We start from the raw sequence: 252,518 nt of genomic DNA on the forward strand, positions 1-252,518 counted from the left end.
GACACAGTTGGTAAAAGGTCCAGGTCAAGAAAGAGTAACTGACGAAGAGAGAAAACTGCATTGAACTAACTGAACTCTTGCCAGTGGAGACAAAGTAGCAACACAATTAAGAAAAAATAAAGGTATTTTTCCCCCAGCACTCCCTCATCAGTATCAGGAATGTATTTGGGTCCAGTCTAAATTGATCTAAGATATGCTGATGAGAATGAGCCCGTTGCACCAGGAACAGAAAGGCTGCCATGAAGTTACATGTATCAGATGTAAAGGTGATACCTGGATAGAGGAGATAACGGGAGCTATTTCATCCCTTGAAACCTCATGTCCACCTAAGTTACTGCACACAAAAGTTGTGGAGGGAGAGTTGTTTTTCCTCAGACTCCGGTCACCTCACTAGAATCAACACGTCTTTTGAAAATGTTGCCCCCAAACACTGAAAGCAAATTGGTCTGGCTGTTTCCAAGTGCACCAGTTCCCCAGAGCCAAACCCTTTTGTGCTACTCTAACCTTCACCACCAACATATGGCCATTCACCACCTTGACCACTTGTGTTTTGGACCACTCCCTTGCCCTCTTTCTGCAGACCGTGAGCTGTTGCCTAGGAACTGTGCCCTGTTTTCTGTTTGGAAAGCACCTTGCGTATTGTGGGTGCTACTGGAATGAAAAAGAAATACTACTACTACTAAAGTACAGAAAAGAAGATAGTGGCAGCACAGAGACTGTAATGCACCTGAAGGACTGAGCTGATCCCAAACTAGAACGTTTGGTCTCAACACTCCTGAACTCTGATGGTGTTCAAAATCTAAACCCAGAACTAAATCCACATTTTGCAAATGGCTCATCTCTTTCTAATGGACTAATCCCAAACCCAGCTGAAACCTAATGGCCCTGAATGTTGGGGTATTCAACTTCCAGATCTGGACATTGCAACTTGGGCCTGGACTCATGGATGGGCCCAAGAACAAACCCTATTCAGAGGTAACCTCCAAACCGTTGGTTTGGAGTGAGAGGGCAAGGAAGTGTTAAACCTTAAATTGGATTCAATATTTTAATCTTGGATTGGACTAAAAAGGAGGGTGCAATCTTGTTCAAGGCAGGAGAATGGATCTAATAGGTCATATAAACCTATCAAACCTCCTATATTCAGCTTTTTCTTTTTTGGAAAAAGTAACCCCAGTAACCAGGCAAAGGAGACTGTGCTGCTTTCAAAGGGAACATGCCACACACATAAAAAAAGCTAAGCCAGCCAAGTCAGTTTTATCTCCCTTTCTCACATCTATGATTGAGACCACAGCTAACAGGCATGCAAAACAGCAACAGAGTTACAACCCCAGCAGCAAAGACAGAATTCCATTGAGGACTGATTGTGACTCAGTCTCAATGAATCATATCAAGTTTCCTTAAAACTAGAGCCTTGATTTGTTATTATTACAGAGGAAAAAACACCCTCCTTTACTTTCCCGCTCTGTATAATCCTGTCAGGTTTTTCTTTTTTTTTCTTTTTTTTAAATTGAATTAATATTTTGGCCTCATGTTCATGCTGGACACATTTATAGTCTGGGAGGGAATTTGCATTAAAACAAGGCATGATGCAATACACCAAGAAGCATGACGAATTAGCATGCAGCACTCCCTGTTCTTAGGATTTGTGAAGGTTCCAAGGTACAAGAATCCTGTGTTCTTTCTCCTATCTGCAGTGGTCTTTTCACCCACGTTATAGCATGCACTTCAGTATAGCTAACGGTGCTGGGCTCCAATGAACAGTTTTGTAGCAAGGTAGTGCTCAACTTCCACTCTACTCCAATCAATCAGACATCAAGGAGTCAATACCCATGCGATAAGATAAGATAGGTAAGATCCCATGGGATGCAAGTGTAAGGGAAAAAAACAACTGAAGACAGTTGGCAGTTTTTCAAAGAGACATTATTAAGGGCACAAGAGCAAACTATCCCACTGCGTAGGAAAGATAGGAAGTAAGGCAAGAGACCACTCTGGCTTAACCAGGAGATCTTCAATGATCTAAAAATCAAAGAAGAGACTTACAAAAAGTGGAAACTCAGTCAAATTACAAAGGATGAATATAAACAAATAACACAAGTATGTAGGGATAAAATTTGAAAGGCCAAGGCACAAAGCGAGATCAAACTAGCTAGAGACTTAAAGGGAAACAAGAAAACCTTCTACAAATACATTAGAAGCAAGAGGAAGACTAAGGACAGGGTAGGCCCGTTACTCAATGGGGGGGAGGAGGGAACAATAACAGAAAATGTGGAAATGGCAGAAGTGCTTATTGACTTATTTGTTTCGGTTTTCGCCAAGAACGTTGATGGTGACTGGACATCTAACATAATGAATGCCAGTGAAAATGAGGTAGCATCAGAGGCTAAAACAGGGAACAAACACGTTAAAAATTACTTAGATAAATTAGACGTCTTCAAGTCACCAGGGCCTGATGAAATGCATCCTGGAATACTCAAGTTGCTGACTGAGGAGATATCTGAGCCATTAGCAATTATCTTTGAAAAGTCATGGGAGACGGGAGAGATTCCAGAAGACTGGAAAAGGCCGAATATAATGACAATCTATAAAAAGGGAAATAGGACAACCCAGGGAATTACAGAACAGTCATCTTAACTTCTGTACCTGAAAAGATAATGGAGCAAATAATTAAGCAATCAATTTGCAAACATCTAGAAGATAAATAAGGTGATAAGTAGCAGTCAGCATGACTGAACAAATCTTGTCAAACCAACCTGATAGCTTTCTTTGACAGGGTAACAAGACTTGTGGATAGTGGGGAAGTGGGAGATGTGGTATCTGTACTGTTTTCTTTTTACTTCAACATCATCTTAATAAAAGCTTTTGATACTGTCTCGCATGACATAAACAAACTAGCGAAAGGCAACCTAGATGGAGCTACTATAAGGTGAGTGCATAACTGGTTGGAAAACTGTTCCCAGAGAGTAGTTATCGGTGGTTCACAGTCATGCTGGAAGGGCATAATGAGAGGGGTCTCGCAGGGATCAGTTCTGGGTCCAGTTCTGTTCAGTATCTTCATCAATGATTTAGATAATGGGATAGAGAGTACACTTATAAAGTTTGTGGACAATACCAAGCTGGGATTGGAAGGGGTTGCAAGTGCTTTGGAGGGTAGGATTATAATTCAAAATGATCTGGACAAACGGGAGAAATGGTCTGAAGTAAATAGGATGAAAGTCGATAAGGACAAATGCAAAGTACTCCGCTTAGGAAGGAACAATCAGTTGCACACATACAAAATGGGAAATGACTGCCTAGGAAGGAGTGCTGTGGAAAGGGATCTGGGGGTCATAGTGGACCACAAGCTAAATATGAGTCGACAGTGTAACACTGTTGCAAAAAAAGTGAACATCATTCTGGGAAATATTAGCAGGACATGAGAAATAATTCTTCTGCTCTACTCTGTGCTGATTAGGTCTCAACTGGAGTATTGTGTCCAGTTCTGGGTGCCACATTTCAGGAAAGATGTGGACAAATTGGAGGAAGTCCAGAGAATAGCAACAAAAATGCTTAAAGATCTAGAAAACATGACCTATGAAGGAAGATTGAAAAAAACTGGGTTTGTTTAGTCTGGAGAAGAGAAGATGAAGAGTGGACATGATAACCGTTTTCAAGTACATAAAAGGTTGTTACAAGGAGAGGGAGAAAAATTGTTCTTCTTAACCTCTGAGGATAGCACAAGAAGCAATGGGCTTAAATTGCAGCAAGGGAGGTTTAGGCTGGACATTAGGAAAAACTTCCTAACTGTCAGGGTGGTTAAGCAGTGGAATAAATTGCCTAGGGAGGTTGTGGAATCTCCATCATTGGAGATTTTTAAGAGCAGGTTAAACGAACACCTGTCAGGGATGGCCTAGATAATATTTAGTCCTGCCATGAGTGCAGGGGACTGTGGACTAGATTACCTCTTGAGGTCCCTTCCAGTCCTATGATTCTATGATGCAGGAGAAGTCTGTCCTGTACATTTCTCCATTAATGACCTGCACTGACACACCGACCCTTCTGTTGCCTTTGGCTAACTGGGGAATATCTGCCTCTTCCAATTTGCTGTCACTCACACACTAAAGAATCACTAAACACTTTGCTGCCCCTAGGTGACCTGTTGGTTTTGTCTGGATGGGAGGACTGGCCTTGCATGTGGCTAATTCCTATTGTGCAGAATATTTACCCTCAAACATCTTTACCATAATACACACACACAGACAAAAAGGATCAGATGTGAACAATGGATGTAACAGAGATAAAAACAACGAGGGTCCAACTCACAGCCTGTCTGCAGAATGGGTGGATTCTGCCTTGGGAACTCAGAACAGACTTTCAATAGCACCATTAAAATCAAACTTAATTTGCGTGATGTGAAGAATTTCCCTTGTCACCCAGTTGAGCTCACAAACACCTTCACGCCGAGTACAGGAACAAATAAGAGATTTGTTAATGTAGGCTCTATTCTGTACTCTAATCTCTTAGGCCTGTTGAGGGTCAGCCTCTAAAAGATCAAGAGGACTTGGACCACCCTCTGAATTAGACTCAAAGTTTCTGGATCCAAATCAGGGGGTTCACGATTTCAGAATGTATTTCCCTTTATCTTTCTGTCCTTATGTCTTTTTTCCTATTCTCTTATTTTTGGAAATAAACCAATAAAATATAAATAAAAAAGTGTATTTCCCTAAAAACATCCAGGGACCAGTAGAGTTGATCAGAGCTTTGAGTGTTTTGCTGTGATGCAACAAAGCAGTGTTTGGTAGGGATTTTCTTTAATGTAGTTCCAACTCCCTAATTCATCAATCCCCAGTCATCAATTTAATGTTATGGATTAGGGTGAAAGAGGACAGGATCTCATGTACCATAGTGTTGGTTGCAGAATAAGAACATAGGCAGATAGATAGAAGTGATTTTGATTTATGCTACAGGTAGACAGTTACGAATACCAGAGTTATGAACTGACCAGTCAACCACACACCTGATTTGGAACTGGAAATATGCAATCAGGCAGCGGCAGGGAGAAGAAAAAAAAAAGATGCAAATACAGTACATTACATTGTGTTAAACATAAATTACTAAAACAAAAAAAAGGGAAAGCAGCATATTTCTTCTGCATAGTAAAGTTTCAAATCTGTATTAAGTCAATGTTCAGTTGTAAACTTTTGAAAGAACAACCATAAGGTTTTGTTCAGAGTTACGAGCAACTTCCATTCCCGAGGTGTTCGTAACTCTGTGGTTCTACTGTATATATGCTCCTGATCCAGCAAAGCATATGCTTAACTTCAAGCATATGAGTAAATCCATTGACTTCAACAGCACCACTCATGCTTACAGTTAAGTCAGTGTTTAAATATGTTGTTGGATTGGGACCTATATGCTCTGAGGTTTGTCATTTTATTTTGTCAGGCTTACACTTACGGACAGTAGTCCTGTGGTAGTGTTGCAGATATTGTCTTAGCAGCAGCCTTCCTGCTGTCATAATTGTTCTAACAGGCCTGTCAGACAGTATGCCGTGGAAGGTATCTACTCCATTGCAGGAGGAGATCACAGTGAGTGGGGTGTGCGTTGCGGTGTGTGGGGTGCAAGAACAGCAGTATCATGATCTATCAGTAGGAACTAAAACCACGAGATTGAGGCAAATAGATGTGGGATTAATATTAAAAACAAAAGCTATGATCACAAGCAGCACTGGAAGCTCATAGTACTGGGAAGATACAAAATGAAATCTCTGTTGAGAATTCATTAAAATTAACCTTCAACTTTGGGAGGGCTCCTCTCAGGCCTGTATAGACCAATGGATAGAGCCTGTGCTGTGGGGCCAAAGTTTGACAGAATCTGGTCTGTGGTTAGAGACAGCATTTCTTCCTGGATCCAACCCTGCAAATAATTTTCTTAACACATAATATATTATTATTCTTAATCTTGCATTTCATTACTAAAGTGACTAACATCTAATAAATGTACGTAATGAACAAAAATAAATTGTATCGTAGCCTTGTGTGTCAGATTTTTTGCAACTAGGTTGTTAGAGCTGGTGGAAAAAGCTGACAAATTTTCACAGATCATTGTTGAAAGTTTTCCATCCAAATCTCAACCATTCTATGAATGGGTTGGAAAAGGGAAAGGATGAAAGATTGAAAAAATTGGGGGTTTTCTGTGAAAAATGTTTGTTGTATTTTGGAAAATTTGAAAAAGTTCAACCACCAGTATGTGCTGTAATGTGGTAACCTTCCTCATAAACACAGGCACCTTTATAGGCTGTCCATTTTCCCATACTGAGAACCCTAAATTTTCACTTTGGTGTAAAATGCCCTTTTATATCCCAACCTAAGTGGCATTCTGAGTATCCAAAAGTTTGACTGGAACACCCTATTACAGTGTGGTCCTCCTCTGAAGAATGCCTGTATTAAAATGGCACCTTTTTTTACCCTAATCCTGCAGTGGCATCCGCCTGAACTCAATTAAGCTCCTTGCAGGGTCTGAGGTCTGCTTAGGTTGATGTCATCATGGCAGGACTACGATCTTATTCAAGAGACCTGTTCTCATTGTGTATCAGAGTCCTATCTGCTGACATTCATAGTAAAAACCAGTTGATTCAAAGATAGAGTGTGCTTTGGATTCTGACCCATCTTGTGCATGATCAACAGTAGGGGTTACTAAATTCCAGGTAGTCACAGCTGGATAAGCCTGTTACTGGAAATGTGATTGCACAGGTATCACTTAGGGTGTAATCTGAAGACCACACAGTTACACAGAGATAGCTGTGGCCCTAATATGTCCTGAAGAGTTGGAGATACTGGTGATGATAAGCTAGGTGGAAGGACTGCAGCTTGACACTCAGAGCCCAGGCTGAGTCTGCAGGGCTGGCGGTTAGAGAAAACAAATTTTCTTTGGCAAACAGAGCTGATTTGGATTGAAAATCACTGAGACAGTCAACAGGAGCCTCACGGTCACATTTTCATAGCCAGGTCAGACAAGAACAGGACTTAGGGTTCTCCTGTTTGAAAGCTGCACTCCCTGTTATAGATGCGCTCACAGGGCAGAACTGGGATCCTGATCTGGGATTGTGAAGACACCCTCGTTTAGGGCGCTCACATGCGGGGTTTTGGCTCAACCCCGTATTTAAGTGAGCATTTTCAAAATTCAGAGCAGGATTTAGGTTCAAATTTCCAACACCCGGAAGATGCAGGAGCCTGTGAAGCTGGAGGCCCACTTCTCAGCAGGCCACAGAGCTAGTTCCATGTATGACATCCGCTGAAGATCTAGCCCCGGCTCAGGGTGATCTGGCTACTCCGTGTCCGTCTGTCTATCTTCCTCCCTACTACAGAAACGTCAGACTCGTCTTCCAAAGGAAGGAGGAGAGCTGGGAAGCAAGTGCTAAGCTGTCCGCAGGACGCCGCAGGCAGGCGGGGACTTCCCCAGCCAGTGACCCGGCAGTGTGACGGCGGAGAAGAGTTGACGCTCTCCGGACACGCAGCGAGAGGCTCCCGTCCCCAGAGCCCGGCTGGAGCAATGAGGGCACGGCCGGGTGCGCGATGCCCGCTCCGCACCGCCACTGCCCGTGCCGCCGCTGTCCCGCCTGCCCCGCTCCTCCCGGCTCCTCCCTCGCTCAGCCGGCGGGCGCGGCTGGCAGGCCGCCGGCCGGCGCTGATTGGCTGCCTCTGAAAGGCGGCGCCGGAGCATCCAGGACTTAGGAAGCCCGGGGAACCGGCGGCGCGGTCAGCCGGCGGGGGAGCTGCTGGTCCGTGCGCTCGTGGCTGGCCAGCAACTTGGCTGGGAGCGGGGCCAGCGAGCGGCGCCTGCCCGAGGGGAGCGGGCTGTGGGACAGGCCGGGGAGGCAGCCAGCCAGCCAGCCAGCCCGCGGGAGGATGCAGACGGCCGCGTAGGGAGCTGGGCCATGCCCCGGGGGGCCAGGCTGCGCACACGGCAATGGTAAGGCGCCGCTGCCCTGCCCGGGGTGCAGCCCCGATCCTGCCAGGGTCCCTTAGTGAGCGCCCGGCCCGCGGAGACCTGCCTCTCCGAGGGGCGCGAAGGGCCGTCGGGCTGTCGTCGGGCTTTCTCCGTCTGCCCCGCGCGCCGGAGGGGCAGGGATGCGGCGTGGGGCCGGAGTGGCTCCGGAGGCAGTGGCGGAGTCTGTCCGGGGCACGTGCTCCGAATTAGACTTGGGGTGGCGGGACTGTGGGTGTGCGGCGGACAGGAGGAGCTCTCCCACGGGGGCAGACTTTGAACTTGGCCACCTGCCGGGTCAGTTCCGCGTCCCTTTCACACTGAGGAACAAACACCCCATCCTCCGTGGGGAGGGCAGCTCCCTCCGGCCCGGGCAGGGGGCCGAGCCAGTGCGCTCCTGGGGCATTTCCACCTCCAAGAGTTGCGGCAAGACAACTCCGCTTTGTAGCTCTGATTCCGGCTCACGCGTGCATCCCCCGATTGATTCACGGCAGGAGGATACAATACAGAGAACTAATGCTCGAGGGACGAAGAAGCACAAGCCAGGAGCTGTTTTCAGCCGGCGTTTGAGAGCAGGGCTAGGCTCGCTGAAGCGGAGAACTAGGGGGAGGGCTGGTCCACCACCTGGCAGGAGCTGTAGAGGAGACGGCTCTGGCCCCAGTAGTGACCAGACTGCGTGGAGAAGTGGCCCGTTCGAGTTGGGCAGAGAGTAGGGAGGAGACTGGCTGGTGCAAGCCCCGGAAAAAGGGGGCCACGGTTCTCCTTGCCACTTGGTGCTACTCAGCAGTGGCACGGGCGTTGGAGAGAAGGTGTCTCTCTCTTGCGCTCCGGCTTCTAGTCTTATCTGAGTCCGAGGGTGAGAAGTTGGTGCATCGCCTTGCTCTTGGAGCCTGCGAAGCCCTAACCGCGGGTTGATTTCCTTGCAGCGTGAAGCAGGAGTGTAGCTGAGCCGTGAGGGAGGACGCTGTCCTTGATCAGAATGCCATAGGCAACGGAGTAAATGCCTTTACGGGGTCTCCGTTGTTCCTGGCCTTAAAATATTCCATCAGTAGATGCACTTTGTCCAAGAGACTGTGGCTAACAGTCAACCCACTGCAACATATTGCCCTCTCTGCCCAAAACACCCCAGAGGCAACAAGTGCTTTTAGTCTGAGGAGCTCAGGGGAACACTTTTCAGTCTGACTGTGTTTGATAGGGTGTATTCTGAACAACCATGATGTTACTAATCTCTGATTACCGGCTAGATACCACAGCATGTGTTACCGGGCCAAGTTTATTATTATGAGGTTACAATAGCAAACCACCACCAGACTTTGTATATGAGTGTAATTCTTAAATCTCTAAGCTTCATGGGCCAAATTGATCTGCCAGGTAAATCCAATGAAGTCAGTGGAGTTACACCAAGAAAGAATTGATCTAATTTTGTCTGATTTTATTGGTCAAAGTTTATAGAATTGCATATGTAAAAATACTGTCATAGTGATTGTACATGCATAGGGAAAGCTATCTAATTAGTGATTGTCTGGGCAAATGCCTACAACTACAGGTGCAAGGTTTGTGTCTATAATTTTGGGCACAAACTACAAATCCAGTCTATTGCTTATATGGTGCCAGAAGACTGACTTAAATGGCAAAGCAATAGAAGGTGGAAAGTACAAGTTTAAATGGCATGTACTACTTGATGGAAGGAGATCTCTCTAGCCATTTTGTACTGCCTTCGATCACCATAGTGTCCAGGTACCTCCCCCAGGTTAATGAATTGTTATAGCAACATCCCCTGGTACCCTTGACTTGATGTCACCGAATGTGTCTGCTAATATTTTCAGTCAGCTGGAATTGTTAGTAATGATCCAGGTGAAGGTGAGGCACCTGTGACTGTCTGTTATCTGCCAACTGGCAACAGCAGTAGAGAATGCAGATGGTGTATCAAGGAGTGTGCAGAGAAAGAGGGGTTTGCTGGGCTCTGCTGGAGTTGATAACCTTCATTTAATTAAGCTTATATTAGAATTGCTGTTGCTTGCTTGAGGGATCAATGTTTTCTGGTGAGTAATGGTGCTATTGGAATTAAAACAGCTTTCTACTTTGACAATCACATCCACAGAGAAGGGCTTTCCATGGTGTTTGGATGTGATAGGGCAAACCTGTGGTCACTGCAAACTCCTGTGACTGAAGGCAGGGCTTAGTACTCTCCTCCAAGTCAGACTCCACATCACCAAGGACCTGAACTAAAGTCATGTGTGGGTGTCTTTCCATTCACTCCAGTGGGCTTTGGATCATGTCCTAAGAGCATGGCCACTTCATGGATCTGAGCGTTGTGAAGAGAGAGTATCTATCTCCTTCCGTGGATGTTCTCTCTGTGAGAGAGACTGAATAACTGGAGCATGAGGAGCCCCTTCTGGAGAGCAGCTTGAGAGAGGTTGAGTTTGAACTGGCAGTTTTCTTTAACCACAGAGCCATCTTTTATGGCTCCAAAACAACTTTCCCCCATGGAAAGTTCATAAAGTCTGAGGAATTAAACATGCAGCTGCAGTTTTTGGCTGCATCAGTGCAGTCAGCAGAAGATAAGCTCTAGTTTATCAGGTCTGAGCACCGAAATGAAGGGGTGGCAGCTAACCTGGGTTGGCTCTGTGGAGCATGTGATGTCATGACTTCTTCATTTCTCTTATTTCATGGAAGGAAGTGGACAAAGCTTTACGTGAATATAATCTTGTGTTTAATGAGGGGACAAGGAAAGATTTAATTACTCAATCACTTTGGCAGCTGACTGCAATTGCCAGGGATAGAGGAGACTGTGAACTGGTTTTGATAAAGGTTACTAGGTTTTATTGTTTCTGAATGATGACTCTGTTCCCAAATCCACTCCAAGGAACTGGCTGCAGTCAGGTCTGAGATTCAGTCCCTAATGAAGGTTGTCTTGCAGTCTGCATAAGGCTGTGAAATACCAAGGAACTGAAGAGTTCACATTGTACAGCACCTAAAGCCCACAAATGGGCTTGGCTGCTGCATCTCTTCTCCACTTTAAAAGCTGAAAGGACCACTGATCGGATTTCCCTGTAGCATTCCCTCCAGGAGGGGGAACTCACGCTATCCTCCGCGGTTAGCACTATATCCTTTGTCTCACAGAAAAATGTGCATACACTATACATGTTGGTTGATTTTTAACTAAAGATTTGATAAACTTGTCAATTTCCTTTCAAATAGTTGATTACTAGGGACAGATCTAACTGTCTGTGATCCTCATGGTTTTGTAAACAATGATTTAAAAGTGAGAAGAGAGTAGTTCACGGACATCTCTTGCTCATTTATTCAAAATACCCTAGGATGTCTCCAAACAGTGCACTGTGCTAATGTATGCCAATTCTATTCCTGTATCCATTGCCCTGGTGTCTTCCCTCCCTTTGCCCCCGCCCCGCCCTCGACTACAAGGTGGTCTACATCCACCTGTCACCACTTGTACCTATTTAGGATCTCATGTGCTACCCTTATTCACGTTGTCCTGCTCTCCATGAGTTGTCCCTTGGAAATCTACAGGACTGCTTGGAGAGTCGGGTACTAACCAACATGAGTAAAGGTGACAGAAGCAAAACCCTTGATTGTAAGCTCTTTGGGGCAGGGACTGTCCTTTATATCTGTACATAACCAGTGACCCCTTTTTACTGGGCTAACCCAATACATTTAAAACAAAGTTTAAACTTCTTCCCATGACTCATCATAAGTCTATGGAACTCAGTGTCACAAAGTGTTATTGAGCAAAGACCTTGGTAGGATTCAAGGAGCCAGATCCACAGCTGGTGTAAATCTGCAGAATGTCAATTGATTTCAATGGAATTGTGCCAATTTAAACCAGCAGAACATCTGGCCCAAAGAGTTTAGTAATGATTTATATGAATAATACCTCCATCAATTGTAATCCTAGCTAGTTTAATCTACCACACCTATAAACCCTCATGTGTCAGGGCATAACTCAACCACTACCCTCCTTGGGGTTAGGAAGAAGCTCTGTAGACTGCTCCATAATTATCCACTTCAGATTTTCTTGCACCTCCCTCTGAAGCATCTGGTACAAACCACTGTCAGATAAGATAGCCGATTAAAGGGATCATGGTATGAGCCACTGTGACCATACCTGTGTTCCTTTGTTCAGCTTGTTAGGTAATGTCCCAAACTTAAAAACAAATCTGCCTCAGAGATCCCCAGATTCCAGGTAACATGGCTCTAGGGAAATGGGCTGTCTATTGAAATTAAACAAAGATAGATGCCTATCTAGAAACCTTGTTTTGCATTTTGTCACTATGCCTGGAAAAAAAACAACCTTGCTTAGAAAGGCAGTGGGACAAGAATACAAGAATTAGTCTAACAGAGGGAGTATTTCCATTTCTCCTAATAGTTGCTCTATCTTTAGATAGTCAGTTATATTTTAACTCACCCCCTTTCTTTGCCTCAGCTCTGCTCTCATCGATCTGATGCCCTCTCCTTTATGGCTTATGTAGAAAAATAACGTACATAGTGGTAAAAGCGTCAGAGTCCTGTGGCACCTTTTAGACAGATGTATTGGAGCATAAGCTTATGCACCAATACATCTGTTAGTCTATAAGATGCCACAGGACTCTGCTGCTTTTACAGATCCAGACTAACATGGCTACCCCTCTGATACTTGACATACATGGTGGTAATTTTTGAGTTGGATTCTTGTGAAAAGTGGATTCTAAAAGGTAGGAAGGTGTCCAGTTAATTGGATTGTGACCTATTGACTGCCACTATTCCATATAATCTTTTACCTAAGTTGCCGCTGGTGTAAATTAGTGTCCCTCCATTAGGGTTAGGCTTAGACCCATATGCTCAGTGGAAGTCAATGGGACTTGTGGCAATATCCTGTCTGATACATTTTCATGCTAAAAATAAATATTGCAATGGTCTCTATTTTTTTTCCTTGTTAGTCTCTGTTCCCTAGGGTGCCCTTTAGTCTCATGACACCTTCCACTACAAATGCCTTGGTTCTCCATATTGCACCAATGTGTGCATCATGAGGTGCAGTTTGGTGTGCATTACCTCCCAAGAGGTGGAGAAGGGACAGTCAGTAGCTTGGATAACATGAAACTGACTCCCATATTTTTGAAGCAGCTGACTTGAAATTACACAATGTGACCAGATTAATTAGACTTATTGTTTTAACAAATTTCATTTGGGGTGGGGGTGAATCCAAATGAATAACAGTGGTTGCAGACACATGAGTTACACTGGGAGACAAATCCAGCAGTATACAGTGGAAAGCAAATTAATTTGAGGAAAAGACAAATTGAACTTCGCCAGCTTTATGTAATTAGGGAAACAATTACAGAAAATAGCAGGAGGTGCAATCAGCAAGTAGCAGTGATGGAGGCTGGGTGCAGGGTGACAGCTGTTCTCTAGGGATGTAAGTCACCCAATGCATAGGGGCACCATGAAGCAGATGCAGCCCCACTCTTGTCCTATTTTGAAGGCTTCTTAGGGGAGCAAAATGGCAATAGACCTCGTGCTGGGCCCCCTGCTCAGGAGTGACTTCCCTCTTGTATCCCTGTTGCAGTCTGACTTAAAAATGTTTATTTTTAATTACTTTTACAAACCTTTCCAGTTTAAAATGTTTGTTTTGTGCAGCATGGGCTGGTTTCAAAGCCCATTCATTGGCAACAACGGGAGTCTTTTTCTATTGACTTCCACATGCTGTGGATCAGGTCCTGTATTTCACATGGCTTACATACATGTTCTGTGCTCAGCATTCTGCTGGCACATCCACACATACTTTCTCACTCCACCTCACTATTCTGTACTCCTCATCATATGGCCTGACTTTCAGGCGTGCTCCACACCCACCACTCCAACTCAAGTTAATCAGAGCTGCGTGGGCTCAGTAGCTCTGAAAATCACACCTGAACTGTCAGGCTTGTACACCCATCCTCTCCCGTTCCCACATCCACTCTGACTCCCCATCCTCTTCCTTGCACACCTCTGACTTGGTGGCCCACGTTGATCTTCGGTAGCGTGAGAGCTGTCCAGCCAAAAAAAACAGTGCAAAGCTGCAGTCACAGCCAGCAAGACTAGAGTGCAGACCCACTAGTGCTCAAGGTTTATGCTGCAGCAACATGGTTCACAGCAGCAAGTGCTGGAACTGTTATCTCACAAAGAATTCATCCAAGCTTAGAAAAAGCAAAACAAAGAGACAGCATGGGGCAACAAAAAGGCATTTGCTCATTCCAGCTGCTCCAACTCAGTTTACTCAGTCATATCACTGTGGAAAGGCTCATTATTTTCTTAATTCCCCCCCCTCAGTTTGAGATGGTAAAGAGAAGTCCTGCCCTCATTACAGTTCCCATGGAGACAGATCTGATGCTGTACTTCAAAGAGGGGCTGGGCAGGCAGCTGGCATTTTTGTCTCCGCTAGCAGAACTCACTGTCTGGGAGGATCCTACTGCCTGGCTCTGCACCATCAGTTATCTCGGCAGTCTGTTGCTTCATCCGCTAACTAGGCTCCCTTAAAGCCAACTAGCAAACAGTAGGAGCTTTGCTGATAAGGAGGAAAAGATCCTGTACCTGTGCTATGCCCAAAGTTGATGTGAGAAAATTCCCACCTCTGTAAAGTGCTGCACATTAATTTGAATGTAGTCTGGTGCCTGGAGCACAGAACACAGATGTTGCACATTGGAGGAGTCCAAGGATATGTCTACACTACCCAAAAAAAGTGTGTACTTAATTCAAGTTAGCGAATTCTGCTTAAAATAGCTGTGAAGACACAGCAACTCCACTTTTTAAATTCAGATAAGCAACTTGAGTTCAACCACAGTCCTCTCTATAGGCTTTAACAGAAAAGGGGTAGACAGGGAATCAGAACTCCTGGCTCTGACACTGACTTCCTCTGTTGTCTTTGGTAAATCCTGTCTTCTTATTCTATCGGTATAATACGGACTTACCTCCCTCACAGGGTTATTGTGAGAATGATTACATCACCTTACCTCTGAATTTAGCCTGTAAATTCTAGAATACTTATCCAACTATAACACTCATGTCCATAAAATGTGAACTGGACAAATTTTGACATTGTCCCTTTAAATGTCAAATCAGCCACTCTAGTAGTGTAGGCATCAACAAAGGTCCTGCTGTTTTTTCCCTCCAGTAAATTAAAGCACCTTGCAGAGATGAGAGAGGATTTCCTGATAGCCTGCTCTGGGATATTCTTCCTCATCTGAATAGTCCTCCCTCATGCCACGAATGCGTAGAGTTTGGTGGGACTCATTGGCTGAGCAAGCATGTACAGGATTAGGCCCCAGGTCTGTAATTAATGCAGCAGCAGGAGGGGATCCAGTTTGATTTAATACAAGTCTAAACTTTTAGAAAGTTTGCAGAGTAAATTACTGAAATCTGCTGAAACACAGGCCCACTTTGTTGCTGCACTGGTTACAATTGTCATAGTTTCCATCATAAAATTTTCCTGAGGGGTGGGGCCGGGGGAAGGGGATGGTTTGAAAAGCAGCACAGCTGATTTCACTGAGATCAGGTGAAGTGGCAGACTGTTTCTTTTCATGTGTTCATTTTGCAAAATGTTGTCACTTTAAACCCTCTTTTTTGAGGGGCAGAGGAGGATGGGTTTCAATAACTCAGAGCTGGACTCCAGGCTTAGCAAAGGCCCGGGAAGCCAAAATGAGATGTCTGTTGTGAGTCACATTAAGTTGCAAAATGTACATCCTGCTGAAATCCTTTTTATTCTGTCTTGATGCATGAAATGTTTTTCTTTAACAGGGGGTTCTTAGCCTCTTCCATACTGTGATACCATCTTGTAAGAGAATGGTTTAGCCAACCTCTCCTATATGTTTTGAGCCCCACTTCCCAGCGTACTCAGGAAGAAAGGGGGGAATGATCACAATGCCCTTGGAACCTGATTGTGAGAACACCTAGTTTATAGAACAGGGAAGGTTTTGGTGAAACTCTAACATACTCTTCGGTTCCCAGATAAACCGTCCCATTGGTAATGGATACCTTTTGTGCTATATGCAAAGATGATGGGCCAGATGCTCAGCTGGTGTAAATTAGCATAGTGCTATGCTGATTTATGCCAGTTGGGAATATGTCTGTCTTTTTCAGAAAAGGAATGAAAATTGATCCAAAGAGGGTTTCATCCTTTTTTGGTGGGTAACTATTGCTCAGAAAATAGATTCCATAGATTCATAGGGTGAAATCCTGGCCCCACTTAAGTCAATGGGAGTTTTACCATTGACTTCAGAGCCAGAATTTCATCCAGAGATCATAAAGTCACAGGGGACTATAGTGATCATCTAGTCTGACTTCCTGCTTAAGACACAGGCTATAGAAGCTGAAAAATCTGTAAGAAAGACACACACAAGAAAAATTTAAACTGGCTGAGGATTTGGATCTAAAATGGCACCAGTGATTCATTGTAAATCAAGGGAGAGGGGGAATAAAAAAAGAAACCAGTATTTGAAGAAGGAAATTTTTTCCTTTTAATAATTAAAAAAAAAAAAAAACCTGTTTAAAAGTGTACTTCACTGAGAGAATTTCCAGACAGCACATGTAAAAGTGTCTGGAAAGAGAATAAAAAGCAGCAACTTCAGGCAGTGGTTAGACCTCCCGCTCTCCTTTCATCCCCGGCACTACGCTTCACTTTAGACTTTTCCTTGGAGCTTTGCTTTGTGGTCAGGACTAGCATTTTTATTAGGTTTTGTGCAATGTTAAACTAAGCATTTATAAGACTGAGAGCCCAGCTATATTGCATGAGGACAGAATCTGGTACCCTTCCCCATGTCAAGTGATGGCGTACTCCTCTAGCAGTCCCACTGAAATCAGCAGGATGACGCCGTAAGGTGCTACTAGCTGGAGTAAAAGTATCCAAAGCAGGCTCACGGGGATAAGCAAAGCAATAGATGGGACATTTTAGCCATCCAGTGTCCCATTTGCTGGTGTGATGTGCCGGACATCCACCAGCACAGATGGAATACCTTGATATTCTGTTACAACCAAGGGCAAATGCTCAGCTTAGGAAATGTTTGCAGCATGTGGGGCATCCCACAAATGCCTCCCCATGGATAGGAGTGGCAGCTCCTAGGGGACTTTGCATGCCTTGCTGGAGCCTGAAGGATGCTTTTGCTCCTCTCTGCTCCAAAGGCACCACTCCTATGTGGGCACCAACCTGGCAAATTTGGCTGACAGCCAGGTACTCGCAGACAGAGTGGCTTTGAGGAGAGCCATTAAGGAAGGAATGACTTGAAAATGCTGCTAGTTAATCCCCACCCAAAGCCATAGCCATCCAACACAAGAAACCACAAACCAGGGAGTCAGGGAGCAAATGGAGATAGATCCTATTAGAGAGATTCTGAGGACTGAATTGGTCATAAGAGGCTGAACTGCTCTTAACACTTTAGGAAAAAAAAAAGAGGAGTACTTGTGGCACCTTAGAGACTAACCAATTTATTTGAGCATAAGCTTTCGTGAGCTACAGCTCACTTCATCGGATGCATTCGGCATCCGATGAAGTGAGCTGTAGCTCACGAAAGCTTATGCTCAAATAAATTGGTTAGTCTCTAAGGTGCCACAAGTACTCCTCTTTTTTTTTTTTTTTTTTTGCAGATACAGACTAACATGGCCGCTACTCTGAAACCTAACACTTTAGAATGATCCCTTCAGGGCAGGGGTGGTGATAGGGCAGTGGGTGGGAGGGGAGCTTCCTCTACTACTGCCTTTGTTGTACTTACTCTGTGGGTAGTGGACTTTGGCCTCAGTGGTTGTGATTCTAGAGCCTTTTAAAAGCACAACTCCGCTGAAAAGGACAGCAGGGAAAGATGTTGGTTTCAGCTATTCTTAGGGAAGAGGCAGAGGCTGCAAAATGGAAGGAAGAGAGGCAGATAAGATCCAGAGCCTTAACTGGTGCTATGTAGATGGATTAGACAGAGAGCATTTCTCTTCTGTGGGATGCTTGGGAACAGCTGTTCTTTAACAGTATTGTGAAGAAGTGCTGACAGCCCTCTCCCAGCCTTACATAGGGGAACTCTTCCTAGAAAGCAGGACAAGATTTTTACACAGGAAATATATTCCTGGACAGCTCTCTTCCTTTGCAGAGGCTCTGACATCTGGTGGGCAATTGGACATTTTCCGTATTGCACCTGTCGCCTGACAGAAATCAGATGTTTAACTGTTTGTCAACTGTTAATCCAGTGGGATGGAAAAAGAAGATGTTAATAGGGCAGCTTCCTTTTCTGGAGAGTGGCAACGACCATAATCTCCTCCCTCCCTGGGATGTTTACAAAGCCTAATGAATTAATCTTTACAAGGGCTCTATTGGTGCAGAGTGATACGTGCGTGCTGAGAGTTATGATACTCCCTGTGCTCTAGCTAGGAGGATGGAAGCCATGTGTCTGATTGGGTGTGGGGGATGTAAATTGCATTTCTTTGGGCCAAAGAAGTCCTGATCTTCCCCTCCCTCCCCCCAGGAGAGCATTTCTCCAAGAGAGGTCCGGTGGTGTTACCAGGTACAGGAGCTGTTAGTTTTGGGGGCAGGGTGAAAACTGAGAGAGGATGCACGCATTGGTGCCCTCCATCTAGCCAGAATTGCCTACTTCCCTGGTAGGGTGGATTGCATCTGCTCTCCTCTGCTGCAGCCTCCTTCCCGGGTGAACTACCAGCCATCGGGGGCCCTGGGTCAGGGTGTACATGGCAAAAACTGGTTTGCACCTCAGTTGAATCTGTCCCTCTGTCACTTTCTTCATGAGAAACCTTTCCCAGCATCAGTATCGATGTGGACCAAAAGAGAATTCGGCACTAATCAGTAGTAAATCAGCCCTTAAACCCCAGGAAATACATGGCTTTGCAGTGCAGCTGCTTCTACTGCTCAGGGAGGGACCCTCTGGCCAGGTGAGCTACCCACCATGAAAGTCCAGAGGTAAAGAGAATGTCTGGAAGAACAAGCCCTGTGAAGTTGGTTGCAATATTTAACTGGTCATGCATAGGGTGACCAGATGTTCTGGTTTTTAAAGGGACAGTCCTGTATTTAAGCCCTCCTGCAGGTGGCCTGACTTTCTTAAACAGGCATATTGGCTGATATTTTCTGTCCCCCCACGTCCCCAACAGTGTTGGTGGGCCCTACTGGTGGGGGATCCAATGATGGGGGGTGAGTGTGCAAGGCTGGTGGTGGGGCCCTTGACCTGCTTCCCCTCTCGCTGTCCTCTCCCTGCTTTGCCCCTTCACCCTCAAGCCCCACTGCTCCTCCGTTATTCCCCCATCACCAGGGCGCATCCCGTCCCACTCCCAGCACTGTGCAGAGAACCAGCCCCTGGTCAGCACGCTCAGCTCATGAACAACTTGGCCGGCAGGCTCCTTCCTTCCTTCCCCCACTGCCTCTGGCTGGGCCAGCACGCCTGGAAAGCCCAAGACTCTCCAGCCTGCAGTGCTGGCCAGGAGGAGCCGAGCCTGCATGTGCCAAAGCCACGCACAGTACTGGGACAGGGAAGCCTCTCTGCCCCTCAGCTAAACTCTGGAGGGGGAGGGGAGGGGAAGCAGTTTCCAGACTGTTCATGCCCCAAACCTGTAGGCTCCATAGCAGCCCCCGGGGCAGGCGCTTAGCACTCTTTTTGCACCCCTGCCTCCTGGGTCTTGCCCCCAGGGAGTGCAGGGCAGCTCCGTCCCCTAGGCACCCTCCCCTGCTGACCCACCTTTCTGGCTGGGTTTGCTGGAGCCCTGCAGTCAGGTTCCCTGGGCCCTGGTGCACAATGCATTGTTGGGGCTTAACCCCTTCCTGCCCATGCTGTAGCAGGGCGGAGAGGGGGACAGGAAGTTGCTGGGTTATATTGGTGGCCAGAAGTAGCTTGGAAGTGTTAGCTGGCTTTTGACACTGTGCAGGCAGGAAGGGACAAGCTGCTTCCAGCTTCACAAGCAGTTGGGGGAGGAGGGAGATGAACTCTGCACAGACACAGGCCAAGTCCCGGCTCCGCCCCTCCCCCACTCCTGCCCTGCAGCAGGAAGCAGCTCCCATCCCTTCCTTCCCGCACAGTGCTGAAAGGCTACTGCTGGCCACATTCTGGTATGAACTCTGGCAGAAATCTGAGGATGGGATCTTGCATCCCCCCCTCCCCACCATGTGTTGCCTCAGGAAGATGCAGTGCCAGGTACCAGGAGAGGCAGGTTTGTCCTGGGGACCCAGTCAGTCATGGAGGGTGGAGAGCACCAGGCAGGGAGGGTCAGGTGTCGGTCAGTCACCCCTCCCTCTGTGACAGAGGTGTATGGGAGTGTGTGTCACCCCTCCCCGGGTGTATGTAGAGGCTATAGGTGTGTGCCACCCTTCCCCATGTGAACCCTAAAGCAAGAACAAAAAATAAAGTCTCCAGGAGACACCACTGTGTCTCAGAAAACACATACAATCTGCACCGAACACAAACTCGCTGCTGGCCTGTTAAGTCATCTAAGTCATTAGAGATGTAAAGGTGCACTACATGGACAACAAAGGCATAGTTGTCACACAGATAAACGCAGCATAGATTAGTTATGTTTATCTTGGGTACTTATGGCCCCCCATTACCACAGCATCTTATAGTCTGACATATTTATCCTCCCACCGTCTCTGTGAGAGGGCAGTACTATTACCAACATCTTAAAAGCTGAGGGAATGTGACTTGCCCAAAGTCACATAGGACAACTATGGCAGAGCAGGGACTTGAAGCTGAGTCCTAAGCTAATGTCCTAAACCATTAACAATCCTCTTCTTAGGTTACAGTCACAAACTCCTTTGGTCCTCCCCTTGACTTTACATTGGCAGCTGATAGCAGTTCCCTCAAATGCCATGCAACTAGTAGTCTGTGTGTCCTGCTCTCATCCCACTTACACTCTTAAAGGAGAAGTAACCCATTCCACCATGACTGCCTTGAACACCAGTTCTAACAGCCTATCAGAGCATTTGGGGTGGCAGGTGACGGTTTCTCCTCCAATCGAGTTTTCACCCTAACTCAGTCTTGTTTGTTTCAATTGTGAATTCTCCTCTTATTTCCCCATCATTCCCATATATTTAAAAATAAGAAATCCCAAATCCAGCAGTGCTTGGGAGAAGCTCAGGTTAGCCATGAACATCCTCATGTCTCCTAATGGCCAGACCTTGAGGGGGAGGTAAAAGGTGGGGGAGTCATACTTCTGGGAAGTCAGAGATGTTCTTTTCTAGGGGCCAAATGCCAAAGTCCATACTGAGATTTCACTTGGTTCTTACTGAGACAAAACTTTTGATTGAAATTAACAGACTTTTGAGCAAAGCAAAACCTGAATGAAGAATCCAGAATTTGTCTACCTCAGCTTGTGACGCATGACTAGGAACACTGAAGCGGCTGGGGTTCTAGCAGAATGGAGCAGGGGTTGATCTGAATCCAGGCATCCATCCAAGTGAAAGACTGCAAAATTGGCCTCTAGCATCCGGCTGATTTGACCCAAGGGACAATGCATAAATATCTTTTTGGCTACATCTAAACGATGAGCTATTGGTGCGATTCCCCGCACACATGCACGTACTCGCGCTAGGTCTTATCAGGCTAGCATGAGTGTGTGTATAAATCGCCGTGAAGCCATGGTAGCACAGGCAGTGATGGTGGCAGCACGGCTGAGCTGTGCCAGGAACTGGTAGGTACATTCTCCACATGGCTAAGCCATGCTGCTGTGGCTACGCAGCTATTTATCCTCGCATTAGCGCCCTGAGAGTGTGTATGAGTATGTGGATGAGAGTTGGGAATTACATGCCTCGCTCGTAGTGTAGATATAGCCTAATTGACATAACTGATTTGGAGAGAAGGGGCTGTCACAAGATGAGGATGGTGATGGGTAGTGGACATTCATTGCTGAAGAGGTGATGTCTACATTTTCATGGAGAAGGAGAGATGAGGGATACACAGGGTTGGTTTTAAATTGTCTTTCTCAGGCTTTCCAGGAGATGTCAGCAGCTCTAGTACTGAAGGGTGTTTCCTTGCTTGTGATGCAGTAGGAGACATGAAGAATATGTAAACAGGTTAGAAAGCCTGGTCCATCCTCTATGTGAATATGGAACTGGGATTCAGTGACTATGCCCCTGTACCATTGAAGCCAATGTGAGATTTTCCATTGAGTTGAAATGGGAGCGGAATGGTCCATTATGTTAACTGGATTATTGGTGGTGGGTCTGGCAGAATCTGTTTACAACATTCCTTCTCCGTGAGACAGAGACGGAAAGACAAGTCCCTCCCAGAGCACCATGATAGGAGACTAAGGCCAGGTCTACGCTACAGACCTATATCAGTAAAACTATGTTGCTCCAGGGTGTGAAAAATCCACCCGTCTGAGCAACATAGTTCTACTGACCTAGTCCCCATGTAGACAGAACTATGTCAGCAGGACAGCGTCTCCTGCTGACATAGCTGCCACCTTTCAGGGAGGTGGATTATCTATGCTGACGGGAGAAGCTCTCCCATCTATGTAAGAGCATCTTCACTACCGCTCTGGCTACACTAGCACCTTTGTTGGTATAAATTACATTGCTCTGGTGTGTGGGGGAAAAACACCCCTCTGAACCATCTGAGTTACACTGACAGAAGTGCTGGTGTGGACAGCGCTGTGTTGGTGGGAGACACTCTCCCGCTGACATAGCGATCGCTGCTCGCTGGGGGTGGTTTAATTATGTTGACAGGAGAGCTCTCACATCAGCATCGAGCGGCTACACAAGCAATTTTTACAGAAGTGCAGCTGAATTGGTATAGCTGTTCTGTTGTAAGCTCGCTAGTGTAGACATGGCCTACACCGATGCAGCTGCTGCATGAAGCCAAGCCCTTTCTGAAGTCACAAATGGTTGTACAGCTCTTTGAGATCCTTAGACAGAAGGTGCTATATACACTCTGTTCAAGAGGTGTTAATGGACCACTTTATCTTGAATGGTCCTTTACAATATGTGCTAACTACTTATGCTAAAAGAAAAGGAGTACTTGTGGCATCTTAGAGGCTAACCAATTTATTTGAGCATAAGCTTTCGTGAGCTACAGCTCACTTCACGAAAGCTTATGCTCAAATAAATTGGTTAGTCTCTAAGGTACCACAAGTACTCCTTTTCTTTTTGCGAATACAGACTAACACAGCTGCTACTCTGAAACCTACTTATGCTAAACAATCTGTTCCACCTTGCATTTTGCTGTGATGATGGGAGTACCAGGAAAAGCTCTGTGGCTGGAAAGCTTGTTTCTCATTGGACTAACTTCTGTTGGTGAGATAGACATTACCTCACCCACCTTGTCTCTCAAAACTACTATGAAAGATCACGTAGAAACATTAGCTAATACAGAATGTAACAACACCACTTGTGTAATGATACTACACAAAGAGAGAGAACGCTGTGCTTCAGGGAATGCACTGGTTACTAATCTTTTTCAGAGCACAATTCAGGGTTTTAATTTAAGCTGTTTGTTTTGATCCTGCCTCTCTTGGCAATAAGGTGTACTATTTTAACAGCTGAAAGCAGCAGATAAGCTACCTTTGCATTCCTGCTTGCACTTTGGCCATAGCTGAGGATCGGCCTCATGTAAAGATGTGCACTTTGGTTAGAATTGTTTTCAAGGGATGGTGAGTGCACAGTGTTCTGCATGTGATTTCACAGTTTATTACCTTGGCCATGATGGGCTACTGCAAGCTGAGGATGATGGCTCTACAGGTGTAGCATTGTTGCTTAAGGAGAAACTTTGCTTAGCTGGCAGAGAAATTGTTAACTATTGCAGACAGTGCCCAGAGCTTTTCACATGAAACAACAGAACTCTAGTATCATATTGTATCAGAGATTTAAAAAAACTTCCAAAACTTGTTACATTTTGGATTGGGCTCTAATGTAGTACATGAACTGGAACCATAAACTCACTGAACATTAAATCCCACCAAATGATGGTAAATCCATCCTCCTCATTCTATCCACTCATTGTACTCCACACCTGAACATAACCATTATATGAACAACATACCCTCATATCTCAATGTCTGTACTTTGACTCGTTAATCTTTTACCCCCAATCGGGGAGATTGCAGATTATGTATTCCTTATGTCACCTGTTCCTAAACCGAATTTCAAATTTCCCTTGATAATCTGTACCTTATTCCCTGATAACCAGAAACTTCTATGCTTAAACTCTGTACTGTTTTTTTACTTCAACATTATCTTAATAAAATTATTAAATCTGTTAAAAATGCAGGGACAAAGGTGAGATTGCTTGGGTGCCAGCCACAGATATTTTTTTTTCTCTCTGTTTCAGGCTGCGTATATTAAGATTTGGTGCCAGAATTGTTTATGTAACCTTAACTTGTGAATTCCACAGCATTTATTTATTTTATTTATTTATACAGATGTGTTCAGTGATTTTTTTTTTTGTTTCAAATTATGTTTAATAACCTCAACTGCAATTAAAAAAAATTCTTTTGGAATTATGACATTGGAGTGCCCACAGGCTTGCATTTGCACTGTAATGTCATCATAAGGGGATATTATCTATAAACTTTGATTAAGATTACAGCGATATGCTGTATGAGCTGTAAAGGCTGGATGGTAAATGTATACTTCATGAAAAACACTGCTCAGCAATTATTCTTCAAAACATTAAAACCGAAATACAAGAAATCAAAAGGAATTGGGTCCAGATTAAGGGTCTAGCTTCCTGCAAATTACATTTTGCTAAAAAAAGATATTTGTATATAAGCTGAATCCATGAAAACGGGGAAGTTTAAAAACTGACTAAATGATACAAGTCTAAGTGGATTTTCACATAGAATTAGCATTCAGGCTACAGTTTTGATAGAGTCATAGATATTAAGGTCAGAAGGGACCATTATGATCATCTAGTCTGACCTCCTGCACAATGCAGGCCACCAAATCTCACCCACCCACTCCTGCAATAAACCTCTCACCTATGTCTGAGCTATTGAAGTCCTCAAATCACGGTTTAAAGACTTCAAGGTGCAGAGAATCCTCCAGCAAGTGACCCGTTCCCCATGCTACAGAGGAAGGCGAAAAACCCCCAGGGCCTCTTCCAATCTGCCCTGGAGGAAAATTCCCTCCCGACCCCAAATATGGTGATCAGCTGAACCCTGAGCATGTGGGCAAGACTGACCAGCCAGATACCCAGGAAAGAATTCTCTGTAGTAATTCAGATCCCACCACATCTAACATCCCATCACAGGCCACTGGGCCTATTTACCATGAATAGTTAAAGATCAATTAATTGCCAAAATCATGTTATCCCATCATACCATCTCCAACATAAACTTATTGAGTTTAATCTTGAAGCCCAGGTAGGTCTTTTGCCCCCACTGCTTCCCTTGGAAGGCTATTCCAGAACTTCACTCCTCTGATAAACACAATATGTTGATGAAGTGTCAACATGGCTTTTGTAAAGGGAAATCATGCCTCACCAATCTACTAACATTTTTTGAGGGTGTTAACAAGCATGTGCACAAGGGTGATCCAGTTGATATAGAGCAGTGGTTCTCAAACTTGATCCCAGGCTTCAGTCTGTTGAAATCCAAAACAGCTGAGATATTTATTAACATACCACTCACTGATCACTTGGAGAGAGAGAGAGACTTTTGCTTGACTTCTCCCACATTTAAGAAGAAAGTTCTGTCGCCTCTTCCCTCCATTTTCTCAATAGTTTTTAAGTGAGAGTTTGTTTTCTAAAATTTTCTCTCCTGGGGCCTGATACTGACAGCACTGCTCAGCATAAGGGTGCTCACTCTACAGCTGGTCTCATTGAGTGGGGAGCAGTTGTGCAGTGCCATTCAGTGTGAGTATGGGTGGCAAATAATTGTTAGAAGGCCTAACACCTGTGTGTCTATGGGACACCCTCCCAAAGGCTCTTTTGGACAGTCCTTTCATTCGTCTTTCACCAAGCTCTGAAACAGAAATAAAGGAGCTCCAATTTCTGGTTGCTTTCTCCAGCATCTGCCATTGGACCAAATCCTGAGGTCCTTACTCAGGCAACCCCACCAATTAACTGAATGGACCAGTGGTGTGGTTTTCAGAGATGTTGAGTCCTTCCAGTTCCCATTTAAGATTGCAGCTGCTTAGTATCTCTCTGGATTTTACCCTAGTCCTGTGGGACTTGTGACTTCAGGGCTTCAAAGATTTGGCACCTAGAGTTTACTTTTATCAGTAAAGGAAGTCACTCCACTCTTGCTTTCACACTATCAAGGTCACAGGAATTATTGGTGCAATAAAGTCACCTTTTAATGAGGGGGAAGAACTGGAGCTGGGTATGACAAGGAAAGTTTTAGCACAGATCCCATCAGCAACTGTGTTAACATTTCAACACAGCCCTGACTGTGAGACAGAACAATTATGCAAGATGATAAATGAAACAACTTAGGAACACCTGTGCCAGCATACACTGCTTGGGAAATTCCAACTCCAGAACAGACACTGTATTTTGATACCATGGGGATTGGGACTTTATAAATACCTAGAAAGATAGGCAGATAAGACTGAACTTCGGTGCTGCATGATGATTTTGATTAGAGTTATTATCCTGCTGGAGGTAAACAAAGTAAAATTATATGCTATAAATAAGTGTCCCTGACCTGTGGCTGGGTCAGTTCACCATCTGTACACAGAACTGTAATCTCTGTAGGGATCTGACACTACCTGGCATCTCTGCTGAGATCTGTTTGTAATGCTGTATTGAGTAAGGCTCTCTGAAAATTTCCCATCACAACTGTGTTTAACAGAAAATTGGATTTTCAACTAAAATTCTTTTGTGAAAAGTGTCTAATCTTTGTTTGTTTGTTTTTGTTTGGGGGGGAGGGAGGGGAAACAACAGAAAACTGAAATATTTCAGTTTGGACATACTGCCACAGTGCCTTGTGGGAACAGTAATTCAGTTGCCCTATGTCCTTCCATGGCTCAGGTTCTCCAGCAAAACTACATCTCCCTTGATACACCATGGACAGGGCTCCCATTGTGGACTGCCTCCCTTCTCCAAGATGGCAGAACGTGGTGCATCCTGGGAGATGGAATCTGAGTTGGGAGCTTGGCCTATAGATGAGAATAGGACCATGAAGCACCCAAACTACAAGTCCCATGAGGGATTGCAGCAGCATTTCTGAATCAAAATATTTTGGTTTTCAGCTGAATTTGTTTTTTTGACTGAAAGTTTATGGTATTTGAATTTTTGCCAAGAACTCTACATTTTTCCATGGAAAGTTTAGTAGAAACTGGTTTTGTTTTGTTTTCATCAACATTTTCAGCTGACAAATTGACCATTTTCTGACCAGCTCTCCCATTTACATGTAAGCCAATGAGAACAGTGAATGAAGGGCAACTTTCAATGGTTAAGAAAGAGACAGCAGGAATAAAGAGAGACCCAAACGACTTCTCATAGCATGTTTTCCTTTTTCCTTGTTTGATTCAAAAATGCATTTCACTGTGGTTCCTGGAGATTCACTGATTGCTTAGAGCATAGAAGATTAGGGTTGGAAGAGACCTCAGGAGGTCATCTAGTCCAACCCCCTGCTCAAAGCAGGACCAACACCAACTAAATCATCCCAGCCAGGGCTTTGTCAAGCCAGGCCTTAAAAACCTCTAAGGATGGAGATCCCACCACTTCTCTAGGTAACCCATTCCAGTGTTTCACCACCCTCCTAGTGAAATAGTGTTTCCTAATATCCAACCTAGACCTCCCCCAGATGCTGTGGACCAGATCTTCAGCTGGTATAAATATCTATTGCTCCATAAAATCTCTATGGCGCTACACTGATTTACATCACCTGAGAATCAGGCCATGTGCCTAATGCTTACTTGTGTATAGTTATAGTTTAGCCTGTGTACCCAGGCAGCCTATAGGAAGTTGGAAACAAAGTTTTGGGTTTTTTTCCTAATACTTCCTGCCCCGTTGATTCAATGGGCCACATCAATCATTTCAGCCTCAGCTAGTACACTAGAAAGTGTTCCTCCATTACTGTGTATTGGCAGGATTTTGTCTCTTAGTTCTGTAACAGGAAGTGATGAGAAAAGGAGTACTTGTGGCACCTTAGAGAATAACCAATTTATTTGAGCATAAGCTTTCGTGAGCTATAGCTCACTTCAGCGGATGCATACTGTGGAAAGTGTAGAAGATCTTTTTATACACACAAAGCATGAAAAAAATGGGTGTTTACCAATACAAAAGGTTTTCTCTCCCCCACCCCACTCTCCTGCTGGTAACAGCTTATCTAAAGTGATCACTCTCCTTACAATGTGTATGATAATCAAGTTGGGCCATTTCCAGCACAAATTCAGGGTTTAACAAGAAAGTCTGAGGGGGTGGGGGGAGGATAGGTTACCTTGCATAATGACTTAGCCACTCCCAGTCTCTATTCAAGCCTAAGTTAATTGTATCCAATTTGCAAATGAATTCCAATTCAACAGTCTCTCGCTGGAGTCTGGTTTTGAAGTTTTTTTGTTGTAATATCGCAACTATCATGTCTGTAATCGCGTGACCAGAGAGATTGAAGTGTTCTCCGACTGGTTTATGAATGTTATAATTCTTGACATCTGATTTGTGTCCATTTATTCTTTTATGTAGAGACTGTCCAGTTTGACCAATGTACGTGGCAGAGGGGCATTGCTGGCACATGATGACATATATCACATTGGTGGATGTGCAGGTGAATGAGCCTCTGATAGTGTGGCTGATGTTATTAGGCCCTGTGATGGTGTCCCCTGAATAGATATGTGGGCACAGTTGGCAACGGACTTTGTTGCAAGGATAGGTTTCAGCTTTCTTAGGTCCTCCCACTCCCTACAAATCAGTCCTGATGAAAACTTTGTGAATACAGACTAACACGGCTGTTACTCTGAAAGGAAGTGATGAATATCTCGGGAGATATTCAGACTTGGCTGGAATAGCAACTGCCTGGAGATTTTGCCACAAAGCCTGTCTTAGGGCCTTTTCAGTCAATTTCTAGATCCAAGAGGTCTGGATCCGTTCAGATGAAGTGATAGACAAACCTCAAAGGGCTGAGAGGTCTGGTGAGAATGGATGCTTATCTGCTTGTGTTCTCACAGAACAATTTCTAGGATCAGGAATGCCTTCTGAATGAGGGGGGAGTGCTGAAAATGGCTTGATTACTTCTAAATATGGAAAGCTGTCTCCTTCCCCTCCAAGATTTCTCATCCCCTCAAATAGTCCCAGTGAATCAGTTTGGAATTACTCCATGACATGGGCATGACAAAGACTAACAAGAAGTGTCCATTTTGAAGATTCAGTTTTTGGTTGTACTATCGCTGTGCTGCTCAGTTTACATGGTGTGTGGGGATCTACTAAAGGCTTCAAGCTTTTCATGAATGCTTGGCTATTTGCAGCCATCTCTGCAAGTTTTGTCCTGTATTGATTCTGCTGTTCCACATGACAGACAGCTCTCTCTTCTCTCCCCTTTTCAATGCCAGCCATATTCTGCTGATATTGTGCTTTGCATGTCCACACCTATAGCCATTTAAAATGCCATAGATAGTACACAGCTCTGGGTACTACAAAGTACATTATGAAATCTTCACAGAGGCTTGATTGAGGGAATGCTTGATCTAGGTCAGCACAGAGAATCCTTAACCCACGGTTAAGTGCTCCAGTGGTCCTGCTGCCCCAGCTTGGGTGCCAGTAGGGGAGAAGTTAATATCTGAAATGAAGCTAGAGCCCTTTCTTCTTTCACTAGCTCCTCCCAGATATGTTGTTTTTTTCTTCTTCAGGAGGGTAGGTAGAGAGGTTCTGATTTGCTGATGTTTCCTGAAACAGGTGCATGTGGACTCTGGTAATTACATGACATGAGAAAGGGCAAAAGGGGCTGGATACAAGTGTGGGCTGCTGCACATGGAACTGCAGGGTTGTCTGAAATGCATCAGGAAAAAATAATTGCCAATTGCACTTTGCCACAGGCCTTCTCAGGATTACCTTAATAGAAAGCAGCTTTCTTAGGTCCTCCCACTCCCTGCAAATCAGTCCTGATGAAAACTTCTTGGTCAAAAAATCATTGCTGGCTACATTTACAATAATCGGTGCATGATTCAGAGAAACCACCTTCTTCCATTTAGAAGAAACAGTCTCCTCACCTTACTACAGTTATCAGGTGCATTCTGGAAAATACTGTTCGGATGCTGTTGGTAGTTGGTAAGCACAGGAAGGCTGTAGTGGTCTGGGGAGGGCGGGTGTTGCCTAGTGGTTAGATAAGCAGGCATGGGTTCCAGTCTCTGTTCTGTTATTGATGTGCTGTGTCACTTCCCTGCTCTGACTCCCCCTGCCCCCATCTGAAAACTAGGGATAATGAACGTTAACCGATGGAGGATGAGGTGGGTGTTGAGGCCTAGTTAATATTTCAGAGCCTTTTGCCATCCTTGGATAAATTAAATAATTCTGCTTTTGTTCCAATAGTCCATATCCCTGTTCTAGTCAATCTGGCAGTCTGGAGATAATACTGAATTAGCTGGCAAGTGTGTGGAGGGAAAGAGGTGGATGGAGGAGGAACAAACGCTCCTCCCACTTTCTTCTCTTCTCTGCTGCCTCCCCACCCACTTTCTCCTGGGGCTGGCAGCAAACCCAACACCTCAAATTGACTGGATCACTCTCATTTATTCACTCCCTTGCTTTTTCTCTCTGCTACGCCAACTGACAGATAAGGCGTGAAGTCTTCTGGGGCATTTGGCTCTGTAACCCTTTCCCTTCTTCTGCATCTTAGTTTCTCCATCCCATCAGTTCCTTCCCTTGACCAAGGCAGTGTTCCTCCCCTTCAGCAAACGGCTGGTCCCCGCCATAACTGTTTGGGTCCCGGGACATTTTTTACAGCTTTTGTTTAATAAAATAGTAATAATAAACAAATCAGAGCATAGCCTGAGGAGCCAAAACTAGGAAACCCAAGAGAGACTCAAAGCCTCAGGCTTGGCACGCCAGAACATTTTTAGGTGATTAAGACAAAAAAGGCATGTTAAAAAAACACCACCACAAAAAGAACCCCAATGACTTCTGAAAAGAAAAATGACAAACACTGTGTACAGTGATTACCATTCTTCACTTAAGTTCAAGCCCTAGGCAAATATAGTATCATGTACAGGATGCTCTGTAGTATTGTTAGTACTGAATCAAACAGGGAACGCTGCTGAGAGACATTCCAGGGCACAGACACACACAGGCCCAGACTGCTGCTTGCAGATCTGACCTTCCTCTTCTTTGCATGGATTGTAAAACAGAGGTCCTGACATCCATGATCACTAGCGATCACAGGGCACTTATTGTAAATGTCAGGATGTTAACCCCACATTCCTTCAGATACTGTGTTCTGCCTCCTTGTTTTGCTGCCGCGCAATACTCGTCTTAGCTTCCTGTTTTAAACTGGTATGCAGTCTGGTGGTGCTGTGCACTTGTGAACAGTGACGAGGCTTCGCTACATTGGCAGCTGCCCTTCCAGTGTAATTGCGGCGATTGCTGTGTACTGTGTGGATTGCATAGCAGTTTGTTCAGCTTCATGCTTGCGGGTTGCAATCTAGGAAGGCTGCCATGTAAACATAAGATGCTGTCATTATTGGTCAGGATCTTTGCAGGCAGGGCTGGTTGAGAATCCATCAGAGGGAAAGAGGAGGAGCAAGTTTCATCTCCCCTACTCTGGGGCTGTGAGGGCCAGTTTGGCTCCTAATGCAAGCTAAGGCTCTCTGGGGCAGCTGCGCACAGCGCCCTCCACTCACATACCTCCTATGTGCCTCAGGGTATCTGGGAATGGAGGTCTGCCCTGGCCATAGCTCCTCCTGCCCCTAACATGTCCGCTGCCTTTAGTGGCTTACCTATGGCCTACCTCTGCTTCACTTCCAGCTAGGGTTGCCAACCCTCCTGGATTGTACAGGAGTCTCCAGGAATTGATCTTTAATTAGAGATAATGTCACGTGATGAAACCTCCAGGAATTCATCCAACCAAAGCTGTTAACCCTACTTCCAGCCCATCCCAAAATGCCCCTGTGGAGGCTTCCCCTGTTCTCCCCATGGTGGTGGTGGTAGGGGGCATACTCTGTACCGGCAGGAAATCAGGGAGTTTGGGGCCTTGCTGCATAAAGTGCCTGTATGGCAGTGATGAATTCTCCCAGGATCTCTATAGGATGCAGAAAAGGGTGGCAGTTTGAGGCTGTTTCTTGGCCACACGAGGCGTGTAATGGTCCCCCTGTATGGCATGGCCCACTCTTGCGCTGAGGGAGATCCAGACCACTGTCCAGGGCCCAGCCTGAGTATCCTATGGTCCTGGCCCTCATCTGCCCCTCCATACTTCCCTCAACTTTCCCGTGAACAGCTGAATTGCACTAGGTTTTGCTGCGGGAGGCCTTAAATGCCATGATCAAGCAGGATTTTCCCCTATGAATATAAAGACTTCAGTTCTCTGCTTGCTTATTAAACCACTGAGTCTTGTTACTCTTTGAGCAAATTGGCTCTAATTGCGCTGATGCTTTCTTCCTATCAGTAATTAATAGATATGCCACATAACAAGCCTGGGCTTAATTGTGTACCATAAACATTTGCAGAAAGACATTACAAGAGCCCATATTTTGGCCATAGTATTTCGTACTCCAGAGAACAGGATTTACAGTACATGTGATTCTTAGCCTAGTCATGTGATGGGTCCAGGTGAAGCAATTCAGTCTCTTACCCGCTCTCCTGCATATTTCACTTTGGAGCCCAGATCCCCTGGCTTGTTGGGATATGAAGATGAATCAACAAAAATATTTCTTTTGAGATTTCCCCTTTAGCTCAGGCTGTAACTACATGATGGGAAGGTGAATTCTTGGGTGAGCAAGCTCTCCTAGAGGAAGAAGGAAGATCTTTATAAGATGTTTATAGGATGTAATAGGGACAACCTATCCTAAATTCTAAATTACTGAGGGACAATCTACACTCATTGCTGTATTTGCTTTTCACGAGCTACTCTTAGTATAACCTTTTATGAGTGATGTACCCAAATATTTGGATGCTAATACTTTAACTATCTCACTGAATTTATAAACCCTAATTTGGGATATTGCAGATTATGTACTATATGTATTTCATGACTTTTAAACCAAACTTTGTACTTTTAGATAATTTAAGCATTATACCCAGATGTACAGACACTTTCCTTAACCTAGGTATTAGATAATTTTAACATTTGCTTTAATAACAATCTTTAAATCTCTCCATTGCTAGAATTTTATAAAATGTCCTGTCTAGCTGCTCTGCACATTCCTCCCACCCCTTTCTTTCACAGGCTTCCTGGTTTTTATAGCATCAAATTCCTCGCCTAAAAAGCATTTTAAATGCCTCTTTGCTTACATCTCTGCTTTCATTTTTCTCTTTCTCTCCCCCTCTGTCTTTCCCATTCGTGATTTTTTTTTGGCCGTCCCAATGCTTGGAACACCTTTTCCACTTCCTTTCTTCTCCTTCCATCTGGATCTTCTCACCAGTAACATGATTGCTGCTCTGAGTCTTGGTGTTGCCTGGATTGGACTTTGAGCTCTCTGGGGCAGGGAGTGCACCTTATTCTAGGTTTTGCTAAGCTGTATGTAAATTTTTTGTATCAGATAAATGAACAGCCATAATCTTATGTGAAAACAACAAGGAGTCTGGTGGCACCTTAAAGACTAACAGATTTATTTGGGCATAAGCTTTTGTGAGTAAAAAACCCACTTCTTCAGTTTCATGGAGTGAAAATTACAGATACAGGCATAAATATATTGGCACATGAATTTATGGCACGTGTAGATACAGACTAACATAGCTACCGCTCTGAATCTTATGTGCCATCCATAAAGTGAACAATGTGACTGAAAATCCCTGTTTGGGACTCAATCCTGCTAACATAAATTTACTCACTTGAGGAATCCCCTTAAACTCACACGAGTAAAGTTATTTCCAGATCTGTTAACAGGATCAGAGCCTTTGTTTGTTTGGTGGTGTGAACTAGCTCTGTAACCCAACTCTGTTATATTGTGTGTAGCCAACGATGGAAAAGGATTGCCCAAAAAGATACACTTTTGCTACCCGGGCAATCCTGACTGTTGTGCACCTGCACGGACTCACCACTACCCACATCTGAGCAGGTGACAATTTATTTGCAGGTAGCCAGAGTTCACTTAAACATGAGCTTAGATATGTCTGGTTGTGCATGGGGCTAGGGTTATCTAACCACATCACTGCATTTTCTACCCTGCATCCAAACTCCATTGATAGAGACAGAATTGTGATTTAATGGAAGGTGCTTGGTCTGTTCTAGGTAAAGCCTCTGTTTTCTGAGGATCAAATTACTCAGAGATGGGCTTGACTCTGAAAGAAATCTGACAATATTTTCATCTTATGCATGTGAAAGAAATGAAGGAGGAAAGTGCAGCTATTTCTGCATTTATAGTGAGGCACATTGCTGGCCAAAGGTTAGTATTCTAATAGAACAAAGGAGGGAATTTTAAAAATGTCTACATGATGTAGGAACACTTTCAATGGAACTTGTGCTCCTAAGTCATTTAGGTGCTTTTGAAATTCCCACCCCAAGTATTTGAGAGGCAGCAATCTGTATCTGATGTCTATGTGGAGTTACAACAGCATATGGAAAGGATACAACTTTAGGTCATAATGTTTTAATGTTAGTGGCATTGCTATCACGGGCCTTATCTACATGAAAGAATTGCCCCAGTTTCAACCATTAGTGTCCTGTCTACTACATTGCAGCTTTGTCTGTCTACAGTAGGAAGCAATGTGTTGCATTTTGCTCTGGTGCAACTTGATTTGGGTACACCAAAAGCTCACTCACTACAGCACCTGGTGGGCACAAGGCCTCGGTCTGTTTCTCAAGCCTTTTCCCACTGCCAATTCTATTCTCTCTTTGCCTGCAGAGGCAATTGTTCGATTGAAGGGAATGGGAGAGCCCACGACATATGATTTAAGTAGCACCGATGCTTCCGTAAATAGGAAAGCACACACGCATTCATGGGAAAGGATGAATGCAGAACCTTTCTCTCTAACTGGCTTGAAAACCTTTTTAGCTTGTGTACATGGAAACTTGGAGTGGAAATAACTCAGCTGTAGAACTAGTTGAAGGTTTTCATTCACACATTTATTGTTATGAAGAATGCCTATTTGGTCAAAATTCAATAATCTGAAAAAAAATCTTGTCAAAATCCCAAAAGTGTTTATGGGGGGAGGGTGGATATTTTTGACCAGCTCTACTAAATTGGATGTAGGTAATTAGGTTTAGTGCAAGTCTGTGTCATAGACTCCTAGAAATGTAGGGCTCCAGAGGTAATCTAGTCCATTCCTCCACACTGAGGCAGGATCTTAAGTGTACCTAGGCCATTCCTGACAGGTATCTGTCTAACCTGTTCTTAAAAACCTCCAGTGCTGGGGATTCCATAAACTTCCTGGGCTGGGCACTCTTATTTGTGATTAAAAGCATATTTCAATATAACTAAAATAGTAGTGCCCACATACAGACTTGCACCAAAAGAACAAGAGTGTGAATGATAACTGATTTAGGTGCTTCGGTTCCAGCTTTGGTGTAGACAAGCCCTTTATAGTCTATGCAAGTGAGCTCTTTAAAAAGATCTGCCATACAACTGCAGGTGCAAATATTCCCTGCTACACCTATCTAATTATCTGCATGCCCTGTTGCTCCCTAGGGCATACTCAAAATTAATTCAGTGACCATTTAGGTTTGAAGGATAGAACTGCCCTGCCCTGAGAGTTAGAAGCAATGAGCCCATTCTTCGTGCATGACACTGGGTTAAAATCCCATTCATGCTGCTCCCGCTGATGCGCTGCTTCTGCAAACTCCTCCTTTCCCTTTGCCCCCGGGCTGTCACGCCCAGCAGCACGATTCAGCATGGTTGGCTAGCAGTGCCCAGGTGAGCGGGAGCCACTCATTACCATAAGTGGCAATCAATGTCATAGTTTTGCATTGAAGTGCCCGACTCACGTTAAAAAGAGAGGTCAAACGCACTCAGTCCAGCCACATGAAAAGACTTTATAGTTTTCCTTTTTCTTCCTAATGACAGGAATTTTTTATTCTTGCTGATTTTTCTAAATGTTTTTTTTAAAAAAACTTCTTTTCTGATATGAATAATTAGTGCCATATTTGATAGCTACCCATTTTCTGCTAGTCACCAATCACACACCTTTCCCTTTATTGTAAAAGACACGCACATACATATAGCAGTTAACGTGAAACTCAGCTGCTGTTCTGACAAACATTTTTCAGCAATCTTCCCTAATTCTTTAATGTAAAACAAACAAAACAGAAAAAGAAGAAAGGAAAGTGAAATCAGTTATTCTCCCTAGACTAGATCTCTTCACCGAGCACATACCTCTGGTTTTCCTGCCCTTTCCCATGCTGTATCTTAATGGCTGATTAGCTATTATGAAAAGTAGGCAGAAAGGCAACTGATTGCTTCAGATAAAAGCCTGAATTGACAATGTTTCAGGTGTAACCAGGATATCATCTAGCTCAACAAAAGCAAAGCAATTCACAATCTGCTCAAGGAGACAATGTGGTTCTTCCGCATAATAGACAAGTGACTTGAACTAAATGTGCTGAAAATTCTGTTTCCATCCAAACCTCACCCTATAAGGCATGATGTAATTCACTGTCAGGCTAGTGGAAAATTGAACACCTGATCTGTTGCTTTCAATGAGGTAGGAGCAAAGAAGCTGATAGAGAGATATGGAGCTTACATCAGGCCAGTTTCTGATACCCTTTTCCCCCACTCAGTAGTACCTTATTCCTTGAGCAGTTCCATTGAAATCACAGGGGAAGATACTATTCAGTCTAGCCAAAGATTTAAAAACCTGCTGCCCCCGAAGTGCCCCCAGCCCTGGAAGAGATCTGCTTGTTGGTTCCATCCGGTGAAAACTCCACAGTTTGTGGGTCTTTGCAGCCATTATATTAAGCTGGAGGAGAGTAATAGAATGGTGCTTTCAGAAAGAACAGCTATCTTGGTGGGGATTTTGAGTGGTGAACACAGCATTAATTATCTGCAACTGTTGCTCACCGTCTGCAGTCAGCATGGCAACCCCACTTCATTTAATTTGTTGCCAAATTATTTCCCCTTAAAATTCAAACACCACTACTTATCCCCAGGAAGAGCAGCATATTAATAGCTGGCACTTTGATTCCGGCTCTGTTAGCCTTCACTAGGGCATAGTATGTTCTCTCGCACATCCAGTTAAACAACAAATATACTTCCAAGAAACTTGTGACTTCTGGTTGATCTCTCTCAGGAGTACAAATACTTGAGTAACACGGTCTAGCATTTCAGCCCAGACTTCCTTTTGCCTGCTGCGGACTCAGTTTCTTGGCTATGTGTCAGCCTTAAACTACTGGCCTACAGCCCTGGTGTGATCCCAGCTCCGCTCCAGCTTGAGCTAATTGTTTAAGGGGGAGCAGATGCACCCATTCTGGCAGAACTTCAGACTGATGAGAGAGTGCTTGTGGTTAGTGGAGTCCCCAAGTATCTCTCCTGAAGGAAGTTCATATTAAATTAGAATCCACTCATGTCTGGCATTGGGGTTCTAAGAGATCTGACCAGCACAGAAATACAAAGCTGCTAAAGTAGGATACATTGCATAGGGTGCACTTTACTAATTCTACAGTCCATAGTTAGTCTTTTTTTTTTTTTCTGACACTTGATGTTTATTTTGAATTTGGCTCTAGACTTGCAGCTATGACTGGAGGAAGGATCATCACTTAATCATGTAGAAAAGCTGCTCTTCTGGATAAAGCACATAACTGGGAAACAGGCAGCCTGGGTCCTGTTCCCACTGGGTTCTCCCACATACTTCCAGTGTGAAGTCTCTGTGACTCAGATTCCCTATCTGTAAGAAGAGGATAATGATTCTGACCGACTTCACAGGGCAGCCATGTGGCTGAGTCCCTTAATGTTTGTAATGTGCTTTGAAGATGTACAGTGAGATCTAAGTGCGAAGTATTAGTGTGATCACTTATTATTTAGAGCCGGTTTAAAGCCAAGAACTTTGCAAAAAAAATAAATTTTGCCATAAAACATTGACTCTTTTTTGTTGAAAACAATCTGGAACATTTTGACTGCATCTTCTTTTATTATTTATTAACTGGACCCCATCAAGGTTACTTAGGCCAAGGTTAATTAGGCCAAATACACCTGTAAGGATGGACAGACAGCATATATAAAGTAATTAAATAAACCTTAGCTGCAAGTGATACAATGCCCTTAACACACCTGTAAAACAGGTTATAAAAGCCTACAAGATGCATCAGTGGAGATATCAGATAAGACCTCAGAGTCATCAGGTGGACAGGAAGGAGATTCAGGAAATCATGTCATTGAGAGATGTCTGCATTTGAATTGACTTGCAAAATATGGCTCATCCTCCTGACAGCTGTGCAGGCTACATGCTGCTCAATTTTTTTTTTAAATGACAGTTTCACGTCGTTCTGGAGTTACAGCATCATCCCAAATAGAGGGGCACTGCATGATTATTTAAAGGCTGCTTCATTGTAAAATGAACTGGAAGGATATACAGAACTTTGCATTATTCAACAGAGGGTATCAGCTAGTCATACAGACTCTATTTTCAGGGGCTGAAGGGTTAGATTCTATGTATGAAAATACCATTTGCAATCATTTAAGTGCTCCAAGTGAAGTGTCCCGAGCAAGCTGAGATGACTTGCTGAGATTTGCCAATATTGTCATGAATAAAGGCAATGAGTTTAGTTTACCATTACTCCAAAGATTCACAAGTATGTTCAGGAACGCTGGAAGCTTTACATATTTAAGCACAGATAATTATGCATCTGAAAATTCAGTGTAAAGGGCAATATTTATTTTTCATTATTTGTTGGTCTCCTGTTAAATATGTTTGACAGCTCAAATTTTCCCTATCTACATCTCCGAGGGTTTGTACTGCTGCTCGTCACCAAAACACCTACATACCAAAGTGAGATATCTAGTGGACGTCACAGAATCTGTCCCAGTGGGCTAGCTTGCCTTTATTATATTCACTGCTTTCAATTATATTCAGCAGTAATGCAAGAAACCTACAGGCCTGTATCCTGTAAGACACTAGCTTCAGCAAGTTAGCATAAGGCTTGAGGCCTCTGAATTTTGAACAGATAAACTTTGCACAGATACACTGCCCAACAGAAACCCAAAATACTGGGGAGCTGAAAATAGTGTTTAAGGGGAGTTCCTGACCATAGGAACAGGACCCAGCCAGAAGCGGTTCCTGGCAACAAACTGATGTACATAATATGCTACATTCACAAGGTGGCCATGGTAATGAACTGATGTATATGCTAAGATCAGTAATAAACTAACCTATAGGAGAAGGATACTTCAAAATTAGAAAGGTAAGGATATACAAATAAGGAAAAAGGGAAATACCCCTGCTGAATATGCATCACACATAGTGTCATCAGTATATCATATTATAGAAGTGGCATCACAGCCTAGAGGTGGTAGGAGAGAGAGAGATGTAGTCCTTTGGAAGGTGCCAGAATGATGGCCACTGGTGATGAGGAGGAAGATGATGGCTACCACTTCAGGTTGTTTTGCAATGGATGGTGGGAGTATATGGATGTGCAGATGTACATTCTGTAGTATCTCTATCTACCTTACTGAGTTGGGGTGTTTTTGACTGTGCTAAATATATTAATAAACTATTTTTAATTGTAGAAGAGTTCCTATAGTGTCAGTGTTGCAACTGTGCACATTGGGGTTCCCAACTATATATAATTTGAATAACACTGGGCCTGATCTTGGGACGAGAACCTGTCACTCCTCAAAGAAATAATGGGGGATTCTTAAGTAATCCATATAATTAATTTGTAATCTAAACATCGGGCTATACTGCTGAACCTGTTTTCAGGTCGCTCAATCACAAACATACCCAGGCTCTTTCCTTTCTATCCCGTGTATATTAATCACTAGTTTCAGTTCATACCAGAGCATACCCCATGTGCCACACAACTTCTCTCCCAGCTCCCCCTCTGAGCTCCTTTGTTCCTCCCAGATATATATCTACCCAGTTACTGACCCAATTGTCTCATGAGCCCATCAATTGACACCAAATGTCAGGAATCTTCATTAGGAACTTGCTGACTGACTCCAATCAAGACTTTAGCCTCCTCTGTCCTGCAGCAAGTTCAGTGACCAGGGTGCTACAGTAGCTAACACTTCCTCACAGAGTCTTTTGTTCTTCACCCTTCCTTTGTCATATATATGTATATATATAAAAGTAAACACCACATTTGTAGAAACCTGGTTTGTCTCCTGAGGAATCCACGACCAGTAGAAAGGACTAAATTTGCAACAAATGATTCAACTAGTTCTTATCTCCTCCCTCACTGATAAAAGCACATTGCACTAAGTGTCTGTGTTAGCCAGAATAGAGCATCATCCTCAAATTATTTTCAAAGGAAGACATGAAGGTATTGGAAGCACAGGACCTGTTCGCTCTCTCTCTCACGCTGGCACAAATCAGAAGTAACTCCAACGAAGTCAGTGGACTTGCACGGGTATCAAATTGGTGTGAGAAGAGAATCCCTCCCAATGGAAAAAAAATCCGTCACCCATCTCTTTGGAACAGGTTCTCAAAGGCAGGGTAGGATACCATTGAGGAAATGCTGTGCTGCAGCTGGGGAGGATATTTTAGGGGAAGGGTATTTTAAACACATCGTGTGTGTGTGTGCATGTGCTCATGTGCCTATAAACATATGTCCCAGTTGGGGATCGGGAATGTTTTCCCAGTATAAACAGCTTTAACAATGGGAGTAGAGACTATGTGAAACTATTCCAGGACTGCATAAATCAGAATCTAGCAGAAGAAAATGACAAATCTCATCCTGAGAACTTTTCCCATGCATAATGAATGGGATGGGGGCAGGGAGGCCAAAATGACAAATGATTAGTTTCAAGTGACAGTGGGGGCTGTTTGGCTTTGGGTTTTGGAAACCATTTTACTGAGGTAGCACTTATCTGCCTTTCTCCTAAAGTGACTGTGATGGTGTCCTGGACACATGCAACTTATGTTTCTCATACATTGGTCTTATGTCATGCCCCTCACTGCTGAGCTTACAGTGAAGCATGTATGCCAGAAGGATAGCACCATGAAAGACATGGAATTTTGAACATTAGGAGTAGACATGGGAGTTAGAGCAGCTCCAGAAGCTTCCGCTGGTAGGTCTTCATGTCCCTTTGCTTTTGGCAAGCTCCCCCAGACGATTATCTGTTACTTGAATGGTTTTCAAACATTTTAGGCTGCGTACCCATTTCCAAATAATGTCTACTGTGTACCCCATCTGAGATAGGCAGAGGCGACGCATGCCCCCTCTCCAGATTTCAGCCTTCCCTTTAGCAACAGCTCTAGACATTTTCAACTGTGGGATGTACCCCCCGCAGGAGGGAGCGGCGGAACTTTTGGGGGAGGGGAGAGTGGCGATGTCAGGCAGCTCAGAGAGGGCACCTCCGCCCCCTGACTCACTTCAGCAGGCCTGGGTTGCGGGGGGGGGGGGGTGTCACAACCAAAAATTGTAACTCAATTGAGCTGAGCCACTTGCCCTCCTGAATGTTCCTCCACACCCCCAATGGGGGCACACACCATGGTTTGAAAACTTCTGTACTAAATAAAATACGTTGTCTACCATTACAGCATTTTTCTCATATACCCACTGACGAGAGCTCAGAGTACCCCAGTTTGAAAACTGCTGTCTTACTTGAATCTGACACGGTTAATTTGAAAGATCAAGACTGGAATTTCCCATCATCTATTGCGGCCCAATCCAACTCCTTTGAAATTTGGTGGAATTTCGATCCAATCCAATTCCTTTGGACCTAGTCCGTACTCCTTGAAACTATAAAGTGGACAAGTGAGAACTCAACCCTTCTACAGCACAGTCCAGACTTGCATTCCGTTCCCTGAGCTTGGACTCCTCTTGCTTTGAAATTATTAAGCCTGAGAAGCATTTTGAGTCATGTGTCGCAAACAACCAACCCAGGGATCTGTCTTTGCTTCAGAATTCCATTCTCCAGTATCACCTCAGCCACTAGCTCTTTCCCTGCTTTAGGCTTATGGCACGCATCTCTCATACTGCAGACAGGGATCAGCAAACTTTTTAGTAATCAAATGTCAACCTGGTGCATATTCACTCGTAAAAACTTTATTAACATGGCAGTAAGAATGCAGGTACTTAGTGCATTCGGCTCTGCATGCCCTTCCAGACCAATTCTCCAGAATTGAGAGCTTAATTCCCAAAACTCAAATGATGAAAAACCAGGAAATGTGCAGGTAAGGTGCACTCTGTCCCTTTTAATAAACAGTTCCTCAGGAAGGTCACTGTGTCTTAACCCTTTGTCCAGAGTGATCTCTGCCACCACCACCGAGTCCTCCCCAGATCAATAGTGCTGCATGGATCACTGTGAGGATCCACTGTGCTGTGTCAATAAGAGTACTGATTTGGAATTGTGGGGAGAAAATGGCAGGTTTTGTTACTGAGGGATAAAATAGAGTTGTTATTCTCAATTTCTCAGGTACTATTACAGTCCCTGTGGGGGCCGGGGCCATGCCCATGTTGGGTGGCAAGTGTCACCTTAATGCTGCATGTTTTGGATATTAAATCCTCACAGCGTGGAAGGGCATGGGAACTGCTGAGTACCTGCAACATGAACTTCATGCTAACAAAAGCTTTTGCATGTGAATATCAAACATCAGTTGTCATGGGGTATGTGGCGGGGAGGGGATGTGGACCTGTTGACTGGGATCTCAGGTGAGACCACCAACTCATCTGACATAAGCCACTGAACAACCTTCACATGGGATGACTTTCTCATCTCTACTAACTGGAGCCACATTTGAACTGATGATTTAGGTCCCTGAGCCATCCAGTCCCTGTCATCTGTACAGTGCATGTTCTAAGATGCCTTAGGGGTGCATGGATCAACATTCACATTGCACTCCCTGTCAGAACCCAGCCCAGACCTGGGAAGCTAATGATCCAACAAGCAGACCAAATTCGGTGGGGAATCCTGGTCACGTGCCCTCTGAGGCTAATGCTAATGAGCATATGCTTAGAAGAAGTTTCCTTAGCTCTTCAGCTAACATATTTACTTGTCTCTCTCTCTTTTGAATTCCTATGAAATTTCCCAGAGGGTGGGGCAGGAGTCAGTGAGCAGGATTCTCTTCTCATTCTGATTTCACAGCAGTATAACTCCATTGACTTCAGTGCAATTGCTGCTGATTTGCTTAATTTTAGTCAGGTAGGTAATCACCCACAATGAATCTAGGTTAAGAGCCCTCCATGTAATTATGTGGCAAAACCCTACAAAATGTAACTGTTGCTATTGTCCAGAAGATAGTAATTAAACTGTACTTAACAGCAGAGGCTTAAAGGCATAGATGGCTTGTGAAGGTCAGCTCATAAATATTACTGTCCATAATGATTCCAAAGTACGTTTGTTTACCTCACTTTGGGGAGTAACATTTAAACAATAAGATCCCGTAAAAGCTGCAGAGGTATTTATTGTATTTGTAACCATTTGTACAGAGGGGTTTGAATCTGAAAAGTGCTTGTCTAGTGCACTGAGGTAAGTTTTGACCAGGAAGTGCCTGCTCTGTGTAGAAGCTTTGTGGCAACCAGGCAGCACACTGAGAATAAACTCAAATAGAGCAAGGCTTAAGTACTCTGACAGTTGATTCTGGCATGTTGTGCACTCAGTGCACAAACACTAGCCGGCAATTTAACAGGTGTGTAATAATACACTTTGGGGTTCCCAGGGAAGACAAGCTGCTGACCTGACACTGTGCAAGTCAGGTTAAAACCCTCATTACGCAGCATTCCAAGCTGTTCCTCCCATCAAGCTGGGAAACGGAATTTACTTTCTAGCTGCAAATATTTGCCAGATGGTTTCAGTGTATGTGAAGTCCTTGGTCCTCTCGTGTGGTTCCAGTGCCAGATTTCTATGGACTATCTAGATTATGCTAATATAGTTGGGCTTTTAGTTTCATTAGAGAAGAAAGCTAAAGAACTCCCTGTGCTGCACACAGCAGCCTGTCTGGACCTTCTGGCCTGATACCAATTCACTTACTTGTTTTGTGCTTTGCAAGTGAAGCGCCTTCTCTCCCCATTTCTAGCTATGAGTCCAGAAGTCCTGAAAATAATGTGGGTACAGAGTACAGGTAATGGATGACTCTACCACCAAACCCTCCACCAACGTATCCCAGCACTGACCAAGAGACAGCCAACTGAGAGAGTGAGTCAAGCTCCCTTAATCTTTCTTCTATGAATATGTAGTCCATTTGTGATCTTGGGGGAGAAATATCTGTTCAGTGGCATCTGAACTGGGACAAACTGACTTCATTAAGGCCACTAAACAGCCTTCAGATGGAAATGACTGCTTGGCCACCTTGTGCCTTTGGCCCCAGGGCTGGAGGGATTGGGAATAGGAGGGGCAGAATTAAATTTTCCTGTGGGCACCTTAACTGAGAATTTCCCAACTAATGGAGAAAGGACGGTTGACTTGACTCTTAACCTTAATTTGTATCAGTGACATATCTGACGGTGCTAGAGCTGTTCTCTAATAGCATGAACACTGTATGTTGACCTGGTTATTGGTTATATATGTTTACTGTGTAAACATGTTGATTTAGTTTAATAGGAAGGATTTTTCAGGAAGAAAAGCTGGAAGGGAAAGAATATCTTTTTTTTTTAAATGGGATTACAAGTTTGGTTGATAAGGGTAATAGTGTTGATGTAATATACTTAGACTTCTGTAAGCCATTTTTTGGCTTGGAACGGTACGACTTTGTGAATAAAAAAATAGAATGATATAAAATTAACACGGCACACATTAAATAGCTGACTGATAAGTTATCAAATGTAATTGTAAATGGGGAATCATCATTGAACGGGTGTGTTTCAAGTGAGGTCCATCAGGGATTGGTTCTTGGCTCTGTGCTATTTAGCATTTTTATCAATGACTGGGAAGTACAAACAAAATTCTCACTGATAAAGTTTGCAGATGACACAAAAGTTTGGGGAGTGGAAAATAATTAAGAGGACTGGTCACTGAAAGAGAGCTCTGGATTGCTTGGTAAACTGGACAAAAGCAAACAATATGTGTTTGAATATAGCTAAATGTAAGTGTATATGTCAAGGAACAATGAATGGAGGCCATATTAACTTATAGTATGGAGAACCGTATCCTGAGAAGCAGTGACTGGAAAAGATTTTGGGGTCAGGGTGGATAATCAGCTGAACGTGAGCTCCCAGTATGATATTGTGCCAAAAGGGCTAACATGATCCTTGGCTGCTTACAACAGGGGAACCTCAGGTAGCTGGAGAAAGGTTATTTTACCCTCTGTATATGGCACCAGTGCGACCACTACTGGAATAGTGGCAACTCCCATCTTTTCTTGTGCTGTATCTTTATGACTGCCTCCTGTAATTTTCACTCCATACATCTGAAGAAGTGGGTCATAGCCCATGAAAGCTTATGACCAAATAAATTTATTAGTCTTTAAGGTGCCACAAGGCTCCTCGTTGTTTTTACTGGAATACTGTGTCCACTTCTGGTGTCCACAATTCAAGAAGGATGTTGATAAATTGGAGCGCTTGCAGAGAAGAGCCATAATTAAAAAATTCTAATTACAAAATTAGAAAACCTGCCTAACAGTGATAGAGGCAAGGAGCTCAGTCTATTTAGCTCAACAAAGAGAAGGTTAAGGGGTTCCTTGATTACAGTTTGATTAGATAATGGGCTGTTCCGTCTTGCAGAGACAGGTATAATCTGATCCAATGGTTGGAAGCTGAAGCTAAAATTCAGACTGGAAATCAGGCATACATTTTTAACAATAAGAGTAATTAACCACTGGAACAATTTACCAAGGGTGATGGTCGACCACTGAAAATTTTTAAGTCAAGATTGGATGCTTTATTAAAGACACACTCTAGGAATTATTTGGGGGATGTTCCATGTCCTGTGTTACGCAGGAGGACAAACCAGATGGTCCCTTCTGGCCGTGGAATCTCTGAATGTCTCAAGACAAGTCACCCCTCAGTAAACACTTAAGAGTTAAGAGACAATGTCTGAACTATGAGCTTTGAAAATTCTCTACTTCCTGACTCCAGCCATCTTAGAGAACTGGTTTTGATGAGCAAGGCCAAAGCCCAGGAGCTCACAAGAACAAAGGAACTCTTGCTGGATTAAAAGGGACTCTCTCTCAAGAGATTGGGAGATATTTGGGGGAATCGGACTAAGATGTAGGCACTTGCTGAGGTTTGAAAAAGTTTGCCCTGTCTAGGTTGCCACCAGGGAATGGCAGGGCTTTAGGTAACATAGACACGAGTGTAGCCTGTGTGCTTTTTTTAAAATCCTCTTTCTCTAATGCTTTTTCTTACTGTTAAAATGAAAAATACTTTGATTTCAAGAAGGTTGTCTGGTCACTGCACAACACTGGTTGCAGACTCCCAAAGGGAAGAATCACTGTAAAGGGAATTCTCTTGGACCTGCAGGTAAGCACAATTGATCAACAGGATGCTGGAGCCCAGCGTGCCGCAGCCCAGCACTATCAGCAGGAGACTGGTGGAATTCCACCTGAGGATAGGTAAAGGGCTGACACCTGAGGGGGTGCCTTCAGAGAGACCACAAAGGGGAGGGACAGAGGTGCAGCTGGCCCTGTAACTGTGGCACTGAATTTGCTGTGTCTGACTCTAGTGTCCTCAAAAGAAATCAAGGCAAAGCAGCTGATTTCAAAGGCAGGTTCAGAACCAAAATACTTTGATTATAAATAGCTTTGCAATGCACTTCAGAGTGATTGGGGAAAAAGAAGACATAGTCCCTGCTCTGAAGAGCTTTCAACCTAAATTAGATAAACTTAGAAAATGAAGCTAGATAAAGAAACGAAGTAGAGCACAGAAATAATACTCAATGTGTATGTATTACTTTTCATGCATTTGCTTACATGTTAGAGGTTATTTTTACTGTAGCTCATCCTTCCATTTGAGCATCACAACTTCCTCTAGTTTATTTTAGCCAGACACATGGAAAGAGGTTTCCACTGTCTATACTACGGAAACCACAACAGGAAAAGGAGGATTAACAGGCTCCATCCTCAGCTACATCTGAGATCTGGCCCCATCTGAGGGCTGAGAAGAGGTGGCAGAGGTACAGTTATGCCACCTTCCCACACCCTTGCTATCCTGGGTCTGCTTTGGTCCCTGACATACATTAGAGCAGCCAGAGGGTTATGTCAGTTAGAGTCATTTGATTGGCCGAGGATCAGGTGGAACTTTTCGCATTTTGGTCCCACCTCCTGGTTTTCCCATCATGCAGCTTACATGCCCTCATGCTGCAGGAATTCTCAACTGCTTGCTTAAGGCAGTTTAAAGTCCTTTCTGTGCTGCTGTTGCGGGGCAAGATTAAGCCCAATAACTCCATAATTGTCTATTCATCCTTGTTTTCCTGTGACAATTATATCGGTACAGATTGGAGGGAACTGGATAACACATATTGTAGAGCACGGTGGGGTGTGTGAGAGAGCACTGCCAATGATCTGAGAATGGGAATCCCCAAATGCTTGCTGCTGCTTTCTTTCCTTTTTTTTCCCCTTCCTCCCAGACTTTTCTATTTGTGCACAGTTGCTGGGATCCAGTAGCTTACGAATGAGGTCAAGCACGCCTGTTGAAGTTATTACCCAAAGTAGGATTTTGTATTCCTTCAAAAAAAACTGTGCAGCAATTACAGAGAAGCAAAAGATGTTAATGGACTTTGTCTTAGAACCAGACCAATATGTGCAGATATCTTACCTACATTGACACACAGTTGCTCCCAGGGGGAATTTTGAGTCACTGTAAATGCTCAGAATTCATGGCCCATTCAGATTTTTTTTGCTTACTTGCAGAAAAATGACTTCTGATGGGGAAGGAAATGGAAGCTGCAAGAGTGGTCATGTGCCTATTCCCTGGCACTGCAGACTGTTGGTTTGGGCCCAGAGCAGCCAGCAGAGATGTGTGTGTGAGAGAGACACTCTGTCCCTCTCGCTCGCTATTGCAGCATGCTCGGCGTGGAGGGGCGGGGCTTTGGGATATTTCTCAGGTGTTAGGCGTGGGGAAGTCTTTGTTCCTTAAGCAGAGGAGAATGTAGCAGCTTGCCTCCTTAGTGAATTGTTACCATTGTTCTTAGTGAATTCCCCCAGGAGTATAAAACGTGTAAAAATTTTAAGGTTCCTTTACATTGCCAGAATGGTGTAAAGGGGCCTTATTGTAAAGGACAATATGGCCTTATAAATGCTTTTGGTGCTTTTAGCGATTAAAACTGGTCTAAATTTTTGGACTGAAAAAATTTCCTGTCAAAATGTGCTCCATGACCTATTTGACTGACCTTTTCGGAGATGATCAGTACCCAGTATAAATTATACGTTTGAGTCCCCAACCTTCACTTGCTCTTTAGCAGCCTATGATTTAACACTGAGAATATGGCTGCATATATTTGTTGACTAATAATTAGAGGTAAAGGGTCAGTACTAGCTACATTACTATTATACAGGGGGGGTTTGGTGATTTCCTCCAGTGCTCCCCACTCCCATTCTCCATCCATTGTATGGCAGTTTAAATAAATTACCAAAATAATTGAAACTAGCTGGATTGTATTGCATTATTTTGAAAAAAAAAAAAAACGCAGAATTTTAAAATATTGTGCACAGAATTTTTTTTTTTTTGGTGCGGAATTTTTAGGCACAGAATTCCCACAGGAGTAACATAATAGCTTTTCATAGTCTATCATTGTGCGGCTATAATTAGTGATTCTCTTCCTTGCAGATTAATGCCTTGATTCATAGCTTTTATCATCCGGTTCTGTGTACAAAACAAGCTAATGGTATTCTTTTTAAAACTGCTGTTTTATTTACTGATCTTTGGTCTAAATCCTTAAACTGATTAAATATCGATCCTGTTGCACTAAGTATCAAATTACCGTGCGAGCTGAAATAAATCACATGTTACTGAATTATGCAAATGGGCTCATGGACTCTCTGTAATGGGCTCTATTTACAGGTCTGCCACCTTTAGGGAAAAACAAATCTTATAATGTTGAAGTGTCTTTAGCTGGGGAGAAGGGGCCTGCACTGACCGCTCTGGAGGGTGAATGCATCTTCTTTGGCATTATTGTGTGGCCATGTGGCCTGCCACTTCTACCATTTCTCAGCTGCAACCTGAATGGACCACCCATCCTTAGGGTTATAAGGGAGTTCAGGCCTTCATCGTTCTTTCAGTCTGTGACCTTTCTGCTGAGATTGCCAATGAAGATGCTAGTTCTTCTGTAATGTGATGGCAGCTTTTGTGATGCAGATCTCTAGCCACTAGAACTGAACTGAGAAAAAAACAAAACAAAAACCTCCGAACACCACCATTCAGTTCATGCAGGCCGCTGCACAAACCAACCGAGTTGAGAAAGACTCAATCACTTCCAGCCTGGGTCAGATCTGAAGTAGCAACCTAGAAGTGAAAGGATTTGCACCTCTTAGTGAGTCACTGTTAACTGCAGGGCTAGCATCAAATCAGGCTGAAACTTCCCAACCCACAAAGCCTCAGCTGATAAAGCCCGCACTCTGTAAAGCTTATTGAGAGATTTGTAGCTGGGGTGGCAGTGGGATGTGTTCCCTTTCATCTTGCATTGCTGATGGAGAGGATGAGTAAGATTGTGTTCTGCTGGCAGACCAGGGACATGGAGAAGATGGAGTCTAGTACATTCCTTTGCTGAGTGGAAAATCATTATGGTTGTTTTTATTATAGTAACATTTGGAGTTTTTAACTCCATTGTGCTAGGTGCTCTACAAACACATAGTAAGAGACAGTCCCTGACCTTAAGAGCTTATGTTCCAGATAGACACAGGAGAGGAGAGGATACAAGCACAGAAAGGGGAAGTGACTTGCCCAGGTCATACAGTAACAAGTGGTAGAGCCTCCCATGTGTTCACTAGGCCACACTGCCTCTCTGTAGACCACAAGAGATGTTCTCAAGCTGACTTATTCTCCTCTTCGAGAAGTTCTCCTTTCTGAAGTTGGTCCAATAAAAGATATTACCTCACCCATTCTTGTCTCTCTAACATCCTTGGACCAACCTGGCTACAGCAACACAGCATACAACAGTGGAAGTTATTCTCCTCTTGACTTTCATAATGCTGTCATGTGAACGGAGCCTCTTTCTAATTTACTGCCCTATCCCCTGTGATAAGTATTTCAGGCGGTGCTAAGCACCCTCCTTTCTCATTGATTGCAATGTGAATTTAAGGCGTCCAGCATCTTGCAGGAAGAAGCCTAAAATCTTGGAGTCTTTAGGGAGAGCTTGTAAAAATATCCCTCAAGGTACTAGCCATGCAACTTTCAACAATGATGCAATTTTTATCACTTCTAGATTGAAGGATGTGCTTGTCCCAAACCTAAGGAACCAGGTGGAATTTACAGCCACCATTTCATCATCAGGCACCTAGATACAATGATGACTGCTGCATTAGAAATACTGATGTGAACACATCCCATAAAAATGGAGTTGCAAAGGTGACTTCAAGCAAACAAATTATGAATCAAGCTTCAAGGAAGTTGGAAAATTAACCCTAAAATCAACAAAAACAAAAAACAATTTCTGGAGAGAACCTGGATCTGCAGGACAGTCTGGTGAACATTTTGCACTGAAATCTGTTTGGACATTAAAACAGGCAGCGGATTGTGTCTGGTTACACTCGTTCATATGGGCAGTTCTCATAAAAGGCAAAATGCAGACATCAAGCCTTTTCTGTCCCAGTAGATGGCTTTTTGTTTCATTATCTCAAGTCCCTTTAACCATTAAGGTATTTATACCATGAATGTTTCTGCAAGTTCTCTTCCTTCCCCCGCATTTATTATCTTTTATACTGAATGATCTCAGGGTAATCCTAATGCTTCCTCCTGGATGGGATCCCATCCCAAGGTGGGGCTGTTTGCTTTCTAGGAGTACTGCATCTCACTCCAGAATTGAGAGAAGCGATGAGAGTCAGACAGAAATTACCCTCCACATTACCACCCTCCACAAACATCCCTCAAAACATCTGCAGTTTAATAGATAATTAATTTGCCTTCTTTCTCAGTCCCCACTGCTTAACAAGAATCTCCATTAGCTGTTAGTGGCATAGGGCCTTTGACACATCTAACCCTCAGGGAGGAGTGGTGCATAGATACATATAGATATAAACAATAGTCAGTTCATTCCATTAGTATTTATTTAGTATTTGCATGAGAGTAGAGCCCTGAGGCCACAATCCATTGTGCTAGGTGTTGTACAAACACAGAGACACAAATAAAAGGCAGGCCCTACCCACACTCTAAATAAGGACAAGATGTGGCAGATGGGTGTTGAATATAACTGGGGGAAGAAAAGGAGAGAGTAACAGGAATACAAGGTTTCATATATTACAATTTGGAGGCTTCACTGGATTTTGTTCCTTTTAAAATAATATTACTTGAATTACTTCTAGGCCACATGTCTAGCCAGGTTGCAGTGTGGTCCATTAAACGCTCCCCTAGTTTGGGAGTAGGGCATACATAGCAGGCCAGGGAGAGGGCTTCTGGTTTTTAGTTTGTGTTTATTTTTTGGCAGCTTTTGTGCCTTTCAGCTCCTTCAAAAATAGATTTTTATTGGTTTACTTCACTGCTGACTGCATAAATATCAGTAAAAACTGGTTGTTTCATTAGCAATGAAATAAAGTCTTTTTCTTCAAACACCCACATAAAAGCTTTTTAAAGCAGTCTCAAGTCGCATTGGTTTCCTAGGGGCCCAATTCTCTCCTACCCTGGACACTGTTTCTTCATTCACAACACCTGCAAAAGGAGTGCAAAATGACGCCACACCACATGGTAGCATTTTAAACCCACTTTGCACTTGTGTAAATAACTACACAAGATGCAAAGCAGTTGTGAATCAAGCCCTATTCCGGATGTGTAACTTGCACACACAAATGACTTACTATGCTGCTGCTTTGTTTGATCCAGAACTGAGCCATGAAGACAAGTATCAGGAAATGATACAGGCTGGAATGTACAGCAGGCATTCTGAACAAGGTGTGAATTCCACTTACAGTCCCTGTAAGGGAAACTTGCCATCTTTTGTTTTTCTTTTCCCTAGCAGAACGCTCCAGATCCTTTATAATTGTTATCCATGGAATATTTTTCTCTAGTAATTCCTTATCTGTAGACCATTTACTAGAACATTTTGGTAATTGAAATTCTAAGCTTCATTGGTAGGTTCGATATGAAGTGCAGGTCAAAGATTATTTGTTTTTTCCTGGTTGGATGAGTTTAACTCTGAGAATCAGATGCCCAGCTTACATAGTACACAATTCAAACTAGCTTTCTATGCATCTTGTCCAATATTCACTGAAACTTGCTGTTTCCATGAACTTTCCTGACAGTAAACTTGGTTGCTAGAAAATTCCCGGCAGGTGAGCCCTAAAGGAGCATGAACACAGTCAAAGAGCATTTGTTTAAAAATGTGAGTGCACATTTGTAGAATTTTTGGGCAGTATTCACTCAGCTCTTGTTTTCAACAGTTTTGTAAGAAGAAGAAATTATGCTCTAAGTGCAGCTATTTTAATGTATTTTAAGACAGAAATGGAGGTTGATAGCTTTTATTGCGAAACCAAATATCAGTACAGTCACTCTTCTTTCCAAATTGTTAGTGTAAGGTCTCTCCTAGCCAAATCATTCCTGATAAGCAGGCATTCAGCTACCTCAGGAGAGTCTTTTTTTTCTCTTGCCTGCCCTTGTCACGTAGGGCTTCTCTGAACAGGGATGTTCAGGAATGGTAAGATGAATTAACTGAAGGTGTGAAGTTAAAGTGCATTAACCCCTTAGTCAATCGCTCTTCTTCAGAAGTAAAGTGGCCAAATTAGTTTGCTTCAGGTTAATGCTCTTTGAAGGATTAATGTGCTTAATCTCTCTGTGCCTCAGTCTCCTACGTCTGCAAAATGGTGATAATAGCATTTTCCTACCACACAAGGGTGTTATGAAGATACACACATTCAAGATTATTACAGTAATGGGGGCCATATAAGTGCCTTAAATAGGTAGAATCGGGCAATTCTCTGTTAAGGATCACCTTTGGCCAATCCTTGGCATCAATCCACAGTGAAGCACCAGCTGAAGAAGACCTGGCCCTTTCTACTGAAACAAAATAACATGTAGTTGCAACCTCCAAATGACTATAATTATTTATCTGAATATGTTTATGCAACCCAGGGGTGAATGTGTGTTACAGGACCCTTGCTGTGCTCTGCCACAGAGGATGTGAGTAGTTACATCACACTGTAGAGAACTTTGGCTCTTTAGCTGTAGCAGCTCATGTGTGTTTAGCACTGGAGAAGCCAGGTTCATTCTCCCAGGTGCTGGCCAAGAAGGTGGTGGTCACATTCACTTATCTGTTGCTATTTATAGGTAACATAAAGTTCCCACACCCAGCGTGGCTTGGACTGAGCAATGTTTGCTGGACAGAAGGCCGGTGGTTTTAATGGGAGATTGTTTACAGCTTTGAGGCATGGTTGAGTGGGAAATTACAATCTGTAAACATTGCAGAGAGAAGAGTGAATACTATTTATTCAGCATAATAACAGAGCAACAGTGGGGCTAGTCAAACAGCAATTAACAACAGGTTGTGCTATAATTAGTGACTCAGTTTCAGTTGGCCACCTCTTACGCAGGCCATCAGTAAGTCATCAAATATTGAGGGCTAGTAGAGGAGCAAATAAATATATCAGACACAGTGAGGAGTGTTTGGGGACATGCGAGCTCCTTTTCTTTTCCTTATTTATTCTGGCAATTATCGTAACAGAAGGGTTTTGAAGTGGCACTTGGTTCTCTATTACTTGCATGAAATCTTGAACAGTCTCCAAGGTGCTTTCTAAAGAGAATAAAGCACCTTTGAAAAGAGCTTCAAGTCTCACTGATTACAAAGGAGTATTCTTCCCCCTCCTTCATTACAATGGGGAACATAATAAAGTTGTATTTCTCATGCATAGGTGTATATTTTACACCTGTGGGTTGTTGATTTTTTTTGTCCTTGTAGCTGCTATTGTGCGAATTATCTTTCCATAGTTCTGTTGGCTAAAAATCTTAGCTAGATGGGCTCTGAGATTTCAGTACTTTATCACTAAAGGAAAGATGCTTGATATCAACATCAGCTAAGTGTTCAAGGATTGTTGTTGTATTTTTCCTTTTAGAGAGTGAATTTCTATGTTTAAGAAAATGAAGGATTGATAGCTCTGGCTAGAGGCAGCTGAGTAACTACTGGGTAAATTCCATCCATCTCGCTCTGGCTAGACCACTCAATCCTGACATGTAACATCTCATGTCCTCCTAGCCTCAGATCCCCACAGAGCTCTACCAATGCTTCTGAATCCTCCCCTCCTGCCCTTCCTGTCCTGGACCTTCCACAGTTTAGCCAACATACCTCAATCTGACACGCTGTTTTAGCACATCATCAGACCTCACAGATCTTGACTCTGCCTCTGGCCAAGTTCAGCAGAAACCTGACGAGGCTGTAGAAATATTTTTGGGCAATGTCTCTGTTTGTCTGCTATGCAAACAATTCTCACAGTCACTCAGACGTTTCTCTGTGTGATTCGGTATGATTAAAAACTGGCCCTACAGTCCAGTTGGCCCAGCTTTGTGCGCCCAATAACTATGGTTTTGGCAGCCCCTCTGATGTCTGCCAATGAGAGTCACTCTACCTTGAATGGTCAATTAGAATACGTGCTATAAACAATCTGTTCCACCTTTCATTTAGCCATGATGCTTGGAGTACGTTTCCTAGACCTGAGGAAGAGCTCTGTATGGCTCGAAAGCTTGTCTCTCTCACCAGCAGATATTACCTCACCCACCATTTTTCTCTAAGGGGAGTCTCCATCAGTGTGATCTAGGTGCTGCTCTGTGCAGTCAGAATTGGCAAACCCAACGCACACTGAATTGATGTCAGTGCTTTCAAAGAACATGTCCATAGAATCCAAGTAATATCACCAGAGATGGGCATTTGAGGGGAGGGGAGCTGGAAGAGGGGCAGTTTGCACAGTCGTCCTTGCAAATCTACATGATACCCTCACCCTCTCCATGAGTGTGAGGGAATGGAATGGAGCCCCAGACCCTGCACTCTCACAATGTAGTTAAATCTACGTCCCTTGGATCCGGTTGATGGGTGTCAAGACAGAAAATCCTGCAGGAACCTCTGAACCCAGCCTCTCATATCCCCCCCCCCCCATAAAATCCCTCTTGCAGCCCAAAGCCCATTATGGAAACCGCTCATGGACATGGATCCTGAAAATTCCCTTCATTATCCAAACCCTCAGTTAACAAGACTAATTTGTTGCTACAAATTCCATTCAAATCCTCAAGGGTTTTGACTTTGTACCAGCATCCCTAGAGAGCAGTTCATCTTCACAGAGGTCTATGGACAATGAATAACCTTCACCACCTCCTCTGAGGTAGGCAGGTACAAGTATCCCTATTTTAGACCCCAATCTTCTCTCTGAAGAAGAGACACAAAGTGGCCTGCTCAAGACCGAACAGGGAGTTCTTGTCAGAACTTGGATTAGAAGTACAGGAGTCCTTGGCTTCCAGTCCTGTGATGTGTCATCATCATAATTACAATGAATAATCGCAATAATAATCTGCATGTAACACTGTGGGTCTATATGGTACTTCCCAAAGAGAATGAAGATATGATATCTCTCCTGAGGAGTATATATCTAGACTACACCTAGAAACACTCTGTCTTTCCCAAGCACATCTCTCACTACGTGTAGAGATAGAAATTTTTTTCACCTGCTGTTCCAGTTGTGATGTAACCACATCCCCAATCTGTTTGCATCTCATTGGGACTTTGGCTGCATTCTGTCTGGCTCAGACATTTTTATTACTATTAGACCTTTGATGTTTAGTCCTGTTGAATTTTCAGTTCATTATTTTCCCTGTGTCTCGCCCTGCAGATGTAAAATAAACAGACACATTAGCAACCCAATGCATCAACAACACACAAAGAGATGCTGTCACCTCACCTGCTGCACATGGTCTCTCGGGGGGCAACAGAGTGGGGAGTGTAATACAGAGTCTAAGCACTGAAAAAAATAACTGAAATGGATGCACTGACTAAGGTCATTTTCCAGGAGTTATTAGCATCCTGTGCTGAGCTAGCCTTGCAGCTAGATTTGAAAAACCCACCTTTGTGAAAGTGCACATGCCTGTCTATGAACTGTCTAAGAGCAGAGAAAAAAATGCCATTAATTGAAATGGAGACTAAACCATGCTGCATTTTTACCTGCCAGATAATTAATGCCTGGGGCCAAATATAACCGTTGCCTAGACTGCTATTTCAAATGGTTGTCCATCCAGGCAAAATATATACAGGTGCATCTCCCATTAATTTCGGCAAGGAGAGGCAGTGTGGCGCACTGGAGAGAGCCCTGGAATGGGAGTCACGAATCTTGAGTTTTCTTTCTGGCTCTGCCCTGGATATACTGTGTGATCTTGGGCATATGGCTTCCCTTCTCTGAGCCTCAGTTTCCCCAGGTGGAAAATGATACTGACTCATCCTTGTGAAGAGCTTGGAAATCAATAGATTAAAAGAACTAGGTGTTATGCAGCCTTATCCAGTTTCAACAGTATAGCACATTGTGCCAGACAGCAATAAAGCCAAGATGAAACAACATTAATAAGTTAATACTAACTCCACAAGACTTGAATCGTCCACCTAGTCTCAGTTCATTGAATGGATCTATTTGCATCACTAAGGGCCACTCAAGGGAGTGAGGGTTTGCAAGACATAGACTTTATTTGGAGATAGCTATCTGAATGCCATCTGTCTTCCGAACTCATAATTAGTGTATTTCTAAATCATGTCATATGGTAAAGGCTGATTCCAGCAGTTTACCCATCCCAGGAAAGAGCTGCAGGATTGGTCCTTCGTGGGTGAAAGGTACATTGGATTTTTAGAATTACTTCACTTTGAATAGTCTAAAAGAATTGGCTTGGCAGGGGGAAGGTGACTGTAATACGCTGTCTGCCTTCCCTGACCCTGAGTCCTTCAGAAATAAAAGGGTCTCTAAGCTATGTCAGTTACAGTGGTCCTGCGGGGACTACAATGCTGGTTGAGGATCAGGTAGAGCTCCATGAGCTCCAGTCTTCCTGCCACCGGCTATACCTCCGGCCTGTGGCTCTCCACTTCTATAGAGAGTGGGAGGAGGGGGCAGCACAGAGCTGGCCACTCCGGCTTTACACTCTCTGGCCAGTGCATCACACTTAGCAGCCATGGGATTTTAGTCCTTGTTCTTCAGGGTTTGAGTTTTATTGCTTCACTATAAGAGCTCAGCATATAAATTTGGCCCTATCCCCTGACCCAGGGTCCCCTTCAGGAGTCTATCTACTCCCTGCAGGTCTCGCTCCCGGTCCCCAGGCCCTTTGCCTGGGAATTAAGGCAAGCCTCTTCACTCCCTTTGGCTGGAGCTTTCCTCTGACAGACTGGTTTCTAGCGTGCTCTCTGCTGGTCTGCACTCCCAGACCCTCTGCCCAGTAGCTCAGGAAAGCCTCTCTGCTCTCTCCTCATCTCTTGCTCCCTGAACTCAGGCTACACTTTGTATCCCACCAGGCCTGGCTCTGAATCACAATCTTCTACCCTATGATCCTGCGACTTATTCCCCTCGCCTGGGAAGATGGGCTGAGCTTGGAACATGGTATAGCTGAGCCCCAGTCCCTTAAATGGCCCACTCATCCTGTGACACTACATCAGTGGCATCCTTGTTTGCCACTGTAGGGCAGTTTCCTGGCTGCCAGAGCAGTACAAAGTGGCCACATTAGAGGCTGGGTATTGAGCCCGTGATGCTCATCTTAACAGCTTCCTCTTAGGAAATATTGTGTAGTATGGTGGTTGTTCTCTGATCATGGGCAGATAACGTCTAGGCTTTTCCATAGCCATTTATCCTCCAAATTATTAGTATTTACAATGACTGAACAACAGTCCTTGCCATGAAAACATTTGGAAGGATCTCTATTCTTAGAGAGGATCAGAGAAGTATATGGTAAGAAAGTTTCATTAAAAATACCCCACACATTTTCTGCTTACACATTTTTTACCTTTTTCCACTGACATGAACTTCTTAACAGCTGCCACAGACCTCTGTGTATTTTTCTCTTTATTTGTTATAGCTCTGGAGAAAAACATGCTCTGTTTGGAGTTCGTGATCATTTTAGCTCCCTGATCAGCTAACCCTCCCCACCCTCTTTTAGTTTAAATAAAGTGAACTATAAACAGAATGGGTTTGTAAGATTATGCTCACCCAATTTTCTGTCTGAAGAATCCTTTTAATGGAGGGTGAAGAAACGGTAGCACAAGTGTGAGTCTGTTTGGTTAGTTGCATGTACCATGGTTCAGAGCTTTGGGGATTTATCTCAACTGAATGCTAAGATCCATTCAAAAACCAAAAACCCAGTGAGGATGCAGAATATTTAGCATTGAGGTCATGCAGTTTTACAGTTCAACAAGAGCGGTGTCAGAAGAATTCTTAGGGAAAGCAACTGTAAGATAACTTCTGCTGCAAAGTTGTCCTTTCAGTCATGCCCCAAAACACACAATTATCAGGTTGGTCATCCAAAATTAATAAATGCATTTTAGAAATACAAGGTGAGTGAGATAATATCTTTTATTGGACCAACTTCTGTTGGTGAAAGAGACAAGGTTTCACACTTACACAGAATAGAAGCAGCACGAAAGTTTATCTCTTTCACCAACAGATAATGGTTCAGTAAAAGATATTACTTCACCCACCTCGTCGCTCTAATATCCTGGCACCAACACGGCTGCAAGAAGAAATTAATTTTAAACAGTTCAAACTTTGAGCTTAAATTATTTGACAATGTTCTTTTTGAAAGCTATAGGGCCAGAGAACCTCAACAGGTGTAATTCAGTTTAGTTCCACTGAAGTCATTACTCAGAATGAGTTGTTGTAAGATATTTCCAAGGGCCTGGTCCTATGTAAGGTGACCAGATAGCAACTGTGAAAAAACGGGACAGGGCGTGGGGGGTAATAGGTGCCTATATAAGAAAAAGTCCCCAAAACCAGGACTGTCCCTTTAAAAACAGGACATCTGGTCACCCTACCGATGAGAAGCTAAGTATTGTCATTTCTCACTCAACTCAGTGAACTCTAGAACCTCAAAGAAGATGATTGACACCTCACAGAATCAAGCCAAAGGTCTTGAGCTTATTTCCTGCTTTTGGTCGCCAAGCTCTTAATCTAGCTTGTGACAAAGATAGAAATGTTCTGTGTTTGTACAATGGCTAGCACAATGGGGTCCTGCTCTATGATTAGGGATCCTAAATGCTATGGTAATGCAAATAACAAATAATAATGATAACAAAGGAGCCAGGATAACATTATTACAGCACTACAAAATTGCAATCATGCATGACATCTTGATGGAAAGGGGTATGCTTCCAATATTGTGAGTAAAGAAAATGGCCAGAAACTGGTGATGGTGCTAATAGGAGGGAAAGTGCAAACATGAGCTAAGTTATCATTGTCATTAAGATACAGCTATATCATGCTCTCTGCAGTGAAGTCTGTGCTCCTGTGGAAAGTGAAATCAGGACTCCTTCAAGATTGTGATCTGCTTTGACTCTTTGTTCCTCTTTCTGGCACTGATGAGGCAGAGCTATGAAGGGGGGCTTTTGACACAGTGTGTAAATCAATCTGTAACTGAAAAGGAAAGGAGACAGGTACTGCTTGCACAGCCTGAAGGGAGACTAGTAATAATAACAACAGTAATAATACATTTTAAAATGGCTGGACTGTGGGTGACTCTGGGCTCTTACACTCTTTCTATTTCAAATCAGCACTAGGGTAACATTTTCGTTAACTATTCTTTCAAGTGTGGCAATTGTTGGACTGATCACTCGTGACACTTAGAACAACATACTTTGTGACAGGGTTGGGCCAGATGGCTACAGGAGAGTTATCGAAGGCAGATATATTAGCCCCAGATTAAGCAGGTCCCTTTTCCCTGGGTAAGGTAACAGGGGCAGCTCCAGAAGAATCAAGAATTTGCTGGAACCAATTAAGGCAGGCAGGCTAATTAGGACACCTGGAGTCAATTAAGAAGCTGCTAGAATCAATTAAGACAGGCAGGCTAATCAGGGCAGCTGGTTTAAAAAGGACCTCACTTCAATCAGTGCGGGGTGCGCAAGGAGCTGAGAGTGAGAGGGTGTGCTGGTAGAGGACTGAGGATGCTTTCTGGCATCAGGAAGAAGGTCCTGTGGTGAGGATAAATAAGGTGTTGTGAGGCCATGGGGAAGTAGCCCAGGGAGTTGTTGCTGTCACACTGCTGTTACAAGAAACACTATAGACAGCTGTGAACCCAGGGTCCTGGGCTGGAACCCGGAGTAGAGGGTGGGCCTGGGTTCCCCCCATCCCCACAATTCCCTACTGGATACAGGAGGAGTTGTCCTGGACTGTGGGTCCCACCAGGTCCCTGGCTGTCCACCGACCCAGTAGGTGGATCAGCAGAGACTGCGGGGATGGTTCTCCTTCCATTTCCCGATGCTGGCCAGTGATGAGGATAGCTGAGTGAACGGCAGGTTTGAGCCACTAGCAAAAGTGGCCAAACTGAGGGCTGCTGTAAATCTCTGAGGCGAGCAAATCTGCCAATAAGCACAGGACCCACCAAGGCAGAGGAGGAACTTTGTCACAACTTGTGTTCCATGACAGGATGGATGCTTTCCCCAGTCTAAGTGAGAGATTCCCCGGCTTGCTCCCTCTGTTCTCTAGCCAGCGTTGACTAGTAAGAAGTGTTGCTTTATAGAAATAGACCAGATTCTACTCTTGATTATACTGGTGTAAATCTGGAGGCAATTTTATTACTCCACCTTCACATCTGTGCTGGGGGGAGCAGCATTTGGCCAAGTATGCCTTTGGCAATACTAACCTCTGGCACAAGGCTGTCTCTGAGTAAAGTTCATTTTAAATATATGTTTTACCAAATAATAATTTATTACAGGTAATTGATAATAGCAAGGTTTTCATAGATTCATAGATACTAAGGTCAGAAGGGACCATTATGATCATCTAGTCTGACCTCCTGCACAACACAGGCCACAGAATTTCACCCACCCACTCCTGCGAAAAACCTCTCACCTATGTCTGAGCTATTGAAGTCCTCAAATCATGGTTTAAAGACTTCAAGGATCCTCCAGCAAGTGACCTGTGCCCCATGCTACAGAGGAAGGCGAAAAAACTCCAGGGCCTCTTCCAATCTGCCCTAGAGGAAAATTCCTTCCCGACCCCAAATATGGTGATCAGCTAAACCCTGAGGTTCTCAGCTATACAAGATAACAACATACAGCTGCACTGAACTGCAGTAAGCCTTGGGTTATAGTACGTATACTTGCGGTACTGATGTAATAAAAGTGCTATCAGTCATTTATTTTACTCAGTCCATCTCATTTGCTCCATCTTTCCTTCAGTACCTGCCATTAGATTTTTAAGCTAGTGAGTGTTTCCATTTCTCTTAATTCGTTCATTCCACATTTCTGCAGTGGGTGTTTTCTTTTCCAGCTAAACAACGAAATACATTTAATTGACTGGTTTCAGAGTAACAGCCGTGTTAGTCTGTATTCGCAAAAAGAAAAGGAGTACTTGTGGCACCTTAGAGACTAACCAATTTATTTGAGCATGAGCTTTCGTGAGCTACAGCTCACTTCATCAGATGCATACCGTGGAAACTGCAGCAGACTTTATATATACACAGAGAATATGAAACAATACCTCCTCCCACCCCACTGTCCTGCTGGTAATAGCTTATCTAAAGTAATCTTCAGGTTAGGCCATTTCCAGCACAAATCCAGGTTTTCTCACCCTCCACCCCCACACACAAATTCACTCTCCTGCTGGTGATAGCCCATCCAAAGTGACAACTCTTTACACAATGTGCATGATAATGAAGTTAGGCCATTTCCTGCACAAATCCAGGTTCTCTCACTCCCTCACCCCCCTCCAAAAACCCACCCCCATACACACACAAACTCACTCTCCTGCTGGTAATAGCTCATCCAAACTGACCACTCTCCAAGTTTAAATCCAAGTTAAACCAGAACATCTGGGGGGGGGGGGTAGGAAAAAACAAGAGGAAATAGGCTACCTTGCATAATGACTTAGCCTCTCCCAGTCTCTATTTAAGCCTAAATTAATAGTATCCAATTTGCAAATGAATTCCAATTCAGCAGTTTCTCGCTGGAGTCTGGATTTGAAGTTTTTTTGTTTTAAGATAGCGACCTTCATGTCTGTGATTGCGTGACCAGAGAGATTGAAGTGTCCTCCGACTGGTTTATGAATGTTATAATTCTTGACATCTGATTTGTGTCCATTTATTCATTTAGCAATTTAGCAATGCCCCTCTGCCATGTACATTGGTCAAACTGGACAGTCTCTACGTAAAAGAATAAATGGACACAAATCAGATGTCAAGAATTATAACATTCATAAACCAGTCGGAGAACACTTCAATCTCTCTGGTCACGCAATCACAGACATGAAGGTCGCTATCTTAAAACAAAAAAACTTCAAATCCAGATTCCAGCGAGAAACTGCTGAATTGGAATTCATTTGCAAATTGGATACTATTAATTTAGGCTTAAATAGAGACTGGGAGTGGCTAAGTCATTATGCAAGGTAGCCTATTTCCTCTTGTTTTTTCCTACCCTCCTCCCCAGATGTTCTGGTTTAACTTGGATTTAAACTTGGAGAGTGGTCAGTTTGGATGAGCTATTACCAGCAGGAGAGTGAGTTTGTGTGTGTATGGGGGTGGGTTTTTGGAGGGGGGTGAGGGAGTGAGAGAACCTGGATTTGTGCAGGAAATGGCCTAACTTCATTATCATGCACATTGTGTAAAGAGTTGTCACTTTGGATGGGCTATCACCAGCAGGAGAGTGAATTTGTGTGGGGGGGTGGAGGGTGAGAAAACCTGGATTTGTGCTGGAAATGGCCTAACCTGAAGATTACTTTAGATAAGCTATTACCAGCAGGACAGTGGGGTGGGAGGAGGTATTGTTTCATATTCTCTGTGTATATATAAAGTCTGCTGCAGTTTCCACAGTATGCATCTGATGAAGTGAGCTGTAGCTCACGAAAGCTCATGCTCAAATAAATTGGTTAGTCTCTAAGGTGCCACAAGTACTCCTTTTCTTTTTATTTAATTGACTGCAGTTACTACCTGTCTTTTGTTTGATTTGTTGAATATGTTTTTCTGCATGGATGTTCTTGCAATTCACCTTGCAATGCCATCCAGTTACTCTGGTTATACAAAGGAGGGGAAATTTACAATGAACTACAGATAAAGTTTATGACAAATGTCAGTGAACCAAAATGCCATACAGTAGCTCTGAAGTTTCCTTATGACTTTCCAGCAAAGGCCGACTCATTGGAAAGCTGCACTGTAATGTCCCTTTTATTCCTTGTTGTTGATAAGGGAACAATAATAGTCTGCATGAGTGCAAACAAAAGAATTTAGTAGAATGCCTCTCTATGTCTCTGTTATCATCACACATACTTTCATTGCACTCAACATTCTCTTCTTTCCTCCCTTCACTAGTTAAGCCTTTTACATCCTGGTCTTTCTAAAATATTCACAAGCTCAGTCTGGCAGTTGGATCTTGATATGATCACTGGAAAGATATCCAGCATCTACCTTTTCTGCATCCACATATATGCTAGAGCAGTTTGACTACTGTTTAATAATAATTTTCAAACAGTAATAGTGGTGGATTTTGGAATATATTAAGTAATAATAACAATTAACCACATTACATGTATAGATTTGCTTCCCATCCAGAGCTCTTTAACAAATTTAGGATGATACACACACAGGTATCCTGTCATGTGTCAGTGGAATGCAGACACCTTTGGGGTGAAACACAGCAGCTCTTTAGCAGTGCATAGCAACATTATAATAAACCAGAATTCAGCACAGAAAATGAAGAAGAATCCCATGTCTAGCTGCAAATGCAGGGAGTGTTTGAGGTTTTTATCCTATCATCCCTAATGAAAACTTGAAAATAAACCTCTCTCAAATTCATGATTTTAAAGGATAAAATCATGAAATTGCGGGAAATATTTCTTCTATCATTAGCACTGACATAAATATAAAGGGAAGGAAAAAGAAAAGGAGTACTTGTGGCACCTTAGAGACTAACCAATTTATTTGAGCATAAGCTTTCATGAGCTACAGCTCACTTCATCGGACCTGTAGCTCACGAAAGCTTATGCTCAAATAAACTGGTTAGTCTCTAAGGTGCCACAAGTACTCCTTTTCTTTTTGTGAATACAGACTAACACGGCTGTTACTCTGAAACCTGCCATAAAGGGAAGGGTAACAACCTTTTATGTATGCAGTAACATCAAATCCCCCCTGGCCAGAGGTACAGAATCACTTACTTGTAAGGGGTTAATCAGTTCCATTAACATAGTTGGCACCTGACCAGAAGGACCAATGTGCTCTTTTGTTCTGATCCCTCCTGGGACAAAGAGAGAGACCAAGCAGATAACCAGCTCCTACTGAAATGATACATCTAAAATTACAGAAATTGTAAGTAATAGCAAGGAAATGCATTAGATTATCTTTTGTTTTAGCTTGTGAATTTTCCTTATGCTAAGAGGGAAGTTTATTCCTGTTTTGTAACTTTGAAGTTGAGCCTAGTGGGGAATCCTCTGTGTTTTAAATCTTGTTATTACCCTGTAAAATTACCTTCCATCCTGATTTTACAGAGGTGCTTATTTTACTTTTTTTTTTTTATAATAAAGTTCTTCTTTTAAGAACCTGATTGGTTTTTAGTGTCCTAAAAACCCAAGGGTCTGGTCTGTGCTCACCTTGTTAACCTATTGGTTGGTATATTATTCTCAAGCCTCCCCAGGAAAGGGGGTGAAGGGGCTTGGGGGGATATCTGGGGGCAGGATAGGACTCCAAGTGGCCTCTCCCTGAATGTTTGTTTAAATCACTTATTGGTGGCAGCAATACTGCCAAGGACAAGGAAAGGAATTTGTGGCTTGGGGAAGTTTTTAACCTAAGCTGGTGGACTATAAGCTTAGGGGGTCTTTCATGCAGGTCCCCACATCTGTACCCCAGAGTTCAGAGTGGGGAGGGAACTGTGACAAGCGCATATTAGATCTATATATCTGTGCACACAAACAAAAAGCAAAGATTTCTGCAACCAAGTATGAGAATTTGAATATGCCTGTGGAAAGACTTCAGTTGATGATGCGCTGAGATTTGGCAGTTGACAGCACAGCAGTGCAGTATTAATTCCAACTTTACATCGGCCTGTAAGATGCTTCTTATGCGTCTAGTGTACAGTCTCAGAATTCTTGCCCCATATTCTCTGTGCTGGGGGAATGGGCCCGAGAAAACAGGAAGCTAAGTTGCATCCATTCACTTGTTGCTATGGGATGACTATTTTTTTGTGTGATCACAAGTAGAACTTAGGTGTTTTGTTTTTTAAAGTGAAAAATAATTTAGTGGGGACGTTTCAAAAGAAAGGTCTTAAGGGAGTAGGACAGGTGAGCCTTAGCCCACAGCTTCAGTCTCCTGTAATGGGAAGATGGGGAGAGGGTTGTGAGGTTATTCACATGCCTCAGTCATCTCCACCTTCTGTATCTCTGTTAGAGCTAGAGAAGGACTTGAACTCAAATCACACCCCCAAACCCTATGGGCTTGTCTACACTACAGGTTATGTTGGTATAATTTATGCTGCTCAGGTATGTGAGAAAACCACCACACCCCTCCAAGCGACATAAGTTACGCCAACCTAAGCGCCGGTGTAAACAGTGCTACGTCAGTGGGAGAGCTCTCTCCCGTTGGCATAGAGCATCATCACCAGATGCAGCTGCGCCGCTGTAGAGCTTCTAGTGTAGACTAGCCCTGAGTGTGGTGAGGATGGGAACATAGGACTGCTGGTTCAGTCCCACCTTTAGTTTTGCAGCTGGCCTCTACATTGATAAGGGAGCTGAACCAAAACCCCAGATCCAAACATTATTAATGTTTGTTATTTGTGGTTCAGTGACTCCAGAGGCTTCAGCGAAAGACTGGGGCTCCATTGTGCTAGGTGCTGTACAAACACATAGTAAGCAACAATCCCAGCCCCAAAGAGCTTACAATTGAAATAGACAAGCCAAACAAAAGGTGTGGAGGAGGGTTATTATCTTTCTTTCCACTGATTCCCAGAGAGATTAAGTGCCTTAACCACAAGACCACCCTTCATCTCTAGCTCCCCTTGAATTAAACTTTTAGACGGAGGTAAAATCTAGATCTGTCTGAATGTTGCAGCTGCAGCCCATCTCTAGTTCAAATGAAAATGAGTTTTGAGACTCCCCACTGAGCGGGAAAGCCTGCTCTCTTTAACGTGTCTGAAATGATCAAGGTGCATAGCCCAACAAGCAAGAAACTCAGGTGTAAGTTTTCAGTAACGTGATTCAACACTTCTGTTGTCAGCATCTCAGGAGTGACAGAATGTTGAATTAGAAGGGCTTGAGTGGGATGGAAGGAAATTGGATCCAGAATGTAGCAGTGTCTCACTTAATCAGTAGCTCTCAAGAGAAATATCTGGCAGGATTTGCTCAGCTATTACTGTTGTGTGTGGTGGGTAGGACATTTTGTTCTCTGCCAGGCATACCCATGCTACTAAGGGGCAGTTATTGGTAGGAGCAACCAGGCTTGCTGCAGCAAACCAAATAACTTTGGTGGAGAGGTAAGAGGCACTCCTGACAAAACATGATTGGTTTGGGCAGGACTCTCTCTCTGTTTTACAGTCTTTGAGAAGACAGTTTGTATTTCTTAAGGGCTCTGAATAAAGCTTTCCTGTGGTTTCTTGTAAATTGGCTGTTTGTTAGGGAAGATATATTTATTTTTCCAAATATTTCCCGTCTTGAACTTCCCTCTGCATCCTTCCCCCAATGGGGCTGATGCAAATTGCATTGGAGAGGGGGTGAAGTGGGGTGGGGGCTGCCATGGTACTGGATGGGTGAGACAGATGATTAACTCAGCAGTGGGTCTTGCTTTGGCCAGCTGAGTGGGTTCTGATGACCTCAACACTGTCTCCAAGGTACTCTTGCCCACACTTGACACTTGTTTCACACCCCCCCCCCCCCCAATCAGTGTCAGTCTCCTTTGCAGCCTGTGAGGATTAGGGACAAAGCATTTACTTTGTGCTCTTAGGTGGCAGCAGTAGTTAATGTAGATTAAAACAGGAGGAGGAGCTCTCACCTCACAAGCCAAGCAGGGAGAGCTCTCACTGTTCTTAGTGGCTAGATCCAGAGAGGAGGTAGAACTTTAACCCCTAGGTGGTAGATGCTCAGGAGTAACATTTTCCTGAGCGTTGGCTCAGGGCAGTAGGAAAGATGACTCCTTAGCTGTTGTCGTTAAGTGGATCACTCAGATGAGTGGGTCTTTACTGTTTCATTACAGTTTCTGACAGTCTGGAAGTCCCCCATCTAAAATAAAACAAGACTCATTTAGACAGGAGTACCCAACAGATGGAAGAGATGCAACCCAGCCCTGACTCAATGCAAACCAGCAGCAAGATGTCTGAAAGAGGAGGGCGTGCAAATGTGGTGGAACTGGAGTCAGGATCTGGAAAAGATACATTCTTCCTGGATCAGGTTAAGCATGGCTTGTTCACTGGCAGCTCGAGGTAGATAGAATTTTGGCTACATGAGAGAAGGCAGAAGGTGATCTTGGCTTCTATAACCATTTCTCTTGGCAGGGGGAGCAGATTCCGTAATGCAGAAACACTGCTCATGATCCATTATAAATTAAACATTTGGAAGAAGAAGCTACTTTGGCAGGGCTACAGGAACGCACAGGGCTCTATCATGCCAACAAGGGAATCTCTGTAAGGGACAACAGAAGAGATACTTTCTGTATATAGCAGAATACATAATGGAGTGTGGGGTATATGATCGGCACAAGTTGGAAAGGACACATTATCCATGAGCGACGGAGAAGGTCATGCTAAATGAGCATCAATTAAACCCTTTAATACCACACCACATTGTATTCTACGTGTGTTGTATGTTTTACAGTAAAACTGTTCGGAAGAATTTTTAAAAATATTATTGATGCTCTTTTCATATCCTCTAAGGGTCTCTAGATGCAGTGAGCCAACTGCATTGGACTAAGAGTGAGAGAAAAATGATAACTAGTCCTATTTTAGAAACCTCTAAAGAATGACCAGAAATAGCTATTGAAGTCACTGTTTTAAGGCCCTGTACATCAGGACCTTTCAGGGCTAGCTGGAAGTGCTGTATCCATTAGAATGTCATTAATCTGTCCTTTTTGGGGGTCTAAGACTGATGATGTTCCTAGCCCTGAAAAGTTGAGAGATATCGGACCTGAAACCTGTCACTGGTTCAGGTCTGAATGTTGTCTGTTTCCACATTTATGGGGGAAAGGTAACATTTCTGTGAAAGTTGGATTTAAAATGGGGGAGAGGGAGACAAACTGTTTCAAGGTGTTCAGAAGTTAGGAATATTGGAATGTGTCTTGGGCGGGAATAGATTAGAGGGCAGAACGTGGGTAAGATTGTAAAAGGTGTATGACAAATTAATTTCCCACACAATTCCACAATTTATCATACGGATAAGAACATAAGAATGACCATATTGGGTCAGACCAGTGGTCCAGCTAGCCCAGTATCCTGTCTTCTGACAGTGGCTGATGCCAGGTGCTTCAGAAAGAATGAACAAAACAGGACAATTACTGAGTGATCCAGCTCCTGTCATCCAGCCCCAGCATCTGGCAGTCATAGAATCATAGAATATTAGGGTTGGAAGGGACCTCAGGAGGTCATCTAGTCCAACCCCCTTGCTCAAAGCAGGACCAATCCCCAATTTTTGCTCCATATCCCTAAATGGCCTCCTCAAGGATTGAACTTACAACCCTGGGTTTAGCAGGCCAAAGCTCAAACCACTGAGCTATCCCTCCCTCCAGAAGTTTAGGAACATCCAGAGCATGGGGTTGCATCCCTCACCATTGTGGCTAATAGCCATTGATGAACCTGTCGTCCATGAAAGTAGCTCATTCTTTTTTGAACCCAGTTATACTTTTTGACTTCACAACATCCCTTGGCCATGAGTCCCACAGGATGACTGTGTGTAGTGTGAAGAAGTACTTCCTTTCCTTTGTTTTAAACCTGCTGCCTATTAATTTAATTGGGTGACCCCTGGTTCTTGTGTTATGTGAAGGGGTAAATAACACTTCCTTATTCACTTTCTCCACATCATTCATGATTTTATAGACCTCTATTATTTCTCTGCTTAGTCATTTCTTTTCCAAGCTGAACAGTCCAGTCTTCATATGGAAGCTGTTCCATAATCCTAACTATTTTTGTTGCCTTTTGCTGTACCTTTTCCAATTGTAATATATCTTTTTTGAGATGCGGTGGCCAGAACTGCATACAGTATTAAAGGTGTGGGTGTACCATGAATGAATATGTCTCTAATGCATGTTTACATGCATACACTGATCTATTAGAGTTGGTCAAAAATTTTCCATTAAAACTTTTGTTGATGGAAAATGGCTTTTTGACAAAACAAAACAAAAACTTTCCCTTTCACCAAAAAATTTGGGTTGCCATTGAGGAACTTAAATCCTGCCAGCTGAAATTCTAAATTTTTCTGCTTTAAGTGAAAAGTTTTTGGTTTTCAGTTTTTCTAAGAAAACCCCCAAAAAGTGGAAGACAATTTTTGATGGGGGAAAAAAAAGTGTTTTCATCAAAGTTTTTGATGGGGAAAAATAAATTATTTCCTGACTGGATGAATTATCCAATTATAGATATAGAATATGTCTGAAAAATGTGCTGTTTACTCAGGAAAAAGTCTGATTTTCAGCTCAGTGAAATGCTGTATTCTTTTATTTATGTGAATCTTATTTATCAGGATAGCAGCACTACAGTTAAGGCTCATTTTGCATTTTCAGGATAACTTCTGGGTTTTGATGACTTACTTATTAAGATATTTATGGTCCTAGCTCCACCTTGGTAGATTAGTTGCCATGCTAGGTGTGACTTTTTCTTATTATAAATTGTAAGTTTTAAATATTTGAAGCTTTCTTTGAAAAAAGTATGATTGGACCTTAATGTCAGATATCTTATTTTTCCTCCCCACAAACTACAGACCGAAAATCATCTTCATGTAGGAGGTATACTTTTGCAGGCAGTTAACAATTTTGGATGGACTTTGCATATTTAAAGGTTTACCAATGCCTGAAGTTAAAATTCAAACGAGAACTAAAAAGGGCAGAAGTAACTGTTGTTTGAGCAGGGACTGTCTTTTTTGTTCTGTGTTTGTACAGCACCTTCCAAAATGAGGGGCCTATGACTGAAGATCCTAGGTACTATGGTCATACAAATAAAAAAATAAGTAAATATACTTTAAAAATATTGTGAACAATTTAAACGTGGCTCAAACTATTTGGGACTGAAGAATCATTTACTCTGGTGAGAATTTTCTTCATTGTGATCTGGTTATGTTGAGAGATCACAGATCTATGATGACTCTCATTGTACTGAAACTGTGAGCTTTGCATGTTTCAAAATGATTCCCAATTAATTTCTTAGTTGCTGCTCTAGCAAAGCGACATGGGGGGGGCAGGAGTATCACAAGTAGGTAACTATTTATCCCTTACACCCACCCACACTTACATTTTGATTTAGAATTGTAACCAGTGTGGATTACAGTGAAGGAATTCTGTAACTTCCTGCTATGAAAGCAATTTTTAGTAGCTACTTTAGCTACTAAAGCCACTTTTTGTCTGTGTAGCAAAAGACCAGATTCCTCCCTCCTTGTCTGTGACAGAGGGCAAGTTCTAAAGAATAAAGGTAAATCCTTTCAGATTTTTTCTCTTTGGAGATTTCAGTAAAAATAAGACAGTAATGACTTTTAAAATACTTGTGGCACCTTAGAGACTAACCAATTTATTTGAGCATGAGCTTTCGTGAGCTACAGCTCACTTCATCGGATGCATATTGTGGAAACGGCAGAAGACATTATATACACAGAGACCATGAAACAATACCTCCTCCCACCCCACTCTCCTGCTGGTAATAGCTTATCTAAAGTGATCATCAAGTTGGGCCATTTCCAGCACAAATCCAGGTTTTCTCACCCTCCGCCCCCCCCCGCCCCCCCAAACTCACTCTCCTGCTGGTAATAGCCCATCCAAAGTGACCACTCTCTTTAAAATGACAGGTTTCAGAGTAACAGCCGTGTTAGTCTGTATTCGCAAAAAGAAAAGGAGTACTTGTGGCACCTTAGAGACTAACCAATTTATTTTAGCATGAGCTTTCGTGAGCATGCTAAAATAAATTGGTTAGTCTCTAAGGTGCCACAAGTACTCCTTTTCTCTTTAAAATGTGTATGATAATCAAGGTGGGCCATTTCCAGCACAAATCCAGGTTTTCTCACCCCCCACCCCCCTCCAAAAACCACACACACAAACTCACTCTCCTGCTGGTAATAGCTTATCCAAAGCGACCACTCTCCCTACAATAAAGAAAAGGAGTACTTGTGGCACCTTAGAGACTAACCAATTTATTTGAGCATGAGCTTTCGTGAGCTACAGCTCAAGCTCATGCTCAAATAAATTGGTTAGTCTCTAAGGTGCCACAAGTACTCCTTTTCTTTTTGCGAATACAGACTAACACGGCTGTTAGTCTGAAATCTCCCTACAATGTGCATGATAATCAAGGTGGGCCATTTCCAGCACAAATCCAGGTTTTCTCCCCCCCAAACTCATTCTCCTGCTGGCAATAGCTCGTCCAAACTGACCACTCTCCTTACAATGTGCATGATAATCAAGGTGGGCCATTTCCAGCATAAATCCAAGTTTAACCAGAACGTCGGGGGGGGGGGGGGGTAGAAAAAAACAAGGGGAAATAGGAAATAGAAAGTAGCCTATTTCCCCTTGTTTTTTTCTACCGCCTCCCCCCCCCCCCCGACGTTCTGGTTAAACTTGGATTTATGCTGGAAATGGCCCACCTTGATTATCATGCACATTGTAGGGAGAGTGGTCAGTTTGGATGAGCTATTGCCAGCAGGAGAGTGAGTTTGTGTGTGTGTGGGGGGGGGTGAGAAAACCTGGATTTGTGCTGGAAATGGCCCACCTTGATTATCATACACATTTTAAAGAGAGTGGTCACTTTGGATGGGCTATTACCAGCAGGAGAGTGAGTTTGGGGGGGCGGGGCGGAGGGTGAGAAAACCTGGATTTGTGCTGGAAATGGCCCAACTTGATGATCACTTTAGATAAGCTATTACCAGCAGGAGAGTGGGGTGGGAGGAGGTATTGTTTCATGGTCTCTGTGTATATATTGTCTTCTTCCGTTTCCACAATATGCATCCGATGAAATGAGCTGTAGCTCACGAAAGCTCATGCTCAAATAAATTGGTTAGTCTCTAAGGTGCCACAAGTACTCCTTTTCTTTTTGCGAATACAGACTAACACGGCTGTTACTCCGAAACCTTTTAAAATACTGATACCACCCCCTTCTGTTTACCTTCCACTGGCACCCAAAGGCAGTATGTGTAATGATTCTAAAGCAGTGGGAAGATAGATGTTCTTGGATGGTACTTGAACATCAATTCTGCAGAATACACTGGGTTAGAGAACAGGGCTGGGACCCAGGAATTTTGGGTTCTACTCTAGGCTCCACCGCTGACTCCCTGTGTGAACTAGGATGACAAGTCACTGTAACCTCTTTGTGCCTCAGTTTGCTCCTCTGTAAAATGGGAAGAAGACCCCACACTTTCAGGGGCAATTTTAAGGCAGAATTAATGTTCAAACAGTGCTTTGTTGTTTCCATATGGTGGGTGAAGGCTAAGGGTTAATATAAACAATGAGGAGTCCTCATTGGCACCTTAGACTAACAAATTTATTTGGACATAAGCTTTCATGGGCTAGAACCCACTTCATCTGATGCTTGGAGTGAAAATACAGGAACAGGTATAAATACATGAAAGGATTACAGACAGTTGGCAAAAAGCTGTGAGAAGGGTTGGTATGTTATTACTACCATTTACTGACAGCTCTATTTTTTATTTAGATTATTTCATAATTGACAGTTATGCAAATCTGAATTAACTTGCCAAGGGTAAAAGTGCGCCTGAGCTGATTTGAAACCAAGTTCGTTTCAGATCCATTCACATGCACTTTTCCCCTTAACCAATTAATTCAGTTTGTATTACAAACTAAATGGGTTATTGGAATATAGTGGAGTTATTCAAAGCTCTTTGAAGATGTAAAGTTGTTTTATCTTTTTGGCAGAAGGAGGCATTAGGCATATTTAACATCCTCTGAGGCCAACTAGAGGAGGCTCCTCTCCCTTCTTTGACTGCAGGAACCATTCCAGCTGCTTCCACCTGCAGATCACGACAGCCAGTCCACACATCTTAAAGAGTGGAAGGGAAGGAGGATATTATTTTGGGCTGAAATTGTGGGTGAAATTTTAGGGGGGCAGAAGTGAATCTAGGACACCAGAGCTCCTATGCCTACAAAAAGAAAAGGAGTACTTGTGGCACCTTAGAGACTAACCAATTTATTTGAGCATGAGCTTTCGTGAGCTACAGCTCACTTCATCAGATGCATACCGTGGAAACTGCAGCAGACTTTATATATACACAGAGAATATATATACACGAAAGCTCATGCTCAAATAAATTGGTTAGTCTCTAAGGTGCCACAAGTACTCCTTTTCTTTTTGCGAATACAGACTAACACGGCTGTTACTCTGAAACCTGTCATTATGCCTACAAAATGTGCCATGGGGTCTTTAATGAGTAGAAATGACCAGGACCTTGATCTTAAGTGTCATTTGAAGGACCAGTTGGGGAGTTGGATTATCACTAAAGGCCAAATCTGAAATTTCCTTACTCAGAATTTATTCAGGCAACACCCTTGACTTCAGTGGAAGTTTTTGCTTAGTAGCAACTTCAAGATTTGGCCCATAAAGATTAAACTGCTCAGTGTACTTTAGTCAGTACTGAGCCAGAGGTGTGTTCTAACATGCACCAACAGTAAATTTCCAAAAAGAAAAGGAGGACTTGTGGCACCTTAGAGACTAACCAATTTATTTGAGCATGAGCTTTCATGAGCTACAGTAGTTCACGAAAGCTCATGCTCAAATAAATTGGTTAGTCTCTAAGGTGCCACAAGTACTCCTTTTCTTTTTGCGAAAACAGACTAACACGGCTGTTACTCTGAAACCAGTAAATTTCCAGCGTCATTTCCAGGGTGTCTGTCTAAGAACTCCCATTCTCTTTCCATTGATCCCAAGAAACTGTGTATCATTATTGTTTGCGTTAGTAGTAGCACTATAGCAGTGACACTCTGTTAAGCTTTCTGTAAACTTATAACGAGAGAGACCCTAATTCTAGGTCTAATTTCAGTTGTTGGGTTTAGTGTGTGGGTGCTGGGTGACCTGTGATAAAAAGGAGGTCAGACTAGATGATCTATGGTCCCTTCTGGCCTTAAACTCTATAACTCCAATTGAGGCCTGGAAGAGTTTAGAATGTATTTTGAAGACATGATCCTAGAAATTAGTCCCATTTTTTTTGCACTGGGTCACCTGTAGCAAACACGCAAATTGTTTATCATAAAAGCATATTCATTTCTGTTAACTCAAGATGGAGTTTTGATACTATTAGAAATTACATTGATATTCATACCAATTAAAGTTATTGGGGCATGCTACATTTTGTTTACCATGTGTTGAAAATCATTCATTTCTTTATAATTACAGCAGTACCATGTATTCATGTGGCTGTACTCTGCAATGCTATAGGAAAACTATTTCAAGCTAACATTAAGTCAATGTGTGAACTTCATGTAAAAAGTGAAACTAATTTACCCAGCCTTCTTGCTTGCTTTTTCCAGCCAGGTTTGCAACCCTCTTCAACTGACTGTTTTTGTATTATTATTCTTTTAAAATAAAAATATTACTCATTTATGACAATGTTGTTGTAGCTATGTTGGTCACAGACTATTAGAGAGACAAGGTAGGTGAGGTAATTTCTTTTATGGAACCGACTTCTGTTGGTGAAGAGACAAACTTTGAACTACAAGAGCTCTATGTCACTCAGAAGCTTGTCTCCTTCACCAACAGAAGTCAGGCCACTAAAAGATATTACCTCACTCACCTTGTCTCTCATTTATGACAGGGATTTTCAAAGAACCTTAAGAAAATTAGTTACTTCTTTAAACATCCCAGCTAGATGTGGGTGGGAACATTTTCAAAAATATATTTTCATTGAAATAAGCTGTTTCTCCAAAGCTTGAAATGTTTCACAGAGAGGTATAGGTTTTAACAAAGTTTTCATCCAGAGGGTTTCTGAGGTCAAGAACTCTCAGGTAACTTCTCATATGAGAGATAGGGAGGGAGAACTGAAAATCTGATCTTTTTGAGGGGCTTTTGACACAAGTTGAAAATGTTTGGGAGGTTTTGCTTTCATTCTGATGTGGAACAAAAATAAATTTTGAAACCTCAAAAGTTGACACAACACGGAATTGTCATCCTCTGGCCAACTCAACCCCAGCCTATAGATTGATACACTGATCCTTCCAGTTATTTTGCATGGGTGCAAGGGGTTGTTCTTGTAGAGCCACTCACAGGATTGGGGCCATAGTTATGGATTTATCATGTTGCTTTTATTTATAGAAATAAAGCATTGAAAAATATACCAGACTGGGAAATTTGTTAAGTTAAGGGGACATCTGTAAGTGGTAAAGACATCTTTGTGACTTAGTTTTTATAAAAGGACTATTCAACAGAGGTCTAATGCAGAATTCAGCTTTGAGATTCGGATCTATGCAATATTCCTTTGAGGCCAGTGGAAGTTTACTTGCAGAGGAAAATAAAATGGGACAACTTGGTCACTGGAGCTGTCATGTGTGGCCTTATCTACCCCAGGTAATCAAACCATTGCTAACTGAACTGGTGGGACAGCACCAGTGTAAACAGTGTGCAGCATGTGCACACAAGGCATGCTGTTCTGGATTCAGGTCTGCTGCAGAATTTCCCCCATAGTTACACTGGCATTGTACTCCGCTAATGCAGTTAAACAGTCTTCTGGGTACCTAGCTCTGTAGTTTCAGACATTGCTCCCTGAAGCAGTGGCTTGTGGGATATTTTGAAAGGCTTTCAGGGTTCATGTTGAACTTGAACTTCCCAAGTGTACAGAGGGCTCGTGTGTGTAATATCTGGTTAAATCCTGCCATGCCCTATCTCCCAGAGGGCTGCCAGGAGACTGAATCTTGATTACTCAGTTCTATATGATACATACATGTTATAAGCTTTCACGCTGTGAATTCCCATATTTGTATTTTGTGCTGGGGGGTTGTATTCTCTTGAATGAGATTTTTGTTTTATTTTCATGATGATTGGAAATCTTCAACAAACAGGTGACTTAATTGAAAATGCAGCACTAAGGCAGAGACAGACAGTTCACCCAGGTCAGGTCTGGAGTCTGAAAGTCACATGGGAAAATATACACAGGTTGTGTCTATGCTTCCAACCAAACTGTAGCTGTATCAGCCATGCAATGTAGGTGGGGTGATCTGTTTGCAGAGAATAGAGGTGGGCAGCATGTCAATAGGTGGGAGGTCGGTAGCAAATGCAGGAGCTGCAGCTGCTGTGTTCTGCACGTTTTACCTGCAAACCACCAGCTGACTCCACACCTCCTCTCTCTTTGTGTTCAGGGAGTGGGATTCTGGCTGCCCACTGCTCAGGAGTGTAGATGAAGGGAAAAGCCCTGGCTACACTCACACAATAATGGCCAGAACCTGACATTTCTCATCTTTCCTGCATTGCATCATCTGTCTTACTGAATACTGAGAAATTAGAAAGGAAAATCATTTCCTTGCCCTTCATTTTCATCACGCTTTATAACAAAACACAGCAATGATCTGCAAACAAAATGGAACAGACAATGCTGGCAACATCAAAGATCAGCAGTCACAGGTCAGAAACTACAGACAGAAGAGAAGCAGTCTCCTCTCACAAGACGATGCAACAATAGGCCACAGTGATAACTTACGAAGTGCGAGCTCCCCTCAGTTATAGGAGAGGCTTTTAGGCAAGATCATGGCATGGCAGGTGGATCCACTGGGGTATTCTTGCCGTGATGAAAGGTACTCAGTATTCCATGACCAGTGACTGAGTGTTCTCAGCTGGATGTCCTTGCACCTTAGGGAGCAGCTCCTACTGACGATGTTCCACAGGCGAGTTTGATAGTCCTAGGGCAGGCTGGGAGGCCTTTTTTCTTCATTGCAGCCTTTGATTGCTCCACTGAGTTTTATTTACTCTCCTCAAGGCAGGGGTCTGCTTTGGGCAGCAGCACGACATTGACTGATTGCGACTGCATCACTTACTGCATTAATGTTTGTGTTTGTTTTTAATAACCTCTTTCCTGCCTAGCTACATATGATTATTGGTGTGATCTAAATCTGCAAATAAATAGAATAAATAAAGGCACTGGATGGCAGGAGGTTATGGGGAAGGAGCTCAGCAAATAGACAGATACAAATAACCCCTCTCTCCTGCCTCAGCTTAACTCAGAGACATTTAAAAAAAAAAAAAAAAAAGGGAACCAACATGAAGTATAAAGAGAGCAGCCAAGTAAGTGCTTAAGGATCTGGACCAGCTCCCATTGAAGCTAATGGGAGTCTTAGCATTCATTTCATTAGTATGGGGATGGCCCATAAGCCTCTCTCCCATTCCCATCCCCTTGTCTAGAATCTCTCTCATTGCCATGCTCTGTCTTACCTAACCTTGGGCCAGACAGTGCAAGATTAGTTCAGTGAATAAGTGTTTGTAGGATCTGACCCTTAGATTGTACCTTGAGGAAAGGACTCATGGCCAAATTCTGATCTCTGATATACTAGTAAATCCAGAGTAACTCAATTGCCTTCAGTGACATCGCTCCAGGTCAGTTACTGTGTAAATGACTTTAATTGAGTTACTCTTGATTTATATGACAACTTGGGTCATCAGCAGGGACTGAACCTGGGCTATCTTCATCTGAAATGACAAGCCTCTACTGTTTGAGTTAAAGAACTAAATGCATTAGGTAAGAATGGTAGCAGGCCCATAAACTTTCTATGTGGACCAGCTACTAGAGTGGGACAAAGACTCAGTGCATGTTACATTTACACCAGTGTAAATGAGATCAAAATTTGATCCCAGTGTCTTTGGGTGAAAGCTGACCTCACTGAAGTGAATGGGAGTTTTGCCTTTTCAGTGGAGCCAGGATTTTGCCCTTTGTCTTTAAAGTGCTATACGCACTTATGATTATATATGAGTAGATAATAAAGACAAAACTATAAAAGGATTAGCTAAACCTGTTTTTGACTCACTCTCAAACATAAGTTTGTTTATCTCAGTGTTATCATAAATAACTACATTTCCTCCATGTGGGCAATGTGAGTAATTCCTCTCTTGTAAAAAAGTTTTAAAGCCATGTTGATTTTATTTTTGTGTGTTATTTATTCATTTTGTTTTCAAGCAAACTCCGACTAGAGGGGCACAGGGGCAATGGTGCCAATATAAGGGCATTTCCACAATGGGGGGAAGCAAACAATGGTCAGACCATTTAACTTATAATTATCTTTTCTCATTGTCTCCACTCCAGGACCAGGTTTCTTCTATGGGCGCTGAACTCCCATAGGCTACCTATGCCTATTGCCTGTGATGGAAGAACTTGATGCTAATGTGAGGTAGGAGAAACTGTGCGGCATACTGTACATTGCAGATCTTCTGTCTACAGAGCTGCAGGAGGTCAATAATAACATAGTGTATTTGCAAAGCTGCAGGATGTAGTATTTTTCTGTCTGCCTGTATTGTTATTATTACTGCAGCAATAGTTGGTTTTGGGTTTCCTTGAGTATGCATGGTTAGGTAGCCTTGCGCTGTTGTTTTTATAAATGTGTAGCCACCACAGCCAAACCCACAGCAGTGTAATTACAACATGTATCACACGCCACAAGTCAGATCCTCACCTGAGGGAGCTGTTTAAGTTGAGGGTAGGGATGGGGAGAGAGGAGGGCAGGTGTCAGTTTACACCAGCTGAGGATCTGCTCCTAGGTTTTTATTCAAAAATTATTTTTTGGTTTTTATTCTAAAAATTAAGAACCTGGTTATCCTCTTCCTGACACTGAGGTAAACCAGGAATAACACCACTAAAGTCAGTTCAGAGACACTGGCGTAAACCTGATGTCCCTAAGCGGAAAATTAGCGCTGTGATTGCTTTGTGCCAATTCAGTGCGAGTGTAAAATGCCGGAATGACAGCCCTGGAAACTGAAGTTCCCTATTTTTATTGAGGTATCCCTAGGGGAGAGACAGGGCTGCTTTCTCTCTCTCTGCCAAGGTAGCCCACCCTGAATTAAAGTTCCTCCTGTCGTCCTGAGATTGGAGTTCAACCTCAGTGGCTCATGTAGCACTTTGCCTCTTTGATGGGACTGCCACAAGGTTGCCAGTCAGTCTGATGGCAGTGCTGTTTTGTGTGGATTGAGACCCCACCAAACTCATTTCACATAAGGCCACCAAACAACTATCAGAGAGTAGGAATTTGGGATCGCTGCTGATAGACCTTGAATCTGCACTGCTGACTCTGAGGGGAAGGCAGAATTCCACTAGCAATTGAGAGAGGCATCCAGAATTAAATGCTCCAGTCTTCTTAAAATCTGTTTTCTATATCTTCTCCATCGCTTGCATTTCAGTTTATTTTTCAATGCAGCATTTCTCTGAAAAAGTTCTCTGCATTACAGTGCTTAGACACCTTCTTGAGAGGTGCCTGGGAAGGTCCACAGAACAGATCAGTTATCAATTAAAATCAAATAGATCAAATACATTTGCACTCATTTTCCAAGGATTCTTTCCCTAATGAGTTGCCTAACAGAGAGCATAAGTGTTTCAAAAGTCTTTGTCGTGATGATGAGTGGTGAGTTGCAGAATCAGACTGAGGTTAGTGCGGGATAGCTATGTAATGTGGGGGGTTGGGAGCCTAATTCCACTTTGGGGACCTGAGTATCCTCTCACTTGCAATGGTGCAAATGATGAGTAACTTCATGGAGGTGATTGGAGCTACATGAGGGAAAACCAGTGTTCATGACAGGAGAATCATGCCCCTGGTGTAACACTTGACATCTGTATGGTTGGATTATGGAGAAGGGGAAAAAGCATGAAGTTGAATGTATCCGAAGACTCTCTGCCTGTCCTCTCTTTCCACTGGGATTGACATGAGACAGGGCTGCTTTCTCTTTGAGGCTGTTCAGGTGGGCCCCTAGAAGAATGCTTTGCCTAGCTCTCTTACCACTGGGGAGGCCCTCATCTCAGTTCCTGGTTGGTGGGCTGGTCACCTCAGCAAATACATCCCTTTCTCCCTGGCTGGGTGGGAGGAGGGAGGGGAGGTAACTAGCTCTCTCAGGCAATTTCTGTGAACAGCAGTTTTCATTTTGGGGGCTGCCACCCAACCCAAGATAATATCTCTGCTTCTCACTCACTTTCTAATATAGCAAATGAAGTTTTTGGGTTCTAATGGCCATACAGCATGCTGCCCTTGGTTTGTGCACTACTCACACTCATGTCAGACGGGAGAGTTCCTTGCAAGACATGTGCCTTACACCCCGGAGTTAGTCAGTTTGGGCCTGATCAAAGCCCATTCAGGTCAATGGAAAGACTGTCACTGACTTGGGGTTTGACTCAGACTCTTCATCACTTCAGGAAAAGCACAAACTCCTTCTCCCCCCCCCCCCTGCAACTCTATAAATTTTTTTGGAAATCAGTGTTTTAATGAATATTGAACAGGTCACATTTATAACCTGGCAATTGATTCTGAGAGGTAATGTGTTTTGCTTAATGAAATTGGTTTTGGCTTTGCTTTGCCAGTAACAGAGCACAGTGCTTATGCTGCTGTTCTTTTTCTGTGAGGGGAATTCTAGTGCTGATACCTAGAGTGCTATCGGGTTACTTCCATTTTCTCTCCCCTTCCTTTGAATATTTCAGAAATCTCCTCCTCATTATTGATTAATAAAAGAAAAAGTATTAAAACTTCCTAAGAAACTTTTCACCCCCTAGGCTGGTTGTTGGCTTTTTGCATTTCACTAGGAATGGCCACATTTGATCAGGCTAATGGTCCATTTAGACCAGTGGCTCTCAACCTTTCCAGACTACTGTTCCCCTTTCAGGAGTCTGATTTATTTCACCTCACTTAAAAACTACTTGCTTACATAATCAGACATAAAAATACAAAAGTGTCACAGCACACTATTACTGAAAAATTGCTTACTTTCTCATTTTTACCATATAATTATAAAATACATTGATTGGCTTTCCCCCACTGCAGAGAAACGTTTATGCTAAGACAGACTGTTTCCTTTGAATTGAAAACAAAAAATACTCCCCTCCCCCCACCATTTTAATTCCTATCAGAGTTAGATGTTGTGAGAACCTTCACTCCCTATGTTGCCATTTAAAATGTTTTTAAATAAAATTTGTAGTCCAAATAAGTGAAAAGTGTCCCTTTAAACGTGACTGGAAAGGATCCTCTTTCAGAAATGCTCCCCCAAAGTACATTATCTCCTGGAAACTATTTTGTGCTGTAGCTAATTTTGTCTCATCCAGGTAGAACAGTGAAAGGCTCTCTGATGGGAGATGGCTCTCTCTCTCACTCAGTAATTATTTAATCCTGCTTGTCATTCAGATGTTAAAAGATAGCATAATGCAACTTTCTGTCTTTGTATGGACATTTGAAACCTGTCCTAAATACATATTGGTTCAGTGTTTTGCATTTGGTTTGATATGTCAAACACTGGGGTCAAATCTCACTCTCATTTATAACTTAAAAATGAATTATTTTTCCTTTGTTCTTATTGGATTTGTTCATGAACCATATAACACAGGCCTTCATTTTACACTATGCTGGAAAGTTTTATACACAGCACATCCCTACAGGCATGTACTTTTGTTTTAACCCCACAAATCTCCAGCCATGGGATTTTTGTTTTTGAGAGGTTCGCTTGTCAGCTACCAGTAGGTAGCTGATATTTCCATGCTTTCCTGATTTCAAGGTTAGCTATTTCACCTAGAAGTAACATATAGAACATTTTTATAGAAGAAAAGAGTTTCCAAATTTTGTTCTTAAAAATTGCTCAAGGCCACATAGTAAACCAGTGAGATTAAAACAATCCTGACTTCCAATCCCCCATTGCCACTCACAGATAATCCAGTGGAAAGTCCAGACATGTAGGGGGAGCAGATTCTAGAGAGGCACTCTGATACCATGTGGATGACAGTGGGATGGATGGATGGAAGGATATCAGGCGGGCATATTGGAACGGAACTTCCTGAAAGCAGAATTTTGATCTCATTCAGCAGGCCCTTCCTTAAGCATGTATTTAAGTTTAAGCATCTGAGTAGTCTCATTGACTTCATTCAATGGGACTACTTACATGTTTGAAGTTAAGCACTTACCTTGCTGATGGGGACCTTAGTGGTGCTACTTTTGCTGAAATTTATGGAAGACATTCCAGCAGCAAAGCCTTTGGCAAGATACCCTGTGTGATACTGAACCTCATTAGAGAAAGAACAGAGTCTGTCTCTCCCTATCTGCATGAAGCCAGGTAGTCAGAATCAGCTGTGTGACTGTTGTACAGAATGTTTTACTTGAATGAAAAGGTCATTATAGATTATGAAGGCTTTCGTGCAGAGCTGTGCAGAGTCTCCTTTGTGACTGGTATTTATCACTGTCGATGTGATTGGCAGACCTCCTTCTCTCTAATTCTAGGGTGGAAAACTAAAGGACCTGGCAACTATTTTAGATGTATATTTCACAGGATTTTTCAACTTACTGTGTCCTGCTTGTTGTTGTTGGACACATTCATTATACGCAGCCAGTTAACGAGATACCACCAAGAAGTTTGGGATCAAAGTTTGACTTAACTGTTACAATGTGGAGAAGAATGTCCTCTGGATTTTAATAAACTTTTTAAAAAGAAGCCGCAATCTATGGACTCATCCATATATCTGCATGCAAATCAGATAGGTGGCTCATAAAATGGCCAGGTAGATTAATAATAACTCAGTTTGCATGTATAGATAAAGGGGATTCCATGCTCCAAGAACTGCACCTACAGAATTTGGTGGTGCATCTTACCAGGCCCTCTGAAAGTGCAACTCTTCCTGCATGATTAGCATTGCAAGAAGGGGGATCCCTTAGTTCAGTGGTTCCCAAACTAGGGGCGCAGTTCAGGGAAAGCCCCTGGCGGGCTAGGCCGGTTTGTTTACCTGCTGTGTCCGCAGGTTTGGCTGATCGCAGCTCCCAGTGGCTGCTGTTCACCGCTCCAGGCCAATGGGGGCTGTGGGAAACAGTGGCCAGCATGTCCCTTGGCCTGCACTGCCTCTCGCAGCTCCCATTAGCTGAGAACGGCAAACTGTGGCCATTGGGAGCTGCGATCAGCTGAACCTGCGGACATGGCAGGTAAACAAACCGGCCCGGCTCGCCAGAGGCTTTCCCTGAACAAGTGGCGCCCCTAGTTTGAGAACCACTGCTCTAGTTTTTTGAGCATCTGCAAGTCTGGGCAGCAAATGTTATGCTTTGCCTAGACAGCGCTGAAGAATGGGGTTACCAAAAGAGTCTTTGAAAGTCTTCCCAGTCCTTCAGAGGTTTCCATTATCTCACTCTGTAGTGTTCCTGATAGCCAGGATAAAGTAAAACTGCCCATCACGGATCCACTCGCTGTTTGACTCATAAGAAGCAAACGCAATCCCCCCCTATTATCTGGATGCAGGAGTGGTGAAATCTTTTGGGCAGTTTGACATTGGCTGATGGTCAATCAGACTCACCTCCTTCCCCCTCTGTCAGCACTGATGCTTGTCATTCATTCATTCAGCCCCCAAATGGCCACTTGTTTCCTAGCAACCTTAGCATTATTGCTGTGCATCCTCTGCAAGTCTTGTGCTTTTATGTATCAATTTATTTAAAATCAAATAGAATAAGGGGAGGAGGGAGGAAGAGAAAATAGCTGCAATTTGGTTGCCTCTGTCTTGTGGAAGAGGATTCCTCAAAACGAAGGGAAATTTTTTGCCATAAAGACTGAGAGAGGTTTCAGGAAGTGATCTATGATGGGGGCATTTAAATGTTCTGAATAGAACTAGGAGAATTTTTTTTCAGGGAATACAGTTTCACCAAAAAATGCGTTTTTGGGGCCCCCGAAATATTTATGAATTCAGGTTGAATTTGATATATAATTTCAGCTGAAAAAATACCTGATCTTTTCCCCCCAAAAAATGTCGAAACGTTTCATTTTGACCATTTCAAAATGTTTTGTTTCGACTTTTTCATTATGAAATGGCATTTCATTTTCATATTTTCATATTTCATATTTCAATTAAAAACACAAACACACACACACAATGTTTAGGTCAATTCGAAACAATGTTTTTGATTTTAGTTTGAATCAAACCAGATTTGTTTTCAGATTTTTTTTTGGTTCCACTCCTGAACTGAAAAATCCATTATTCACTCAGCTCTAGTTTTGAGTGACTCAATCAGACTTTTAACACAGTCTATTGATTGCTTCAGAGTAAATTACTGGACATATCACTTCAATCAAACACTCCCGGTTACCACTTTGCTGCCATATTGGACTCCAGGCCCATGCATTTCTGGACCTTGCCTTAGCTGTTAGCTTTTGCCATTCTGCTGAAGTGACCCTTAGTGAGGTCTTTCGTATAATGCCTTTTGTATAACCATCAGGATTCAGTGTCAGCTTTAAATGTCGTCCGCTTTGAGGGGTTGCCAATACATACATCCCAGGGAAGAGACATTTGAGAGTGTCACTCTAAGCTCCCACTTGTAGTTTTTCTGCTGGACTTTGGGGCATTGTCTCTCACAACTGCATGTGCTCTAATCCATTTTGCCTGGTGGATGGGAGTTCAGCTCCTTCATTTTGTGGACCACTTTTTAAGGGAAAGTTTCCCCAGTGGACTGACTTGCTCTCCTGCCCTTTCAACCCTCTACTGCCTGGTTCTCATCTGCTTTAATCTGTAGACTACCTTAAAATGCTTTGCAGATCACACAGCTCAACGGCTGCTGGCTTAAGCCTTTTAAAAGTTCCTTCACCCAGCCAAAAGCAGCACCAGCTCCGATGTGGGTTAGAGGTGTACAAGCAATTGGGAGGCTGCAGACACCAGCTAGCCTAGTCTAGGGCTTTGTCTGGTAAACTGGTCCACTTGTCCCCAAAAAGCTTTGAACCACTGATCACACACTATCTCTAGCTGGCGGATTTCCATTAAATAAGCATCCAGTAGAACACACTCCCTAATCTACATACAACCACATTTCAAGTATTCAGGGTAGAATGTCTTTTTTATAACCGTGTCGAGGGAGAAGCACTGGGTATCTCTACTGGCATTGTGGCCCTTGGGTACGGCACCCGACTGGCAGGGCCGGCTCCAGGCACCAGCTTTCCAAGCAGGTGCTTGGGGTGGCACTGAGAATGGGGTGGCAGTCCGTGTCCCACGGCGGCAATTCGGTGCCAGCTCTACTGTTCTTCCCGCTGTGGAGGCTTTTGGGCGGCAGCTCCGCCACTGCGGTGGCAGCAATTCGGCGGCGACTGCTTGGGGCAGCGAAATTGGTAGAGCCGCCCCTGCCGACTGGGAATGAGGAGACCTGAGTTCTTTTCCCAGCTCTGATACTAATTCATTATGTGATCTTGGGCAAATCATGGAACCCAACTGGGCCCGAGTTTCCGCATCTGTAGCAAACCTGTAAGAACTAGAAACCCTCTGTCATAAATATAAAGGGAAGGGTAAACCCCTTTGAAATCCCTCCTGGCCAGGGGAAAGCTCTTCTCCCCTGTAAAGGGTTAAGAAGCTAAAGGTAACCTCGCTGGCACCTGACCAAAATGACCAATGAGGAGACAAGATACTTTCAAAAGCTGGGAGGAGGGAGAGAAACAAAGGGTCTGTGGCTGTCTGTATGCTGGTTTTTGCCGGGGATAGACCAGGAATGGAGTCTTAGAACTTTTAATAAGTAATCTAGCTAGGTATGTGTTAGATTATGATTTCTTTAAATGGCTGAGAAAAGAATTGTGCTGAATAGAATAACTATTTCTGTCTGTGTATCTTTTTTGTAACTTAAGGTTTTGCCTAGAGGGGTTCTCTATGTTTTTGAATCTAATTACCCTGTAAGATATCTACCATCCTGATTTTACAGGGGGGATTTCTTTATTTCTATTTACTTCTATTTTTATTAAAAGTCTTCTTGTAAGAAAACTGAATGCTTTTTCATTGTTCTCAGATCCAAGGGTTTGGGTCTGTGGTCACCTATGCAAATTGGTGAGGCTTTTTATCCAACATTTCCCAGGAAAGGGGGGGTGCAAGTGTTGGGAAGATTGTTCATTGTTCTTAAGATCCAAGGGTCTGGGTCTGTAGTCACCTAGGCAAATTGGTGAGGCTTTTTACCAAACCTTGTCCAGGAAGTGGGGTGCAAGGTTTTGGGAAGTATTTTGGGGGGAAGGACGCGTCCAAACAGCTCTTCCCCAGTAACCAGTATTAGTTTGGTGGTGGTAGCGGCCAGTCCAAGGACAACGGGGGGAATATTTTGTATCTTGGGGAAGTTTTTGACCTAAGCTGGTAAAGATAAGCTTAGGAGGTTTTTCATGCAGGTCCCCACATCTGTACCCTAGAGTTCAGAGTGGGGGAGGAACCTTGACACCCTCAAACTGCAGGGCCCATTTTTGTGTGTGGTTTAACTTGTTTTATTTATTTAATTTCATAATCATAAACTTAACTCTGCCATCCAGCTAGACTTGGGAAGGTAGAGAAAAGTGAAATGCAGCAGTAAGTCAGGAACACAAGGATTACAGGGGGCTAAATCGCAGCAAGGTATGTTAGCCCCAGCTACAGAAGGAATGCTTGGTTAAGACAGAAAGGAATTTTGCCAACTACTCACAGCTTCCTGCCTTCCCTTATAGATAGGTTAGCAGGAAGTAACTTCCCCTATAGACAGGTTATAATGGGGGTGTTTCTTGTGCTGAAACAGCTAGTGCTGGGCCATTGTCAGAGATGAGATATTACTGGACAATATGGACCACTGGTCTGATCTGGTAGAGCAGCTCTTCTATTCCTGCACACTGAAATCTTCAGATGAAGTACAAAGTGTTATAATTAGTCGGTTTCAGTTCAGGGTGTGATCACAGTTATATTGTTTACTGAACACAGTTGTGTAAAAGGTCTGTTGTTTTTCTCAGGTGATGAGGACTTAGAGCTATTTAGGAATTATCTTTTGCCTTACATTGCTACAGAGTTCAGTGCCTTTACATAAACACTCCAATGGCAACTTGTGTAGGAGGTAGACTCCCTTTACTAAATAAACAAAAGAGAAAGCCGTCTGGGTTTGTCATGCTGATAATTGCTTTTTATTTTGAAATCAAGTACCTGAAATGACTGAATTTTAGGATAATATTAATTGCCCCCAAACTTTCGGTATTATCAGCTGAAGTTCTGACAGGCAATTGCTAAAGGTGTTCTGCAGATCAGGGCATATTGAGAAATGCAGGGCCTGCTAGGAGTACAGCAAGCGGTTCATTAATCTCATCCCGACTTTGAGAAATGAGAATCAAGGGGAAGGAACAGGGAACCAAATTGACTGAATTAGTTCTGTTTATTTGGAAGCACGGGTGGTATTCTGTTATTTAATCCAGACGGCATCCCTCTAGATGGTTCATTTAAAAAAAAAAAATCAATATTGGCTGGCCTAGCCATTTGGCATAGTGTGTTCTTGCAGGTCAGCTACTTCAGAGCACTTAGGAATCCAGGAAGGAGAAGACCTTCTCTGCAGCCCCACATTCCCTGAGAGTCAGGTTTCTGATCAGAATGAGTCCCAATTCCTGAACCTCACTGTATCGGCCAAAGCAGCCACTTTTCACATGTAACAGTGGGAAGAAATTTGCTTCAGCAATGCCATGGATAGGATTATTGAGGTATTGTAAGGAAGGCAGGGAAGAGGTGGCAAGTGGCCATGGAAGAAGTGGCATGGGCAGAGCTGTCTACTGTTAGGCTGTCATTGCGATAACTTTACAGTGAGATGGAGAAGATGCAGGAAGAGGGATGGACTCAGGCCCGTCTCTCAGTCTAATCCTTTGGGAAAGAGGGACCCAGAGTCACAATAAGAGGCACAAGGGGACAGATTCTGCCACCCTTACTTGCATGGAACAGCACTTGCACAGCATTGTCGGGGAGGCAGGCATGAGACAAGCCTGTTTTCTCTCCTAAAACACCTCAGGCTTAGTTCAAAGGGTCAAAGGATCACAACACATTCCAGCAGTCACTTCAGACTTTGTGTTTGCCTTCAGGAGGGAACACAGAGACAGCTGGCTAGATAGAAACACTGTACAAAGGAGACTCAGAAGGGAAAGGAGACACCTGGTGGCAGGTAAGGCAGAAAATGGACTTGGGTTTAAGGAGGGATGATTGGAGGAGCTACATGCTTTTGTGGGTTAATGGAAGAGAACAAGCCCTATCTGAACATGCTGCGGTATGTTTGCTTTCCAGGAATCACGGTTTACTGTTTGCAGTGTGTCCATAGAACACAGAGGGCCTTTTGTAGAGCCCTTACTAGCTTCTTCAGTTGAAGTCATTAAAATATAATTTCTCTCAACCTTTTGGCTCAGATTCCTTTTTAGGTGCATTAGCCAAGATCAGGGCAAATGCCAGGCTAAAATGACTGAAGAAGATCTCTGTGTGGCTCACCAACAGAAGTTGGTCCAATAGATATTCCTTCACTTATCATGTCTCTCATTTTGTGAACTATGACCAGCAGGGCGCTCTTCCTCCCTCTCTCCAGGCTCCTTTCCCAGTGAAGATCAATTGTAGCCATTCTGTAACCTCTGCTGCATCCTCTCTTGCAGGTGGGGCACTAGATCCAGTGCTTGCATGGAGATGGACTTGATTTAGTAGGCCTTTTACTACCTCTACCTTCTCTGACCCTGTCCTCCTAGCAGGAGGGTTGTCGAGGCCAAAGGCATGATTAGGTGAAATTGGGATATTTGCATTCCTCAGTGTTGTTCCAGTGACATTAACCTCTTGTTCAAATTGTTAAACTGATAAGGGTATTAACAGAATCTCTTGAGGAAAGTGGCAGTGGGAAGAACAGGAAATGCCAGTGGAAAGAGGAGGAAATGGAAACTAACAGTCCAATCCTGCAGGTCCTTACTGAGGCAAAGCTCCCTCTGTCAGTTCACACCAGCTGAGGATCTGGCCCCACATAAAGCACCCTGCTGACACTACCAAGAGAACAGCATATGTGTTTATGTTGTGTAGACACATGGGGCCTGTCAAGGTTCCTTCCCCACTCTGAACTCTAGGGTACAGATGTGGGGACCCGCGTGAAAACCCCCTAAGCTTATTTTTACCAGTTTAGGTTAAAACTTCCCCAAGGTACAAACTATTTTCCTTTTTCCCTTGGACTTTCTTGCTGCCACCACCAAACGCCTAACAGATATATAACCAGGAAAGAGTCCGCTTGGAAACGTCTTTCCCCCCAAAATCCTCCCCAAACCCTACACCCCCTTTCCTGGGGAAAGCTTGATAAAAATCCTCACCAATTTGCATAGGTGAACACAGACCCAAACCCTTGGATCTTGAGAACAATGAAAAAGCAATCAGGTTCTTAAAAGAAGAATTTTAATGGAAGAAAAAGTAAAAGAATCACCTCTGTAAAATCAGGATGGTAAATACCTTACAGGGTAATCAAATTCAAAACATAGAGAATCCCTCTAGGCAAAACCTTAAGTTACAAAAAGACACAAAAACAGGAATATCCATTCCATTCAGCACAGCTATTTTATCAGCCATTTAAACAAAACAGAATCTAACGCATATCTAGCTAGATTACTTACTAAGTTCTAAGACTCCATTCCTGTTCTGTTCCTGGCAAAAGCATCACACACACAGAGAGAGCCGTTGTTTCTCCCCCCCTCCAGCTTTGAAAATATCTTGTCTCCTCATTGGTCATTTTGGTCAGGTGCCAGCGAGGTATCCTAGCTTCTTGACCCTTTACAGGTGAAAGGGTTTTTCCTCTGGCCAGGAGGGATTTTAAAGGTGTTTACCCTTCCCTTTATATTTATGACAGGGCCAAATTATTAGGTGTGGCTTGGCCATTTGTACTGCACCACTGGCAGAATCTGGCAATAGTGCCAGAGTAATTGGCCACCACAGGATCATCCCAGTGTTGGGCCCATGATCCAGGGAGCGCAAAGGTGAGCTGTGACAGTTTTATAGACACAAAAGGAGCAGCATGATTAATTTGCACTAATGCAGAGTTACAGAAACTGTGCGGAGACTGAAAAGTATATTAAACTTAGGAACAGAGTAGAGGTGATAGCCATTTCTAACCACACATGGTCCTCTGTCTTATGACAAAGCATTCACCACCACCACTGTACTGCTTGTGAGTGTCAGGTGTGGCTTCATATTTTTGTGCCTTTCTGTCTAAAATCCTTATTAACTGAATAAAGCAGCGTGTAATGCTGTCTATGCTGAATTCTCTGCAGTGCCTCGGTATGGCTTAGTACCAGTGGCACAATATATCAGCCGGAGCACTTTTCATATTGTTGAACTTTTCTCTCAGTTTCTAGGGAAACATTTTATAGCACTATATTTATCAGAACGTCTTTCCAAACACCTCCGCCAACACTTAATTAATGGAATTTTAAATCTTTGCTCCAACTACTGCAAGTTAATAGAGTGCTCACCGACAACAGCTGTGGAGCTAGGGAGACATTTATACATGCAATACATTTACAGGGTGAATATGCATAATAGGGGCATCTCTCCCTGATCCATCTATACATCCTCAGTATCCTGGGTTGGGAGATATAACAATGTTAAATTTTACAATCTGACTCTTTAACAAGGACATTTTTATCTGGGAAGATTCCTCATTGTAATCGAACACAAATACAGAGTAACTTAAACAGTAGAATTTTATGGCCATATTGGAGAGTGCAGTCTTTCTTGAACTTGAGTGCCTCTGCAAATAATCGCCGCTGTCTCTCGTTAAAGATTCGGTGGGGGGAGAGGAGATTTTTGGAGTTGATTGGAAAATATTGTGCATTAGGGTGCAGGATTGGAATAGCAAGAGGTGCTGTAGGTCAAGATTGAAGGGCATTGGTAAAATCGTGAAGGGGCCCCAGGAAAACAATAGAAAGAGGCACTGCAATTCAGGATTGAACTGCATAAACCGATCTGTGTGGGAGTTCGGGACCAGATCAGCAGTGTGTAGGTCAGGGTTAATAGGTCTAGTACAGGTCACAAATGAGTTGCATTGACAAAGCTGTATCTAGTAATCAGGTCTGGAATAGTTGGTAGTGTTACAAGACAAAACTGAAGTGCACTTGCTGTTAGTGGGAACCTCATGGCTCTCTGTCTGCCTCATATCTACCCACATTGAAGTTAAAATTCCCAGGGCTTTTGGAAAAGTGCAGGGGGACAAGCCCAGTGTTCTGGAAATGGTTCTCTCTGAGTAGAGCCAGTTGTAAGGTCCAAAGCTGCAGTGAGCTATTGCTGAGTGCAGAACACCTACTGCAGTGCCACATTAGCCTATGCAGTTCCTGAACTGGCTGTATCCATATTACTGGTTTGGAAAGAACATTTGCTATATCTTGAATATGAAGATCTGGTTGCATGTACTTGGCCTATCAGATATCTGTGGCAGATATGGATAATATATAGCACTGTAGGTGAACTGTCTCCTTGAAATAAAGTGCACACTCCATGCATATGGAATTGATACTCATTTGTCTTGCCAAATCGAGTGCTTCCACTATTTATTTTGCCCCTGATATACTGCGGCAATGAGTCATTGATTATATGACTTACTGGTCTGGCAAATATTCATGTCGTCTGCTGCTCTTACTACTGTGCAGAAGGAAGCCATTTACAACAGTAACTTATCGTCTTGCTGCATCTGTTAGCCCAGTAGTTAGCATAATGTGTCCTCTGAACAGCAGTCTCTGCCTCTCTAATGATAAGGCTTCATTAAAAATGCCATTCCTCTGAACATTTGCCCTGGTGTCTTTTCTGATGCAGAAAATCCTGGGGGAATGAAGTTTTCAGGGGGTGCTTGGCAGTTTGAGAGTTAATTCAGTGTAGGTCAAGGTAAAGAAAGAACATTGAGGTGTCTGGGGAAGTGTTACAGGACAGAAAATTGTCTGCATAGCCAGATTTGTGTGTGTTGAAATCTTGTAGCAGAACTTTCTTCATCTTTCTGTCATTCTGCATACTCCACCCCCCACTTCTAAAGGGGAAAAAGTGTTGTTGACCATGTAAACTCTCTGGGTCAGATTCACGAAGGAGCATGCCAAAGGTGTGCCCGTGAAAATGCCCATGCACCTCTTGCACCCAGCTTCGCCTGAGCTGTTTGTACAAATCAGGCAACTGCAAGCTAAACTGTGCAGTTTGCAAGCATATATGTGGGTTTTTGAGTGTCCAATTGTGGGTGCATTTTTGAAGGTGGACTTATAGGGCTGGATCCTAATCTATTATATTAGTGTAAATCCAGAATAACCGAGAGATTAATTTTGCTCAGAATGTGTATTTTGGAAAATGTGGCCTTTCTTCTGTGGAAAATGTGGCCTTTTCTTCCCATGACATGAGACTGGCTAAGCTCAAGTGCAGTGTTGTTTAATATCTGACCTCTTCTTTGGAGCACTATAACCTGTAATTGCAAGGGCATGGACTTGATACTACAACAGCTATTTTCCACCTGTAACTTCTGTGCCTTAAGCACCCCCTTGCTGGCTATTGTGATAAATATTGGAATCCAAACCTGAACTCCCCAAGGAACAATTGGTGGTGTGATGGGATTTCATTCTTATACACCTTCCCCTTTCCCCAATTCTGTTCTCTGTTACACCCACCAATGCAGTTCCTGTGTGTATGTGCGCGCGAGCGTGCACCAGGGGAGAGGGGGAAGGCTTGGGTAACCTGGAGACAGAATTTAGCCCCATATTTGCAAGATTCTCTTGTGCTTTTTATACCTGGGTATGGCAAGTCCAGAAACCTAGCCACTGCCCTTTCAGGAACATAGCTACAACAGGGCATTAGTCTGTGGCTCATGTTCATTGCTTACTCAGTCAGAGCCCTCATTTGCTTTGATGGGAATTTCCAGTGGTTAGGCAGAGAAAGGCCAGGAGGCTCCGGCCAGCTGAGATTAATATTCTTTCCAAAGCCTTTTGAAAACTTTGGGCTAAATTAGTTTGGACTCCTGAACAGTGGGTAGCCCACGAGGGAAGCAGCTGCAACCTCTCCAAAGTACTTGGGCTCACAGGGGCAATCACTACCCAAAGAGTAGGCTGTTCTGGCTGGGGAGGGACAGTCCATTGCCAGCTTTTGCCAGGTTTTAAAGCTGCCTTTGCATAGCCCCTTTGCAGAAAACACAGCCTGATGTCCTCTGCTGCTAGGACAGGAAGGGAGAAATCTGGCCCTGGAACTGCCATTATTTACAATATTGGCTTTTATGGGCAATAATAGGGCTAAGGTGGTCAGGCTCATCTGGCAGCTTCAATGAAATATCTGCTCTTTGTTTTCTGCACTTCAGCTACTGTTCTATGAGTTTTTTCTTTTGAGCCCAAGAGCTTTAGGTCTCATCCAAGCAGCCGCCTTGTGTTTTCATATTGTTTGCTCTTTTTCCTTCAAGCCACGCTCAAAACCCTCATTACGCTGTCTCCCTGCAGCAATGCAGGGATCTTTGTGTAAAACTACATCCAGTGACATGCTGAAAACAGCAGTTGATCTAATGGGAGCCTGAGTTTATTGGGAGTTGTTTCAAAAGCTGTAAACTGACATAGCTCCTCCACCCACCCAAATCCTCTTATTAAATTTAGTAACACAGTTTAACTGGCAAAAGCCAAAAGGAGGAAATGAAGGCTTATGATTCTTGGGAGTTAATCACAAAGTGACCACAACTGGCAGCCCCTCCTTATCTTTTTGGCCATGGGTGCCCAATTTTTGCCCACCTAAGAGGTACCTTAGCAACTTGCCAGGAGCCTGGGGGTAGCACGTAACTGATCTGAGCAGATTGCAGTTGTGGCCCATGGAGACTACAGGTGGCAGCTTGCAATGCTTCATCCTGACCCTAGAGCGGATCTGTTTGCCTCTGGGCCTGTCCCTTCCCCAAGGACGAGAATGAGTGTAAGTGGTTGAGCTTTCAGTACCATTTTGTATAATTAAGAGGCAGGTCTGGCATTCAAATAGGGCCAGATCCAATTCCATTAAAGTCACTGGAAAGAGTTCTATTCCCTTCAGGGGGCTTTATCTCAGGCCTGTAGTCTAGTATACATACCAATGTATCTTAAAATTAGTCACACTCAGGGTCTGCATGCTCAGAGTCTAGATGTGACCTTGCTTTGTATTTAATAAAGAGAGTTGCGCTTTAAATTTTATTTCCCTGGTCACATTCTGAGTTCCTGAAGTACAGAGGCTGCAGCATGCTCATGAGAAGATACTGTCTGCTACCTGACCATGTTAGGCAACACGATACATGAGTCCTTTAATCTCAAAGCTCCATGGGAACTATGTAGGCACACAAACTCATCTGAAATGCACATCCTCACTTCTTCCACAATCCTTCAGGCCCTCTTCTGCTCCTGCACTTCCTTCATTGTTTCCTCCAGTTGCAGATCTTTGGATAACTCCCTGCTTCTCATCCTCTATAGCCGACAGGCATCAACTTCTAGTAGGGTTCCGGAGTTGTCTTCCACTCTTGGTACAATGCTCACTGTCTTATTTTCCAGGGTGGAGGAGACTTTAGCATTTAAATTTGCTGACATTCCAATGAGGAACTCCTCTATTAAATACCGCGCCATTGTGGAGCTGCAGGTTGTATCTTCGGGGGTTTCCCTTTACACTTGGCTATGTTTTCTTCTTTTTCACTTCGCTTGGAGCAATTTTCTCAGTCTCTGGTCAGAAATCCTGAAGGGATGTTACCAAGCATGTTTTAGCACAATTTATGTGAAAAGGGTCAGCTCCAGGCTATTAAAAATCAAACTTAAAATGAATTCAGTGGGAGACCACAAAGCAGCTGCTTGCTTCCTTGTAGTCACTCATCATCTGACCCTGCAGCTCAAAAAGTTTTTTTTGTTTTTTTTTTTAAACTGAATATCATCCCTGGTTTACAGATCAGAAAATTAATCTGCAGAATGGTTAAATTACTTGTCCAAAATCATAAAGCAATCAGTGAGAGGCAGAGCTGCAAAAAGAACCCATTGCTACTGACTCCCAGTCTTGCGGTTTAACCTGTAGATTATACACACTCACTCACATGCTTTCTCTAGAACATACGTGTACTGTCTTCTCTGCTGGGCTTATCCTGTTCTGTTAGGATGCTTGTCTCCAGGATCCTTAGGCAAGTGATTATTCAGGGAAGATATCCATTTGCAAAATAATAGTATGAAGAATTCCCTTCAGAAAGCCTTGCACATCTTTACCAATGTAAATCACAACTTGATGTTCAAAATCACTGCAGGTTTCAGAGTAACAGCCATGTTAGTCTGTATTCGCAAAAAGAAAAGGAGTACTTGTGGCACCTTAGAGACTAACCAATTTATTTAAGCATGAGCTTTCGTGAGCTACAGCTCACTTCATCGGATGCATACCGGATGCAATCACTGCACAATCACATGCAAAGTAACCCTTCTTGCCACATTTTCACTCGTGATTGAACTGTCTGTTTTTGTTAGATAGTTGATTTCTCCTCCAGTTTACTTAAATTTGAGCATGGCTTGGGAAGTGTTCAGAAGAAACAAGTACTAAGCTGCAGGGATAGGAGCAAAGTTTAAACAAAACAACACGGCCCTAGTCCAGGATTTTGTGTCAGGTGGCCAAACAGGAACAGACATCTGAGCCTAAATGCAAAGGCAGGATTCACTTAGGCAATATGGTAACAAATATATGCTTTGTTCTCTGGCAGATCGCTGGCTGCTACCTCAGGCATTTGTGTTGCTGGGTTCTGTTCTGTATGGGCAAGCAGATGGGTTTTCACAAATGTAGCAGTATTAGATGGGGAGACTCCTCCCTTTCCCAAAAGGTTTGTATTGGAACAGGATCTGGGGAGCAGATAGGGTGCAATGAACGTATTTCATATCTGTGGTGCATTTGCTTGAAGGTCCGGAAATTTGCAAGTCCATTGGGAAGTGAATCTAGCAGCATTTGATTAATTGGCTGTATGCACTTCAGAGACTGAACACATGAACCCTGACCATGCAGATAGATCATGCTTTAAAACTCAATAGGATGTACAGTACCCTCTGAAGACCACAAAGACAAAATTACTTCCTGTCATCGTCTCATAATGAATGAGTTGTGAAATGATTTCTGTGTGGTTGAGGACCTGGTTTTATGAGGGATGTCTCAAATAAAAGACCTTCCGGAAATCAACAAGTTAGCTCCTCTGTGCCAAATCTTCCATTAGTGCTAGTGACAGTGAGGACCAGTTTGATTCACCTAAACTCTTGAAACTTGGAGTCTGTCCAGGAAACATTAGGAGTTGGACACCTGATAGCTATGTAAAAACAATGAGGAGTCCTTATGGCACCTTCAAGACTAACAAATTTATTTGGGCATAAGCTTTTGTGGGCTAAAACCCACTTCATCAGATGCATGGAGTGGAAAATACAGTCGGCAGGTATAAATACACAGCACATGAAAAGATGGGAGTTGCCTTGCATCTGATGAAGTGGGTTTTAGCCCACGAAAGCTGATGCCCAAATAACTTTGTTAGTCTCTAAGGTGCCACAAGTACTCCTCGTTGTTTTGCTGATACAGACTAACACGGCTGCCCCTCTGAAACCTGATAGCTGTGTGTGTCCCACTCTGTCCAGAATAGAAACTGGCAGTGAGAAAAATACACAGCACAGCTCTCTTAATAGCCAAGTTGACACTGTCATTCTCTGCCTGAACATTTGTTCCTTTAATACCCCTAATTGAAAATGTATCTTGGGAGAGTTGAGCACGACTCTTATGTTTTTTTTATTTGAAATTCTTAATAATCCACCTGAAAGATTTCACAAGGAGGTGAATAGAGGCTTCACTCTGATGTGAAAACAAGACCGCAGTGCTGTCATAGTAATTGGTCCAATAAAGGATATTACTGCACCCACCTTGCCTCCCTCAGACAAATTAAAAATAAGAACTGCTATTATTGGGTTCTTATCAATAATTACCTGAGGAGAGGGGGGCGGTTATTTTCAGACTGGCGCAGAAAACCATCAGAGAGGGAAAAGAGCTTCTTCAGCTCAATGACCTATCTTGATGTCAATTTCAGTGCGCTAGGGTGTATTTCTAAATACAAGTTGTGACACTGGTAAAGCAGGTGCCAGCTATTGCCCAATCTATAGGCGTCATAGAATCATAGAATATCAGGGTTGGAAGGGACCCCTGAAGGTCATCTAGTCCAACCCCCTGCTCGAAGCAGGACCAATTCCCAGTTAAATCATCCCAGCCAGGGCTTTGTCAAGCCTGACCTTAAAAACTTCCAAGGAAGGAGATTCCACCACCTCCCTAGGCAACGCATTCCAGTGTTTCACCACCCTCTTAGTGAAAAAGTTTTTCCTAATATCCAATCTAAACCTCCCCCACTGCAACTTGAGGCCATTACTCCTCGTTCTGTCATCTGCTACCATTGAGAACAGTCTAGAGCCATCCTCTTTGGAACCCCCTTTCAGGTAGTTGAAAGCAGCTATCAAATCCCCCCTCATTCTTCTCTTCTGCAGGCTAAACAATCCCAGCTCCCTCAGCCTCTCCTCATAAGTCATGTGTTCTAGACCCCTAATCATTTTTGTTGCCCTTCACTGGACTCTCTCCAATTTATCCACATCCTTCTTGTAGTGTGGGGCCCAAAACTGGACACAGTACTCCAGATGAGGCCTCACCAATGTCGAATAGAGGGGAATGATCACGTCCCTCGATCTGCTCGCTATGCCCCTACGTATACATCCCAAAATGCCATTGGCCTTCTTGGCAACAAGGGCACACTGCTGACTCATATCCAGCTTCTCGTCCACTGTCACCCCTAGGTTCTTTTCCGCAGAACTGCTGCCTAGCCATTCGGTCCCTAGTCTGTAGCGGTGCATTGGATTCTTCCGTCCTAAGTGCAGGACCCTGCACTTATCCTTATTGAACCTCATCAGATTTCTTTTGGCCCAATCCTCCAATTTGTCTAGGTCCTTCTGTATCCTATCCCTCCCCTCCAGCGTATCTACCACTCCTCCCAGTTTAGTATCGTCCGCAAATTTGCTGAGAGTGCAATCCACACCATCCTCCAGATCATTTATGAAGATATTGAACAAAACCGGCCCCAGGACCGACCCCTGGGGCACTCCACTTGACACCGGCTGCCAACTAGACATGGAGCCATTGATCACTACCCGTTGAGCCCGACAATCTAGCCAGCTTTCTACCCACCCTATAGTGCATTCATCCAGCCCATACTTCTTTAACTTGCTGACAAGAATACTGTGGGAGACCGTGTCAAAAGCTTTGCTAAAGTCAAGAAACAATACATCCACTGCTTTCCCTTCATCCACAGAACCAGTAATCTCATGATAAAAGGCGATTAGATTAGTCAGGCATGACCTTCCCTTGGTGAATCCATGCTGGCTGTTCCTGATCACTTTCCTCTCATGCAAGTACTTCAAGATTGATTCTTTGAGGACCTGCTCCATGATTTTTCCAGGGACTGAGGTGAGGCTGACTGTCTAAGCAGTCTGAGTAGGCTAAGCACTGACAGATTCATAGCTGGTAACCAGACGAGTTCATCTATCTGTTACCATTGTTCAAGATAGGGGTTAGACTTGTAAGGATGTGTGCAGTTTTTAGACTAAATGCTTGTAAATTGCTGTATGTGTTAATCTCACTTGCAATGTCTGTATTCCTGATACAAGGTAAAATGTTTGTTTTTATAATTGTAAAAATATCTGCTCTGAACTTGTGAACTCAGACAGGAAGAGTGGCTCTGCGCCCGCCCATCTAAGAACTTCAGTGAAATTGAATGGTCCCCGTGAAATGTTTCAGTTTTTACCATAGTGGTAAACTGTGACAAAACAGCTTCATAGGTATTTTTCTAGCCAGCTCTAATTTAAATACAGATTTTCCATGTTACAGCTCTTTGTTATAAGCCTGCTTTCTACAGTGTAAAGCTACTATCCTATAGCTTGTGCATTTGGAATTTTCAAGGAACCTGAAGTCTGTTGTAAAGAATGGAATTGAACTCAGGTCCTAAGTAAATGCCCAACCACTGGACCATCCTTCCTCTCAACTTCCATTGGCTTCCTTAAGCACCTTTAAAAATCCAAGCCAGAAGTTACTGAAGTGTCTTATAATGATACTAGCTTTATTATAAACCATGCAAAATTATTTCCTTCCCCCAACAAAAATAACTGCAATGGAAATTAAAAGACTAAAAACTACAACATCATCTAAGCGCTGGTCTACACATGGAAGTTTGCGCTGGTTTAACTACTTTAGTTAAACGAGTGCAACTTTGTTTGTAGACTTCCTAACACAAGAGTAGCAATTCAATAGTTAAAACTAGTACTCTGTGCTTGAGATGCCTCACTGGGTCTAAGTATTGCACCTGGCTACAACAGGATACATTAAACAGTACGTTGAGACTTCTGTGTATGTACAACATGTACAGTTTGTTTATCAGTTTTCTTGTATCTGAATCTTGATTATCTGAAACACTCTCATCATCCCTTATCATCATTATTTAAGCTCAGTAACAATGTGGACACAAGAACAAATGGATATAAACTGGTCATTGGGAAGTTTAGACTTGAAATTAGACGAAGGTTTCTAACCATCAGAGTAGTGAATTTTTGGAATAGCCTTCCAAGGGAAGCAGTGGGGGCAAAAGACCTATCTGGCTTTAAGATTAAACTCGATAAATTTATGGAGGAGATGGTATAATGGGATAACATGATTTTGGTAATTAATTGATCTTTAAATATTCATGGTAAATAGGCCCAGTGGCCTGTGATGGGATGTTAGATGGGGTGGGATCTGAGTTACTACAGAAAATTCTTTCCTGGGTATCTGGCTGGTCAGTCTTGCCCTTATGCTCAGGGTTTAGCTGATTGCCATATTTGGGGTCGGGAAGGAATTTTCCTCTAGGGCAGATTGGAAGAGGCCCTGGAGTTTTTTTGCCTTTCTCTGTAGCATGGGGCACGGGTCACTTGCTGGAGGATTCTCTGCTCCTTGAAGTCTTTAAACTACGATTTGAGGACTTCAATAGCTCAGACATAGGTGAGAGGTTTTTTGCAGGAGTGGGTGGGTGAGATTCTATGGCCTGCGTTGTGCAGGAGGTTGGACTAGATGATCATAATGGTCCCTTCTGACCTTAGTATCTATGAATCCAAAATGAGCTTATACCACTGATGTGTATCAAATACATTCAGTTCCCTTCATGTCCCTCTATTTCTGAGATAAATAAGAGACAAGGGTATTTGTGTGTATATCTATATACCAGAGAGAGAGAATGATGATGTCAGTTACCTTGGTGCAAATGGAGTTATTCTGGATTTAAACCACGCTAATTGAGAACAGAATCTGAAACACAGAGTCAGTTATCATAATTCTTAGTCTGAAGCATTGAATAGACTTTGCCTTTTGTATCTGAGATTAATGACAATTAATGGGAACACTGCTAGGAAAATAATCTGGTTGATTAAATCTGAGCTACTTAGCATAGCTGTGTGGTATTCATCTTTTTAATATAGAGCTCTCCGTGTTTAAGGCGTACATAGGGGATGGGATGGGCTGGAGCCACTTACCCTGAATATACAGAATAATCACATTATTCTGATTGTAGGTGTACTTTGGTGTGGTTCTCTCTCTGCTTTGTCCTCTATCTGCTTTATTAAAATGAAATGTATCATTTGGCAGATGTCATGGGCTTGTTTCTGAAGAAGGAATCCTGAGCTAGGTCTGGGACAAGACATTTCTGAATAAAGAGGCGTCAGATCTTTGGTTTCACTCAGTACCTACAAAACAGAAAGGGATACTGCAACAGAGCACTGCAGCCATCCCCCTTGCGCTTTATGGTGTGTACAAATAAGGAACACAATGACATGCACTCAGATGTGAGGGCATGTGGGCCAAAATTGTCAAGCTTCAGCAGGTATAAACCGATGAAGGTCCATTGACTACAAGGGACTTATGCCCATTTACAGCAGCGGAGGATGGGACCCAGGAGCTCTCTATTTCTATTGGACCTTGAACCAGCACCCTGAATCTGAGAGGTGCGGGGTGGGAGGGGGGGAATGAACCCAGATCCAAATTTTGTTGTTCAAACCCATGTCAGATGCTAACGTTTCCCTCTGTAGGTTAATTAGCTAGGGGTCAAATTGCTGTGGGAGCATATGGAGGGCCCCACAGGGCACCAGCCGTTCCTGTACCCACCTGATGTCTAAATGGAGAGAGTGTTATTAGCACATACTTGATTGACTACGCATCCCACATAAAGCATTTTTAAAAGCATTTAACTAGTCTGTCTCCTTTTCTTGGTACTTAATTCTAAGCGGTGTCAAGCAGCTATTTAAAAACTTTGATCCTATAAGACATCTTAGCTTTTGGTCCAGCTAGCTGAGCTGGTACGTACAGCCGGCGCATAGCATCAATGATTTTAAACAGCCTAGGCCTGGACATAAATTACTCTCCCAAATAATATGTAAGTTCTTGAGTTTCCTCAGGTCCACCAGGCATGCATACTGCAGTGTTACTGTATTCTGCTGCAGCTCATCATCCGCAGTATTTATTATTAGTCATTTGGCTGTTTACTTAGCTCTCTCTTCTGGTCCTAGCTAGAGACACCCAATCTCCTTATGGTCAGAGGTGGATCAGGATGAGTATATCAATATTATTAAGAGTTACAGTCACTTCCTCCACCTGACACTGTGAGAGGAGGACATACTCTCTTGCCCCGAACTCCCCAGCTTGGGTTTCTCAGGCATTAAAGACCTCAACAACATGAGCATCCCTGGCTGGATTCTGGTTTTGAACTTTGTTTTCGAAGGGCACATCTGCACTGCAACTGGGCATGTGCTTCCTAGCTCGGGCAGGCAGACGCACGCTAGCATTGCTCAAGCTAGTGCACTAAAAATAGCAGTGCACTGTGTGTAGGGCAGCTGGGGCTCGCTGTCCAGTACGTACCCAGGGGGTCCTTGCAGCTTTGTTCTCAGGGGTCTAGTCCAAGCTGCTGCCCACACTACCCACAACTACACTGCTATGTTTAAGGTGCTACTTCAAGCAGAGCTAGTCTGTGTCTGTCAGCCCAAGCTGGGAAGCACACTCCCAGCTGTAGTGTAGAGATGCCTTGAATGACGTTATTGCTGGTGAAAGGTGATAGGGTGAGACTCCAGAAAAGGTAAAGCTTGTGGAGTGGCAATGCAAGGTTCGCCTGTGTGGCCCCATCAGGGTGTCTCATCCCCATTACAGAGAGACCATCTTTAATTTTGAGTGGCTGGGTTCAGCCTCCTGGGCCTCCTTGTTTGAAACTAGTGTGTAGGTCTGACCTGAAAACAATCATTTGGGTTCACAAAGTGTGTTGAGGTTTTCAAAATCGGTTTTCATTATACATTGGAACTCAACCTTTCCTGAAGTAAGACTCTCCACAGCCCAGTGGTTAAAGCACTGTGATGTGGGGAACCCATGTTCAAGTCCCTGCTCTACCTAAGTCAGAGCAGAGTTTTTCATCCCTGATCACTCCAAATGAGGCAGCTCAAGGACTTCATCCTGGGTCTCCTATACCTCAGGCCAGTACCCTAATCCCTGGAATGCCGAGACTCAGAATTTCTCTTTTCCTGGACCTACAAAATTGATGTTTCTGCAAAATGTTTTGTTTTAGACAAAACATCGGTTTCCACCAGAAAAAAGTTAACCAGCAACATTTCAACTGGCTGTAACAGTGCTGGTTTTGTGGTGCAGATACTGATCCAACAGGAACTGGCCTGAGACCTATTTGGCACAGCCTATGGAATAGATGTTGGATGGGGATGACTTCCTGGCACTGCTGAATGGGGATGGATTTTCAGTAGAAAGGTGCTTGTTTCTGCTTTATCTGATGTTATTTGCTACAGAATAATGTTCTCCACATCCCACTCCACAGCAAACACCATCTAGTGGAAGCCAAGCAGCCAGCATTCCTCTCCTGAGCTTTCATCAGAAAAAAGCAACATTGTTTTTTCAAATTATTAGAGGAGAAACAAACCCCAAACAAATAAACCAAGAGCATGATTTTATTATTTTGCTTCATGTAAAGTCATTTATTTGTGCCTTGTCAATAATTTAATTAATCCAAATCTGTTTCTAAAACAGAAGTGAAATGTGTAATTCATTTTAAACCATTAGATATGGTCCTGCCATCTGCACAAGCAGGAAGAGGATAGCTCAGACTGTATAACTCATGAAAATATGTACTGGATTCAATGGGACACCACGTAGCAGAAAAGATATCATGCTAATTGAATGCTGACCTCTAATATTTGTGGAGGGTAGTATACACTGTAAGAGCCTGACAGGTATAGGTCAGGTAATTACTTTTCTATTGTAATGTTTTTGCACTGAGACAAAGATCATTATTTTACTCATGAAGGAACATGTACCAATTTAAAAAGCATTTCCATTCAGCTTCTGATTTTGTTCCTGGAAATAATTGTGGGTGCAAATAACTGGATGCTCATTTTATTAATTAAAATATTTAAGTGAAATGCAACTGCAGATCCTGAGGGCAAAAGCAAGGTTCTTTTAAAAAAAATCTGGTTCCATACATTCTCCCAAAGCTTTAAGGTCTTTGTGAAATCCGTTATTTCCACTAGGTCAACATAGTCCAAGACATCACCCTAATCTTTTAATCATCTTCAGTGAGTCAATGAGGGTCATGATATGTCCTGTTTATAAGATATTTATTAATGTCCCTGACCATCTCCAGCAGATGCATAATCATTTCTTCCTCTATATTCTGATTTTTTCTCTCCTGTTTTAAAATGACTCCCTGTTGCCTTCCAATCCCCCACTTTGCTGCGCTCTGTTATCCCGGAAATGTAAATCCTATTGTGCCTTCATTCTCATTCTCTCTCTCTCCTTTTGTATTTGCAGAAATCACATGAATTTCATCTTTCATTTTCTCCAAGCTTTAAACTGGATAATAAGCGTAGCTGTAATTATTTCACAATAATCCACTCTGGTGTCTAAAGGCCTGATCCGGGCCATGGCCTAATGCAGGCAGACCCCAATATCAGTAGAGGTTCACCGTGGGACTCCTTGGAAGCTCTGCTAGCTCTTCTCCTGTAAGGTGTCCCACTGACTCCAACACCGAAGAGCAGTGTGTGCATGTACACTAGTGATTCCCAGTGCAGTGTTAGTGCCTGAATGACTTTAACCAATTCACTTCCAAACCATTAGAACAGCCGGGAGCCCATGGCATAACATGTCTAATAAAAGCTGATGGAGAAATACTACTGCTAATACAGCATGACTAATCCATATGTTCTAATTGCTAAGTAAAATGTGTAAAAGCATGTAATGTCATTTAGAAAACATTGGGTGTTTACAAGAAACTAGGAACTGAGCTTGACAAATAATTATAGAAGACAAAACCTCAGCCCACACTAATAACTAGATAGATGAGCTTCTTCAATGTACCTGAAAAACTGTTTTAGTATCTCCTTATATGTGGGGTTTTGTACATTCATTCAGCATCAGCGTTTCACTTTTTTCCTTAAATGACTTCTATATTCTTACTAGCCAATAATTATTTTGCCTGAACTTCTTTCCCTGATAACAGCAAACTCTTGAATCCCCACAGTATTAAACAAGCAAACATGCTCAGGAGGCAAAATGTTCAAATTTGAGAAAAACAATGTCATGCCAAACCACTGATTTTAATTTACATCCATATTCACTTCTTCCATCATTAAGAGCTTTGAATTACTGTAGTTGCATAATTAACAAATATTCCCATTTGACAATAGATTATTCAAAAGGCACATGCACAGTAATGCATCATGGTTGAGCACTCATGCTGTGTCTTCAGTGATACATACTTCTATTTAAGGTTTCAGAGTAGCAGCCATGTTCTGTATTCGCAAAAAGAAAAGGAGGGCTTGTGGCACCTTAGAGACTAACAAATTTATTTGAGCATAAGCTTTCATGGGCTACAGCCCGCTTCACTGGATGCATGTAGTGGAAAATACAGTGGGGAGATTTATATACACAGAGAACATGAAACAATGGGTGTTACCATACACACTGTAACGAGAGTGATCACTTAAGGTGAGCTATTATCAGCAGGAGGGGGCGGGGGACCTTTTGTAGTGATAATCAAGGTGGGCCATTTCCAGCAGTTGACAAGAATGTCTGAGGAATGGTGTGGGGTGGGGAATAAACATGGGAATAAACATGACACATTAAACAAAGTAAAACTATTTCCCCATGTTTATTCCCCCCACGCCCACTGCTCCTCAGACGTTCTTGTCAACTGCTGGAAATGGCCCACCTTGATTATCACTACAAAAGGTTCCCCCCCCCCCCCGCCCCGCTCCCCCTCCCTTCCTCCCCCCCTCCACGGCTCTCCTGCTGATAATAGCTCACCTGAAGTGATCACTCTCATTACAGTGTGCATGGTAACACCCATTGTTTCATGTTCTCTCTGTATATAAATCTCCCCACTGTATTTTCCACTACATGCATCCGATGAAGTGACCTGTAGCTCACGAAAGCTTTTGCTCAAATAAATTTGTTAGTCTCTAAGGTCCTCCTTTTCTTTTTACTTCTATTTAAGTTCACTCTGGGGCACAGTACCACACAACTTGTGGGAATAGACTGTAGAAATTTCATAAGTTCTCCCTGGTGGCTCAAAAATTGTTGTATATGTAGGGGGTGCATGTGGAAGATATGCAAATAAATGTGCATTTCTCTGCCCATTCTATATTGTGTTTCTACACCAATGGGGACATACGTCTCCTCCTACATCCTCAAAAATTAGAATGTAAAAGTCAGATCCTCAGCTGGTGTAAAGGTGCATAACTCCATCGACTTCAGTGGAACTATGCCAGTTAGAGCAGCTGGTAGTCTGGTCCTGAAGCAATATCCTGCTAGTCCTCACTTGGAGTCAGCCTCTAATTGTGCCCTTTGGACTCCTGGAGCTCTGCAGAGCTGCTTACCTCTTGATGCTGAAACGCTGTCAGTGAGATTGCTAGTGTTGCCAACCCCAAATGTTCAAAAATCATGAGTCAGTCTCACTAAAAATCATGAGATTGGCTTTAAAATCATCAGATTATATAAAAATAATAGATTTGGTGGGGTTTTTTATTTGCCTTCTGCTTTTGGAGCCTTTAGGGTGCACTAGGGTCACATTTTGAAGCTTTCTCCGCAGGCATGAGGACTAGAAACTTACTTTTTCTTCAAGAATGAAGGCTGAAATCATCACACATCCACTTGACTCCAGGAGCTCAGGCTTTAAGAAAAACAATAAATTGGTTAGTCTCTAAGGTGCCACAAGTACTCCTTTTCTTTTTGCGAATACAGACTAACACGGCTGTTACTCTGAAACCTGTCAATACTTATCATGAGACTCTCAACAGAAAAACATGAGAGTTGGCAACACTGGATTTCCTAGTAACTATGGCTCAGTCCAGGCCTCTTTTAGGATTTCCAGAAAATTTTCTGACCAAATAAATTCATACCTTTGTTTTCCTTTGTGGGGTATTCCTTTGGTGTCAGTTCAGCCATGATGACTTCTGCAGATGAGCCCAAAGCTGGAAGGGGTTAGATAACAGGCTGATTGCCATCTTTCCTCTCTGAATTGGTCTGTTCATACAATAGGAAGGCTAGAATCACAGCAGAAAACTGAGTGACCACCTACTGCCCTGAATGATCCATGCAACTCCTTACTAGCAAGAAACAATCAAGAGTATGTGGCACTCCTACTAACTGAGATTGTCAACACCTCATTTGCAGAGACAAATCTACCTACAGTGCACCTGTAGTCTGGCCAGTACTCAAAATGTCATCACTCAGCACAACTGGCTTCTCCCAGCTACTGCCCAGCATCCCCCCTCCTGTAAGCAAATCCATCACTCCCATTCCTGAGCAAGCTAAGTGGGAAGATTGCCAGGGCCCACCTCTCACTTCACCTAGATGCTACCAATATCCTTCATGAAGAGCAGCTGGCTGAAGCTGAGCCTGAGTGTGACCTAATAACCCCTCAATGCCAGCTAGCAAAGGGTTCACTGTTCTGTAACAGCAGGTCTGCCAAAGTCACTACCCCAACCACACTGCTGTCATAGTATTCACCCAAAAAGGTTCTTGCGGGGGGTCTAATGGAAGCTCACGTCACACTGATCCTCCTAATTGTTGTGTGATGTATGTACAAGTGATAGTTATGAAGTTATAGGTATGTATTGAAAATATGTTTAGAATCTGTGTCCCAGGAAGGGTTGGCAACTCATTCTGCCAGACAAAGGGATGTGGAATCACATGCCTTGGTTCATATGTAAATCAAGCATTGTAAAGCCAACACAAGGGAGGTTCCATTTACATGTGAAAGTCAACAAGAAAAACAGGTTGGGGGAGATGTGAAACAAACAGGAGTATGCAAAGACACCTTGGAGCCAGCACCTTTAGGACAGAAACCATAGGGAGTTGTCCTGACTTTGGGCGTAAGAAGAAGGCACCAGGACCCCTCTTTTGTCCTACACTTGAAGGGGTAGCTGGGTAGTACAGTTATACCCAACCAACCTTGGATCAAACGCTGCAAGAAAGAGCTTAGGTGAGAAATTGCTTAAGACAAAGTTAGCCTATTAAAGTCTTTGTCTAGAAGAAGCGTGTTATACTTTGTTTTGTTTGTAACCCATTGTTCTTATTGCCCTGGCTCACTATCTCATAAATCTTTACCTTTGTTAATAAGCTTACATTTGTTTTCAGTATGAATAGATCACAGTGCTGTGTTGTTATATAGGAGCAGATACTCAGTTGAAACAAACAAGCTGATGCGTGTTGCTTTTCTCTTGGGAGTAGCGTGCCTGGTAATTTTTGTGCATGTCCAGTGACAGGGGATGGACACTGTAGCAGGATACTTTCGGAATGGCTCACGGGCTGGGGTGCACCTACTGTTAACCTGCAAGACAAAGTGGGGGCTGGCAGGGCCCGGAGGAGAGTGCTTGAGTGGCTGTAGGGCTAGCAGTGTCAGGGAGCTGACCTCCAGCTGCCACATGGAAGACTCCCTCATGCTTGAAATGGGGGTGGGGTAATGAGGTGACCCGTGTAGTCCTGGGCACCCCGAGAAAGTGTCATACTTGGAAAGACTGATGCAATGCTAATGAGGAGAGGGATGCACTTTGAAGAACCTACCACCCTTATAGCATCACCCTGCCTTTAGAGAGTCCATAGCCTGTGTGTCCACCTGGACTGTTCACTGCTTCTAGATACCGCAGTATCCACGACTGCCTCCTAATGTTAGATTCAGACTTAGCCACAGAGATGCATGTTTTTCTTATATCCAGGTTTGATGGTTGTCCTTTTCTGTATCTCAGGGCGAAACCAAGGCCTGTTAGAAGCTATAATTGGTTCAGAACCCAGCAGCCTGGCTGCCCACTAATAATAGGGTGACCAGATGTCCCAATTTTATAGGGACAGTCCCGATTTTTGTATCTTTTTCTTATATAGGCTCCTATTACGCCCCACTCCCTGTCCCGATTTTTCATACTTGCTGTCTGGTCACCGTAACTAACACAGGCCACCAAGAGCCCATTGTTCTCAGGCTCTACTCTGCACAACTCCCTGGTGAACATCAAGCCTAATTAAAGGTCTCAAAACCCTCCATGGACTGGATCCGAACTGTGTGGAAGATCCTGCAAGTTCAAAGCCTCCCATGACAGTTGCATTCCACTGGGTCAACAAAACTGTCCCTTGCAAAGGTGAAACTCGTGTGAAACTCCCGGCATGCAGGCTCACAAAGATGGAGCTGACCCCAAAGGACAGTAAATGATCACAAACATTGGCACCTTCAGAACAAAATGCAAGGCCCACTCTTCCTTCAGCCTCCTCTTCCCACACCAGCAGCACAAACCAACCAGCTAATGCCCTGTCTCTGCTGACAGGAGGGGAAAGAAATACATATAGCATCATATGTACACTTCAGAATTCAGAGAAGTGTTCTGGTATCATGATGATGGGCAGGTATCATGATGATGGGCACCATATAGGAAAGAAGGAGGGACAGAGAAAGATAAAATAGTCAGACAACTCTAAAAAAGCAAACAAAAAACCTAGCACCATGAACAACTATGGCACTGTATAAATTAACCCATCATCATCTTCACGGTGACGGCGTGTACTGCCACACTCTCCCAGGAGGAAAAGGAACATCTTTTGTATAGAGACATTCAATGCAGCCTGACATTTTGTTTCACAGATGCAGCCACTGAGCTACCATTAGTCTATTATGAATACTCCGTTCAGGCAGGCACAATTACAGTTCCCTAATCAAGGTGCCTTTGATCATAGCAACCCCTTTGTTTCTGGATGCTTTTAGTCCCACTGTGTTCCCAGCAAGTGAGCCTGTGGCTGTAAGACCTGCCTTTGAAGTTGTCTTTTGTTTTCCCCCTAAATATAAATGGTGTCTTCCTCTGCTGAGGAACGTTATTAACAGGCTGGGTGTTCTGACATGCAGTTTTGCTCAACATAACTCGTGTTTTGGCAAGTGCATAACCTACCCCAGCTGTGCAATAGCCATCTGTGGAAGTATCGAACAACGGGGAGAGAGAGTTCTGTGCATCTCCAAAAGAGGAAAATTACCTTGTCCTTTCTAGTTTTGCATAATTCACATCAGACAAGGACTGATTCTCATTGGCTGTTTTCTGGTTCTTTTCTAAAGCACAGTGATGCACGGCAGATTAAGTTGTCATAATTATCAGCATCTTTTCTCCTAACACTGTCAGGAAAACTTTTATTTCTATGGGAAATAAACTCTTTCAAATCAGATGTAAATAGAGGGAAGTGGGAGAGGGAGAATGTCCAAGGATAGAAATCAGATGACTTCCTTAACACTCCTTTTCTTAGATCATCCACATGATCACTGACTCATATTGGATGGTGGCCTGGGATTGTGGAGTTAGAAAGAAGGAGCAAGGAGTTTAGATTACACTAATCAGCTTGGTTATCCATCAGCGGTCTTTCCTGCCGCCCCTTGGGTCTGTGCAGACCATGGACTGAAGAGTGAGAAGTGCAGTAAATGGTAACATTTGTCTAGCTTTGAATTGGTTGGTGAGTTTACAGAGGTGGAAAGCTGCCGGGAGCTAGTATTGGCCATGCTATGAGTGTTCTCAAAAGTGGGGCAGAGGGAGGGAAGCACAGGAGGTGTGAGGGAGCGTCCATGGACAGATTTCAGAGCAGCAGCCATGTTAGTCTGTATCTGCAAAAAGAAAAGGAGTACTTGTTGCACCTTAGAGACTAACAAATTTATTTGAGCATAAGCTTTGCCAGTGATTAAGAGTCACGTGAGGACAATTGTGGGGACTAGAAAAACAAAACCATTCATTTCTGCAGCTGTCCAAGAACCAATGACCCAAGGCAGCTGGAAGCAGAGCTCCTCAACAAATGCTATGAAACTGTAACTGTGCTACAGTGAAGGCTTGTCAACATTTTTGAATGGAGCAAGAGACACATGTTGGTGATTCTCTAAGCCTTAATTGCCCTCACTGAAGTTGCGCTGAGTTCAGTAGACATCTTCCTAATTAAGTGTAATTTCCTTCAGGTGCTAATAAATAAATAAACCCCATCCTTGTCTTGGGCATCCGTGAAAGGTTTGCACTTCCTAATTGGCAAAATTTTCCAGCTGAACCTCACCTGTAGTTAAATTTGACCCTTTGCACAGAATGGTGAAAACCTCAGTCTTTATTGCTCTAAAGACAGGTTTCAGAGTAACAGCCGTGTTAGTCTGTATTCGCAAAAAGAAAAGGAGTACTTGTGGCACCTTAGAGACTAACCAATTTATTTGAGCATGAGCTTGTAGCTCACGAAAGCTCATGCTCAAATAAATTGGTTAGTCTCTAAAGTGCCACAAGTACTCCTTTTCTTATTGCTCTAAAGGTTTCACTGGCACCAGCATCAAAAAATCTCTTCTTTGGGTGAAAGAGTGCAGTACTCCTGCTGTTGTGGCCACCATCTGTGCTGACAGGAAAGGAGAGGCATTTGACCTGTAGGGTTAACACCACACCTGGAATATCTGCACACCTGCCATCTCACAGTGCATTGGTATTACTCCCAAAATGTCACCTCCAGAGGGGCTTCGATGCTGCCAGCTGGCATAGAACTTTTTCCTGTGGAATCTGGGTAGGTATCTGGGAACAGCCTGTAGGTATCTGGGAACAGCCAGTTGCCTGCTGTGACGTGTTAAAATCTGAAGGTTTCAGAGTAGCAGCCGTGTTAGTTTGTATCCGCAAAAAGAAAAGAAGTACTTGTGGCACCTTAGAGACTAACAAATTTATTTGAGCATAAGCTTTCGTGAGCTACAGCTCACTTCATCGGATGCATGTAGTGGAAAATACAGTGGGGAGATTTTATATACACAGAAAACATGAAACAATGGGTGATGATTATCACTACAAAAGGTTTCTTCCCCTGCCAGCTCTCCTCCTGGTAATAGCTCACCTTACCTGATGACTCTTGTTATAGTCTGTATGGTAACACCCATTGTTTCATGTTCTCTGTGTATATAAAATCTCCCCACTGTATTTTCCACTACATGCATCCGATGAAGTGAGCTGTAGCTCACGAAAGCTTATGCTCCAATAAATTTGTTAGTCTCTAAGGTGCCACAAGTCCTCCTTTTTTTTAAAATCTGAAGGTTCCCAGTAGAAAGCATACAAAGCTGTGGTGTTAAAAGCTACATCATCACATGTTTTCTCGTGTGTGAAAGAGGGAAATCTTGGGAGGGGCTGGGGTGTACAAACATAGGGGTTGCTTTGAGCCCAGCTCAGTTATAATACTATCTTCTGCACTTGTTTTGTAACCTAGCTTAACTGGCTTCAGGACAGTATAACCAGTGATGGTGTGGTTAAAAAAAAAAAAAAAGAAGAAGTGAATAAACTAAACTCTATATTCCCCAAATGAGAAATGGGTAAACTCTGTTTACCAGGATTACCCTTGACTTCGTTACTAAGTATAATACCTCTGTGTATCAAGTATAAAGGGTTTGTGATGAAGACAGAGCATCCTTTCTCCTCTCTCCCTCATATACTTATAAATATTTTCACTCCAAAAACTTGCTAAAGTCAGTGTTAAGGAAACATGGGTGTTATTTCCTGATCAAAACACTAAAAAGCAAGGAATTCCTAAGTTAAGACAACACTCCAAGCACTAGCCTGTTATCATCATGACACTCCAGCACAGTAACACACTAATATCCTCTCTGCCATACTCATGTTCAATTCAGCAATACTGTCACTCAGTACACATCAAAGTACTGAAAACTTTTCAAAATAAAAGCTTAGATTGTGGAGCATCCACTCAATGACAACATAGATTCCATGATGAAGATATTTGGTAACCGTTAGAAAGGATATGGAAGTGGTGTAACCAGTAGGGTTGGGACATCAATAAAGTTTAAAGGGAGCCTATATCTTAGCTTTTGCCAACCTAGAAAGGAGTCAATTAGCAAATTTCATAAATCAGAAATGTATTTAGTAGCTATATCCTAGAAAAAGTTACCTATGAAAAAACGAAAATTCTGAGGGAGCATTTAAAAACGATTATTGCTCAAACTAATTGGCAGATTTTCAATTATCTGAAAATTCTCACAAAATTCATTCTGTATTTTAAGTCCTTCTTGTTCTGTACATTAGGCGAAGATACACTATTTTATTCCTACATTGTGAAGAGGATTTTCCTGCTTAAATCCCCGCTTCAAGGGCAAATCTTAATGCAATCTTAACTATAGAGACATTACAGAATCTCCATTATCTGAACACACACCCATCCACACATTTGTGTAATAAATAATACTTTTGTTTTTAAAAGTATGTAGTAATTTTGGATATCTTAGATTTTGGGTATCTCTTGTGGACACCAGGTAGACTAGGTTAAAAAATGAAAAAAATAATTTCACAAAAAAATTCAAAGTGTTGATCTAATTTTGAAGGGTTCAAAACAGAACAATTTGTATTTTTTTCCAAAACGGTTTTACTTTTCATATTTTTTCTCTTCTTTCTTTCCTTTTGCACAAAAAATTAAATACATAACATTAACCATGTCTAGGGTTGGGTATTTTAACCCTTTTCCAAATTTTTCCTTTTTCCTTTTGCTACTTAGCAAATTTTTGAAAACTTTTCTAACTTTAGAAAAATTACAAAGTAGCAACAGTAAAAAGTAAAAGAACAATGACATGGACACCACTAATTCTATTGTATTCAGTGGGAAAAAAGGAACAAAAGGAGTGCATAAAGGGAAAAAACCAGAAATACAAAATGTCACAATTCTAAAATTTTCAGTTTTGGTGAAAGAACGGAACATTTTGAAAAAAAGAAAAAGCTTTTCAATTAAAAAAAAAAGATTGAAAATAAAATTAATGAAAAAATTCATCCAGCTCTACTCAGATTGCTCTGATTTTCAGAAAGTGCTGAGCACCTACCTTTGATAACTGGACCTTTTTTATCTCAAGTTCAGCACCCAAAAAAATAGCTCTTTGTAATCAGTTTTTTTAGCCCTATGGTGAACAGGCAGAGTATTTGCAGATATTGTACATATTAACCTTTCCTTTGAAAACTCCAGAACACATACGTGTCCCATATATTTTCCATAAGTAAGAAAATTTTAACACAAAACAGGTTTTTTTTTCAAGAACATTTTCCCCAAATTCTGGTGCAGAGGCAGATTTCAGAGGAAACTGTGGTCAGAAAGAGTTGTTTAAACTCATGCATCTGCCTGAAATTATTTGCTGAAAGCTTGTGGCTCAAGACACCCTCGTTTTCCCTGCCCTCCTCTGATGCATTCTCTTTTTATGGTTTCCAGTTCGAGTGAGGGGTTCGGCGTGGCAGAGAAGGTCGCACTGCTCATCTTTATCTCGGCGGTTATACTCATGGCCATCCTGGGGAACTTGCTGGTGATGGTGGCAGTATGCAGAGACAGGCAGCTCAGGTGAGCCAGCATGCAAGCCCACTCAGTCCCCTCCTTTAGGCAGAATTTTACAAGGACACAGCCTTGTCATTTGCATGGGCGAGGGGGGCAAAAAACAAACCAAACCCAAACCCAGACAGCTAAGAACATAAAATGTTGTGATAAAGATGAATCCGATGAAGTGAGCTGTAGCTCACGAAAGCTTATGCTCAAATCAATTTGTTAGTCTCTAAGGTGCCACAAGTCCTCCTTTTCTTTTTGTGATAAAGAACAGTCTCTCCTTTCTTCTCCCCACCATTGAAGTCATGGCAAAGTCAGACTCTGATAGGGTGACCAGATGTCCCGATTTTATAGGGACAGTCCCAATTTTTGGGTCTTTTTCTTATATAGGCTCCTATTACCCCCCACCCCCTGTCCCGATTTTTCACACTTGCTGTCTGGTCACCCTAGACTCCGATATTGTTCCCAGTGTGTCTGGACTCAGATTTATACTGCAGAAGTGTGATCATTTTATTATCCAATCATTATATTTTTAGCACTCCAGGTATGAAAAACAGATAAATCACTTGCAGAAAGCCACACAGGGAACTCTAGAGAAGCATTACAGCACCTTCCCTTTCCTATTCCAGTTCCTTTTAAACAAAACATGTCAGAAAAATGCAGGGAGCAGGAGCCGTGTCTGTCACAATTAGCATGTTACCAGGATGCAGCAGGGCATACAGTGGGGTTTACAAAGGAGCCTAAAGAAGCGAGGCACCCAGCTCACAACAGACACTTGGGCACCCCCCTTAGATTTCTTTCAAACCTCAGCCAAGATGGAACATGGTTTCTCTAGTGATAGTTGATAGCCTTTGGATTCTGCAAATGTACCTCCATGCACATGACTAAAAGCACTTCAAATCCACATTTCTTCCATCCAAAGCCCCACCTGCCCCAGCTCTGCTAATAGAAAAGGAGTACTTGTGGCACCTTAGAGACTAACCAATTTATTTGAGCATAAGCTTTCGTGAGCTACAGCTCACTTCATCGGATGCTAATGCAGCTCTACCGTGACTTGCAGTTCTGCCTGCTACTCCAGCCCTGAGCTTCCACACAGCTCTGCCAATGAGTCGAATCATGCAGCCATTATCTTTTTCAACTGTCTTCGCTAAAAACTGAAAGAAAAATTCAAATGAATAATGATTAACGTGCAGGTAATAAAATTAGAGACCAAGTCTTATTAAACTCTATTAATTCTCAATGTAGAACAGGTTACCTAATAGTATACAACTTACAAAGAGGACAAACAAGTCATATGTGTGGACTTTGCTTCCGTTATAAAGACTGCAGGTTATCTAGTCTAGTGAGACTCACACAGTCACTGGACAGGGATACGATAAGCCGAGCGTTTCCCATGCTATAGTAGTAGCTTGGGGACCTGCTAATTAGCAGTTCGTCATCTGACTGTCAGCTTCTGAGAGCTCCCTCCTTATACTGGCAGGTTAGCTTTAATCAGGCTGTGTGCAGCACTGGAAGTGCTGAGGAAAGTCTGTCTGTTTCACAAAAGTCTCTTTCTCAGTCCTCCTCCATCTTCTCCTGGGGCATTTGCTCTCCTTCCACCTGTCCTGCACGCCTTAGAAAACATATTCAAGCATATTCATGTCACCAACTCATTTTCTGAAAGCCCAGACCTTCAACATTATCCCTACAGAAGCTCCAATTGGGTAATGCTCAATCATCTCCTGGAAGCCCAGGCCTTTTATGCTGTTACCATAGCGCCTTTGTCTCCTACTTTAGCTGCCATCTTCAGAGGGAACAGGGCTTCCCGAGAAACAACATGACATTTCTTCTTATATTGAAACTCTTTGCAGGTTGCTAGAGCCCACTTTCCTGAGGGAATAACAAGATGGGAAGGAGAAGAGGGTGTGTTTAAGAGTACAACTATATTACAGTCAGAGGTGAGACTGCAGCGCCGGCAGACCTATCCGAGCTAGGTTTGATCTAGCTAGCACAAATAATAGCAGTGAAGCAGCACGGGTGAACTGCTCAAGGATCCTGGGTGGGCTTGTACGGTGCTGCTGCAGCTTCACTGCTATGAGTACTTACACTAGCTAGATCAAAGCTAGGTTAGGTATATCTATATGTCCCGCAGTCAGACCTCTGACTGAAATGTAGACAGACCCTAAGACACCCTGGTAGCTGCAGAAGGCAGAAGATGAGCCTTGACTCTTTGTGACTGCTTAAGAAGTGGGTGGTTTGAGAGAGGCTTGATACTTTTATTAATGTTTATGGCAAGGCTAGTGGGATAAAGAGGGAAATCAAACATAGAGGCCACAGAGCACAAGGAAAACAATAGAAAATGCTGGTGCTTTCTTAACGTTTATTAAGAGCCACTGAAAATGCACTCAACTTGAGAATCTATTTGTATTTGCACAGTGCTGCATTCTGCACACATAGAATGGAAAGTGGTACATATAACATGCTAGTTTGGTCACACAAACTGGCATGTGAATGCCTAGTTGCATCTTTTGTGTGCACAGGTAGAAACACACCTGCAGTTATTCAGGGGACCTTGTGAACAGTTGGCCCCAAAACCAGGAAAGTGATTAGGGACAACCATTTAAAATAGTTTAGAGGTAGGTTAAAGGACCCTTTAGTGAACAGTTGGGTCTGTCCGCACATGGGATGTATCGCTTTGAGAAGTCCCACTGAGTTTTTTTAATATATGTCTTGCAGGAAAATCAAGACCAATTATTTCATTGTCTCACTTGCCTTTGCGGACCTGCTGGTGTCGGTGCTGGTGATGCCCTTTGGAGCTATTGAGCTGGTTCAGGATAACTGGATTTATGGAGAGATATTCTGCCTGGTCCGAACATCTCTAGATGTCCTGCTCACCACAGCATCAATCCTTCACCTGTGCTGTATCTCCCTAGACAGGTATGAGCAGAAAGACATGTACAGGGTACATGTTCTTGCCAGCTGTTTCTTTTGTCATGATGGTCTTAAGAAAAAGTAACATATCCAAGGGTTCTTTCTCAGTTCAGAGGCATGTATGAATATGTTGTATAAGTGTAGCACAGCTGTAAACATCTTACCGTAGCAGCTAATGGAGAGAGCACACTGAAGCTTCATCAGTGTAACAAGAGTTGAAGAAAGGTATTATTTATATTGATAGAGTGAGTGAGCTCATCACCGCTGGTGTAAATTGGTGTAGTTCTGTTGACTTCAGGAGCTGAGGCTCTGGCTCAGTATCTTGCAAGAACATGTCCATTGTTTCTTAAAAAAAAGATATTTAAAACATATATTACAGAAGAGACTCCCGGCAGTCACAAAGAGCTATTCCGTCTTGGTGCAGCATTTTGTACACTTTTAGTAGGAGTTTGTCTTCTTTTGAAATATCAGGTATTGGTCTGGAGGCTGGATTCCAGACTTGATTAGCAACTGGTTTGATTCATTATAATGAATCTTATGTCCCCAGGCATAGATACACCAAATTACGATCCGGCTTTATATTCACAATGCTATCTCCTTGACATATGTTTAAAGTGCATTTGGTTTCTACTTCTATTATTAGCAGCTGCATAACCAGATGAAAATTATATTAAAGTATGATATATTTTGGCATATTATTACGAGATTGTAGAAAAAAATAAACAGCAGCACTTAATGTTTATAATGCTTGCTATTCCAAGGCATTCTTGGTCACTTTTAAACGTCTCTTGTGGTGATGGCTAATAAGTACAGCTGGTATAACAACAAAAAAAAGCAATTATTTTTTGTAGGATATTTTGAAACATTTTTGCTTTTCCAAAATTTCCTGTGAAGAAATTAGTTTTTTCTACAAAACCAAAAAACAACTCCTCCCTGAAAGCCAAAACTTTTCACTGTAAATTTTTTCTACCAAAAATATGTTTTGATTTTTGACTTCCAGTTTTTCTAGAAAAACTAGATTTTTTTTGAACTCACAGAAAAATATTCTATAAAAAGTTTCATTGTGGTTTCATCAGAAAATGTTTTGAGATTTTTTTTTTTGACCAGATGTACTAATAAGTAAAGGTTAAGCTTTGCATTCTAGGTTCTGAGGAGAGAGGAACTTTTCTGATTTGAATGACAACTAATATTTAATGGCAAATAATTGTCAGGGCAACTATTATTTATGTAGTGTTTTGTCCAAAGATTCCAAAGCCACCTACACACTTTGCAAGATATTTAATATGCTGAATTCACGACTCAGATGTAGCTTTTCTTTGGGGTGGGACACAGCAGCTGTTTAACAGTACACTGCAACACTGTGCAACAGTTCAGAGTGGCAAGTGAAGCAATCATTCATCTGAATGAAATGGAAGAGGATATTTTGATCGCCAAGACATATTTCCTGCCTTGGAATGTCATCTGGAATTCAAGATAGCTGGCCTGTGAAAATGAAGCATTAAATCTGAGGGTGCCACCTGAGACATTCATTACCTCAGGGAGGGTCACAGACTTCCATTTTTAGCTGATTATCAATCAAGCAGATGTTATGCACTGAGCTGCGAAAATTGAAATGCCTGATAAACATTTGCCAAGTTAGCGAGTTAAATCCTCCAGCCTTTAATTAAACCCAGTGGGTCATAGAGACATGAGAACACCAAGGCCATTCGGCTGCCTCCCGAAAAAAGTTCTCAGACAATTATAGTGAAAAGATCTCTCCCCATTGTGGGTTTCTTGCCTCTCTTTGAAGAGCAAGACCGTACCCCTTGAATGTAGACCCCAGGCTCTTGTGTCTACTCCACACAAGCTGCTTTCCACTTTCTGCCTGAGCCTGTCGAACTTCCCATGAAATTCTCTGTCTTCTGAGGGCTGCCTCCTTCCGACAGGGAAGGTGCTGAGATTTTTCGAGCAACAAGCAGAGTTTTGTTTCTCATTAACTTTGTTAGAGCCGCTATATTTGAGTCACTGTTGGATCAGTTACTGTCAAGATGTGTGGCTTGATTCTAATGTTCTGGTGATGCAGATCTTGCAATGATCACAGTTTTATATGGAAAGAAGTTTTTGTAAACAAACCTGAAACTTACTATATGTAGCCTGCCCAATAAATCAAGGGCTGCTAAAAGTACACACCAGCTTAAAGGGAATCTGCAAGGTGATGAGGACTCACTTATTCCTAAGGACTTGGGCCTATGAAAAAAACAGAGCTAGTTTGGTTCAAGGAAGAACAGAGGAAAGCAGTTTATAAATCATGTGAGTTAAGTGAGGGTTAATAGAAGAGTTAACTGAGCAAAGGGGAGTCGAAAGGGGACAATTGGAAGGTAGCAGCGAGAATGGGCCCTCGTGTTCTCAAACCTTTCCATATTAGGGGCTGTTTGTGAAGACTGTGAGTCTCTGGTGGGCCCCTTCCCGCCTCATCCCAATCTTACAACTTCTCTGTGGCAACTGCATCCCTTACTCACATGATGGAAACTACTGCAAATAGTGTATCACAAGGTACTGGGGTTTGGAGCAGCACAGACAGAAATGGGAGCTCAGCAGTACCACCTTGTGGGCCACCCATCTGAAGCTCATCATTAAAGATGCGGGGGGAAGCCCAGACTTTTTCCAACAGAAGGCTGAAGCGCTAGCACTGAAACCATGTGAAAGTGATGGGTACCACTAATTTGGTAGTGGATGCAGAGGATGCTGTTGCAGTATAATAATGCAGTGCAGTTATTGCATATTGCAGAGTGTGTCTCTGCGTGTTAATATACAATGCTATTGTTATGTGTATTATGGTGATATCTAGAGGCCCTAGGATCAGGCCTCCATTGTGCCAGCTATGTACAAACAAGTATAAAAGGCAAGCCCTGCTATAGGGATCTCAGTATCTAGATTCGTGAGCACAAGCAACAGATGGAAGAAACAGACTAAAGAATGGGGTGGGAGGTAGGCAAGGAGAGAGTAATGGTAAAATGAGTTACTTTCTCATAGTAAATTCATAGTCTCAGCTCTCCACCAGCCAAGCCCTGCTGGATCTCTGGTGAATTCAGTATGATGGGGCCTATGAAGCAGGGACTGTACTTCATTTTTGTACAGTGTCTAGCTCATTCAAATACATATGCTTTGGGAATGTCCATTTGTGTATGCATTCTGGAATGAAGTACTTCAAATAACTATCATGAGCTTAATCCATGACCTCCCTTGGATAGTAACATTTTTCCAGTAAAAAAACCTATATGTACCTGTTAGCAAACCAGGTTAATTTTTGGGGAGAGCTAGTCTAGTAGGTGAAAGATTGAAAAATGGAAAAACATCTGAAGATTTAGGATGAGAGAGACAGAGACTCAGCATGGGCATAGCTCTGTTCTGGCAAAACTCTCTTTGACTTCAGTGGAAACAGAGCTAGGCCAGTGCTCACTTCTTTTGAAGACACCACCCTTAAACATTATGGAATGGTGCATCATGACTCCGAGAGAACTACCAGACTGAGGGCCTTATCTTGCAAGGTAAAGATATCCATCAACTTCCCATTGGCTTCAATGAGATTTAAGGGTGCTCAGCAGTCCACGTGGTAGGGTCCTCAGAGAGAGGACCATTCCATTTAAATGGTCAGCCGAATGAACAGATAGGCTTGTACTTCCCTGAGACAGTTAGTATCCTGGTTTTGCAAATTTCATATACTGTGGTTTTCAACCTATCACTTATATAGAATATTCTTCTTCTTTTAGAATTTAAAATAAATTTTAATAGAAAAAGGACATATATATTCCCTGGTTAAAGAGTCAAAGTCACCTAGACCAGGTGCAGAACTGATGGAGAGCAATGAACCATTTTGGAAACCTTGGGATTTGCAAATTCCAGGAGTTGGATGCCACCCTGAGTTGGTGGGCCACAGTCATATCATTGGAAAATCTTATAACCGTCTGCTTATGAACTCACTGGCAGTTATAAATGGTTATAAACAGCAGAGCCCCAGGAGAAATCCCATAATATGTAGTCACAAGGAAATATTAGACTAAACAGCGGTGTAATCGTTTGAGAAGAACCAGAAGGCACTTAGAAACCAAATGAGTTATGAGTGCGCTGAAATTCTATCCATGTTTGAGAGTTAGGGCATAGAGATGCAATGCTTCAAACAGAAGGTCATAGCTCTTCTTTCCTTTTGGTGTTGTCAGGCTGGTCACTGCCAGATGTTAGGCTGCTGTTTCTGGGCACTCACTCTGTCTCTCTTGCTCTCCCTACACGTGCTGCTCTGTGTATGGTGTGAGAAGTGCTTTGCTCTGACTCAGAGGGAGGGGAGGAGAAATAAGCTCTCTAGGCTGGCTGCTGAATACAGTCTGACACTGGTAATTATCACAGCAGTTATCTGCCGCTCCATGCCTTCATGCAGAGAGACTGACATTTCTATAGCACAAGTCTGCTGAGAATTGCAGGTAATTCTCTGGCACTGTAATTTTCTTGATTCTCTTTTCGAAATGACTTAAAATACCTGCTACAGAAGTGACCACTACAGGCAATAAAGACCATGACAGAGCACTAGCAAAAACAGCCTTATGCAATGCTGTTCCTCTCGAAAGGTACTTGGATTTGCCATAGGATAATGAGATTTTCTCTGTCTATGCATGACATATGTTTCTCTCCCTCCCCTTACATCTCATTATGGAATTTCACCTGCAAAGTTACCTGGTCTGACTCCCTGGGTAAAATCCTGACCTCATTGAAATCAGTGTGTTTTGCCATTGACATCAAAGGGGCCAAGGGTTCACTCAGTATTTTTAACATGACATGTTATGTGTCCTAGTGCAAATGGGTGCAATAAACCCTATGCTCACTTACAGTGACAGTCTCATCTAAGAGAGACTAGAGGACATTCTGGCTTGTGAGGAATGGAGAATCCATAATCAAATTAGCTGTCTTTAGCTGTTTCCATTCAATGAGATTCTACAGAGATGAGACTGTTATTTATTCTGTAAAAGTCCCAGTTCCAAGGATAACAGCTGTCAAGCTGACGAAGGACAAAGTCACCTATTTTAGTGAGCAGATCCTCTGTGAGAGGATGTGTCAGTATAACCTTTCCACCTGTAAGAACAGACAAAGGAAATCACATGGCAGTGAATACTGGAGTCCTTTTCATAGTTAGGTTCCCAACACTACTGAGATGCATCAGACTTCTCTGGCCAGGTACTTAAGTTTAGTGAAATGCAGATGAACTATTCTAAACTGCTACAAATAAAATCAGTATGGAAGTGAGTCATGGAAAGCAATTTGCCAGCCTTCCCTCCTCAGAGTAACCCTACATCTCTTTTTTTCCAGTCTTCGCCATCTCTTTGGAGAGGAGTGATGGAAGCTGAATTTTTTTATTAAACTTATTACAGCAATTTGAAAAATGTAGCATCTTTCTGATGCACCCTCTACATGCTGGAGTCATTTTAAAGCAGATTGGACAAAGCGCCTCAGAGTGTGTTGCAGGGAACAATCCTGCATGGCGGCTGGATAAACCAAAATGACCACATGAAAGTCTTTTTCACCTCTAATTTCTATGCTCATTTGTGTCATGAGACTTTCCTTCTTCATTAACTTCCATCATCTATACTGTATTTGTGTCTCACTGACTCACCAATGTGATCTGGCAGCTTTCAGGAAATCTGGAAATTCCCATATCTCCGACCCATCTGTGCTACAATAGGCAATGACGATCCAGTGCACAAAATGAAGACAATGCTGCTTGCAGATTAAAAAGCCTGAAACCATTCATGTACCCAGGGTAAAATGATTAAAGACCAAAAGCACATTAACTTCCTCATGGGCATGTCCATTCAAGATTTGGCTACGAATGTCAACCTCTTATTTGGCTTATCTTGTACACAGCTCATTGATTAAAATGAATCCTCAGGCTTCCATCTCCATGTCCCATATTAGGAGTTTGGCTAGAAGAGCAGAGGGAAAGCAAAGACTGCCTTAGGACCCCATCTACACGAGGAACATGTATAACTGTGTTTAGGGTGTAACATGGAAACAGGTACAGTAGCAGTGGTGTTACCAGCCTAGTGTCAGCTCTCCTCTCTCAGGAGATATTGTAAAAGCACTGCAGCAGAGCTGCAAAGAGTGTCAAACCCCTAGGGTGAAATCCTGGCAGCAGTGAAGTCAATGGCAAAATTCCCATTGACTTCCACGAAGGCAGGATATCACTCCTGATGTTCATGAGTGGTCCTTAAATATTTTATGACTTTTGGTAGAGATTAATTAACCTTCACTTTCAAGAAGTTGATTCCTGCTCCAAAGCTCCCTTACAAGAAAAACAATGTAAATTTGAACTAGGAATTGGTGAAAACACTGAGATTCATGGATCCATTTGACAAGTTGGGGGCTGCAACCTGTATTTCTCAACTCTTAAATTTGCCACTACCTTGTTGGGACTACCCCAAGGGAAGTGTTCCTCCCTTGAAATAAAATTGCCAGTTGTGAATGTTTTGATCTGGGAGCCCCTGGAGTAGGGCAAGGTGGAAATTTCAGTGTCACTTCACTTCTGTTCCAGAAGTAAAAGATAAAAAGCCCATTTCTCACACACATTTTTAATAGAAACCACTAAAAGAATTTTCTTAATTCCACCAGTTCCTTTAAATTCTTTGATATTTTGATTTCAGATTATTTTTAATCATTGCAGAATGATCACAAAATATTATTGTGGGACTGCTACAGACTAAAAGAAATATGTGCACCTTACCATGCATTCTAATAGTAATTAATGACTGGACAGACCCACCATTGTGTAATCCAAATGCACTGTGCGTGCAACACTTGTTGATTATAGAAGGGATGTAGGAGGCTCAGAAAAGCTTCTGATTTCTAATCACAATTCTAAAATTTTCACCTGGAACTAGGCCTTCAGGCTTGTAAGGCTTATTTCCCCTCCCTCGTACAAACATTAATTGAGACTTGAAAAGGTTTCCAAGTAGTTTGATCTTTGCAGGGTTCTGCAGGCATTTCAGCCGGCTCTTCAGTCTCACTCAAAATGTTCACTTGGATGCTAGAGCTGTTGGAGAAACTTAGATGGAACCATTTTACACTGGAATGTGCAATTCTGTCAAAATTGAAAATCTTCATGAATTCAGGTCAGTTTATCTGGAATTTGGTTCTGAACAAAAACCCAGGAAAAAAGTTCTGACAATGTCAGAATGTCCCACTTTTTCAGAATGACCCATTTTGATTTTTTTATTTTGAAATGACTTTCCATTTTGTATTATATTATACAAAATAAACACTGACAAACCTCTGATACCTTGTTAAATATTATAAATATAAGTATCATAAAACAAAATAAAAGTCAACATCAAAGTCAAATGTTTCAGTTTTGTCAAAATGAAACATTTTGAATCACCCAAAACAATTTTTTTCAGAATTTTCCTTCCCAGAGAATTTTGAAATTTTTGGTTCTCTCTCCAATTTGGAATGAAGCCAGATTTTGAAACCTCTAAATCCTTAGTGAAACAAAATTTGTCTTCCACACAGCTCTAGTTAGAACAACGTTCCTTTGCTTAATCTATTACCAGTGAGTTCTCGGAGTTGAGGTTTAAAGTTTCTTGGCAAAGATGTGGATGTTTAATTTATCATTTTCCCCCAAGAGAATATTGAATCATGAAATTGTGTTTAGAGATGCAAGTAGATGAGGTGATCATGACGGACGGCACTGAAAAGATAACAGCAGCTACGTAAGTGCCAGGATTTCTGTCCAGGGGAGTATGACTCAGCCTAGCATCTAGGCACGGTTTATCACTGGCATTTCGGCAGCCCTGACAGCTAGGTTCTGCATGAACACCGACTATGTCCCGGCACATCTCATTGGGCCTCTTTTCTTTTAAGATTCTCTTGACAGGAGCACTTTTCTCTTGTTATTTTTTCTAGCTATTGCTATTCCATTCATTCAGACTTCACTGGAGTCTATTTTTCTAGCCAGTATTTTTCTGTGTTTCATAAGTCCCCTGCCTTTTGTTTATTTTATGGGCACACTTATATTTTTAGGAAATAGCATTGTTTATCTAATTCTCAGAATCCACTTTGGAAAGTGATTCTGTTGATCATTTCAGGAAAGAGCGGAAGGTGCCGCTTTACAAGACTTTTATTCAATAACATCTTGTATCTCTTTTCATTACTGTCTCTGAAAAATACTCAGATGAATTTGGCATTGCCTTCAGGTGGGGAAGCAGCAGAAACAGATGACCTGACCTTGGCAACAAAGTATAGAGAGCAGAGAAATGCAGAGACATGCAGATACAGTATTAGCAGAATGGTGTCAGAATAAACTGTTTTTCACAATGTGTCAGAAGTTCAATGTTAAATTGAATCCAGATTTTCTTGCCACTGGGTTATGCTATTTGATCATCTCTTTTGTGCTGGGGAAAGAATTAGACCTGAATATTTATTTATTTATAGCAGTTCTTTATGTATACCTAACCACCTGCTCTAGAAGTCTGTACAATAAAAACAGTGACATCACTTACAAAGAGACCAAGGAGAAAGAATAAAATCTTTCACACACAATGAACTTACCAGGACTAGCAATTAGCTCCTTCGATATATGCCTTTGCAAGCCAACTCCTTCTCGAAAACTGATGGGCACTACATATCAGCAGTCTTGAGCTCTGTTGGACCAAAGAAGAAGCAAGTTCCAGAGTCAAGGGCCCTTTAATGAGGATGCTTTGCCAGAAGCTGCCTCCTGTTTAAACCCAGGGATTGTTTGCCCAGTTGCCCTTGTACCCCACACGGAGAGGGGAATAAGGTAGGAAGACAGAATCCAAGCCATTTAGGGCTTTATAAATTGAAAACAACCTCTTCAGTGTCATTGGGGAGTGAATTGAATGTCAGTGTAGATATTGGAGGACAGGTGCAGAGCTCTCCACAGAGAAGGCACCACTAAGCAACTGGGCCACTGCTCTGCACTCGCTGAATCTCCTAATGGTTGTCAGGACCAGGCCCCTATACAGAATGCCCTGGAGATGATAAAAATATCAAGGTCCCACCTCATCAGACAGGAATGGTCACAAAACTTCTCACTAGGCACAGATGGGGAAAACCCCACTGATGTTGCTTGGATATCCTGGAGCAGGTGGGGATCCAAAAAGAACCTCAGGTTGTGAACCCGCATAGCGAACAGCAGGCATACTCTCCCTATCAGTGGAGCCAAAATAACCTCTGTCATTGCACCTAGCCTGCAAGCACTGCCTCAGTATTGTTTGACCGGTATCTCAGCCAGCTAAATCCACATCCAAATCTACATTTCTGTTTGGCACTGGTTACGTTGTCTGGCTACCCCGACTAAACATTTGCAGGTTCGCTATACAGCATGCCGCATAACAGATGCGTGTGTATATTAAGAGCTAATGTTAATGGAATAGAAACATGTCATGTAATAGTGATCTCCTACTGCTAAATAAACGCTAAGGCAAAACAGATGAGTCTGAGGAGTGTTGGAGCAGTAGAATGACAGTTGCTCCTTGTGCCATGTACAAACATTAATTAACATTAATGTAATGTTCAAACATTAAATTAACACAATCCCTTAAGGAGATGACATTCTGGAGCCTTAAAGTACAATCTTCCCAACGAGAAGTCAATATTATTCAATGAAATTTCTCCTGAAGAATTTCCCCCCTTCATGACAGGTTGATTTTGAGGGCTTAAGGATGGAGATGTGTAAGTATTGATCTTTACTTTACAGATGAGAAAATGGAGGCATAAAGAGGTCAAGTTACTTGCCCAAAGAGGGTGTGAGTGGCCAAGCTATGGTTAGAACTCAGGAACTCCTTGCACACTGACCGCTAAACAGTACATCTCCTTCTCAAAGCAAGTGAGAAAGCACCTTACTCATAACATTGCTGCTTAATAGATAGTGCTTTGGGAAATCATCTGGGTTCTGACTTGCTGAAAGTGGGTTATTTTTGAAGAGTTATTTTGTTTTAAATATTTATCAGTGAGTAATGATCAGCGATCTGACTATGTGGCACACCTTCCGTCTGGTACCATTTAAAACCAGTCTATAAATTCCCTATCCCCTTTCCAGCTACAAATGAACCCTGCCTCTTACAGCATTCACCTGAAGCACAATCTGTGTGAAAAGGGAATAGAAACTTGGGGGAAAAGAGGAGGGCAAGGTAGAGTAAATTAATACCATTTACGAAGGGTGGAAGACACGATAAGTAACGTTAGAAATGTTCCATAACAGCGTTCAGCTCTGTACTTTCTTTGCTCTTTAGGAAAATTCATGCAATGACTGCAGAATTCAAGGGCTGAAAGTATAAAGAAAAATATCAGAGCAGATGGTCATGGCACAGCCTGAGGGAAGCAATGTCCTTTACTAATCTTTACAAAATCCCTAGATATATTATAAATATATTTTGCCGCTATTGCTGCCAATTTCTTCCCCTTCCCGCAAGGGACTATGGTGGAGTCTTCCGTCTCTATTTGGCAACATGCATTTGTTTGTGTTAGTAGCTAAATTTACCCAGCTCCAATTAACTGTTCTCTTTAGGATTATTCCCCAGAATAATTATCTTGACACCAGAGGGCCATTATTTTTCTAACAAGGGTTTTCATTTTGTTAGATGAAATCATTTTTGGACATTTTCATTCTCCACCAGGAATTGACATTATTTGGAATACTGGGGGACAGTAGCTGGAATACTGGGGGCCGTAGTGTGTTTGCTTTGCAGGGAAAAGGGGAAGAGGAGGGGTTGTTTTAGTCAAAAATGGAAGAATCTGGTAATTTGGGGGCGATCTCACACTTCTTTGAAGCCACTTAAATCAAGAAAAGTTGATCCAATTTTACACTGCATAAATAAGTCAAGATGCTGCCTTTTAGATTTCAAATGGTAGCAGAATTCTTGACTCAAAACTTTATCTTCTCCATATTTTTGTGTTGAGAGAGTGTTGTAAAATTTTGTTCTTTACTGGACTAAAACAAACAAAAAACTGCAAATGCAAAGAACAGGGTTTAAGTAGCCAGATTATTACACAAGTTGTGACCTGCAAAGAAAAAATTGATTTTCACACAGGCAAGTGGGAAAGAAGAGTTTTCCAATGGGATTGCTCTTTCTCTGACTGTTCTACAAGGTGGCTGCGTACACCAGTGCACTTCATATGGAGAGAGCCTCCCAGGAATTTCCTGGCTGTTGGGACATGAGGACACAATTGGGAGGTGATGATTAGTCTAGGTTTTGCTGTGCCTTGGTGTATTATGCTGGCTGAACATGGTGGCTTCTTAGGATAATGTGGAAATAAATTGGTCCTACCCTGCTATACAAAGCAGATTGGAGCAGACAATACTGCCGTGGAGGGGTGTTCAGACACCGGGTACACAGCCTGCTTGTATGTGGCATGGTGTATCATAGCATGGAGGAAGAACAAACAAAAGTGACAGACTTTCCTCCCTCTCAGCAAGAAACTACTACTTTTCCCAGACACTTTATGGGGATTTTTGTTTTAACTTATTCAAATGAAAATGCAACACATTTTCCTCCGTCTAACTGTGTTCTTCTGGGTTTCATAAAACACGTGGCCCATGCACGGGATATGTATATGACAACACATCAGACAGATTTAAAATACAGAGAACACCCAAGGGACCCAGACTGCCTAGTAGAGGTGGGTGTGTAAGTACCTTTTGTAACTAAGGAGCAACCCTCATTACAGTGTACAGATACGCACAGCTCAAACAAAATTGTATTAGAAACCCTGCGGATAATTTAGAGTGGTCTCCTAGGGCCATGGAGTGTCTGTTACATAATTATTATTATTATTTTTTGTATATCAGCAGTGCCCATGGGCCCCAATTAGGATCAAGGCTTCACTGTGCTTGGTGCTGTGCAAACACACGCCATGATCTATACCTTCCACTTCCATGCCCACAATGCTCCCAACCAGCCTGAGTCACGAATATGCAGAATCCCTTCATTTTCCTTCCTCTCTTCAGTGCGCCCAGCAGGCGAAGGCTCCTTTGCAGTAATTAAGACTGCCATCCCATGAAGGTTGGTTTGATTATGAGGCACTGTATTTTCCTTTGGTTTTGCAGGGCTTTTGGGGGGGAAAGTCATTGTGGGGACAGAGTGACTCCTTCTATATAGCTGAAATCATAGCAGCAGACACCCGTGACTCGGGATATAGCAACTTCCTTGGCACAGCCTTAGGCCAGCATGACAGCTTTGGTGTTCTGCAGCAGAAATTCATGGAGAGAAATGAGGGGCATTTTCCTTTCTGTTTCCTCTGCATCTTCACAATCCCTCTCCGCTGTCTCCACAGTTTAAAGTTAGACAAGCTGTCCACAATTCCTGCTTCCAGGGAATGTGATCTATGTCTCCTCCCTGTGGAGCACTGAGAGCTGTTAGTTACAAACGTATTGTTAATAGGGGACATCTCACACTTCACCAGCATTTATGTCTGCTTCATGGCCTGATTTGTTTGGTAACCAGCCAGAAACGTATGAGTCCCACAGGCAGGAACAGGACACGTTTGCTCTTATGACACTTTGATTTTGTGAGCTTCATATTTTATCTTGTGTGCTCAGCTGATCCATTGGTTAGGGGCAAAGAAACATGGCAGAAATTGCCGTACAGGATCAGTCTAATGGTGTAGCTAGTCCAGTGTTCCATCTCTGACAGTAGCCCGCACTAGCAGCTTCAGAAGAAGGTGAAAGATGCCACAGAACAGACAATTTATCCAATAAAACTGCCCTTTGGGGAAGTTTCCACTTAACCCCAGGTAGTTAGTGATTGCCTTATGACCTGAAGCATGGGGGTTTATTTATAGCTCTCACAAACGGTTATGGCCAAGATACGGGTCTGTCAGCATCCCTTCAGAGTTAGGGAGACAGTGTTCTCTAGTGGTTAGGGTGTAGTTCTGGGAACCAGGAAGTATGGCACCAAATTCATCCAGATATGAAGCCCACTGAAGTTAAAGAGGAAGTCAGGAGGAAGAGCTCAAAAGCTTTTTTCTCTCACCAACAGAAGTTGTCCCATAAAAGATATTACCTCCATTGGGAGCTGGAGCTGGGATAGGGAGCTGGATTCTTCTCTGCCTCACACGTCATTTGCAAAATTGTTGTCCATGTTCTGGTTGCAGAACCTTTATTCTTGATAATGATGATAAAAAGAAAGAAGGACTTGACTTTCCAGTCGTAGGTGAAGTGTGCAGCAGTGCTATTTAGAAAAATAAATAAATCACATTTTGACATGTATGTGGAGAAATACTGTACTGCTGTGGGATCACTGAGAGGGAAGAAATATGAGAGCCTATGATGTTATTTTTACAGTCCTAATTTTTATTTTAATGGCCCTTTAATAATACACATAAGCCAATGTAATGCTGTCAGCTGCAGTGTAGATAAAGGTTCAGAAAGCTAACAACTGGAACCACTTGGATGAATGGTTTCTCCAACATGGTTAATTGGAAACATTTCCTGATGATTTCCTTATCAGTTTATTACTCCTGACTCAACATGTTAATTGCTAGAGGGATTTTTGAGCTCTCTTTTTCCCTCTCCCATTTATTTATTTTCATTTTTTACCCTCTCTGCAAAATACACACATTCTGTCTGGACTCAGCAATTATTTGCTATAAAGCTGCTTCTGCTGAATGCTACAAACATCCAACACTGAACAGAACCTTCCAGTAGGCATCTCTTCATGCCCGGGGAAAAAAAGTATCCCAGTCCATGTCTCTGGTACTTAGTGACACAAGGGCTGTTGTAAATGGTGCCCAAAGTAGTACCATCTGTCTCACTAAGAAGTAAATTACTTTACTGGAAATGCCTGTTTGATCTCAAGGGTCAAACAGTTTATTTCCTTAGCACAGAAGCATACAGAGAATGGGGGAAAACCCAGCCTCAATAAGCTACAGTAAACATGGTACAAGGTTATGTAGACTGACTGGTTATCACAAGACACACGGTGCTCAGTCGGACTGTGGAACTCAACATGTAATGTTGCGTAGGCCAAAAGTACAACTGGGTTCAAAAAAGAAATAATTTCCTGCAGGTGAGGTCCTTCAGTGGCTGTTAGCCAAGACGGTCAGGGATGCAACCCCATGCTCTGAGTATCCCTAGCCCTCCAACTGCCAGAAGATCAGACTGGACAACAGGGGACAGATCATTCCAAATTGCCCTGTTCTGTTCATTCCCTGTGAATCATCTGGCACTGGCCCCTGTCGGAAAAGAAGATAGTGGGCTACATGGACCATTGGTCTAACCCAGTGTGGCCGTTCTTATGTAGGGAAGTATTTATTCTGTCCCTTTTTTAAGGCTGACATTGACCTTCCTGTCTGTTTGCAACATCTCTCATTCCCTCACTCCAAGAGAATGACCTAAAGCTCACACCAGTTCTTAGTCCACTGAATGTATCAGATGAAGTGAGCTGTAGCTCACGAAAGCTTATGCTCAAATAAATTTGTTAGTCTCTAAGGTGCCACAAGTACTCCTTTTCAGTTCTTAGCAGTAACTCAAGACCTGCTCCTAGCAAATAAAGGCCCAAGACTGCCTTCCATTAAGGTAAATGGGATTGATTCCCATTTACACTAAGGCCCCTTTACACTGCTAGAGTGATGTTAAATGTAAATAAGAATCAGGCTGATTAGTATTCTTTCCATTAACATTAATGGGAATTGGATCCAACCCTGGAAGAGGGATATATTAGACAAAGTATATCGGCTATTGCAAGTGAAATCATTATGGAAACCATCTTTTTAACATGCATGGCTTATGTTATCTGTGCAATTGAGGATGTAATATATAGAAATGGGATGTTTGCTCTCTAAGTCTGGCTTGGCGTGTCCTGTGCAGTCAAGTCAGGGACTCTCTCAGAACAGTGGTTACAGTATTCACTGTGTCCTGGCCATTGCTACTCCTTGTTGTCACATTTTAGGATGAGGCTGTTACACTCATAAAGTGGGATGGCACAGGCACAGGAGCTGACTTTCCAGTGTGCCGGGGGGTGCTTGACCTGCAGCTCTGCCCCAGGCCTCGCCATTTCCTGCCCCTGCTCCACCGCCACCCTGCCTCTTCCTGCCCTGTTCTGCCCTCTCCCCCAAGCATGCTGTGTCTTCGCTTCTCCCCCCTCCCTCCCAGCCTTCTGATTGCGTATAGGCAGGAGGCACAGGGAGTGAGGGGGAAGCGCTGATCCATGGGGCCACCGGCAGGCGGGAGGTGGTCATGGGGTTGAGGGGAGCTGACAGGGGGGCTGCTGATAGATGGGTGCTCAGCACTCACCATATTTTCCCGTGGGTGCCCCAGCCCCGGAGCACCCATGGAGTCGGCACATACGGTCATAGGTGTCCTTCCCTTGCCTCCATTCAGAGATTAGGCCAATCTCAGCATCAAGCCTAACACAAAGTAACTCTCTTTGCCGGCAGCCATTGTTTGTTCCTATTTTAATGGCTTTTTTATTTGAAGGCAACTACTTTAATGCAGTGCTCTTATCCCATGGTTTCCCAGACACCTTTAGTGCATCACACAGCACTGCTCCCGAGCTTTTGTAGGCCAGATCTTCAAAATATCGTTTCCAAACCATAATTGCCCATTCAATATTAAAATACATACAGCATTCCGATAGTTTAGTTACTATGTGTAAATATTTAACCCATCTCTACCCTGTAGGGAATATAGCTGCATAGCTCTGGTGCTGTAGCTATGTTGGTATAAGCCAGTAGTGTAGACACCACCTACAGCAGCATTTTTCCCATCCCTGCAGGCGCGTCACATCCCCAGGCAACCGTAGCTAGGTGGACAGAAGCATTCAACACAAGAGGTTGGGTCAGCAAAGCTATGGCGCTCAGGTGCGTGGATTTGAAGAGTACATCAGGCATTACACTCTCGAGACAGGATCTCTTGCACTGCCACTTGTGACTCGACATTTGTGTGTGTGTCTCACTGACTCACAATCACTAAATGGCACGTTGCCAGCTCGTAATTAGCACCACACATGTGGGACTACTATCTCGCTCAGGAGCCAAGTTTGGCTGTTGCAGTACAGCTGTCTATAATCTCATGACTGAAACTTTATGTCCTGCAGTACCTTTCCATGTGATTTTAAAGGTCATTTTCCATCAGAAGTCTCCTGTTCAATTGGATGTCGGATCCAAAGCCCATTGAAGTCATTAGGAGTCTTTCCTCTGACTTCAGTGAGTTTTGGATCAGGCGCTTTGAGGGACTTGCTCTTTCCCCACCTATTCCTAGTAGGGTGCAAACACGGTCAGAACAATTCACTTAAAATACAGCCAAATATTCAGGGATAGGGTTTTGTTTGGTTGGTTTTTGCATTTTTCACTCAGCTTTACCTTGAGTCTGTTCTTGAGTGTGCCAGTGACTCAGTCTCTGACCCTGAACTACTCACGTCTCCGCTCTGTTGCCTCAGTTTCTCCATTTGTAAAAAGGAGACTATACTTATAACTACACACCTTTGTAAAATGCTTTGAGGCATTTGGGTTAAAGACATGACATAAATGCAAATTGGTATTATGCCACACCCATAATTAACTTGACTGATGATGATCCAATATTCTGAGTGAAGAAATACATCCTTGGTCTCAGTTAGTGATTATTTCTCTAGTAATCTATAGAGCTGGGCTGAGGACGGAAGTGGAGGCTTTCAAGATTTTGAAATGTGGCTTCAAAATTTCAAAATTCTTTGTGAAGGAAAATTCTTAAATAAATAAAAACAAATTGCTTTTGGTTAATCAAAATGTTTCAAAATATAACACAAAATACAAAAATTAAAATGAAAATTCATTTCAAAACAAAAAAATCAAAATGTTTCATTCCAAAAACATCAACATGGGATGTTTGGACATTGTCCGAACATTTCTCCCTGGAGAATTGACCCAATTTCATGAAGTGTATTGATTTTAATGGAGCCACATATTCTGTCAGAATATGATTCTGTCCAAGTGTCTCTGACCAGTTCTAGTGAAATATACCAGTCAAACCACCACAACTCCACCCTAGGAATATACCCTGATACGAGGAGATGTTTTCTGCAAATGCTGGGTCATGTCTTTTCTACCTGCTAAGGGCTCGTTGTAATCCTGGAGACTCCTCGTTGTCAGTGAGCAGAAACACCCCCCAACAGGTTACTCCCACAGTAGCATCCTGTCAGGCAGTGCAGCAATCTGAACATTTCTTTTGCCACTTAGGAGTCAACTTTCTCTTCCCCTTCCCCCGTGGGCAAGATACTCCGTGATTCTCTTCTGCAGGAATTCTTGCATCTTCCTCTGAAACAGCTTGGACTTCTCACTGTCAGTGACAAGATGCTGAACTAGCTTGATCACTGCTCTGAATTGTTATGGCAATTCCTGTATTCCCCTGATGGTCCTCTCTTCCCTGTTCAGGCTAATAAAGAAGTATGTCTAGTTAACTCAGGCTGCGGAGCAGTCTTCTGAGAGCTATCAGATCTGCTGGATCCGTGGGGACTTTAAAAAGCAAATTGAAAATGTTCTCATCTGCAAATGCTTCCAGTTTGTGAAGTGCATAGCTGATGTATTAAAGGAGTTTTTAATGTAGTTTTGTGAGCAGAGATATCAAACACTTTACATAAAAAGTCACTTTGCAAATGTGCTTGCTTCATCTCGCTTAATATGGTCAAGGAAGACATTGTGTTGTGTCACCTGAGTATTCAATTTACTCCTTATCTGTTCTGTTGGTGAAAGGTGCAGGTTGGGGACTTTCCTTGGTATTGTGGTTATATTGCCCCCTGTCAGCTGAATATCTTTGCAGTCCACATCCCAATATCTATATACTGACACCACTTGGCTTTTGTTCCTCCTACTCCATCAAATATAATCCCAGCAAACTACAGAGACCTCTATAGCAAAGCAGCATGGATTGAACACTTGACTAGGGGTCAGGAGATCCAGTGTCTATTCCTGGCTCTGCCAATGACGTTGATCAAGTCACCGTGCCTCAGTCTCTCCATCTGAAAAGTGGGGATGATAATCCTGGTGCATCTTTGTAAAATGTTTTGAGATTCATAGAATCATAGAAAAATAGGGCTGCAAGGGACCTTGAGAGGTCACCTACGCCAGTCCCCTGCTCTCAAGGCAGGACAACATAATAACTCGACCGTTCCTAACAGGTGTTTGTCTAACCTGTTTTTAAAAATCTCCAGTGATGGAGATTCCACAACCTCCCTAGGCAATTTGTTGATCAAATACCAGCAGGACCATGGATCAAAAGTATCATACAAGAGCTTTTACTAAGGGCAAGTATTGCCCAAGCAAAGCCTGCAGAATCAGGCCCAACAGAACCCTGCAGTGTAGTAACATGGCTGGTGCACTGCTTTGTTTATGGGCATGAACATGCTGAGTTCAGAAATGGCCTTAGAGTTCAAGGCCTGGATGGTGCCTTGGGGATACTTTTAGGCAGATAGCAGGTAAATTCTCTTGAAGCAGATGTGTAACTCCAAGTGACACGTCAATTGTACAGAGGGTTGGGAGTCAGTCTTCTACTCACTCAGCTAAGTGGCCTTGGGCATGGCATGGCACCCTTTCCTGCTTGAGTTTCCCCATGTGTGCAAGGGAAATAATTATACTGTTTTGTGAAGTGCTTTGAAATCTATGAAAGAAAAGTGCTATATCCTGTTGTTATTATGAATGCTAAATGCACATGGGGCTATGAACAGAACTTAAATTTCTCAGAGAACCTCTCTGATGAGAAGAGAATGGAAAATAATCAGTTTTCCAGGGCAGACTTTGGGTCTGCCCTCATAGCTGTATGTTTAAGTGCTGCAGGGAAAGAGTCTAGTAGAAGAAAGGTGGACAGGAAGAGGGCTAAGAACAAGGAAACCCCAAGGGAGTCGCATAAATATGGTCACATTTTATAGAAGACATTTTCATGACTATGAAATGCTTTGTTAATTTGTATATACTGCTTTTGCTATCCCATCCCCCACCACTCCAAAAACACCAAGTCCATTGTCCTGAAGTTAAAAAAAAAAAATCATCCTCTCAGTAATGGCTGAACTGAAGGCAGTTGAACTAGCTCCTCATCATCATTCAGAGGAGGAAGATGGCTCAGTGTCTAAAGTACAAGAGTAGGAATCAGGCGATCCGTGCTAAATTAGAGGTTCTGCCACTATCTTGCCCTCTGACTTTGGATAAATTACTGCATTGCTCTGTGCCTCAGTTACCCCACCTGTAAAACAGTGATATTGACTTCCCTCAAAGGAAAATTGTGAGGCTTCATTCATTCATTCATGCTTTCAAAGTGCTTTGAGACCCTTGGATGAAAAGCAGCTATAAAAAGCAAGACATTGTTTCAGTTTTTAAAAAGTAGAGGAAAAAGGTTGGATAAACTGACTGTATTTTTGTTTTGTCTTTAAAAGCCCTGGAGTGATCTCCATTATTTATGAGCAGTGTCTCTCCTTCCCCTTTTAGGTATTATGCTATCTGCTGCCAGCCTCTGGTTTACAGGAATAAGATGACACCACTGCGCATTGCTCTAATGCTCGGAGGGTGCTGGACCATCCCGACATTTATTTCTTTTCTCCCTATAATGCAAGGCTGGAATAGCATTGGTATATTAGACTTGGTGAGTAATAGCTATGATTCCGATTGCTTGATGTGAAATGCCTTCAGTGATTGCAGCAAAGGTGCTCTCCTCTCCTCCCCCTTTTAAATATCACTGTCCACAGAGACTTGAAGGAGAGAGGTGTTGAATTACAAACTCAGTGATATTTTTGTAGAGGTGCTGCTGAATGCCTAGAGGGTGCCTGCCATGGAGATGAGGCCTTTGCTTTAGGTCCAGTGGGAGATCTGCTTGAGTAAGAACAGCAGGATTGGGATGAAATCTAGGGAAGGAGACATTTGTATTTAGAAATCATGGTCCTGATTTCCATGGGATGTGAAGTTGCACTATGCCTTTCAGGATTGGGCCCCTAAGGAGCATGTCAAGAGATAGTGGCATCTCTTGGTCAGAAGTTTAGACAAGGGTTAACTCACCAGTGCTGCACATGTGCTTATTAGTCACGTGGCCTTTTGAAAGTGCCACCCAGTGGCCTGCTGTGGGTGCCAGGCTGTTCGACGATACAAGCTGAATCTACTGTGTATGGGCCTAGCACGCTCTTAAATTTAACATTTCCTTTCTTGTGGGTTTTCCTGCAGAAGGGGATGATTTGTCTCCCTGTATTTATAATGACCCCCTCTAATTGTATGACTGATAGCCTTGCCACTCAAGGTATATCATAGAATGAAAAGACCTGCAATTCTCCTGCAACACGAAGATATTTGTGGTGGCAATGTTTTCTGAACTACATAGTGATTTGGAGTGTCCAGCCTGAGACACTTTAAAGGGGCCTGATTTTCAGAGGATGGGTGCTCAGCACGTTCTGAAAATCAAGCTCCTTGAAAGTGTCTCCAGTTGGGCACCCCAACACAGAGATGCCTCAAATCCCCACTCACTTTTGAAAATCTTGGCCATTGACTGTGACAGTGCTGCCCAATGGAGAGCCCAAGAGTGAAGTCTGTTTGCTGTGGGGACTAAACATGTATGAATAGCTGGGACTTGAACTGAGACCCTTGGGTGGCTTGATGGCATAAGTGCTAGCAAGTGAGCCAAGAAGGATGATGCTTCTCTTGCTTTTTTTGCTGGTCCCACCAACACTCCATTTTCAATGTTGCGCTGATGGGTTGGGGTGGGGAAACCTTCCCAACTGGGTGGGTCATTTAGTTAGTAGTCAGTTTTTATACCACTCCCTTTGTCTTTATTTTCAGAACCTCTGTTGTTAGGCATGGGGCATAAAAGCCATAAGTCACTGTCTGTCCTGTCAGCATGTAGATGAAGGAATTAATGATAATAAAAAACAATAGAGTAAAAACACTCCATTTAAAGAGGGCCTGGGATTAGTGCCTTGTATGTGAATCTCAGAGCAAACAAAACTGGAAACCCTGAAAGAAGATTTTAATACTTGTGGGCTCACTTTGGATACCAAGGGCACTCTGTCAGGTGAATTGACTGGGTGATAAGCACAAATATTCCTCTAGCGGGGCTTGGGAGTCATTTAAGGATGCTTAAAGGAATCATTTCTTCTCCTATTGATTTTTTCCATTGACTTCTCTGCTTGTATCCTTTCAGAAAAGGCTCTGCTTTTATTTCTCTGCCATCGACACTTTACATACCAGAGCACAGTCCCCACCACTCCTCATAATTGTCTTTAAATTGATCCTCCACGCAGTTTACTGGGTGCACCTTGGGGAGTACATCGGGGGAAATGCGATAACGGTTTCCAAGAGGCTCAGATGTGACTGTGTGACAACACATCATAGCTCCCTTTTCACCATCTTTAGACCAATGTGACGCTGACCAAGCTCTAAAGAACAAGATGGGGTTATTCACACGCTGTCTTGTCAAAATCACTGCAGGAGAGAAAATGAGAGGGAGAGGTACTTCTCACATAGACACCTAGTGACAGGCATTTCGTGATCTCTGGAGTTGATGCTGCAACTGTTCTGTAGCAGGAATTTTCTCCCAGAGGATTCTCTTTTCCCCCAAACTCACATGCTTCACTTTCCTCCATTCTCCCATGGCTTCTCTTTCACCAGTGGGTGCCTATGTTGTAGCCCATGGGCCAAGTGCAGCCCTTTGAATTCTATGATACAGTCTGCAGCTGTCCTCATCTTTAATGTGGTAGAGCAGCACAAGATGACTTGCAGTCTACTTGGCTCAAGATGGAACACTGCGCATGGACAGGAACTCTTTGTGGGCCACACTTCCATAGTAGAAAGAAGAGGCTGGCTGCAGTCTGCTCTATTTTATAGAGAGCTTTCAGAGTAACAGCCGTGTTAGTCTGTATTCGCAAAAAGAAAAGGAGTACTTGTGGCACCTTAGAGACTAAATTGGTTAGTCTCTAAGGTGCCACAAGTACTCCTTTTCTTTTTATAGAGAGCGTGCATTTCATTCAGGTTCTTTTCTTGTTCCCAGCATGAAGTTTGGCTGGGCAAAGTTTTGGACATCTTTGCTTTAAAACTGGATACAGGTGCATAACGTATAAATAGCAGAGAGTAAATGGGTTACCTTCCTTCCCCCCGCTTCCTGTCTGGGATTGTTCTTTTCCATCTATATTCCTTGGTCTCTATTTTAGGGAGGGAATGAATATTCGATAACCATGTTGAGAAGTTCTCTGGAATGTTTGGAGTTGTGACACTAACTACAGTGTAGTAGGGCTTAAGAACTGCAATGCAACAAATTCTATGGGGATGACCACACAGGGTATGTCTACACTACACACTAAGCCTGGACCCTGACTCAGGTTTGAGCCTAACCCTCCCTTTTGTCCACACATAAATTAGTCTGACTCGGGTCAGCAAGCTCAGAACATGGGTGCTAGGACCTTGCTGGGCGGGGGGGTCGGGTCAGAGTCTCACTCTGACTTGGGCCCAAGCCCTGTCATTTTGCAGTGTGGATGCAAGTCAAGCTGCACACTCGATAGAAAAGGTCTGTTCAGTGCAGTGTGGACAAATCAGCAAGGCTGGGAGACCCAGGTCCAGCCATTGTAAACCCAGTTTTTGCAACACAGTGTGGATGCTCAAGTGTGGGCTTAGAAACGTCTCACAAATCTAGGCCCCACAGACCCAGGCTTTTTAGACCTACCCAGAAAGCAAATAAGAGAGAGCGAGCAAATGGATGAGACAGGTACAAAAGACAGTGGAGAGATGAGAGAGATAAGGAAGAGATAGACAGAAGCAGAAGCCGGTGAAGGAGTTGGCACAGTGACCACTCAGAGAAGCTGTGATAAGAGCTTGTCATCAGAGAAGCTGTGATAAGCCTCTTTTGTTCTTAGTCCGTTTTTTCTTTCAGATACAACAAAGACAGTTCAACAAGGCTTCCAACTCAACCTACTGCGTATTCATGGTCAACAAACCCTACGCCATCACCTGCTCAGTGGTGGCCTTCTACATTCCATTCCTCTTGATGGTGTTGGCCTACTATCGGATCTACATCACGGCCAGGGAGCATGCCCGCCAGATCCGGATCCTCCAACGTGCAGGGGCACCCACAGAGGGGAGGCACCACCCGGACCAGCATAGCACTCACCGTATGAAGACTGAGACCAAAGCTGCCAAGACCCTGTGTATCATCATGGGGTGCTTCTGTCTGTGCTGGGCCCCATTCTTTATCACTAATATCGTGGACCCGTTCATAAACTATACTGTACCTGAGCAGCTGTGGACAGCTTTCCTGTGGTTGGGCTACATCAATTCAGGGTTGAACCCCTTCCTGTATGCCTTCCTGAACAAGTCTTTCAGACGTGCCTTCCTCATCATTCTGTGCTGTGGGGACGAACGCTACCGAAGGCCTTCCATCTTGGGGCAAACTGTCCCCTGTTCCACCACCACTATAAATGGATCAACGCACGTGCTAAGGTAAGTGCTCCTCAGAAGCAGCAGAGTACTCCGAACCACTGAAAGCAGTTCACTGTTGTCAATCGGCTTTTATTGAAGGGCAGATTTCTTCTTCTGTTAGGGCATGGGAAGGGTTAAATTTCCAAAGGAGGTGCAGTAGGAGCACCTGAAGAATCTGGATTTGTGCCTGCACTCTGGCATTTGCGCACACACAGCAGATAATGGCATGCCTGCCACCGTGTGCAATTCCTTGATTTCTGTGTGCACAGAAGAGGTTATGCAGGTGCAATACGCATGTGACCGTTTATGAAGGGGCTTCTCAGTTTAAATGTTTCACCCCAATCGGTCAAAATGAACACCACTGAGATGCTGTCATTCCCCTCTCTGGTTAGCAAGGAGCCATTACCTTTCTATGGTCTATAATTCCTTTCTCTAAATCCCAGTCATTTCATTTTCTAAACCAATGCCAGGGGCCTCCATTCCGTGGCATGTCATTGTAATGGTTTACCCTGTATTTTTTGTCATGTTCACTGGCAGCGAATTGCTTCCAGCTAAGGTATTTTAATAATGTCTCCATTCTAGTCAGTGGATCTAAGCCTCTGGATCCTGTGAACAGCTGTCTGCACTTAGAGCTCTGAGCAGATAAGGGGTCACGACCCTGCTGGGCACTTGAGATTGGGAGCAGGATAAGGTCGACTGGTGAAGATCAGGCACCTGATGATTCTCTGTGCAAGCGCTGTGTGAAAAACACCCCTCTTGACTCCCGGTCAGAGGGTTGGGGAAGTGGGTGGTGGAGTTATATGGGGGAATGAGAAAATCAGTGCTCCCCAGAATGTCAGTGTGAACTCCTCTTCTTCTCTGAGGGATAGGGATGTAAGCAGCACCTCCGTAGCACAGTCGTGTGTTTATTGGGGAGGATAGTAATGAACAGCTCTCAGCTCTAACTCCCAGAGTGTAATGCCCAGGTGACTGTATTATCTACAGCCTGGAGGCTCAGTTCCGAAGCTGAACTCTCCCAAACTGGGTTCCATCAGGGGGTTTGTCTCAGACATATTTTATTGTAAACATCCATGTCCTCTTGCAATGGGCTTCTGAGGTACAATGGGTGGGAGAGGGGAATGACTCAGCATAGTAACTCATGTGCTCAGGAATGCCTTTTTTAGGTTTCTAGGCCACTAACAAGGGTTTTTAAAAATACCTTCTGCTGATTAAAATTGGGTTTCCGAGGCTAAGCTCCCTGTGCCCTCATTCTGTAACTGAGTCTTGGCTCTGCACCACTCTGCTGTGTGAGCTGTTATTTATATCATAGCAGTGCTCCTAGGGATGAGCCAAATGCTGGTCTCCTGAAGGAGGATTTACAGAGCAGCCAGGCTGTCTCTGGCATTGCTCATTTTGAAGCCTCTCTCCAGTCCACCATAAGCAAGTCAGTAATTTTTCAGGAGCTCTATAGCAGTGGATGTTGTAAACACGTCATTGGGAGGGAAGAGACTGTGGTCTTACAGTAGTGCTGGATGGTTTTCACTGTTGTAAGGCTCAGTGTTTTATGGGACCAGTCACACCTGGGACTAGCCAATGGCTCGGCCATTTAGAAGGTGCAGGAGTCTGAGGACAGCACAGTGGTCTGGAGAGGAAGGGAGGGAGACCTGCATCTAGTTTTAGTTAGTGGGTACTGAGATCTGGCACTTGACTATCAAGCATAGAAGCCAGAGGATCTGCAATGCACTTCCTTCCACTCTTCAGTGCATAATGATTTGAGTTTGGGGGAAAGGGAGCTGTGAAGGAAGCTCATCATGATTGGAGGGGATGCGTTGCTTGTGGTTTTCCTAGCTCCAGCACTGAGCACCCCAGTCAGTCATCACAATGGCCTCTTACCATCAAACTCTTCTTGGACACACACAGCTGTGTCCTGCAGCTAGAGAGCATGGTGAACATCAGTCCCTGCAGAGCTAGAGATGTACACAAGATCAGCATTGGCTGGGAAAACACTGTACAGCTAGAGAAGGTGAATGGGTTATAACAAAGGGGATTCCGTATCTTAGCTGAGATCACAGCAGGGTTATTTCTGTTTGCAACCTTCTCTACCTGCATCCTGCCTTTCCCTGTGTTCACCCTCTTGCAAGTCCCCCAAAAGTGAATGAATGGCAAGTAACGGAACCACTTGCATAGGTTTCCTGTACTCCTATAATTCTGTCAGACTGGATGGAGCACTAGTATAATGCCCCATAGAGAATAATTCTACATAGGACAGGAACATGGGCCTGGTGACCTTTAAATCTTTTCCACATTTACCTTCTCTGTCTCTAATGACAAGTCATAAAGAAAGCTTTTGGGTAAGATTGTATCACCTCTCTTTAGTGTTCTTACATAAATGCACCTCAGCTCACTTCCCTTTGGCTCACCATCATCTCTCAGTACCTCCCAAACCCCGCTTAGCATGGCAGTACTGTACTTAGATGCTTGCTTCACATTGCAGGTTTCCATTTCTTCCCCCTTGGAGGCTGGGATGATCAAATGGGGCTGCTCAGGAATGCCTGCTCTGCACACCAGTCCTTCAGAGGCCAATTACCTTTTGGTTTCCTCAGCTTTCTAAATTGAGGAGGGAGGTGTTAGTTATTTCCCACAGGGTGGGGTGGGCGGTGGCATATATTTATGCTGATAGAGGTTTGGGGTTTAAGAACGGAAATCTGCGTAATTATGATCTGTGGGCAGCTATTCTTGCCTGAAAGCTTTTCTTAGTTAAATTGCATCAACAATTTTCTTTTAAACACAAAGCACATTGTTATCAGCAAGGAAGGAGGATAAATGCAGTGAGCTACATTCTCCCAAGCCCTAACTTACACCTCTCTTACCAGCCTGGTAACCCTGGGATCTTCACTCAGCAGGTGGGTGTTGACACCCTTCCATGGAATTTTCTGCTGGATTGGGGCAGTTCTAGGGACAGTTATGTCCCAGGCTTCATAGGAGCCTCATTGGAGAAGATGCCCAGGGGATGTGCTGAATCAACACATTGCCAGGATAGAAAGCCAATGATCCTTCTTTGGCCAACATCTCCCATTTATGGGGCTCTGACAACCTCTACAGGTCCCTTAGCAGGGAGGATTGTCAGCTGCTTTCTTCATTCTACCAGAGTCAGTGATGGCAGAAGTTGAAGTAGACCTTTTGCTGAGTCCTTCTTCCAAAAATTCAGGGAATTTTAGGGTTTGGTTAAAGGAATTTAACTCATTCAACCCAATCAGAAAGAAGGAGTGAATGACAATGTTCATGGGAATGGATGTCTCATACACATCAGATGCCTCAACCCTCACTTGGCTCAGAATTTTCATTGGGTCACATGTTCCCTCCCCATCCAAACCATTTTACTCTCACTGAGTACTGTGCATCTAATTGAGCATAAGCATCGAATATATCTGATGAAGTGAGCTGTAGCTCAAATAAATTGATTAGTCTCTAAGGTGCCACAAGTACTCCTTTTCTTTTTGCGAATACAGACTAACATGACTGCTACTCTTAAACCTGTGCATCTAATGAATTTCTGAGGAGAACTGGAGGTTCCAGATGCAATGGGTGTCTTTGTCTTTGTTTGAGATGAGACGCAGACACTGTTCTGGAATGCGACTGACTTTTAAGAAAGTTTTCTCATCAAAGAATGCAGTGTTTTATTTTTCTGACAACATTAAGTATCAAAATGTTCTGACAGAGCTATTTTAGGATTTTTCACATTTATGTTAGAAATGAAAAAACAAACAAACCACTCTGAGGATCAGAGTGTGCTAAAAACACTGTAATGCTTCCCTCACCAAATACAAATGGACACAATCGGAGACAGATTTTATTGCCGTGTGTGTGTGTGTGCGCACGCTTGAAAGATATAGCATTGTAGTCCTAGAAGACTAAATTTCTCCAGGGTATAGGCATAACCCAGGCAGAGGCAGTGCATGTCACTCTGACCATGTGCTTTAACCTCAACTCAGCACTAGGAGGTGCCAGCAGACATCAATTTTCATAGTGCCCATTCAGTTCTTCATCTCTCTGCCAATCAGTGCCAAGGGCCTCTGTCCACTGGGACTTTGAATGAGACCAACACGCTTCCCCCACCCAAATATACTACTGAATAGCTATTAGATGGAAACAAGCTGCAATCACAACTAGAACTGTGTGTGCAGAGGGAAAAATATTCATTCAGATATTCATTCAGCTTTGAAAGTGCATTTTGATTTGATCATATCTACAAACCTTTGGGATTTGCTTTCCGCAAACATATGAGCACTTGAGCTCTATTAGAACAAATACTCCTCCAAAGTGCATTTTTATCTTCATGTTTGAATTTTCACCTACATTAATTTTGAACTATACATACAGTTGCAAAATCAAGCTGGGTTGGTGCAAATTGTGAATTATAAAGTCTGCAGTCATCTCTACAATGTGGAATTCACACTGTATTAGTGCTTTATAATTTATGTCATTTACCTGAGTTAGCTACTCAAGTTACAGCATGAATTATGTATCTGATTGTGATATTTGCAATTCACAATTCTAGTGAACTGCAGATTCGGAAATTATTCGTTGAAAGAATTAGGATCTGTAGTATTCCCACATAGAACAAGTTCCAGAATTTTGCTATAGTGCAGAATATGGCTGTGGTGAAGGTGTAACTGAGCAGTGGTCAGAGCTGACAAGCCCTGAAAGTATTCAAGGGGTCACTTTTGCTTTAGGAGAGCTGATGAAAGTAAGCTGATAAGCGTAGGTCTGTTGGGAAAGCCTAATCAACATACAATGGGGACAATGTGTTTCTGAGAACTTGTTGTTAGAGAGCTGGATGACTGTGGTGTCACTAAACTGCAACTTGTTTGGGTTCATTCTCAATCATTAAGGCTCGTGGTGAAAGTTTCTTTTTTTAAATGTGACTTTGAAAGTGCTTTGTGAGTCAGAGGGGTAAATTTTTCATGATTGCAGTGATTTAAGGTTTAGTCATATAGTCAGAGTTTAAGGCTTGAAGGAACCACCAGATCATGTAGACCAGTGGTTCTCAACCAGGGGCACGCTTACCCCTGGGCTACGTAGAGGTCTTCCAGGGGGTACATCAACTCATTTAGATATTTACCTAGTTTTACAACAGGCTTCATAAAAAGCACTAGCAAAGTCAGTACAAACTAAAATTTCATACTGACAATGACTTGTTTATACTGCTCTATAGATGATACACTGAAATGTAAGTACAATATTTATATTTCAGTTAATTTTATAATTATATGGTAAAAATGAGAAAGCAAACCATTGTTCAGTAACAGTGTGCTGTGACACTTGTGTATGTTTATGTCTGATTTTGTAAGCAAGTCGTTTGTAAGTGAGGTGAAACGTGGTGTATGCAAGACAAATCAGACTCCTGAAAAGGGGACAGTAATCTGGAGAGGTTGACAGTCACTGATCTAGTCTGACCTCCTGGATGTCACAGGCCACCAGCACCACCCAGCAATGACAGTGCTAGTTCATTGGGGGCCCAAGGCAGGAATATTCTCCCCGCCCCCCAATACTAAAACAGGCAAGTTCTTATAATAAAAAGCAAATAGGGTTCCCCCTGGAGCTGCTCAGAGTCCTAAGCAATGGCTTAGTCTGCATATGCCTTGTGCCGGTTCTGCCACCCAGCACCCACACACTAAACCGAACAACCGAAATAAGACCGAAGTGCCACAGCCCACAGGGGATGAGACTACTATGTGACACAGGCAGAAAACAGGAGGGATCGAGGTGCACCAATGTCTGTTTCCTCTCATTATAGCCATCTCTTCTCATTCCCATGTTCTGGATGGGTTATCCAGACTCCTTCATTGCTTCTCCAGAGGTAGCTGCCATAATTCATAGGAAACTTGGTTGAGATTTTCAAAACTGTCTGGGGATTTTGCTATGTGACTCCCATTGAAATCAACCCTCTAGCTGCCTTTGAAACACTCATCCCTCGACCTTGGAGGGCTTTAGACTTCTGCATCCTGCTCTGAATTCCAGTGGGGGCTCTGCTATCTTCTCTGTTGTGGAAAGGGAGGGAGAGTGGAAAATGGGTAAAAGGAGAGCTTCCGCACCCCTCGCATACATTCAGTTGTGAAGATTCTGAAGTCATCTCTGATGCTGTGAGTGTTCAGTAGGACTTGTGGGAATAGTTTGCACACATGATCTTTTAATGCTTTATGCTTCCACTTTACCTCTGCCAGGGGGTGTCACGGCACATTAGTGAAGGTATGAATTCTCAGACTCACACGGTGAGGTTAGTATTCTCATGACAGACAGGTAAACAGACACAGACTGGAGGATAGATTTGCCCAAGGTCACCATGTGAGTTAATGGGAGAACTAGGAACATAACCTAGATCTTCTGTTTCTCAGTTCTGTGCTTTAGTGGTACCATCCTTCTCCATCTTGGGCACTGTTTGGACATAGAGCATATAGAAAGGTGAGCTCAGGAGGGATAAAGTGATAAATCTATCAGTTTTCTTGCAGAAAGGCAGACCAAATAATATGTCTGTTCTCTTTCCATTGGGGAGAAGCCTCCTCACCTGCTGCTGATCTTATTTCTCTAAGCCAACCAAAGTACACGTTTTCCCTCTAACAAGAGCAAAGGGAGGAGAAGAAAATGCAGGCTCTGAAGGTGATGAACCATTGTCCCTTATATATACAAAATAAATAACCCACCTACCCCTTGCTCCACTCTCAGAACAGCAAGGCTGTATAAAATTCTTTGAACTCCATGCAGAAGTTAATGCCTAGCACTGTGCTGTAGCCTTATCAATTCCCCCCGCAGAGACCACAGGTAATTGCTTCTATAAAGCTGAAGTCATCTTGATCCGGTGCTTTCTTTCTGCTATTTGCACAGTTGATCTGTTGTCACCAGTTTCTCACGTGTCTGGGCTTTTTAAGTTTACCAGTTATATGGCTTAGAACTCAGTAGGCATAAAAATAAATCCAGTCTGGTTGTTGGGAAGAAAAAGTTGTAATTTCCATAAAAGAAAGAGAGAATTGTTGTGTGAAATGGTATTTCCATCCCCCTGAAAGATCTGTTTGGAATGTGTTGGGGAGACTGTCACTGCTGTGTGATATAGAAGCTTGCATGAAAAGAGTATTAACCAAGTATCTGTATCCAAGCGGATACATTCCTTTGGATGTCTCCTTCTCCCAGCAGTCATCCATGTTTGTGCTGGATGAACACAGTGGGTCTGTTCTTCTCTTTACACAGGAGCATTGCTCAGACTTCCCATGTGACCCTGGGCAAGTCCCTTAGGCCTAGTCCACACATAAAATTTAGGTCAACATAGCTACAGTGCTCAGGGGTGTGAAAAATCCACATCCTTGAGTGCCGGAGCTCTGCTGACCTAACAGACAGTTTCAATGCAGCTAGGCTAATGGAAGAATGCTTCCGTCGATCTAGCTACTGTCACTCGGGGAAGTGAAGCTGTTACAGCAATGGAAAACCCACTTCCGTGGCTGTAGTCTGTGTCTGTAGTGTAGATATGGCCTTAATCTCTCTGTCTCAATTCCCCATCTGTAAAATTGGGTCAATAGCACTTTTCTTCTCCTGTCTTTTGTCTGCCGTGGCAGTGGTGGATGGGAGACTGTGCAACAGGCTATTGCACACAGAGAGAAGGGACTGACACATTGATTGTATTTGAGAATTATATGACTATGCAATAGAACACTACGGAAACTAATAAATAAAACAGACCTGCACAGTAAGTCCTTTCAGATGTGATTTTTGATAATTGAAGAAGGCTTCAATCTCACAAGGCCCTTAATCCCCTCAGCACCTGATTGCATCTCCACAGATCATTGGCCCATCGACAGCATTATGTCCTACATCTCCCTCAGTGCCATTAGCTACAAACTCTCCCTCCCTTGCATGCTATGCAAATCAAATGACACCCCATTAAAGTGGGCAGCCCTTGAGTGCACCCTCTGTGGTTCTCCAGGGATTGATTGCTGGGAGAAGTATCTGAGATACCAAAGAGAATTAGTCCTGATTGCAGTAAAATGGGACTTGGTCAGTAGATTTCGGCAATAAATTAATTCCCAGGACAGCAGATCTTTGTCTCGCCAAACAGTAATTAAAATTACACCCAAGACATGAGTGATTGAAAGAGTGAGTGACTTAAAGAGACAGACAAAGCAATAGAGAACTGTGTGGAAGAATGAAGTCAGGAGGAAGGAGTGTGGCTGTCTCAGCAGAATTCAGATCTAACCAGTCCAGAGCATCTGATGTGTCAGTATCTGTGGAGTGGGAAGCTCAGCGCACCAGTCCTCTTCTGCTGTTTATGGCTCTGGTGATGATGGAGATACCAGCTGGTGCTGCCAGATAAAGTTTCACCTGCATGGCCTTGCTGCTCTGGAGCATCGAAGAGCTAGTATCTTACCTTCACCATGCCTATTCAATGGTGCCTGTACACCTCACCTTTTCAATGCCCTCTGAATGCCCAACCCGCCCCTCCCCATTCCTCACACAACTGGTTTTTGAAGGAGGATTCCTTTGCGTAGGGTGGCACTAGCATTCTACATAGTCCTCCCCTCCCCCAACCACCAACTTCTTTCTGAGCAGTTGAGCTTTGGTCAGAACCAATCTACACTTGGGTTAGTTCTCAATGAGGTCTTTGCCGATACACTTTGTGGGTATAGCACAACCCCGCACACCAGGTGTACTCTAGCACTGGTCTGTCCATGCTTATATGTGCTCTGATGTTTCTGGCTGTGCCCCCATCCTGCAATATTTACCGAGAACCTATATCATGCTTGGCACTGCACAGCTGGGGAAACTGATTCTTAGACTATAGAGGACACACAGCCTCAGCAATACCGACACCTACAGCACATTGGGTCCCTGTATGAATCTGAGGTGATGTAAGAACCTAACTGGGCTAATTGTTGAATATGTCTGGTTCAAGGAGGGATTTGAGGGGGGTTGTTTGGACATAAGAGGGAGACTTTATCCAGGCAGAAGGGGCATGAATTGAGGAAGGGGGAAGGATACAAAAAAGGCAGTGAGGCAGGAAGAGCAAAGGGAATAAGAGTGGAGTATGACTGATTTGGAGCTGCTCTGTAATAATTTAGGAATACTGTATATTGATATTGACCTGGTTAATGGGATGTTTACTGTATGAATAGATTGGGTTTGTGTAACAGGGGGTTATAAGTAAGGCTAAGATTTTGTCATGTATATTTTTTAGTAAAAGTCACGGACAGGTCAAGGGCAAAAAAGAAAAATTCATGGAAGCCATGACCTGTTCTTGACTTTTACTAAAAATATACCTGACAAAATGGGGATCTGCTGGTCCCCACACCACCTGAAGTGGGGCAGCTGTGCAGAGGTTAGGAGCCACCTGCAACAGCTAGGGGCTGCGGGGTACCCCTGCCACCTGCAGCTCCGGGGGTCTCTCGCTGCCCATGAGGGCCGGGAGCTGTGGGGTGCCCCCGCCTCCCATGTCGGCCGGAAGCTGCAGGGTACTCCCATCGGCGGTGGTCCGGGAGCTGTGGGGGTTCCCCCGTCATGGCCGGGAGCTTCAGGGTTCCCTGCCACCTGCGGTGGCTGTGGGCTCGGGAGTTACCCCACCACCCATGGCGGCTGGGAGCTGGGGTTCCCCACCACCAGCAGTGGCCGGGAACTGTGCAGTACCCTGCCACCCACAGCAACTTGGAGCTCTGGGAGCCACCAGAAGCGGTGGGGGTACCCCATAGCTCCCTGCCCCTGCTGGAGGCAAGGGACCCTGCAGCTCCCAACCACCGCAGGCTGAAGTCACGGAGGTCGCAGAAGTCATGGATTCCATTACTTCTGCGACCTCCGTGACTAAATTGTAGACTTAGTTATAAGGAAATACCAGCAGAAAAGAAAAAGAATGGCAGAAGATCAGACACCCCTCAGGAAACACTTAGGAGTTGTTATGGGACAGTGCCAGAGCATTGGCTCAGTCTCTGATGAGCTTACAGGACTGATTTGGATGAGAAAGGCCAAAGCCCACAAATACAGAAGAACAAAAGAACTGTGGCTGTTTAAACAGGATCTCTCTTTTTGGAGAGAGGGAATTGTTCAGTGGAATCGGGCTGAAACATAAGGGCTCCCCAAGGTGTCTGAAGATGGTAGGCCTACCTAGTTTACCATCAGGGAATGATAAGTGTAGGTAAGATAGACATGTGGGTGGATTGTTTTAAAAAAAATTTTCTATAAATTCTTTGTTTCTACTTCAAAATAAACAACACTTATTGTAAGGAGGCTGCTTGGTCACAGAGTCCTGAAAGAAGAGTCTCAAGAACTGAACCCAGTGGGGCCTGCTGGGTATCATGAGTGATCCACAGGGTCCTGTAGCTCAGGGCTTGATCTAAGGATAGGAGAATTATGGAATTCCACCCCAGGATAAATAAAGGCATGTGGTTTAACACCCAGCCCTGAAATTCTGACCGGGAGACATAGGCAGGAGCAGAACCGTGCGGGGCCTCGCAGGTGAAGATGAGAAGGTTGAAATTATTGTGGAAGGTTAGGGGAAGCCAGAAGATAGATTCGAAGGTGAAGCAACATGCCAAAGCAGCAGGAGAGGAAATCAGTTCAGAAGGCATATAGTACATCTCTCTCCCTGTGCACACTGATGCACCTGCAATCTGCCTGTTCCCTCATGGTGCCATCTGTGGACCCTGCCTGCTCCAGTCTGGCACCATCTGTGCTCCCCACACTTCTCCTGAGAGTCACACTTTAGAACAATACAGACATGACTCTGAAAGGGATGAATTACAAGTCCTACTCATTTCCCTAAACAGTTTTAAACAGATGGGTAATCACCATAGCAATAAAGCCTGTGCTAATGTGGAGTCCTCACAGAAATTCACTCTTGATGGCGTGTTCCCTATCTACCTTCAACTCTCCTAGCCACTATCTCACTGGCTATGGCCACGTTCAGGCTTACTCTCTTTTACGGAATTAGATCTAGGGCTAGGATTTTCCAGTGTGGCCGCAGTGAATGAGTGTGTCTGCAAAACTGGGAAGCACAAACAAGCAATGACACCTGCACATTAGGTAGCTGTGCCCCACTTTTCTCAGCCTGCACACACAGACTCCCGGGTCTGCACATGTTGTGTCTAAGTTTGTAAATTTACTTCTTTCCATCCAGATACGCACAAATTGGTAATAGCACTTGCTGAATGATACCAGCATGCTCTGTGTATCACTTACTCAATCCAGTCTTCTCTAACAAGGTAGCCAGAGAGCTGCGGGGAGCGATGCATTTGTACCTGCTTTGGTGGGATTTTGTGCACAGGGGATGCTGTTTGAATCAGGAAATCCGGAGATTAGTTACAAAATGTGTCATTATGTTGCATTCTGATATAACGGACAAGCGTCTTTCAAGGACCTGCTTTTATGGCTAGAAATCCCTTCTTCTGCCTATACAGCTTCCCTTTATTCTTATCTGTTATCCATTACTGGGCATTAAACAGATGCCCAGCAATTAGACCTGCCTGAGTTGGACTAAAATGCATTCATTGCCATTTACCCAAAGGGTTTGGAAGCGCCAGAGTTTTCTCCCATTTTCCAATCAGGATATATCAAGGATCAGAGGGGAAGAGACTCCTTATTCCCAAACAGCTGGAGATTTATACTCTGAATATCTTCAGATGACAGCCTTTCAAATGCAGCCTCCCTCTTTTCTGGTCACTTGCCTCTCCTCCAGCTTTCCAGGGTCAGGGCTGTCCCTTGAGACGTGACAAGCTGACAGCATGGGCGTTTTTTGTCAGGGAAAATGCATTAGCCTCAGGTATGAGCTAACCTGTAGCATGACTTATGCCTCCATTGTCTCTCTCTCTCACTCATAAAATTCAAATGTCTATAAGCACCAAAACAGCTGCTTAGTAGGAAGGTTGGACTGCAAGGAGTAACTAAAAAGAGACAGTCCCGAGGAGTGCAAGATACTGTGGGCCAATTTCCTCCATTAGAATTCTATGGAAGCTAGGAGAATAACAGTAGAGAAGAATTTTTTCTCATATTTTTGCTGTACAGCAATAAACGTGCTTCCTCTACCTATTCATTCTTTCTCTCACACACACAGAAATTAGAAAAATATTTCTGGAGAGGGGACTGTGTTGTGTACAGTCTATCTGACCAGCAAGTTGCTACATTCCCACTGTGATATTTATGATGCTGGAAATAGAATGTCTGAACACTTCAAAAAGGACCTGGATTTTCTCTTGAGGGTGCAAGGGTTTCTACCAGAGATGGGGGAAGATTTCTCTTTAAACTAAAAATTTGCTTTTTCTGTACATAATGCAGCTTTACTTGGACAAACTTGCTAAATATTCTGATCTTCCCCTTGCTCAGAGATGAAAGATTAAGTCAAACCCAAGATCTCCTGCTTGTCGGTAAATACCAAGCTGACCCCTGACTCTGTTTGAATTTCGGACTGACTATTTAGCTTGTAGGCTGCTTGGGTTGGCTCTGTTGCACTAAGTCAATTGGCAACGTGCACCTCTACCAGTACTCCAAGAGCGACTGGAAGTTTTGCTGCCCCTTGTCCCTGCTGAGCAATGGATAAGATAATGTAGAGAGAGCACCTTCACTAGACTATGCAGTAAACTCAGGAGCACCCCTAGTCAAGAATAGGTTGGTCATGGTAGAAAAACCCTATGACAAAGTTAAAATAAAAAAAATTCATTACATATTTTGCATTTATTTTTAGCTCGAGCCCAGCTAGTGTGCATCTGTCTACCAATGCTGGGAGGCTTCTTCCCAGCTGCAGGGTAGAGATACCCAGGGAGAACTTAGGTGGGCAGAATGTTGCTACTCAAAATGGAATCTGACCAGGCCACAAGGGCTAACACCCCTAACTCCTGCAAAAACTGCCACGGAAACTTTAATGATCCCAGATGGTGGAAATGTTGGCTTTACATCTGTAAGATGTAGCTTAAGTATCTCCAGGATCACACTATTCTTTAGCAGTAGGGGGTGGGATATTGCCATATTCTGAATCATCCACAATGCTTCCTGCAGCACACTGGATTTCCATGGATGTTCTCCCATACATGATCAGTAGTAATCTTGCTCTGCTTAGGAGATCTGACATGATCACAGCCCATGGAACGATAGGAGGTGTAATATATTGTCTTCTAGCAGTGACCTTCCCAATGATAAAATCCACTGACCATGAAATTCACCTGATTGCAAAGTACATAAAATAACCAATTGACTACAGTGCCACTATTCCCACTGAGGAAATAACTGACCCAAGAATCTGAGAAAAGCTACATTTATGAAATCTCCCACACTCCAGCACTTTTGCTTTTCTGTGTGTCTATATTTAATTCCTCTTAGAGAAATGATTTTTAACAGAAATTTTATGAACTGGGTATTAGAGACCTGAGTGGTTTATTAGTGAAGCTGATAAAGCACTATTTTGATTCATCTGTCAAATTAAAATGGATTCCAGCCTCTCCAGTTTTCTTTCAAAATGTAAAGTTGCAGACGTCTATTTTTCTTCACTTAGGTAAATAGAATTCTTTTTTTATGTGCTGTTGTAATTTATTGGGCTGATTAAGTGTGATTGTGCACCATTGTGCCCTCTGCCGACCTGCTCAAGTATGTTATTGTATTGCCTTCTAGGGGTTGGAAAGAGCCATGGAGAAATAGGGTTCCTTCTCTTTTATAGCTAATGGAGATTTCTTCACAGAGCTCATGGTTTTGGAGCAGAATGTCCAGAGTTCTATTCTCAGTGAAGCCTTTGTGACCTAGCATGCAGGGCTGGCTCCAGGCACCAACTTTCCAAGCAGGTGCTTGGGGTGGCATTTAGAATGGGGCGGCAGTCCGTGTCCCGCGGTGGCAATTCGGCGGCAGCTCTGCCACTGTTGTGGAGGCAGCAATTCGGCAGTGACTGCTTGTGGTGCAAAATTGGTAGAGCCGCCCCTGCTAGCATGTGGGAGGGCTGATAACTGAAGCACACAAAATCATTACACCAGGGAGACTTAGGTGGTTTAGTGCTCTTTTTTTCATCAAGGCATGAGCATCAGGTGAACACAGAGCTCAGAGATTTAGGGAACATAATTTAGAGGCAATTACTAGCACATGGCATGAATTTCGGATTTGCTATGGCTCTCCATTTTCATCTTGTGTCAGTTTAAAATAATAGAGCAAAAGGAGGAAAAGCTTATTTAAACTGTAACATTTAATGATGTTAAAGAATATTTCCCTCCAGGGTTTAATTTGGAAATGTTTGTTGGTTTCAGTTCTCTGGGCAATGTAATGGAAGGTGTTGTACAATACAATATTTCAATTCAAGAATAATGTTAAGAGACAAGAATAGCACCGTATAGCTTCAATGCATCCCTCTTGCAGGAAGTCAGAAGCTGTATTGCGTGGCTGCAGCTCATGTCATGACCTGACATCATCTGGAATAAAAGTTGTCTTACTTCTGTTATTATAAAGCACTAAGGGGCAGATTCTCTGCCCTACTCTACTCCTTTGCATCATTCAAGCAGCATATAGAGAGCAGAGACTGTCCACAACTCCCAAACTGGGCAATCTCCAGCAGGTATAGATCTGGCTACTGTGCTTTCCTCCCATCCAGTCCCAGTATAGGTGGCATATAGAGGCTGGAAGGGGTAGTGGTTGGAGTGGAATGCTATCTCCCAGGTGGAAAATAGTGTCTTGGGGGGTCATAACTGGCTTGCACAATTTAGAAGCCCTGAGATTGCTCTAACCTGTGCCCAGGACCAGGGACAAGCAGAGACTCAGGAAGCTGTAACCAGCCAATTGATAGTCCTCCTCTGCTGGCTTGGCCAAGCATAAACAAGACAGAGAGAATCTATCCTCAGATGATAGTGAGATAACCAGAACATTTGATACTGGCTGATTCAAGTCTCGATTAATAAAAAATTTAAGAGGGGAATATAATTAATGCCAATCAACATGAATTTATAGAAAATTTATCTGCTGGGATTACAGGTTTGGTTGATAAAGGTAACAGTGTTGATAAAATATACTTTTACTTCTGTAAGGCACAAAATTTTGATTAAGAAACTAGAATTATATAAAAATCAGCATGGCACATGTTTTAAAATGGATCAAAACTAGCTAACTGATAGGTCTCAAAATGTAATTGTAAATGAGGAATTGTCATGGAGCAGCTGTGTTTCTAGTGGGATTGTTTCTTGGCCCTATGCTGTTTAATATTTTTATCAATGACCTAGAAAAAATATGAAATCATTATTGATAAAGTTTGCAGGTGACACAAAGCTTGGGGGACTGGTGAATAATGAGGAGGACAAGTTATTGATACAGAGCAATATGGATTGCTTGGTAAACTGGTTTTTCAGTATGGCCAAATATAAGGTCATGCACCTAGGAACAAAGAACGCAATCCATACGTATACGTAGAGACTCTATCCGGGTAAGCAGTGAGTCCACTGAATGCATCCGATGAAGTAAGCTGTAGCTCACGAAAGCTTATGTTCAAATAAATTTGTTAGTCTCTAAGGTGTCACAAGTACTCCTCTTCTTTTTGCGGATACAGACTAACATGGCTGCTACTCTGAAACCTGAAAAAGACTTGGGGGTCTTGGTGAATAATCAGCTGAACATGAGCTTCCAGTGTAATGCTGAGGCCAAAAGGGCTAATGCATTCCTTGGATGTATAAGCAGGGAATATTGAGTAGAAGTAGTGAGGTTTATTACCTCTGGATTTGGCACTGGTGTGACCACTCCTGTAATACGGAGTCCAGCTTGGATGTCCGCAATTCAAGAAAGATGCTGAGATAGGGTTCAGAGAAGAGCTGTGAGAAAGACTAAAGAATGGGAAAACATACCTCATCGTGAGAGAGCTGAGACGCTCAATCAAAAACAAATTAAAGGGGTGACTTGATCACAGTCTACAACTACCTACATAAGGAACAGAAATTTGATGATAAAGGGCTCTTAAATCTAGCAAAGATATGACAATGGATGAAAATTGAAAGTAGACAAATTCAGACTAGAAATAAGTCACAATTGTTTAAGAGAGAGCCACCAGAACAGCTTACTAAGGTGGTGGGCTTTCAGTCAAGATTGCATGTTTTTCAAAAAGATCTGCTCTAGTTTAACCACAGCTGTTGGACTTAAGGCAGGAATTAATTCAGGGAATTTCTATGGCTTGTGTTATTCCAGAGAGTAGATTAGATGATCACAACGGTCTCTTCCGGTCTTAAAATCTATGAGTAGTTGATCATTCCTAACCCAAAAACTCTTCAGAGAGGAAGTGACACAGATACGGCCATAAAAGTTCTTTGTTCTGTTAGAGCAGTTGGAACCCAGCATTTTGCAAGTTCCACTGAGGAGGGGGAAGAATGCCCTTGATGTTGATCATATAAAGTTTGTTTTGAGGTTGTGTTTGGTATGGCATATTTCCATACTCACAGCACATTTCTCTGTGGCACTGCAGCGTAATTTCCAGTGTAAAGGTGTGTGCTCTCATAAGTGCAGGATTATGGATGCCATTCACCACTGGCAAAAGTGGCTCAGCTCCATTGACTTCAGTGGATATGTATTTGCTAGTTATTATTATTCATTAATATTTGTATTGCAGTAGCACCTAGGATCCCCAGTCCATTGTGCTAGGCGCTGTACAAACACAGAGCAAAGATGCAGTCCCTGCTCCAAAGAATTTATCGCCTAAATGTATGACAAGAGATGACATGTAGATTCAGCCAGATGGGGGAGCACAGGGAAACAATGACACATTATTGGTCAGTGTGATAGACAATAGTCTGAGCACACCAGCTGCCTAACTGCTGTTTGGTAGATATAAAAAATGCTTATGCTAATGGTGAATTCAGCCCCATCATTTGGAGAAAAGATAATAGAAGGAGAAAGCTTTTATGCAACTACAAATAACTGAACTAATAGCAGAGGGAGCACAAATATACAGTTTTATGGTCTGAACCCAATGCCCATTAATATCACTGAAAACTCTCTCATTGACTTTAATGGAACTTGGATCAGGCCCTAGATAAATTTCTTTTTGTGCAGCTGTTCTCTTTGTCCAGTCTTTCTCCTTCAGGTTAAGCATTGATGGGATGGTAGTAAATGTAGCCTTGTAATATCATTGGTTGAGATATTTAAACCTAGACTTGGCAATGCACTTGAAAAAAATATATTGTAGGGGGGACAATCTTTCATTGGGCAGAGGAAAGTGTGAGTGAGAGATGGGGAACTAGACTAAATAACTTAATGTCTAATTTTAGGTTAACCTTAGTCAAGAGCAAAATTGCTTTTAATTTTACCTTCATTAACTTCTACTCTGAAGACTTGTTTTGTAAAAACCTAAGGGGTAATTAGACATAAAGTGAAGAAAAATGTTGCAATTTATTTGATGAGATTTCTTGTAATTTTTAAAAATGTTTTTCCAATATTGGCAATAAAACATATGCTCCAACTTCTGAGGGATGCTTGGCATCTCACTGTATTTTACATTTTAGCATAACAGCCATTGCCTGCATACAAGATTTTTAAAGTAAGTTTCACAAATGCTGAGATTGGCAGATCTTTAAGCATAGGATCAAAAGGCAGAATACGGAGAGCCATAAATGTCAGTGAAGGTAATTAACCATTGACACAACTTACCTATGGATGTGGTCAATTCTCCATCACTTGTGAGCTTTAAGTCAAGACAGAATCTCTTCCTTAAAGAGATGCTCTAGCTCAAACAGAAGTGATGAACTTGATGTAGGAATTACTGGGTGAGGTTTTATGACTCATATTATGCAGGACATCAGGCTAGATGATCATAATGGTCCCTTCTGGCCTTAAAATCTATGAGTCAACAGCAGAGAAACCCCTCACCAGAACAAAAAGAGAACTGCACATAAACCAAAGGAGCTGAAAACTAGGTGTGCTCTGTACAGCATTAAAGGCAGTTAAATTTAAGATTCAATCAGCACCCTCTGTATAATTGCCCTGCCCTTTCCTCCCTGGCTGAGCTAGATGGAAGAGCAACACATTTAGTCAATTTTAAAGGGCTGTCAGATTGCAGATGTGAAGCCAAGCGTATTTGTGATGGTCAGAATGTGCCTAGAATGGGGAGAACCATACATGGAGACACAGACAGTGAGGCAGAAGAGACATGAAAGACCATTTAGAAGTGTCTCTCATCAAGCACTGGGCTTCCTTCCTTGTCCTTTAGGTTTCCAGTGGCTTTTCCCTGCCTGACCCCCACACTCACTCCTTCAATAAATGCTCTCATTACTGAGCTCTGTCTCATGCAGCCTTCTAAGCTCTTATTTAGCTGCTTCCCTTTCAACGTTAGGACAGAAGAGTTAAAAAGGAGAGCTGGGAGCAATGGAAAAAGGGCAAGCCCACCATTATATACACACTTTAATTGCTTCATATAATGAGGTATATTTAGGAGGAAAAATACCTTCTTTAAAAAAAAAAAAAAGAAATATTTGCCAGTAATACATATGGGGCCAGATCCTCAGCTGATGTAAATCAGCCTCTTTCTAGCTCTGTTTACTTCAGTGGAATTATGTTGATCTACACCAGCTGAGGATCTTGCCTATGTTGTTTAACAAGCACACTAGCTACATCTCACAGGCTTCCTCAGGCCTGTTGAAGTTTAACCTGAGTGGGAATGGAGCAGAAGATGTCAGTGGGGTCACTAGTATGTGAGGTGTCTTTGAGCTATAGGTTCATTACACATTACCGCCTGGCTAGCCAGCCTTTATGCTGGATCATTAATTCAAAGTGCCTCCCTATAAAAACCAACCATCAGACAAAATTTCAAAGTCAAGAACTTGGGACCGGTGCTACATAGAGAGAGGAGACTGGAGTCATATCTAGAATGGAAAGAGTGTGACTTGTAGTGTTACTAAATCAAAGCAACAAACATGGTTGGGGATTTTTTGTTGCTAGTAATTGTACTGAAGAATTGATTCTAGGCTGTGCTTAATGTGTGAAATATATTCACAGCTCTGCTTTAATTCTTTGTTTGGAGAAGGTGACAAGATTTCACAACTATTGAAGCAAAAACCCTTCATCTTGGGGGTCAGGGGAGGTTGTAGTTTTGCTGAATCCTTCCCTTTTACTTGTAATTGTAATAGATTTATTGGTCTTGTGTTCTCCCCCGGATAAAAAGCTGAGGTGCTTATTTCTTTTTACAGAGCTGTCAACCTGGAAGTTTAGGCTGAGTTCCCCACGCCCCCAACCCTTTTTTTTTCTTTCCTAGTGTTTTGTGCAAAATTTAAACCTTTTCAGGTCTAATACCAGTTATCAGATATTTAAATACTTCAGATATATCTAGGCTTTTGCCTGGTTGTTTAGAATGATCCTGCGAAGTTCAGGAAAAGGGGGTGTGGAAGGGGTGCAGTCTTCTTCCCACAGACCTCAAAAGTTCACTGGCATCCATCCCCTGTTGGGGGACCTGTAGCATCCCTGGTTTATCCGGATCTTTGGATTATAGTAACATTGATGGGTTCACTTAAGGAATCTGTGCAACAATTGTGCTGCTTCATCTGTGTGATGCATTCACCAGCCCAGGGAAGCTCTGCACTAGGCAGGTAACATACAGACTACATATGCCAACTCTGGTTTCATGTTGTTCCTAGTGAGACACCTGCTGTGTACCTGTTCTGAAACTCTCTGCCCATTTACAGTTGTCATTTCTCCTCCAGACTCCTGAGCTAATACCAGTATTTGAGCCATATCCCTGTTGGCGGGGAGTCCTTCTTATAATGGCAATGATTTGCCAGCCTCGACAGCGTTAACTCTGGCTGCTGTGCTGTGGCCTGGTGCACAGCTTAAAAATGCCTCATCAGAAAAAGCCAAGAATCTTACAATAAGACAAAAGCTTCTTGTAATTGCACTGAATTAATATCAATATAATTAATATCAAGATATTTATCTTATTTTATACAAGGGAGAATGGATTATGGCTTTAAAATACCACAATTTCCTTTATTTTAAGTAAGATATTCTCTTTTTTCAATATGTCTGTATTTTGAAAAAACAGATTAGTCTTGAAATAACCCCTTTTGTTATGTGGGAGAAGATAAGATTTATGATTGACATCAGAACTTCTACTTTGTCTGTCGGTTTGACTCTGGAGGTGAAGCAAAGTTACACCCAGAGTACCTCGAGTCTGGGAGCGACTGTAATATCAATACATTCTAGTCTATTTTTAATTGTACAGTATGTACTTTGGCTAATGAAAGCAGCCAATATATTTGCAAGGTGACACTGTGAATCCTCAGTAAGAGTGTCTCTCTGTTCTAAGACTACCTCTTGCTGTGCATCCCACTAGAGATATCCACCTATATCCTGGTTTTCTGTATGATTCACTTTATGTCTGGGTTCCTCTGAAAGCCCCTTCTGCAGGGAGCAATTGGGATGCTCCGTTGGTATTTTCAGAAGCTTAGTGCATTGCAACAGCTCTTGTTTCTATCTCCCTTCTCTGCTCAATTCGAGTTCTGTAGTCAGCTATTCTGCATCCAGTAGCATCATCAAAGACACCCTCATCCCCGAGCTCCTGGCTCAGCCTAGTGGCTTTCTGCAAGGCATCAATTAATCTGTCTATCATTTATGAGTAATAGACAATAATTTGGCTTACAGAAGCCTGCAAAGAATCACATGTGGTAACTTTACATTGACAAAGCTCTGTCCAGCTCTGCTGGAAGGCAGCCCTGATTAGAAGAGCAGCATTTATGAAAACCAAAGTGGAGACAATGGAGGGGAAAGCGGGGACAGCAATGGCTGCTATTGCTGTAGATTGACAAGCAGCCCAAGGCTTATTCTGTATGTAATTTTTGTTGGTTTGATTTCATTGTCTCCCTGATTCAAATGTAAACTTTAACTTAAATTAAATGTTGTCTCTGTAAATTAAACCTCTCCAGTCTTTCATGTGTACAACTGTTTCCCAATGCTCTCTGCTTTGCCTGGCCAGCTTGCATAATGAATAATTTGTCTCCTGCATTTTGGAAACATTAGCATGTAGTATGAATATTATTTCCATACGGAGTGCTGGAGAACAATGGTAGCTATCTCCCAGGTGTTTCAGCAATGCATCGCTACAGATGGACCTGTAGCAGCTACTTCAGTTCTCTCATCAACTTTCCTTCTACCCAGCATCTCTGTGCACAAAGCCCAGAGAATCTACTGCTCCTCCTATCTTGCATGTTTGCCACAAACTGTGTCTCTGATGTAAGTACTAGCTGACAGAGAGAATGCACAAAGATGCAGTCCACATATCTGCAGGAACACTGCCCTGAATGAAAATAAACTGGCTTTTCAGCACTATGTTTGCATCCTTCTAGGTCTCCTGACAGTAAAGCAGCAGTTCCTGTTCTGCGGAAAGCTATTTGAATGGTAATTTTAGTTGGTTTGGAGGTTTTGATGAAAAGGCAAGACATTAGCTGTTGGAAAAACTGGGTATTGGGAAGGGCTCAAGTGAAATCAGGTTAGAGAGCATCAACCAAGTGCCATTATTGGATTGTATAATTTCGTTCCAGTCCTGTTCCCCGCATCAGCTTTATTATAATGATAGATATTTATGCAGGCTTATCCACCAGAAATGGAACGCACATGCTGCGCCTTAAATGCAAAGCTCCATGCGTACAAAGCGCTTCTCGCTCTCTCTTTCATTCAAGGGCATGGTAGCTAGGCTTCTCCTATCTAATGAACCCTATACCAATGGCACATCTCTTACAACACTCAGAATGCTTGAAGCCTAGGGATAGTGTGGTGATAAGGAAGTGGTTGTATGGAGATTTGCTCTATACTTAAGTCTGGTCTCCCCTCCATTAAAACCATATCTCCCACTGACCCTAATGGGAACTATGTATGTGTGTTGTTGGACATGCAGTTTATACTCAACATCTCCCAGAGCTTCCTGTGGGGTGGGGTGGGGTGGGGTGACTCAACATCATCCCTCATTACAAGGCAGTGCCCAAAAGGCATATTCCTGCCCTGAGATGTGAACACTTGTTGAAGATTTAAAGTCTGATCCAAAGGCCATTGGAGGCTTTCTATTGACTTTGGAGGGCTTTGGATCAAGCTCTTAGGGGGATTTGTGGTATTATCCTTGGTATCCCAATTAAATTCCACCTACATCCCCCTTCTGTAGTTTCAACTGCAATCTTTTCTGCCTCCTGCCCTATGTTATTGTATAATTTTGATGTGCATTGTTAATCAGCTTTGCTCCCCAGAAGCTGCTGCATTTCATCTTTGCACAGAGGAACTCTTGGACAGTCCATATCAACATTTGCAAAGTGCTTTGTGTTCCTTGTGGATAAAGGTGCTATATAAATCGAAGCTACTTTTGTTATGTTGTTCATTGTGGCTGCAGATATACTTACATCTAAAACTTAGAACTAATCATTTAAGTGCACTTTAATTTTAGGCTGACTTTCTTAAAAAGTCTTTTACTTCCTCACCGCTGAAGGAAATGCTTTTTAAGTGTATCTCTGGGGAAGGGTGGGGACTTTGAAGAGCTGGTTAATTCAATCAAATGCCACATGGATTGTTCTGGGAATATTTCACAAAGATCTCCCAGGCTTTCCTCCCCAGTGAAGGAAGAATGTGACCACTTTGTGGATAGTAAACACTGCAGGTCCATAGGATCCCTTAGCGACTTCCCGGGTGTTATAAGCCCTGTGTTGAGCATGGTAACTGGAGAGGAAAAACAATTACGTCAAAAGCTGTTTGGAGCTTGGAAACTATGTGTTTTCTACGTTTGTTGCAGAACACTGTAGGGAACTGATTATGGCCTCTCCCTTCCACTTCCTGGCAACACAAACATGCATTTGTCAATACCCCTCTCACCACTAAGCACCTCAACATAAACTTTCCCTCCTTCTCTATGCCATCTGAGCATGGACTTTCCCCATCAAACCTTGCCATCTCCATTTTCTCATATGTGCTGTCTCCAGTTGCTAGTATAAGTCTGTCTTATATTTGTGGATTTATTTGTCTTTAAAAGGGGTCCTACAAGGTTTTAACAAACTCAGAAGTAGGAAAGGCTCCTGCGGCATGTGTAAAATGTATGTAAATCTGCTATATGCTATTTGGCCAGAAGATCACTGAAGGGAAAATGGGCAAGTGTCCTTTATGATTGCCTGATATAATAAATCAATAAATCAATTATATAATCAGTCTTACACAGATTTGAAGAACTTAGCTCTCATCCAACTTCCAATAGAGAACACAAAGAATGCTTCATGAGAAGGGGCGAGGGAAAATTTTGCCTTCCATACTCCTTCAAAATCAGAATTGCATGGGCTACACAAATTAAGTCCACATCAGCTTCAGGAGAGAATCAATGTAGCAAAGCCCTCTAACATGTATCTTCTTCTAACAAGCCCTCAAATAAGATAGGAGCTTCCTGTGCCTGCAGCATTAATCCATCTTGCACTGGCTCTGAGCCTCAGAAAGCCTGCCACTAAGGGGCTACATCTAATAAGGTGAACACTGCGGCCCAGTGCTCAGATCCCATGGTGATGAGCACAGTAGAAAAGCCTAGACCCATAGATTCACTAATGGGAAAATCTTTGCAGTTAAAGTCAAATCAATCCACCTCATTTGGCATTCATGGCATTCATAGTCAGAGGTTCTTCAGGTGTGAAATGTGTAAATTCCACAGGAACCATATTGCAACACACAAAGTACATCCTGGCTGGAGGAGGAGGAGGAAGGAATACTATGGGCTAGCACAAGGACTCATGCAAGTCAGAACACTGGGTTCTTCCAAATCTGCAACTGACTCACTGTGTGATCCTGGGAAAGGCATTCTTCTCTGAGTGTCTCATTTTATTCATCTGCAGAAATGGGCATGCTAATCCCTGCCTATCTCTGAGATGGTTCAGGGTTTAACTAATGTCTGTAAAGCTCCTCCAGAACCTTTGATAACAGGTTGCTAAATATATAAGTGCGAAATTGCTTATTTATTTCCCAAAAGTGGGAAAAACCCTTCACCTAACACATAGAGGCTGGCCCTCCCCAGCTGTTGAAGTCATCCAGTTGATATCAGCATGTACCTGACTTTACATTTAGATCTAAAGGATAAAAAGCCTTTTGTGCAAGTCTGATAACATCTATTATTTTGGAAAGGGAGCATCTGGAGAATGAAAGTCCAAAGTGCAATCAGCAATGGCCATTGAAATGACTTCAAATAACTTGTCAGAGATGCTGGGAATTTTTCTCTGGTGCACTGAAAACACAGTTCATCCCTCTTCTTTGCCCACCATGTCCTTGCCCAGACATCAAAGAGATAATCCTTCAGTGCAATATATGAGTCAATATTTGTTCAAGATGAAGTTGCAAAGCCCGCTCAGCATCCCATCTGTTCCTACCAATTCTCTTTGTGGCGGTGAATACAATAATCAACTTCACCTTGTAAACAGGTTGGCTAATGAGCTGGATGAAGGTATTTCTCAGATGGAAGCTATACCAAAGTACTTTGTCTCTGTGAAGGCTATGAAGAGAACTGGATGAGATAATGAACCAAGATTAAAAATAATTAACTACATTTTATTTTGCAAGAAACTCACTTTCTCTAGGGCCAGATTGTGATGCCATCATTCACATTGGCTTTGATTTACCACACTGTCCGAGCCTCACAGTCACACAGAACGGAGAGAGGAATCTGCTTACAGCTTCAGGTGTCCAGCTCCTGCACAACATAGGCCTATACTCTCCCCTCCCTATTCTGTTTAAGAACCTGTTGTTCCACTGACACCAGCTTTCCATTTGCGTGTGGGTGGAGTTCCCCAGGAACAGGGAACTGGTCCATCTGTCATCTCCAGCCAATTTAAGGCCACTTAGCTCTGCAGTGCTTTAATGGAACATAGTAGTCTTAGCAAACCAGAGAATCTGGCCTATTGAATAGGATCTTGAAGTCACATTGGAGTCAGTGGGGCTACTTATGGCACAAGGTATTACTCAGATACCTTGTGATCTGTCTCAAGGCCTACTAAATTTTTGTTAAAGCTAGACTGTGAGCTCCTCTGGCAGGGAACCTCCTTCTTGAGTGTTTGAAAAATGTGTATATATACACTACCATAATTAAATGATGAATAATCAAAGATCAAGTTTGACCATAAACACTAAAGATGGGAAAGATTTACAAGAATTTCTAGTCTAACCCCAAGCTGGCCAAGGCTGGATTGGTCCCTACAGTAAATTTTGTAGCCTAATGTAACCAAGGGAACTTCTACTACCTCCTCTGGGCTGGGTGAGGTGGCCTGTTCCATGGTTTGTAATAGACTTCATGGTTAGGAACTTTTTTCCTGGTGTTTATCCTAACATTTCTCTTTCCTTAATTTCATTCTATTATGCATAGTTAAAAATTATACCAACCTAAACTATTCCTCACCCTCTTGATAGTCACACCCATGATATCTAGCACCTGAAGTCTATATTAGCAGTTAGCACAAGGTAGAGCCATGGTACTGCGTGAGTTAATATGTTTGAAACTAGCCTACACATTCTACTCCTTAAATCATTGTCCATGAATTTCCCAGGAGATCACTGAAGCATAGAAATGTTGCTAGCATTGCACATCAAGTATAATTAATTGCACTGCAGGTGCTGGGAGAAGTAACACTATATTTTATGGTAGCTAGTGTAAAGTTTTTTTAATAACTTCAGTACTGTTATACGAATATATGTTAGTCATCATAGGCAGAAAGAGCACAGAAACATCATGAGGGATGTCAGTGTGCAAGATACCAGTAAGTCCTGGCTGGCATTAAACACAATTCTCTCCCACAACAACTTTGAGAAGTGTGCATGATTGTAACTTAAATCTTGCGGGCCCCAAATGAGGAACAATGGAAGGACAAATGAAGAGGAAGTTTGAAATGACAATGAATTCAGTTGTCTGGATTAGAAGAAACAATATTTTCCAGAAACTAGTTTCCTGATTTGCTATCTTTAATGTCAATAATTAAAAATAATCAATAATGGGCTAGAGCTGAAAGCAGCTATAGGGAAAGGTAGATTTTACTGAAAGATCATTCATGAGATGTGGTAATATGTAGAGCTATGGCCATAAAAAGAATGTTTTTCCACAGTTTTTCCATGTACTCAGAGTGAAATGATGTTAAGTATTTCCTGCTAAAGAAACACTCATACATCTTCCATCAATTGCTGTGCTGTGAGTAGCTGGTAAGAAAAAGAGTTTAGATACTGTCTCACAGGGTGAGACAACTGGAATCAAGCTGTTTCATCATGGAGAAAGAACGGGAGTACTTGTGCACCTTAGAGACTAACAAATTTATTAGAGCATAAGCTTTCGTGGGCTACAGCCCACTTCATCGGATGCATAGAATGGAACATATAGTAAGATATAACACCACCCTATACCAGAAACCTACTGACCGCTATACTTACCTACATGCCTCCAGCTTTCACCCTGACCACACCACATGATCCATTGTCTACAGCCAAGCTCTGTGATACAACCGCATTTGCTCCAACCCCTCAGACAGAGACAAACACCTAAAAGATCTCTATCAAGCATTCTTAAAACTACAGTACCCACCTGCTGAAGTGAAAAAACAGATTGACAGAGCCAGAAGAGTACCCAGAAGTCACCTACTACAGGACAGGCCTAACAAAGAAAATAACAGAACGCCATTAGCTGTCACCTTCAGCCCCCAACTAAAACCTCTCCAGCGCATCATCAAAGATTTACAACCTATCCTGAAAAATGATCCCTCACTCTCAAAGATCTTGGGAGACAGACCAGTCCTTGCTTACAGACAGCCCCACAACCTGAAGCAAATACTCACCAGCAACTACACACAACACAACAAAATCACTAACCCAGGAACCTATCCTTGCAACACAGCCCGATGCCAACTCTGTCTACATATTTATTCAAGTGACACCATCATAGGACCTAATCACATTAGCCACACCGTCAGGGGCTCGTTCACCTGCACATCTACCAATGTGATATATGCCATCATGTGCCAGCAATGCCCCTCTGCCATGTACATTGGCCAAACTGGACAGTCTCTGCGCAAAAGAATAAATGGACACCAATCTGACATCAGGAATCATAACATTCAAAAACCGGTAGGAGAACACTTCAACCTCTCTGGCCACTCAGTAAAAGATTTAAGGGTGGCAATTTTGCACAGAAAAGCTTCAAAAACAGACTCCAGCGAGAAACTGCTGAGCTTGAATTAATATGCAAACTAGATACCATTAACTTGGGTTTGAATAGAGACTGGGAGTGGCTGGGTCATTACACATATTGAATCTATTTCCTTAAGTTAAGTATCCTCACACCTTCTTGTCAACTGTCTAAATGGCTCATCTTGATTATCAGGACAAAAGTTTTTTTCTCCTGCTGATAATAGCTCATTTTAACTAATTAGCCTCTCACAGTTTGTATGGTAACTTCCAACTTACCTGTATGTGTGTATATATATATATATATATATATATATGTTCCATTCTATGCATCCGATGAAGTGGGCTGTAGCCCACGAAAACTTATGCTCTAATAAATTTGTTAGTCTCTAAGGTGCTACAAGTACGCCTGTTCTTTTTGCAGATACAGACTAACACAGCTGCTACTCTGAAACCTGTCATTATGGAGAGTTATTTCTGGGCAGTTCCCAGAGTTTTGGTTGCTATCTTAAGGCTGCTGGTTTGTCCTGTTAATGGATCAGGAGCTGACAAGCTGATGGTTGGGTGACAGACTCAAGCAGATTGTTGTTCTTTCTGTTTTGTTTTTTTATTTCATCAAGTGAGGGAGGACATTTCAGAGATGGAAACTTGATAGAGCTTTCTGGGCTTTCGGATGCAATAGAAAGGAACTCATACTGTGGTAAACTCTGCAGGGGGAGGGATTGATTCAGTCTCTCTTCAGGTGCCCAGATCTTACTCTTCATTCCAAAGCATCTTTCAGAACTCCCCTGCTACTGACAGATCTGGGCTCTTTTAGATTCCTTCCCCCATGAATCTGAATCCTCCCTGATGCAGTGATGCCCGTAACATACAAAAAATTGACCACAGCTCCTAGCAGCTGCTGTTCTGCAGAGAAGGTTTCTAATTGTACATAATAGCCTGATTCCTTTCCCTACTACACTGTGAAAAGCTGTTCCTAGCGCGAACAGGATACAGGTACCAAACACGTAACTACCTTCCCCCAAGAAGCAATACTCCAAATCTGACCATTCAGCACCTCCACAGCCCTAGCTGTCCTGAGTCTGCAACAATGTTACATTAACAGTAGAACCAGACAGCAATTCATCAGTTTGTGTTGGCTGCAAGTCCACACTGAGTCCAGGGCAGCTAAGGGTCATTTTAGAGGTGGTTTATCAGACTATATTTTGGAGAACCTTGCAGACACAAGGGAGTGGCTATCAGATTGACCTGAGTCTGTCCCTGTGCAGGGAATGGAACATTTTATATCCTCTCTTGTTTTTTTCTTAGTGTTTGACCTTTGAATAAGTGTGATAATGCGTCATGACAGTCTCATGGGAGCATCACACTGCTTTGAAACCCACTCATAAGGCATCAATTCACTGCTAGATAATCACTGAAATTTCTGTAGCGCTATAGGACCCCAGGGCTCTTTACCGAATGGTAGACAAGCTATATTTAGGGAGCACTTTATTTGCTACTGAAATTAAGCCAACTCTAATATGAAACATGACAGCTATTTAATTGCACACTACAACACTTCACAACAGTTTAAGACAGGAAGTGAAGGAAAAAACATATTCACTTATTATTTCAGAGAGCTTTTAAAGGGGCAGAATATTATTACCAGAGGTGGAATTTGTCCAGACACATGCACTAACATTTGTATATTTACCAAAAAAAAAAAAAAAAAAAAAAAGTGTCATGAAATTGGTAGCACCCTATGTTAAGGAGACTTCCATAAATAGTTTTATTATTTCGTAAAGTATAAGCCACTTTATAGTATACTGGAGAGCAATAACAGATTAAGTTCATGTATTAAAGATATACATTGGTTCAGTACAATTTATGCCTTATAGTTTCTTTTGTTAACAGATTGTCATTGTATAATTGGTTAAGCATTTATTACTAATGCATTTTATAACACTTTATAATACACTAAGGGGGTAACTGCACTGAGTTTTCATTTATAGGTAAGGATAAAACAGTTATAAAAGACACCTTCATTTAAAGTGTTACCATGGTATCTTTAATGATTTCAAGTGGCTATGAGCTCAGTTTGAAATTATTCAAAAGTGAGCACCTGCAATAGTGTAATGGCACCTAGCGCCACCCTGGGCCATGCGTTCAGCAGTAACTCAGCTGGTATACTCACTTCCAACTTTCAAAATCATCAGCATCATTACTACTGCTGTACCTAGGCACTCACTGAAAGTCTCCCCTTCAAAATACTCCCCAGCTTAGCTTATAAGATCAGACAGGAACACAGCACACAGTATCTCCACATGTTGGTTCACTTACTGGAGAAGGTTCCATTATACATACAAACAAATTATTTATTGAAATATAACAATACATTTAAAATATTTAAAAGATGCTAAAAATGCACTTTGGCAAGTATTATTAAAATAGTTTCTACCCATTGTTGTTTATAATTATAACAAGTCCTTGTTAGTGAGAAGCTAAATTGGTTTCCTTAAAATAATATGCCTCATATCATGCACATGTTCATATTGATTTGTCATTGTAACAGTTTGATTGTCTTTAAACACGAAATGCTCACAGTGGTGTGTTGTTGTAGAGTTACTCGTGATGGTTAAGCAGTGCACACTGCTTTGTTGTTACTGTATAGGACTGTGGGCATTCCTGACATTTTCCCCCCAACTCTGAAGAGGATTGAAGTATTTGCTTTAAAAACAAAATAAACTGATAGGCCTTGGTTTTCAGAGGCTTCAGTTGGACTTGTGAGTGCTTAGCCCTTCTGAAACTTAGGTGATTATGGATTTGCAAAGTTCATGTGCATTTTTAAGAAAAATTGATCTAAAGCTATTTGGAAGGGACAGAAGCGGTGACCTGTCTCTTAGAATATTCAAAACTATGGACAGAACTGGGATGTACAATAAACAATGGTCCCTCATTTTCAGTTCCTAAGCCTAAGAGATGGTAGAGACATTCAGGTGTTCCCTTTGCCCTGCAGCCCTATCCTTCCCCATTTAGCACAGCTGAACCTTGACAGCCCTATGACTTGGGTTCTTCATAAGTCCTTTCATGCAGCATCCCGAGCGTCTTTCCTCACCACTGCCATTTTTGTCCATCTGCATTACAAATAACACAGAACCAGGCAGACATCGTGGTCAGCTGAGCCCCTGGTAGCTTTCCTCCTCAAGCTCGATTATTCACAGAGGAGAATTACATTAGCACTGCCCGAGATGCTACTTATATGACTATTAAAGCCTGTTAAACCAACTCAGTGGCACTGACTTCAGGGAAATGAATTAAAGAGCAAGTCAAAGAAAGGTTAAGCTGTTTTGGTGCCATTCCAAAGTCCATCTGTTCTAGAAACATCACCTCCTCCATAGAAGGAAGGCAGAAACTAAGGCAGGTGTGAGCTCCACAGACAACTTTGTGACCATAAAGGAAAAGCACTGGCATATCCCAATTCCCACCCACCCCCAGTCTTACAACTATTTCTGATGTTTAAATTTCTCAGTGAAGTCGTGGATTTAAAAGAAACCCAAGAAACAAAAGCAATGAAATCTTCTACACTTAAAATTGGGGGATTTTCCCTCTGACTTTCAAGCAGATTCTTGGCAGTATCCCCATTACAAGATGAACTTCTAAATGGAGGAAGGTTATTTGAATACTCACCATAAAACATGGAAATTCTGACAGTAGGTTTTGTTCATTCACCATTGCTTCCCATAACCTGAACCTCAACTGGATATTCAAAGTGGGGTAGGCAAGTCATCCAGGTATCTTGTCTTCCATTTCCTTCTCCAAGCCCCATGTAGCTGCCTGGATACTGCATTACCTTGCTATAAACTGCTTAGGTGTGAAAACACCTGAACAGGCAGGAAACAGTTGGCATGGGGTTTTAGATGACATTTTCCATGCTTTCTTTGTGTTGGGAAAAATGAACTGGAATACGTCTCTAGCCCTGGTGATCTGGTGGGAATATCCATGGCAACATCCGTGAAAGAGAGTCAGTTTGGGGTTGTATAGGGAAAATGGCACTGGGAAAATGTTAGAAAACACATTAACTAGTTGAGTGTTAAACAAAGCTTTATGCTTAGTATGGATGAGGATAAATTGTGTTAAAATATATTAGCTGGCTGTGGTTAATTTTAGGGTTAACACACACATATTTCATACAAGTCATGTTTAAAAATGTGCTTAGCTGGTCTTGGCACCAACTAGCATGTTTTAAAGCACAGCTTGTCCTTTTCTACACAGGTTCATGGAGTAATGCTCCATGTCATGTTTTCTAACACAGTGTCTTTCCCCAAGTAGGCAAGGCCTTAGAAAGGTTCTGCTTTTCCTTTGCTGGCTAGACAAGGGGCAGTGAAAAATAATCTCAATTCTTCTTCCTCTTCCATGAAGTGGGAGAAGGTGGATTGGGATATGGTGGCAGCTAAGGGTCCAGGGTTTGAAATATAAATGGCCAGATCCTACACCCAATAAAATCAGTGGAACAGGATCAAACTCAATATAGCATTTAAACAGAGAATGCTACATGGACAAAGGTGGGGGGGGGGGGCTATGAGGAGGAGGCCAGTAGCGGCACCTATAGTCAGCTCTCCAAGGCAATCTGTGAGTGGAGTTAGTAGGTTCTAGTCCTCCACATCTGAACAAAGGGGGATGTGTCCTAGGGACTCAAGGATGGGTGAGATGCAGCTGGTGGAAAATGGTGGGGGTTGGCGCTACAGAGATTTCATGAGGAACGCAGAAAGGTGGGGAGGGATGTCTTCCAGTCTTCGGAAAACTGACAGCATTTGCCAAAGGGACAGTCTCAGTGACTGAGAGACTAAGAACAAGGAATGCAGGCCATATCTCAGGAGAGAGGATTCTATCATGGGAAGCAGTGATTGAAAAGGAGTTGGGGGTCATGGAAGATTATCAGCTTAACACGAGTTCCCATTGCAACACCCTAGTCAAACAGGCAAATGTGATCCTTTGATGAATTAACAGGGAAATAATGAGTAAGAGTTGGGAGGTTATATTGTGTCTATATTCAACACTGGTGTGACCACCATTGGAATACGGTGTCCAGTTTTGGTGCTCACAATTCAAGAAGGATGTTAATAAATTTGAAAAGATTCAAAGAAGAGCCATGAGAATGATTTAACGATTGTGAAAGACTGAAGGAGCTCAGTAGGTTTAGCTTAACAGAGAGAAGGTTAAGGCTTGACTTGATCACAGTCTATAAGTACCTAAATGGGGAACAGAAATTTGATACTACAGGGTTCTTCAACCTAGCAGGAAAAGTATAACAAGATACAATGCCAGGAAGTTGAGGCTTGACAAATTCAGATTAGAAATAAAGTGCCAATTTAACGGGGAGGGTAATAAACCATAGGAACAATTTGTTAAGGTTTGAATGGATTCTCCATCACTGGAAATTTTTTGAATCAAGATTGGATGTTTTTGAAAAAGATGCTTTGAGTTCAAGTAGGAATTGAGCCAGTGGAGTCTTATAGCCTGTGTTGTACAAGAGGTCAGACTAGATGATCAGAAAAGTTCCTTCTGGCCTTGGAATCTATGAAATCCATGACTCAAGGATCTGGCCCCAAATCCCAAACTGTCCAGCCAAAAAAAGAAAAAAGAAAAGAAATTCAGCCAATTCTGATTGACAAAGCTCTGTGGAGCCCTCATCTCTACCTCTCCACTTGAGAGTATGCATCAGAGTACTAGGTTTTCACCTAAGGAAGACTAGACTCTCCCTTTGCAGTCTATCAGTGATCAGCTGGAGGGACTGCTCCCTTCATCCCTGTGGCTGAGCACCAACTCTGCATAGAGCTCAGCCCTTGCCAGCATGGGATGGTGAAGATGGGGACTAGGTGCCAGCCCTATCATTCTGAAGAACATTGAGCATTAAGAAACCACTTGCTGGGACCTGTGGTCATACTTATTTCCCATTAAACTTGGGTGTAGTGGAGAGATGGCCAGCTGCATGTTTTATGCAGCAAACAATTATTAGAACTTTGTGCTGGATCCTGGCTGCCAGCCACTGGAAGAGCTTTACTAGAAATGAAATCACAGTTGTCCCAGCTGTGCACTTCAGCCTGAAGAGTTCTGATAAAACAGGGACTAAGTAATTAGTCAGATGTGTACATCTAGAAAAATAGGCAGACATTTCCATGTCCAGTATAACGGAGTTGTCTGAGCATCCTAGGATTGCCAGCTAGAGGTGCTGTAGATAATGATGTGTCCACTTTTCCACCATAAATCCAGTTTCTCAGAGGCTGACATGTTAGTTCTTTATGATGGGTGGGAATGAGGGGAGATTGATATGTAGCCTCACAGTGTAGATATGGAATTTATCTGCACCCTTAGCAGAGACAGGTCGCTTTCATAGATGTAGCTGAGAGATATGAGTATGGAGGATATGTGCCATCCCCTCTGGTCAGAAGATTCTGGTCATGTGACTAGTGTGTGGCAGGGGGCATATAAATATCACAATATCCAACCAGACCTCCCTGGAGCAAACCTGAGAACTTTTGGAAAAGGAAAACGTGGGGCTATTTTGCTAAAGAAAGCATGAGTGAGAAGACAGAGAACACCTGTGGAGGAAGACGGAACACCTCCCTTCCTGAGCATTTCAAAGGGTTTATTTAGCAAGGGACCTTATTCCTCTGACCCAATCGCCATCAATATTAGCTGAGATTTTCCCTTCCCTTGAGGGAGAGGGCATATTTGGAGCTTGAGGTTATTTTAACATAATTTCTTGGTGTTTAATGACAGGTTAACTGGAGGTCATTTTCCTATTAACCATCTCTGTGTTTTCTTTCCTTTCTCTCTTTACCCCCTCACTGTGTCTGTCTTTTCTCCCGTCTGCACTAAAAGTGGCTGTTCTTCTATCTCCAAGTTCCTCCTGCTGTTCTGCAATAGACCAGTTCCTGTCTAACCCTGAACATGCTCTGTAAGTCTTTTCTTTTATTACTGTAGCATTGTGTATATGTGTGTGCGTATGTGCGTTTATTATTCCTTTTTAATACACTTCCCTTGTTGTGTGGCTCACCAGGGATGGGGTTGATGGGAAAACTTTAAACAAACCATGTCAAGAACTTACATCAGAATGGTGTGTGTCATTTCCTGTATGCAGATACTCTTATTGTTGGCAATACAACGGGTAGGATGCATTCTTTTTATGGTACTCTTCTGACTTTGAGGATTATTATTTATATTATGGTAGTTCACAGCCCCATTGCACTACGTGCTGTACAAAAGAATAACAAAGATGACAAAGCTTTAGCTGACAGACTGATATTAATTGCATGCCAGATTTGTATAGCACTATGCATACTGATCTGTGTTTAGACCAGTGGTTCTCAAACTTCTTTTTCCACAGACCACTTGAAAATTGCTGCGGGTCTCGGCGGACCACTTAATGATCTTTCCAAATGTTGTTTGTACTGTTAGCTAAGTATTATAAATCGCTTTGGATAAAAGCGCAATATAAAAAAACCTTAATAATAAACAACTTTCTTTTGTTCTACAAATAAAAGCACACAACTCATATTTTAATTTCAGTATTCTTGATACTTGCTCTCACTAAATACTTGCTCTCACTTTCTAATGCGATGGATGTGCCCTCTCTCCCCCGCCATGGCAGCCCCCGAGCTGGGGCTGGGAAGGAGGGCCGCCTTTCTCTGGCAGCCACAACTCTGGAGCTGGGGAAAGTCACCTCTTTCTCTGGCTGCCACAGCCCTGCACATCCCAAATTCCCCCCACCTCCTCTTCTCACTCCACTGCCCCCCTCCCACCTACCCCCTACTCCTCTCAAAGCCACCACCTCACCTTACATGTGCGTCTTCTTCAGGGTCCAGGCACCTAATTAGTGGAGCCACGCCTGCTCGGCTCCACTAATTAGGTGGATGGCCCTTCATTCTTTTGCGTGTGGCCGCTCAGGCACGCACCTTAGAGGGACCTATCCGCAGACCACTTGAATGGACCTCGTGGACACTGGTGGTCCGCAGACCACAGTTTGAGAACCTCTGGTTTAGACATAAAATCTTTCTAAGCCCCTTGCTCTGCCAGATATAGCACTTAGGAAATTTACCCAGTGAATTCCACCAAGGTTCTGACTAAGTCTGACTAGGGGGTCTGACTAGGTACTGACGACAGTAACTAACCTTGGGGAGAATTGCGCCTCCTACCACCGGAAAGAACACACACACAATGACAACACTAGGAAAGGTAGGAGCTCTGTCCTAGTGCAAGCTGCCACCTCAAACCCACTAGACAACTTCCACCACAGGGAGCAATAGCCTGGTTTTGCTTGGCCTTCAGAGTTACTACAGATGGGATAAGCTAGTGGAAAATAATGGTATCCTGCATGACTTTGATGTGCCAGTAGCAACAGTCCACATAACGCAGTAACAGCAAGGGACCCAGTGATTAAGAAGAATCCAAATGCCTAGTAAATAGAAAAGGACTCTGGCAGGCAGAGGATTAATCCCTCTTTCTTCAATACTTTTTTATTCTGATGAGGGTATTGCTGCTCGATGTTAATATCAGAAAATGGAATATGTGCTCTAGCTGGATTTCTTATGATCCCTGCGTGTCTACTGAATCTTTGACACAGTTTAAGTTTAAAGAAAACCCAAGCCAGTATCTACAGTTGTTTGAATACAGCAGTGTGACTTGGGTGATACAGTATCTGTTTCTGCCATCTGTAATTTCACCTAGTTAGGCCCCTGGATAGACAGCACCATCTGCAAGTCCCAGGGCAGTGACCATGAGGCAAGCTGCTCCATTGCTACGTGTCAGGTTTTTCTGACCTACTTCGGAATAGTTCTGCTGCAGGAATTGAAGGGTGCAATGACCAATTTGGCAGAGGACTTCTTTTTCCCCTCTAAAGGGCTGTAAGTAGAAATGAAGGAAAAGTTAAGCTGTCAGGGAAATTTTCTCAATAATGAGGTTCATTAGGGTGTGTACTAGTCTCCCAAGGGCAGTAGAGAAAACCCTATAACAGTGGATATTTGGGAGTGGACTGTATAACTCATTGGAGCAGGGAATAAACCAGTTTCAGCCAGCCAGGATGGAGAGAGAGAGAGAGAATGGGGAGGCTACACCAGTCATTTCCATCTCTAACCAGCAGGATTCATTTTGTGGAATTTATAAAGTACCTGTTGCCAGAAAAATCTCAGTAACTTCCAGCATCTATGACCCCATCACCACTGCACCCTGTCTGACCCTGATTTTTAAGGGCCAAGAACAGAATCCTGGGCATGTGTGTGTGACCAGACTCTCTCCTAAGCAGGGTTCTCTTCTGAACACAACTGAGATTAATGGTCAGGAATTTTACATCATGCTTCACAACTATTACAGATCACAGAACATTCCCCTAGTTAGTTGGTAGGCTGCCAGAACTGCACCCTGGCTCCTTAGGCCTCACTTTGAAAGGTTCCTTCCAAACAGGCTTTAGCATCAGATGGTCCCTGTCAAACACCTTAATTCCTGCCCGTGCACCCACTCTCTCTGCTAGCCTTTTCCAGGGATGGAGAGAGGAACTGTGTGTCAAATTATTATTATTATTGTTAACTAATTATTAGCTCAGCTCCTCTTTGCTTGGACATGGAAATTAGCAACTCCACACACCCTGCACTGTGCTTAAGAATGCCTAGTCACCTGAGCTCAGAGCCAGGCTGGTTCTGATTTCAGGTGGCTAGCCTGAGCCACTGCCAGTGTCACAGAATCCACACAGCTACTTTTAGCGTGCTGGCATAAGCCCCACTAACAGAAGTCTGTCTACGTGAGTTGGGAGGCTCAGTCCCAGTTGCAGTGTAGATGTATGCTCAGTGGTCACAAGCAAGCAGCTTTTAGCCAGGTCAGCCAGGAGATACGTGCTCCCAGACACTATGCTGAGGAGGTGATTATTAATGAATCCAGCTGCATTCAACTTTCCCATTTTGGCTGATTTGGGCTGAACTTCACATATATGATATAAGGGAATTTGCAGTCTAGCTCTGGAGTTCAGGAACCAGATCGGGGAGAAATATGGCCTGTCTTTTTTTTAGGTAATGAAGAATGACAGAGGCCTTTTCTTCTACAGGGGATCTTCATTTTCTGTTTGTGTGTGTCTATCAGCTATAGTCTGAGAGAATGACAGGGCTTCCTCAGCCCAAATAAATACAAGCTAAAGCCAAGCTGGCTTCAGTTAACATAGCTACTCTTATTATCACTTCTAGAACTAGCTGCTGTAATGTCTTTACATCATATACTAGGTGCATCCTGTATAACTGAGCTTTGTGTGCTTTAAAAAAAAAATGGTATTAGTATTATGCTAACCACAGCTTTCTTGTACCACATTCCCTCCCTTTCCCCCAGTCCCAGCTCTGCCATTAGCACCTCTTCCCTGCTCTTTTATTTCCTTCCTTCAGCAATCAGGTGCCTGCTGCCAATGAGGCAAATTAACATTTCTGTATAGAGCACCTGCTACTCCACCCATCCATGTTAGCACACTGCAGGGATGTCTGGCTGTTTGGAATGAGGGTTTTAACCCTCTCCTTGCCAGATGCTGTGCGAGAGCCCTTCTCCTAATCATTAAGGCCACTGTTTTCTTGTACAAGTTGCTGGTGAGAACCCTAATGTGAGTTTTTGTGTCTCGCTCCCTCACCCTGGTATCTCCTCCACTGTCATTTCCATTCATTTCCTATTAAATGGCTGTACAGCCGAAGTGCCTCACAGAGAATAACGCAATCGGGCCATGACTCATTGTATATTGTCAGGCACTGGGGTTCTCACAAGCAGCCTGACTGAAGGGAGCATGAAAGTAGCATATAGTGAGATTTTTGCCAAAGATATTTAGAGGCCTCTGTTCTACAGTCTCCATATATGCCTGCTGCAGTATCATCTCACAATGAAATAATTGGCTCCAGCAGGGACAGTCAGAGACAACAGACAAATTCCCAAGAACTTCTGAGCCACTTGTGTGTAACCTTCTTATAGAATCCCATGACCTTGCACCTCCAGTGAGTGTGTATGAGGTGGTGATCCATTTTTCATAAGTACAAGCCCCAGGGCCCAGGGACTTAGGCACCTAGGGCCCAGATTTAGGCACTACTGCAATCCACAAACTTCCCACCTAACTCTAAACTCCTATGACACCTATGTTTTTGCTGTAAAAGTTCCCGAGGTGCCTGAGTTTCTGTCCCTGGGCATGCGCACTGCTGCCTCAGACAGGCATCCAGGTGCCTGTCTCACACCTAAGCCACCGTGTGAGCCTCAGACTAGGTGAAGCTAGATGGGGGAACACCTGTCTTGCCTGTGGGACCCAGTCAAGTAGGTGTGCTCTGAATATTCCTAACTCTACACAAGATGTCCAGGAGGAAAGGAGACTCCCTAGTAACCTTTAGCTCAGGGGTTTGTGCATTCCCCCAGGATATTGGAAATCCCAGTTCAATTCCCTTCTCTGGTGAGTGCTCTAACTACTGGCCTATGGGACTTTATGATGTGGCTCTCCCTCAATCTCACACGCTGAAGCCATTCTACTTTGTATTATATAGTGATTGGATCACTATACTCCAGAGAGTGGAGCTCACCCAAGAGGTAGGAAACCCTTCTCCACAGTAAGCAGAGGGGAGAATTGAACCTGGGTCTCCTACACCTCCCCGTGAGTACCCTAACCACTGGGCCAAGATTATAATGAAGAGCACCACCTCCTTCCCCCTAACTGGTTTGTGTACAGTTAGGCCTTCCTTATAACCATTAGGCCAGAGGTTAGCGTCCTCATCCAGGATGTGGAGACCCCTAGCTCAAACTCCCTCTCTGCAAGAACAACCAAGGCATCTGATTCCAGGCGATAGGGGTTCCTGGCTGTGGGTTGCAAGCAGGGATGGGGCCTCCCTGCAACCTGAACTATAAGAGGGGCAGGGTTTAGGACGCACTCAGTCATTGGCATCTCCACATGGCTAGCTTTGGTGGGGAGCCACCTAGCACAGTCACTTTTGTGGATCCTTTTCTCAGGCACCCATGTCTTCCCATTCATTGTATGGGGAGCCTAGGCGACTAGCCCAGAGTTTGTGGATACCAGCGATTTTCAAGGTGTCTAAAGCATTGCAACACCTAATTCCCTTTGTAGATCCCCGCCTGGGGTTAATTATTATCTCAACCAGGAAAAAAAGAAAAAAAAAAGAAAGCTCAACTCCATTTTAGGTTTTTTTCCAGTCGGGGTTTTTTGATTTGTTTAGTTTTAATTCGTATTTCCTCTAATTTCTGATAGTTTTTACTATTTCTTTTTGAAAAATGTCTTCTGTGAACAGAGAGAACTCTTGACCTTCAAGCTGTTTGACCTCCTTTTCACCCACAGGAGGCTGGAATCTGCTAAAGGAAATCTCACAGGGCCTGTGAGTTATACAGAAAAAATTGTGGACCAGATTCTGTAATGTGGCTGAGCCATAAAACTAGGGGTAGTAAAAGGCAGTAGCTTTAAGTCCCGTTTGGAGGCCCTGGATCCTGTGGCTACTCTACTTTGGCCCAGAAGATGCCCAGCACAGGTTAGAGCAGCCTGTGGGCATCTTTAATTTATGTTGACTGGCCACAACCCCCAAGAGGCTGTTAGAGCAGGCAGATATTGCCAGGGGATAGGGATTCCCCAGCTACGTTGCTGTACCAGTGAAGGTCGGGAAAATGGTGACATAAGAGTCCCGACAGCATCTGTGTGTCATCCAAGGGCTTTCCCAATGTGTGGGAAATTCTAAAATGGCCAGGTAAGCTTTGTACTGCTAGCACAGCTCAGTGCATCCAGAGCAGGGTTTGTAATCTTGACGCAAATACTGTAAACATCTACTGTTGCCACCAGCAGCACAAGAAATGTAGGGCCTTATTCTCTGCTCCCTCACTCTGGTGTTAATCAGGAGGAGCTTCACTGTGGTCAATGGAGTTGCCCTCATAACAAAGCACAATCCAGCTCAGAGTCTTTCAGGATGAGTCTCCTTTCTGCTAGCCATCGGTGCGTGAGTGTTATGCTTCTGCTGGACTTCCTCTGCTCCCAAGAATGGTGCATTACTCCTCATCTCCAGCCTGGGTTTTAGCAGAATATACTACATCTGCATTCCTCCACTGCCAAGTGACACTGGGCTCAAGGTAACAGATTGCTCCAGGGGATGCATGCCACCATGATCAGGATTCTAGAGAAAGGCATACCCAGTTTCCTTTCTTCTCTCCAACTTGAGTAACAGCCCTGATGGCCAATTGGTAGCCCAGCTGTCTTGCTCTCATTTGTCCTGCTAGCTATAGATAGAGGGCCTGAATGTCCACTGCCATGTGAAGTCATTTACACCTGTTCTAAGTAGGTCCAAAACAAAGGTCTGGCAGCATTTTTACATCCTCTTAGTTTAAGTATAAATGGTTACAGACAGGGCAGGGAGAATCAGGGCCAAGGTCTTGCAAGAGGGAAGGTGGCTGGGAGGAAGGATACAGAGAAGAGAATGGAACTTATATGGGCCAGATCCTCAGTTGCTTTAAAATCAGCATACACCTTTTGAGTTCTGTAGAGCTGCATCTGTTTACACTAGCTGAGGATCTGGCCCAATGGCTTCATCAGCTAAGCAGGCTCCTGTGCTAGGATGCTCTCTTGCCAACTGCATTGTGAGAGTCGGCGTTAAAGCAGAAGCATATTTCACAATTTGCTGTTGTCAAAACCAGCCCTGATTTGTCAGAGTCTTCAAAGTCATCACTTTGATTAGGCCCCGACACAGAAAAACATTTAGGTTGTCAAGGCAATCTTCAAACCAAGTGATTCATCCAGAAGGGAATGAGCTGTTCTAAGATATCTGGTTCTGATGAACTGATTAAATGTGACAGGCTGGAAAGGTGGCAGTGGGGAAGGTGATTAGGGGAGGGGAGATGTGCCTTTCGGGGAAGGAGGGGGGCTGTGTGACATTTTGTAGAGCCTGCTCAGTTGCAGTTTGTTGTGAACAAGAAAACAGGTGTCTTGGGTTTAGGGTCCCTGGTGGGAATAATTAGAAGTTCATCAAGCCAAAATATGCACTGCAGATAGGATGAAGGCTGTGGCTGGAGGTTACAAAGGCAATATTCAGCCCAGTCGTGATGGGATTTTTGGTGCAAATTGGTGAAGCCTATTTTGGGTCACCTGTTGGACACAAATAATTCTGCTAGAAATTGATCAGTCAGAACCAGCAAAAAAGCAGCAAAAATCCCAGAAAGGAAAAGAAACCAGGAGACCCAAATGCTCCTCCAAATTAAAACTGTGTATGTCTGTCTGTCTGTGTAAATGATTGTGAGTCCATGGGTATGAGTGGTTGTTTGTGAATGGATCTAGGGTGTGAAAGTAATCCTGCATGGGTCTAAATGGGTCTGCGAGTGGTGAGGAAGTTGCCAAGATGTATATGAATACGTGTGTTTATCTGTAACCGTACATGTGTAGGGATAAACGTTCACTGCTTTCTCTGTGCCACCAGTTTTATTGATGGGGAGAATGCTTAGCGCTGAGAAAAGGGTTGGTAAGTTAACCACTTGGGGAAATGTACACATAGTTCTTTTATGTCTCAGACTGAAGAAGGGCAGTTTTCCTAATTTAATTTTTCATTGAGTGTGAGTTGAAATTAAGAAAAAAGTATAGAAAAAAATTAAGGTAGGTCCCATTTTGTTCTAAACCAGTACAATGCGTCCCTTTAAAGAGCTGAAACAGACACAGTGGGGTGGAGTCTCCCCTGAGTTAAACTGGTCTAACCCAGGATTAACACCAGTAAAGCTAGTGCAGTTATACCACTGTAAAACAGGTGTGAGTCAAGAATCAGACCCTGGCTGTAAGCTGTTTGAGGCTCTTCGACCCTGGGCTGTCCCTAAAACATCTTCGCACCAAGAACATTACACTGTCTGCACCAGGAGCTGCAAGGGAGTGTGACACCATCTGGGGATTGTCCTGCACCAGAAAAATCACCAGCTAGCTGGTTCAGGCAGCTTTATGAATAATCTGCATAGCCAGAGCAGAACAACGGGGCTGTAACGCATCTGCTCCCCCTGTAAATTTTATTATATAGTGTTTTATTATATTTATTATATATTATAACTGGTGCACACTCCTTGAAATATCACATAGAGAACAGAATCTCTGTCTTACAAAGCCAGGAGTCTGAAAGGGTGAATACAGTGCAGAGCAAGCAACTATATGATAGAAAGTACTGTACCCTGCTTGAGAATATTCCCTGAATTTACCAGGGAACTATAAAGTGTTTTCAAGTCTCTAAAATAAGGATGCAATTAATTGTAGTCAGAAATTCATGTTCAAACCCACGCAGAGCGGTTTTTTTTTCAACTTGAGGTCATTCTTTAATGCATTTTAAATTGCTTTGCCAGTGGAAAATGAAGTAGTTTATATTTCTGAAAGGTAAATGTGCTTCCTAAAATAAATGTTAGCCATTGCTTTAATCTCGCTTTAAAATCAGAGTTACTGATGAACACATTGCGGCTTGTGAAACTTAAAGTGAATATGTACCTTGTAGTGAATGTCTTTGTCTGTGTAGCCTAGATGTATAATCCCTGGAGAATATGTAGATATAATTAACTAAAGGTCTGATCCTTTTGGTTTCAGTGGGACTTTCAAATGTTCAGCATGTACCAGAATCACACCTTAGATCCTTTTTTAGCCTGAGGGTTAAACACAGTATTTTAAGAAAGCTAAGAGGTCACAGTCAGTACTACAGGTAGATTCTCTGCCCTGTTCTGCATCCTTTCTGCCACTTGGGCAGCACAGCAGGAGCAGAAACCACCCAACAAATCCTCTCCTGGTGATTCTCTTGCATGGGGAGTGTCCAATGAGCACAGAGCCAGCATAGCCAGCCTCTGTGCCTCCCTTCCTCCTATCAGTCCAAGCACAGGGACATGTCAGGGTTTTGAGGGGGGTACACGGTGCTCTAGTTATCCCCAGCTAGCATATGAATCCTTGGAAACCATTGCCAGCTGGCACAAGTTACATCCGCTGATCTAACCTGGGCTGGGGGCAAAGACTCAAAGACTAGAACTGGTGACTGTTTTGCAGATTCTCCCTTTCCCCCTCTCCTAGGGTACCCTGAGTGGCAGCATTGGGGAGAGGAGCCATCATTTCCTAGGTATTCCCTGAAGCTCAGGCAGAGCCATTCAAGTTCCTGTCTTGCTCTCTCTGGGGTTTGCATGCCTTGGCAGGAGAGCCCCCGCCTTCTCCCCATAGTGACAGGAAGGTTTCAAATACTTCTGGTTAAAAATCAAAGGGCACGGAGCAGGAAAGATATTTGTAACTCACACCATAATCAAATACAAACTTCCTCCTTACCAAAGTCACCCTTGAAGGCTGCAGGTTAGACACCACTGTCCTAGATGAATTAAAGCTCCCGCTTTGGTGTTGTCTCTTTCCCCACTTTCAAGAGCTCTTTAGTGTGCGAGGGATGCACTCTTGTACTTGCTATAGCTCCCCATCACACAGCAATTGTTCCAGACCAGAAGTTGCTTTGGTAACAGAGGTACAAATGCATGTACCATTCTCCAAACAGTATCATCAAGAAAGACTTCAGATCTAATGAATGCTACTGAGGACCAACTGCAAATAATACAGCTGAGCCCTGGCTTCCTGCTCAAAAGGACAATAACACTTATCCACACTTCATCACAAGCAGCCCAATGGGATTAATGGAGAAATTGTGTCTGATGATTTACTCAGTAGGTATTATTGTGGGTGGCACACTGTATGAAGCTTCACAGGAATGCTTTTGTGTGGGGGTGTGAATTAATGTCCAAATATTGTGGAGCATTTACTAACCACGCTAGTCAAAGAAGTAGGATAGAGCACACATCCACACAGCACCTTAAAGCTGCACAGAAGGAAGAGGAAAAACAAGAATGTGCCAATATATTAAAGGGGGGAGGAAAGAGGAATGCCCCTCCTCTCCTGTTAGAGTGCAGAGTAAAAGAGGAGATCTGTATATGTGATGATCAGTGCTTTTACAGTATGACACCTGCCCAGAATGGCTACCAGTGTGTTAGCATCTCAATGCCAATCCTATCCTCAATGCCACCTGTAGTGTTAACTGTAAAATAATGTGCAATCTGTGTCACCCCATCATTCCTTTCTCCAGACAACCAGAACAAGAGCTCAGAAGGGTGATTTTTCTCACAGAATAGAGAGTGATTTTGTTTCATTCCAGTTTCCAGGGGTTGCATTGTGTCATAGCCACCCTTTAGCACAATAGAACAGCAGGTCCAAGAACTTGTCCCTCTACAGAACCCTCGCTTCCTGGTGAGCAGAACCGCTGCATGCATGGTGCAGATGGCAGCGCCATTTTCAGAGCTATAAACAGTATCATTGTCATAGCTCTTTGAATGGTACTGCCATATGTACTGGAGAATCAGCATTTATGCTTGTAAGGGCTATGGGCCAGCTGGATTTTCTCCCCAAATGAAGCTGACACCTGAAGTGTGAGTGAACACATCATGCTGCTTTGGAGGGATTCCCCCTCCCCAATACTCATTCTTGAATCTCCAGGGACCTTCTCATCTGTCCTCTAACCTGCAAAAAGCAAGTGTCCTGCATTCCTAGAGGTTTATTGTGAAGCCAAACCTCTTTGATCAATGCAAGAAGCAGGAGCAAGTCCATGAAGATGTTTGATGGCAAATCAATCACACTGTGTGCATTTTCTTTACCACAGCAATTTATTTTTATGGCACAGTATATTCCAGTGTGTGTGTGTAGAGAGAGAGAGAGAGAGTGAGCTCTTCTTAAACAATCAGGTTTCTGTGGCTATAGACTTGTCTGATTTTCAATACAATCCATAATGTACTTTCTTACATTTTTGTTGGTGAATGTATAGCAGCTATACATTGTGCAGTAAAGTCAGAAAAACATGATGACAGAGCTCTATAAATAAAAAAGGGAATCATACAGAGGTTTTAAAAACCTGTTGCAGGAGAATGAATGTGTTGGCGCAGAGTGAATATTTCACTATGAAAACAGAAGCCAAGTTTTCATCAGTGGATAGGAACCTCCCATACAATCCACAGCAGAGCTTGTTTCCTGTAATGATGCTTTGGCTCTGTCTACTTATGGTTTTAGAGAGGCAAGGATGGACAGGTGAGGTAACATCTTTTATCAGACCAACTTCTGCTGGTGGAAAAGACAAGTTTTCAAGCTGCACAGAGCTCTTCTTCAGGTCTGGGAAAGGTACTAAGGCCAGGTCTAGACTAGGAAATTAGGTCGCTATAACTATGTCGCTCAGCGGTATAAAAAATCCACACCCCTGAGCAATGCAGTTAAACCGACCTAAGCCCTGGGTAGACAGCGCTATGTCAACAGAAGGGCCTCTCCTGTTGACATAACTCCCGCCTCTCATGGAGGTGGATTAACCAGGCTGACAGGAGAAGCTCTCCTGTCAGTGTAGGTAGCGTCTTCACCGAAGCGCGACAGTGGCTCAGTTTACTGGTGCAGCTGTGTCACTGCAGTGTTTTAAGTGTAGACCTGCCCTTAGAGCGTGTCAGCTAAATATCAGATGGAACAGATAGTTTCGCAGAAGTAATTAGCACATATTCTAAGGGACCATTCAAGGTGACCCATTAACACCCCTGTAGTCATAGGACAAAAAAGGGGGGTTAACGGTTACAGATTGTTGTAATAAGCCGTAAATCCAGTGTCTTTATTAAGACCTAATTTTCAGTGTCTAGCAAAGTTTTGAATTTAAGCTCCCAGGCTTGTCTGTTGAAAGCGGATCTTAGATTTAGCTGTGACGCTCAGGAAGAGCTCTGTCTCTCTCACCATCAGAAGTTGGTCCAATAAAATTATTACCTCATCCACCATGTCTGTCTAATATCCTGGGACCGATGTGGCCACAACTGCATAGTTATGGCTTTGTATCTGTGTGAAACTGATTTAAAATGCAGTTACATCCTAACATTATGGTTGTAACTATAGATGGGTTCAAACCAAAACCTACCTGAACCCAACCAAACTTCTCAGAAGTTAAGATCTACCCTAAATGAAATGTTTTGGGAGGAGGTTTGTGGGGAGGGGGGAGGGAGGTAGGAAAGAACAAAGAATTAAATTTAGGCAAATTTTAAAATGAAACATCATTTTGAAATGAAAAATGAAATTGTTTCATTTTGAAAATGTTGAAACAAAACACTGACTTTTAAAAAATGTAATAACAATTTTTTTTGGCCAAAACTGTTTGCCAAATTCAACATAAATTTGCAACTAGTTCTGGTTGACTCAAAACTGCATTTTTCCATGAATAAAATATTTGTCTGAAACATTTTGCCTAGTTCTAGTTGTATGGTATGAGAATGCATGAGACCTGCAGTCATGATGAGGTAGACAACAAAATAATGCCAGGTTGTGGTAGGATATATCCCCTTTGGGGTTACACCTGTGAAGTAGGGAGTGGGTCGGGCTACTGTAAGAGACCACATAATTTGTTTAAGGATTAATGCTTTCTGTGCAGGAGAATAATTGGCAACACAAAGCTGAATTTCTAATGCCAGGAACTTTATTCCTGTTGTATATTAAACTAAAAGATCCAACAAACCAGAGGAAACAAAGAAGAAGGAAATCTCATATTTCTCTGTTCCGGGGTCTGTAAGTTCTGGGCAACCACCAGCTCGGACTCTCTAGTGGGGGCAGTTCAGGAGAGCAGGGCTAACATGTGAATGCTGTAACAGGGAGTTGATGTGTAGAAAAGGAGTGAAGTGGTTTGTCTCATTGTCCCAGAATCCATTCTTGGCTAAACCAGTGTAAATATAGAATATCTCTACACTGACTTCCCTTGGAGGGGGGCAGTGAACCACCTTCAGTACCTTTCAGAATGGAAAGAGCGTGTTAAGTAATGGCCTTCGCATACCAAAATATCTTATTTCTAGCAAACACATTGAGACATAAATCCTGATTCAGTTCTGTGTCATCTGTTATTAAGTACTAACTAGGATTTTAGATTGCTGATCTATAAGTTGCCTGTGTGTCAGTAACATTCCTCTGGGCTGGCTTTATGTCCATTGAGATTCTAGCTCAGATAAAAGCAAGAGCACTGGAGCAAACATCACATGGGAGCTGTATCACAGGAACAATACTTGCATTTGGTTTGTGTTTTTTTAATTCACACCTTCTCTGGGTTTATTCCAATGGCTGCTGGCAATGAAGCTCAATCTAGCTGTTCAGTGATATCAAAACCAGACTCACCCAGTTCCACAGAGGCTGTAGGTCGTGTATATGCATCCTTTTGTTTTGTGGGCTAGCAGATGGGATGCTGCCTTTGCTTAGACCAGTCATTGTGCAAGGATTTTGTTGGTTTGTTAATTTTTGCTGACTCACTTTTCTATTCGGGTCACTAATCTCATGGCTGTCTTAATGCAAGTAATCAGCATGGGCTTTTTAAAAAATGCAAACAAATAGCAACTTTCCACAGAAAAATCACCAGCAACTATTCCTTTTTACACAGGACAAATGTCTGAGCATCCACCTCGGGAAATATTGGTGACTTTTTTTTATAGTTCAGATTATCAAGTTTGCTGATTTCATGTCATTCCAGCAGTTTTAGCACTGACAGTCCGCTAGGGAGAGGAGCTCCTTTTCTGTAGTGATGCTGAACTGATCCCTGCAAGAGACAGTGGCACACTGGGGCTGATTCGGATCTGACACCAGCTTTACATGGATGGAACACAGTTGAGGTTGAGGGTCTTAGTCCATTTTTGCATCAGTGTAAGTGAACGAAGAGTCAGACTCACTGTCATAATGTGGCTGAGGAAGCTAGGGATGGGGCAGTTTGCCTGAGTGAAGATTTTGAGGATTGGAGCCTTAGATTGTAAGCTTGTGGGTGGGGGCCATGTGTTTTATCTGACAAACACCATATGTATTTATTATTATTATCCTTCAAAATTACATCGTAGGGATTTTTTGATAACTAGCCTTCACAACATACAGGATCTTTAAACATTTAAAATTTATCCCCATGAGTCCCCAGTAAATCTTGATTGTGAATCAACTCTGTAGGTTTCAGTAGTCAGGAGTTCTGTTAAACTCTCTGCAAAATTCCTGCATTTGAGGTGCTCAAATGCACATTTTTTCCTTTGACTTTCCTTAGAAGTGCCTCGGAGAGCTGTCTCCTGCAGATCCTGCATTGTGATGTCTTGCACTCCTGACATGTTGTTGAGCTGCTTATTCAGACCTTTAGGGATCACTCCAAGTGCTCCAGTGATCACCAGGATCATCTTCTTTCTTGTTTTCCACAATTGTTCCACTTCATGGCAGAGTTCTTCATAGATCACCATCTTCTCTTCTTGTTTCTTTATGTTTTTGTGTGCTGGTCTGGCACTATCAATCAGCAAGGTCTTCTTTGACTTCTTTCCTACAACTATGTCCAGTCTGTCTGCCTGCCCCATTTGGTCTTTGACAATTGCCAGACCCTGTAAAATCATAGCCTCTTTCATTCTCTAGAGCGCCTTCAGTTTGGTGCTCATAATACTGCATGGTTTGTTTAAATACATGCTTGCCACAGAGACTCCAATGCAGACACTTGGCAACTTAATTATGCCTGTTCATGTATTTCTGCCAGTCAGGCACCTGCAGGTGCTCAACACATGCTCCATGGTCTCTTCCTTTTCAGTTCTGCAGTTCAGGGGACAGTTCTGTCCGTCAGTTTTGTTTTGAACATAATTAAGCCTTAAGGAGTGCTCTGGTACACTCATGAGACTCTCCACTTTTCTTCTGAGGTATCTTTCTACAACTAAGCCATGAATCTGTTAATCTTCAGTCACTAATGAGTGTGTGGGCTCTCCACCACTGTCTGTACAGTGATTTCTGGGTAAATATTTTGAGTCTTTCTTTGGCAGTTTGTATCTCCTTTCTTTGATGCTTTCTGGGGCTGGGAACACACTTGGCCATTGCTTGTTATTGCAGCCAGATGATCTTTTACTTTGGCTGAATCCTTGTATATTTTGATTGATTGTCAATTCCTCCACAGATAGCAAAACTTTTCCTTAATCTCATCACTGGATGTACATCCTGTCCATATCTTCATTGCAATCCATGACACTACGCATCACCAAGATCTTTCTTGTTTGGAAATCAAGTTTTTTTCTTCTCCTCTTGATTTCACTTGATCATTCTAGAGGTGTACTGTACTATTTGGTATCCCCCATGTATTAATGGCTCAGATCAAATTATTCAAGTTGAGTTTTGTCTTCAGAGTAGTTCTTGTTAGTCTGTAATGTTCTTTCCTCACTTCTTCTTTGATTTCTTATGTTGTAACTCTAACAGTTCTGTTATCCCAAGGGATTTATAGGGGCCATGTTGAGAAATATCTTGGATAGTACCTTTGTTAGCTTGTACCAGTCTACCCCTCTTTACAGATGCCAATGCACATTTAGCCAAGCCAACCCGTAGCTTTATATCATCACCAAACTTTTCTGGACATCATCAATCTCTGTATCTCCTTTTGTGATCATCCATATCATTTAAGATTATCCATGTATAGTATTTATTAATTATTAATTATTATTATTATTACTATTATTATTGCAATGGAGCCTAGAGGAATCAGGGCTGCATAGTGCTAGGCAGTATATTTCTATATTGTATAAGCAATAACAATAATTATCACTAATGATGAATGAGTCCAAGCACTTCTGGCTAATATGAACACAGTAGCTAATTTAGACTCCAATTTAGCCTCTGTGTTTATTCTGAGAACTAGTTAACCCTTTTATTTGCTGCATGAAACTATTGTGCAGAGCATCCTGTCAAACAGAGGACACAGTACAGTATGTTACTGTAATTAAATAAACAGATAACTGAGCTCAAGAAATTGCCTACAATCATTAATTAGGATTAATTAGGCAAAATGATTTACAACTACAGAACACAAAACTAAGCAATGCTTTTATTGGCCAGAAGAAGCAGCTGTGATACACTGTACTCATTACTTATATATCAGGAACATGCTGTTCAGTAACACTAAAAAGCAGCCTCATGAAATAAGTTAATTCAATTAACTGTGTTTTGCCCCAGAATACAACCACATTCTTGGTGAACTACAGATATTGTAATGATCAATGCAGACAGTTCCTCCCTCAATAGATGGTACTGTATCCTTAACTTAATAAGAAGCGACTGTCTTGTGTGTTATTATATTGTTGTATGATCTGAGGCTTTTAGCAGGAATTTCAGTCCTGCCTGCATGTGCTGGAGTTGGGACTTGCCATGTTCCAATAAATCTCTGTGATTCAATAAGCAAGTATTAAAACATGTCTATTGAGCAGTTACATGTTAGGAGCCTGGCCATAGAGAAGATGGAAGGAGAGATGAAGAGCTCCCAAAGTATAAAGAAGCTTTTCTTTCTAAACCATGCTTGAGGCCAGCACATAGATCAGTTGGGTTCATGATTTGTCTCATCTTTTACTTTAAAAGCAACACTTTCATCTGCATGATAGAATGATTACTCATGAGGGGTCACTAATGCTGCTCAGAAATAGCTAGCTCATCTTGGAGTATTCAGATATGATAGACAATTATAGTAATTGTCAGTGTTTCTTATTTTAGAAGGAGGGGAGTTCAAATTTGTCTCTTCCCCCACTCAGAAATAATACCACCACAAAACATTGCTCCCGGTCAAATCTGACAGGCAGAATTGGAGCTAAGTTTTACAAAAATGAAAAGAAAAAGTGTCTACCAAAGAAATGTTTATTTAATCCAGGATTCACAAAATAACCAGCTGCTCTCCATTGTGTCCAAGTCCTGAAGGGACACTGCATCTCACAGGAGATGTTTGGCACTTAGAAGAATCAGAGCCTTTTTCCTAGCTCTTATCTAGTACTTTCATCAGTAGATCTCAACGTACTTTACAAAGGAGGTCAGTATTATTATCTCCATTTTAGAGCTGGGAACCTGAGACACAGACAGGGGAAGTGACTTGCTCAAAGTCATCCAGCAGGCCCATGGCAGAGCAATGAATACCCAGATCTTCCAAGTCCCAGTCCAGTGTACTAGCCACTAGACCATACTGCCTAGCAGTGAATTGCTTTTGCTCTTTGTGGTTTTTTTTCCACATTCTTTCAAATGTGCAAACCTGTGTGAAATCTAATGTGCACAGACAACTATCTGACAGGTTTCAGAGTAGCAGCCATGTTAGTCTGTATCCACAAAAAGAAAAGGAGTACTTGTGGCACCTGAGAAACTAACAAATTTATTTGAGCATAAGCTTTCGTGAGTTACAGCTCACTTCATCGGATGCATTCAGAAGTGAGCTGTAGCTCACAAAAGCTTATACTCAAATAAATGTGTTAGTCTCTAAGGTGCCACAGGTACTCCTTTTCTTTTTGCAGACAACTATCTGTTCATCACATAAACACGGCTAGTAAGAGCTGCTGCTATGTTTCTTGTCAGCTGGTCTTAAAATACTTGGGTGACGTTAAACTGTGTGAAGTGTTTACAGTAACAAGCTGATGATCGTAAAACACTTTAACTATTAAATCCTGGAGAGCATTTTATTATAAGTGGCCACTAACAATAGGCAGCTTAGAGTCTTACACTCTGAGGTGGCCTTGCAATACTTGTATAGCAATCCCTCCTAGTAGGTGCTGAGCAACTTGAACTCCTGTTGAAGTGAATGGGAGTGAAGAGTGAGGAGCATCTCTCCGGAGGCTCTCAACACTTTGCCAGATCAGGCCCATAATGGCAAAGGCCCAGACCTAGCAAAGCACATAACTGTGCTTAACTTCAAGAGTGTGAATAGTACCATTAAAGCCAATGTCCCAACTCTTAAAGTTAAGCATGTGCTCAAATGCTTTGCTGGATCAGGGCCTAAAACATTCCTGGAACATGCTGAGAGCAAACAGTGCTTTTCCTTCTTGGTGCAGCAAAGATAATTATGTCATCAATTTATTTCCTGGATTTAATATTATGTTTCTTTCCGAGCTTCTGATTTTGCAAACATAATGTGTATATATAGAATGTATATGGAAAGATAATCTCCATATTTTATCTATTTACCAGGACCATGTTGCCTTACTAATGGTGGTTTCCTTCTAGACTGATGAAACCGATCATCCTTGTAGTGGTCAGACTGACTTCTCTCAGTAACATTGTTTTCATATATGCGTGGCGTGCTCCAAGGCTCGCAGTTCCTGATTTCTTAACTGGCACTCTAATACTTAGTTTGAGTTGCTAAACCCACACTTTTGCAACTGTTGTTGATCACTCTAGGACCTCATATAGTGATTTAAAATACTGGAACACACTAAAACTCATTTGGCTTGGAAACAGTTGAGATTCTGTGCCAGTATTTATTGGCACTGCCTTAATGCCTCAGTGTAAAATGATTGAATTATCTTAAACATTTAAGAGGTTTTTGATTTTGACAACTGAACTGCCCTTTGATGGTATAAGAGGTGAGTATAGTTGAGTCCAGGCTGGAGCCATAAGAGGTTCATGTGTAGTTTGCAGTCAAATCATTCCTAGAATGCACTAGATACTTAGGTGTGAATCTGATTTCCAATTCCTCTTTCAAAGTAAGGCCCATTTTTCAGGGAGGATGCGCTGGGCCCTTCTGTACCATTAGGGAAATCTGTGTAACTGTAAGAACCATTTGGAGGTAGGATAATCTTCCAAAGGAAGTGGCGGAATAACTACCTTTGGAGATAATGAAGTTTGGACCAATCAGTGAGGTCTGGGATAATTAAATGACCTTGCCTTTTCTTTCTGCACACATGGGATCTAAGGAGGAGAGAGCATCAGTATTTACAGCGAACATACAGTCTTCTCTTCTTTCTTGTCATTCTACCTTCATGTTATTTTAAATATACTTTACTAAATGTAGAACATTTTAATCGCCTGGTCCCATCTGCCAGGTTAAGGTGAAAGACGCACCAACCCCTGTTTTCATTTATTTGCAATGCTGGAAGCCAAGAACATAAAGGGATATAATGAATTTTCCTTCCCTGTCAGCCTGCTGTCTCAACATCTCCAAAAGATCTCTAGTCTTCTTGCCAGTTTACACCAGCTGGGGTAGCTCCACTGATTTCAGAGGAGCTAGGCCAGTTCACATCAGCAGAAGATCTGGACCCACATATTTTGCTGGTTTGAAGAATCCTAGAAATTAGAGTTGGAATGGCCAGTTAGGTCTCCCACTGCAGCTCAGTGCCAATGCAGGTTGTTCCCTTTTATACATTTTTTTAGTGTCCAAAATGCTGAAGCTTCCACTATTCCTCTGGGGAATTTACTCCCCAGACTAATATTCAGTTTACATTTTCCCCTCCTTATTTTAATTCCATTACTCCTAATTCTACCTTCATGTTCTCACTAAATAATTCCTCCCCCTTCTTGCTGGTTAGACCCCACACACATTTTGTTGACTGTTCTCATTTCCCCCATCATTATCCGTTATCGTGAGCAGCAATTGCAGAAAGTCAAGGCTGTTTGTGTAATAATATTAAGCTTCAAAACCAAAAAATTTAAATTGAGAGCTGATGCTGTCTTCATCCTGGGGGACATTCGAGAAGGTTTAATTTAATTGTCTGCATATATTTGATCACATCTTATAGCTAGGTACCCAAGGACCTGACCATCCTTTATTCCATTCTAAAATAAGAGAGTTCAGATAAAGCTAAATTCTGCTCATGAATTCAGATGCTATTTATGAACATCCAAATCTAAATATTTACAATTAATAATACAGTGGGCACAAACAAAGGCTTCAAGACTTGATGAGTGCCTTTGGGTGTTGGTTCAAGGAAATGAGTTTTACACCTTGCCTCTGTACTCCAGAATAAACCACACACATTTTGGCAGAAAGAGAGATCTTTGCTCTAGAATGAATCACTTCTTGCTTAGAGAGAATGGATGTCTCTTCGATTTTCCCAGATCATCATAATCATCACCATCATCATCATCGTTTATTTATTTGAATAAACTTAGTGCCTAGGAGCCCTAGTGATGGATCACAACTCCATTGTGCTAGGCACTGTGCAAACACAGAACAATGCCAAGGACTGATGTGTAAGCAGAGGATTTAGGATGAGTATCTACAAGATAATAATAGATTAGTGTATGAAAAGAATAGCAAAAATCTGAGAATGCGTTTTACAGTAGTACCTAGGAACCCCACTCAAGGAACAGGGTCACATTGTGCTACGTGTTGTACAGATAAAAAAGGGGGGTGCACCTCATAATAGTTTTTGTTTTTTAGGGTTTTTTTGGTCACACAAAATCATGCATGCGTATGATCCTTTGAACAGTTATTTCTAAAATAAGGGGCAAAGTTCATCCTGTATTGGCTTGATCTAGAACGGGGAACAGTAAGCATAAAGGAAGGTCTGTCTCTTAAAAAAACAGACAGCTGGTTGCCCTAAAAGGTCTCAGTCTCAGATCACTCAAGTTTGAGACCACTGAGCTAAATTGGAATGTTCTGCTTTGATTGACATCGATTATTGGTTTTTGCTGTCTCAGAATGGAGACAAAGGTAAATCTGAGCAAGATTCTGTTAGCAATGGGAGAATCATTAAGCTGTCAGACTAAGACAGAGAATGAGGACATGTCTAGTAGTACAGCGCTGTAGTATAAACATTTCCTAAATCGATTGCAAGGGTTCTCCTGTTGCTGTAGTTAATCCACCTCTCTGAGAGGCAGTAGCTAGGTCAACAGAATGATTTTTCCATCAATCTAGCCGCATCTACACTTCGGTTAGATCAACCTAATTACATTGTCCTGGGAGCAAAATTTTTCACCTCCCCGAGTGATGTAGCTAGGTTGACCTAAGGCCTTAAAGACAGGATCATCTTCTCTCTGAGGCAGAAAATACAGAAACCCTGAGAAAATCGAAGAACAGGATATTGCTTCCTGAAGCAATTCTACCTTATTTGGTTTCTTGTTAACTTGAAATTATAAGACAACACATAAACCAACAGGCCATTGAGGGGGGCTACTGTTTTTGTGTTGCTTGGCTGAATCGTCATACATGTAGAAAGACTTCATCTTTAAAGGACGTCATGAAATGCATGTGCACTCACTCATACCAATATTGCTTTAAAGGTCACGTTCACACCAGAGCATTCTGAGTCTTGGGATATTCCAATAAATCTCATTCTGAGAATCAGAAAAGATAAACTCTGTTTGGTTTGGTGAAGTCCTTCAATTAACATACAGCACAGGAAAGTCTCAAGCAGTCATCTATGGCAGAGTGATTCATTAACTGGTAAAGACAGAGGAATCACCGTCATAGAAGCATGGTGTAGGGAAAATGATTTGGACTGTAGGTATCAAACTATGAATTCAAGTATCCTTTCAATGTACTTTCCTAATTCCCTTTAGTATTAAAAAGGTAAAGAATACAAACAGGAAGTTCTAGGTCCAAAAATGTAATCTTTTAACGAGTTTTACAAAGCCTAATGTGAATCCTCTGGACATGTTTTCATGGTTATGTTTTATTGCAGTAGTAGCATTTTGTGTTTAATCTAAACATGCTACAGATTTGGAAGCCCAAAGTCTGTGATAGCACATGAGTTCATCAGTGAATTTGACCACAACAGAGGGACAGATCTCAGTGGATGTAATTTTGTGTATCCCCATTGACTTCAATGGAACTATGCTGATGTACACCAGCTGAGTATCAGGCCCAGAAAGTGAAACTAACCAATCCAGTTTCACTGCTCAGGCTAAGGAAATGCAAATAATAAGTAATAAAAACAGCATAAACTGATGACAAGTCAATTAGATTTTTTTAAAAAATTGTCTGGGTTTAACTAAATTGCTAGTAGCAATGTGGTAGATAAGGAATTTCCTTTAAATATATCATTTTTATCCTGACAGTGCTTTTCTAAATGGAAGTTTCATGCATGGACCAAAGGGAAAATTCACCCCTTAGCGTTTACATGAAACCCACACCACTAATCTAGTTTTCATTTTAAAAAGAAGTTGTTCAAGCATTTATATCTTGTCCTTAAATTCATGCTACTTTTTTCTTTGTAGAAAACATTCGCACTTCAGCCCCACAATGATTATTGATTTATTACAAAGTAAGGCTGATCAAACAAAATTTGCCAAATGCAGATTTGGTGAATTTTGGCTTATTTGTTGCATCTTAAAGTATTTGCATAATACTGTTAATTGAGAATCTATTTGGTATTTTAAAAATATCCCAGGCACATGAATGACAAGACTCTGGATTGTTCATTAACTATTTGATCTTGAAATTCAGTATTCAGACTTCAATACCCAAATTGCAAGTGGGTTGTTCTCTGTCATGTGGACATTACTCATGTAAACTGTGATATGTTACTTAAATAGGGCTGAAGATATGTATTTGACTGAATCATTCAGTCAGTTCCAAAGCTTTATGAATGCCAATGGGCTAACTATGATTGAGTCAGTCAAAGACTAAATATTTATCAAGTATTGGGGAATTTTGTTTGATCAGCACTGTTGCAGAGTTTTCTGCTCCTCTCCTTTTCTGTGTGTGGTGTTGCTACAGAGCCGTAGAATTCACTTTAGAGGAATAGAATCACTGATTGCCGGGGCAGAGTGCTGATATCTGATGTAGGGAGCACATTCTCTGCTACTTCTGATGACTGTAAGTCCGGGAGCTGCTGCTTTTGAGTTAAACAAGTAATTTCAGCTGTGGCAATTGTTAGAATCTGGCCTTTGAATCCAATGAGACTCCATGGTGTTGTTTTTCCTGATCCTGTTGAGCCCTTCAATTTTCTCTTGCTTCCAGGATTTACTGAGCTCCAGCATGATCCTCATCCTGGTCCTTTCATCCTTCCCTGATGACCAGGTAACTCACTCAGTTTAGATCTAGATTCATCTGTGTCCTGCAAAAACCTGCTCTCTCGTGCGTGCACATGCTCCCTCATTGTAAATCACTGGCATCAGAAATAGCTTACAAACTATGCCCAGCTGTTTGCTTTTTGGTGTCTTTCATTTCATGTGGGGCTCTGTGACATACCCTCTGACATACAGCACCCCACACATTTGTGCGCTAACAGATTTGGAAGCCTGGTCCCTTTCACTTTAGTAATCTAATAGTCACTTTATTCTCAGGTGATTTCAGTTTTGCTTGTTACAATTTACTCTGTAGGGGTGAAATCCTGGCTCTGCTGAAGTCAGTGGGAGTTTTGCCCTTAGTCTGTTAACTAGGCCCTGTCCTGTGAGTGCTGAGCCCTAGGTCAGTACATTTCTCATTTTAAACAATTTGCTTAGGATACCTTTCAAATGTTGTCAGTTAGCTTAAAACAAAACATAGTTTTGAGTGAAAGCCCGTTAGACAATGCCAAATGCATTCATTTGGTAGCTACCCATCTTTAATAACTACACCTTTACTGTGCAAGCTTCAGGGTAAAATAATAGAATTTAAAAGAAGTCATGGCTTCTAAATAAAGATATATTATATGGGCATCCTCTACTTTTTTGGTAAAGGCTCAGATTTGTAGAATTGCCCCTACAAAGGTGTATGTGCATATAAATGAACACTTTAGCGGTGAATGCAATAATGGTAACTGTGTAATCTCATATGACCAGTTGGATGTCTAGCTACACAAGCAATTACCTTGGCTTGCACATGCAGTTGCAATAATGGGCACACGTTTCTTCATATGCATTTCTAGTTATCTGAGCATAGCTATACAGATATATATTTAAGGCTAGCTTTTTTTTAAACCCAGAGAATTAAGTGCTATTGAAATATATAATAAATAACAATCATGTTGCCTGCTTCAATACAGGTCACACAGTGTTTCTTTGATCCTGAGATAGCTACTTAGCTAATCACCATAATTTAAACTGCGGAAGGAGGCATTGTCTAATGGGCATTAATTACAAAACAAGCGTATTGCAGGATATTAAAGAGACTCTCAACTTATAGTTGCAGGTAATGTTAAACCCCATGCCCTTTGGCCCTTATTTACTACATGTTTCATGAATACAAGGGCTTTGGTTTGATTTTACCTTGTTTGTGCCCATTGTTATCCTGCTAATTAAATGTAAATGGACTAAAACTTGCAAGGAACATGGCTTATTGCAGTTTTGGCAAAGGGTTCCCAGTTTCATGTGTGGTGCAGACAGCAGCACTAATTACCTGCAAGGTAACTATGAGCCTTCCAACTGAGCCTGCATGCCAGATAGCATCAGAGCTCCAGGTGCTAAGTGAAAGGACTCCAGGAACCTTTGACTTCCGTATGGAAAGGAGACTTTCTGGAGAAAGAGGGTCATGCCGGAGCAGGGAAGGGAGATGACGTTGTTGGTGATCGGTGTATGTGTTCCTCTCACCTGGTTGCCAGACATTCTGAATGGGCCTAGTTACCTCATCCTCTGGCCAGAATCAATGCATTGACCAATGCAGCCAAGACTCTTACAGAGTGAATTGCAGTCTGCAGGCAACATGTGCAATAGTGGATCTGAAAAGGGCCTGCCCCACTGCTCTTTTTTCTCACCAGACCCCTCAGAGGACAGACAGAGGTCTGTGACTATGCTGTCCATTCCCTTGGAGCCCCCGACTGACTGTCCCTCACTCCAGTGCAGCTTGTCCTCAGCCTGTCTCCCTCACTGCCCCCCAGTTGGAGAAAAGTCCTCCAGTTCTGACCAATTCAGATAGTCTGTGCGTGACCTTAACCAGTCTCTACTGGATACTTTCTGAAGAGGGGGAGCTCTTTTCGCCATGGTATTTGGAGCCAGAACCGGTGCTCCTATTAGAAAGATTTGGGGGCAGTTTTTTTCACTGGGTTAATGTCACACATGAAAGTGTATTTATGTGAACCCCCTGACCTTGTTGGGAAAAGCTGGTGGGGCTGACACATAGGGATTGCCTGGGCTTCTTGCTAGGAGATGCTCAAGAGCAGTGTCACTAAGACTGGGAGAGCTGTATTCAGATAAGGGGCCATCACACCAGGATGTCTGGGAGTATGTGTATCTAACACAGCATGCCTAGACTTAGCCACTGAATCCTATCAAAATGAATGGCAGTGGGGATGTTACATCCCAGCACACAGTGACAAATATTTAGCCACCGGTGTCACTTTCCATTGCTCCCCACTGCATCCATGAAGGGCAGCTAGCCCACAATTTGTCCAGCTAGCCATTAATTTGCCAGTGAATGAGTGAGAGAAATAATCTGGTGGGAGGATCCTCTCTGGAATGTCAATATGTCAAAACTCAGGCACTAAAAACATACCTATTTGTTGTATTATTTTGGTATTATATTTAACTAAGCTAAAGATGGGGATCAGCTATTAGGGAAAGGGATGCGTATATGGGGTGGGGGACCAGACAGCATAAGTGAGATCACTTGAGCTACCATCCCTTGGGGGATTGGGGAAAACACTATATTATGCTCATCTTCTATAAGGGTCTCATTTATATTTGAGGTTAGGCACATGCTTAGGCTGGAGCTGGTTAGCATTTTTCATTCAAAACACTTTTCAATTTTTTTGTGGTCAAAATGGAAAATTCCCTCTGAAATGTCTGATTTTAACAAAACAAATGTTTTTGTCAAAAAAACCCAAAAACTTTTACAATTCATTTTTTTATGAAACTCTAAAAACTTTTGAAGAAAAAAAATCAAAATTTATCAAAATTTTTTTGCAAGAATAAAAAAAATATTTCCCAAGCAGCTCAAGCTTAACTGCCTTCTTGGACAGGGCCCTAAGTAACCAAAGTTCCAGGCACTATGGGCATAGTACTGGCCTTCATGGTCTGCGTCACTGGGAAGCCAACCATTCTGGAATGCAATGTCTCCATTCCATGAAATATCAACCTCAGTTGTTTTTGTCACCACTTACTTGCTTTGAAAAATGGACTATATTTTTTTCCAGCAGATAAAAGATCTAATTATGGTAGTTGCAAGATCTCCTATTATGAAGAACATTCATTGTCTTCTATCTGAATTTTCTTGTTCCAAGAAACCCACTGTGAACTATTGCACATGTGTAGATAGCAATAAATCCCTCATAACGGGATGCTGTATATTTCTAACATTGCTGAGCACTACTGAGCACCTAATTACTCTGCTAATTATCAGACCTGCTATGTGTGCTGTGCTAATTATGATGCAAAAATAAACTATAGACCAAAATGCACAGGTAATCACAGTAGATAATGTAACTCCAAATGTAATGCTAATGAGGGAGAAATGTAAATGTAAAGCCAGTGAGAGGAGGAGGGGAATGAATGGGTTTGGATTCTGTAGTGTGTAGATTAAATGGCTCCCCCACTCCCATTTCCTCTCTCCCTGGTGTGAATAAAGATAAAATGGTTTTAGAACCCTGAACACTAGTATTTCTCTCAGTGATGTCAGGGCCATGATAGTCGTGCAGGGTCTGATTGTTTGCCTTACTTCTATGAACACATTAAATATAACAGAAAAAGGACAATGCAGAGAGGAAGAGCTATGGCATGTCTGAAGTGGGAAGAGTCACCTTCTCTTGATTGACCTCATCCTATGGAGCCTCTTTTTGCCACTATCTCTCTGTGCCATACCCAGGATCATAGCCCCTAAGTTCCATAACTTATTGCTAAAGTTGACAGGAATATCCGGAAATGGAAAATGGGGGCACATGATAGCCATGTGTGAGTGAGGGTCTGAAGGGTGTAAACACCTGAGGAGGGTGCAGAACTGGCCAGTCTGGAACAGGGGGGGAATCTAACTTGGAGTAATGGGGTTGGAATAGAGCTCAGGGATATTTAAGATGATGAGCGGCATAAGTTTCTCAGCAGTGACATCCATTAGCATGTGGAATAGTCTCTCAAGTGGAGTACCACTACCTGGGACATCTGAAATTAGACTGGACAAAGCAATGGAAAGTGTGCTTTCGGGAACAATCCAGCATTGGCAGAGAGATGGCTTGGGTGAATTAACAGGTCTTTACCATCTCTAAAGTCTGTGATGAGGAGAGTACGAGTCAGAGAAGGAGTGAGTTAGGGAAGGGTTCTCTTCACTGAGAGTGATTATGCTCCTGAATGCTGTTAAGCAAGATTTACTTCTGACAAAAATCACCAGTCATTCCATCTCATCCAACTGCCCCCTACCACTCTCTGAGAGGAGATCTGAGGCTCTGCACCTGTTTCCACTGAGATCCTCTGAGCAGCTGTGAACAAAAAGCAAAATCCCCAGTTAAAATATAAAGATGTTTTTAAAAATTGTATATATTTCAACACAACGTAACCTGATATTTTATCATATTGGTACTTAGACACCGTGGGATGGGCTCTTCATAAACACAAAGGGACCGATGATTAATTAGGTAGGGGACTCTCCATCATCATTTCTCAGCGCATTTAGAGATTTGTCTTTCAGGTGCTTGGCACAACAAATTCACTCAGCCTCTGTCTGCAACTCACAGAAGAACAGTGTCCAATAGCCAAGGAGTATTGAGCCACCATCATCACTGTAAATGGAGGGGAAGAATTCAGACTGAATTAGCTGATTAAGGTTCCAAGCTAGACTCTAGAGTATGGTGCATAGTGAACAGCAAGGAGTAAGCCTCAAAGGCCCAGATCCTCAAAGGTATTTAGGCTCCTAATTCCCATTGATTTCAGTGGGAGTTAGGAGCCTAAATGCCTTTGAGGATCTGGGCCAAAATGTTCAGAAGTTGTGTTCACATAAACACCCAAATTCTGAAGTTTTTTCGGAACTCTTTAGCGTCTCAAGTCTGTAAGATTTGTCTGGGAGCTTTCTCCTTTCGTCTATGAAGAGGTGAGAGATAAACCATTAGTCATTTTCAAGAGAGGTGTGCGGTGAATGTATTAACGATGTGCTGGAGGAACACAGCATCTATTGTTCTAGGGGGAATCAAAACTGTCATTAGGAATATGAGGCAGATTACTTTTAAAGTGAATTTTGTGCTGGTGAAAGCTGCCACGTTTGCTAGCTCTGTAAGATGTCATCTGCTCGTGCACAGAATAGAAACATGGGAGTCACCATAACAGATCAGACTAATGGGCTATCTAAGCACAGAGACAACAGCAGCAAAAGCTTCCAACGTTCCTGTCTCCTACCTCTGAAGGACCATGTTTGGTGCTTAGCCTTCATCCTCATCAAGTCATTGTTCTCTCTGAGACTGACAACAAGGCGGGCAATTATGACAACGGTGATAGTGCATTTTGGGATGTGGACACTTCTCTAATTAGGACACAACTGTACTTCAGTGGCTTATTTGACAAAGGCCACCAAACCAAGCAATCAATGGCTAATTGCTTTTGGTCGTGGTGCTGACCTGAGCTGGATTCAAACAAGTCTCTAGAGGAAAAAGGCTCTGCACCCCACAACCACCCTCCTGAGTACTCTCTCCCGTGGATAATGCTGATTTAAATTTTGAACTAACAGTTTTTTAATATGTTCCACGGCCTGTTACAGGGAGAGATTATTTGCATATGACTAGAGCAGACATGGAGATGTGCAAGCCACACAGGCTTAATTTGAGAGTTCAGATCCTATTCTAGTCACAAGAAAAAATGAATTTACTGCTGTCATCTGAAATCAAACCAGGCCTATGTTAGCAATGTCACATCAAGCAATCAATCACTGATCAACAAGGAATGGACTTCGAAGGCCCAGTCCACTGCCTATGGAAGCCAATGGAAAAACTCCAATTGTCTTCAACAGGGGAGGGGTGGGATGACTAGGGCCATAGAACCCTGTATTTGGCATGTGTCCACATCTTGTGAGGTCTGAAACAATGACAGATAACAACTGACATGTGAAAGGCTTCTTGGTGATGGAGGGAATGTGAAACACTGTCATGGCAAATGGGCTGCAGCTGGAGCATGCTGCTATTGCACTGAGCACCTTCCTCTGTGGTTTGTGCTCAGCAGGAGGGTGCAGGTTTCAAATGAGAGTCTGGTGCATAAGCATTGCTGCAATGTGACTGTTATAGCATGGAATGGGATCCAGCATTTGATGAGGCAAAGAGAGAGGGAGGAGGGGAGTTTATTGCCCTGCTAGTCAGTAAAGCAAATTAGAACTGAACGAAGATTTGATTTTCATTGCTGCTATATACATATTCCATGCAAGAGCTTATTGCCGCTCTCCTCAAAACTTTGACCTTTGAAAGAACTTGTTGGCTGTAATTCATGCTGAAATCTTTGCTCTGAATGACAGCCATAATTCCATAGTTATTTCCATTTATTGAAAAAAAATCACTGCTAGATGAAGCAGACTAAATGTACAGTCTAAGTACTTTGACTTTATATACACACACAAACTGGATGCATGAAACCGTACCTGCAATTATCTCTACATTTCCATTTAGCAAACTTAGAACACTTCAGAAACTTCAGTAATCTAGATGCAAGTATTTCCTATGCTATGATGATAATAAGGAGGAAAAGGAGAATCATAACCATGAGGAAGATGCCCTTAGATAACTGTAGCAAAGGGCTTTGGGCAAATATAATCTAATACTAGTTACTTATCTAGTTGGAAACATATACTAGACTTCACAAATGAAGGAAGAAGGAATTTTAGCAAATACTTGTAGAGTGATTGGATTTTCAAAAAGTACTTAATACAGCCTCAGATTGTACTGTACTGAAGGGTATTTTAGCCTAGTCCCATTTTACATAAGCAAAACATTTTAAACTAAACTACATATGTTATTTGGAACAAACTATTATATTAATTATTTTTTCTTACAATAGCACCTCGAGGGCCCAACCAAGACAATGTCCAAATTGTGCTAGATACTTTACATACAGGTGGCAAGGGACAGCCTCTAGCCCTAAGAGCTTACAATCTAAAACGGCAAGATGGACAAAGGGAGTATTAATTTCCCCATTTTATAGATGAAGAACTGAGGCACAGAGAAATTAAATAACTTGCCAAAGGTCACACAGAAAATCTGGCAGATCTCAGAACTGAACCTAGTTTCCTTAAGGTCCAGACTAGTGTCTTAACTCCAAGACCATCTTCTCTTAACAAACTCTTTAAAGAAATCTTTTAAAAGCTCAGCTGTTCTCTATTCTATTAGTTCATAGTCAGTATTTGTAAATAGGGTTAAGATCAGATAGTTTTAGTCTCATGCTTTTCTCTTGTTCTTCTACACTTCCATGGTGTATAAAGCATACAATTGCCTTCTTAGAAGGTTATTATTCAGGTTGACTGTTCTGAGTGGGGCCAGACTTTCAGCAACCTTTCAGAAATGGTGTGCTGAGTCTTCATTGATTCACTCTAATTTAAGGTTTTGCATGCCAGTAACAAGAATCCATGCAATCCATGCTGAGCTGTGCCCCCTCTTGGCCCTGTCTGCAACCGTCTGCACCAGGCTGGGGCCAGAGGGCCACAGCTGGGAGCGGCTGCAGAGCCCTGGGCTAAGGCCAGGAGCAGAGCCCCGGGCTGGTGGCCAGTACCTCAGGGCAGCAGCAGAGGCCCCCTGGACCAGTGGCTGGGACCCAGGGCTGGCAGCAGGCTGAGCAGGGCCGGCGGATGGAACCCCAGGCTGGCATCAGAGCCCCCCTGGACCAGTGGTCAGGACTCAGGCAATGTGAGTGCCACTGAAAATCAGCTCGCGTGCCACCTTTGGTACGCATCCCATAGGTTGCCTACCCCTGCTTTATAGCATCATGCATGAGGATCTGGGCTGGTAAGCAAAGATAATGGAATGCAGAGCCTTTGCCCTCTCAGTCCTGTCTGTAATGACTGTAAGTCACTGCCACCGTGGTGACTCTATTGAAATGCATCGGTTGTCTCAAACTAGTTCCCTGTTTTTGATTTTTGATAAATCTCTCTCTCTTCTGGGGTCTGTGGCAGGGGGACGGCAGTGCCTGGCAATCTCCCTTGAGAGGCCAGGCTGAATTGTCCACACCCATAGAAATGATCCGTCAGGGTCAGGTTTGAGGCACATTGGAGAGAGGCAGTACAGGCAAACTTGCACTAATGGTGACCATGCTGTAACTCTCCAGTGGATAAATAAAGAACTTCAGTCTCTGAGGTTCTCAATCCAGCACACTCCTCCCAACCAGTGAGCTTTGCCATATAACATAGGAAAAAGAGGCTCAGTGACCAATGTTCTCTAAAATTCACTCCAGTACCGTTGATTGGACTGGCTACAGACTTACCACCAAGTGTTTGATAGTCCCCGTCCTGTATTCCACTCTTGAGTTTGGATCTCCTGAAAGTTATCATCCAGTTATCAGACTGGCTTCTTCAAATTCATTTCCTGAACATAATCCAGTGAGGTCCTCAGCTGTATAAATCACATTACTTTACCTAACTGAGCTGATGTAACTTTGACACAGACCAAACTCAAGGAGCCAGATTCACCCTTGGTATAACTCCACTGTCTTCCATGGAATTGCACATGTCTGGTTGGATGCAGTCTTGAAATGAGCCTGAGACTGCAGCTAATGCAGAGCCAGTCCACTGGAGCCAAAGCTGAATGGGCAGAGTGAGAACCCAGGCAGAGTTCCGCTAATAAACAGTGTGCAGGGACTATTTGAGTTACATCTGTAAAGAAGAGAAAAGGGAGAAGAGGAACAAACTGAAGTAAAGGAAGTCAAAATACACATTTCCTTTCAGTGGCATGTTTCTTTCTTGAAGTGAGAACTGGGAGCTCATTTTAGGAGTGAGGCTCTATGGAGAGATCTGACAAGATATACCAGAAGCTGGAATAAGTGGGATGGGAAGCAATTGTTTTTATAAAAGTCCAACTAAATTTTAATAAAGAATGATGAGCATATGCTTAGTTCCAGGTCACAAGATGTGATGGAATGTACTTGATCTGAAGTAGATACTTCACACATTGAGTACGATGGCTCAAGAACGTCAAGTGATTCCGAGACAAATTTGTATTTAAATTTGACTACAAAATGTTTTAAAATCCACATTGCTGGTGAATCCATCTAAATGCCTTCATGAGAAACTGATGTTAAAAATGCAGCTGTAGTGAGAAAGTTGCTTTTTTGACTATATTTATGTACATTTTACACACTGCACCACACTGTCCACTGTGCACTGCTTAGGCCCAAACTGTAAATTTTCTTTCCTTTAAAAAAATATTAAGGAGACAATAGCAGGTCAAATATACCTTCAAACTTGATTGGGGTATTTTAGGAAATTTTGAATCTTTTCAGGGACGTACTGGTGTTGCTGGAGTACACGATGGTGTTCCCATCGTGCTAGGGGCCATACAAACATAGAACAAAAGATGGTGCTTGGCCCAAACAGCTTCCAGTCTAAGTATAAGACAAGAAACAAGAAGTGGATACAGACAGACAGATGGGGAGCACAAGGAAAGAATTCGATCATATTGGTCAGCCTGATAAGCTGTGGTCTCAACACACCAGCTGTGTATCCATTGTCAAGATGTATCCTATTGTAGGATTTGTTGGCTGACTGTTGAAGAGTATAACTTATGTGCATGTATGATTCTAGCTACAAAGATACTAGTCTGACTTGTTTAACTGTTTCTTTGCCAGCACTGTGGTAAGGGAGCCCTGTACTCCTGCCTCATTAAGCAGTGCCTTACATAAAATATGCTTACTGGCTTTACTGACTGTCAGTATGCAATGAAGATAAATAGTCATGGCAGAAGAGGATGGAGACATTTGTCAGCTAGGCAGAAAAATTTAGCTCCCAAGCAGATGAAGGGAGCCAGTCTGAATATTGGCACAAGCAGAGTTTCACCTTGGCATTTCTAGCTTAAAATTTACTTTCCTCAAGCATTTGTGGGAGTAAAACATATGCTTGAATCTTCAAAGGAAGTGAGCAAATGTGTAAATGTGACTAAAGGAAATGCGTTCTTAAACATCAGTGAGCACTAACACAACAGCTCTATGGTGGTCTCCCAGCTCTTGCATACACTTAAACTTCATTGCTGCTTTGATCCATTCAAAATAAATTCCTTAAAAATTTGCCACTCAGAAGGCAAAGAAGATCCTAAGGAATTACAGAGGTGTATGTGAAAGGGCTAACATATCTTTAACAAATACACCTTCTATAAATCATTAATCTGTCTCTGGGTGAAAAGACGTCAATCATGCAAAGAAACACAAAGATTACAAATCAGAAACCAAAATCCTTCTCTCTCTTGAAATTAGGATAAATGAGTAATTTACAGAGAGACAATCTGAGCAGTTGTACTGGAAACATTAGATAGGTTACCAACAGGGAATATGAAATCAATTTAAGATGTTCTGCAACATTAACACATATCAGCAAAAAAGAAGAATGAGAGGTAAATTCCAAGCTCAATTTCACCCCAGAAATTGTATTGAGCAGGTTCAGAAAGTCATAAATTCCAAGGCCAGAAGGGACCACTGGGATCCTCTAGCCCTGACCTTCTGTATAACACAAGCCATAGAACTTCCCCAAAATAATTTCTAGAGCAGATCTTTTGGGAAAACATCCAATATTGACTTAAAAAATGATGGAGAATTATGGAGAATCCAATACAACACTTGGTAAGTTGTCTAAGGTGCCACAAGTCCTCCTTTTCTTTTTTAGTTAATTACGGTCACTTTGTGCCTTATTTCCAGTCTGAATTTGTCTAGCTTCAACTTCCACCATTGGATTGTATTATACCTTTCTCTGCTAGATTGAAGAACCCATTATTAAATATTTGTTCCCCATGTAGGTAATTATAGACTGTAATCAAGTCACTCCTTAACATTCCCTTTGTTAAGCTAAATAAATAGAACTTCTTGACCCTGTTACTATAAAGCATGTTTTCTAACCCTTTAACCGTTCTTGGAGCTCTTCTCTGAACCCTCTCCAGTCTATCCACATCCTTCTTGAATTGTGAACACCAGAATTGGGCACAGTATTCCAGCAGATATCACACCAGTGCCAAATGCAGAGGTAAAATAGCCTCTCTATTCCTACTCGAGATTGTTTATTCATCCAGAGGTCAAATTAGCCCTTTTGTCCACACTGTCACACTGGGAGCACATGTTCAGCTGATTATTCACCACAACCCCCAAATCTTTTTCCAGCAGAGTCACTACTTCCCAGGATAAAGTAGGCGGTGCTGTCCTCCTTAACATCCTGTAACGATTTTCAGCTGTTACCCAAATGTGGCAGTTCAATTTCCCTCTCTGGAGGCATGAGTCATTCTGCTCAGAGCCAGCAGAGAGAAGGAAGTCAGTTTGTTCCATGAAGTCCATACACTTATTAAGAGTGGGGCACAGATAAGCATAAGAACCATCTGTGATTAGTGATTTGCAATATAGGTTTGGACCCACAGATTTAAAATGCCTCCAAATGTGGAGGAAGAACTGGAACTTCTGGTGATGGAGCTTCTTGTATCATTGTGCCAACAGCCCAATAGGAATAGGCTGTGGGGTGAATTTTTTGTCTTGTTTTACATACTTTTCGGTGCAAATATATTTCTCCCTTTACTTTTGTTCCCCATCTTCCTTACCACAGGCCCACTAATATTTGCTTATGAGAAGCCATAAGGGGAAAGGCATGCCTTGCTTATTAGTGCCACAGTAAATAGCCTGAAGATGTAGAATCTTGATTTTCCCAGATGGATTTGTTGAAGACTAATTTGTAATTATATCATAATGTGCAGAAAATAGAGTTGGTCAAAATTGTTCCAGTGAGATTTTTTTTTTCAATGTAAAAAGCAGTTTTTGTTTAACCAAAATGTTTCACAATTTGCATTGAATATTTTCCATTTTTCATTTTGTTTCCTTTTGAACTGAATTTTTCTTTTTTATCTGGTTGGCAAAGAACAAAAATGTCAATTGAAAACAAAATGGATGAAGAATTTGTCCAAATTAGGCTGTGTGCTTGATCAAGCAGAACGTTCCAGTCTCATCCCAGTCTAGTAATGGGATTAAGCATACTCTTGCATTTAAAACAAACTAAGAGTAACAGAACCTACCAGGACTTAAAGTCACTGCTGTTTGCACCCTTTGGGTTCCATGTAGGTTGCTACAGCTGGTAAATCCACATTTTGCAATTGAAATGAAAACCAAGAGCATCACCAAGAGCATATGATTGCTGTTCACTTCCATTGCATAACACCACAAATATAGGCTATGGAGGGGGCTTCTGTTTTTAATAAAAAATTCAAAGCAGCTTCATCAGCAAAGAACTTGTGACTAAAGTGGGAAGCGAATCAAAATTAAGGTATAGAATTATCTTCAGTGGAAATTAATTCTAAACATTGTAAGGACGGTCCACTGGTTAGGGTGCTAGCCTGGGACTCAAGATATTCACGTTCAGTTCTCTGCCACAGACTTCTTGTGTTACCTTGGGCAAACCACTTAGCGTGTGTGAGCCATAGTTCCCCATCCATTAGTTGGGGAGAATAGCACTTACCTATCTAAATGGATGTTATAACTTACAGTATAAATACATTCAAGATTGTGCAGAGCTTATATGGAGGCCAAATAAGTAAGACAGACAGGAGTTACTCTGGATTTTCCCTGATGTAACTTAAAGCAGAAGTTGGGCCACAACTAATCAGTTGGGCCTGATTCTTAGCTCCTTACACACACAGCCTCCAAATGCCATATGTTTCAATGTATGCAGTATTGTTGTTGCCATGTTCTGTGTGCCCCATCTACAGAGAAAATCATTGTTACCTACCTCAGAGTAAGTAGCTAAGTATCATTTAATGTTTAAAAAGAACTTTGCAGTCCTTGGATAAAAGATGTTACATGAGTGCAGATAATTAATGATTAATGTTATTGTTCTCATCTATTGCAAGCTCTGCTTGCTTTTGGACCGGCACCATTAAACAGGAATAAGGGGTATACCTTGTATATACTACGTCCCTGAAGAAATTTGCAATGTGTAACTATTTCTTCGATATTGTTAGGGGTAAAATTTTCAAAAGAACCTACGTGGCTTAGGGCCCAGATCCTCAAAGTCACTGGGTATTCAATGGGAGTTAAGTGCCTAAATACCTTTGAGGATCTGGGCCTTAGATGAACCTAAGTCTCATTGAAAGTCAGTGCAACTTCAGGTGCTTTTGAAAATGGGGTTTAGGCTTCTATGTCACTTAGGTGCTTTTGAAAATTTTACTCCATACCTTTTTGTCAGGCATTTTTCTACTGAAGAGTTGTAGCTTAATATCTACACTGTAAATGCTTTATGATAATATTGATATACTGTATATAGTTTTTATAGTTACTCAAGTATCACAGCTGAGAATTAAGCAAACAGAACTACTGGAAATTCAAGTCGGCAGGGCCTGGTGAAATTCATCCTATGGTATGTAAGGAACTAGTTGTTATCTAACTAGTTTTCTAATGGGGGAAAGGGTGGAGATAAATGAGCAGGGAGAGGAATGAGTGGGCTGGAGGCAGAGCAGCTCATCGTCCATTTTCCAAGTTCATAGAAGTAATTTGGGAAAGATAACACAGCCATGGGCTGCATAACCTTGCCCATGAAGTCCCCACTCACACATCTTGAGATCTCTGGGATCTACTGTGTTTCCCTTAACACTGTTAAACATGGGAAATACTACTTTTAAAAGTGAAGTGTTTCTTTCCTTTTGCCCCCTTTCTCCTCTTTCTAACTCTTTTGCAACTTCTTCCAGTTGGGGTTGGGATAAACCTGCGTCCCTGCCCAAAATGCTTCATGGCCTACTCTGCTTCAGCACAGCCTAAATGGGTCTCTTCACCTCACCACTAATGCGGACATGAGTATATCACATTGTCAGCCCGAAACCTTCCCCACTTTCTCTTGCTACATCTGTAACTACTGCAGGAAAACACATTGTGAATTACAGTTTGCTACAAAATAAAGAATCAGAGAGGCTGATTTCCACCTGTGCCTGAAACAGGAATAAAGCAGAACAGATGCTTGATGGCCTGAAATAACTACCATACACAATCATCTTAATCTCGTCTCTATTTTTTTTTTATGTTGCAATTGTGAATTATGTTGTTTGCATTTGTAATTATGAGGACAAACAGATGGTGGAAGACTTATTTCAGAATGATGGGTCCATTAAAATAACCTACTTTGGGCTGCCAAGTGATTGGTCACTGTAATTCTGATGCGCTATAGCGAAGAGTTATTTCTCTCTCTCTCTCTCTCTCTCTCTCTCTCAGTGCATCAGAAGGGAACAGAGCTTTGAGAAATGGACACTATATTGGGTGACTGCTATAAAAGGGATGTTGTTAACAGCCACAGTGGGTCAGCACAGAATATGTCTGCAGACTATGTCTGTTTGCCAGAAGCTGGGAATGGATGACAGGGGATGGACCACTTGATGATTAGAACATAACATAGGAACATAAGAACAGCCATACTGTGTCCGACCAAAGGTCCATCAAGCCCAGTATCCTGTCCTCTGACATTGGCGAATGGCCGGTGCCCCAAAGGGAATGAACAGACAGGTTATCATCAAGTGATCTATGCCCTGTCACCCAATCCCAGCTTCTGGCAAACAGAGGCTAGGGACACCATTCCTGCCCATCCTGGCTAATAGCCATTGATGGACCTATCTTCCATGAATCTATCTAGCTCCGTTTTGAACCCTGTTATAGTATTGGCCTTCACAACAACCTCTGGCAAGGAGTTCCAGAGGTTGACAGTGTTTTGCGTGAAAAAATACTTTCGTGTGTTTGTTTTAAACCTGCTACCTATTAATTTCATTTGGTGGCCCCTTGTTCTTGTATTATGAGAAGGAGTAAATAACACTTCCTTATTTACTTTCTCGATACCACTCATGATTTTATAGACCTCTATCATATCCCCCCTTAGTCGCCTCTTTTCCAAGCTGAAAAGTCCCAGTCTTATTAATCTCTCCGTTCAATACCCCTAATCATTTTTGTTGCCCTTTTTCTGAATCTTTTCCAATTCCAATAGATCTTTTTTGAGATGGGGTGACCACATCTGCATGCAGTATTCAAGGTGTGGGTGTACCATGGATTTATATAGAGGCAATATGATATTTTATGTCTTATTATCTATCCCTTTCTTGATGATTCCCAACATTCTGTTCACTTTTCTGACTGCTGCTGCACATTGAGTGGATGATTTCAGAAAACTATCCACAATGACTCCAAGATCTCTTTCTTGAATGGTAACAGCTGATTTAGACCCCATCATTGTATATGTATAGTTAGGATTATGTTTTCCAATGTGCTTTACTTTGCATTTATCAACATTAAATTTCATCTGCCATTTTGTTGCCCGGTCACCCAGTTTTGTGAGATCCTTTTGTAGCTCTTCACAGTCTGCCTGGGACTTAACTATCTTGAGTAGTTTTGTATCATCTGCAAATTTTGCCACCTCACTGTTTACCCCTTTTTCCAGATCATTTATGAATATGTTAAATAGGACTGGGTCCAGTACAGATCCCTGGGGGAAACCACTATTTTCCTCTCTCCATTCTGAAAACTGACTATTCCTACCCTTTGTTTCCTATCTTTTAACCAGTTACCAATCCATGAGAGAACCTTCCCTCTTATCCCATGACTGCTTATTTTGCTTAAGAGCCTTTGGTGAGGGACCTTGTCAAAGGCTTTCTGAAAATCTAAATACACTATATCCACTGGATATCCTTTGTCTGTATGCTTGTTCACCCCCTCAAAGAATTCTAGTAGATTGGTGAGGCATGATTTTCCTTTACAAAAAAACATGTTGACTATTTCCCAACAAATTATGTTCATCTATGTGTCTGACAATTTTGTTCTTTATGATAGTTTCAATCAATTTGCTTTGTAGTGAAGTGAGGCTTACTGGCCTGTAGTTGCCAGGGTCACCTCTGGAGCCCTTTTAAAAAATTGGCGTCATATTAGCTATCCTCCAGTCATTTGTTTCAGAAGCTGATTTAAATGATAGGTTACAGCTGACAGTTAGTAGTCCTGCAATTTCACATCTGAGTTCCTTCAGAACTCTTGGGTGAATACCATCAGGTCCTGGAGACTGATTACAGTTAGTTTATCAATTTGTTCCAAAACCTCCTCTAATGACATCTCAATTTGGGACAGTTCCTCAGATCTGTCACCCAAAAAAAGTGGCTCAGGTTTGGGAATCTCCCTCTTGATGATTACCTGTTCTGGGTGACTGGGGCACCTGGCATTGGCCACTGTTGGAAGATAGGATACTGGGCTAGATGGACCTTTGGTCTGACCCAGTATGGCCATTCTTATGTTCTTATGTATCAGTCTCCTAAGAAAAGGCAGTCATGGAAGGTTATTAGACCAACACAGTTTTCAACCCTAAGAGGTGCCCTCAACTCCTGATTCACCTTGTTTGTTGGGTTCCAGTGATATATGGCCACCACCCCACCCACCTCCCCTCTTGTTCTGATTTCACTCAAACGCTCCTACTACAGTTTGTCTGCATAATGTAGTTGGGACTTAAGTCTTCTTGAACCTGTTAGGATCTAATCATAGAAGAAGTCCTAGGTCTTCAAATTTTTCAGCATCTCGGGATGCTTCTATCTCTGTTGCCTTTCAGGACATCCTGCTTAAGGACATCCTGCCTGCCTTTATCTACCCACAGCGACAGGGTACTCAACATGTCTGACAATAACAGAGGCTCCTTGGAATCTCATACTGGAATTGGAAGTGGCCATCTGTCAACCCAGGCTCCTTTCTTGAAATCTCATTTCACCATCTCCCTCTCCTTTATTTTGTGGGGTGCTTCAACTTTGCCATCTACTGGACATTCTGCTCAGACAGACAATAATGTGTATTTTAGATCTTTTGGATTATTTTGTCTCTGAGCCTTCTGTGCCACTGCTTTTCATATTAAGACTTCAGGATCTGATCTAACAAAAATAAAGGCAGAGATGCGTGTCAAGGCCTCTTTAGGTTGCAATGCTCTGTACTGACCCAGCTCAGAGTGTTACCTACATTCCAGCCCTGTTACCACACCCTATTTATGTGCACTTGTTCCCACTTAGGCTTCAGCACACAACTCCATAGCAATTAGCACAGTCCATTACACTAGAGAGATTTGGGGGCTGCCCAGTGTAACTGCCTTTGGTAAGCTGTTCCAAAATGAAGCTTCTCTCATCAGACAGGTTCTTCACAGCCCTCATCAGAGGAGAAACAGCTGAGGGTTTTGTTCCTCCTCCACTCATCAGTTATGAAACAGAAGACCAGAGTAATCAGCATCACTCCTACCCACAGCTATGACACAGCTACAGGATCCATTAGTACTTCACTGATGCAATTCAAATACTTTCAGGGCACAGATGGAGAACTAAGTGTAATGATACAAGGCTGCTGTTGAGTTGAGCCCCCAGAGTGCGGGGTACAGGTGGAACAGGGGGCAGCTGAAAGGCTGGCTGCATTTGCTACCAAGCTTCATCAGGGATCCCTGAGATCACTACTATTTCTGGTTTATTTAAAAATGTATTTTAACTTGAAGCCTGCTAATTGTCATGTAGCAAGTCTATGTAACTGTATGTTCCTGTGAGAGTTACCCTGAACCTCTGTCCGCTCCAATCATCTGTTACACCCACTTGTTGGATCTAAATTAGATTGTAAACCCATCAGGGCAGGCACTGTCTTTTAATATGTCTGGCCAGAGCTCAGCACAATGGGGTTTCTATCTTGTGCTACAGTGATGCAAATAGTAATATGTTCAACTCTCCTAGAGTTCAGATTTAAAATGTTCTTGGTACCCAAATCCCAAAGTGGGGACAGATTATTTTTAAACAGGTGTATTACATAGCAGACAGAATGTTCTTACTATGTACTAGGGGCTGGTGTATACTGCAAACTTACATTGGCATAGCTACGTCTCTCAGGGGTGTGAAAAATCCACAGCACTGAGAGAAGCCATTAAGCCAGCCTAACCCCTGGTATAGACAGTGTAAGAGAGAACCCCTTCCACTGCTGTAATGTGGTGCAACTGTGCCGCGGTAGCATTTTAAGTGTAGACATAGCCTAGGTCTTACAAGGCTGTGCGGTCCATGAAAAAGGCCAGGGGTTCCAGCTAAGTTAAAGCATTTGATTCAGCAAATGTGTGAATTAAAACAGATGTACTTACGAACTGTGCACAGTCCCAACTCAGATACTTACAAAACCACATATACACTAACACAGCTACATGCAGAACACAAATGTTCAATGTACGTGGAGAAGCAAAAGCACAGATGTACAAACACAAAACAAACATGCACCTACAGAGACTTTTACTACCCTCAGGTGATACAAAAAAAACCTCTCTTTCTCTGTAAATATTGATGATGAAAAACTGTTTCCTTCATTTTCTAGGTGGGGTACAGAATTAACAAACCCCCAATCAAATCAAATCTTTCCAAGCCTAGTCTGTAAGCAGCTGCAGAACTTGGTATAAGTCTTCCACAAATGTTTCCCCACCATAAAAACAGAAACCAGGCTCCCGTGAATTGAAAATAAAGTTTCCTATTCAGAAAGCACTTGATACTATAAACAGGCAGATTCGGGGGTGATTACCAAACAGAGAGCAGATGTGGCTGCACTCCCTGGAATAGGTTTAGGGAGGCAGAGGTATTCTCTGTCAATCTGTCCTCAGCAAGGCATAGATTGATGCTTTCGCCATGCTTGGAGGGTTCTGAGTATTTTGCTTTTGGGTTTTTTCTCTGCTGTTGTTACACTTTGGGAATAAATATTTTTATTTGTAAAGGTTAACAAGACTTGAGCCAGCGATAAGCCCAATGTTTATTCAACGGCTTCGAAAAGTGCAGGTAGCTGCCACGCATGAGTTCCCTTCTGTAGTCCATTAGTGAGACAGCTCGAGCCAGCAGGGGCCATCTTCACTCCCCACAGGGTTTTCATGTGCTGTGCCTGCTATTGCAGCCCAAATCCTTGCACGTTGTTCGTGACATTGTTCCAGGTGTGGAGTGGCCCCTTGTCCTTGCGGTAGCCACCAAGGTTAATTTAATGTAAGTTTACAGACTTGAATCAAGCCAGGGTTCTTGAGATGACGATGGATATGAGTGTGAGGGCTAGGCCCGGGCTATTGTTAAAGTTAAGAGGACTGATTCTACAGTGCTTTTACATTTTCTCTGCTGGCATGTAATGCTGTATATGGCCACTGGAGAATTCCCTTGGTGTAGGGGGCATCCTGGGCAGGTATAGTCAGTGTAGTTAGCTTTATACTACCCTCACAGAGACCCAGGCGTAAGGGGCATGCCAGGGAATGGGGACAGGCATGTTCCTGTTCTCCAGCTATTTCTGCCTGCTAGAAGGGTGCCGGCACCCTTGGTAGTGGAGCACACCATAGAGTAGCCCTCAGAAAGAGGAGGTACAAAAGTGTCAAACCACTATTTACCCCAACCCCGCACCACGCTCGGGATGGGAATTGGGATGAATTTGGCCCCTTGACTAGAACAAATCCTGGGTCTAATGTTGGGCTCAGGATTAGAGTTCACATCCAGGAAGTTCAGCCACCATAGCACATTGAGCTTCATTCCAGGGTTAGCTCATGTTATTCTTGCAGGTGACACACCACCCTGGTCTGTCACCTCTGTGAGACAACTTTCCAGGGGCTTTTCTTCTAGGGCAGAGATGCCCACCTTTGCTTCTGCTGGCTTCTTCCCTGCTTTGGTTTTAATACTATAAAGCCCCATAAATAATCTTCTAGTCTCCCCACCGTGATGACAGATAATTCTATAGGGAGCCTTGTCAACTAATTCATCCAAGTTTCAACGTTCCCATTGGAAGGAGCGGGACAAGCAGGCACAACAGACTCCCACAGTTCTGGGGACTGTTTTGCAGCACAGGGTAGCTGGGGGAGCCAAAGACTACTAACTATCTTGGCTTTGCTTCCCTAATTGTACAAATCAGTATGGGGGGGGAGGGGAAGAGAGAGGAGAGTGGGTGATCAGCTGACAGTTTAACGGAGAAACTGCAAGAAAGTTATATCCTATTGGTGATTATTTTCCTTGTATTTGGTGAATTCCCAAGATATTTTAGGATCACAGCCTCCTCATTTTGATCCTGAATCTGTCAAGGATTTATCCAGACAGTCACCTCAACTGTGCCGAAAGCTAATTCCAACCATTTAATTAAAAAGCCCATTTTACTGTCAGAAACAGTGTGTGCTGGAGAAGCAATTATCTCCAAATTGGTCATGATCACAATTAAAATACCATTTTGCAAGCATGCAAACAGCCTGAGGCAGAAGTTCCTTTATGGGTAATAATGGCTCTCCTTTATCGGGCATTATTGCTGGGTGATTTGTGGTCTGAAATGAAATGGCAAGAGCACTCTTTTCTGAGTTAGGGGAGGAATCAGCTTCAGACATGATAGGAAGAGTGGGGAGCTATTTCGAATGGAGTTTGATATACCAGCATTTAAAAATCCCATACTAGAGACTCATTGTAGGTAGCAGAACTGAGCAAATAATTTGCAGTGAATAATTTACTCAATGAGTTTAGCCTCTTTTTCCGTTCATGGATTGTAATTTTCTCAGATTTATTCATTATTCAAACCTACTTGACAAATATCTCGTGACATATTTATCCTGACTATTCAGAATCCATGTATGTTGCTTAATTGTGATTGGTGAGAGAAGTCACATGGCATGTTGTTTCCCAATTGGATGACTACGCATGTGCTTCAAGTGTCAGTAAATGTAAAATTCAGTTGCATAAATGCTTGTGCATTTCAATTTGAAATGTGCTTTCTGTGAATGTTTGTGCCTGTAAAGTGAAGATGATGATCCCAGAGAGCAGACTGAATAAAGTGTTGTAATCTGAGATTGGCAGGGCCCTATGATCTTCTACATCTGGACTTTAAAGGTTAGCAGTGTAATAGTTAAGCAGTCTGAAGTGTCATATGAAAGGAGAAACCACTGAGAAACCATCACATAGCACAGTAGTCCTCCAATGGAAAAGTCCTTAGGCAGTATATTTATGAAACCTTCCAGGCATCAATAGTACAGAACATCTATTATTCCCTTGTTCTAGTTTTCACACCGTGGCATGATTGCTCATTGTGATACAGAATGCTTCTCCCTCCCCCATATGCCCATCTCCCAAGATGGCAAACAGTTGGAATTTTTGGGCCAAGCACCAGAAGCAATATGAAAATAAATTTCTGCCCTGAGAGATTCTACAGCACACTAACAGTTTCTCTTTAGCTCACACATTTTTCGTACAGATGGCACCTTCTTCTGCTAAAATGCCAAATGTGGACAATTCCTTTCTGACTGCAAGCAGAGCTGCATGATATGCTGCCTCCTTTGAGTGTCTTGTATGAAGCCACTTTTCAATAGCTGCCTCTCCTGCTGCTGAACAGACTGTGCATCATTCTGCAGCATGGCTTCCATGCTCGCAGAGTACATGGTCTCTCTTAACTCAGCTGTAGCACAGATCCTGGCTTGCTGATGTTTCCTTGGTGGAGCTTCTTGCACAAATGAGTTCAGTCTGACTTGGCACAATATACAAAAATCAAGTCTGCAAATTGTTCTTACATTTTTAGTGACAGAAAGGACCATTATGTTAATCTTGTCTGACTTCCTGTCTAGCACAGGCCAGAGCATTTCATAGAATCATAGAATATCAGGGTTGGAAGGGACCTCAGGAGGTCATCTAGTCCAACCTCCTGCTCAAAGTAGGACCGATCCCCAATTAAATCATCCCAGCCAGGGCTTTGTCAAGCCTGACCTTAAAAACTTCTAAGGAAGGAGATTCCACCACCTCCCTAGGTAACCCATTCCAGTGTTTCACCACCCTCCTACTGAAAAAGTTTTTCCTAATATCCAACCTAAATCTCCCACACCACAACTTGAGACCATTACTCCTTGTTCTGTCATCTGCTACCACTGAGAACAGTCTAGATCCATCCTTTTTGGAACCCCCTTTCAGGTAGTTGAAAGCAGCTATCAAATCCCCCCTCATTCTTCTCTTCCGTAGACTAAACATCCCCAGTTCCCTCAGCCTCTCCTCATAACTCATGTGTTCCAGTCCCCTAATCATTTTTGTTGCCTTCCGCTGGACTCTTTCCAATTTTTCCACATCCTTCTTGTAGTGTGGGGCCCAAAACTGGACACAGTCTCCAGATGAGGCCTCACCAGTGTCGAATAGAGGGGAACGATCACGTCCCTCGATCTGCTGGCAATGCCCCTACTTATACATCCCAAAATGCCATTGGCCTTCTTGGCAACAAGGGCACACTGTTGACTCATATCCAGCTTCTTGTCCACTGTAACCCCTAGGTCCTTTTCTGCAGAACTACTAACCTAGCCATTTGGTCCCTAGTCTGTAGCGGTGCATTGGATTTTTCCGTCCTAAGTGCAGGAGTCTGCACTTGTCCTTGTTGAACCTCATTAGATTTCTTTTGGCCCAATCCTCCAATTTGTCTAGGTCCCTCTGTATCCTATCCCTACCCTCCAGCGTATCTACCTCTCCTCCCAGTTTAGTGTCATCTGCAAACTTGCTGAGGGCGTAATCCACGCCATACTCCAGATCATTTATGAAGATATTGAACAAAACTGGCCCCAGGACCAACCCTTGGGGCACTCCACTTGATACCGGCTGCTAACTAGACATGGAGCCATTGATCACTACCCGTTGAGCCCGACAATCTAGTCAGCTTTCTAGCCACCTTATAGTCCACTCATCCAGCCCATACTTCTTTAACTTGCTGGCAAGAATACTGTGGGAGACAGTGTCAAAAGCTTTGCTAAAGTCAAGGAACAGCACGTCCACTGCTTTCCCTTCATCCACAGAACCAGTTATCTCATCATAGAAGGCAATTAGATTAGTCAGGCATGACTTGCCCTTGGTGAATCCATGCTGACTGTTCCTGATCACTTTCCTTTCCTCTAAGTGCTTCAGAATTGATTCCTTGAGGACCTGCTCCATGATTTTTCCAGAGACTGAGGTGAGGCTGACTGGCCTGTAGTTCCCAGGATCCTCCTTCTTCCCCTTTTTAAAGATGGGCACTACATTAGCTTTTTTCCAGTTGTCCAGGACTTCCCCCGATCGCCATGAGTTTTCAAAGATAATGGCCAATGGCTCTGCAATCACATCCACCAACTCCTTTAACACTCTCGGATGCAATGCATCCGGCCCCATGAACTTGTGCACGTCCAGCTTTTCTAACTAGTCCCGAACCACTTCTTTCTCCACAGAGGGCTGGTCACCTCCTCCCCATGCTGTGCTGCCCAGTGCAGCAGTCTGGGAGCTGACCTTGTTCGTGAAGACAGAGGCAAAAAAAGCATTGAGTACATTAGCTTTTTCCACATCCTCTGTCACTAGGTTGCCTCCCTCGTTCAGTAAGGGGCCCACACTTTCCTTGACTTTCTTCTTGTTGCTAACATACCTGAAGAAACCCTTCTTGTTACTCTTAACATCTCTTGCTAGCTGCAACTCCAGGTGTGATTTGGCCTTCCTGATTTCACTCCTGCATGCCCGAGCAATAAATATTTTTATACTCATCCCTCGTCATTTGTCCAATCTTCCACTTCTTGTAAGCTTCTTTTTTGTATTTAAGATCAGCAAGGATTTCACTGTTAAGCCAAGCTGGTCGCCTACCATATTTACTATTCTTTCTACACATCGGGATGGTTTGTCCCTGTAACCTCAATAAGGATTCTTTAAAATACAGCCAGCTCTCCTGGACTCCTTTCCCCCTCATGTTATTCTCCCAGGGGATCTTGCCCATCAGTTCCCTGAGGGAGTCAAAGTCTGCTTTTCTGAAGTCCAGGGTCCGTATTCCGCTGCTTTCCTTTCTTCCTTGTGTCAGGATCCTGAACTCGACCATCTTATGGTCACTGCCTCCCAGGTTCCCATCCACTTTTGCTTCCCCTACTAATTCTTCCCGGTTTGTGAGCAGCAGGTCAAGAAGAGCTCTGCCCCTAGTTGGTTCCTCCAGCACTTGCACCAGGAAATTGTCTCCTACACTTTCCAAAAATGTCCTGGATTGTCTGTGCACTGCTGTATTGCTCTCCCAGCAGATATCAGGGTGATTGAAGTCTCCCATGAGAACCAGGGCGTGCGATCTAGTAACTTCTGCGAGTTGCCAGAAGAAAGCCTCGTCCACCTCATCCCCCTGGTCCGGTAGTCTATAGTAGACCTTAGAGACTAACCAATTTATTTGAGCATAAGCTTTCGTGAGCTACAGCTCACTTCATCGGATGCATACTGTGGAAAGTGTAGAAGATCTTTTATACACACAAAGCATGAAAAAATACCTCCCTCCACCGCACTCTCCTGCTGGCAATAGCTTATCTAAAGTGATCACTCTCCTTACAATGTGTATGATAATCAATTGGGCCATTTCCAGCACAAATCCAGGTTTTCTCATTCCCCCCCCACACACACACAAACCCACTCTCCTGCTGGTAATAGCTTATCTAAAGTGACCACTCTCCTTACAATGTGTATGATAATCAAGGTGGGCCATTTCCAGCACAAATCCAGGGTTTAACAAGAACGTCTGAGGGAGTAGGGGTTAGGAAAAACAAGGGGAAATAGGTTACCTTGCATAATGACTTAGCCACTCCCAGTCTCTATTCAAGCCTAAGTTAATTGTATCCAATTTGCAAATGAATTCCAATTCAACAGTTTCTCGCTGGAGTCTGGATTTGAAGTTTTTTTGTTGAAGAATTGCAACTTTCATGTCTGTAATCGTGTGACCAGAGAGATTGAAGTGTTCTCCGACTGGTTTATGAATGTTATAATTCTTGACATCTGATTTGTGTCCACTTATTCTTTTACGTAGAGACTGTCCAGTTTGACCAATGTACATGGTAGAGGGGCATTGCTGGCACATGATGGCATAAATCACATTGGTGGATGTGCAGGTGAACGAGCCTCTGATAGCGTGGCTGATGTTATTAGGCCCTGTGATGGTGTCCCCTGAATAGATATGTGGGCACAGTTGGCAACGGGCTTTGTTGCAAGGATAGGTTCCTGGGTTAGTGGTTCTGTTGTGTGGTATGTGGTTGCTGGTGAGTATTTGCTTCAGGTTGGGGGTGCTGTCTGTAGGCAAGGACTGGCCTGTCTCCCAGGATTTGTGAGAGTGTTGGGTCATCCTTCAGGATAGGTTGTAGATCCTTGATAATGCGTTGGAGGGGTTTTAGTTGGGGGCTGAAGGTGACGGCTAGTGGCGTTCTGTTATTTTCTTTGTTAGGCCTGTCCTGTAGTAGGTGACTTCTGGGAACTCTTCTGGCTCTATCAATCTGTTTCTTCACTTCCGCAGGTGGGTATTGTAGTTGTAAGAATGCTTGATAGAGATCTTGTAGGTGTTTGTCTCTGTCTGAGGGGTTGGAGCAAATGTGGTTGTATCGCAGAGCTTGGCTATGGACGATGTATCGTGTGGTGTGGTCAGGATGAAAGCTGGAGGCATGTAGGTAGGAATAGCGGTCAGTAGGTTTCCGGTACAGGGTGGTGTTTATGTGACCATCGTTTATTAGCACTGTAGTGTCCAGGAAGTGGATCTCTTGTGTGGACTGGACCAGGCTGAGGTTGATGGTGGAATGGAAATTGTTGAAATCATAGTGGAATTCCTCAAGGGCTTCTTTTCCATGGGTCCAGATGATGAAGATGTCATCAATATAGCGCAAGTAGAGTAGGGGCGTTAGGGGACGAGAGCTGAGGAAGCATTGTTCTAAGTCAGCCATAAAAATGTTGGCATACTGTGGGGCCATGCGGGTACCCATAGCAGTGCCACTGATCTGAAGGTATATATTGTCCCCAAATGTAAAATAGTTATGGGTAAGGACAAAGTCACAAAGTTCAGCCACCAGGTTAGCCGTGACATTATCGGGGATAGTGTTCTTGACGGCTTGTAGTCCATCTTTGTGTGGAATGTTGGTGTAGAGGGCTTCTACATCCATAGTGAGATTACTAGCAATCAATTGTTTTTAGTGTATGGTTTACGTGACTCAGAGGGTAGGTCTCTGTGTCACTCTAAAGGACACATACATTCCAAGCCAAAGCAAAGTGATTTTTTAATACTTGCTTTAAACAGATTCAATTCTGTGTTGACAACTCAGTCACCAACATCCACCCCAGAATCCTGGGTCTCCTAATTCATTAGCTTGGTTTGTTATGGGTACGTGTTATAGCTCAGACCTACATGAACCAGCAGGTTCCTACTTTGCAGGGGTTGGGGTTAACATTAGGGTCACAGACATCTTCTGCCATCATGAACAGGGTTTGGAAACGGGATATTGGGAGCACTGTGAGGTCACACCTGCCTGGGTCTCAGACTCTCCTGAGAAAAGAAAAGGCTCAGTCTGTCCTTTTTAATTTGCTCTAGTGACTCCTATTTGTTTTGCTTTTCCCCCCACCTAGGTACACAGTTTTACGTAATGGGCATCATCAGGAACACGAGAAGCTTCCCATCCACAATGACCCAGAATCCCAGGAGTCCTGTTTCTAATGAAGACCCTGGCAGGGGAACCGCACACCTGCACACCAGATGATTTTGGGCAGCAGGATTCTAACGCAAGCTCATATGTCTGCATTTCCATGGTGCCTCCTGTATTGATGTGATAGGAATGGCGAACAGCATGAATATGGTGACTGATGAGGCTGAGGGGACGCAATGTGCAGAACTATTGAGGAGACCTCTCTGTTGCTTCAGGAGGATGTCTGGACTTTATTAACGCAGCAGGGCCTTACTGTCAGTGCTTTTCAGAGGTGTGCAAACTTCCATCCCTGTATACAAAAAGCACACACACAGGCCTTCGCACACGCATACCCACACTGAGATTTATGCTTTTTCGCCAGCTGCCATTTTTTGCTGCATGCCTCCTCTTTGTTTTGTAGCAACAATATTGTGATCTTAAAGATTTCAAAGTCTGACTTGAAGTGGTAATGCTGAACTGCGGTAAATGCCTCCTGTGTCTGCTCAAGGTCACACCTACGCCTAACATGGTGCTGTCAGGAGAGATGTAGTGCTTATGTTTTCTTTCTGAAAAGAAGAGGAATTCTTTTCCTTCTCAGTTACCTTCAATGGTGAGATCTGTCAGTGTGAGCTGACAATTCCCCCTGTCCAGTGCAATATCAAATAGAAACAGTGTTTCCCTGTAGATACTTTCCAGTGAGGGTCCTCTCCAAGATCTCTGGTAAAAGAGCCAATGAGCAAAAATAACCCATGAGGATCTAAAATGCAGCCCACAGAGACATATCATCTTTGATATGGAGACATGGCCCACAGAGACTGCAAGTCCCAGCAAGTGCTGCTCTATATTAGCCAGAAAACAGTAGTCACAATCTGCCCCATTTTCTACCTGTTAGATGCAGTAGTCCTTATTTGGGCAAACTTTGGGCATCCCGCCTGTGAAAGAAGGGTTGATCAAGAGACATAGTCCTTAGGGAATATCAATCTGTAATAGCTCACTAAGTGCCATGTTGATAAATATATGTCATCTAAAGAGCTTTTCTAGCTACAATTGGAAGACAAACTCTTACTTGGGTGTTTTGCTTTTTCTTCCCTCCCCGTTTCCAGCTGTGAGGCTTAAAAAAAAAAAAAGCTTCAGAACTTTCAAATGTTGCCCTATGCACCTGTCCTTTTACAATAATCTCATATCCTGCATGCAGATATTACTACATTTCTTGTAGGCAGCTTCCTCCTTTGCATGTAAATGTAAATGCAGGCAACACTGTAGATCAAGGAACCCTGGGAGTCTGATTTTCGTGCAGTGGGAAATACACAGGTTCTAAACCGTGAGCCTGTAACCTCCTTAGATGAAGATCTAACCCAAAGATGACGGCCTTAGCCTGGAAAACAGAAATGTATTTTGTTACATTGTGTAATCATGTACAGATTTTTTTTTAATGTAAAGAAAAAAGTTGACATTATTTATTATTATTTTTAAAAAGAAGTGTTTTTCCCATTCTAAGCTTCTAAAACATGGGAGTTTAACATAAATATAATTATTATTATTTTATTAATGATCTGTTGCTATGTGACAGGTATCTACTGTAAAAACAACCTGCTTTGAACAAAGAAAAAGTATTTCTGAGAAAGAGGATTTTGTGCATGATAACAGCAAGCAGCTTTCCAGCCGTGGTGTCTGATTAGCCTTCTCTTCCTTGAAGTGTTCTTTGCCCTTGGACAAACTCCATGCTAAAGTTTCTCATCGTTGTCTTTTAAAAATCATTAGAGCACTGGCCAGGAATAGCCCTAATTAGATGAAATGGTAGAGCCAAACAATTTAAATTTAGAAAACCCAAAGAGGTTAGCAGCAGGCACAGAACTGTTGGCTTTGACACTTCATATTTTACTGAGGGCACTGGCAGCAAATATAAGATGTTCTAAGAGTGCGTGTGCCATAAATATAAAGGGAAGGGTAACAACCTTTATGTATGCAGTAAGATAAAATCCCTCTTGGCCAGAGGTACAGAATCCCCTTGCCTGTAAGGGTTAATCAGTTCAATTAACCTATTTGGCACCTGGCCAGAAGGACCAATGGGGAAAGAAGATACTTTCAAATGGGGGGGGCGGGGGGCCGGGAAGATTTGGTTTTGTGCTCTGTGTGTGTTCTCTCGGGAGACAAAGAGAGAGACCAAGCAAGTAATCCAGTTCCTACTGAATGATACCTCTAAAATTACAGGAATAGTAAGTAATAGCAAGGAAATGCGTTAGAGTATCTTTTGTTTTAGCTTGTGAATTTTCCCTATGCTTAGAGGGAGGTTTATCCCTGTTTTTTGTAACTTTAAAGTTTTGCCTAGAGGGGAATTCTCTCTGTTTTGAATCTGATTACCCTGTAAAATTACCTTCCATCCTGATTTTACAGAGGTGCTTCTTTTACTTTTTTTTCTTTATAATAAAGTCCTGTTTTTTTTAAGAATCTGATTGGGTTTAGTGTCCTAAAAACCCAGGGATTTTGTCTGTGCTCACCTGTACCAATTGGTGACGATATTATTCTCAAGCCTCCCCAGGAAAGGGGGTGAAGGGGCTTAGGGGGAATATTTTGGGGAATAGGAACTCCAAGTGGTTCTTTTCCTTGAATCTTTGTTTAACTCACTTGGTGGTGGCAGTGAATACCGTCCAAGGATAAGAAGGGACTTGTGCCTTGGGGAAGTTTTAACTTAAGCTGGTAGAAATAAGCTTAGGGGGTCTTTCATGCGGGTCCCCACATCTGTACCCCAGAGTTCAGAGTGGGGAGGGAACCCTGACAGCTCATGAGAGACACAATTTGAGATAAATACTGGTTCATCACAAAGGCCCAGGTATAGGTTGGCTTTTCAAAAGTGCTCAGGATTGGCCTAATTCTGCTCCCATTGAAGTTAATGTTACAACTTCCATTGACTTCAATGGGAGAAGGGTTAGGCCATTGCTGAGTGCTTTTGAGAAGATCATCCCCAAGCAACTTTACTCCTGTGATTTAGTTCTCAGTGAAACTTTTCATGTGAACAGTGTTTGCAGGATTGAGTTCTGTGACAGTAGCCCAAGCAGTGTTGGGACCTTGCATTCATCCTAAGTGGCAAACAAACCAACGAAAAACCAAGTAAACCCTTTTCTCTTTCCCCATAAAAAGGCACTGAAAAAGATCAGTGGAAGATTTCTATGAGTGAGATGAGACCCGTAGCATGGTGACATGTGCAATCGAGTTTCATTTTTCCTTCTTTCACTCTTGGAGTATTATGTTTTCCTAATGTATTCTAATGTGCTTTAAGAGTATATCTCATCTTAATTTAAAATAAAATCCAGAACACTGTTTTACTCACTCATGGCAAATGTGCAAGGGGGTTCTAAATGGGACATTTGATTCACAAGCCAAAATAATCAGCCGCTCTGAAACAAGAAGTACTCCTGTTCTAAAACCTCATAGTACATTTAGGAAATGTAAATGTCCATGATTTGGGTCACTTCTGGCTAATGACTGGTTGGTACCAAAGTGTAAGAGGTTTCATGTAAGTTAACCTGTCACTAGCCACTTGGCAGCTATTATTTTATAACTACTCAATAGTTTCAGCAACGCTTCTCTGGTCAAAGTAAATCATATTTTCAAACACCACAGCAATGTAGTGCTTCTCTGGAGAACAGGAGGTCTCTTGGTTGGAACCAATCCTTGTTTTTCTCCTTCTCTGAAGTTTCAGTTGCTGCTCATTGATTGACTTCCATGGTTTGTGAGTTCATAATTTCAATGACCATTCTGGGTAGTGATTTCCATGCCACTTTGGAGCACAGGCCCGGAGACCTGGTCTCAATCTGATTCAGCATAGCAGAAGTACGGTGCTGAATAGTATGTAATGCATAAGCCATTGAAAAAAATAAAATTCCTCTATGTATATTACTGTCTAGTTCACTCCAATTTGTTTGCATTGTTTACACTGTATTTACATGGGACGACCCAATTGGAGGAGCATTCCCAAGTGGCTATAGCACCTCTTGGTGATGCTACGTGGGAGGCAGTGCCTTTCTGATTAGTGCTATTACACTTAGTGGGAAAGCTATGCAGTTCTGAACAATTATACCATACCGTGATGGGGGAGGAAGCAATAAGACATGAATTCTAAGTGCTTTGGACTGCTCAATGACTGTAACAATCATTCTGAAACATCAGGGCAGCACTTTATCACCACAGTTATGGAAGGAAATCAACATTCAAAAGTTAGGAAAATCAGACTGGGTACATAGCATGTTACAGCTAGTCAGAAAGGTCCAGTTTTTTAAAGAGGATCAGATCCTCAGCTTGTGTAAATCAACAGATCCCCACTGACGATGGATCTATGACAGCTAAGCATCTGGCCCAGAGTGCTGAAGTTGTTTCCTCATTTGCTATCTAGTGAATCAGTGTCGGGCCTGATTCTCTCCTGCCTGGCATCCTGTGTCATTATTTACACCAGTGCAAAGTTAGTGTAAAAAGCCACGCAAGCAAGTTGGTATGGTTTTACACCTGCTTTGCACTGCCTGTAAGTGACTATGCAAATCAGGGGACAATCGAACCTCAGCTTAGAAAATACTGGGGAGCCCATGGGTTACACAACAAGATCCTTAAAGTTTCCTTATCCTTAACAAGTCTGCTATCCTTCCATGTGCTTCAAGACCTTCTCGCTCTTTGCCCACCTCCTTTAGACCTCTCTCCAAAATGCACTTTTTTCATCTCCCAATGAATCCCTATCCTGTGTTATGTACACGTCCCAGGTTGCTCTAATACTCTGACTCCCTTGCTATGTAGTGTGTGTCATGGTGAGAATTTTAAAAATAATGATATTTTACCCATCTTCCTTTCAAAAACCTATTTCTGTAGGGTGAGAGAACAGGTATAATTTTGTGAGACTGATCTGTAGGGCTAGTATCAATTCTCAGAGTATCTCACTGAACATCACAGAGCTGAGAGGAGAGTTTATTTCTTTCTTTCTTTATGCTCGTTCTAAAACTAAGAATACATTCTTGCATTTTAACCAATGACCAAATTCTTTACCACCTCATCTGTGCACTTCAGCACTAACCATCAAACTGCTGCATTGCAAAATTTACCTTCCTGCATCATTTTGCATTCTTGGGCATGCAATAAGTCCCTGAAGTGTAGACTGTGAGCCTCACTGTAATTCTGACTGTTAGATTCTTAGATATCCAGCCTTTGGCCAGAGATTAAGGGCTAGCATCACGGCTAACTGGTCGAAAGATGGCTGCTCAACTCATTGCTAACCTCCCATCTTCAGAGGATTGCTCTGTTGTCAACACAACTGATTTTGCAGACTTTCCTAGATCCTGGAGGAGGAACTACTTTCTGATCCGTCATGGAGTCTGCTAGTGGGGCTCCTGCCGAGATATGCAAATCCAAAGTCTCACTGAGCGCACTTCAGAAAGTTTGGTGATGGTAAAAGAGGATGGGCAAAGGAATGAGATAATTACTTCCAGGGACAGATTGGAGATATCGTCTAACTCTCACCTGCCTGGAGAAGCTTCCTTTAGGTGGGTTTCAGAGAGTATAAAGTTCTCGATATATAATGTTATGTAGAGCAGTGTCATCACATGCCCTCTTCAGTGTGGGAAATTTTCATCTCACAGGAAGATGATTGGGTCTCCCCCCCCCCCCCCCGAATTCAGTCACTGTTTTGCTGTAGAAGTATAATAAATGACTGCACCACAAATAGGGAAAAGTTGGTGCCTGCAAAATGGAAGCTCTGAGACAGAGCGCAGAGGAGAGGCCATTCACTTTAATTAGCAGATGATCAAGACTGTCAGGAGGGATGTGAGGCAATAACTGGATGACACATGCTCTGTAAAAGCCCAACATTTGACCCATGTTAAAGTTGCAGGTATGGTGTCTGTCTAAACAGAAGAAAGAAAGAAATCCACTGCTCTTTGGCTAAGAAATTTATGTAGGACCTACATAAAAGCAATATTCTGTGCTCTTCTAGCCTGCTGGGTTGAAGTGTACTGGCTAAGTTGTGGAGGGAGGACTGGAATAGTAGATAGTGCCAGATACTGGGATTGAAGTATATTGGCAGAGCTGTCTGGGGAACACTTATACAGCTCTTCCACACTTTCCATATCTAACCTGTTTTGAGCATTAAAATTCACCAACACCTGAAAAATAATTGAAATATGATATAAATAACTGATAAGTTGTGTGTGGGGTGTGCGTATATATAAACATATCTCCAATGGCATTATGTATTATTCCCTTTAGTTTTGCTTTTTAAAGCCTAAAATTACACCCACCCACTAATAAATACATAAGCAACTTCTCAGTGCTTCAAATAGAAAGATGAGGCCAGCTAGTGCACATGGCAGACCCCTTTCTCTGTGCCCTAATAGCCTCACCATGTGTGGACCTAGATACTTAGCCATCTTTCTACTTTGCCAGCTATGTGAGGATGGAAAGGGGTGTAGAATATCCATTGGCCACCAGAGCTACCAAGCTATTAGTAAGCTTGTATTATTATTGTTGTTTATATAGTTATTTATTGGTATTCCTGTAGCCCCCAGGAGCCCTAGTCATCATAGACCATGCCCCTATAGTGCTAGGTGCAGTACAAGCATGTGTGTCAATGGGTCATAATTTCAGATTCATTCTGTCGACGTGTTTGCAGCATTGTATGCTATATCTTCCTAACAGAGGACTCATGTGAGCTACTAAAGCTATAGTCAACTTGATTCTGTGTGATATGAAATCTTGACTTCAAAGAGTCAATTATCCTGTCTATAAGCTTCGGCTGTACAGGAGTGGCTGCCTCAATGAAGGACACTACCAGGTAGAACGTATACCTAAAATGCTTAGGATTAGTGAGGCAACTAATTAAACACTTGAATGAGAGAGAGCTGATGATTATCTATGCTGCCCTTGACTTAAGGCACTTGTTTTGCTCTGGCTGCTACCGCAGTCCACTGCATGCAAATTAGAGGTGAGGAAATAAGCAATAAACAACTGCTAGATAAATTTCACTTCATTGTTCAGCTTGCAGTTTTTCTGAGTACCATCTTAAAATGACTGAATTTGTTTGTTATTCAGAATGACTTGCAATGATCTGAAAATCATTTGACTTAAAGATTGTGACTATTACAATCACATGGACATCCAGAACGGCCTGGAAAAAATGTCTCAGAGCAACAGGTGGTAGAAAGAAACTAAGGGGGCAATAAGGTGTTACCTTGGCTCCTGCCTCACTTAATCCTGCACAATGAAACCAGCCAATCCAGTCCAAATCCAATAGAATTTTATCCCTCATGTAGATGGAAAATTCATCACAGTTGATTGTTTTTAGAGGACACAGCCTGGATTTCTCAGGTTACTGGCCACCCAGAAGAGCCCCACTAGTTGAGGCTTCACCCATACTACAGCAGAGGTAGAGAACATTTTCTTAGGTCCTAAACTGGTGCTTGTTAAAGCCAATGGCAAAACTCTCATTGAGTTCAGTGATTATCAGGATCAAGCCTTTGCCACAGCATTGACGTGACAAAGCTCGCTCTGTTTATTATCATGTCACTAACCCCTAATTCTGTGGATTTTTCTACTGGATAATCCAATCAATTAAAAAAAAAAGAGTTCTGATTTAGCTCATTGATTTATTTTTTTTATCTTAAGTCTCTCTGAACTGAAGAGTATTATCTTTGTATTCATTTAGCATTTTATTAATGTGATTCAATTTTAATCTTAAAGGGATTTTGTATTGAATAACCATGTCTAGTTTAACTCAAATTTACCTGATTAAAAATTCCATGTGGGTTTAGTTCTGTATTATATGTTGTAAGTCTCATATGCTGAAAGGAAATCCTCTAGTACTGTTAGCCTTTCTGTCTAATATATTTTTGTTACTCGATGCCTTTTCAGGATTTTGCAGTGAGGTATTTATCTTAATGTACATTATTTGCCTTGACAGGTTACAGAATTTGCTTGGTCATTTGTTTTTCAATGATTCTTTTACCCATCTAAAGCCATTGAAATTAATTTAAAACCCAACCACCCCTGTGCTATATTTACTCAGACTGGGAATGGGATGACTGCCAAAGTCACTTCCCCTGTCCCAGTATACTGTGGGTGGCAGAGTAGGAGAACCTTTAGGAGATACCATATTGATAGTCAAGGACAAAAGATGACCTTAGAGTCATCAAGAGGTGTATTGCTATCTCTTAGAGCCCCCAAGAAGTGCACTCACCGGTCTTCTTTGGTTTACAATAAATAGCTTCATTGCCCTTCTGGGTGCTGTGGCATACTCCGCATCCCCCTTCCATGTCTGCTTGTTCCAAGCCAGGACTTTGGGAAATCCTGGTTGGTGACATTAAGCAGCATGGGTTGTGATCAGTTAGTCAGCAAGTGAGTGAACCAAGGAGAGTGACAGTATCCTGTCTATGCCCAGTAGTCTCAATAACAAATCCCTTTTCAGATTCATCGCAGCTGAATCCTGTCTCCCGTCTGCCACAAAAGGCAGTAGAGGCATAAAGGGGATGTCACTGAAGGAGCTGTGGGTCACAGATCACATCAACAGGGTGATCCTCACACCCCTAATGTCCCAACCCAATCCCCAAATAAGATCCAGGATTTGATCCTTAATATATATATTAAGCCAGAAACCAGCTGGGATGGTCTCAAAAGATATCACAGCTCACAAAGAGCTGGTAATAACTGAGCAAGCATCATCAGTTCAGGATTGATATACATTCCACCAAGTGGATTAACACTAGCAGTCTGTGACATCTAATAAACAGATGTGTTTAATCCATATTGATTCCCACAGCCATGTTCTACAATCACCCTCTGGAAATGTTGCTTTCTTTGAAAGAGCTGATTCACCTGTTACCTCCATCCCTGCTCCCAGCTAGTGGTCTGAGGGGTTGAAACAGAATCGTCTGTACACAGGTGTTCAAGCTGTGGCCATCTGGGCGCATCTTGCAGAAGCCACAATGAACAAAGAACACGGGGAGTTTCCTGTTTCATTACCCCTTTGGCATACAGAACTGAGCACATCCTACATCAGTCACACTGACTGACCCCAGGTGCTGTGAAAGGCAGTGGTGCGGGTGCTGGCCTCTTGGACAGAGGTGTTGCACTCTGTTTTAAAAAAAAATTTAGAGGCAGTGGGAGAGCCCAGAAAACAGCCCAGGAGCCTGAAGTCTTTCTTGGTTTAACCCTGCTTACAAGTACAGCACAGGCAGAAATGATGCAAGCTCCTCCATGCAAACCGCAGCCAATACACCTGTCCGGCTATGGCTGACCATGAAAGCCCTCATCAAAAGCCAGTTGTGGTGGACGTTTTTGGCACCAACCCTCCGTGAATTGTTCTGTCTGAAACCACCAGCTCATGTCAAGCTGTCAGACTTTTGGCCACCAGTGGAACAGGCAGAATTTCGACTAACGATCTCTGTATCTGATTACCAACTCTCCTGACCTACATGGCTCACAAGGCTCTTGATTTCTGAGATGGCAAGTGGAATCTAGGTCCTCATTTAACACTGAATCTGCACTTGGTCACTTTTCATCACTGTTGCTGTGTTTCTCAGTTTCACTTCCACAGCACTGGGGAAGCAGGGCTGCAGAGGCTGGTTTAGAAGTCAGGAGAAGGTAGCTTAGAACCTAGAGTAGGTGAAAGGTAAGTGTGGCCTATGGAGATTAAAATCTCTCATGCATGGTGGTGCAGTCCAGTGTGGGATATTAGTTGTATCATCATTTCCACCAGTGCCATAGTCACACAGTGCAATGAAAGATCACCAGGAAATAAGTCTCAAACCAATATTTGCTTCAGTGCCTCAACTCAGAAGATTTAGACTCCCCCTGGATGTGGGGAAGGGGAGGAGAGGGATCTTTCACTAATGGAAACCAGGGAGAATTTTGCTAAGGGTTTTTATAATCCACTGGCCTGTTTCCCTAACTCAGGAAGGAGTCTCTGCCATGCTTAAAGACTCAGGATACAGGTTAAGCCTTCAATATAAAACTTAGGCAAAAAATATCAAATAAAGCATGCTTCTCTGCCTACCCAAGGCTACAGCGCCTGGAGCCTTTTCCCCTTGCCTTCCTCCATGCTAAAAGGACACCCCCCCCCCTCAAACCCTCTACTTCAGGATCTAATACAGAAGCCCCTCTCCCACTTACAGCTCCTTTCAGCTGCATTTTCCCAGTCCTATGTAAAGATCACCTGACCCCTTCCCAGTTGAGTCTGATCATTGAACAGGGCTGGCTGGCCCTGAGAGTCAAGCTACTCTGATGCAATGTTAACCTATGTGAATGTAGTCCCTCCCTTTTTTTATTCTCAGCCATTCATATATCCTTCAGCTGCTCAACATGGATTCAAATACCTTCAGATAGGGTCAGAGTGAGGACATTCTGAATCCCTTACAAAGCCATTCAACTGGTGCCCCCCTTACATTGTGTAAAGTGCCCCATAGATTGCACAGTATAACTGCAGCACCTGCCAAGGTAGGTGGGGCTATGGCTGGATCTGTAGAACCTCAACATTCTTCTCTGATGCCTTGTATGCACATGTCTAACCCAGCCAGGGACCGTTGTGGCCACAGCTTTGATGGCTTGTCTACTGAGCACAGGTAAAAATTGTTTGTTTGCAGTAAAAACTTTCCTTCTTACTCTTCTCTTTTAAAGCCCTGATGTTCAGTGCTTGCTTTGTCCTTGTAGCTAATATTTTTAAAAGATTGGATCTGAACTTTGGATATAGGGGTATTTATTGAGGATAAAGGAAGAAACTGACCACTCTTCCTTGTCTTGGCTTGTATGTGTGTGTATGCTGTGGGAGCAGAGGTGTGCTCCCCTCCACAGCTACAAACAGCATGAGTGCTGCAAACATGCTCCTTACTGGAAATAATTTCATTCAGAGTTAGGGGAACGGTTTATTTCCAAACACACTGATTCCTCAGCAGCTGTTCCTTCTGGTGGCCATTTTCCCAAGGGCTGGGAAATGTTTTTTTTGTTTGTTTGTTTTTAAATGAAGGGCTGTAGCACAATGAAGCGTATGCTGAGTGTTCCAGTATCAGATGAATCAAGGCTTTTGAGACAGTGCCTTCTAAATTAAGTGCCTCGAGCCTTTCTGATAAAGGGCAGCAGATTTTAACATTACCCACTGGCTTCTCTGGAATCATAGAATATCAGGATTGGAAGGGACCTCAGGAAGGGTGACTACATCTGAAAACACCCACTCTGAATGAACAGCCTCTGTGAAGAGAAACTAATAAGGATTAAATGGTCCCTCAAGGATGAAGAAAACCTCCCATTTCCAGACAAGGTGGCTGAGTTTGGGCCTGGTGCTAACATGCTGCTCATCTCTACCCTGCCCAATGAATTGTTTCCAGCTTGGAGGGGGTTCTGCAGACAACAGCAAATATAATTTCCTCCCTGCATGCATGGGTGTGGTGACTTAGTTCTCTTAGTTCTGAGAGAGACATTCACCTCAGCTGTCTGGCTCATCAGGACCCTTTGGAGCTGGAGGTGCAGCTCTCAAAGGCCCCTGGTCTGAGTTTGAACATGCTCTCAGGCATACCTACACATCCAATGTGTTGGACCAGGACTAAGCTGCAGTCTGCTACTGATTGTGGCTCCCGCATGGCAGATGCAGCAGACAGTGTAGAGATTGTGGATGAGGAGGTGAGTCTATGGCAATTTCTGGCACCAATAAGAGGCTTCCTGTGAAGCTAGGGCTAAGCAAGACCCAGATGCCCCACCCCCACAAACACTTCATGGTCTCCCTGGGATGGAATCACCCTCCAAGTTCCCCTTCTCCCCATGCCCCAGATGCATTTTAATTTTGCTTGTTAGTCCACCTTCCTCCCATGTGAAGCTGATGATGCCACCCCTGGAGGCAGCAGTCAGATATACACTCTTGCTGCCTCTTCCTGTAGCTCAGTGCTCTATCTATGCTCCTCTGTCCCTATGGCCTAATGCCAAGTATGCTTCCAGCTCTAACGTGGGTACTCATATGGCCCCTATTACGGTCTGAATGCCTCACAGTTTTCACTGTTTTGATCTTCACAACACCTCTGTGAGGTAGGGCGGTGCTACTGACCCCATTTTTACAGATGGGGAATTGAGGCACAGAGAGGGTAAGGCCCAGATCCACAAAGGTATTTAGGATCTTGAAGTCCTTTGAAATCAGTGGAAGTTAAGAGTCTAAATAACTCTGTGAATCTGGGCCTGAGAGACTTGCCTAAGGTCATACAGGAAGTCTGTGGCAGAGCAGACTTGAAGCTGATGCTCCCAAATCCTAGGTTGGTGTCCTGCCCTCTGGACCATCTTTCCTCTGTTTAATATCCCTGACCCCTCCCAAATATGTAGCAAGTCCGGGATAATGGGACCATGCAAAGGTATCACTTTTACTTTACCTATGAGGTTTAATAGTTGCCAAGGGGCCTTCAAACTCCAGCAAGTAGCTTAGTTTGTTTTTATGCACACCAGGGTAATAGCAGTTTGTGAAGTGGACTGTAAATGAATTTCAAAGCTCATTCCAGAGCTGCGGCATGCAAACAAGGTAAATGGGAAGCCCCAGCAGGCAATTGCTCTGTCTCCAGGAAAAATGAACGGGGCAGGGTCATTAGGCACTGTTAGCTGCATCAACTGCAGGTAGCTTCTTGTACCAAGGACTCTGAGGACGGAGGACTTCTACTGAAATCCAGGGTGGGAAGGGAAGAGTCTTTTACTTACTGAGGAAAATATCATTTGGGCTTGATTGTTTGCTGAAGGACTTGAAGAGCTGAGGGGTAAAACATCCCCCACCCCACCCCCAACATATCTGTACCCCTTATTTTTGGTCTGACAAGGCAAACAGAGTACAGATGCCTAGAGACCCAGGAGGAGCAAATGTATAATAGAACTCTCTTCCAGAGCAGGGATAATGCCAGTCACAATCGACAACTGAAAAGAAACTTTAACCCCAGGGGAAGTGCAAATATGTTAGGAATCAGACTAGAACTCCCCATCCCCAGTGAAGTCAGTGGGAGCTGTAGGTGCTCAGCTCCTCTAAAAAAAAAAAATCCGGCTGTTTATTTAGATACCTAACTTTAGGAACCCACCTTTGAAAACGTGAAGAGCCAGAGCAAAGAGCCCTATCATCCCTGTTTAAGGCCAGACCCTCAACTGGTGTAAATCAGCATAGTGCCATCAACTTCAGTGGAGAGATGTCAATATACACTGTCTGAGGCTCTGGCCCATAGATCTCAAAATGGCTCACCTGGCCCAGCCCGAGTGCAAATCGCTTTGAAACACATGAAAAATATTAACATTAAAAAACAAAAAAAAAATCTGCCTACAGCAAAGCCTAGAAGCTGTTTAGATACCACTTTAATCTCTGTCTTAAAATTGGTACTGTTAACCTAGTCTCAGCATGATGGAAATCTGAGCCATAACAGATCACAAGCTCAGATGTGTAAACACACAACCTGGTCCGCTGTAGCTCTGTTGACCTCTCAGAATCAAATTATTTAAACACCAGTATAAGAATATGATTGATTTCCATGTCCGTTAACACAGGAGCTGTTGGGTGTGTTTATCCTGGGTGGGTATTTATTTAAATTTAAGTATTGTGACAAAGTTCCTCCTCTGCCTTGGTGGGTCTTGCACTTACTGGCGGATTTGCTCGCCTCAGAGGTTTACGGCAGCCCTCAGTTTGGCCACTTTCGTGGCTCAAATCTGCCATTCATTCAGTTATCCTCATCGCTGGCAAGCATGGGGAAAAGGAAGAACAATCCCTGCAGTCTCTGCTGATCCACCTAGTGAATCAGGGAAACAGGCCAGAGACCTTCCCCTCTGGCAGAATCCACGGTCCACGTCAACTCCTCCAGTATCAAGTAGGAAGAATGGAGGGATGGGGGGAACCCAGGCCCACCGTCTACTCCGCATTCCAGCCCAGGGCCCTGTGGACTGCAGCTGTCTACAGTGGCTCCTGTAACAGCTGGGTGACAGCTACAACTCCCTGGGCTACTTCCCCATGGCCTCCTCCCAACACCTTCTTTATTCTCACCACAGGACCTTCCACCTGATATCTGATAATGCTTGTACTTCTCAGTCTTCCCGTAGTATGCCGTCTTGTACCTCTTGCTCCCAGCTCCTCACACGCACACCACAAACTGCCGTGAGCTCCTTTTAAACCCAGGTGCCCGGATGAGCCTGCCTGTCTTAATTGATTCTGGCAGCTTCTTGATTGGCTGCAGGGGTTCTAATCAGCCTGTCTGCCTTAATTGTTTCCAGAAAGTTCCTGATTGTTCTGGAACCTTCCCTGTTATCTTACCCAGGGAAAAGGGACCTACTTAACCTGGGGCTAACATATCTGCCTTCTGTCACTCTCCTGTAGCCATCTGGCCTGACCCTGTCACAATATGTATTTGTAATAGGTTCTTTGCTGGTCGTCAGAGCTCAGAAAGGGGCTAAGGATCCATCTGTACAAATGGAGCGTGTTTCTGCTACTCCTTTCAGGGAAGTGGAAAGGGATTCTGCATGGAGAAAAAACAACTGTTCTTTTTGGCATGAGACTCAGGCCTTATCTACATGGGCAAGTTTCTGCGCAGTAAAGCAGCTTTCTGTGGTGTAACCCCCGGGGTGTACACACTGCCAAGCCACTCAGTGCGCAGAAACTGACTTGCAGCGCTGTAAAAAAAAAAGCCACCCCGACGAGAGGCGTAGAGCTTTCTGTGCCAGGTGCCAGTGTAGACATTCTGGTCTATTACAGCACTGCAATTGGCCTCTGGTAGGTGTCCCACAATGTTTGTTCTCACCTCTCTGGTCATCTGATTGAACCCTGCCCTCAGGTGACCAACTGTGAGCCCCACCCCTTAAATTTCTTTAGAATTTTGAAAGTCCCCTTCCTGTTTGCTTAGTGATGCATGCAGTGGTCTCAGCACATCTTTCCAGCTGGCCATGCCTGCTCCAAGCACCAGGTGATCCCCCGCTTGGAGCAATGCCAAGCTGCTGGACCTCCTCAGCATTTGGGGAGAGGAGGCTGTGCAGTCCCAGCTGTGCTTCAGCCATAGGAATTATGATACCTAAGGACAGATTTCACAATGCATGACAGAAAGGGGCCATGACTGGAACACACTGCAGTGCAGGGTCAGAGTGAAGGAGATGCGGAGCGCCTACCACAAGGCATGGGAAGCAAACCATTGCTCCAGTGCTGTGCCCATGAGCTGCCGGTTCTACAAAGAGTTGGACGTGATACTCGGTGGCGATCCCACCTCCACTGTGAAGCCCACTGTGGATACTTCGATGGCTCATGTGCCAAACAAGAGTGGACCGAGCCAGGAGGAGGAAATCTTGGATGAGGATGTGGATGGGGAGGGGGACCCAGAGGCAGAGGACAACTCGGAGGTCAGAGATGCATGCAGCCAGGAGCTCTTTTCCACACCTGAGGAGGCTAGCCAGTCACAGCTGTTCGAGTTTGGCAAAGCGCAAACAGGAGAGAAGGCCCCTGGTAAGTGGCTTTGATTTTGGGAATTGCTGAAGCGATTTGTTGGGAGCAGGAGGGTTGCAGAAAGCAGGCTTGTGTCTGTATGATGTGCGTACCACCATATGCCTAGTCTGAGTGGCAGAACGGGGTGTTGATTGACTCCCTCACTTAATGGGAATCTGCCTCAGAGATCTCCATGAAAATTTCATGGAGATACTGGGCAATCTGCTGCAGCAGGTTCTTTGGCAGACCTGCTTTGTTTCTTACCCCATTAACGGTAACTTTCCCATGCCAGTATGCTGTCAGAGGGTGGGGGTGGGGGGAGAGCATTGCTGCACACAGGTGAGCCGCATGAGGACCAGGGCAGAAGCCACAGTCCTGGAGAAGACCCTCCATTGATTCCATGCTCACCCTCAGCAGCGAGAGATATTCCATAATGCACACACCCTGTGGAAAATGTGGGGACAATAGTGATTATAAGGCACTATCTCCCCCGCCCCCATTGCTGGCTCTCCTCAAGAGCCATATGCCCAGTGTACAGTACGGTCCTGGAACAATGATTTCCCCAGCCCCTGCGGTTACTGACCACTTTGGGGCTCTTGTGGCTCATGTGTGCTTGCCTGGGGTCAGCCAGTTAGTGACAGGCATGTGAATAGTGGCGGTGTTTTAAATCACTGAATCAGTGAGGTCTGTGTGTTGCAATCAGTACTGCCTCTGTAAAACGTTGCATTTTGGCTTCACAGATATGACCTTGGGAGTCCAGCCTCCCTCTTTGTTATCGCCGGCTGAAAGGCTGCGCAGAATTAGAAAGCAGCCATGAAGAACTAAAGAGGGCTTTCTGCGTGATGTCATGATGCACTCTGCGGCTGAAAAACTAGAATTGAAGGAGTGGCGGGACAGCGAGAAGAGGGCCTGAAAGGAGAACGCGGGGTGCCAGAACGAAGCCAGGGAGTGGCTCTTCAATGCTATGGAGCGCCAAGCAGACGTGATCCAGGCGCTACTAGAGCTGCAAACTGAGCAGCTCTGCACCCATCCTCCCCTGCAGCTGCTGTCGCAAAACTCTTTCCCATGCGGCCCCCAGACACCACCAACACACTTTTATCAACCTCCTGGCTCCAGTCTCTACCTGCTGCATTCCACTCCTCCCCCGTCACAGTCCAGCCCTGCGGACTCCCAGTACCCTCTGCACTCAACGCCCATCCCTCTGCAGTTTAGCCCTGCTGAAGTACAGTACCCGCTGCATTGTACTCCAGAGGATCCCTGGACATCTCTTTGCATATGATCCCTGGACATACACAAATCTTTAACTGTCCCAAGACCCCACCTCCTCCTGAGACTCTCCTTTCCTCCATCCCCCCCAGTGCTGATGTGGTTTTTTTGTTTGTCTCTCTCCTCTGGTGGTTGTTTTTTAATAAAAGAATTGTTTTGGTTTGAAAGCTGCTTTATTCCATTAATTGAAAGCAAACCGAACCCTGCAAAGCAACAAGCAATTTTCTGAAACCTTCATAGTGCATCATCTGCACCAATCACAATCACCTCCTAGCATTACAAGCACTGCACTCCCATGCATAGCAACAAATATTAGTGGCTTTCAGCTTCAAATTGCTGTCTCAAGGCATCCCTGATCCTTATGGTCCCGTGCTGTGCCCCTCTAATAGCCCTGCTCTCTGGCTGTTCAAATTCAGCCTCCAGGCACTAAGCCTCAGCAGTCCAGCCCTGAGTGAAGCGTTCACCCTTCCTTTCACAAATATTATTGAGTGCACAGCACGTGGCTATAAGTATAGGAATATTGTCATCAGCCAGGAGCCAGATCCAGCCGCCCATATAGGCAGAGGCAGAGGGCCTTTAAATGGCCAAAAGCACACTCAACAGTCCTGCTGCACTTGCTCAGCCTGTTGAACCATTCCTTGCTGCTGTCAAGGTTCCCCATGTATGGCTTCATAAGTCCCAGCATTAAGGGGTAGGCAGGGTCTCCCAGGATCAAATGAGCATTTTGACTTCCCCTATGATGATCTTCTGTGCCAGGAAGAAAGTCCCTGCTGGCAGTTTCCTGAACAGGCCAGTGTTCCGGAAGATGCATGAGTCATGCACCTTTCCAGACCAGCCTGCGTTAATGTCCGGGAAACGCCCATGGTGATCCACAAGTGCCTAGAGAACCATAGAGAAATAGCCCTTCCGATTAATGTACTTGGTGACTAGGTGCTCTGGTGCCAGAAGTGGAATATGTGTGCCATCTATCACCCCTCTGCACTTAAGGAAGCCCATTTGTGCAAAGCAAGCCATCCACAATGTCATGCACGTTGCCCAGAGTCATGGTCTCTTGGAGCAGGATGTGATTAATGGCCCTGCACACTTCCGTCAACACACGTCCAACAGTCAACTTTCCCACTCCTAGCGGCCGAGCGGTAGCAGTCTGGAGTAGCCAGCTTCCATGGTACAATTGCCATGTGCTTCTCCAATGGCAGGACAGCTCTCATTTTCGGATTCTTGTACCGCAGGGCTGGGGCGAGCTCATCACACAGTCCCATGAATGTGGCTTTCCTCATGCGAAAGTTCTGCAGCCCCTGCTAGCCATCCCAGATGTGCATGGCAATGTGATCCCACCACTCAGTGCTTCTTTCCTGAGCCCAAAAGCGGCATTCCACTGTGGTCAGCACCTCCGTGAATGCCAGAAGCAATCTCATATCGTAACGACTATGTGTGGCGAGATAGTCCAACTCCTCTTGCCTTTGTAGTTTAAGGAATAATGCCACTGCCACTCGTGATGTGTTAGTCAGAGAGAACAGCATATTGGTCAACAGTGCAGGATCCATTTCTGCAGTCCAAAGAGGCAGATCACGCAGTACACAAACCGTTGAAAGATGACACCAAACACGAAAGGACGCACAGGGATTGCTGGGATGTGAAGCAATGCATCATAGGGCATGGGGACTGGACCCAGGATGCCCCGCGACCCCGTCCGCCTTCCCATTACTCTTAGCGGCAGAAGAGGAAGAGATGCTCTGTGGAATAGCTGCCCAGAGTGCACCGCTCAAAATATCACGCTGTTGCACAGGCAGCTGACAGCATGAACACACAACAGAGGTTTCCCTTCAGTGCTGTCTGAGCAGCGGTGTAACTGCCGGCGATGTAACTCTGCCAGTGTAGACGTACCCTAATTCTTCACTGTGAATGGGCACCTTATGACAAGCCTGAGCTTGTCCAAGGCTGCCAACCAGGGCTGGCCTTACCATGAGGCTAACTGAGGCGGCTGCTTCAGGTCCCAGACTGTAGCGGGGTGCCACTAGGACCCAGAGTGTTGAAAATTGTGTCTGCTGCTGGTGCATATGTATTCTCTCTGCTTGAGATGCACAGAGATGGTGGAGTGCTGTGCTGGAGGAAGGAGGGCACAAGAGACCTAACAGGCAGGCAGGAGAAAAGGTGAGAGGGAATAACAGAAAGCAGCAGCAGCTGCAGGGAGAGAGAGGAGGAGGAGCCTCTTATGTACCTCTCTAGCACCCCCAGGAGCCTGGACTGATTAACACCAGCTTCTCAGGGAGCTTCCTGTTTCCTGCTGCTTCCCTGAACCCACTTGAGGAGAGCAGGCAGTCAACTGTAGTAGTAGGAGCCAGTTAGGTTGATAAGACGCTGATATCTTCCCTCACTCAGGCCCTCCTACCACCCTGCTTATTCGTCCCCTTCAACTGAGTGTTGAGAGCCACTATAGCTGGCACAGAACAGCAGTCATGAGTGAAAGAAGAAAACGCCCTTCTGGGGCAGCATTCAGAAAAAGAAAGAAAGCAAAGGAAGCTTTTCTGTCTAAGCAGGAAGGAGCTCTCCTGAGATACGTAGACACAAATGTTCATGGTGAGACTTCTGGCCCCAGTGAGGATGTGAGTGGTGAGGAGATGCCTGATCTTCCAGTTAGTCAGAGTGCAGGTGACCTGGCAGCTACTGCAGCATCCATATCTCCATCTCAAATGGATGGAACCATGCACATTCCTGAAGAAAAATGTAGATCAGAGAAGAGTGTGGTGAAGGCGAAAGAAACAGCTGCTGCTGAGTTTAGTTCCTTAAGTCTAGATGATCCAGGACTGTGGACCCACTTGAGCAGTAGCCTGAGGGACTTCCTTGTACTGCATGGGCCACAGCAAGTGAAAAACTTCATGTTCCCCAAAGACAATGAAAATAGAAGTTTCCATCCAACACATTACTGGCTTGAAATCCCCAATGGTGACAAAGTGGAGAGGCCATGGCTTACATACTCAAAAACCCAGAATGCTGCATACTGTTTTTGTTGCAAACTCTTCCAGTCTAATGTTCCAGCCACAGTGGGTTCTACAGGAACAAAGGACTGGAAAAATCTGGCTAGAAATCTGGCATGCCATGAGAAGGCAGCAAATCACCAGAGAGCATTCCATAGGTGGAAAGAGCTTGAGATGAGATGGAGGTTAAAGGCCACCATAGATAATCAGCATCAAGAGAAGATTGCATCAGAGTCTCTTTACTGGCAAAATGTTCTGAAAAGGCTCATTGCCATTGTGAGAATGCTTGCTACCCAAAACCTAGCACTGCGTGGCACTTCAGATCAGCTGTATCTGCCAAACAATGGAAACTTCCTTAAAATTGTGGACCTGATGGCTGAGTTTGATGCTGTACTCCAGGAGCATCTAAGAAGAGTCACCACCCAAGAAATGTACACACACCACTACCTTGGAAAAACAATTCAAAATGAGATCATACAGTTACTGGCAACAAAAGTCAAACACAAGATTGTGGCAGATCTGAAGTCAGCAAGATATTACTCTGTTATTCTGGACTGCACACCTGATATCAGCCATACGGAACAAAATGACTTTAATGGTGCGTTTTGTAACAACAACAGAACCTAGTGAAAATGTCCCTGCAACGGTGACGGGCAGAGAGCATTTTCTAGAATGTATTGACATTGATGATGCTACAGGAGCTGGTATCACAAATGTGCTTCTTAAAAAGCTGGAAGATATGGGAATTGCGATAGCTGACATGAGAGGTCAGGGCTATGATAATGGTGCCAACATGAGAGGAAAGAACAGAGGAGTGCAGACATGGATCCGAGAGTTAAGCCCTCGAGCTTTTTTTGTCCCATTCAGTTCTCATTCACTGAACTTGGTGGTCAGTGATGCAGCGTCAGCTTCTAGTGAGGCTGCTGAATTTTTTAATGTAATTCAAAGCATCTATGTAGTTTTCTTTGCATCAGCTCATCGATGGCAAATTTTGAAGCAACATCTGGGAACATTCAGGGCCGGCTCTACCTTTTTTGCCACCCCAAGCAGCGAAGAAAAAAAAAAAAAAAATGCGGCCACCAAAGAATAAAAAATGACAAAGCTGCCGCCGAAGTGCCGCCGAGAAAGGGAAAAAAAAAACCCCACCGCTGGAGTGCTGCCCCAAGAACGGCCAAAGTGCCGCTCCTTCTGATTTGCCATCCCAGGCACCAGCTTCCTTAGCTGGTGTCTAGAGCCAGCCCTGGGAACATCCTCTCTGACCCTGAAACCACTGAGTGCCAGACGATGGGAAAGTTGAGTGGAGGCAATAAAGCCTATCAAACACCAAATTGGGAAGATAGATGATGCCATAGTTGCTATTATGGAGGATAATGCTGTGACAGGAACTGTTTGTGGGAGAACAGTGGCAGAGGGAAATGGAATCACCAGAACATACATAACTTCACATTTCTGTGTGGCTTAGTGTTGTGGCATGACCTACTGTTTGAAATAAATGTTGTAAGCACGAGACTCCAAGGTGTTGATTTTGATATATCTGGAGCAATGGAACAACTGGAGAAAGCAAAGTCATACCTGCAGTCTTACCGATCAGATGAGGGATTTCAAAACATTCTGAAGAGTGCATAGAAGTTGGCAGAGGAACTTCACACCGAAGCTCTTTTCCCACCCATTCAAGAACACAAGAGTCACCGAAGAAGAAGGCATTTTGATTACGAGGCACAGGATCATCCATAAGAGACCCCAAACAACAATTCAAAGTTGAATTCTTTAACTGGGTGCTAGATTGTGCAATGCAGTCAGTTTAAAGAATGTTTCATGCAGCTCAAGGAACACAGCAGTATATTTGGGATGTTGTATGATACTCCAAAACTTCTCACTATACCTGAAGAAGACCTACACTAGCAATGCAGGGCACTAGACACAGTGTTGACACATGATGACATGCGCGATATTGATGCGAGTGATTTACGTGATGAACTGAAAGCCCTTTCCAGATACATTTCAGCAGGATCAACTCCAAAAGTTGTCCTGAAATATATGTGCCCAAGTAAAATGACCACCCTCTTTCCAAATGCTTTTGTTGCTCTGTGCATACTTCTAACACTTCCTGTAACAGTTGCCAGTGGAGAACGCAGCTTCTCCAAGCTGAAGTTAATAAAAACACATCTACGCTCTACAATGACACAGGAGAGGCTGGTCAGTCTTGGAACCATCTCAACAGATCATGAGCTGGCCTAGACTGTGGACCTTCAGGAAGCAGTTCAAATCTTTGCAACGAAGAAGGCACGGAAAGCACCACTTGGATTATTCAAACAGATAAAAATGCCAGTGTTTACTATGCAGACAAGAAAAGTTACATTTGTTGTTCAGGCATTTGAAAGTTACGTGTTACTTAAAATTTTTGAACAAGGCATTTTAAGTTGTTAGTTCTCCTTTATTGGGGTAGGTAGCAGAGCAGTACCATGAGAGGAGTAGAACAGGAAGAAGGCAGAATTGAGACCTTTCAAAGTTTTGGCCCAAGCGAGGGGGCATGGGGGCGTCATTTGAGCTCCCCGCCTCAGGTGCCAAAATATTGTGGGCTGGCCCTGCTACCAATAAATTTGCCTCTGAATTCCAGGAAACCAAAGCATCTGAAATTTTGCAAGAGGTTTTGCTTTCTATACCAGGTGCTCCTGAAACAGCCTTTACAAGGCTGAGTGAGCCGGTATTCCAAACCAATTGGATGGAAGCTGGGGAAAGATTGTGGGCATTGGGTGGGAAGACAAAGCAATTAGGATGAGGAGCCAAATTCTGCCCTTCATTAGACCCAGATGACTCCACTTAAGTCAACACTAGGTTTACACAGCATTCAGCTTTGGCCCAATTCATTCATTTCACAGAAGCAGAAGGTACAAGTTGCATGAGCAGCTCGGGCAGTTCTTTCCTGATCTCTCAGGAAGATGTGTAGTGAGCAGGAAGGAGGGAGATGGTGGGATAAAAGAGAAGCAGCTGCTGCAGGAACGGCACCTTTTTTATAGGAGGTCATTAGGGTGATTTTAACAAAAGTATGTAAACGATTAAAGAGCTTAACAGGCACCTTGGAATGTCTGTGCAGAAGTGTTTTTTAAAGTTGTCTGTAGATCACTAAGCTTTATAGTGCATTACATTGGCCAAACCAGACAGTCTCTACGCAAAAGAATAACTGGACACAAGTCTCACATCAGGAATCATAACATTCAAAAACCAGTGGGAAAACACTTCAGTCTCTCTGGCCACTTAAAAAGATTTAAGGGTGGCAATTTTGCAACAGAAAAGCTTCAAAAACAGACTCCAGTGAGAAACTGCTGAGCTTGAATTAATATGCAAACTAGGTACCATTAACTTGGGTTTGAATAGAGACTGGGAGTGGCTGGGTCATTACACATATTGAATCTATTTCCCTAAGTTAAGTATCTCACACCTTCTTGTCAACTGTCTAAATGGGCCATCTCGATTATCACGACAAAAGTTTTTTTCTCCTGCTGATACTAGCTCATCTTAACTAATTACAGGTTTCAGAGTAACAGCCGTGTTAGTCTGTATTCACAAAAAGAAAGGGAGTACTTGTGGCACCTTAGAGACTAACCAATTTATTTGAGCATAAGCTTTCGTGAGCTACAGCTCCCTTTATCGGATGCATACTGTGGAAAATACAGAAGATGTTTTTATACCCATAAACCATGAAAAAAATGGGTGTTCATCACTACAAAAGGTTTTCTCTCCCCCCACCCCACTCTCCTGCTGGTAATAGCTTATGTAAAGTGATCACTCTCCTTACAATGTGTATGATAATCAAGGTGGGCCATTTCCAGCACAAATCCAGGTTTTCTCCCCCCCTCCACACTCCTGAAGATCGAGACAGCAGACTAGACTTCTACATAGAGTGCTTCCGCCGACGTGCACAGGCTGAAATTGTGGAAAAGCAGCATCACTTGCCCCACAGCCTCAGCCATGCAAAACACAATGCCATCCACAGCCTCAGTAACAACTCTGACATCATAATCAAAAAGGCTGACAAAAGAGGTGCTATTGTCATCATGAATAGGTCGGAATATGAACAAGAGGCTGCTCGGCAGCTCTCCAACACCACTTTCTACAAGCCATTACCCTCTGATCCCACTGAGAGTTACCAAAAGAAACTACAGCATTTGCTCAAGAAACTCCCTGAAAAAGCACAAGATCAAATCCGCACAGACACACCCCTGGAACCCCGACCTGGGATATTCTATCTACTACCCAAGATCCATAAACCTGGAAATCCTGGGTGCCCCATCATCTCAGGCATTGGAACCCTGACAGCAGGATTGTCTGGCTATGTAGACTCCTTCCTCAGGCCCTACGCTACCAGCACTCCCAGCTACCTTTGAGACACGACTGACTTCCTGAGGAAACTACAATCCATCGGTGATCTTCCTGATAACACCATCCTGGCCACTATGGATGTAGAAGCCCTCTACACCAACATTCCACACAAAGATGGACTACAAGCCGTCAAGAACACTATCCCCGATAATGTCACGGCTAACCTGGTGGCTGAACTTTGTGACTTTGTCCTTACCCATAACTATTTTACATTTGGGGACAATGTATACCTTAAAATCAGTGGCACTGCTATGGGTACCCGCATGGCCCCACAGTATGCCAACATTTTTATGGCTGACTTAGAACAACGCTTCCTCAGCTCTCGTCCCCTAACACCTCTACTCTATGTGCGCTATATTGATGACATCTTCATCATCTGGACCCATGGAAAAGAAGCCCTTGAGGAATTCCACCATGATTTCAACAATTTCCATCCCACCATCAACCTCAGCCTGGTCCAGTCCACACAAGAGATCCACTTCCTGGACACTACAGTGCTAATAAACGATGGTCACATAAACACCACCCTGTACCGGAAACCTACTGACCGCTATTCCTACCTACATGCCCCCAGCTTTCACCCTGACCACACCACACAATCCATCGTCTACAGCCAAGCTCTGCGATACAACCGCATTTGCTCCAACCCCTCAGACAGAGACAAACACCTACAAGATCTCTATCAAGCATTCTTACAACTACAGTACCCACCTGCGGAAGTGAAGAAACAGATTGATAGAGCCAGAAGAGTTCCCAGAAGTCACCTACTACAGGACAGGCCTAACAAAGAAAATAACAGAACGCCACTAGCCGTCACCTTCAGCCCCCAACTAAAACCCCTCCGACGCATTATCAAGGATCTACAACCTATCCTGAAGGATGACCCAACACTCTCACAAATCTTGGGAGACAGGCCAGTCCTTGCCTACAGACAGCCCCCCAACCTGAAGCGAATACTCACCAGCAACCACATACCCACAACAGAACCACTAACCCAGGAACTTATCCTTGCAACAAAGCCTTTTGCCAACTGTGCCCACATATCTATTCAGGGGACACCATCATAGGGCCTAATAACATCAGCCACACTATCAGAGGCTCATTCACCTGCACATCTACCAATGTGATATATGCCATCATGTGCCAGCAATGCCCCTCTGCCATGTACATTGGTCAAACTGGACAGTCTCTATGTAAAAGAATAAATGGACACAAATCAGATGTCAAGAATTATAACATTCATAAACCAGTCGGAGAACACTTCCATCTCTCTGGTCACGCGATTACAGACATGAAAGTTGCGATATTACAACAGAAAAACTTCAAAACCAGGCTCCAGTGAGAGACTGCTGAATTGGAATTCATTTGCAAATTGGATACAATTAACTTAGCCACTCCCAGTCTCTATTCAAGCCTAAGTCATTATACAAGGTAACCTATTTCCCCTTGTTTTTTCCTACCCCCCCCAACCCCTTCCTCAGACGTTCTTGTTAAACCCTGGATTTGTGCTGGAAATGGCCCACCTTGATTGTCATACACATTGTAAGGAGAGTGATCGCTTTAGATAAGCTATTACCAACAGGAGAGTGGGGTGGGGGGAAAGAAAACCTTTTGTAGTGATAAACACCCATTTTTTTATTGGTTTGTGTGTATAAAAACATCTTCTGTATTTTCCACAGTATGCATCTGATGAAGTGAGCTGTAGCTCACGAAAGCTTATGCTCAAATAAATTGGTTAGTCTCTAACGTGCCACAAGTACGCCTTTTCTCTTAACTAATTAGCCTCTTACAGTTTGTATGGCAACTTCCAACTTCTCTGTATGTATGTATGTATATATATATATATCTTCTTACTATATGTTCCATTCTATGCATCCGACGAAGTGGGCTGTAGCCCACGAAAGCTTATGCTCTAATAAATTGGTTAGTCTCTAAGGTGCCACATGGACTCCTGTTCTTTTTGCGGATACAGAGTAACACGGCTGCTACTCTGAAACCTGTAAGCTTTGTAGAGTAGCTACATCTAGTGTCTGAATTGGACACTACAGTAACCAGAGAGAGAAGGTAGGTGAGGTCAAGAGGTCTTCTTCAGCCGTGTGTGGCTCAAAAGCTTGTATCTCACGCACCAACAGAAGTTTGCCCAATAAAAGATATTACCTCACTCCTCCACCCCCCCCCCCCCCGACTCTCTAATATCCTGGGACTGACATGGCTACAACTGTAATGCATTACACTAATCAGTCAGTTGCTGATAAGGTAGCTTGCAAGTGGTGGTTTTATTTTGACAGCTAATGCCTGAAGGCAGGGTCCACTTTGCAACACAAGATCATGGATTTTTATGTTCGTGGTTAACAATCAGCCAGAGTTAGCTGAGACATAAGAGGCTGAACAAGGAGAGGCTTTGTGATGTGAAATTTCAGGCACTTCCTGGAAGTTTCAAGTACAACGCTTCTGGGTCTGGAATGTAGAAGCACCCTCTCCTGGTACAATTATGACAGTTTTTAATATAATTATCAGATTATTTTTCTTAAGATGACTAAGCAGTGATGAGTTACAGACCACTTGCCCAGCCCATGGGAGAGTGAACTCATTTAACAATTTGAGATGGAGCAGATCTACAGTCAGCCTCCAGAAATGTTCAAGGTGAGGGCACTGGAGTACTGAAATATGAATGGCAAGACAACTTTTCCTGAAATCCTGAGGTGGGGAAAAAGCACTTGGTAGAGTAAAGATTTAGGCAAATTCAGCTTTAAAGCCCTAAAAATGAAGGGTTAAATAGCATATTTATAAAGGAAATGGTTCAACTTCCATCTTAACACCAGGCTTCACTTCTCTAGGTTTTGCAGGCTGGCTTACTATACCAAGGGTGGCCAACCTGAGCCTGAGAAGGAGCCAGAATTTACCAATGTACATTGCCAGAGAGCCACAGTAATAGGTCAGCAGCTCTCCCCGCACCTTTTCCCAGCACCTCCTGCCCACCAGCAGCTCCACCCAATCAGCTGTTTTGTGGTGTGCAGGAGGCTGTGGGGGGGAAGAAGGAGCGAGGACACTGCAGGGACGGGGTGGAATGGGGGCAGAGCAGTGAGCACCCCCCCTCTCCCCGGCACTTTAGAAAGTTGGCACCTGTAGCTCCAGCCCCGGAGTCGGTGCCTATACGAGGAGCCGCATAGTAACTTCTGAAGAGCCGCATGTGGCTCCGGAGCCACAGGTTGGCCACCCCCGGACTATACGATCAGTTGAGCACTGTGACTGAGTCCGTTCCCCAATAATACTAGCCATCCCTTCTCAACGTACTTGAGCTGGTGTCAGAGAAATCAAATGCAAATACTACCCCCTCACACTAGAGCTCCAAGTAAGCAGCAAAGGCCCTGAACAAGATGCCATCTCTTTTCAGTTTTCATTAGAAAAAAGTTTGTAGCCATTTCAATTAACAAGAAAACCTCCGGGTGGTGAATTGATGCAGTCGTGAATGGGTTAATTCTTCATAGGTGTAATCCACTGAAGTCAAGGAGTGATGACAGGACTCAAGTTCACACAGGAGATTTGACAGAGGCAAATTGCTCCCATTCATCTAGTTGCAGGGTTGAGTCTGAAACCTAATGGTGAATTAACTCTATCATTGCCAGGCATGTTTAGCAGACACTGCTGGCAAATGTTTGTGCAGTGTAGTTTGCTCTCACAAAATGTAGAGATGGAAAAAACCCTCACTAATTTTATATTCATGCATTTTACAGGGACACTGTTCAGTTGCTTCCTACTCTATATTCTCTAGCTGTCTTAAATGACAAAAGCAATGAGTCTCCTTTGTCAAGTAGGAAGATATCCTAGTCATCAGTCTAAACATCCCTTTGCTCAATTTCGGATGTTGAAATTCAGAATTATCAATTGTTGTAGTCTAGCGTTTCTCCAACTGGGGTCTGTGGACCCCGCTGATCAATTCATCCCTCTCCCTTCCAGTGCCTCCTGCATGCTGGAGAACAACTGTTCAGCGGCATATAGGAGGCGCTGGGAGGGAGTGGGAGGAGCAGGGATGCGGTGTGCTCAGGGGAGGAAAGAAACAGGGAAGAGCAGGGGTGGGGCCTTGTGGGAAGGGGTGGAGTGGGAGCAGGGTCTGGGGCTGAGCAGGTGGCTTGGGGGGGGTTCACAAAAAATTTTAAATCAAAATGGGGGTCTGCAGGTTGCTAGTTTGAGAACCGCTGTTATAGTCCACAGTTGAAAACAAGGAAGGTATTCATACTCCTGGGTTCTATTTTATACTCTGACACTGAGTTGCTCAGAGTTTCAGTAAGCCATTTGAACACCCCAGTACCTCAACTGATCCATGTGTAAAATGGGTATAACCTACCTATTGCAGTATTGTAAAGCTTCATTAATAGTTTGCAAGGAGGAAAAACTGACTAAATAAGGGCAAAGTAGTATAAACATCTGTACAAATAATTCCTCTGGTAGCCAAGATTTAACTAACAGAAAATAGTAGATGGTGTCTGGATGTCTAGAATGAGTCTCCAGAAATATAGACATATTGGAGTAGAAATGATTCTATTAAACATTGGCTCTGCCCCCTCACCAACTTTGAACTATGCACACCAATGACCCAGAATTCTGGTAAGTTGGCTAGTTTGTTTTGCCTGACCTCAGC

General features: G+C 43.1%; 1 protein-coding gene across 1 annotated transcript; it reads left to right on the plus strand.

Moving 5' to 3' along the window:
* Positions 1 to 7,918: 7,918 nt before the first annotated feature.
* HTR4 (5-hydroxytryptamine receptor 4) lies at positions 7,919 to 223,860 on the plus strand. The gene is made up of 7 exons (XM_077825045.1): positions 7,919 to 7,947; positions 78,699 to 78,783; positions 114,135 to 114,260; positions 116,955 to 117,155; positions 136,581 to 136,734; positions 139,999 to 140,564; positions 223,773 to 223,860. The coding sequence occupies exons 2-7, from the start codon at positions 78,758 to 78,760 to the stop codon at positions 223,858 to 223,860; spliced, it is 1,161 nt and encodes a 386-aa protein (XP_077681171.1). The 5' UTR covers positions 7,919 to 7,947; positions 78,699 to 78,757.
* The last annotated feature ends 28,658 nt before the right edge of the window (positions 223,861 to 252,518 follow it).

This window comes from Eretmochelys imbricata, chromosome 8, assembly GCF_965152235.1.
Source record: "Eretmochelys imbricata isolate rEreImb1 chromosome 8, rEreImb1.hap1, whole genome shotgun sequence".
Classification (NCBI taxonomy): Eukaryota; Metazoa; Chordata; order Testudines; family Cheloniidae; genus Eretmochelys; species Eretmochelys imbricata.

Bases quoted from the DNA above. Each gene is read 5' to 3' on its own strand.
- HTR4 (XM_077825045.1), top strand. From the start codon at position 78,758: ATGGAAGAACTTGATGCTAATGTGAG. The intron at 114,261-116,954 runs GTGAGCCAGCAT...TATGTCTTGCAG, and splicing joins TGCAGAGACAGGCAGCTCAG to GAAAATCAAGACCAATTATT. The intron at 140,565-223,772 runs GTAAGTGCTCCT...CCCCCCACCTAG, and splicing joins GGATCAACGCACGTGCTAAG to GTACACAGTTTTACGTAATG.